At 40.4% G+C, this 288,358-nt stretch overlaps 2 protein-coding genes across 36 annotated transcripts; both read left to right on the plus strand.

Moving 5' to 3' along the window:
* Window positions 1-3,742: 3,742 nt before the first annotated feature.
* On the plus strand, window positions 3,743-223,239 carry EPB41L3 (erythrocyte membrane protein band 4.1 like 3). 29 transcript variants are annotated; one of them, XM_036322542.1, is made up of 27 exons: window positions 3,743-3,854; window positions 136,211-136,362; window positions 139,538-139,735; window positions 170,881-170,985; window positions 172,585-172,627; window positions 178,916-178,991; window positions 181,288-181,506; window positions 181,863-181,950; window positions 186,614-186,766; window positions 190,437-190,534; window positions 191,213-191,388; window positions 194,362-194,582; window positions 198,304-198,867; window positions 204,368-204,421; window positions 207,004-207,039; window positions 207,226-207,291; window positions 207,744-207,935; window positions 214,080-214,154; window positions 214,506-214,595; window positions 215,565-216,281; window positions 216,790-216,912; window positions 217,605-217,988; window positions 218,761-218,892; window positions 219,539-219,637; window positions 220,206-220,286; window positions 220,560-220,676; window positions 222,111-223,238. In XM_036322542.1, exons 3-26 carry the CDS (start codon window positions 139,682-139,684, stop codon window positions 220,668-220,670), a joined length of 3,957 nt encoding a protein of 1,318 aa, XP_036178435.1. In that variant the 5' UTR covers window positions 3,743-3,854; window positions 136,211-136,362; window positions 139,538-139,681; the 3' UTR covers window positions 220,671-220,676; window positions 222,111-223,238. The 29 variants fall into 29 exon arrangements, with proteins under 29 accessions (XP_036178435.1, XP_036178428.1, XP_036178432.1 ...); XM_036322535.1 differs by lacking the exon at window positions 3,743-3,854 and adding an exon at window positions 54,921-55,217 and having other exon boundaries at window positions 136,178-136,362; window positions 194,416-194,582; window positions 222,111-223,239; XM_036322534.1 differs by lacking the exon at window positions 3,743-3,854 and adding an exon at window positions 54,923-55,217 and having other exon boundaries at window positions 136,178-136,362; window positions 222,111-223,239.
* Window positions 223,240-270,899: 47,660 nt separating this feature from the next.
* ZBTB14 (zinc finger and BTB domain containing 14) lies at window positions 270,900-279,597 on the plus strand. Of its 7 annotated transcripts, XM_036322679.1 has the most exons (5): window positions 270,900-271,272; window positions 272,932-272,961; window positions 273,588-273,723; window positions 273,812-273,893; window positions 275,008-279,597. In XM_036322679.1, the coding sequence occupies exons 4-5, from the start codon at window positions 273,891-273,893 to the stop codon at window positions 276,352-276,354; spliced, it is 1,350 nt and encodes a 449-aa protein (XP_036178572.1). In that variant the 5' UTR covers window positions 270,900-271,272; window positions 272,932-272,961; window positions 273,588-273,723; window positions 273,812-273,890; the 3' UTR covers window positions 276,355-279,597. The 7 variants fall into 7 exon arrangements, with proteins under 7 accessions (XP_036178572.1, XP_036178571.1, XP_036178573.1 ...); XM_036322678.1 differs by lacking the exon at window positions 273,588-273,723; XM_036322677.1 differs by lacking the exons at window positions 270,900-271,272; window positions 273,588-273,723 and adding an exon at window positions 272,104-272,241.
* The last annotated feature ends 8,761 nt before the right edge of the window (window positions 279,598-288,358 follow it).

The raw sequence follows: 288,358 nt of genomic DNA on the forward strand, positions 1-288,358 counted from the left end.
CAGAGGAGGCTGCAGTGAGACAGGGGCCCAGGAGGCTCCAAGTACAGGGGACAGCCACTGGGGCAGGGTGAGAAGCTGGCTGATGTGGTTAGACAATTGTTACAAAAGGCAAGCTGGAGCAAATAAGTCAATATGCTGAGGGTATATTGTGAGTCAGGTTTCTCTGTTAGAGAAGAGCTTAATCCTATATAATACAGAGCTAATACGCTAATTAGACCAAACAGCAGAACTACCATCCGGACGACCTTCCTGACAAAGCCGGGGCTGTAAGGGTAGGCAGAGGCAGTCAGGGCTGTGAGGGCTGAGCTCCTTGCACGAATTTTGTGCATCGGTGTCTAGTAAATATAGAAAGGAGGAAGACTAGAAAAGACCCTCATGTGTTGGATTAGAATTAGAGGTATTGGTCTGATAGATAAAGATAGATGAGAGATAGAGATAAAGATAGAGATAGAGATAGAGATAGATAGAGATAGAGATTAAAAAGTAACTTTATTGGTCATTGAGTCTAATCCTATTTTACAAAAAGGAAACATTGAATGACAACACTAAGACCCCCAAAGTTCTGGGGGCGGGGGGAAAGCAGTAATGTGAAGATTTATGAGTTTTAGGTAATAGGCAACTCAGTAGGTATCAAGAGTTGATCTCCCATTCAAAATGTATACAAAAGTGCAGGCTGCATAAACAGCATATGGAAAACGAAAAAGTATAGTGTGGAAGGACTGGGTTGGAGCACTGCATTCTTATTTTAAAGAGGTTGAGGCAAATTGGAGGGTAAGAGATAGTGAAAGATTGTGAGACCAGACCATCTGAGAAGCTGAAGGGGCAGGACATTATAGTCTGGACAAAAGAAGTCACACGGGGATCTGTTATTTGGCTTAAACAATTTGGAGGGCTTTCTTGTGAAATAAGGGTTAGGCATTTGAATGACCACTATAGATAAAATACCAACCAGTAAAAAAAAAAAAAAAAAAAAAAAAAAAAAAAAAAAAAAGGCAAAACAAACAAAACACAGTGTTATGCATTTCATCTTCAAGTAAGGAAGATGGAATGTACTCAGGGTTGGTGAGATTCTCATCACAGGAAATGCACAGGCAGGATGAGCACTTGATAAAAATAATCTATCAGAAACATCCAAAGTATTAGGTGACTTTTAAGCCTCCTTTAAACATTGTTTATAATAATAGCTACCATTTACTGACTGCTTATTATGCACAACATTGTGCCAAGCATTGCAGATGTATTCTCAGTTAATCCCTACCACAGCTCTACCAGGTAGGCACCCTCATGCCCTCATCACAGATGAAGAAAGTGAAGCTTAAACCATGGGCCCCACATACATATCAAACAAATCACACACAGAAGTGTTGGAGCCAGGATTCAGCCCTATGTCTGCTGATGCCATAAGCCACTCCAAGACTCTTAGCTTCTACACTTACATCTACGTCCCAGTGATTCTCCTGTCTCTCCTCCTTCAGAATATTGAGCCATACAGTGTCCATTGCATGACCAATGGACCAAACAGTGTCCACTAACATATCTCACTGTCAGCAACCTCTCTCATCTTCTCTTTCAATTCTTTCTCATTCCTCTCCTCTTTCCTAGATAATGCTTTCTCGTTGCTTGAGTCTTTAAGCTTCTTTCCTACTATTAAGGAAACATATATTGTCCTTTTGTGTTAGTGCCTTGACTTCCTGTCAACCGATCAGATATATATATATCTGGGGTTAAATCACTATCCCCATCCTGACCCTCAATTTTTATCAGTTACTCCTCCAGTGATTGAGTCAAAGTGCACTCAAAACTGAGCCATTCATACCTTCATTCTACTCATGGTGTCACCCATTTCAGGTCAAAGTGCAGTTCATTGAGCAAGCACTTGACGAAGCTAACATATTGAAGTATCTCCTTGTGGATTTTTTTTAATGTATATTTTTATTGATTTTAGAGAGGAAGGGAGAGGGATAGAGAGATAGAAACATCAATGATGAGAATCATGCATTGGCTGCCTTCTGCACACCCCGCAGTGGGGATCGAGCCTGCAACCCAGGCATGTGCCCTTGACCGGAATCGAACCTGGGACCCTTCAGTCCGCAGGCCAACGCTCTATCCACTGAGCCAAGCCGTCCAGGGCCTCCTTGTGGATGTTTTGCCTCTGAACTATACTAGCCAAATCTTCCTAGGTTTCAGAAGATGGATAAGGACTGGCTTGCCTCTTCTAAGAGGGGTAAAAGTAAGCACTAGGCCACATGGGGACAAAACATTTGCTATTGATTCATAAGGTGGACCTAAGATGTTAGGATCTCATAGAACAAATCTACCTTAAAATGCAAGGGCCTGGTGCTATGAAGCAGCCATCCAAGTTACTTAGCAACAGTTGACAGGGAGTGGTTTCCTCACTGATGCCAACTGTCCCCAATATGCCCTATAAAGAGCCACCTTCTGAATTCCTTGAGTAAAGGCCTTTTCCTCCTGCCTCGCCCTGCTGAGGATTCTGCAAAGCACAGCTGGACATGAGCTTGCGTGTGCACACTTTGTCACCCTTAGCAGCTACTCGCCTGCACTCTCAAAACATAGACGGTTCCCTAATGGGCTACAAAATGTACTATTTGGGAAGTTCATTTTGAAATGTTATTAAACTAATAGGTTTGCTTGGCAATGTACCTCTCTTGCATAGATACACCCAGTGGTGAGACACTTCTGGTCGATTGGATGGCTTTTCAGACTGGTACTTTTCATAGTTTTAGTTTTTTTCCTCCAAAAGCATGGCGTCAGAATGTTTTAACGGGCAGAGTGGAGAATGTGCTTGTATGCCCTGGGAGACGGGGCAGTGAACTCCTGGCCCAGTCTTTGGGGTGAGAGTTGGAAGAGAAAGAAAGATAATGTTCACTGAAAAGGCTAAGAGTTGTGCAGAGCACAGGGCTCTTACATGCACCAGCATATGTTTTGCTGGCCTGGACTTGCAGCCTCAGAACCAAGCAAGTACTTGACCCGCACACGGGACACCAGTGGGGGTGGGAGCGGCTTTTCGGGTGCTGGAACCGGAGGATCCTCCATCGCAATGGTGCAGGGTAAGTGAAAAAAAGACAGGCTCCTGAACTTATCTTCACATTTCAGTGCTTCGTGCGCACTTTTATGAGAACTAGCTCCAAGCCACTTTCCGGCTCACACGTCTGCACTGTTTGCCGCTGTGAGGTTAACTCTTTTCAGAGACTGCACAAATTTAATACCAGCGAAAGAAACCAAGTTACCGTGTCCCCTTAAGGCACACGAAGAGCATTTCTCATATCCTTTCTCTTTCCTCCAATCGTGTGTGTGTGTGTGTGTGTGTGTGTGTGTGTGTGTGTGTGTGTGTCCTCCTCTGCTTGCAAAAGCCTGAGCAGCTCCCCAAATTCGCTGCTGTAAAGCCAAGAGCGGCCTGTTCGGGCACCCGCACCCCGGGAGCCGCCGGCTGGGAGGCGGGAGCAGGGCGGGCCGGAGCGCTGGGACCGCCCGGGCGCCCGGCGCAGCCAACGAGCAGGCGGGGAGGGCGGGGAGGGCGGGCCAGCCCCGGCGGAGCGGCGCGGGCTGTCACAGGCACCCGGCGCGCGCTGCAGGTGGCAACTTGGAGGTGCCGGGGAAACCGCTACCGGAGGATCCCGGTTCTGGCGGCCCCTTCAGCCTCAGGGAGCCCTTTCCCGCCGCCGAGCCCGAGACTGGACCCGGGAGAATCCGAAGAGAAAAGCCGCCACGCGGGTACCTGTGAGCAGCCCTACCTCTCGCTGCCCTTGCGCGACTTTTTTTCTTCGAGGAAGGTAGTACCCGGGGGCGGCGAAGACGCGCCCGCGAGGCTGGGGAGGAAGGCTCCGGCGACTCAGGTGAGCACCTTTCCTTTCCATGGCTCCTCCTCTCTTCGCAGCCCGGCGCAGGCCAGGACGCCGGCTCGCCGAATGGGCAGGGACCGGGGCGCGGGCGCCTGCCCTTGGTTCGAGGTCGAGGAGGGAAAAGGCGAGGAAGGGGCGAGGCTGGCCCGCCGGGGACTGCCTACCGGGACCCCCCGGGAATCGCACCCTGGGAGGGCACCCTGAGGCGAGAGACCGGCAGCTGGAGTTTTAAGGTGGCCGGAGGGCTTGCACCTGCTTGAAGCGGGCGGGTCGCCCGGTGCGCGCGGTGCCGGAGCCGCTGCGGGAGCCGGGCGCGGCGCCTCTGCGAACCCCCTAGTGAGCGCGCCTAGCCGGCGAGCGCACGAATCTTCAGTCCCTGCGATCCCCAGGCGCCGGAGGACGTCATCCCTCTCCGCTTCGGCAACTCCTCCTCCGCCCCTCTGGCCTCTACCCCCTCCCTCCCCCGCCCCGCGCCCGCTGCTCAGCCGATTCGGAGATTTTGTGCCTTGGCCGGCGCGCGCCGTGGCGGCTGCTGTCACTCCTCGCCCTGCCCTCGGCAGAGCTGGAGCGCCCGGGGTCCGGCGCCCACCCGGCCGCCTAGTCCTGCACTGGAGGCAGCGGTGCTGCCTGGTCTCTGGCTGAGAACGGAGGGGAGCGCGGGCTCGCTGTCTAGTGCTCCTCTAGCCAGCCTCGCCCCACTGCAGTTTGAACCCCGTGTCCAATGAGCGGAGTCTCTGAAGCCGAACGTTGCTGGCTCTGGGAAACTGGGAGGCCTCCTAGGATGTGGGAGCCTTGGGAAGGGGAGCGCCTCTCCCTCCGTCTGGGCGTTTCAGCTGCAATCTTAAAGTGAACAGTGGCTCCCTGACCTCCGCGTCCCGCTCGCGGCGTGGGGGGTGGGGAGTGCAGGTGGTCCTGGCAGCAGAGTGTGTGTGTGTGTGTGTGTGTGTGTGTGTGTGTGTGTGTGCGTGTGATCCTCCGCGAGGCAGAGGCGCGGCATCCCGCTCCCCGAGCCCAGCCGGGCCGAGCCGAAGGGTCCCCCGCCTCTCACCGCGAGGGGCGCGCAGCTGCATCCCAGCAACTCAGCGCCTCCGGCTCCTCTCCTCCCGCTGCAGCTCCAGGCCTCCACTAGGGGTATCCCGGGGTGAAAGTCATCTGGCCAGAGGGTGCGGGTGGGGATTCGGGGCGCCCCTGAGGCGAATGAGACCGTGTTTCAAAATCCAAGAGAGCGCCCCTCGCCGGGCATTTCGCTTCCCGCAGCGGCAGTGAGGACCTCGGTGGAGGCTGCGGAGGCGGCTCTGCGCTCCGGGGGGAGCGTCCTGTCGCTCCCGTGTCGGAGTTGGGGCCGCCACGCACCGAACTGCCTTAAGGCGTCTTACTCGGGCCGCGTAGCCAGGGGTCGGCGGGCCCGCGGGCCGGTGGGGGGCATGCTGCTCGGGAGGTGGGGTGGTTGGGGAAGCTAGTCCCCCGAGCCGTGGGGACCGGAGGGCCCTGGGCCTGCGTGGGAGGGCGCATCGGGGCTGCTGTGGGCTCGCCGGCACCGAGTTCCCTGGAAGTTGGGGGTCGGGGTCCGCACCGCGTGGTGACAGCTCTCCCCTCTGGCGGCTGCGGCTGCGGAGCAGCGGCCACGCGGCGCGTCCCGCAGCCCCCTCATCCCGCCGCAGCTTTCGCTTTTCCTTATTATGCAGAAGCGACGCCTGTGGGCGAGGAAAGCCTGGGGTGCTGGCGACCAGATCCTCTGCGGAGCGAGGGGCGTGTCCAAAGGGCGAGCAAAGAACACGCACCTGCATCCCAGTGGCGCAGTGGAGACAGGGGGGCTGTGAGCGCCAACAATCCCGAGACAGAGTTCGGCTGACCCACTCCGGAGGTCCGGCCCTGGGTGCTGCTCTCCCTAGAGGACCAGGCCTTAGGGCCCCTACCACCCCCACCCCAGGCTTGTGGACAACTCCTAATGCCCTCGAAGTGCATTGGATTAAGACTGGGCCAGGAGAGGGCTGGAAGCCGTGAAATGAATGGAAGTAGAAAGGACTGTAAATCCCGAATCTAATTCTGGTTTAAATCTAAATTCCATTTGATTAGAAACAGACGAACCTGGTAGAGCGGGTTCTGGGTGGCGCTCCTATATTGCATTTCTCCTAATGACAGTTCCCGAAGCTCCCTGTAAGGTTTGCCCTTCCCAAGCTGGAATTGTGTGGCATATGGAGGAAGGGGGGAGGGGAGGTCCTTACTTACATGTGTACATTTAACTTACAGCAGGAAAGGAGTCAAGTTCAGGTTGGTTTTGAAATGATCTTTCAGGCCTTCTTCCCCTTTCCTTGTCTGCCATAGGCACTTCCCAGCTGGATCAATTCCCATTCAGACTCAAGTGTCACCAAGGGGTTAAAGATCCTCTCCTGCAACATTAGTTTCCAAAGAGGACTTTCAAGTAGGCTTCTTAGACTATGAAGTGACTTCAGGAAAGCATTCTCTGTGCTGAGAAGCAGAGATATAAACCTCTGTTTATTACCTCTCAATCCCTTAGATATTTAAGTCATTGGAGATATCCTTACTGGAATGTAAGTTATGGAGGGCAGGGCCCTGCCTTTCTCATCCTCTTATCCCCAGGGTCTGGATTATAGTAGATGTTCAACAAACATGTATAGGCTGGGGCTGATAATTAAAAACATTGGCCTGAAAAGGCATTTAATAATTTCTAGGATCCATCATTATGTAAATCAGAATAGCAAATTAACTATAATGGTCATTTTGAGGAGTAATGTGCACTACGTGATTACATATATTTTTAAACTATTTGGGATTGGTGAAATCACTTTAAATAATAATATACTTAAGCTATTGGAAGATTTAGAAACAACAGAATGACGGTTGCATGGTTGAAGTCCTCTATAACAGCCTCTGATTAAATACATCTAGAAACAGAGATGTCACTACTTTCACAAGTATTCTATGCATTTTATAGAAATCATTATTCAGATGTTAGGAACAAAGGGGGGGGGGAGGGACATGACATGTCCTCTGCCCACCCAATCCAGTTGGCGGGCCAGAAAGGAAACATAGTTTTGATGCTAATGTACAGAAATGTGAGAACCTTCAGGGATCTCAGCAAAGTGATCCCGCACTTTGAGTGGTAGCAGCAAGGATGCTATGCATTCACTATGGATGATGGGTCCTGTGGTTTGGATTGCAAGGAGGTGATTAACCAAAAGCTTAAGTCAGAGCTGTTGGCTGTGAATAGTTCACTAAAAAGATCCAGGGAGCCTGATGAGTCACAGTTCACTCTGGGCCACTTCCTCATCTGTAAGGAGAATAATAACTTTCACCTGCTACACTGTGAGGCTTCATTTGTGATTCAGTTATGAGGCACTGGGAAGGGAAGTGTGAGACCTAGCACACGGAACATAGAATTTGCCGATTTAGAACCAGGTAACCAAGAATAGCAAGATACACAATTAATTAGAAAATAGGACTTTCAGTGGAGAGCTGCTAAAGAGGCTAGACATTTTAAAAGCTGTTGAACCATGCTCTTCACAGTAAAGATGGAGAAATATAAATAGCTAGTAGAAAGTGTATGATTTGTCATACTGCCAGGGAATCAATGAAACTGCAGTATAGGAATCAAAGTAGCCACCTAGCCACTGAATTGCTGAGAAGAAAATGCTTTATTTTGTTTTCATGCTCGTTGAGCACATGTGGCTTTTGTCTGGGAGCATTTGGTGTCATGATGAAATGACCTGTAAAAACAGCAGGTCTGAGAGATAGATGTCCAGCCTGTGTTCTGAAGTGCTGCAGGTCACACAGCCCAAAGCTAATACAAGGGATCATATCCTGGTGGGACCCTGGACAGAATGCAAGGCATGGGAGCTAAGGGTACACTGCCCTGGAATCCTCTATAATGAAAGAGAGAGCAGCTAGCTAGGTTAAGAGCAATAATGAGACATGGGATGACACTGAATGTAATTGGGGCCGATTAGAAAATATTTCAGTCAAGTAGAATGAATGGAGATTAGAACTGGAGAAAAGAGATGAGTGGGTAAAGGATTGCATGGTAATACTTAACATCGACACTCTGAACTAAGAGGAAGGAGCGAGCTATCCTTTCTTAGAGAGTGGAAAAACAAGGACATAAATCAGAACTCAGCCATCTCACCGCTGACTCCAGCATGTTATGTAATGGCCCTGAGCCACAGGGTCCCCATCAGTAAAACGGGGATAAGAAGGCTCCCTGAGGAGGAGTCAACAACATGTGAAACACCTAGCTGCCCTGGCAACAAGCCACGGGTTTTCTAGAATCAGGAGTGTAGGTTGCCTGGATGAATTTTTATACCATCTTTATCGTCAGCCTCCATTAGAAATCTAGTCTCACATTTCCAACTGCCAAGTAGGTATTTTTACCCAGCTGTTCCAATCACCTCAGATTGAGTATGCCTACTAATGTCTTTCATCAATTTCCTGCTCTCTTCCCTTACCCAGTACAGCATGTCCCAAGTCCCCCTGCAGGAACCCTGGTCTCCACTTTGTATGCCATCTTCTCACATTGCTCTCCTGCAGTCACACACTGCAGAAATGTCAGCGATCAAGTTGTGGTGACTCCCATTGTCACTTCCTTTCTATCTCATTGCTACCAGTCCTACCCCAGGCTCTGTCCCACCCTGCTCAGACCATGTAGTAATCATCCTAGCCCTCTCTCATCCCCACCACCCCTTCTGCACCCAGTTCAATCATTTTACAGAACAGCTTCGATTATATCACTCCCTGGCTCTAAACCTCAAGTCTCTCCTATTTCCTAAAGGATAAGGTCTAAATCCTTTAGATTTGTATTGTAAACCCTACCCTCTATCTTCTCCTTCAGTGCTGTCTCCCACTGGCTCCAACAGGAAACGCCCTGCACCTGTCAACATTTCTGAGGCATACCTTAGGTTTTATTTCTATGTTCTTTGCTCATCCATTTCTTCACCGGAATTGCCCCTCCTCATCCTATCTTCAGCTTGAAATCCTACCAGTTTCTCAAAGCCCTTATGAAGCTTTTCTGGATAATCCTTAGAAGGTCTCTGTCCCTCCTCTTTCCTTCCACAGCTCTGCATTTTGCTCTCACAGGCCACATACCTTGTCTTTATTCTTTATTCTATTGATTGAGAAGTTATTCATTTTTGTAGTCTCCACTAAGTGGTGCCCAGAGTGGGAGCTCAATAACTCTTCACCGAGTGAATGATTGCGTAGGGCTGCCTGAGAAGGGCGATGACAGAAGGAGAAAGATCTTACAACCCAAGTCAGGTCAATATGAGAGAGTTGCCAACCCTTGATTGCATCTTTACAGGAAAAGTGGAAAAGAAGCAATTATCTGGAAACTTTTACAAACCACCTCTACCTCATTTTGGTCTAATTACATGAATAATTTAAGCTTTGGTAGCTGAAAGAATCTGTATAATTATTAACATTCTTCATTGTAGAAATGAGCTTATAATCATGTGAGCTGGACAGAGCTTTCAAAAGCAGACTAGCATGTGGAGAGCCAAGCTGATAGTGATTGAGCTGAAAGAAAAAAGAGATATGCTGGGCAAGATGCCCATTACATGCTATATGCATTCAGAAATATGTACGAGAATTAGTGGTTTGGAGCTGATACGTTTGTTTGATCTGGGATCTCTTTTAGGAAGCTTTTCATCTGATTCCTCTCAGAGCTCCATGATTTACAAAATGCAATCACAATCACGCATGTGTTAATTAGCATGGATAGTTGTTCAAATGTTTCTGCTCTAGAAGAATGAAAAGACTAGGCCATTCCTCGTGTATACGTGATATGTTTGAGGACAGGTGGAGAAACAAATTGTTACAAAGAGCTTGCCAGCTTCATATTCCAGGAACAGAAATGCTTCCAAACAGTCATCACACGTGAGAGGACAAACCCATCCTCATCAAATAGTTACAAACAGCCCTTCGCACACAAGGAACGAACAAGTCGGAAACAAAACAGGGCATGACCATGTACTAAAGTTTTGAGGAGTTAAGAACTAGATACTTTATTATAATGTTAGAATCATATACTCAAACCTTTTCTGGAATATGAGAAATTGCATGGGTCTAAGTGATCAAGATCTGCCATGTCCATGTTTTATAGATTTTGACACATGGTGTTTATAAAGTTTATGTAAATATGTCTCAAACTGGAAAGATCTTGGTCATCCACTATGTGAAAACATCTGGCCACACATGTGTGATTCCTATCGGGACCCTGTTCTAAACCCAGTTCATCTGACAGCTTACTTAGCCTCTGTCAGCCACAACTTCTTCATGGACAAATAGAAACAATAGTATTTTCTACATCACATAGAGGGTGAAAAAAACACTAAATGACATCAGAAAGTGACACACTCATCATATTTTCACTATTTGCCCGATAGTTTAAAAAAATCGGCATTATGCCATACAAATCTCTCCTTTTTAACCCCTTCAATGTGCAGCATGAAAGATTCACCAGAATTAATTCAAATACAATCAAATGTTTCACCAGAGACTCAGCTTCACCTTTAAATAGAAAATTTATTTTTTCCCCAATAGCTTCAAAATTCTGCAGAGCTAAATCATCAAAGCAGGAGTCTGTGGAGGGCAAAGATTATTTGGACAAGCTAGAGAGGTCTGATGATTTAAAACAGATTAAGATACATTTGCATTCCCCTGAAATATCGTTGCTTTTTGTTGTTTTGTTTTTAATGTTGGATGCCCCTTTTAGTTTGCATTGTGAATAAGAAAGTATCTGTTCAAACTGAGGATATCTAAAAATACATACCCTGCAAGCCCTAAAAAGCAGAATAAACATGTTGATAAAATATAAAATGAGCCAGATAGCCTTGGTATTATGTGCAGTACACACATGTTGGGAAGGGGACATTTAAAAGGTGCCACCGTTGCCTGTTTTTCCTCTGCTTTGTAGTGTTGTGCTTTCATGCCAATTCCTCAAACATACTTTCATCATGGTCTTAAGAATGACTTTCAATATGGCTCTTTCAATATTGTTTAAATGATGTCACTTTTGGAAAATGTTCTCTCTACCTTCACTACCTTCCCCACTCTTATGAACTAAGCTGCTGTCCCCCATCCAGACACACATACCACCCATATACATAATCGGTATTAGTCTGCATTCCTTTGGAAACACACCTTGAGAGAAGAATTGGACAAATAGGACATAAGAGACACACTCACCTAAGCTGCACCCCAGTACCAGTAGGTTCTAGTTGAATGTCTTGGGAACAAATCACCCTGTTTCCTGAGTCTTAGTTTCTTTTTCTGCAAAACTAGTTTAGTAATACCTACCTAACAGAGTTGTGAGAACTAGAAATAATACTTATAAAATAACTGGCACATAGTGCTCAAACAAGTGTACCCATTTGTTTGACATGTGATGCATATTTTATTAACATTTAATTCAGTGTGAAATTCATACTTAGCAAGTCAACTTCTACTTTTTGGATCTTTATGTTTCAAGCTTTCTGTCCTGACTACATTTATTTTTAATCATCCTATATAATAAAAGACTAATATGCAAATTGTCCCCTCGATCAAGAGTTCAACCAGGAGTTCAACCGGGCATTCAGCCAGGTGGGGCTGGCCAGCCAACTGCCCCCACCTAGCCTGATCAGTCCCAATCAGGGCGGGCCGGCTGGACCCCACCCGTGCACAAATTTGTGCCCCAGGCCTCTAGTTAAAAAATAAACTTTAATCCTGAATATATATAAATGTAAATTTCTCTTTGCCACTTTTCACAGTTTTTAAATAATATCCAAATTAAAATGCAATTAGAAAGATAGACCTGATAATCCTACTGCAAAATATTTCTGCCTTTCAAAATGGAATATAAATTATTATTTTGTTGGTCTGCCCCCTCTATATCTGCATCTTTCTTATTGGAAAAATAATGAGTACCATAGACATCTATTTCTGTCTGCACTAAAATAATCTGTGACAAATTCATTTAGATTGCTTGATCTTGCTGGGTCTACATTGATCACTTAATTACCAAGATAATTAGGTAAAACTGCTACACTACTTTTTTTTTTTTCCAAATGGACAGATCTGTTCTGAGTTGTTTTCTTTTTTTAAAGAGCACTTCAATTTATAGTGGTTACAAGGGTAACCCATGTTACCCAGGCCAAAGAGCTTAATACCTGTAATACAACTGTATTTCTTTGACTTTCAACACCACCTGCAGCAATGGTGATCCTAACCATACTCAGATTTCTCTTAACTGCCCTGAGGAATCTATGGGGCTCTTTCTCCTGCTTGCAAAACCAAATCCTCTCTGTGCTGCTGCGCCCAACCATTTTTACGTGCTCTTATTCTGGCTACCTTAGTAGACATTTAACATCAAGGATCCCAAAAGCACCAATGGATGCCACTAAACCCACTGTGGTCCAAGCAAATGTCACTCTAAGTCTGTTACGGCTTCCATGTTTTCATATAAAATGCCCAGCGCATAATAAATGCTTGAGCATTTTACCCAACTTATAAACTTATAAAATTTTGGAATTTATAAATATACAAAAGGGAACCATGAAAGTATTGCATGCAGCAGAGTAACACAGGAGGTTAGATGTGGAAAGATTTCTCTGGCTATGGGTGGAGAAAGCTTGATGGCGTAAAAGGATGGGCAGTTAGATGGGAAGGCAGGAAGATTTGGCACCTCGCACAGCATCCCACACTGACATTGGACCAAAGGTCCCTTGGTTCTCTTCTCCCTTGACCTGGGTTTTTTCCCAGGAGACTCCTTACTGCTTCTCCTTATGGTTGATACTGGAAAAACAAAAGCTAAAAATGTAGAGATCTTATTTTTAAGAGGTTAGATCACTTAAATACTTTCACAAAATTTATGAATCCTGGGGAAGATTATCATGTTACATCATCATCTACATTTTACCTCTAAAGGATGAGCAATTTATGCTATTCTTAGCTGTTTGATTCCTTTGAAAAAATATATTGAAGTTCAAAATGAATTAGGTAATGCAACAATGAGTAAAGCCGCTGAAGTGTACATGTAACCCAGTTGTCAAACCTTTTCACTGAGTGTTTTGTTTTATGTCTCATACTTTTAATATAGGCTTACTTGTCAGCTTACTTCATGTAGCACTTTGTCTTCAGTGTAGCTTTTTTCTCCCTATGATGCGGTTAGAAGATATCTAGGTGTGTTTCAGGAAAAAGAAGCAGAGAAGTGATTTTCCAGATTGTGGGTTCATCACCACTTAATTTCCCTGGATGACAGTTTATTCGTCTTTATGATAGAGTTACAGCTGCTTCAGCTTTCAAAGCTGTAATCCTTAAGCATCATCATAAATGAAAAAAATTTTTAAACCTATAACAGCATAAACTTCATGATAGTTTCTGTAGGTCAGTGTTATTGAAACGTAATTTTGACATGAGAAAGTAAAAATATAACTTTGCACGGGTTCTGTTATAAAAATATTAAATAATAACAACAGCAATATAATGATGATGATAAGTAGCACAGCTCACATAGTTTTGTTCTCTGGATAATTGATCACAATAACCTGATGACAGTTCATTGTTTTTCTGAATTGGTTTAACACTTATGTGTTTAACCATGTTAACTGGAATTTCATTTTATTTTTGTCTCCTTTCACCTTTCTACATAGATTTGGGTGATTTCAAAGGTATTCTGGGTAATCTTTACAAAACCTAGTAAAATGATTTATCTATGTGGTTCCCATTAAAATCTATTGAAATGATAGATGCTGGCTAAAGCACAGCACTTTCTCCTGACCTCCACTTGGCACAAGGAAAGGGAGTTGCTGGTTATATCTGACTAGCTGTTAGTGCAAGATGCAAAATCAGTAGGCAGGGCTGGAATGTATCTTTAACTGTGAGCCACTTGCATGATGCTTCAAAGAACTGCTGGACTGAACCACCAGCGCTTTCTAAGGCAATGTAGTTAATGTACTGCCTGGTAATGAGAGCTGATTTGGGTAAAAGTGTCTGACCCATAAAATTATTGCTCAAGCCAAAAATATAATTTTAGCAAGTCTGAGGATAAGAGTTGAGAATAGAAAAAAAATTTCAAAGAAAAATAAGGGGGAAGAATCATTTCTTTGCCTTACACTTTGCTGTGCTGGGTGTGGATGGAAGTGACTGCTGTACACCATAGACTCCATAGAGCAAATTGCATTGTGCTCCCAGAAAATTAATCAGAGTCAATTTCATGTGGTCGTCCTCTTTTTCTGTCCATTACCCCTGAACATCAGCTTAGCCTCCTACCCCTACCAAAAACAACCTCTCTTCATAGACAAGAGCCATATTTTTGTAATGCTGTCTTTTTATATGTAGCACATAGTAAGTGTTCAATAAATACAAATAATTATAGATAAGTAGTAAATACAAATAATTATGCCTTGATTTAGCATTCTAAACTAGGATAGAAATCAGAGTGCATCTGTTCATGTATTTTCAATAAAGTTTAAGTGGCTGAGTTAACAGAGTAATATTTTAAAGATCCCTACTGAAGCTCTCCCTCTAACTTCAGCAAGCATCCATTATCCCTTTAACACCAAACCGTCAGAGTGCCCTGAGCACGTGCATTCCACCAGAGCTGAAAACACTGAGTTCTGTTCCAAAGGCTTCCTCTTCTTGATGGTTGGATGGTTTTGTTGTTGTAGAGACAAGCTGGATGCATTTGTATGAGGTTGCTTGCTAGCGATTGATGGGCGTAGTTCTTACCCACTTTTTGTTAACTCTTCTCTGCTCACAAAGAGACATACTGAATTAAGGAATTTGCTTTCCGGCACTGACCTCCTAAAGCAGCAATTTGCACATGATGTGAGAGTCAGCATCTAAGATGTGGGCAAGACAAGGTCAACGACCTCTGAGTGTTCTGCAGCCTTTTCTTTTCCAGCTGCATTCCCAAGGAGGAGAAGTGTGGGTGCAGTAGTGTCCCCTGCCCTTCAGAGCCACACTGGGCGATGCTGACATGGTCTTCCTCTTTTTCTGGGCCCTTGGTTTTTAAAGAACTTTTTATATCTCTCCCATAAGGAATGCCTACATATCTCATACTTTGGGAGTTTTGGGCATTTCTGAGTTATTTTTTCAAAGCAGAAGATAAGCAGCAATCAAAGAGTAGTTTAATAGATGCTGTGCATTTTGTTTTTAAGAGCATGGAAATGCTTCTTTTCTTCAGCCACTGGTTCTTTGGCCCCAAGGATGAAAAGATTACAATAATAAAAGGCAGAGACCTACTTTCTGAATATAGGCATTCCCCATGTTACCGATGAGTCATTTTTAACAAAAGTGCATTTGTCAGTAGTTGTTTGGAATTTTGGGTTCTTTGACATGGAAGAATTTGTTAAAAATTATGGTTAGGTTTCCAGGTTAGTCCAGCAACTATATTCAGTCTATATTATAAAAACAAATTCCTAACTATTATTAACTATAGTTGTGAGACTCGAGGACAGGAAGCCACATGGATAGTCTAAGGTACAAATCTTTGGATGAGAATATAGTGCTTTGTACTCCCTTCCTGAGTCCCTCATCTATCTTCTCTCGGTGCTAGTGTCCACAGGCTATGCTGACTCATACTTTTATGTTTATAATTAGACTTCCTTACTTCCCAAAATGTATTCCTTGCTTTAAATTCATTATCTTCTCTCAAATAAAGTCACCATTTTCTTAATTTTGCTCAACTAACTTGGTAATAGTAGGAAAGCAATCTAATTGAATTAATTGTATTTTTGGTGCAAAGGATTAATAACCCCAAATCCTTTCATGCTATTTGCATTGAAAGTAGATTATCTTGTAACTCAGATCAAATGCAGGTCATTGTATGTACTTCTGTTTTATTTTCATTTAACATTTTTTACAAGTAAGGTACTGATATAGGCCATAGGAATAAAAGTGTAAGTAAATAATGATGCATATCATCATATAGGAAAACAGTATTTAACACCAATAAACACGATATAAAGTGTCGTAATAATGAATTTCAAAAGAGGATTTTATGAAAACATCAAATCTTATACATCACTGGAGAGAGCCAGGTAAATTGAAACAATATTGAAAAACAATTATGCATTATCACCTAAAGATTGCACATTGTCCATAATAGTAATTCTGCATATAATTATATTATGTTGAGAAACTGTCACACATATGCACCAAGAAATGTTTCAAAAATATCCAAAATAGCAAGAAATTGGAAGCAACACAAATATCTATGGACAGGAGAATGAATAAATTATGACATATTTACAAAGTAAGATTATACACCCACAAAAAAATGAATCAACGATAGCTTTAAACCAACCACATGGATGAATCTTAATACTGTTGATCAAAAAGAAAGTTGCAGAAGATTGAATGATGTAACACCATGCAAAACTTAATAGTATTTTTAAGGAATACCTATGCGGTGGACTGGATGGCAGGTGCAACAATATCGGCAATATTTTCATTGTCAGGTGATAGGTTTACAAGTGTTCAGTCTATGACTATGCTTCCCAGCTTACACATGTACCTTTATATGTATGAAATTATTGCATACTCAAAATATCTTATGCACATTTTTAAGTGATCATCTCCGTTTTGAGGAAACACGAAAGAGGGAACAGTTAGTTCTGACTGGGATGGCTTACCCCTGTGTTCTCCTGGACTTGAAGGAAAAGTAGGGCTTTGGGAGTCAGACCGATGTTCTCCCATCCAAGTACTAACCAGGCCCGACCCTGCTTAGCTTCCGAGATCAGACGAGATCGGGCGCGTTCAGGGTGGTATGGCCGTAGACTAGACCGATGTTGAATGATAGAAAGTGGAGAGGGAAAGAAGGGGGGAAAGAGAGGGAGAGGATAGTGGGCTTGAGAAAAAGCCACTTGGGTGGGCTGGGTGGGAGCTGAAGGTATAAAGCTGAAGTGGGAGAGGTGAGGGAAGGCATGTGTCATAGTATTTCTATGCCAGGCAACCAGGAGACTGTGATGCCAATAACTCCCCTTAAGAACCCACTAGATTACCAAGAGACAACATCTGGGATAGAAAGAGAAGAAGCCACAAAGATAGAAAGATGGAAGTGTGTGTGTGGGGGGGGGGGGGGGGGAGGGGCGGCGTGGAGAGGCAGGGAGGAAACCCAGGTAAACAAAACCACTTGAAGGAGGAAGTGAGGGCAGTGGGGGAGGAGAAGCAGTGGGCACAGAACTAGGACCTCCCAGGCAGAAGGGTTTTCAGCAAAGTTGTACTCAGAGGCTGGTTCTGTCTCTGCCAGCAATTTATTTGGCACAGGTTTGCTGTGGGAATTACAATTTCACAAGCCAGTAGCATGTAGGATATTATATCTTAATAAGCCAATAAAGAAATAACAAATGACAGATTAACCACACTATTGTTCCAGGCAAGGGGAGATAGAAAGAATAAAGTCCAAATTTAACAGAGGTGTAACTTTTTATATGAGTGTGGCTTCTGGGAAGAGATGACTTGTCCAACCATGAGCTGACTCCCAGCTGCCAGTGCAAAAAGACAGTCCCCTGTTGCGAGAGCATGATGCCAGGGAGAGGAAGGGGCCAGTGATTCTAGACAAACCTTAAAGATGAAGGGGTTGCCCTAACTGGTTTGGCTCAGTGGATAGAGCGTTGGCCTTCGGACTCAAGGGTCCCAGGTTCGATTCTGATCAAGGGCATGTACCTTGGTTGCGGGCACATACCCAGTAGGGAGTGTGCAGGAGGCAGCTGATTGATGTTTCTCTCTCGTCAATGTTTCTAACTCTCTATCCCTCTCCCTTCCTCTCTGTAGAAGGACCAATAAAATATATTTAAAAATAAATAAATAAAGGTGAAGGGGTTTACAGATGCCACATCTATCGAGTTACCAGGTCCAATGTAGGGAGGAGGGTTTCAACCCAGTCATCAATGGATAGAAGATTCTGTTTTTAATATGTTCATGAATTACCAACATCCACCTTCACTGTAAATACATTTCCTCTCTGGCTCTCTCTCTCTCTCTCTCTCTCTCTCTCTCTCTCTCTCTCTCTCTCTCTCTCTCTCTTTCTGTAAGTATATACATCTGAGTTACCTGAAAGTTCAGCAGCTTTTGAATGGCCTATTGTAATAGGAAGAAAAGGGGAAGAAAGGAGAAAAAGAACTGCCACCTACTGAGGGGCTCTATTCATGAAGCATTCTCATCCGAGGGCTGGAGAAAGCTTTATTTTCCACCTTTCCCACATCTCTGTAATAGGTAATGTTAAGAAATAACAAGCTCAAGGCACACAGGGCAGGCAAGTGACTCATCCAGGCTGAAGCCGGTTCCCAAAAGACAGACAGACAGTCTCTGTGTAATCATGGTTCCTCTCCTTGTTCCACACCCCTCAGAAACAAACACACAAAAACAAGCACCTTCTTACAATGCTTCAGTTAGATACACTGAGAAGTTTAATTCCATGACTTTTTCCCCCCCTCAGATGTCATTAGCATTTTTAAATGATAAGCCTGGGACTTGATGTTTCATCTTCTCAGTCTTGATGGAAGGTTCTACGGCCTTATCAGTCCCTTCAGTCATGCTGTCCCTGGAGAATGTACTTTGATAAAGTTTTTGCTGTGACTAGCCTTGTCCCCTGGCTAAATTCCGTAGCCCCTCTACACACACATTCCTGCACTTGGACATGTCTTAGACCTGTCTTTTCTCACTGTTGTTACTAACATACAATCATTTTCTTGTTATTAAAATCATAATCATGCTTTCAATGCTACTTATTCCTGGAAACTGCAGGTGGGTAGGCAGGGAGAGATTAACCAAAGAATTTATATGCATAACCCATAGATACAGTCAAAAGTGTGGTGAAGCCCTTGCTGGTTTGACTCAGTGAATAGAGCACTGGGCTGTGGACTGGAAGGTCCCAGGTTCGATTCCAATCAGGGGCACATGCTCGGTTGCGGGCTCGATCCCCAGTAGGGGGCATGCAGGAGGCAGCCAATCAATGATTCTCTCTCATCATTGATGTTTCTATCTCTCCCTCTCCCTTCCTCTCTGAAATCAATAAAAAATATATTTTAAAAAAAAATGTGGTGAAGGCCGGCGGGGGCGGGGGGCTGGGGGGGGGGGGAACGGGGACGGGGGATAGGGTGGAGGGGATCAATGGGGAAAAAGGGGAGACATCTGTAATACTTTCACCAGCAAAGATAAATTGAAGTTACATCTCATAAATTTTATCATCACGGTGCATGAATGTTAACTCCATCATTTCCTGTCTTTAGCTTCTGGGTGAAGAGAGAAGTGAGGTTTTTTTCCTAGGAGGGAGGGGAGTGCAACAGCTTCTGAGGGGAGAGGTACAAAAGAGCCCACGGGAGAGCAGAGAGGGTTTGCCAGCACACAGGAGGGCCTCCCTGAGCTTAGAAAAGGCCATTTTTACTAGGAGCTTCATTTCCTCCCACCCCACACAGCAGCATCGCCAGAGTAAGAGCTGCAGGAGCTCAGACCCTAATTCTGGCTTCACTGGAATGTGGGCACCGGTATTGGGAGATAAAAGGAAGCTCATCTATAAACATTTCCCACTTCCAAATTAGCCAGCAAGTTGGCTTTTAAAGCTAAGCACAGTACAGACACTGCATCTGTCCATGGAGGAGAAATTATTCTTTTTGAAAACAACCTTGAGATTCATTATAGTGTGATGGAGCTTTAGGATGGAGATTTATGAGTTCATTTTTCGTATAATGAATCATTATAAGGTGCAAAAGGAAGCTGGGCAACGAGCGATTCTGTATAACTGTCCCATACAGAGAAAGGGGCTGTAACTGCAGCCTCCTACACGTGGGGAACAGCCTCATGCTGCTCTTAGATAAAGATCAGAAACTGTCACATGGCCACAGGGTCTGCTCCTGCCTCCTGGTCTCCTGCTTCCTCTGCGGCCTCCTCTTGTGCCACTTGCCCTCTGGACACAGCAGGCCACAAACATTTCAGCCTCAGGACCTCTATACATTCTTAAAAATTATTGAAGACAGCAAAGTACTTTGGTTTATGTGTTGTATCTACTGATATTTAATGCATTAGAAATTACAACTGAGAATTTTTTAATACATAGTTTGATTCACTTAAAAATAACAATAAAAGTCCATTCCATGTTAACATATTTTTATGAAAGTTAACTATGTTTTTCAAAACAAAAATAATTTAGGGGAAAGAGTGGCATCAAAAATCTATTTAATGTCTGCTTTAATAGAAGAGAGTGGATTCTTATGTCTGCTTCTGCATTAGAAACTGAGGGTAAGATATCATGCATCATGTAGCTTCCAGAAACTTCCACTGTACACTCCTAAGAGAATGACAGTGAAAAAGCAAATGATGTGTTAGTATAACTAGGAGATGTTTTCACCTCACAGGCCTCCTAGAAGAGTTTTAGGGACCTCCCAGGGTCCTGGATTGCACTTTAAGAACAAGTATCACATGATCTCATTCATATGTGAAATCTAAGTAATAAGATAAACTGATGAACAGAGTGGATCCAGAGACATGGAAGCATGGAACAGAGTGGGGAATCTGGGAGGGAAGGTGGGGGAGGATGGGTAGGTGAGAGGTAATTAACCAAGGACCTTGTATGTATATATGCATGGCCCATGGACACAGACAATGGGGCATTGAGGACCTGGGGCAGCATGGGGATGGAGGAGGGCAAAAGGGGTCAATGGGGGTAAAAGGGGGACATATGTAATACTTTCAACAATAAGGAATTCTTTTTTTAAAAAAAGAACCACCTACTTTAGACTCATGAGCCTTCATTTGGTTGGAAAAAGTCAGTCAATAGGGTGAATGACAGGGATAGTGGGAGATAGGGTGGAAGTGAACTTGCAGCTGCAGCATATCCTATCTTATTTGGACATTAATTGAGCATTCCTGCCAGAGGCAGACAACAATTAGGGACATTTCAAAGCCCACCCTGAATTTACACTGCTTTGCATTTACACTGTTTTTAAGTGTCATTTCATTTGGTATTTAACATAACTCTATGGGAAAACCAGTATATCTCTTAAACTCCCTTTTGTCTCAGAGAAACAGATGTGTAGTGGCTTACTCAAGGTTACCCAGTTCCTTAAGACCACTGAACCCACACCTTCCTTTCCCTAAGTCCTTCCCCTGTGTAAGTTGTCTGCCCTCATTGGGAGGTCAACCCATGTACATAAGGGTCCCGGTCAGAGAAATTGTGAGCAGAAGGTGTTTGAAAGCAGATATTTAACGTTACTACCATTATAGTGACTCATCCATTCACCAATGAATTTCTTTTTCTGATCTTTAGCAAATAAAAATAGTTAACTGTATTCTTTGGCCATACAATTAAAGTTTGCATGTCTACAATGGGAAGATAATTCACCATTCATTATCAGGACTTGAGAGGGTAGATAAACTTAAAATACCCGATGGACAATAAGAAGAATTTGCATGGGCACTTTTCAAGGGGTCCATGGACTTGGATAGAACAGGAGAGGGCAGTGTCCCTGTACTCTTTGAGGCATAGACCTGAGTATAGACAGCCTGCTCATCTCTGGTCTTTGTAGGCATATCTGTCATTTCTTCCAATGCTTGTTAAGCAACGGCTCTCATCGTACCAAATGTCTTGAATTTCTGCTAGGCTGCTTTCTATTACAAATTAAAGTCTTTTGAGAATTGAAGTATCTTGAGAATTAACTTACCCTCTCATTCATTCTTTCCTTTGAAGACTGGATCTATACAAGTTGCCAGATAGTTCCTAGAACCATTCTGAGAGTAGCTTTTTTTTTAATTGTAGTAAAATATACATGAAATTTACCATCTTTACCATTTTTTAAGTGTGGAGTTCAGTAGTGTTTTATCTACATTCACATCATGCAACCAACATCCAGAACTCTCTTCATCTTCCCATTGAATAACAATTCCCAATTCCCTTCTCCCCCAAACTCCTGGCAATCCATCATTCTACTCTGTCTCTATGAAATTAATTACTCTAAGTACCTCATATAAGTGGAATCATACAGCATTTGTCCTTTTGTGATTCGCCTACTTAGCATAACGTCCTTGAGGTTCATTTGGTCCTTCCTCTGAAGAATTCAAATTCTATGTTGTGGCATGTGTTAGAACTTCATTCCTTTTTAAGGCTGAATAATATTCCATTGTGTGTATACACCACATTTTTTTAATCCATCAATGGATATTTGGGTTGCTATCACTTTTTGGCTATTGTGTACAACGTTGCTATGAACAAATATCTTGCCGAGACCCTTCCTGCTTTCAGTTCTCTTGACAGTAGCTTTTTAAAAAAATATATCTTATTGATTTTTTAAGAGAGAAAGGGAGAGGGATAGAGATTTAGAAACATCGATGAGAGAGAAACATCGATCAGCTGCCTCCTGCACACCCCCCACTGGGGATGTGCCCGCAACCAAGGTACATGCCCACAACCAAGGTACATGCCCTTGACCGGAATCGAACCTGGGACCTTTTAGTCCGCAGGCCGATGCTCTATCCACTGAGCCAAACCGGTTAGGGCTTGACAGTAGCTTTTGATGGAACAAACAAGTAGTGTACAGATAGAAGGCAGAGGCCTAGGAGGCCGCAGTGGAACCAAGGGTCACAGAACTCCTCCAGCATGACGCTGGCACCACCTGGTTTTCCAAGGTGATTGTTCATGTGGGAAGCCCACAACAGGTAAACTGTTGCAAATGAAGGCTCCATCTACTCTAGGGAGTCCCAGCTACTTGAAAATGTTTATGTTATTTTATGCTGTGAAGTTTCTTTCCTACTAACGTGATTATCATGGCTGGTAGGGTTGAAAAACAATGTATTCTGGAAATTGTATACTATGTAAATTTTTTTCTGGGCCTGTGTAGAAAAGGATAATAATAATAATAACTTATTTACTTGATCCTTTCTTTGAAGAATTCCAATTCTATAGCTCTGACCTGTAGCACATCTAAAATGGGTTATAATTTGTATCCTTTGAGAGGGTATAATTAGAATTATTTTAGCCAAGTGCTTGTTGGAAAGTGTAAATAATTTTACTTTGTTTTCTGAGTACGATTTGAGTCAGCCTAAGTCTTTTACCTTGCCTTAGATTCTTCTTCTCTATTCTAGTCCAGACTTGCTTTAATTATTTTTATGTCCCTATATGGTCATTCTACTCTTTCATAGTACCTTTCCAGAAACATCTATTACATGTTAATACGTGGCTTACCTGTGTTTTCTCTTATTTGCAACAGCTAAATGAAAACATTAATGTAAGATTTCTTTGGCTCTCTCATGAATTATCTACCTTCTACAGCAAATGTCTCCTTAACCCAAGGTGTCTAGGCAGAGGGGCAAATTCTAGAAAGGGGGCAACTATTATCATGTTTAGTATGGGGGGTAAGTTTCCACCAGTTGTTGAATTGTTTCTAACCGACTTTTTTCTCTCTCTTTTTGCACACCCTCTATGTCTCACTACCTCTCGGAACATGGAACATGGATCTGCCCATCATCTGGAAAAATGTTACCTCTGGGCGTTGGGACATGGATAATGTGGGTGAGTCCTGAACTTAATGTGTAAGCTGCTGATTTCTCTCTTTGTTTGTGAAAGAAGAAAATTGCCAAATGACATTGGTTGATGGCGAAGTCTCGGGCATCCCAGTGCCTGTGTGCACACACCTCATGTGTCTTTGTTTGCAGTTGGTCCTCCGGTGTTAGAGAAAAAGCCCCGAGATGTACTATTAGCGGCACCCAGCCACCAATGAAACAAAGATGAATCAGAGTGAATGACAAAATTATATTTAAACTGTTGCTGTTGGTTATCTTTGCCTCTTTTGAATGTGTTTGATCTCTAATAGTAGTTCTATATTACAACGTAATTAGAAAATATCCCACATAGCATGAAACTGAATTTTCCAAGGCTCTTGTTTGGTTGTTTCTCTAAATCACATGCCACCAATATTCATAGCTACATTTGTGGCAGATAAAAATTATTTATTTTTGTGATGTTGGCAATGTTTCTAATATAAATCCATTGGAAATGGTACATTGTTGATGGATTTGTATTAAATTAGTCATGAATCCTGACATGAGAGCTTCCCATTTCAATTGGTCCTTAGTAGATGTTTTCAAAACTCAATGTAACAAACTATTAAAACTCTAACTCTGCTCTCCCAAAGCTGAGCAATAATGCTGTCCAGGGCACTCAGCTGGGCTGCAGGCACAGGACCAGGGCTGGGACACAGGTGATGTCTGCTGGGGGTTTCCTGCTATGGAATGGGGACTAGAAAACAGGGAGGTTTTGAATACAAAAAATAGATTTTTAAAATACTTTTTTACTAGTTCTCAAGTATGTGGGAAGCAGGATTCTAAGAAAAGCCTTAGATTAGCATGGTATTATAGAAGAGGCTGGTTCTGTATCATCTCTGCATTTCTTAAAGCATTTTGCAGGGCTGATTACTGGAAAAAGAGAAATCTGTTGAGGTATCCCTCTGAAGGAAAGTCATTGTCTCGATTATCAGTTCCACTTTCATCCCGAGTCACTCTTGTCTAAATAAATCTCAAACTGCCATGTCACTGTCTTAGCCAGCTGACTGGCAGGATTTCACTTGCTGGGAGCAAATACATTTGTTGCTGCAATCTGTTATTTCTGAAATTTCTAAAATTATTTTGAATGTTAGCATGAAATTTGGCATCAATGTTTGTAAGAATTTCTATTCTGGTGTAATAGAATAGAAAATCTTTGGAATCTTCACCTTATGATTTACTTATTCTTAAATATCCTTAGGAATATGTGTCATTTGAGTTTAATCTGTTGAGCTGTGAGTTGTTGATCTGATGCAGTTACCACCTAATCAGCTGTTTTGCTTATTGGGTTATGGTATGATTTCTTCAGTTCCACAAATAAAATTTCCTGTCAGGATTCCCATTGAGTGCTTTCCTCTGTGTATCTCTTCAGGTCTTTTCATCTCCTTCCTGCCATAAACGATAACCAGCTGAACAATCATCCTTAACACCTCATTTCCCCTCCAGTAATAATCAGTAGCCAGAATCTACTTCTTTTAAATTGGTCATGAGACAAATCTTGTGAATCCTCCTTTTGTCTGGGACTTTGAAAGCCTTCCAAAGATAACACTTTATTTGTGAGATGATCAGAAAACTTCAGAAATCTCTGGTCCTAACAGTAGCCAAGAGCAAGCAAGGTGTTTTACTGTTATTTTTCAACCAAGCTTGTGTGTGTCCTCTTCAGCCTCTCTCTCTCTCTCTCCTTCTCTTCCTAAGGCCTTCTTCTACTGAGGAATCTTTTGACTTGGGGGTTATTTGGTTTTCTTGTTTTTGTTTCATTTATAAGAAGGAGGATAGGCTGGCTCTGCAGCCTAAAGAGTCACTGGTTTGGTCGTCAATGAGGTATCATTTTCTTAAAAAAAAATGGTGGTGGATTTGTCACACTGACATGATTCGCCTTCTGTAATGTGCATGATCACAGATTATCACCCTCAAGCTCAGCATCACCCTCAGGTGATGCCTCTCTCCCAGGCCCTGGGTTATGGGCTTTACATGAGTCTCATTTAATTTTCATAGCAACCTCATGTTATAGGAACTTCTTATTATCTAATTTTATGAATGAGCAAAGAACAGCTTAATCTGCCGAGGGTCATTTACATAAAATATTTCCACTAGATACATTTCCCTTTAACCAGTTTAATGAACTTTTAGACTCTTCTGTACTTCCAAACACAGAATTTTGGTACATCTCAGATAGTACTTTGTCTTGTACAACTAAATTTGCCTTTATCTGGCAGTTATGTAAAACTCTTTCATGAGTCAAAAGTGCCAATCCCATGGTGACAGGGAGTGAAAGGGGTGAGAGAGATGATAGCAGAAGACATGTTAGTAGGGCGGTTTGCCTTGTGAGAATATTTCTGTTTTTAGAGAAGTTGATGTTTTTATCTGGCTGTATGGTCATATTTGAATAGAACTATAGTCATAGTTTTGGAAGAAAAAATCAAGAAGAAGCTAACTTTTTTCCAAATTTAGATAAACCCTTGTACCTATAAATTCCATTTGGATTTTCAACTCTTATTTCTGAGTGTTATTAAGCCCCTAAATCTAATCACGAGTACTCCTCTAATAGCTAATTTTCTGCTTTATTGGTCAGGGTAATAGGCCCTTCCCCAAATCAGAGGTACATAAAAAGCAGAAGGTTATCTTGATCAGCTAGCCAGCCTTCCTTGACTCTTTCAAGGTACTCCATTGACAAGTGTGGGGCTTATTGGAGCCAATCTCCGGAAGTGTTTGGCCAGAATGCTGATATTTCCAATCGCCAAAGATATTCAGACCCCATCATATCTTATTTGAGTTTGTTACAGCTAACCCCTTCTTTTATTCTTTATTCCATCCTCCATCCATAAATCTGAACATGCCTCTCTCTTGCTTTAAACACCCAGTGGTTTCATGTTGCTTCTAGTAGTGCTTCTCCATAATAGTATTGCAATAGTCTGGTGAGGTTGTCACAAGCAAAGTTTTACTAATAATAAATCAGGTATTGAAGTTTTAAAATTACTTATATTTTTAAAGTAAAATGGATTCAAGTTTACCTCTATGGAAATACTGTTTACCTTCACTTTTATACCGTGTTATCTCGTGTGTGTGTGTGTGTGTGTGTGTGTGTGTGTGTGTGTGTGTGTGTAAGAGAAAGAGAGAGAGAGAGAGAGAGAGAGAGAGAGAGAGAGAGAGAGAGAGAGAGAGATGATGCCATGACTAGCTAGGGACCAGGGATTGTTTAAAATCATCATCCTTGCTTATCTTTCCCATTGCCTGCTGGTTCTTGGTGAACAGCTAATAATTCTGCTAAACAGTTCCTGTAGTGTTTGCGAGTGGTGGTTTTAGTAATTAACTTTACTTATGTAATTTTACTCACAGGTAATTTTTAGCTAAGAAGGAAGGCAAGGATAGAGGAAGAAAGCTCCAACGTTTATATTGTATATAATGGTGCTATGAACATTCTTACCCATAATGACAACTATTTATGATTACCAGATGAACAGCAAAACGATGACAAAAACAAAACTTGCAAGAAGATATGTCATATTAATAAAGGTTAAATCTGAACATTTCACTTATTTCAATAACTAATTTACTTTTCAATAGTGCATGTTTATTTACTTTTTAAATATTACCTGGGTGATGGAGGTCTGATAAAAAGAAAAAAAACACAAAAGATTCTTTTTCAAAATAACATATTTTGAAAAAGATTATGCACTGGGGATTTTTCTTATTAAAATGACATGTCCTATGTATTTACATGTTTATATAAAGGTATTGTCCATACCATGCTCACCCTCCCAAAATATCTGTGCCACTTTTTGCTTTATTTTTCCAAAGAGTTTTGGTAGAGGTGAGGAGTTGGAAAAATCTGGAAGTATAGGTTGCATGGAAAAGTCATCTGTCTTGTGTCTCTCCCCACCCTTGTGGATATAAGAGTCTGCTGTGCCGAAACCGGTTTGGCTCAGTGGATAGAGCGTCGGCTTGCGGACTGAGGGGTCCCAGGTTCGATTCCAGTCAAGGGCATGTACCTGGGTTGCGGGCACATCCCCAGTGGGAGATGTGCAGGAGGCAACTGATCGGTGTTTCTAACTCTCTATCTCTCTCCCTTCCTCTCTGTAAAAAATCAATAAAATATATTTTTTTTAAAAAAAAGAGTCTGCTGGACTCCTACAGCACCCTGCATGTGTCTCTCCCACACACCTTTGTGTACTGTAAGGGAATGGTGGATTTGCCTGTATACCCCCATCCTGCTGTTCTTTTTTCAAATTGGAAAGAACTGGAACTTCATCCTTTAGTAATTTCTTTATGCCTAATGCCAAACATTTGGTAGGCTAACACCATTTATTTCTTGACTGTGAAATGGACATTGGCGGCCAAGGTGTTTGTTAGCACATGTTCTTGGGACCACCCCAAGAAAGAAAGCAGGGCAAGGCAGAGGGAGAATTTGGGCTGCGTTGTGGCCCCCACAAAGGCCTCAGCTCACCCTATCAGGAGCCCTGGAGCTGGGATGATTTTAAGGTTGTTTCTAATTAGAGCAAGGACTCTGACACATTCATGAATCATTAGGGATGCGGGCTGGCCTGGAAGGAGGTTGGACCTGGGCAAGGCAGCTTTCTTCAGTGGAGGCGGTCCTCTAAGAGGGCTCACGGCTGAGGGGAGTCTGCTGGCAACACCTCTAGCAGCTGGAGGGTTATAAATCCTTCATTTTGTTAGGGTGCCTGGGCAATATATCATCATGCCCACCCTATAGGCACTCACATTATTTTGTGAAATTAACTCCAGAAGAGCAAATGCCCATGAATTTAGGAAATTGGGGGTAAGAGGAGGAAATGAAACACATGGAAAATTTCTATCCACTCTATTAATAGAAATGGTTTTAATAAAATGGATTTCTGTCTGACAAAGGAGATATAATGCTGAAAGATCCCATAAGCGTTAAGCCTTCCAACCCTAAAAGCAGCAAATGCATTGTTTGTAACTATTCCAAATACTTAACCTTCTGTTACTCATGCTATAAATGTTTATCAAATACTCAAAAGGTACACAGCACAATAGTAGCTGGTGTGGGACAAAGAAAAAAAAAGATGAAGTCATATATCATTTCAAACCATGGAGATTTCAAACCATGGAGAATTCAAACCATTGGTAGATGAGAACAATTAAACAATTGATCCTAATACAAAGCAGAAGGACAATTTGGAATGAGATATCTTATGAGCTGAGCTTTGAACCTCTAGAGACTTGAGTTGGACTCTTCCAGGAATTGTTAGCTTTTACTTTTCTGCCTGAAATAATCTCATTCAACTTTTATAGCTTCTGTAACCACTGACCTCTGTATTGGCAGGAGGGGCATTCTTATCAAAATGTACAGTTGCCATTGAAATCAGAACCATAACTCTCCCTTCCCTAGTCCACTCCCAGGCTCTAAAAATGAAATGACCCTCGTGCCTCTCAGGTTGGAGCAAAGTCCCCAAACACAGGACTGTCTTGGAATTCCAGGCTGGGCTTACCTTCACCCTCAAGGCCCCTGTGAGCCCTCCACCCCACTCTGTGAGTCTGAGCCCTGTACCGGTTGGAGGTGGACCTCAACCTATTTCTACTGTGTCTGAAAGAAAGTGCCTCTGCTCACCTTCCTTTCCTTGAAAGAGGGCCCGCTCATTTTCTTAAATGACTTCTATCTATATGTAGTTCCTTTGTTTTCCCTACCTTATCTTTAATTGCTAAGGTAATGAGAGTGCTGATGACTAAGACATTCTCTCTCTCTCTCTTCCTCTCTCTCTCTCTCTCTCTCTCTCTCTCTCTCTCTCTCTCTCTCTCTCGTTTAGTAAAAAGGGGGAAAATTAAGCTTACTAAATTACAATTGCAAAGTTCTCTAATATGCTTATGAGGCAGCGTTGATGATAAGGAAGTGGTTAAACATTACTTCGCTTTGGAAGAAATTGCTCTCAGGACCAATACTGAGTGTCAGCGAAATGAAAAACAATTGATTCATCAAGTTCTTTCCTCCCTGGCATATAGAGAATGAGACTATTAGCTGGAGAAAGTTATTCTAAAATCTATTTTAGCCTGTAGCTTTCTTTATCAACCATTTCCCTGTCAGTCCTAAAATTCTATATTTAAAATTTTAAAACATCAGTTACCCAGTCTCTTCTGACTATTCTGAAGTTGTTATCCTAGAGAGAACGAGAGGAGGACAGAAGGACTGTGTAAATCTGTCAAGTCTGAGTTGATCCTTAACATCTCCTCCTTTGTGTCATGCTGGAAGTAGATGTGAGGTACCTGGCTCACCTTTATCTCTTAGGGGACAATTTGAATCTAAGCTTTACTTTGTAAGAATCTATTACCTTATTATTAATGCTGGCTGCAGACTGGCAGGAGGGGTGGAGGAAGTGCAGTGTTTAGGAGGGGAAGTGTGTTACTAGTTTTTATACTACAGGACATGTCACTAGCCTCCCCCTGCCCATTTGAAAAACTGTATTAAACTGTAGCAGAAGGACAAACCCACTTTACCATCAACATGAGAACTGGGTATGAAAATATACAAAGTTCAATGACTAATTTTACGTGAAAACTTCTGTCAACTTTAAAGGTATTTAAAAAGGCTATCTTTTTAATATAGTTTTCCCAATTCATCCAGCCTTTATTTTAGCCAATAAATAGGGTGACAACCCAAATTTCAGTTTCTCTTTAACAAATCACCTGTGATTAAAGAAGACTATTCACTCCTAAATGCTATTCTTTACTCCTCAGAGTTTACGTCTATGTAGCTCTAATGGTATTAGAGTGTGTGATAATTTGAATTTAGCAAATAGCCTGCAAAACGAAGATCAGGTTGCATATGGAAAATATAAAGTAAACATCACAGAGCATTTGTTTTTGTAATTGTTTTGATTTAACAAGTATAACCCCCCTTCCCACACTCCCCCCCCCCCCCCCCCCCCAGTTAAGATTGGAACTGGATTCTTAGGATAAGGCTGCCTTCCTGCCTATCTGACCCTGATTCAGCCAGTTTCTTGGACTTTCTTGGGAAGAATTCATGTGAGGTCAATGATTTGGACTTGTTCAAAGGTTACTCTGCCACATAATTCAGCTGTCAGCAGAAGTAGGTTTTGCCTGGTCCGAGATTTCATATAAATCTGGAGAGAGGGGGGAAAAAAAAAAAAAGAAAGAACGACTCCAGCACATTTTATTGCCCAGTAAACTGACAGATCCGTGTTGGCTATGTCAGCACAAGCGTTTCAGCATGGGCAAGGGTTCGCCTTGCTGCTTGCTAGTCTGAACTTTGCATTTTGAGCACGTAAGGTTGGAAAGCCAGCCCTGAGATAGCACAGGGGAAGCCAACCTAGCAACCGTGGAGGAGATAGTGGTGCTTTCATCCTGCAGCAATGAGCAATTGCAAAGTTTGGCGGGTTATCTCCAAGTCTTATCTCCTCCAGCTAGAGTCCACCAGGAGGCTCAAGAGTACAGTCAGGGCCTATTTTTAACTGCAAGTCCTATGGACCCATAATTGAACATGTGGTCCCTCCTCCTCAGATATCCAGAAATGCAAAATTAGGGCTTTCTATATTTCTGCGTCATGGAAAACCTCCAGGTTTGCCTGTATGTTGGGTGTTTTGCCTTTTGTTAGGGCTCTGGTGTTTTAAAGAGTCTTTTGTTTGTTTATAATAGCAGTATATCTCTCACTGAAATGTCATAAAGTATCTGAGTACCATGCCCACTTTAGCCACATGAGATCATTAATATTGTTAACATATCTTTGCAAGTACCCAGAAAAAGTTTTATCCCCCTTGGGCTCAATACCTCCACCCCAAATGAAAATTAATGTTCCCATTGAATTCAGAACCTTGCAGCCGTTACTGTAGCAACAGCTTTGCCATTAGTGCTTCTTGTAGTAAATGTTAATGGTCCTATCTACTGTCGTGGTTTCTTATTATTAGAAAGAAAAATTATTTTCTGGTGGTACTGTAGATTTTTAGGATACATTTTTTTTTTTAAATGACAGACTCTAAGTGTCTTTCTGGTTTTGCTTTCAAATGTCAATGTTTTCCCTTTCTTTTTCTTAATCACTCCAAATCTTGGACAAGGGGCTCCACCTAGTGTAAGTTTTGGGTTAGAAAATATAGGATGGCTATCAGGGGAGGCAATAATTAGCTAAATGTGCTCCTTTATGATAAGAATGCAAAACAAAAGACAGTGAAATTTCATAAAATGCTTTTATGATTCAGGTGACTCATGTAATGTAGGGACATAGAAATATTCTCATTTCCTCATTTTCCACAAAGTCTTACTTTTATGCCTTTTTTAAAAAGGGAAAATTGCATTACTTATGTGTATAAATGCAGTTTTAGTCGTAAACATTTTCTTTGCCTGTGCTAAATGGATTTAGATCCAATTTTCTGGTGGTGTAACAAGACAGGAATATTAAATGAAACATTTTGGGATGTCTTAACAGTGAGTAAACTTAGAGTTAGTGCCTGAAATTGTTTTGGTTTTTTGTTTGTTTGTTTGTTTGTTTGTTTGTTTGTTTTGGTAAACAGGGGCTTGACATTTGTATTTAATAATTTTCAAAATGTCATATAATTGCATTTGGGAAATGTTTGCATCCAGCTTTTAAGATTCAGATTTTTTACTTAGCAGCCACTAAATGAGGTTGTACTACTGTTGATAATGTAATTTTTTACAACTTTGATATCACTGTGTGGTATTCAACTTCTTTATATTTTTTCCTAATAGAGGGGAATTTCCAGTGCTTGTATTTCCACTGAGTTCTAAGAACAGAAGGTACATATGCTTTTGAAGGACTAAATACTAAACTGAAGTGACACACACAGGAAGATGATCTAACTAAATGATGGCCTCAACAGCCAAGAGCGCAGAGTTGAGAAATTCTCTTGAAAACAGGGTCCCCTCATGCATTTGGATTATCTGACATGCAGCATTTGCCCTACAACTAGCACACTGTTGTTCCAATGGGAATAATACAGATTTGATACATTTACTTCTCCTCACACTCTGTGAATTAGGGACTTGTGAGATCTATTTCAAAGGAGAAGTAACTGAGGCTCAGGGACTTAAATGACTTATCTAGGTTGTGTCAGGATTGGAACTTAGGTCTGTGTCTCTCCATGATAATGTGCTTTTCCTCTGCATCAAATTATTGACTTACATCAAACTTATAAAGTCTTCTGTGACATCAGCTCTTCTTTACATTTTCCGTTAATCACTATTTTCATTCAAGACTCAACGTGTGCTAGATTCCAAAGGACTTGATGTTAACATGTCCTCAAGGAACTTTCCGTGTAACTGAAGAGATCGAGCACTTCAGTCATATTTGCTAGGATCACACATTTTCTTGTACATTCAGTTAAGTGCTGAGTGTATGCTAGATATAATAGAGATAATAGGAGTTTGGATTTCTAAACACATAGGGCCTTCTTTTCCACACCCCTTCTCCAGCAGTGAGAACTTTCCTTCTGGAATGGAGATGATACAACGAATCACAGGATTATTACCTAAAAGCAGGAGTTCTTAAACTTTTGGGGGTTGATACCCCTTTGCACTAAAAAAAATTATTGAGGATCCACAAAGGGCTTTTGTTTGGGTAAGCTATATCTAGTGACATTCACCAGTTTAGAAATCAAAGCTAATAATATTTTTAAATATGTATTAATTCATTTAAAAATAAATTACATATTTTTAAAATATCCATATTTCCCAAAATAAAACAATTTAGTGAAAAGAGTAGCATTGTTTTATATTTTTTCCAGTCTCCTTAAGAGCTGACTTACCAGAAGACAACAGGTTCTCATCTGCTTCTGCATTCAATCCGTTACTATACATTGTTTTAGCTGAAGTCTATTAAGAAAATCTAGCTTCAGACAGAAATATCAATGGAAAAGGGAGTCATATTTTAATAGCCCTTTCAGATAATTATTTGGCCTTGCTGGCCTGTAAGAGTTTTAAGGAACCCCCAGGTGTTCCTGGGCCTCACTTTGAGAACTGCTGGTTAAGTAAGAAGAGTCTTAGTTTCAAATCTTAGTTCTTTCATTTTTCAGATGTAAAGTGCTGGGAAGTTATTTAACTTTCGGCACAACTGTTACAAATATTAGAAACCATGTACTTGCAGAATCTGGTACATAGAAGGCACTCAAATAAATGGTTGTAATGCTGATGTGATGTCCATGATAAAATGCCCTAGTCTTGGGTGGTGTGAAGCCCATATTCAGAAAATGGAGTCGGGCCCAGCTCAGAGATATCTAGGGATAAAACCACATGGAAGACGATGATATTAATGAGAAGGCATGACTAACCTCACTCCTAGGTTATATGGCTTAGTCCATTCAGTCTTCTGTCCTTCCCAGCCCCATAGAATGAGGCTGGTTTGCAGGGTTTTCCCAACCTTCCTAGATTTTGTTTGTGTTTTTGTTTTTTTTTTATCCTCACCCAAGGATATTTTTTCATTGATTTTGTGAGAGAGTGGAAGAGAGAGGGAAAGACAGAGAGAAACATCGATGTGAGAGAAACACATTGATAAGTTGCCTCCTGCACACACCCTGACCAGGGCTCGGGCCGGGGAGGAGCCTGCACCTGAGGTATGTGCCCTTAACCAGAATGGAGCCTGGGACCTTTTGGTCCGCAGGCTGATGCTCTATCCACTGAGCCAAACCGGCTAGGGCAAGATTTTGAATACACTACACTAAAGAACCAGTTATGGTGGTTATTATTGGAAGAAATGTAATAGAGATGAGGTTTTATATTTATAGTTAATGTGAAATTCATTGTTTAAAGTGTAATGAATAGTTGAAGTTTTACATAAAATAAACAATAGAAAGTAGGTACCATGGGCTTCGAAAAAGTAAGAAAACAAAAATTCTAGGAAGGCTTTACAGATGCTTTTCAGCGGTTAATATGTTGTTATGTTGAGTAAAGCACGTTTCATCTATTACATGCTATGCTCACTTTTTCTACAACACATTGGAACCAGTACTGTCAGTCTGATATATGACAAACACTAAAGGCTATATATAGTGAGGATGAAACAGGACAATAGACGCCATTCCTAAGAGAGTGCCCTGAAGCCAAGTCATATTATAGGGACGTGATGTTTCATTTTCTGAGTCATAAAGGAGGTTATGAGACAGGAGAGATCCAAGAAGCAGAAGGACCAAGGTGTGAAAACCAAAGGGGGCTTAGGGAGGGCCTGGTGGTATTTGGGGCAGGGTGAAGTTAGGAACAAACAGTAGAATGAAGCTAGAACCCCTAGCAGTATGGGATGGGATAAGGCAAGAATGTGGAAGACTTTGGTGAAGGCAAATCTTTCGGATGTTTATCTGTGGTCTTGCTTAGTTGTAGGAAGAGCTGGGAGAAAAGATTTCAACATGCTTGGGAAATATATGCCTTAAAAATATATTTTTAAAATTCATTCAAAATGATTTTGGAAAAATATGTAATTATTAGGACACTATGAAAGTGACCCCATAAAAAGAATCTTCTTATTGCATTGTCAGAAAGATGACATAATGTTTTTGTTTCAAAAGAACATTTTAGCCATGGCAATAAAACTGCAACAAGAGATTTATCACTTAAAGGAAGTAGAAAAAACAAAATTCTCAACTCTCTGTGTGAGTAAAGGATTCCTTTCTCTCAGATCCTCGGTGGTATCCGGTAAAACTAGTTTGAATGTCTCTGGCTGAGGCACATTTTTGTGTCTGTGACGGTCACCTACAAGTCTCAGAGAACCACATGTGGCCTGCCTAAGAGGACCCTGCTAGTGAGAGTATGGTTAGATCCTAGGTCGTCAACTTAGCTGTATTACTTGCGGTAGATCACACCCAGCTTCTGAATGTCTCAATCTACTGATTTATACCATGAAAAGATAAGATTAGATCAGTGGTTCTCAAAGTGTGGTCCATGGACCAGTAGCATCAACAACACCCGGAACTGGTTAGAAATATATTTCTGGACTCTATCTCAGACCTACTGAACCATAAACGGGACCCACCTCTCAGTATTCTGACATGCCCTTTACATGATTCTGGGCATCTACAATCTGAGAGCCACTGGACTAGATGAGCTCTCAGGCCCTTCTAGTTTCAATGCTATAAGATTCTATAAGTCACGTGGGGGCAATCAGAACAGAAAATTATTCTTTTGTAAACATCCGGAGGATAGACTGCCTTAGCTAGCTCATTTCATTGCTTAGCCATTACAGGAAGCTCTTATACAAAAATATATGTAGAGCAATGATTTTTTAAAATTGATTTTTGGATTACAGTCTTCTTAAAGACTCAATAAAGATGCTCCAGGGTATGTGTGAGGGCAGGAAGGGAGCCACATATTGAATATATATTAAATTTGTATACAGTTTTAAGAGGTTCACAGATTCTCTAACACCCATCTATGGTACTCATGGATTTGGTTGAGAAGAACTGAGTTAGAAAATTTTCAGTAAATTACTAAGGAAAATAAGCACATTTCTAGGGGTTCTGAAGGAGAGACTCATCAGATACATTTCCTCCAGTTTTCAGTTGTTAAATGTGTACCAAACACTTATTGATGGGAAAGATACTGATTTAGGTTGTGGGGTGGGATATACCTTATTCTGGGAGCTTTCACACAATTATCTGCAAAAGTGGACAATAAAAGTACCAGATGAGCCACAAATTCCTTCTGCCAGAAAATGTTCGGGGGAATTCTCAAAAGAGACAGCACATGAGTTGGTCATTGGGATGAGCTGGAGGGGCGTGCATAAGCTGACAGGATGGTATGAGGAAAGGCTGGAGGTGTAAAGCCCAACTGACGAAGGGGTTTTCTGTGAGGAACCCATAGTTCCTTCTCAGCTTTCTTCTAGGGCTGCATAGAAATCTCTAGAAGGAGATGAAGTGGAATCCTTTCCTTCCCACACTTAGGTTAATGTGCACAGTTGTCAATTCTCTGCTTTAGCTCCAAGGATTCTCTTGAAGACAAAGACTTTCTTCCAACTGAGCATACTGCTCTTAAATAATTAGACTGCTCTCCCTACAGAACAAGTGGTAACAAGACTTTTTTTTTAGAATTTTCATTTATATTTTTACATCAACTTTAAAGAAGCCAACAATGGCTTATTTGAGAGAACTAGTAAACTAAGTAGCTTACTCTCAAGTGTGCCTAGTGTGAATTGTTTAGTTCTGTGTACTTCAGAGTTGCACATAAGACATGGCCTGTTAGTCTTTTAACAAGATTTTAATTAATTCTTGGAAGAAAGATAATTTTCTACTCATTTTCTAGACCTTGCCAATTGTAATTACAATAGTTGTGTCTTGGTGACCTCATGTAGCCCAACATCATTTCTCGGTTATATAATTTCAGAGAAAAATAGGACAGTGTGAAAGTGTTGTCTGATTCGATTGAATCTTCATCCTTGGTATTCACTGCTAGACGATATCAGAGCTTCATTACTCACAGAGGTTGTTTACATGCACTGTAAAGGGAAAAATGGAAAGAACTGGCTTTGCGGCTACCTTCTGAAAAGTTGATTGGGGGAAATTGACGTGATTATCTTGTCTGAAGGTGGGAGATGCATAATCCACGATCAGAATTCAGGTGACATAATTAAAGTTAATTAGCCCCTGTTAAAATCACCAATTAAATGATATTTTATGTGAAATAAAAATATTATCTTTTTCTATACTTTATTACAACTCAAGGCCTAAAGAGAAAATGTATTTCTTTCCTCTCCACTTCTCAATAGGAGGTCAAACAGAGTGGGAAGTCCTATAACCTTACTTTGTGTACATTAAAAGTAATCAAAAGGTCTTAATCTTACCAGACCTGAGGCCCTGAACCTAACTGTCCCCTATACCTGGGCTCCTGAGCATTAAAGAGAAAAAACCAACATGATATAGAAAAATGTTAGTTACATGCAAACAAGTGGTTAGAATAAGATGGAACTTGGAGACATTGTAGAAAATAGGCCTACCTTTCATCTACCTTTCATCTAGCACCAGTATTCCACTTTTGTGTGGAAATTACCGAAAAATCGGTACAGCAGTCTGGTAGGGTTAATGAAGAATTCGCACCAGCATAGGAAAAGTGGGTAACAGATATTTTTAATTTAGTGGGGTAAACTATGCATTGGAACCATGCCTACACAATGCTAAAGAACCAAACAGTCCAAGGTCTGTAGTTGACAGTGGTTCTCAACGTTACAGTCAATAGAGGAGTTAGAAATATTGCTGCTGGGCCCCATCAATTAAGTCCACATATCTGGAGATTGTTTTTTTTTGTTTTGTTTTGTTTTTAAATATATTTTATTGATTTTTTACAGAGAGGAAGGGAGAGGGATAGAGAGTTAGAAACATCGATGAGAGAGAAACATCGATCAGCTGCCTCCTGCACACTCCCTACTGGGTATGTGCCCGCAACCAAGGTACATGCCCTTGATCAGAATCGAACCTGGGACCCTTGAGTCTGCAGGCCGACGCTCTAACCACTGAGCCAAACCAGTTAGGGCGGAGATTGGTTTTTATGGCTCCCAGATACTTCTCAAATTTAGTACAGTTGAGATGCACTGGCCTTCATGATACCGTCATGGCTGTCACATTTGGGCCGTGATGTGATTGATGGAAAGATGCCAATAGATACAGCTAGAAGATATGCGTGTTTTTCATGGTAATTGATTTGAAAACATCCAGAGACTATTATATAAAACAGGAGCTAACACAGAAGGTTCCCAGAGGCATGGCTTTTCAGGCCTCCAAAGTTCCCCATAGTGATGTACAGCTGTGGTGATAACACCTGGGTGGCATGGTGGTCTCTCAGAGGCAGGTAGCATCCCCGGCCACTCTAACCCGCATGCTGTCTACTCCTGCGTCCCCATCCTCTGCCCCTCCCCCTTTGCCTCTGTTCTGGATACAGTGTCTGCTGTTCCCAAGTAAAATAGTTGGTACAACCTGCCCTCCTCCCACACATGCATGAGCTTGTACTGCAAGGTTTCAGGGAGGAACCCCCGAGGGCATCCGTCAGCCAGCCCAGCCAGGATCCCCAAGATTCTAAGGGCCATCCCTGCAATGCCAGTTAACAGTTTATCTAATTTATGTGTTAAGATTGGAATTATTTTGTAATTAGTTTTTTTTTTTCTGTAGCATAACTTTTCAGATAAACTATTTATCACCATAGTTGATTAGCTTGTTGTGCTTCTCTTTTTTTGAATGTGAGAGTCACTGAGGAAATTCACCGTTGTCTAAGCCAGGGGTCCTCAAACTTTTTAAACAGGGGGCCAGTTCACTGTCCCTCAGACCGTTGGAGGGCCGGACTATAGTTTAAAAAAAAAACTATGAACAAATTCCTATGCACACTGCACATATCTTATTTTGAAGTAAAAACACAAAACAGGAACAAATACAATATTTGTATTTGCATGTGGCTCGCGGGCCGTAGTTTGAGGACCCCTGGTCTAAGCCCATTTTGGTTGAAGTCAGACCACACTCAGCTTAGTATTCTTTCATGGGAAAGAAATCTGGAGTGCTACTCAGACAGCGGTTGGCCTGGTGCTTATTTGGCAATTATTTCATTTTTCTGGGAAGGGGAGTGGCCGTAAAAGATTACATCATACATCTATTTTGTTCTGCCTTTCCTAAAAATGACATATTGAAATCTTTTGGAAGTTTTTGTTTGTCCTCACTCTTCTTTCACTCCTGACAATTCTTTTTATACTCTATACTTCGGGGTCAGAATAAAGGTGAAATTCTCACATAAGTTTTATAAAAGAAAATGACACAGCCAAAATTTTAGCAATCACATACATTACAATGCCACTTGAAATTTTTTCCCCTAATGTTTGTTCTACATTTTTCCCCTCAAATAAATCATATCACATCTCCTAAGCCTGGAAAGTGAGGCAGTGGAGTGTATAGATTCCATTAATGTTTATGAAATGGAAAGGAGAGAGAAAATGATGGATAGATGGTGTTTTCATTTGGGATTTTTATTCATTATAGGTTTGGTGTGTGTTTTATTCTTTCACTCATTAAAACGTTTTTAAATTTTTAATTATATTTTTAAAATTATCATACAATAAATTTTACCTTTTTGCATGTACTTTTTTTTATATGTATTGATCCATGTAACCACCATCACAATCAGGATACAGACTAGTTCATCACCACAAAGAACTCCCTCATGCAGTCCCTCTGTAGTCACACCCATCCCTCACCCTGAGCCCCCACAACCGCAGATCTCCTCTCCATCACTGTAGTTTTGTGTTTTCTAGAATGTCATATAAATGGTGTCATATAACCTGCTGAGACTGGCTTCTTTCACTCAGCATAATGCCTTTGTTGCATGTACCAATTATTTGTTCCTTTTCGTTGCTGAGTAGTATTTCATTGTCTGCATAGACCGAACCATGTTTATTCTTTCTCCCACGGAAGGATATTTAGGTTGTATTTCAGCTTCTGGAGATTATGAATAGAGCTGCTATCAACATTCATGTACAGTCTTTTTCTATGAACAGAAGTTTTACTTTCTCCTAAACGCTCAGGAGTATAGGGTTTCTGGGTCACACGGAAGGAACTTGGTAAGCAGACATGAAAGTTCCTGAGCGGCTATGCCGTTGTGCATTCCCGCCAGCGATGAAGGAGACTTCCAGTTGATCCACATTCTCTTCAGCGCTTGGTATGGCCCGTGCTTTTTACTTAGCCACTCCAATAGATGTATAGTGGCCCACGTGGGGATTTATAGGGGCAAAAGAGTGGGCCTTCCTTCTCTCTGAGCTCATTGCTCATGCTGCAGAGTCAGAGGTGGTGGGGACCTCAATGTGCTTGGGAACAGCTCCCCCTAACCCCCCATCTAGGCAGCTTGGGGAGCCTGCCCTGGTCTCCTTCTGGCCCAGCTTTATTATCTGAAGAAGAATGGGAAGGGAGAGAGAAGGACAGAAAGAGAGGCAGCTTCAAAGCAAGGGAGCAGTTTGCGTCATCACTTCTTTCTCTCTACTCTTGCCTTCTTTCTCCCACACTCCCTTCCTCCTTTCGCCTCAGTGGAAAATAAATAGGGGTTGCGATTTGCTCCTCTTAATTCAAATTGATGTCTACCCTGAGGAAGACAAAACACATTTTACTTCATTAAGCAGCGGTGGAAGAGGAAAATGCTCGCAAAAAGAAGCTGAAATAATCACAGGATCTCTGTGATTTTATCCAGATCTCTCTGCCACCAGCTGTGAATCTGATTAATGTCCTTGAAGCATCAGAGTCACTCTCCTGGCAGGAGTCCTCATTTACTACAGCAGCAGCCAAAACCTCCCCCAAACCAGAGAAAGTGTGTGTATGAAATTAGGTGGAGGGGTTACTTTTTCCTTTTTCAAAACATTGGAAGAAAATACTGGCAAAATGTAAAGGTTGGGAAATGGATCATTTAAAGACATTTATGAGAAAGCTGGGAAGTATACAAACTATAGCAGGATTTTTGTTGTTGTTTTCATACCTTTTTGTAACAAGTTTGGATGAAACAACACAGAGCTAAAGAATAATTTAAATGTCATTAAATCTGCCTAATGGAGCTACATATCTTCATATGTTTTACAGCTCTATGATCAAAAAAGATAAATTACTTGTTTGTTTTGTATTGTCATTATCATCTTGAGTAAGAGATAAATAACAATATGTACTATTATAAATGAAACACCTTCCTTATTAACCTTTTACAACAGACTCAAGTAAGTCTATCGTAAATTGTTTTGGGGGAGGGGCAGGGAGGTGGGCTGGAAGGTTATGCAAGGAAAAGAAATCTGATATGGACTGCCAAGTATTTTAATGGTTCCCTATCATCATTAGCATTTATAAGAGCACACTGTGCAATGAATGAGTTGGCACCATAAAATGAGCTTTGAGTTTTCCTTAATGGAAAGAAAAATTATGATCAACTTTTAAAGATGTGTTTAGCCATAATAAACCCCTAGCATCCTCTGCCTACTCATTTAATTATTTATGGGAACATAGTGTGCCTACATCTCTCTAAGTGCAATACAGGGCAAGTTTCCATCTCTCAAATTAAATGCACTTTCTTGTCTACAGAGTAATAAATGTTTTACTGAATTAAGAAGTCATAAATATTTGGGTGCCTGGAAGTATATCTTGTCATAATTTGCACTACCCTTTATTTTCTTGAAAAATAAAGTTATTATATTTATTAATGAATTACACTTTGTAAGTCTCAAGATTTTATTAAGATATTGTTTTTCCCAGCTCACCACAAAGCCTAAAGAAATAGGAACCTATTGCTTTAATTCTACTGGAGAGAGAATCTTCAGCTTTTAGAATCTTGGTGTCAGTAACAGACTCCTGATGTTTGTTCATTACTAAAACCTTTGCGACCTTGACACATGTACTTAACACGAAAATGTTCATTCCAAAAAGCAAGGGTCCGGTCCTGCAAACTTAGGGATGTGAGAAAGTAGTAAGCACTTATCAAAAATATATTGAATAAATGAATGGATCTATTTTATTTCAACTTTTTCATTCACGGTTGCTTCATAGAAACTTTTTTCCAGATGTATATAGCTTATATATTTCAAATTTATTTCAAATTATTTTATTTCATCATAAAATATTGCATAATAATAATTTTTAGCTTACTCACTTATGATTGGAAAAAGGCCATTTCCACATTATTGAAGGCATATTAAGCAACCTCGTTGTACACATAAGGTTTTTTTCCTTTTGAGTTGCATCTTGAGGGTACTGATTCTAACCTTGGAATTACTGGGTCCCAGGCTGTAATCAATGTTCTGACTCTTATTGGCTACCGCATGGTTGTTCTCTAAGTTTATTGCAGCCATTTACAGGAATTTACAGGACTCCTTGCAACCCCTGCCAACAGATTTATTATTTTAACTGGTGTTTTCCCGTTCAGTAAGTGTGAGATGGCACTTTATATGTATCTCAGTGTTTGTGGCCTTCATTGTCTGTGAGGCTGACTATTGTTGTAAAGTGTGTTATTTTAGTGTTCCTTTGTGTGAACTGCATTTTACCCTTGACAAGTTGAGGTTAGGTATTATCTTAAGGGATGGAAGCAGATATTTCTAATCAGCTTATATTTATCATATGGGGGAAATTATTGTGATGATTGTAGCTGTTTGATTTTCATCTTAGTTCTCATTTTCATTGTCATACAGAACTATTTTATTGCATTAAATTAAAGCCATTAATCCTATATAATAAAGAGGTAATATGCTAATTGACCATCATGCCCTCACAAGATGACAGCACCCACAGCCACAAGATGGTGACGCCCAGTCCCCTCAGCCCTGCCAGGGGGGTGGCAGGCATGTGGCGCGGCCGGACCCGCATCCAGGCCCGCATGCCTGCTGCTGGAGTCCCCCAGTCCCCTCAGCCCCACCAGCAGTGAATTTTCATGCAACCATTACCTTTTAAAAAGTCCTTACCCAAGGATATAATTATTTCTTTTAGATCATCTGTTCTTGGGGAGCAGGCCTAAGCCAAAGATCTTAGACTGTGAGAGGGCACAGGCTGGGCTGAGGGACCCTCCATGTGCATGAATTTTCTTGCACCGGGCCTCTAGTAGATTATAAGACTCAAACAAACTCTAGCTTCTCTCCAGAATTAAAATTCTCTCTCTCTCTCTCTCTCTCTCTCTCTCTCTCTCTCTCTCTCTCTCTCCTCTCTCTCTCTCTCTCTCTCTCTCTCTCCTCTCTCTCTCTCTCTCTCTCCTCTCTCTCTCTCTCTCTCTCTCTCTCTCTCTCTCCTCCCCTCCCTCCCTCTCTCCCTCCACCCCCCCCTCCTCTCCCACTTTCCCTCTCTCCATGGTCCTTTTAAGCTTTAGATGGTTACTTTCACATCCCATGGACATTTCTGTGGGTGTCTGTTAGGGAACAGAGCAGAAGGGAAAGAAGGAATATTGTGGGTGTTCCTGATCTATGCTGCTAGTGCATTTTCCCAAGACGGTCCTTTTCAGATTAGAAAGCCCAAAGTCATTTGATTAATTTTTCCCTTTCCCTGCTTCTTCCTGATTATTTCTAGTTCTCAGAGTTGCATGTTATTCTCCTTGCTAATCAATTTAAAACAGGGATAATGACTTATATAGGTAAAATTTTTATTTCCAAGAGATATAGTAAAACCTATTTTAATGAATTTTTAAAATGTCCTAAGCCAAAATATGTAATTTATTCATCTTTACTCAGGTTATTTTAATGAGTTAAGGCCTTGCTGCTGCTTTTTGTGCAGGTAAAGGGCTAAAGAATTGTGAGGGTTCTGAACAGATTAAAAACTGATTCCTGTAATAACCTGGGACACGAAGACTTCAAATACTGACTGCTTTTTTAGTACCTGCCTGTAAATGTGTCATGTTGTCATGCTTCACGGAGCACACTGAATAACCAAGCTGCCAAATGCTTATCTTTGAAAATAACTTAAATACCCTTCAGGAAATCCTACTTATCTTAAACAGTACCACACACAGAAAAACTCAACGCAATACAATCCATTGATACTTTAAAAATATGTAGACTACTTATTTATCATATGTGATGCACAAATCTTTCTACTTCTCTGTCTAGTGTGGGTTGGTCAAATAAATGACTTAACAATGGCACATGCCAAAATATAGACTTTTGCTCTACCTGAATTACTGAAGTAAGGAACAAGTTTTAGCATCCATTAGCTTGATTTGTGGGCGTATCAGTCAGGATCTGCACAGGCAGCAGGAGGCGCACTGGGCTGTGAGTTCTGGAGAATGTAACGCAGGGGAGTTTACAGAAGTCAACAGGGGTGTTAAGGACCAGAATGGTGGGAAGCCTTTACCATCCTTAGTCTGAAATGATGAGGGAAGCAAACAGGGTTAACAGAGTCCCCTGCGAGCTGACATAGAGGGCAGAAACCATATAGCAAGAACTGTCCTGGGGCCACCTGCAGAGGCATGGCCTCTAGGCAGGAAGGAGCTTGGAGAAATACCCTCTCCTCTCTCTCCTGCACGTCTTCAGTCCTGATGGCCAAAGCCAACCCAAGTCAGAGGGTCAGGCAGCCTGAGTGATGTGGTTCACAGAGGTAGACCTTCCCCCAAATCCCTAGTTCTGAGCACAGAAAGGTAGGAAATGGATCTGGGTACCTCATGGAGAGTAAATTAGCAAGATAGAATTCTGGTGTTCCCTTTGAGGAGATCAATGTTGGTAAACACGTTCAGTAAAGCAGTGTACAATAGAATCATTTGCCTTTATTTTATTTTATTTTTTAGAATCATTTATGTTTTAAATAGATCCGTACTTGCATTACTAGTTTCAAGACACGTGTTTAAGATCTTTCTATATTATTTGAGTAGCAGAAACACATAGACAGGATCTCATATTGGCAATAGTTTCAGCACAGCTAACACCCAGCATCCACTTCTTGTACTTTACAACTACAGACTGCAATCGGGCAACATGATAAGAACTCAAAAAGAACAAAAACTAAAACATATCCACTTCACCTAGAATATTTATTTATTTCTCCTTTTCTTTTTAATTTTAGTTTGTGCGTCTTCTTTCTTGAAAAGTATAGCACAATTCTTGAAGGGGCACAAGGGTCATTCTATTAATTTTTGGGAAACCACACTCTCCTCTACACAAGGCACCCATTGACTGAGCAGTGAGAGCCACACAGTCCTGCAGGCCAGTTTTCTGAGTCATTGTCTCAGGCTGGACTTAGTATTAAATTCCTTTTTCAATTCAAGTCAGCCTTCTCTTTGAAGCTGGATGCCTTTGGTTTTAATTTGCTACAGATTTCACTTTGAAGCTAATGAAATACTTTGGTACCTGTTTATTGATCAGAGCGGTGAAATTTCTTTGTGATAGGAAGAAGCATAAAGTATTACTCAGAGAAGGTAACTAATGTTTATTGGACACCTATTATGTGCCATAACCTTTTTACCTTTCTCTCTGTTCTTTATGCTTCATTTTATTTCACAAAGAAGCCTGCAGTAACTTTTGTTCACAGGTAACAATCCTTACCATGGCTATATGCTGTAGGTGCTATTAATTTCACTTTACAGCTGAGGAAAAGAGGACCCAGAGACCTTCAGTAGCTTTGTAAAAGTATGAATTGAACCAAATATTTGAGTTAAAGTCTCCCCAGTAAGTAGGATGTGATCTGCTAATGTTGAACTCAACAGCGTGACAACGAAATACACCGCACACCACATAGTGAGTGCTTTCAGATTCCACCTGTCTAGTGGGATGATGTTCTACTGCAGCCGAGCCATTCCAGGAATTGTGGATCTGACAGATGGCAGATGGTCCTCAGAGACTGAATCCAGGAAATAAAGGCCCCTGCTCTTTGCCAGTTTTTGCCGTACTCCCATATCCAGTGGCACTATGGAGAAAGCCCAAAGGCATGGTCCAGGTCAGAAACATGTTGGGGAAGCTTTTAAGAATTCTTTTCTAGAATCATATCCCTTAAAGAGTTAATCTGAAATCTCAAAGGCATTTATCATCTGTAAAAAATAGCACAGCACTTCAATTCTCAGATGCTGTATGATTATCCCATCAATTTAATAACAGCTTTTCAGGGGGAAAACCCTATCACATTAAATACATGAATCAGTTTCACATCCTGATTTCAGAACTGTTGAAATGTTCAGAGAAAAGTACATGTTAGAAATGAGGAAATAAGGAGTTGCATGTGACATAATTTTCTTTTTCTTTTTTTCTTAATTCTAAACTTTTAATTTATTTATTTTTTTTTTATTATTAGTTAAGGTATTACAAATGTGTCCACATCCCCCCCATTAACCCCCAACTTCCCCCCCACACACACACAAACTCATGCTCCCATCCCCCTGTTGTCCATGTCCATTGGTTTGGCTTATATACATGTATACAAGTCCTTCGGTTGATCTCTTCCCCTTACCCCCGCCCTCCCCTACTTTCCTTCTGGGGATTGATAGCCTGATCACTGTTTCTCAGTCTTTGGGTCTGTCCCTTTTCATCAGTCTATGTTGTTCTCTATAATCCACAAATGAGTGAGATCATGTGGTATTTATCTTTCTCTGACTGGCTTATTTCACTTAGCATAATGCTCTCCAGTTCCATCCATGCTGTTGCAAAAGGCAAGAGTTCCTTTTTTTTTTTTTTACCGCAGCATAGTATTCCATTGTGTATATGTACCACAGTTTTCTAATCCACTCATCTGCTGATGGGCACTTAGGCTGTTTCCAAATCTTAGCTATGGTGAATTGTGCTGCTATGAACATAGGGGTGCATATATCCTTTCTGATTGGCGTTTCTGGTTTCTTGGGATATATTCCTAGTAGTGGGATCACTGGGTCAAATGGGAGTTCCATTTTTAGTCTTCTGAGGTAGCTCCATACTGTTCTCCACAGTGGCTGCACCAGTCTGCATTCCCACCAGCAGTGCAGAAGGGTTCCTTTTTCTCCACATCCTCTCCAACACTTGTTGTTTGTTGATTTGTTGATGATAGCCATTCTGACAGGTGTGAGATGATACCGCATTGTCATTTTGATTTGCATCTCTCGTATAATTAGTGACTTTGAGCAGGTTTTCATATGTCTTTCGGCCTTCTGTATGTCCTCTTTCGAAAAGTGTCTATCTAGGTCCGTTGCCAATTTTTTATTGGATTGTTTATCTTCCTTTTGTTAAGTTTCATGAGGTCCCTGTAAATGTTGGAAATTAAACCCTTATCGGTGGTATCATTGGCAAATATGTTCTCCCATGTAGTGGGTCTTCTTGTTGTTTTGTTGATGGTTTCCTTGCAACATCATCAAAATGTCCATACTACCCAAAGCAATTTATAGATTCAATGCAATCCCCATTAAATTACCAACGGCATATTTCTCAAATCTAGAACGAACGTTCCAAAAATTCATCTGGAATAAAAAAAGACCCCGAATAGCTGCAGCAATCCTGAGAAAGAACAAAGTAGGTGGGATCTCAATACCAGATATCAAACTGTATTACAAAGCCACTGTTCTTAAAACAGCTTGGTACTGGCACAAGAACAGACATATAGATCAATGGAATAGAATAGAGACCCCAGAAATCGACCCAAACCACTATGCCCAATTAATATTCGACAAAGGAAGCAAGAGCATACAATGGAGTCAAGACAGTCTTTTCAATAAATGGTGTTGGGGAAATTGGACAGATACATGCAAAAGGATGAAACTAGATCATCAACTCACACCATACACAAAAATAAACTCAAAATGGATAAAAGACTTAAACGTAAGACGGGAAACCATAAAAATACTAGAGGAATCCATAGGCAGCGAAATCGCAAACATATGCCGAAGAAATTTCTTCTCTGATAATGCTCCTAGGGCAATGGAAACTAAAGAGAAAATAAACAAATGGGACTACATCAAAATAAAAAGCTTTTGTGACATAATTTTCTTGAAGTAAACTTTTCCCCCTGGTAGTCAACTGTATCCAGATAATATTCTGAAAATGCAAAGGATGGGAAGTGTCTGTTGGTTTTTGATGACCTGTTCAGATGGTGACTGGAGTAAACAGGTCATGCCAGGGCCCAGGGGCTCTCCTTGGATGCTTTGCAGACCTGGAGTAAAATGATGACTCTGACACAGAAGCATCGAACAGACCGTCAAACCTCAGAGAGAAGGTGGGGAGTGGGGAGGGGTTGGTGGGAGAGCAACCAAAGAACTCCTATGCATATAAGCATAACCAATGGACACAGATAATTGGGGGATAAAGGCCTGGGCTGAGGGACAGGAACAGGCTGGGAGAGGTCGGGGGGGGGGGGCATATGTAATACTTTCAACAATAAAATTTTAAAAATTAAAAAAATAATATGATGATTCTGCCACAGCGTCACTGGCTTCATTAATGCCCTCCATTAGGGCAGACAAAGGCCTGTCTTTTGAGGCTGGTGGAGGCTGAGAAGAGCTAATGTGTGTGGGGTACCTTGCCTGGCACATGGTCAGAACTGTGACTGTGTGTTTTCTACAATGGACATATGACCTGTTGGTCTCAGCCACCCTGCCTGGGAGTTAAACAGTATTTACTCAAAGTAAAAAATATTATGTCCCTGCCCAGCCCGTGTTGAGTGGCTGAGTGTTGACCCATGAAGCAGGAAGTCACGATTCGATTCCCAGTCCAGGCACAGGCCTAGTTTGCGGGCTCAATCCCCAACAGGGGACATGCCGGAGGCAGCCGATCAATGATTCTCTCTCATCATTAATGTGTCTATTCTCTCTCTCTGCCTTCCTCTCTGAAATCAATAAAAGCATATTAAAAAAATATTATATCCCTGACTTCTCTCTTTGCCTAATCTCAGGAATTTCAGAATCCTTTCCAGGTTTTTCTCTTCTCTGTTCACCAGCTTTTTTCTGGAGTAGGAAGAGCGTGTCACTGGCACGGAATTCTTAGTGACCCAACAATATCTGCCACCTTCCTTCCTACTGCTCTGCTCCTGTTCCGGAGAAGGTGGCGGGGGTGCTGACAATCTCATCCCTTAGGGATCCCCGGAAAGTGCTTTTGTTTTATTTAGTATTGATGAGAGAGAGAGAGAGAGAGAGAGAGAGAGAGAGAGAGAGAGAGAGAGAGAGAGAACATGGATGAGAGAGAGAAACATCCCTCGGTTGCCTCCTGTGGGCACCCCAACCAGGGATTGAACCTGAAGCACAGGTATGTGCCCAGACTGGGAATTGAACCACAACCTTTCGGTGAGCCACCCAGCCAGGGCCCTGGAAAGTGCTTTCAGTTTGCACTTAGGCTTTCATGATAGCTCCTGTCATTCCCTGGGACATTTACATTGTTATGAAGTTAAAATGTTTAAAGAGAAAACTACCACTTAGGTCGTACATCCAGCTCAGTCACAAACTCTTTGTGCAGAATCCATAAGCCCCTCAGCCAGCGACTGGGACTCGGTGTCTTCCCTCCTACAATGGGGGCTGCAAGAGCTCATTCCTTTGGTCCTTTCCAGCACTAATAGTCTCTGCGTTGAAACCATTTGGGTCCTTGCGGAAAAACACCAAGTTGCACTTGTCGTATTTAGAAAACATTAGCTTTAGAATATACTTAAACATACACTGTTTAGCATTTTAAAAGTAAGCATCTGTTTCATGTTGGGAGAAATTAAATTGTAGGCTCCAGATGTGATTCCGTTCTCTGTGGAAATATATATATTGAAATCACAGATCTCTAACCAGCCTGAGGCAGCTGCCAGATTTCTGTCCTCCCTGCCCTGTTTTCCTTTGCCTGTTTTCAACTCTTTGAGGGATGAAGCGACTGTGAAGTTGTTCCAGCAACGTTGTTCTCTGTCTCTTCCGCACTGAGCGCTGTGTGTAGCGTGGGTTTATATTGCAGACTCGTTGCATTTCCTCTGATGTGTGAGCAACTTGTAGTGACTATGGAGCCCCACTACCTTAGGCATTTGATCTGAGAGCCAACCCTTTGGACGTGAAATTGCTGGGGGAGACTTTCTGGGAAGACATCATAAAACAAAATTTTCTGGTTTGATGTAAAACTCGTTCCAAGTGTGGATTCTTTTCCTTTTCCTTTTCTGTCTGTCATATAAAAGCCATAGGTGAAACCACATCTTAGTCTTTGAGAAAGTTACATTTTTGTGTTTTGAAGACTTGAGTGACATTTGATAAATGTCACAGAGCTAAATCATGGAGTGTTGGTGGGAGGTGGGGAGAAATGAGGGTGCCATTTCTTTTTCTGCTAGCGGTAAATATATCTGGTTCTTATGTATCTTAGAGATTCAGTTTGTACAGGTTTGGGGTTATTTTTTTATGGTTGTTTGTTTTTGTTTGTTTGTTTGTTTGTTTGTTTGTTTGTTTGTTTTTAAAGAAAGCAAGAATTTGCCGTAGCTGATTTGGCTCAGTGGATAGAGCTTCAGCCTGCGGACTGAAGCTTCCCGGGTTCGATTCTAGTCAAGGGCACATGCCTGGGTTGCGGGCTTGACTAGAAGGCAGCCAATCAATGATTCTCTCTCATCATTGATGTTTCTATCTCTCCCTCCCTCTCCCTTCCTCTCTGAAATAAAAAAATAATAATAATATATGTTTAAAAGAAAGAAAGAAAGAATTTATTGACCTCAGTCAATATATTTAGGACAATGAAACAAGGAAGGGCATAAAAGCAACAGGAGAGCCTAGGTTGGGCTGCCTTGAATCACTGGGAAGTAAGAGAAAAGGGGCCTTGAAGACAGGTTCAGGGGGTTAACCCAGGATGAGCTGCCCCTGCCCATTGCTCCCCTGTTTGCAAGTCTCATGGGGTCTCTTAGAGTTAGGGGATATGTACCTGTGGAGGAAGAAGAGGGGAAAAGGGAATAACACAGGCATGGTCCCTGGAGGGAGCGTGCCTGTAAAGGTTGTTTGTTTGTTTATTTGTTTGTTGTTGTTTCGAGGGGAATTTTTGCATTTCTATATCCCACTGCCATCTCTTATATGACCTCATTTATTTACATCAACAGAAAATACTGAAAATTGTAGTAACTATTTACTCTTTTTTTATGTTTTTATTGATTTTAGAGAGAGAGGAAAGGAGAAGCAAAGAGAGAAACATTGATGAGAGAGAAACATCAAAATCGATTGGCTGCCTCCTGCACGCCCCCTGCATGCACTCCAACTGGGAATCAAACCTGTGAACTCCTGGTGCATAAATCAATGTTCAACTATTGAGTCAACACCAGTCGGGCGCTGTTTATTCTTTCATTATTCTCTGGAGTTGGTAGCCTCTTAAAATTCAATTGGAGAGAATGTACTTGTCACTGAATTCACGGGAGAACTTTATATTTAGACACTGTAGGAGTAAACCCCAAAACTAAAAAGCTCCCAAAATAAGATAGAGGAACCAAATGTAGGAAACTAAATTCTACTTAAGAAATGATAATAGTGAGTCTTATTTTTATAATAATAATTGCTGCCATTCATTATGCACTGGTTACATTCCAGACTCCATCTGCTATATATCAATATAAATGAAATTAAATTTTTGTCCAGGTGGTTGTGTCACACCACAAAGGCTTGATGGATTTTTCCAAATTTAGAGAAACCTGGTTACAAATATTGACTAATTAGCTTCCACTCAGTTTACTCTGAATCTGAAATCACAGATTTGGGCCTCACCCTGCAGAGGAGCAGAGAGTAAGGTACAACCAGAAGCTCAGGTGCCTGCTAATGTGGAGGCAGGCCATGCAGACAAGCATGTGCCGAAACGCAGTGGTTATGACAAGGAGCCCAGGATGAAAATCAGGGGCCCAGGTGATCCCAAGGAATTATTTCATTCATTTAAGTTGAGTTGTTCCTCACATGGCCAATTCTATGTGATATGTGCAGAAGGGAGAGGGAGCAGGAAGTTTTTAACAATCTATATATATATAAAAGGGTAAGTGACCATCCGGCCGTCTGACTGTCCAACTGGCTGGTACATATGACATGCACTGACCACCAGGGTTCAGACGCTCAACGCAGGAGCTGCCAAGCTGCAGTGACTTCACAGCGACGGTTCTTGGGTGATGCACCCCTGGAACCAGAGAGGAGGGAGTGTGGCCCCACTTCCTTTCAATGTGCACGAATCCGTGCACCGGGGCCACTAGTAGGTAATAAATTGAGTAATATTGGAAAAAGTAACATTTTGTGTGTTGCAGTTTGTCTCTACATATTTGTGCATGAGTGTATAGCTATGCATACGTGAATATGGATGTGTGTCTATACATGTATATGTCTGTACATGTGTATATAGTGTGTCTTCATTTATATGTCTGTACATATGTGTCCATACATGTGTGTGCACATGTATATTTGCACACGTATGTGTATCTATACATATGACTATATATGTATACCTATGCATATGTATCTATTCATGCATGGGCGTTTGTTTCTATACACATGTCTGTATTTGTACATTTGTGTATCTTATCTGTTAAAAACTTGGGCAATGAGATTGGAGAAAACTGTGAATAGCTGCTGCTTATGAAGAGGACCTGGGAGGGGACCAAGGGGCTCCCAACACAACACTGGAAATGACTGTTCCAGAGGACGGGCAGACCTGGCACAGCCCCCCTCGCCACCCTGAGAAAATCCCCCATTCTCTTCCTGTCACACGTGGTCCCCTGGATGACCTGAGCCCCCTGCAGCAGGCCCAGCCAGTGCCGGGCCTGGGCCGGATGGGTGGCCAGGATTCTCAAAATGGAACCTTCTTTATAATAAAAGCCTGATTTGGGGGGGGGGGGGGGAGAAAGGGAAAAAAAGACTCTTTCATCATAATTGTGTGATTTTGAGAAAATTTCTTAACCTCTTTTTCTTTCAATCACTTAATCTTATTGGAAATAATAATTCATGCCTCAGAGATTGTAGAGAGGTGCATATGAAAAGTGGTGGCGATGCTCTGCCTTCTAAGCAACTAAAGGCATTAGTCATGATGAACACCACCTTTATCATCATCACTAATCCCGCATCCTGAGGAAAGTGAAGCTGTGAGCGTGGGGCATTCCCCTCCAGTGGTGCAGTGGGTCCAGGATTCTAGCCTAGGTCAGTCAGTGTGTTGCCCAGAGGTATCTATGAGGCTGGTAGTATCTTTCGTGCCTTTTTACACTACCTGGAAAAAGCCAGCTGATCAGTTCTGGTTATGACCCATACACAAGCTCAAGTCACCATCGTGAGTGAATGGGAGTAACCTGCCTTTTTTGTTCATCTCTAGCTGAGAACAGAAGAGTGGCCCACCCTGGTGGCAGTATGAGCTTCAGAGCCTAACGGACCTGATTTGGGCCCAGATTTTGTTTATTTGTTGTTGTTTTTCTTGCCTTTTTGTGTGTTTTTAGGACCTCACATACACAAAACTGGGCTACTTAATCTTTGGTTAAGGATAAGTCTCATCAATGTTATCTTTTTCTTTATTTATTTGCTTATTACTTAGACATTTTAAATAATGCACTATGCATATATGAGACCAACTCTCAAACAAAAGCTAGCATATTGACAGTAAAGTTAATCTAACCATTGGGCTATTCCATCATTTCATCCAGTCTCCACCAACAAGGACCTCCATCCTGAGTCCCCTGTTTGTTATTCCTTTACATTTCTTTATATGCAAACTTATAGCACTCATAAGTATTCTGAAAAGGAAACTTCATTAAAATTGTTTTTAACTTTCTAAAAAGGACAAAATGTCGCATATAATTATTTGAGACTAATTTCTTATTGGGAAGGTTCATCTATATTGTGATATGCTGTATTACATTTATTTTTTTCCTATTGTTTAATATTCTAATGTGCAAAACATACTGTAGTTTATTTATACACTCCCTTGTTCATGGCCATTTGCATGTTTTCAGGGTTTTCCTGTTATGGGAGCGTTGTTTTGGCATTATTAACATAATTCTTCATGCACATGTGCAAGAATTTCCCCTGGGCAGGAATGGAATTGCTGGATTGTAGGATGTGTGAATGTTCAACTTTAGGAGACAGTACCAAATTGTTTTCCACAGTTGCTTGCCCCCATTTTCACTCTCATTGGATTGTGTATCCACAGTCTTTCAACAGTTGGAATTGTAGACTTCTTCATTTTTTGCTCATTGCATGTGCATAAAATGATTATCTCATTGGGGTTTAATTAATTTGCATTTCTCTGACTATGATGCTGAACACCTCTTCTCATTCTGATTGGCATTATGTTTGTTCTGCCATGAAATGTATATTCATGTCTTTTGGTAACTTTTCTGTTATTTGTGATTTCCTTATTGGTTTCCAGGAGATGTTGGGCAATGGATGTTTGGCAACGTACTTGATCATTTTGGGATCATTTCTGCATCTGTAAACATGGGGATGATAATACAATGTTCATAGGGTTGATTTTAGGATTAAATGAATGTTTACATAGGATACTGTAAATATTGGCAAATTGCATAATAGACCATCAGAAAATGTTGGTTCTAGCTCCCTACTAACAGAGTTAACCCCACTCCCTCCAGAGCTTCCTTTCAGTGGACTGGCTTTGGTAGAATTTACCCCATTCACTTAGTGAAGACTCTCTGCTTATTGGTGTAGCCAGTGTGGTCCTGTAGTAAGTCAAAAGAACTCAGGCTCCCTTGGAGGCAATATAGAAAAAGAAAGGGGAAGGCAAGAGCTTCAGTGGAGTCCTTGGCAAAATGAAGGGAGGGGGATCAATATAATTATTACATTGATCTCAAAGGCCCTTTCTGAAGATATTTGAAGTGTGTATTATTATGGCAATTGGGCCCGACCAATGTGACTCCATGGTTGAGCATCGACTTGGGAGCCAGGAGGTCACGGTTTGATTCCCAATCAGGGCACCTGCCTGGGTTGTAGCTCAATCCCCAATAGGGGGCATGCAGGAGACAGCCGATCAGTGATTCTCTTTCATCATTGATGTTTCTATCTCTCTCTTCCCCTCCTTTCCTCTATGAAATCAATAAAAACATATTTTTAAAAATATGGCAATTGGAAAAACTAAGGATTAAAAAAATCCATATACATGATTAAACTGAAAATTCCATACAATTTCCAATACCTGTGACACTTTCGGCTTTCTGTTTGCCTGCTGCTGGAAGCTACTTCCACAGCACTTTTGCGAGTTTTGCACAGTCATGCAGAAGAGCTACCCTGGGAACCAGGAAAAATATTAGGAGGAGAAGCTGAAGGACACTGTGAAATGCTGTGCAGCTATTACTTCCTGTTCCTGGTTTGTCTTTGAGTGTTGAATTCAAGAAGAATCTCTGGATGCAATAGTGAAAACGGTTGCTTTTGCCACCCTGGATCTTTCTGTGTTGCACTGAGCATATTCCTGGAGGAAGGGAAGCTGGAATGGCCGTGCTCCCTGCTCTGTGAGCCTGCTGCACTGCAGCATGCCCTCCTTCATCTGTCTCTATCTGTGCTCAAAGTCCCTCTTAGGATTTGGAGGTAAAATTTTTTATTCCTAACATGAATGTATACTTAGGAAAGGGGCCATTTTTAGTGATTGTGACTCTGATTTTGATAAATATTCAAGCAAGGCCACGTGTAAATTCAGCCAGGGAAATGTGCAAATGATTCTTTCGTGCATGATGTCTCTTAAAATGTTTGTTCATTCATGCTATGCTAATTGTTCTCTAGTTTTTCTCTGGTTTAAAAGCTCTGCGTTTCAGTTTTTATGTGGGAAATCTGGAATTGATAACAGATGGAGTTTAGCTTCAATGTCACCTCACCTTTCCCTGTGTCCTTCTCAGTACACACCAGTCAGATCAATTTGTCAGAAACCCTTTGCTCTAAGGACACATGCATAGACTTTGGAAGCAGCTTTTAGTGGTGATGGCAATTTCAATGTAAGGAGTAGTTAAGAGAAATGTTTGAATGCTCTCCAAAGACAAAAATGTCACATACTTATGCTTAGGCTTTGTAATTCACAAATTGTAATTTGTTTTCCATTGTGCTAAGAATTACACAGAAGATTAGTGAAATATAATTTAAATTTACTTTGTAAGTAATTGTAAAAACAACTTCATTAAAACCTGGGTAATACCTAGACCTCGAAGGGATGGAGTTACCCATAAACCAAGCCTAGGAACCTATTTTAGGCAGGAGAATCTTCTGGATGGCTCCCTCAGTGGCTTTTGTAGGCCTTTACCGATCATTGGGAAAATGAATTTCAAATGACTAATTAGCAAGGTCTGTATACAGACGCTGTAACTCAGAGGATTTTCTGTGGGCTCCTGTTGAACCTTTTGACCCTGTTATGTTTTTGACAAAGGGGCTTCTTCATGGATCAGAAAGGGCAGTTTCCTGTGTCGCCTGCCTCATCCTGAGAGATACAGGGCTCTGGCTGAACAGAAATGCAACCCCTTTCTGCCCACTACTGGGGTTGCTCATTTCTCTTAATTATTTTCTGTTATGACAGTGACTTTCAAAAACAATACTATTATAGGGAGATTCTCATGTGATATTTTGAGTATTATTCCTATTCCTATCTTTGTAGTATAGTATATTTCCCTTTAAATATCTAATTCTGAAATACTTCTCACAATTTTTTTTCAGTGAATCCAGAAATTTTTGCAGAACTACACAAAAATGACTTTCCATAATGGCAGTTACAGAGAAAATAGGCCACCCTTAGCAGAGTTGTTTTGCTTTACAATGAACTCCGATAGAATATACCTATTAGTTGGAAATTAGTAAGAAATTATATGTACAGAAAACCGAAACCTTGAACCTGGACACTATTTGTACCTGTAGTTTTATTCACATTTTATACGCAAGGATATAAAGACCTGGAGAGGCTGTGCATTGCTCAGAAATGAATGGGAAATAGCAGAAGAGAGGGAACAAAGAACAGGAACCAGGTCCCTCCACCCAGGCTGAGAACTTCTCCTTCAAACTGCCATCCCGGCTGCACCCGTGGCGGTCTAACAGGTAGTGGGCACACATTTGACTCCAGTAGAACTACCTGGAGAAGTCACAGTAAGGGCAGATTATGACGGGCTTTACAAGTTGGACAAGGGAGGGTAGAAATGATGTCCTAGGCCATGGGAGTCGTGTCAGGGGTCCCAGATGTGGTGGTTTGTTGGAGGACTCACAGGATTCTGCATGCAGTTGTACTTAGGGCTCAGATTTACTACAGCAAAAGGATACAAAGCAAAATCAGCCAAGGGCAAAGGCACACAGGCAAAGTCTTGGGAAACCTGGGCACAAGCTCTCAAGGGTCTTTTCCCAGTGTCATCACACAGGATGAGCTCATTTCTTCCAGCACTAAACTGTGATGCCACATGTAACATGTTGTCTACCTGGGAAGCTTATTAGGGACTCAGAGCGCAGGTATTTTTTTGGTGGCTGGTCACACAGACATCATCTGCCTGGTATCAAAATTCCAGGCTCCCAGAAGGATAGCAGGTGTTCAGCACGAACCACATTATTGGTACAACAGTTTGCGCACCGTAGCCACCCTTATCAGTTGGGGAGCGGGGGGGAACTCGCCTGAAATCTAAGTTCCCCAACGTGAGCCAAGAGCCAACTTTGCCAGCAGGGCTTTCTAAGGGCAGTGTCTCGGGCCGGCTGTGGTGACTCTTTTCTGCAAAAGAGCTACTGTAGGCTATTGAACAATTACAGTGACATTAAAAACAATGGTGAAAAGATTTCAGCAGAGTGGAGCACAGAGTGGAGCGGTTAGGGCGAGGCTGGAGCCCAGGAGACTTGAGAGACAATCTAGCCCAAATCCCAGATATCAGTGTGAGAATGAAAACGGAAGTGACAGATGTAACAGACAGTCAGTCAGTGGGAAGAATAAACAGGTGAGAGGTAAGGAATGAAGAAATCGCAAGATGTTTTCAAGTCTGAGAGATGAACTACACAGTCGTTTTTGGTTGGGGTTTTGTTTGGGCAGAAGAGGATTACTTCCAAGGAGCAGCTGTGTGGGAAGTGCAAGCTTTCTAAATTCGGGATATATTGACTCTGAAATGACAGAGGGGTCATATTAGGATATTTTTAACCACAGTGCAATACATTCAACATATTGGTAGATTACATTTTTTTAAAAACTAATTCTCATATGAAGTTCATGTCCATGGTACATTCTTGTGTCATGGTTAGAGAATTAGAGTAAATCACATAATTAAAGAATAAGTAGTGAGAGGAAATTTCGACTTTGTATTAGTTGTGAAGGATACCCTGTTAACACACATAATTTTAACATGAAAATATTATTAGTGTTATTAAAAAGTATATATATAATAGGCAATAGTTTCAAAGGACCTGAATTAGCTTTATATTCCACTTGTCACTGATTGAAATTAGGTAATTCTTTACCTGGTTTGTTTAGCAGCATCTTAGTTTTTAAAAAGCACAAGTAGCTATTTTTTATTTTAAGTATTATATGAATAATAATTATAATACAAATTCTCTTGAGGTTTGTTTCCTTCATGGGAGGAGGGTCCCAGTGGGTGCAGAATTAGAAAAGGAACATAGGAAATGGCTAGGGTAATGTGAAATATTGAGGTGGTTACTAGTCTTTGCACCAATGTGTGCATACAAGTTTCTAAGCAATCTAACAAAATTTCTTTTTCACCAATTTTGTATACCATATGGGCAAATATCAGCTATTTAGGGTATCCATGCCATATCCCTAGCCTCAGGGGCTTCTGAAAATCCATAGTTATATTTCCTCCCTATAGTTACTAAAATTAAGTATTCAAATCCTATTTATTGGAGATATATAACAACTTTAGAAACATTTATTTAGCCGACATAACTTTTCTACATTCCTCATGTGTTTTGTTTTGTTTTTTAATGAAGATTCTCTCTTACTTGTGGGTTAGAAAATAGAGTAACAGATTTGGGATGTTTAGAATTGCATCTGTGTGGAGGACAAATGGTGATATAGTAATTGTGTAGTAATATGACCAAAACTACTTCATCAATATGTATTGTGGAGGTAACATTCTTATGTTATACAACTTGGATGTGTCAGGATTTTAAATGTCACCTTTGGATTCAACGCAAGAAGTTCCTGACTGGCATTTTCTTGAGTTTCCTTAGAAGTGACCCTGGAGCCAAGAAACTTACTTTTCATTCCTTGCTGCCAAAGAGTGAGATTTCCATCCTTCCCTCTCCTATGCCCTCCCAATCCCACCAACTCCTGTTACTCTGAACTTCCACCATCTCTGGCCGTCAGAACACACAGCAGCAATAAGTGGAGGACGGCATGGGGTGCCCTTCATTCGCTAAGTGGAGGGCTAGAAACAAGAATAAGAGGATTATCTGTGTGTCTCCCATGCAACTACTTTTTTGTTGTTACTTTTTCAAACATATCCTGCATTGCTCTAAAGCACATTGGCCAAATAGAATAAATGGCTGAAGAAGTCAAGGTTAAAAGAATATACAGGCCAATGTGGCTCAGTTGGTTGGGCATTGTCCTGTGCACCAGGGGTTGCCAAGTTCAGTTCCCAGTCAGGGCACATGCCCAGGTTGTGGATTCAATCCCTGGTAGGGGCTGTGCAAGAGGCAGCCAATCAATGTTTTGCTCTCACATCAATGTCTCTCTTTCTCTCAATGAAAAAAAAAATATTTTAAAGAATAAATGGAAAGGAAACGGTAAAACAAAGGCAAGATGAGTGTGATAGATGCATATCTTAATGCCTGTGCAGTTGACAGATGTAGGTTACAGATTTGGCTCTTCAGTTCCTAGGAGTGAAAATGAAAAGGAAGACATGGTCAGTGACAGATTTGAAATATCTGTAAGATACAGACCCAAGTTTTTCTAATACTAAAAACTGAAACGAGTTTCTTCTGAGGAAGCAAAAAGGGCAATGTAAAGGACAATGACTTCACCCGCACCCTATGAAAGAAATAGTGAGACTCATATGGTTATTGGTTATACCCTCATCAATATGCGTTCATTTACATGCTGCAGAGTCCTAACGGAAGCAGTTCTAAAAGGGCAATGATTCCAAACACACAGTCTGTCCGAAAGTAAAATGCAGGAGATTTAGGGATAATAGGCAGTCCCCATATTCTTCAGGCAACTATATTCATGAATATATTTCTCCCAACTGGGCTTTGGATAAGAATTATTCAGCACAGAATCTTGGTTTATAATCTCTGACTACACCTGGGAGTTTGGTGTTTGGGAGTTAATCCAGGGAGGATAGAGTTAATTTTCTCTAATGAAATTTTTTAAAAAATATATATTTTATTGATTTTTTACAGAGAGGGACAGAGAGTTAGGAACATCGATGAGAGAGAAACATCTATCAGCTGCCTCTTGCACACCCCCTACTGGGGATGTGGCCGCAATCAAGGTATATACCCTTGACTGGAATCGAACCTGGGACCCTTCAGTCCGCAGGCTGACGCTCTATCCACTGAGCCAAACCAGTTAGGGCTCTCTAATGACATTTAAAGACACCACTCTGAATGGGTGACAACAGAGGCTTCGCTCAGAGATGAAATGAGGAAGGACCTACAAGCAGGGATAAAAACATTCCTCCAAAAATAATTCTGGATCCACTTCAAACCAACATGGACTGTGATTCTAACTCTGGTGGCCTTACCTTTAAACCTTTCATTTGGAAAACTTAAAAATTTGGGCTAGAAGTCATGGGACCTTTACACTGCCTAGAAATGAAATAGTATTGAAACATATTGTGCTATGCTCATTGGAAAGGAAGTCTTACAATGCATCATGCTGAAATGCATTTAGTTATCTGAGTTATGAATCCTTAGGGACCTAGCATGTGGTACAGAATAGGCTGAAAAAATAAACTCCAGAGGAGATGCTAACATTTTGATAATATTCCTTCTCATTTCAGAACAGAGACAAGCAAACCTATAGAACATTTTGCATTCCTGTCTCTAAAAGGATAATTTTTGAATAAGGAAGTCAGTGTATTTGAAAATGGAATTGCATTCAACATGAACTAATGGTTCAAAGAGAGGACATTTAGAGCCAATGTGCATTTCTGATAACCCTTGGAATGCTTTCAAATATGTTCACAACCACTTTTCACTCAGTATATGACTTCAGAATGCCGGTTTCTCACTTTAACCTTTAAAGCGTGCTCGCGTAATAGAAAAGCCCATCTCACAGCCATGTACATAATTAAAATTCTCCATGTGTACTGGACTTAGATTCAGAAAGGAAAAAAAGTTTCTAAAAATTTGGCATTTGAGAAGAAAAAATACAGACTATTCAATACAATGAAACCCATTTTATTTCAAGGAGTACAAAGTTAGATGGAAAATGCTGATAAGGCTTGCTTTCCATAATGGCTTTAGTCTGCTCCTTAACCTCTGACATCTCTTGCCACATCTCAGTTGCTAGGCAACAGCAGAGAAATAAAACCTGTGTGAGTCAAGACAGTTCTCTACATAAAAGTGGCTTGTATTTCTAGAAGCTGGTGAGCCGCTTATTTAGAATTTTAAATGCATGTTTTCATGTTACAAATATGATAAATAAATGGTAGGTCAGTACTCAAGCCAGACACTATAAGCCTATTTAACTCAAAGTCTTATTGAAATATAGAAAAGCAGCACCTTTCCTATCCAGATTAAATAATTTTTGATGATTCTCTTCTCCTAAAATGCCAAATTTTAGGAAATGAGAAAATGCCACTGCAAAAATAAATGTTACAAAGCCTTGAGTATAGAACATGGTTTTCTTAGTCATAGAAACAGTTAGATGAAGCCATGGCCCCTGTGGTCTTGCTTTAAATACAATGATACATCTCACTATTTGATTTGAAGGGTGAGAAAGGAACATATAAGAAGGCACACAGACACAATAAAAAAGTGATCGCTGACAATCTGAAGGCAGAGGAGGATATGGAAAATATAAGAGAATTTATCCTCATCTATTGCCTTTTACAATACAGTAGTTAGCCCCATCCACCACTAGACAGCCTGCACTACTAGTATATTATGCCTCCTTATAAAAATGATAATAATTATCTCACAACCAACAAAATGATGCTCCTTTTGAAGATCCATTAGCATGCATTTTAGAAAGCTTGAATCATAAATGATGAACATGTAAAAGAAAATGACACCGACTGCAAGTGTTGAAGGGCTATGTCTCAGCTCTAAGCAAAGTTCGTCTAGTTAGAGTAACAAAAACCCGAGAGTTCTGTATAGCTGAACTTAACTGAAAAAAACACCACAATTTAATTATACCTATGATTTGTAGGGTGTTGCCATGAGGAAATATGTTATGAATCCCAATAAAAGACACTAGATAAATGCCCACCATTCTTTGAGGCATTGAAAGCTAGCTACAGAAAGCTGTCAATTCTTGGAAAGCTTACAGAGAAGAGGAGGAAATGTTTGCACCTCTACGTAAAGGACATACACATCTTTAGGTTAGTCATCAGGGCGTTATGAACTGTGTAGGCAAATGCATTTGCCCCTACGGAGGCCAAGAATGGGCTTCTCCTTCTCATCCCTGCCTCTCATCCCTCAAGTGGGCTGCTCACTCACAAGGCAGGCATCCCTAATTTGAGATATATATATATATCTTATGATATATATATATATATCATAATATATATATATATTATGCTAAGTGTCCTACCTATCAGTCAACCGTTGGGTCGACCGCTCGACCAGTCGCTATGACACGCACTGACCACCAGGGGGCAGACGCTATGACCGGTATGTTAGCTTGCTGCTGGGGTTCACCGATCGGTACACTCCCTGGAGCCCTCCCACGCTGGAGCCAACCTCCCTCGGTCCCTCCCCAGCCTCTAAAGTATTTCTTCTAATCATTTTCCTTTCAATGTGCACATATTCGTGCACTGGCCTCTAGTTTTATATATTACACTTCAAAAACTTTTTAACCTAATTGTGCATAAGCCCTGCTGACTCTTAATTGCTATACTGATCATGTACACAGCAGCAATTCTTAATTAAAAGGTGACTGGTTGATATTAAGCATTGGATAACTTCATACAGTAGGACCCAATACTTGCTAAAAATATATAGAGGCAGTGGACTACCATCTAACTAAAAATCTTCTGATTACCAAAGCAGGGCCTGGTATTGTATTGCTTCATTATTTCTTTCTTTACATTGTCTTCTATATCTACAGGCATAATTTTGAGTATTTCTACTTCAGATAACTAAAAATTGTTCTAAGATGCTATGCAGTCCTGTTGAAAGGAAACATTGCCCAATCAAATACAGATTATAATCAAGAAACATTCTGTAAAATTGTCTTTATGGAAATGTTCCTTAGGAGATTCTGTAATAAGCACTAAATTTGATCTTTAAATAGTTCCTCAAGTTTTAATGATTAAAAGTCTTGGTTTTCCTTTCCTAATGTTTCAGCTTGACTTTCTTGTAGAATTCCTTAAATTTAAAGCATGTTAGGGCTATGCCAGGACTCTGTGAAGTATCTGATAAGAAGTGGTTCACACACAGCATGTTCAATAACAGCTACTTACTTTGGAAGTTCAGGAATCTGAAGATATGGACTCTTTAAGAGCAAAATATTAAATATGCTTCCTGCATCAGAGAGTCTGTGGATGTTTTGAATGTATACCGCTAGGGAGATACCTTGGGGAAAGTTACTGCACCTTCTGTAGTCTCTCCTTCTGTTGACAAATAATCAGTAATACCCATAGACATATTGCATTTTAATCAGGGCTTGAGTATACCCTGGAGGGGCCCCCCTAGCGAATGTGGCTATACCTCTGGGAAATCTAGATCCGTATTTCACACTTAATGTTTCAAAAACATTCTTCAGTATGTCAACAAAGCCTTTGGTTTCTCTCATACTTGACTTTTTGAAAAACCATTCGGAGGAGTTGGTAGAAACCCTGTAGTGGAGAGAGAAGGGAAGCACTGGGCATGGAGGGGATGGTATTTCACAGAGCATCAGTGGTCTTCACACTTTTTGGCTATGTACCTACCTAAAACACCTTTGAAAAACTATATACCCCGTGCACATTTTTAAGTTCACATCTAAAATCTTTACCTTAAATTTAAATGGTTATACAACATGTAATTTTAGATATCATGTATATGTTATACTTTTTACAATCAAACAAGTATATCATTCTTTTATATGTATCTTAAATATTGTAGCAATTTGCTATCTGTCATCATCTATTTTACAGATATAGGAACAAACTTTCCTTTTACAGATATTTTGCATCATTTCTTTTTCTCAAACTTGTATTTTCATTCCACTTCTCCACAGAATATTACCCTAATGTATTATTTTTATGCTTGAGAGTATTTTATTGATTACTATCATAATTCTCTGTAACAAAATGGGTATAGAAATTGAAATGTGAACTTCATTTTTATTTTACTTTATGTAACCATTTTTATTTTATGTAAGCATAAGATTCTAATTTTTAAAATTATTTTCTGCATTAACTGATCATTGTACTTGTTAGCAGTAACCACTTTGATCTAAACAACACAACTATATTACAAACTATGATGAATATTAAACATAAAAAGAAAATGTTATTGGAAATCATTCTTTTAATAAGATGGGCAGAGCATCTTTTACTTTTCTCATGTCTCTTTGGGTATTATGTTGCTAAAATGACACATGGGTCAGCAACATCTTTCCTTCCTTCCTCCTTCCCTCCCTTTCCTCCTTCCTCTCTTTCTCCATTTCTTATAGAAGCACAAACAAAATGGTTGAAATACAAAAGTAGATGTAAATGGAAGGATTACCATATTATAGCAAATATCCCCAAATCTTTAAAATAATCTATTAGCTACTTCATTTGTTCTTCAATTTAGCAGAAAGGAAAACATTAGAACTTACCTGAGTTGCAAAGAGTTTGTTAGTGAAGTGCTTCCAATCACTGAAGAAATTTACTTTGTTGATCTTTTAGATAGTCCCTTTTTGCCCACTAGAGCAGTGGTTCTCAACCTTCCTAATGCCGCGACCCTTTAATACATTTCCTCATGTTGTGGTGACCCCCAACCATAAAATTATTTTCTTTGCTACTTCATAACTGTAATTTTGCTACTGTTATGAATCGTAATGTAAATATCTGATATGCAGGATGTATTTTCATTGTTACAAATTGAACATAATTAAAGCATAGTGATTAATCACAAAAAAAATATGTACTTACATATGTGTTTTCCGATGGTCTTAGGCGATCCCTGTGAAAGGGTCATCCGACCCCCAAAGGGGTCGCGACCCACAGGTTGAGAACCACTGCACTAGAGGTTTATTATCCCAGAACAATGCGCTGAATAGATTAAGCATGGGGGCTGGTTTGCCTTTGTATTGTGTGGTGGGAGGAAGGGATTTTGAAATAGGAGGTAAGGAAGGAGACCCTCAGATGGCAGTCACTTTCTCAGGTAGATCAGTTTTAGGATCTCCAAGTTGAGAATCTTAAAACTAGATAAACTGAGTCCCTTAAAACTAGTGACAGCGTACGCCTTTGAAATAATTTGTGTTCCCCCAGAGGTATCCATACTCCAGTTTAAAGACTCTTAGGGTAGATGATAAATATTTTACTATGTGATTGTTTGTTTAAGGCAAAATTTCCGATTATGAATTTAGTTGCCCTACAGATGTTCGCATTATCTGAAAACAAAACAAAACATCCTATTAGGTAGAGTTATGATGAACTCTAGGTAGAATTCTCCCAATAAACAAGTAACATGTCTAGTGTTGACCCTTGAACAACACAGGGGTTAGGGGTGCTGACCACCCCACCACCACCAAAGAGTCTAAAATCCATGTATAACTTTCCACTCTCCCAAAACTTAATTAGTAGTAGACTTGAAGACTTGCCAAGAGCACATATTTTGTAAGTTATATGTGTTTTATGTATACTGTATTCTTACAATAAAGTTAGCTAGAAGAAAGAAAATGTTATTAAGAAAAATCATACATTTTTTTCTGAAAGTTTTCCAAATTGTCACAAATCTCCAAAAGATTTTCCAATATGTTTATTGAAAAAACTTCACTTACAAGTGGACCTGTACAGTTCAAACCCATGTTGTTCGAGGGTCAACCGTATTTTCTCCCTCTAAAGCAAAGATCAATTCTATTTTATCTTTGTTCTTGCTACCCTAATGTAGTTAGTAGTAAGACACACAGCAACTGCTCAATAAACATCTGAACAAAACTGGTGGGAAGGGGCAGGGAAGGTATCAGGGGGCCTTTTATAGGAGCTGAAGCAATGGTGTGTAGAGTGGAGCTTTGTCATCTTCGGTGGTTGAGGTGTGGGGATGGGATATCCTTAGGGCTTCATGGAGGAAGAAGATTGGTGCTCGTGGCCAGTCACAGACAGGCTGGCCATTCATTATCACTCTTGTCACTATTGTGTCCATCATCACCATAGCCATGGTTAACATTGATTGGGTCCCTACAATATACCAGGCATGTTACTCTCTTTATATGACTTATTACATGAAATCATCACTTCTAGCTCTATGAGATAGGTACCCTGGCTCACTCCCTATTTCTTGATAAAGAAAATGAGCCTTAGTGAGATTAAGTAACTTGCCCAAGGTCACACAGTTTGGTTGAGTGAGGAATGGAGCCAGGTCATATGACTAATTTTTATTTTATCTAAACTGGTTGTAGTCCCTATTTTCATTGCATAACTTCTGTTCATCCTTCAAAATACAACTCAGTCTGGATATAGAGCAGCTAAGCACATTTTTACATCATTTATTTAACTTTTTATTTGGTAATAATTTTAGACTTAACAGAGGTGTTGTAAATGTAATAGAGAGCTCTTATATAACCCACATGCAGCTATCCCTAATGTTGACAATTTATATAGGATAGTACAATGATCAAAACTAAGAAATAGGCTTTGGTATAATACTATTCACTGACCTATAGATTTCATCCAGATTTTGCAATTGTTTTCACTAATGTCCTTTTTCGGTTCCAGGATCCAGTCTGGGATCCCACACTGCACATTAGCTGACTTATTGGGATCACTTTAGTCTCCTCTAATCTAGTCTCCTCTAATTGTGACACTTTTAAATAGTAAGTCATGGAGGTATTTGGTAGAATGTCCCTCAGTTTAGTTTGTCTCATGTTTTCCCATGATTAAACTGAGGTGATGCATTTTGGGGAAGAGTCTACATAGGTGATATGCCCTCTCAGTGCATCATGTCCAGGAGCCCTTGCCATCTATGTGACTTATTACTGATGATACTTTTTTTCACTTCGCTAAGGTGGTTCTGCTGGGTTAACTCTACTGCAGGGTTAACATGTATCATTTTATAATTAAGAAATATTTGGGGAGAGATACTTAGAAACTTAAACTTTCACCCACTATGGGATCATGTCAGCAGCAATTACTCCTGTGATTTCCTAACAGTGATTTTTCTATTTCCTTCATTCATCCTACAACTATTAGTTGGGATTTTTCTATAAGGAAGAGTTGTTCTGTCTCCTCTTATTTATTTGTTTATTTATTTATTCAGTCATTTATAGCAGTATGGGCTCATGGATATTTATTCTTGGGGCTATCATCTAATACTATTCTTATTTATTTGTTGCTCAAATTGTTTCAAACTGGCCATTAGGAGCTCTTTCATATTGGCTCCTGTGTTATTCTTTTTTGTGAACTTTTAAAAAATTTATTGATTTGAGAGAGAGAAGAAAGGATAGAGAGAGGGAGAGAGAGAGAAGGAGAGAGAAACATTGATTTGTTGTTCCCACTTATCCATGCATTCATTGGATGATTTTTGTATGTGCCCTGACCCAGAATCAAACCTGAAACCTTGGCATATGGGGACGATGCTCTAATCAACTGAGCTATCCAGCCAGGGTTCCTGTTGTCAGCATAAGAAACATTCAAATCTGTGAAGAATTTTTGTGAGTTTATTTGAGCCAAAACTGTCAACAATTGCTGGGAAGCAAAATCTCAATGGATTGAGATAATGCTCCAAATAATGGCAGCTTTGCACCTTATTTTATACATTACAATCAAAAGAGGAGATGTAAGTGGGTTACATGAAGTCCGTTGGTGTTAGATTAGGGAGGCAGGAGAAGGCAAAACAGGGAGACCTCTGTGATTGGATAAAAAGTAAAATGATAGACATATTCATCTTTTACATAGGTGGGCACAGGATAGTTAACGGTCAACAATTAATTCAGTAACAATGAAGGGATTTGTGGTCTCTGAAGAGCGGTGCCAGAGCTTTGAGGCGTCCAGAAAAATGAGAATTACTTTGACATTCCAAAAATATGTTATTCTAGATGCAAAAAGACAATAGACAGGCTCAGTTAACGTAAAGATTGACCTTCGTCAGTGAAGATACCAACCTAGAACATGACTGCCCACCATACACTGCTTTTAGTTAAAAGGTTTTAATTTCAGACCATCCTTTGAGGTTACTTTAAGCCTCTGAGTTTGCAAGGCGGCCATGCAAGCCTTCCTTGAGCTTCTCAGGTTAGCTTGTGATCCTTTTTTGTCCACACTGTGTTTTTTCTATATGCCCCTTTCTTTTATTTATTTTGGTTTGATTTTTTAATTAACTTTAGAGAGAGGAAGGAAGAGGGAGAGAGAAATAGAAACATTAATGATGAGAGAGAATCATCCATCATCTGCCTCCTGCACGCCCCTTACTGGGGATCAAGCCCACAACCTGGGCATGCGCCTTGGCCGGGAATCAAACCATGACTTCCTATTTCATGGGTCAATGCTCAACACTGAGCCACACTGGCAGGGTGCCCTCTTTTTTAAAAAAAAGTACTTCCTTACTTTATGGCACTACCAGATGCAGGTTCAGCCAATGAAGCAATTTTTTAAAAACTGAACTAAACTATTAAGTATAACACTATGTATTATACTTAAAAATTAAAGTTTCTCATTCGATATCTCTAGTCCATCACTAACCTTTTAGAAGCTTGGTACTTCTTAGGAAAAGTTTGCCTTGTATAGCCATAAATAAAAACACACACACAGAAGATACTAAGTTCTTTGTTCTTCTTTCCCCCCAATATAAAGTCTTGGATTTAATATGTAAAGTATGGAATATAACATTCAAGTCACATAACAACGCCTGCCATTGCCATTTAATTTCCTTCCAATAAATGTGCAAATGTTCCCCTTCCTGATCAATGTACCTGAACAAATGTGGATTTTTCCGAATGATGCAGCGGGCATCCTGCAGTGTTCTCTGGGAGTTTTAGGATCTGCAGGCTTAATTCCCCTATTTAGAGGAACTTGTACTTTACCTGAGGCTTTGCCTCTGTTCAGTAACTGGTTGTCTCTCTACGGAGTACGTTAAATTTTAAAATGTTAACATGAAAAAGTTACTCTTATCAGGTAGATTGCATTGCCAAATTGTTCAGTCTTTCTACATGTCTCTTCGAAGGAGCGTTTTCTTAAAAACAAACTAATTTTAAGGTAGGAATGAGAGTCTTCACTCTGAAAGTCACTGAATCTACATCAGTGTGGATTGTGGTGGTTCTCCACCCATCCCTCATCAGACTGTTGCTATGCAATTAATCAACGAAACCATCTAATTTTAGGTTTAGCTTTAATCAGCTCTTGTGCTATTTCCATTTTTATATCACTCTTTTATACACACACTTTGGTTTACTTTCAGCACTTCTGTAACTCAGAGTTGCAGAAAAACCAAATCCAGCACAGACTCATAAGAAAGGGAGCATATTGGGGAAAGTCACTGCAGGTACATATACTTTTTGCATTTGGATGAGACCATAGTATTTGAGCCAAAGAACAAAATAAGATGAAAAGAAAAATCGACATGTTGGTGGGGAAATGGCACCAGGTGTTCGACCAGTGGAGTCAGACCGGACCTGGGTTCAGCAACCTCAGTACTTGAGTTCTGGCTAAGGAAGAATTAAGAGCCAAGACTCAAACTATAAGAGAAAGCTTATTTAGAAAGTCCCAGAGGTAGAAGTGAGACAGGGAGGAAAGGGCTTAGGAAACAAGTTACAGAGGCAAAGAAGGGCCCTTGGAGCTTAGGAGAAAGAGAGAGGCAAGGAAAACGCACCTGGGGAGTGGGGGAAGGTGAGTGGGGAAAGGCAGGGGCTGGTGCTTGAGGGAGATGTGCTGGGTCCTAGGTCTTGAGGTTATTTATCTGGGGGTCTAAGGGGAGGATCCCAATAGAATATTCATCAGCTTTCAGGTGTGTCCTTTCAGGGTCATGGTCTCCACTGATTGGTCTGTGCCAGGGCAGGGGTCATTAGTCAATGCAGCTGGTCCTCAGGTCAGCCATGGCGTTGTCTGGTTTTGCTGCTATTCTGGGCCTGGAGCTGAAACATGGCTGAGGCCTAGGTGTATTTGATGCAGGTCAGGACCCGATTGTCCTGGGGGCTGAATGCTTAAGGGCTGTTCTCTGACCCCTTAGTTTGTTCCCCTTCTGGGAGGGTCTAACTGGCATGACTAGCCAGGGGAGGAAAGGGTCCAAACCGCATGACCAGCAATATGAAAGGTCAGGGGATCTAAACTGTATGGCCAGTGATATGCTAAGGGAGGAAAGGTTACCCTGGGGGTGAGGTCCTTGTTTTTCCAGTTTTGCCCATTGCTAGGCACCTGGGGCTTTCTGCCTTCGTGACCTTCTATACCTGGCCCATCGTCCTTGCTCTCCTCATGTCTAACTGCCTACTATAAACAGGCAATATAAAGGTAGGTGAACTAACATATTCCTGCCTTAGAATGTGAAAAGATAAATTTTAAAATATAATAACTAAGGTTGTAACGGGTACAGTATAATGAATTTCCTTGGGTCTTATTAGAAAAACTATCAATTATGTGGCAGATGAAAAATGTTTTATTTCAGTCACATACAAAGAATCTGAGATAATAATGAAGCTGTCAATAATTTTGTTTAGTCTTCATAGATTTTTCTAGAGAGGTAACAAAGTAAATGTTATGTGATTGCTATGAACTGCAAGAGGGTTTCAAATTAAGCCAAATAACCGTGAATTTATAAACATTTACATCCAAAAGTTCATTTGTAGATTGATTATTTGAAACTCTCAAGATATTTTCCCATAAAAAGACTTTTAGTGGATTGGCTTCCTAGATAATTGTAGAAAAGCCTATTTCATCCAGGATACATTTGAAGTATGGATAAACTGTAGTATTTCACTTACACCGAATTAACATGTTTTGAATTGCTATTATGAAACCTTGCCTTCAGGGTCCTATCGCTGGTGTCTGTTGAGTTAGCTAGGAGTTTGCAGATATCAGTTGTAAGATATAGGGAAGTAGCAGGGACCTGAGGGCAGAAGCAGGGATTTCTACAGTTAAGGTAGACAATCCAGGGGACCCATAACTTTCTCTCTCTTTGCATAAAATGGGTGTTAAAAATTACAAAACCAGGGGAAATTACCTTTCCCATTAATTTGTAAATAGTCCTATTAATAAGTCTAGACTTTAATGATAGTAGAACATTCCATTGTAGAAAAAATTGTCATCCATTCTCTTGATCTGCAACTTTGGAATAACTCGCGTGTCTCAACTTCATAAAAATAAACTGCAGCCAAATACTTTGAAGATCACAAAGTCCTCTTCCGGGGGGAAAAATGTTTATTCATCTTCATAAGGAGTGCAAAGAAAAAGTATTCTTTTTTTTTTTTTGAAAGATTATACAGAAGTGATCCTGGAAATGTTTCAATTTAGCAACTATCATTTAATTGATTGCAGACACTGTGTAATGTTGGCAAAGAAAATACTCCTAAAGTTCAAAAGACTCGTACTTGATGTGGTCTAATGGAATTAGAGCATCCCTGTCAGAGACTAAGCACACTTGTAGAATGAGAATGCTTGCCCTGCTGTGCTCTCCCCCAGACAAGGAACCTTAGGGGGAAATGAAGTCATGTATTTTTGCATAAATATGAATAATAATCGCTAACATGTACAATATGCTCACTATGTGCCAGGCACAATCGGAAGAGCTTAACATATTGGATTCTCAAGCAGCCCCATGAAGAGGGTGACTTGGTCATCCCTGCTTTGTAACTAAGACACTGAGGCCTTGAAGGATAACTCACCACACGGCCAGCAGATTCCAGAGCCAGGTTTAAACTCAGCTCTTAATAACGAGGCTGCACGGCTCATGTATAATTAAGTATGATGCACAGTTATTCTATATTTACCAGCTTAAACTCTCCTAATGATAAGCATAATAGTATCTGGATGCCATTAACAGATGCCATTATTGTTACCCATGGCCAGGTTTTTATTAGGCTCATTTCTGCTTCCCCTGTGGAAGGGTTGCATCACGTTCCCCGGAGCACTGGGGACTTCTCGGCATTTGCAAAGCCCCGTTCCAGTGGTTTAGAGACCCTGGGTTCCATTAATCCTGCATATTTGTTGCAATGTTCTGTTTCTGCATCGCTTGATCATTATATGATTTTTAAAAAAATTTTAAATCATCAGAGTACATTCAAACAAAGGAATGCTGTCTTCTTGTAGATGAGCTATTCAAGTAAATTCTTCTATGCAGATAAGTGCAGTTCTACTATTTACTTGGTTTTGACCTGAGGCAGTTATCTAGCCCTCATCTGTGTGGTAGGTATAGCAAACTTCAGGGGTTTTCTGAAGCTTAAGTGATACAGTGGATGAGAGTACGTACAGAGGGCCTGGCAGATAGCAAGCACTCAGTAAAGGATAGTTATTTTTTGTGAGTGGAGATGGTTTGGTGGCTCAAAATCTTTTTGGAACTAGTTTTTGAACTTTCTTCCAAACTAGCACATTAAACTATTCCAAGAATTCAGTTGAATGTGGTTATAGTCCCAACTCGGGGAGGGGGGGTTGTTGTTGTTGTTTAATGTCCAGTGGCTCTGACCCTAGTTGTTGACCGCCTTCTTTATTAGCCTGGTGCTAAATCATTTTGTCTCCTTAGGGAAAGGAAAACACAACTATCCATCTTCAACACATGAGTATTTGTAGTCTTTGAAGTGATTCCCAAATAAGGAGACATGTGCTCTTAAGAAAACTTCTCAAGTAAGGTCCTTAAAAATGTTTTCAGCATGGCTGCAGTGCTGGGAGAAAAAAACATGAGTAGGACCAGCAGACATGGTAATATAGTGTTAAGTTCTTTTGTGTTTATTTTAAAATATGAGGCCTGCTAGCTCCTCGCAGATGTGCATTCCTGCACCTACCCCCTTTCCATCAGACAATCTACCCAAGTGAGCAGCACCAGCAGGTTAGCTTTTAAAAACTCCTGCTGCTGCTCCCCAGCTCCCTTTGAAGTGCATTTTGAAGTTCAACACACCTACCAGAGGTTGAGAGCCTTCCTTCTTAGGGGCTGTTCTCTAAGGACACCCCTGCTCAGCTTCTGCATCTTGAAGGTCCCTGAAGTGAGACAGAAGGAGGGAGGCCTCAGGGACTTCTGGGCTGCACTGGCCGAGGGAGAGTGGCCAAGTGGTTGATTGTGAGCCACAGTCATAACTGCAACACACCATTATATGACAGAGCTCACTAAGTGCTTTTTACATCAATTATTTCATGTAATCCTCTCAATGGTCCTTGAAGCAGATTTTTAGTCACTTAGTTTAGAAATGAAAAAGCAGATAAAAGGCCATGAAGCAACATGGGCCACGCCAAGGTTAAGGGTGCTGGTGTGGAGGAGCCAGATGGCTGACTCCAAGCCTCATGCTCTGTCCACCACAAGGGACCAGGGATAGTGACTCCTTGTCTGCCTGGCTTTCCCTCCATCCATCCCTGATCGCCATACAAATGTCTTTTCTTTTTCTGCTCTTTAATTTCTCTAGCAGGACTCATCACTGAGCACAAGTGCATCAGTAGTGAAGTACAGAGATTAATGCTCTGGCCTGAGGAATAGCTGCCTCACTCTCCCTCCTTTAGAGGTGGCATTTCAGGTGCCAAATGTCCCTACTGCAGCCATACCCCTGGGGAAAATGGCAAGTCTGGTTCCTCCTCAATCCTGCTTGCAAATAATATGGACAAATATTTGAGTGCCCACTGTGGGCATTACTTAAGGGTCCAAGATCCAAAATGCCTTACTGAGTTGCATCCATGTGTTTACTTTTTCCTTTGTATTCAGCAGAAGCAGCAAGTCCCTTGCTACCAACTGTGCAGGAAGATACCTAACCCCTATGAATTGTATTGTTTCCAATAATGACAGTCCATGGACAGTCGTTTATCATAAATGTTCACTGAGTGTCTCCTATGTGCCGGGTAGTGTGCCAGTTGGGGACACAGTGGTGATGAGAAGCAATCCTTGTCCTTCATTGGGACTTGCATCTAATGAAGGGAGATAGTGGTTCATCCAATAATCACACACGAAACGGTGGAAAGCATAGGGCGCCCTTTATGAGGATATGTGCCCTAAGTTAAGGAACCTGATAACAGGAATGCTTTTAAGAGTCTGTTGGTGAGAGTGGAGGAAGGGGTCAGTCTGATGAGAGTGGAGGAAGGGGTGTTTCAGGAGCCCAGAGAAAATTCGGGGCATTGAGGCTGGGGTAGAGAGTGTTGTCCACACCCTGAGAATATTGGGCTGGCAGTGTTCTAAGCAGAGGGCCACAACATCACCCTTATGTCTCTGAGAGCTCACTTATGTTTGAGGAAACTGGATTAGAGATCTGAGAAGAGACTATTAAGGATGGAGGGTGGGGAGAGGGAGATGTGGACAGATCCAGGAGTTTAAGGTAAAATGCAAAGGACAGGGTAATAGATCTGCTAAAAGGGTTAAGGGAGAGTAGGATGACAGGAAGACATTGGGATGTTCTAAGTTGCATGACTGGGAATTAGTGGTGTTATTCACTAAGCTCTCTAGGACCTAGTGCTGGGAGATTTTTCAGGGTTCCTCTCTCACCCACGGTTAATGTCCCATGCTCCTCATACTGGCAATACAAATATGAATAGGAGATATCTGCTGCCCTTACAGAGCTTGCAATCTCATTGTGTGTGTTGGGGATAGGGTGAGTGTGTGTGTGTGTGTGTGTGTGTGTGTGTGCGCGCGCGCGCGTGTGTGCAAGTAAGGAGTGGCTAAGATATTCTTTCTGCTGAAATGTGTTTAAAGCATGACTGTTGCATAAATTTGGCAATGGTAATCCAAATAGACACTCTTTCCCGGGGCGTAACTAGAGGGCGGGAAGCCTTAGAACTTGGGTGCCCTGGGGATTAAGAGACATTTTTGGCAGATGAAGGAATGACCTGGTGACCTTTGAAAAGGCACTGCGAATCACCGAATATAACCTTAATGTAGACCAAATGGAAAAACACAATGCAGGCTTCAAGCTTGAAATGATAGAATCTAAAAACTCATCTATCCTGGGCATGTCAAGTGCAATCAAAGAGAAGTGAGCCATTTAATGGGAGCAAGTGGGATGAGAGTGATTTGTGCAGGCAGAGGGTGGATTGCGAGTTCTTTTCCTCCAACAGCCTCTTAAAAGTATTCACTGCGTGGTCATTGCCAAATCTTTATAAATGTCACCATGGCAACCATTGATATGAAAAATAATATTAGCCTGGACACTTCTGCATCAGTTGACCTGACATTTTCCACTGCAGTGGTCATTTCCATTGTTTGTGCAGATGAGTGAAGAGGGTCCTATATGGATCTTGTCATATTTTCTATTGTCCTGAAAAGACAATGCTTGTTCAGCCTACCCTGACATTAAGAAACCATCCAGTGGCATTTGAAATGGGGTGGCTTTACCATTCTTTCCTTTCATATCTGAGGATGTGCTGGGAGATGCACCCTGTTGGTGTCATCTGTGTTGGTTCAGAGTGAGGATGGGGAGCCTTTTAGCATGGTTGGTTGGAAGATTTTGCCCAACTCAGTTCCACCAGTGGATCTGGAGGAGGTGTATTGCATATAACTATGTACACATTTTTATCACATATCCACTGTTCTTTTTTATAGTTCTTCCTTAGGAATCTCTTTTTTCTGGTGTCTAATCTCAATCTTGGGCAACCTCACTCTTCAATTCTGTACCTTCTATCCCTCTTGTCATTCTTCTTCCAAGAATCTCTTGTTTTATAATCCCTGCTGCTTTCTCCTTTTCTCATTCAACAGGCATGTATTGAATGTCTTCCCTATGCCAGGCACTAATTCCAGGTGGCCAGGACACCCAGCCAATAGGAGCCCAGAACCCCTGTCTTTGTGTGACTTACATAGAGACTGGCAGGAGACAGACATTAAACAAGAAAATGATGGGTATGATAGATGATAACAAAAGTAGTGTAGGATGAGGATGTAGGCTTGCTGAGTAACCCAGTCACTGTTTTTAATAAAGTTATCAGGGTATGCCTCTGTAGAGGAGACATGTGAACAGACTTGAAGGAGATGAAGGTGTTTGCATATTGCAGAGAGAACACAAAGGTGGAAGATGCCTGGCTTGTCTGAGGATCTGCAAAGAGGCCAGAGTGAGCAAGGCACGGAGTGCGGCTGTAGATGTGGTCAGACAGTGGGGTTGGATTGTGCGAGGGCCATGAAGCAGGTCTGAGGGCCTTGGGAGGCTTTGAACGTGAGTGATGTGATCTGGCTTGTTTGATAAGGAGCACAATCTCCTTTGTTTGGAGGACAGTAAAGGTCCCAGGGTGGCAGGAGAGAGGAGTGTGATGAAGCTGTTGTGGGAACCCAGGGGGAGGAATGATGATGGCTTGCACCAGAGTGGGAGTGCTGAGAAGTGGCTGGATTCTGGATATATTTTGAAGATAGAGAGAGCCCGTAGGCATTATCAATGGATTAGCAGCAGTTGCCAACTAGTGGTCCACAGACCACTGGTGTCCATGAGTTCTGAAAGGTGGGCGACCACTGGATTCGAGCGTTCTCCTTTGAACTTATCTCAAACTTAAAAATTGCAGTAGAATGTTCTTCTCAGTAAAATAGATATATACTATACACAGATTCCATTTGTAATACAGTTTTTAAAAATTTAATATCCCCCTTTCTGTAGAGGAACTTCAACTGGACATATGGAATTTTGCAGGCAGGAACAACTTAGCATTGTGGTTAAGAGCACAGTTTCCAAAATAGAATTGCCTGGTCCCATTACTTCACAAATGTGCGACCGGGAACAGTTATTTAGCTGCTCAGTGACCTGCTTTATCTACTGTAAATTGTGGGTCATAAGAATTCCTTCCTCATAGACCTATGAGGGAAAAAGAGGAAATATGCATATAAAACACTTAAAATAATGTGTGGCATGTAGTAGATGTTAAATAAAGTAATTACTAAAATTTTATTAGCATTTGCCTTAAGTTCTAATAGCTTCTTAGATTATTAAAAACCCAAGTATTCTTTCTATATTAGTGTTCTTAGAGACTTTTCAGAGGACCTTTTTTGTTCTCAAACATGTCCATGGTAGTAGAAATAGTCATTCCTTAATTCAGTGCTTCTCTGCATTCATAGTTAATTCAATGTTTTGTCATTGCACACTTTATTGTACTGTAAAATTGCTGTTTTGATAGTTGAAAACCAGTTGAATATTGGTGATTGCAAGAGATTTAACTAAATATGTGCATGTGCGTGTATGTATCTATATTTGACCATATAGTTCTTATATGGGGGTAGCTCAGGAATCAGAACACCCAACTTTGTATTCTGGTTCTATTGTTCATACCTGTGTAACCTTGGACACATTGTTGAATCTATTTCTGCCTCATTTACCTCTTCTATAAAATAGGAGTAATGACAGAATCTATCTCTGTGATGGGAGAATAAGGTATTCTCATAGAGTAGCTCTTAAAACCCTTCCTTGCACAAGATAAATGTTCAATAAATTTGGTTCTTAGTAAAATAGTGATCCCTGGACTGGACACCATGATGTAGAGTCCCAATGCCTGAATACCCCTGGATAAAATAATCACTAACTCAATTCATAAAACATTAGGATTATATTTATTTAGACATGATTCCTATTAGACCCCTCTAATTACAAGACCCTTATATCATCCATCACCTAAGATAATCCTGAATGCTCCAGTGCATTTTCTTTAACTTGGAATAAAACCATAAATGATCTGTTTTTTCCTTTATGGTGAAGAATTGTTGAAATTCTAGTAATGACATTTAGTGGGGTATGGGTTCTATATGCCAGCTGTTAAATATGCTCCCATTTTATTGACACATTACAATGAAATAGGCAGCCAGCTACAGTAATAGGTTCCCCTCAAAGAGTGTGAATATCAACAAATCTGATGGCAGGCACTGCCAAGAAAACCAGACATGTGTTCAAAAAACAACTAGCTTCAGAGAATATAATGGGTACATTCATTTTTAACCCAGTGGCTTCTACCAAGTACTTTAGGTAATTGTTTAAAGATGTAAATAGGTGGTCGCTATTAACGGTTATTTTTACGACATCCTTCTTTTGAGGAATTCTTAACATTCAATTTAATAATCTGCTTTAGTTTCATTTTACTCTTCCTGTTTCTCAATGTGCCTACACATAAAAAAATCACTCAGGGAATGTTAAATATACTGATGCCTGGGCTTCACTCCCCAGAGGTTCTGATCTAATTGGTTTGGTGTAGAGCTCAAGCATCTATATTTCAAAGTTATTTTTAAATTTAAATTTTCACTATGAAATATTTCAAATGGACACAAAGTAGAGAGAATCATAATAAGCCCACATGTATCTATCACTCAGCCATGATAATTAACTTCAGTTGCTATTTTTAAAAAATCCCCTCAAGTGATTCTTCTAATATACAGCCATATAACCACCACTCTATTCTAATAAAATGGAAAATGGAAGGAATATTTCAGTGGGTATCAAGAGAAGCTGAAATTTGCTCAAGGACACAAAACAATTTTAAGATATCATCTAGTACTCTGTTCCTCAAGCCATAACGGCATTCATGAGCAAAATATGATAATTGCATGCCTGCTTGATTTTGTTAAACAGTGAAATAATTGGGGAATGGGCACTGGAACACCTGAGGAAAATTCAGAAAGACTTAGAAATATAATGGTTTCCCATTTAGAATCTTTATACCTTGACTCAACATCATGCCCATCCACCTAAGGCAACTCAGTCAAACCTGGCTCAGAGATAAAGGAAGGTCTGATGAATAAGGGCGGAACAAGTGGATTAGAGTTGATGGATCAGAGAAGATGTGTGAGAGGGAAAAAGGTAGTGGAAATTGCCTTGAGACTTTGGAGAAAAGCACCACATCAATGAAATACTAATCTCAAAACAGAGACATTTTGTAGGCTATTCAATAACAATGTAAATATATAGGGTGTCCCCCAAAAATGTATACACACACTTTGAATAATTATAAAGGCAGTGTTTATTAAAATACACTTCATTTTCAAAATTGAGCTATCAGCTGTTAAAGTGTATATACATTTTTTGTGACACCCTGTACATATAGTCAGTATATCTTCATGAAGTCAACATTTGAGTTGCTACCTCAACAGTGAAGACTTGTGTCCTGGTGCCTGGGTGGAAAACAATTTGATTTGAGTTGGGTGGATGCTACATACGATCTTACCCAAGTACCTACATGATAGAGGAATCGCTTCAGGGGCATTATTGGTAGATGTCACCTGGTATCTGTCCCCTGTCCATTCTTGCTGGAGATCCCACTGCTCATTAGACAACCTGGTTCCATATGAGAACAGCAGTCTTCTTTGAGCTGAAATCTCATTCTCTAACACCCCTCTAATGAAAGAAAATATTTAAAATGCCCCTCATGTTGTCCTAAATTATTTTTGTTACTTAAGTATAGGTATCTATCTATCTATCTATCTATCTATCTATCTATCTATCTATCTTTATATTTATATATGTAAAATGAGATTTAACTTTATCATGCTATAGGTTTCATCAACTATATGATCAAAACAACCTTCTAAATTGATATAAAAATAAAAGGCCTATAAAATTAATAACATATTAATTTAATGAGACTAAGGATATATTTTTTTCTGAAACAAAATTCCTCATGTTGTGCTTAAGGGTAGAATGATGTAGCCTCTGGCCAATTTCTTTAATTGGGTTCGCTAGTTTTCACTAATCAGTGCAGGGGATTCTTGTTAGCCTATGTATGGTATATCAAACAGTGTTAATAATTTAAAGTCTCTATTTTCTTGCTGGGTTGGGGATAGTCAAGCCTCATACTCAACCAAAACTGCCAGCAATTAGTTCTTCATTTCCCATTTTAATGAGACAGACCTTGGCAACTTTGTAAAGTTGTTTTGTGCACTTGGAAATTAAGGTCAGAGTTGTAGTGTTATTGCAATCTTCAATGAATGTACATCTAATCCAATTATTGTTGGAATTGGGTACAGAACAATCTTTCATTGTTATTTATTACTATACTTATTGTTAATGAACTGCTCTTGCAAATTGATGCATATAACGACAGGATCCAAGCAATACATCTTGCAAAATGTGTGCTGCCTGTTATAGTATAGGCTCCCTTTAGTTCAGCTCACTTATATGGCTGAATGAGGCTTGCCCTCCACACTGTTCTCTGCTTCAACTTCTATTAAACATCTATCTGAATAATATACCAACTTTGTCACCTGTGTGATTAGTGTTGTACACTGGTCACCTAGATCAGTGGTTCTCAAAATTGAGTGTGATTTTGAATATCCTGTGGAGCTAGTTAAAAGTGCCTGCTCTTTGAACCCCACCCTGGAGCTTCTGATTTGCTTGTTCTGGGGCTAGACCCAAGAATCTACATTATTTTTTTTTTCTTTAATATATTTTATTGATTTTTTACAGAGAGGAAGGGAGAGAGATAGAGAGTTAGAAACATCGATGAGAGAGAAACATCGATCAGCTGCCTCCTGCACATCTCCTACTGGGGATATGCCCGCAACCCAAGTACATGCCCTTGACCGGAATCAAACCTGGGACCCTTCAGTCCGCAGGCCGACGCTCTATCCACTGAGCCAAACCGGTTTTGGCAAGAATCTACATTATTAACAAACTCTCCAAGTGATTCTAATAGAAACTAGAGGCCCGATGCACAAAATTCATGTGAAAGTAGGTCTTCCTCCAGCTGCCAGCACCGGCTTCCCTCTCGCACCCAGGACCAGACTTCCCTCGCAGCCCGGGCTTAGTCCGGAAGGTCGTCCTGAAGGATGTCCAGTCTAATTAGCATATTATGCTTTTATTATTATAGTGTGAAAACTTTTATCACTTTCCAAGATTATTGTTGATATGGACATATAAAAGGTAAACTCTTCGCAAACAGCCTGAATCGATAAATTCTGGCATCCTCAGATTTGTATCATCCGCAAATAATCCCATCTTGTATGTTCTGACAGGTCCCGGATAACCATCTTAAACAGGAAAGAGTCAATAGCAGAGGCTTCCTTTAAAATGGCTTTGACCTATTAAACACCAGATTTATTTCAGGGATACGGATATTCTAGGTGACGTTTTCATTGATTCCCAGAATGTTTTGGAAGCTGTGGGCAAGAGTAGAATCACATTTTCAGATTGTACCCACACTATTAAAGCATGCATGTAGTTACGCTAGCGATTTTCAACTGATATGCCGTGAGAATTTTTAAAACATGCAGAGCCTGACTACTCAGACAGGGCACGGACCTCTTTTCTCTTAGACTGTCAAATTTTAAAAATGACAACAGCTAACACAACAGTAGCTCTCCGGTGTGAATGAATCAAAATTTTACCTGTTTTTGTTTTGTTTTTGTTTTTTGGCAGATCGGCAAAAATGTAATATAATTTTTGGTGTGCTGCTGAATTTTAGAAATTAGTTTCTGTGTGCCATGAGATGAAAAGGTTGAAAATCACTGAGTTAGGTAACTGATAATGGGGGAAAAAAATTCTGGAAAACAGGAATCAAATTAAGCAGCAAAAAGATGGCATTTTTCTTGATGTATTATAGCTGTAAATGTCTTAGTTTATAAAGTTATCTATGACATGTTTGCCTAAAGAGAGGAACATAAACTTAGAGTCAACAAGTTAATAAACAAAACATCTGAATGTCTTACTTATTACCCATTTTTCTCTCTTGGTTAATTCTTGTTGATTGCTGTTAGAATGAAATATAATAGCTGGCTAAGATGATTTATAACTTTACAGGAGACTGAAAGGCTTGCTGGCATTTATTTTATGACTTTTGGGGGGAAAGTGATTAAAATGTTAAGTGTCCTTGGCATAACCCAAAACTGACCATCTCTTTGGGATATCAATGTTGTTTCAGATAGTGAATAGCTTGGGAGCTGAATTTAGTAATATTACAGATTACCTACTATCTTTCTATTTTGCCATTATATATAAAATGCCCTAATATAAAATATCCTTAATGGATTTTTATTTTCACTTAATGGGAGGAGAATAAAATTAACCAGCATTTAAACCTTATAAAAATATGAGGATTAGAATAAACCTTAAAACTTTGTTAGAAATTATTCTATTTAAAAGTGCTGGGATTTACTTCTAAAATGTACTAGAAGTGGGAAAAATGAAATAATTTAATAAGGGTAGTATATTTTAATACATTGGAATTTACATAATATGTTGATCCTGCCTTTATAACTAATATTTTTACAAGAGAACAAAGGAAGCAAATAATGAAATTTTGATGAATAGGAATTATTTTTTAATGATGTGGTGTGTCTAACCTTTGGCCCGCTCGTATGTACATATTTTGTACATTTTGTGCTGCATTTGTACTTGTTGGTATTTTTTAAATTTCATTTTGCATCTGTGCTCTATATGTATACATATGCCTGAAATGATGTATAGGGACCCAGAATAAAGAGAACATCTGGAAGCCTTAATGAGCCATAAATTTAACATTATTCTTAGAACCTAGAAACTCTTAACCGAATTTTTCACAAGAATTAGCTTTGTTGCTTTTGAATTATGCACTCATCCCTGTATTTCTCTTATTTATGGTCCCTGGTAATATTATGGCTGCATACTTTGTGTCCTGATTTCAAGGACTTGACATGCAATTCAGGTTCCGACATACTGAGCACACAATAAGTCTCAACTAGTTACTGCAAGTGTAGGCATTTTACCAAGGCAGCTTAGGTTGAAAGAGGTAACTTAAAGGACTAAAGAATATGGAGATACTTTTCAATATCACAATTCTCTAGGTAAGGGTGGTCTGAGGTTGTCAGAGAAATGAGTGGTGCATGTCTTATTAATGTTTGTAGGGTTTGGTCAAGCTTCAATATTCTATCAATCCTTGTGTTTGAGGGCAAAGTTCCAAAGGACAGGTTCTCTATCCTTTTTTTCTGGAGTCTTGTTGATGAGACTGTCACTATGGCTGTAATACAACCTGAAAACTCTGCCCTTGCCTTGGCTCTCACCTTGGAGTTATTATTGTTCTTCAGGTAGCAGAGTATCAGTGATTACCAATGAGTATATATGATATTGCTGCTTGTGGTTGGACTGAGGTTCATGGGAAATGCTGCCGCCACAGCTTGGGATGAAGCTACATACGTAACTAACTTGAAGTGAGCTGTGCTCCTTTCTCTGTACCACGGCTAGAATTCTTGTTGGTCTTCAGTGAAGTATCTTATATGTACTAGAGCAATTTCAAGAAATCCATAAGTAAGATTAGGTTGTAAGGTAAGCTTTAGTATGGCAGAAGAGACTACAATGAGCATGTTGACACTAGGCTGGAGTCAAGGAATGTTTTCCCATGTTTCATGGATTATTTCAGGGTTTGCCATGTGGACATATTAAACTAGAAATCTGACTGAGTTCTCATGCCATGTCTGCATTAACTCTCTGGTACTATGTAAAAGGCGGTTTTTGGACTTAAGATCTACTTTTCTGTAACTTATTGGAAAAGCACCATGAGGGGTTATATACTGACAGGAATAAAAAATTCTTTTCTTTGTTGTTAATCTTCACCTGAGGATATTTTTTCATTGCTTTTTAGAGAGAGTGGAAAGGAGAAGGAGAGACAGAGAGAGAAATATCGATATGAGAGGAACACATCAATTGGTTGCCTCCCGCACACGGCCCAGGACCGGTGATCAGAATCGAACCCGGGACCCTTCAATCCACAGGCCGATGCTCTATCCACTGAGCAAAACCAGCTAAGGCTAAAGAATTCTTTTGAAGTGAGAGGGATTAAGGGAGAAGTTAGATTTTCATGAAAGGAAGCAAATTCAACTGTAATGGCATCATTATATTGCTTTCTACTTTGTTACTTTCCTTCTCTTTCCATGTGGAAGAGCTCATAATTTTCTTTCCTGATGAGAGTAAATAGGTTTTTCATTATTGCTTTTACTCAGCAGGTATTAAGATGTGATAATGTCTTTTTATTTTATAGAACCTAGTATTTTTTATTAAATTTATTGGGGTTATACTGGTTAATGACATTATATAAGTTTCAAGTGTACAATGCTTTATCATCTGTATATTGCATTGTGTGCTCACCACCCAAAGTCCAGTCTCCTTCCTTCACCATATATTTCCCCCCCCTTTATCTTCTTCATCCTCCCCCCCCCTCCACCCCCACCACTGCCTTCCCTTCTGGTAACCACCATACTGTTATCTGTCTATGAGTTTGTTTTTGTTAGTTGTTTTCTTTTTTCTATCCCACATGAGTGAAATCATATGGTTCTTGTCCTTTTCCATCTGACTTATTTTTCTTAGCATGATACTCTCAAGGTCCATCCATGCTTCGCAAATGGCAGAATTTCATCCATTCTCACGGTTGAGTAATATTCCATTGTATATATGTACCACATCTTCTTTACCAATCATCCACCAAAGGACACTCAGGTTGTTTCCATGTCTTGGCTACTGTGAATAATGCTGCAATGAACAGGGGGTACATATATCTTTACTAATAAATGTTTTCAAATATTTCAGGTAGATACCCAGAAGAGGGGTTGCTAGGTCATAATGGTAGCTCTTTTCTCAACTTTTTGAGGACCTCCATACTGTTTTTCAAGGTGGCTATACCAGTTTACATTCCCACTAGCAGTGTCTGAGGGTTCCTTTTTCTCCACAACCTCTCCAACACTTATTTTTGTCTTATTGATAAGAGCCATTTTAACAGGTGTGAGGTGGTATCTTGTTGTGGTTTTGATTTGCATTTCCCTAGTAGCTAGTGAAGTTGAATGTCTTTTTCTATCCCTGTTGGCCATTTGTATATCTTCTTGTGAAAAGTGTCTGTGCAGATACTCTGTCCATTTTTAATTGGATTATATTTTGTTGTTGAGTTGTATGAGTTCTTTATATATTTAGATATAAGCACCTAAATGGAGGTATTGTTTGTAAATATCTTCTCTCTTTGGTCGGTTGCCTTTTTGCTTCATTGATGATTTCTATTGCTGTGCAGAATGGAACCCTAGTATTTTTTAAACATAAAGGATTTTGAAAATAGTAACTTATTTTATACATGAGAAGCTGAATACTCAAAGTTAAATTGAAAACTTAGTTCATTATTCAATATCCATTCATGAAAATGTTCAGTGCTTGGCTTGCAATGTACCCAGTGAGGCACTGTGGGGAGACAGAGATGCCTAAGTGGGCTCCTACATATTACCCAGGTGGAAGGAAGAGAGTTTATTACAGAGATGCAAGCAGGTTACTGACGGACAGAGCTATGTGCTGCTCTTGAGTTTGAGATTTCTTTTTCTCCATATCAGTGCTGGGAAAAACAAAAAAAGAATAGTGGAAAGTGCTGGTTAAGCCCAAAGGGTTTCATAGTCATTGCTTCCCAGATTTACTACTAAACTAGGAAGAAGTATGTTTATTTTACTTCAAATTTTGAATTCATGGAATACTAGGATAATTAGCTAGGTACTCCTAGCTTTTAAAAAATATTTAGGATTCCAACATTTTCTCCCAAGGAGACAAGATATTTGTACACTATTGCCAATTTTCTCCATCGTGAGAAAGATTGGTTCATGAATTAGAGAGAAACAGTTTGCTCTCAATTTAAAAAAATAGCAAAAAACATGGCAATAAAATGAATGAAAATATGAAACCATCTGTGTCTCAAATGACAATGCCAACCATGTTTGTTTGTAAACAACACAATTTGTTAACGTCCACTTTTAAAGGAGTGTGCCATAGTGTGCACACAAAAAAGGAAAATAAATCCCTTCTTCATTCCAGATCTTATATGAACATAGGCAGCCAAGTACAGATGTGATATGTGCATGTACGCCTCTAACACTCATGTGACCCTGATAGGAAATTAATACAGTGATCCCCAAATATATCACCCAGTATTTGAACTATCACCTTTATCTGTCACTTAAAAGGCATTGCAGGCCCTTCTTACCTGTTACTTGGAACAATGCCATAGTCACTTCCTAACAGCCCCTGTATTTGCCCATCCATTCTAGTCTTTGCTGTGTCAACAGATTATTTTTCCAATAACATAAGTCACATTTCCTTGCTAAAGATTTTTTCAAAGCGAGCACATCTACAGAAAACAGGTCCATAAACTCCATAGCAAAAGAGTAACACCATAATTTTCGAACCTTCTCTCCCATACAATCTGAAAAATGCCCCCTCTCCTTTTCTATTGCGGTATTCCCTGTCCTGGAAACCCAGGCCAACTCTCGGGGACAGAACAGACCCACTGGTCTCTGCCACCAGCATCATGATCTGCATCGCACCTTTGGCACCCAACAGTAAATGCAATCTTCTTGTGAGTCCATTTTCCCTTTCTGTATGACTGGTGAGCTCCTGGAAGGGTGATTAGGGAGGAATACGTGCAGAGGGCCTTAAACATTGTAATAAATACGCCTGGATTGCTTGGTTAGAACTTAGATGTGAGATAAACCAGAGTGTGAGCCCCCTTCTCTCCATTTCAGTGTAAAGCTTCTCAATAATGACTTCTTGTTAGTCTGGGAAGCTTGGGAGAACACCTGTAACTGTGAACATTTATGGTGGGACTTGCGGAGGAGGCGGCCGCAGAAAACCCTCTGTCACCTTTAGTTCATTCAGTTCTTCTCTATTAATATTTCTTGGGGGCCCACATGTGCAAGATACCAACAATTTGAATTTTTTTTATTTTATTTTTTTACTTTCAAAAAGAAAAAAAAAAATTACTGCAGTCCCTAAGTTAATAAATAACTCACCTGAGGTCAGGAACACCCTCCCCCACGCTCAGAGCCGGCGTGTGGGAGGGCTGAGAAGGGGATAGAGGGCCCTGGCGATCATCGAAGTGGATACCCAATGGCTAACGCTATTGGCAACCGTATCGAGGCGTTGTCCCCACGCCAGGACGAGAAGGTGGCTAGCAAGTAACTGTCCTGAAGTACTGCGGCGGCCCCCTCCCCCGCAGCCGGAACGGGGTGGGGAGGAGGCCGGTGCGCTCTGCGCTCACTGGGCGTGTGCCCCCGCGCAGCTCCGCCGAGCCTCCGAGTCCCCTGCAAAGGGGGGCGGGGAGCCGCGCAAGCAGCCCGCGTCTGCGGCTTCCTCCCCACGCCCGCGCCCCTGCGCACCGCCCGGAGGACGTGCGCCGAGCCGTCCCCACGCCGCCGCGCGCCCGGCTCCTGCCCAGCCAAGGTAACTTTTCTGCCCGCCGGAGCCGGGGTCTCCGCGGGGGTCTCCCGTGGGCGAGGTGCGGAGGGTGAGCCGGAGGCCGGGGGCGAAGCGCGCGCGGCTGCGCCCCTGACGCGTGGCCCCCGCGCTGCCGGGTCGCCGGAGCCCAGGTCCCACGGAGCCCGCCCCGGGATCTCGCCCGCCCGCCCCCGGGCCCCCCGCCGGGCCCAGCCTGTGCGCCCAGCCCCATGCCCGGGGACGCGCCGCTCCGCCCGCCGCCGCGCTGCAGCATCTGCTGGGCCGGCGCTCGGAGCCTGAGCGCCCGCCTCCGGCCCGGGGGGCTCCCCCTGGGAACCCTCGCCGGAAAGGGCGACTCGGTTCCCGCGTCGTTTCTCGATCCATTTGCCGAAATCCCCCGTTCGGGGCGCCATGTTTTAAGTTACCCCTGGGGGTGGGGGCGAGGGCCAGGCGGGCTGCGCAGGGCCGGCGGGGGCCGGGGGGTGCGACACTGCGGCGCCGCCCTGGGTGGGTGGCCGGCCGGCCGGAGGCGCTGGGCTGCGGGCTGGTCCTGGGTGCAGGCGCGGGGAAAGGTGCGCTCCGCACAAAGCATCCCCGCTCGGGAGCAGCCGGCGCTTTTATGTAACTTGTCTCCTTCCTCGAACTGGGGCAGCGTCCCCCAGACGGTGGCGGGAGGTAGAGCCCGGCCGACGGGGGGTGAGGATGGAGCGTTCTAAAGACTTAGCTCTTGACCCGGGCACCTGCGGGGGCCCCCTGCGCGGGGAGGCCGAGGCTGGCCTGCGGGGGCTGGGGCCGGGGCCGGGAGCGGGACGCTCACCTGGCGCCCGCGGGGCTGCGAGCTGCCTGGGGAGATGTCTGGGAGCGCGGCCGGTGGGGGTGGGGAGGCCGGGCTTAGGGCGCCTGGAGTCGTGGACTCAGCCAGTTCCTGGGGGTTTCCCGGCTCCTACCGCGGGGGCTTGCTTTCTCGGATTTCCCCTCTAATCTTGCTCTACTTCTTCCCCTCCCTCTTCCCGCCTCCCCCTTTTACCCCCCCTCCCCCCATCAAGTTCATGGCTTCTGCAATGCGGTGGGTGTGGTTACCCAGTAAATTGTAACTGTGGTCCTTTGCAGTGGGAGCGTTGTTTCCTTTCCGTTTTTGTTTTTTTTTTATATTTTTTTATTTAGGGATCCAAAGTTTTCTAGGGTTTTTTCTCCTCCAGCTGAAGTCCCGGGTTAAAGTTGGGAAGAGATTATTGCGGAATAGAATGATAAAGAAAACATGTGTTATTCATTACTCCTGGAGGCTGGGCGGACAAATCCTGAGAGGGCCAGGCAGTCCTGCTCATGCAGTGCTTCCATTACGTGTTTAAGTTGGTGTTTCAGCTTTTTTTTTTTTTTTTTTTTTTTTTTTTTTTTTTTACATTTGCCTTGTGGAATTGGAATTGCTTTTGCAGATTTCCTGCCTGTCCTTTTTGGGGGCCCATTTTTAGGCTCCCTGAGGCGACCAGGTGCGGTGGAGTTTTCCTTGCTAGTGTTAACTTTCCCAGTGGAAGAGTCATCACACCAAGTGTTAAAAACCCTCTTTTTAAATTTTACACTGACTTTTAAAGTCTTAAGGAAACTAAAAAGATTAGACTCCACTTATATCTGGGAACCCTGGACGTAACATCAATTACAGCAAATTAAGCAGAAATGCCCTATTAAGAAAAGGGCGAACACCAAGCCCGAGTGAGCTCTGGGGAATGGGAGGTGATTTATGTCTTGGCTGAGACAAGGCTATAAAAAAAAAGCATGTTATTTTGGCATCAAACTTTTAAAACTGTTGTTGGAGTAACAAAGCTATTGTGAGAAGAAATAAATTCTAAATTGAGAAGTGTGACTTAATTTCAGAAGGCATTGATAACAATAAAACAGCGGAATACTAAGTACCGTCTTACTTGCATTATCATTTTCTGATGGTTTAGAAAAGGGAAATATAAAATGCACAAGTTACTGCATAAAGTTTATCTATACTTCAGGCAAATAAATTTATTTGCAAAATAGAACATGTTTTTTTGAATGGTATATCAATAACAAGAAGAGTGCCACTTTAATTTGTAAATCCCTTTTAGGTGTAGGTACAGGTCAAAGGTCAGTGTCTCTGAAATATTTTTCTTTAATGTTTAAGTGATTTCTTCTACATAAAAGCAATTTAGATTAAAAGTCTTTTTTTTGTCTATTCTTGTACAGTGTTTGGACTTTGGCCAACTTTGAATTGTTTTGCAATAGGAGATCAGGGATTTTTTTTTTTTTACTTGATTAGATGCTCTTTTATATGTGCAGTGGCTTTTTGAAATTGTTTGGTCAGATGTATTGAGGGACCACCCAGGTAGAAGAGAGGCAAGCCTTCATGTACTGAGAGATATGGTATTGTCATTATTTTGGGAATCCTTCTGGATTGGGTTAAGTTTGTTGGGTTAAATATGTCAGAACATGCTATCCAAGAGATTTTCCTACATGCTGTAAAATAAGTATTTATCTTTTAAGTTAGTGCTTTAAAAAAGTCTTAAAATTCACAAATTAGAATTCATATCCTCGCCAGTAAAATGGAACTCTAAGAATGGGCTGGAAACAAGTACATGGTTCTTTTCTATGAAAATTTGACTCCACTGCAGAGAGAGGTTTCTTAAATAGTCTACTACCTAGGTCATTTTTAGTTTCCATAGTCTCTTCCAAGTATCCAACCACAGTTTTCCTCTGAATGTCAGCTTTGTTATGACTTACTATAGAAATTATAGACTTGCATTGAAAACCATGAGTCAGTTTGTCTTTAGCACCACTTCATGTAGAGAGATCTTTAATGGTGCCATTGCTGCATGTATTTCTTTCAAAAGGCTAGCTAAGTGCTAATTTGTTGGGAATGCATCAGATGCTCCTGAAGGGTTCTGCTGTCATTTGATTTGCCTTGGCTGCAAAGAATTATGTGCTCACAAGCAAAGACTGGAGCAGTGAAGTCATTGCCCTGCCCAGTGTTGTGACGTCACTATGGCTCAAAGGAAACAAGGGTGGGGCAGGCAAAACCAGATGGTCCGAAGCTTCTTGCTGGCTTTAACTTTGCCTGATAAATGAATGAGACTCGCCTTTCTCAAGTTGAACCACGCTATAAGGTATTGTTTAGAGAATTGGAAGGTGGACATGAATGACTGGGAAAATGTGTTTCATAGATAAAGGAAGAAGGGGTTTTTTGGTGCAATAGTAGAAATACTTAACTATTCCTTTTTTGATGAAAATGCTGTATTTTTTTTTTAGAGGCCATTTAAAATTTTTCTTAGCGAACAAGAATGAATCTATATATGTTTTTATGCATAGGGGCAATATATTTCTTACAAGTCTTTGAACCAAAATAGCATTCTCGCTAAATTCTTGATTTAGATTATTGGTGGTGTCTTTTTTAAGTGCTTATCATGATGGTTTATTTTCTGGATAGGCAGTGTTCTGATTTCTTTTCAAGTAACATGATTGCATTTGGCAATTGTGAAAAAGTGGAAAAAGCTACGGATTTCACAAGGTTAGAAGATACCTGCAGTGATTTGGGGTAGTTTATTTCTGTTTACTTTTTTGTTTTATTTGTAAAATGCTTCACAATTTAGCATTTTATTTCTAACTTAGAATTCGAGTGCAAAGATGATCACAGACACTTTTCATCCAGATAAGCGATGAATAAATTATAAGAGGAAGTCTGAAGTTCTGAAACTATGAAGCACATTTTTTGCTTTGGCTTCTGAACTTAATGTGATGGGAGCATAAAGGAAGAACCACAGAATAGCTGCAGCTTTCACTGGCTTTTCTGTGCCTCCTTTGGTAAGATGACTGTCATTTTTTCATGTGAGTGTTTTATGTATAGGGGCTCTGGCAGTTCTTATTTAACTGTGTAGCTATTCCAGAACACATTTCCCAAGCAAAGGGAAGGGGAAAATAGGAAGAATGGCATAAAAAGAGAAGTTGAAATTAGGTACCAGAACTGTAGAACACTTGGTTGAAATGTCTTCTGTAACTGCATTTTTAGACCTGGCTGGCGATGACTGGTTAAATTGCACACTTTAGAATCGCAAGCTTCTATTAGCACCAAACCCCTAATTCTTTCGTAATTTGCAGTACAGAGCAAAAGCTGACAACTTAATGTTTAGATTGCTGACATTTTGATAAATTGTTCTTATAGCCCTTTCTTGCAAACTTAAAAAAAAAAAAAAAGCAAAAGAAGCAGAAAGGTCTATAATAGATCTAGATAACAAAACATGATATTTAACCTGTCTCATGCGTCTGTTTTTCTCTCAGTTACATGGAGTGACTGCTTGATGTGAGTAGGAACTTTTTTCTCTTGGAGTTTCATCCCCAAACCAAGTACAGGTCTAAACACAGTGTTGAGTAAATATTTAAGGAAATGAATAAAAAAATGAGGCCTTTAAGTGGCTTACCCTTCACTACAAAAAACAAAACAAAACAAAAAAACAAACATTTGAAAAGGCTTTAAAAGCACTGCTGCTTTATTTTAAAATTGAGAATTACTGGACTCATGAATGTAGTCATTATTTTTAATGGCACCATACTCTCCATTACAAGCTTGCTACTTGGTCCATAGCTCAAGTTAGGTAGGTTCTGCAGGTTTTGCCAAATCAGAGAAGAGAATGCTGCAGGTACCGAGAGGAAAAAAGAATGGCTTTTTTGAAGGGAGCTCTGCAGGCCACCTGCTTCCTTTCCTGCCAGCTGTAATTGGTGCCATGGAGGACATCAGTGTAGAGGGACTACTCAGAAGAGGAGGGATCAGACTGGAGTGTGACAAAAGCTGAAAATAGATTAGAGCTAGGTGATAATATTGATCTTGATGTTGAACTAAAAAGAGAAAACAAAATTTTGTTGTAGATCTCTCTTCTTTGGTTATTTTTATACTAGAGGCCCCGGTGCATGAGATTCGTGCACTGGGTGGGTGGGGGGGGGGAGGTGGGGGCAGGGGGAGTCCTTCAATCCGGCCTGCGCCCTTTCGCAGTCCGGGAGCCCTCCTTGGGCCTAAGCTGGTAGTGGGACATCCTTAGCACTGCCTCGAAGGTGGGAGAGGCTCCCGCCACTGCCTCTGTGCTCACCAGCCGTGAGCCTGGCTCAGGGTTTCTCTGGCTGAACGGTGTTCCCCCTGTGGGAGCGCACTGACCACCAGGGGGCAGCTCCTGCATTGAGCATCTGCCCCCTGGTGGTCAGTGCGCATCATAGCAACTGGTCGTTCCGCCATTTGGTGGATTTGCATATTAGCCTTTTATTATGTAGGAGGAGGATATATAGTGTTTATATTTTCAAACAGTTTTATTTTGTGTGTGTGTTATAAAAATTATTTTAACAACTTTCATTATTTTTAAAAGAACCCTTAAATATATTTTTATTGATTTCAGACACTAAGGGAATGAAAGAGAGAGATAGGAACATCAATGATGAGAGGGAACCATTGGTCAAAAGAACCCTTTTTTCACATTTTAAGATCTCTGAAATTGGGATGTGTCTTACAGTTGCTCACAGCCATGTGGCAGAGAGAAAGCTGCCAACTTAATTCATTGATTAGGAATGTGCATCAAAAATTAGAGAATTGGCTGGGTTGGTGTGGCTCAGTGGTTGAGTGTCGACCTATGAACCAGCAGGCCATGGTTCAATTTCTGATCAGGGCACATACCTGGGTTGCAGGTTTGCTACCCACCCACAGTCGGGGTATGTGCAGGAGGCAACGAATCCATGTGTTTCTCTCACATCAATATTTTTTTATCTCTCTCCCTCACCCTCCTTTTCTTTTACTCTCTCTGAAAAGCAATGGAAAACATACCCTCAGGTGAGAATTAACAACAACAACAAAAAAAGAATAAACCTAAATAAATCTAAAAGAATTCTTTAAAGAATTAGAAAATAAAAACTCCAGTGTATAAGTCATAGCTTAATTGGCAGAGTGCTACATAATATGTTAGCACTTGCAATTAATGGTTTCATGAATTGTATGAAATATGATTTGTCATTTGGCTATGCATACTTTTTCAGAAATGCTTTATAATGTTCCTTGCTTATTTACAAGGCTCAGTCCATCTATTATTAATTATATTTTTATGTGCATCTCTTTATAGGAAAAATCTATTGAGTGATCTTCATTTTCCATTTTGACTTTTCCATTGTGTTCCTTGGATTATGGTTGGACTTTAATAGATATTAGTCATTCCAGAAGTCAAGAGGCCTAAATTTAGCTGGAATGCAACCTTTACCATGGGGAGTAGCAGATGAGACTAAGAAGGGAGTCTGATTATGGAAGGTTTTTGTACTGTATATGAGACTAAGGGATATTTTGGATTTTCCTCTATAGTGGGGAGCCATTGAAAGTAGTTGAGTAGGGAAGAAGAATATCTTGGGGAGAAGGTAGGATGTGTATTAAAAGAATAGGAGTCTGGAGACAGATGGTTTTTATTAATTGATATCCAAAAATGTTCAGATATTGAATGTTATGGTTTTCCTTTCAGTGATTGATATTTGGCAACTCATGACATATTTTTTGTGGTCATATTTGCTTGACGATTGCATATTACTTTGGACTGTTTGGAGTAGGAGATAAGATATACAGAAGCCGGAGAGATTTTCGTTCTTACTCTTCTTTATCCTTCCAATTAAAACATTCTCATTATTTCAGATATTAAAAATAATGCATGCCTGCTCTAAAATATATTCTAATAATACGATAAAACAAAAAGAAATCTCATCATCTAGAGATAGCTACTGTTAATATTTTTGGCAAATATCCTCATAAAACTACCTCTCTGAATGTATAATGTATTGTTGTGAGTCTTGGAGTCAGACCCAAGTGGGGCTCCCAGGCTCACTACTTAATAACTATGTGACATGGGTCAAGACTCTTAACTTCCTTGAGTCTATTTGCTTATTTATAAAATGGCCATAATGCTTAAATCTCAAGGCTATGAGGGTGAAATGATTATGAAACATGCAAAACACTAAGCATAAGTGCCTATAAATAGCAGTAGCTTTATTTTGTATATGTATAGATGCATAGATAGGTACATAATATTTTACATGAATTGACCTCTAGTTGAAATATTAGTATATAAACATATTCTTTTTTATGTGACAGTATGTCCTGGGAAAGCCTTTTCATGTATGCAGCTATATGTCAGCACTGTTATTTTTAATGGGGAATCTTTTCTTTCAGTCCTGCACAGCACTGGCGAAGGATCATGACCTTAGCCATGATGGTTATCTGAAGCCTTGTCCTCCAACCCCTCCCTCTCCTCATACTTACTGCCTGCACTTTTCATCATTGTCTTCTAGCACACACATCCGAGGGCTGTGGTGAAACAGGACAGCTGAGCAAAATTAAAATCTCTAATGATAGTACATCTCACTGCTGTGTGTGAATACTTAGTTTTAATGAACTAAAACAGCCTGGACTCATATATTTCCTAATTTAAACTTTAATGCAGAGTCCCTTCACAGAGGGCTGACCTCCCTGAGCACAGTCTGACCTTGAGGAGCCAGCTGCCCACTGCTTCACACATGTGTCCCAGCATGCCCCAAAGGGCAGCAGACATCACAGCCTGGGACTGAGCTAAACTCTGGATTCAGAGTCAAGACATTCCAGAGTCTGGGGTAGTTTGGGAGGTGTGAGGGTACAGGGCTCCCAGAGATAGAAGTTACATTTCTCTTGGTCATGTTCTGAATTCTGAACCCTTCCTTTGCCCTCAGCAATAGCTAACAAATCAGTTCACAGATTTCATGCAGATTCTCTGGGGATGTGGGCCACTCGCTTATGTTACTGATAAGCACATGGTTTCTACTGAGCTAGGTTTACTTGAATCCAGTCTTGTTTTCCCTATATTTATACAGCTGAGGAAAATAACTTTGTAATCCTAAGGTGGTGCTAACTAGAATGGTGCTCCTAGACTTCTGTTATGGAGTCTATGCGCTTAAGGCTGGGCCTGTGAAGTGCTGGCTTTTATGTAACTTGTTTCTAGAGTTGCTCACAATACAGAGATAATAGAGAGTTTTTGGAATTACATTATAGAGAATTCTTGATTTTTGTCTACTTTATCCCATAATTTTGTACTGTTAGGTGATGACTTTTATTAACTGTAAGAGGAATACTCTTAGTGGACTAAGTATAGGGTTGGAAAAGTAGAGATTGGCTAATTTGTCTACTCAAGACATTCAGAAAGTTTTCCTCGATTTTTGAAGTCTAGATAGCGGTAATTCATGGGGAGGAGCTGTTTTGTAGGATAAAGAAAAATGTGAGTTAGAGAAGATACAGATGGAAACATCTGCTAACCTTCAGCTAGGACAAGGTCCCCCAGCTGTGAAGTGCTAATGATGATGCCAACCTCAAGGTTGAAATGAGACCTATATATTCAAAGACATCTGGAGCAGTGTGTAATGAGAGTGCGCCCATAGTAAATGTTTTCTCATTTCAGCCGGTAATGTTGTTTACCTACTTTGCTTGCACCTTGGGACCTATTGGAAGGAATTGTGAAACTCCAAAGATAAATTCTCACTTATGACATTCTGTCACAAGCCCCATAATCCAAAAGATGATCCTTAATGAGAATACAGATTTTGAATCTCTAAATAACAATAGTCGAGGTTTGCAAAGAACTAACCACAGTGGTTTTCAAATTTCCATATGCAACAGAATCACCTGGGGAACTGTTGAAAAGCAATTTCTAGGGGCCCATCTACAGCTCTCAATTAATAGGCCTGGAGTTGGGTCAAGACATTTTGCTACAAGTGGTCCCTGAACCAAATTTTGGGATGGGCTGTTTTAAGGGATCTTATCTTAATGACTTTTCGGCTTACTGGCTATTGTCTGGTATACATATAATCTGGAAAGATAATCCACTCTGAGTAAGGAGTACTAATTTTTTAGAGAAAGTTTAGCTTGGGAATTAGTCTTGATGTAGGAATGAGTCCTGACCTTGGATTGAGAAAACCTGGTTTCATTCTGGCTGGTTCACTACTTACCACTTTTGTGGTCCTAGGAAATTTTGTAAAATTTAAAAGGTAAAGGCAGTAAGATTAAGGGATAGCTTTATTATCTATTAAATAGGAATGATAGTAATTATGTAGCACAAAGGTCAGGAGTATTAAATGAGAATCTGAGTAAAAATACATGACTCTTAATACATCTTCAGTTGGAGTTAGTTTTCTTATGATTGATGATAGAAAAGTGGGGAAAATCAGATAGTGAAGAAAGGCTGCTCTGTGAGTAATGTGACTGCTGATCGGACCAGACTCAGCCATTCAGATCTTGTAGATGTTCTCAAGATATTAGGACGTTCTTAACTTATATTCATGAAACTTAAAGTGATTAGAGGCATTGTTTTCTTTATAGATGTTATTATTTTTATTGATAATAAAGGATAAATGGTCAGATTACATTATAAAATTCGTTAGCTTTTTTTTTTTCCTACACTCATATTCAAGGAGGTTACACACCTCACATAAGCCATATGTAAGGGCTACAAGACAAAACCAAGGTCACTTGTAGTTCACATTTAAATTTCTTAGGATTCTAAGATGATTCCTGAGGGAGCTTCTAGTCCTTGGTGCTACAGTTGCAATACAGGGTGCCCCAGGTCTTGGTAGAGAGAGGCAGCAAGACTCAGGAGTTATTTAACCATCTTCAGACAACTGATGACAGTGTGCCAAACATGCTACTTTGCACTTTTGTAAGTTTCTATTTCTTTGTTCATTCCTTTCCCCTTTTATTAGCTCATTCCACAAATGTTTGTGGAATGCTTGTGACCCTGGCACCTTGCTTGGTGCTAGGATTACAGCAATGAACAAGACAAACCAGGCCTCTGCTCTCCTGGACCCTGTATTTTTAACAGGGCACAGGTAATGCACATATAAACAAATATGGTTTCCGATAGTGCTGAATGCCCTGGAGCAGGACCAGGTCACAGTGACTATGCGTATAGAGCAGTGATGGCGAACCTATGACACGCGTGCCACCTCATTTTTTGGTTGATATTTCTTAGTTAAATGGCATTTAAATATATAAAATAAATATCAAAAATATAAATCTTTGTTTTACTATGGTTGCAAATATCAAAAAAATTCTATATGTGACACGGCACCAGAGTTATGTTAGGGTTTTTCAAAATGCGGACACGCCGAGCTCAAAAGGTTCGCCATCACTGGTATAGAGGGCTATTTTAGATACTGTCATTTGGGGATGTTTAATATTTTATTAAGTCCTTCTTGTCTGCATCCTTCTTCTCTGCAAGCATGCTATCAGTTCTCGATGGTAAGCAATAATGGGCAGGGACCACATCTTTAATCATCTTTGTGTCTTTGGCCTAGTATCGTGGTCGGCAAACTGCGGCTCGCGAGCCACATGTGGCTCTTTGGCCCCTTGAGTGTGGCTCTTCCTAAGCCTTAGGAGTACCCTAATTAAGTTATTAGCAATGTACTTACCTATATAGTTTAAGTTTAAAAAAATTTGGCTCTCAAAAGAAATTTCAATTGTTGTACTGTTGATATTTGGCTCTGTTGACTAATGAGTTTGCCACCCACTGGCCTAGTACAATGCCTTACAATGGACCCATGTTGACTGCTTAGTAAATAGCTTTTACTCTTGCCTCTCTTTTCTTGTACTTTATCTTTCTTGTGATATTATTTTTACTTAGGATATACATCCTCTTCTTTCTTGTTTGGTTTCTTGTACTATCTCACTTAGATGAAACTAATGAAGCTTGTACTTGAATTTGAATTTGTAACTTTATAATATTTTTCTTAGAGCATATTCCCAAACAGTAAAAGCTTCAGTGCTTACAAAACCTGCAGCTGCCTCTGAAGCCAGCCCACACTCAACTGTAAGTCTAGTTAACCAGAATCCAGAACTTTGTGTCCCAATTCATTCTTTTTTTTTAAGTATCTGATGGGCACATAGAAGAGACATATTCAAAGGCATGAATTTACTTGTTACTTGACTAAAAGAAGTCACTGAACCTCTCAGAGACATAAATTCATATAAAAATGTGCGGAACAACCCCTTTCTACTTGTTACGGAATTACTGTGATGTGAAAGCACTTTTCGAGCTATGGAGATGCGTGCGACAATAATTGAGAGTATTTTTAGGGAGTTAAGATGGCAAACACTTAGGGGAAGGAACATCTGATTTCTTTCATGCTCTGCTCCCACCCATCTTCATTCGTTCTCGTAATAATGGAGAATATCTTGAGTACTTACTAAGAGCCAGCACTCTGCAGATGTTGGTGATAGCACAGTGGACAAAATGAACAGCAGTGCCTACTCTCATGGGGCTCCCTGTCACCCAGGGCACAAAGATAAGTAATTGCCTGCTTGACAGTAATTGCAATCCACAATGACATATGCTGTGGTAGGGGGTTTGGGACACTAAATGAGCAAAAGGGAAGCTCACCTACCACACCCTGGGGTGTGGTCATGGGAGGAGCGGTCCAACCTAAGATCTGAAAGATGACCTAGAGTCAGCATATGATGGAGAAGGCAGAAGGCCTGATAGGGTCTAGAGGAGGTGAGTGAGCACATGTACAGAGGCCAAAGGGAAAGGAGCTTTGAGGACAATGAGATGTGCCTTCGAGGAGGTGAAGTCGGAGTTCAGAGCCTCAAGAACCATGTCATCCTGAGGGTGATGTGGGGCCAGTGAAGAGTTTTGCCTTGTTGGATGACTGGGTCAAGTGTGATTTTTAGGAAAGTTACTATGGCTCTTGTAGTAATTCAAGGAATTTACTTTTTTAAGAGACAATCTATCAATTGTAGTTAAAATTACTGCTATTGAGTCATTTTTTGAGTGAATGAATGAATCAGTAAACTCAATAAATTCTGACTCCAAGGCATTCTAGCCTTGTAGGAAATAACCTTAAAGTGTTACCTTTCTATAAAATAAAAGTAATCACACTTTACAATATACCCAATTATTTCAGCAAACCCTGTATGTAAGTCCTTTGCACATAGAAGTACTCAGTGGCCAGTAGCAGTATTACAGAATTAAGCATAGTCTAAACTAAAGAAGTGATAATAGAGATAGGAGGAAATTAATCATCTGAAAAATGTTGAGATGTGGCAGTTGGAGGCTGTTGGGTTTGGGAGGTGAGGGAGAGGGGTACGGACCCTGGGGTACTGTCTCTGGGCTGGCATCCCCTGAGGAGGCCCAGGGTGATGGGGGGTTGCTGATGGTGGTGTAGAGGTCAGAGGTAAGCCCGAGGGTCCTGTGTGGACATCGGAAGAGAGATGTCCAGGAGCCTTCATGCAAGAGTGTGCAAGCCAGAGAGGTTCAGCTTCAGCATCAAGGCAGTCATTAAAATAAGATGGTCCTGAAAGCCGTGGAAGATTATTTCCCAGAGAGAGGGAGAGTGAAGGGAACCTGCCAAGGAGGAAAGTGGAAAGGAAAAGGGGAGATAAAATGTATTTCAAGAAGGAGCAGTGGCCAGGGTGACTGAGTATCCAGGCGGTACTGTGCTTGGTATGCAACTCTTCATTAAGTTGCAATGATGGTGGTGACCTCACCATGAGGAGCCCAGAGAATAGTACCAAGTTCCCCTTTTGTGCTCCAGTTCTTCTGCTTCCGAGCTTTCCTTTCACCCCTTTACCCAGTTCATCCTGAGGATAGAGCAGACACTGCGGGAGGAACAGTAAGAGGAAAGTAAGGAAGTGGGAGAGCTGGCGTGCACAACTGGGATGCCTGGATGCTCATGGGAAAACTGGAAGCACAGGTAAGGTATGAAACAAATATTTTATCCATGGTGTTCTCTCTTTCTAAAGAAGTACAGTGAGAAGCAAAGGTGACATTGCTAAAAATACCTACTTCCTGTGTAGAAAAGGGGCTGTATTTAAAATTGTGACAGGCAGCTTAATTTAAAATGCTAAGCATAGATTTGCCATATTTTCTTTTGTGCAAACCATAGCAGGCTCTAATGTGTAGTTTCTGAGTGCCAGAGAAGGGCTGACAGCTTTTTTATTCTTTTAATTTGCTCCCTCTCTCCTCATGATAGCAAAAGTAATGCTACCAGTGGTAAAATATTCTTGATTGAAGTAGAACAGAAATATCGGTGCTGTCTTATCTTTTACTCAAAGATAAACACCAGAATGACCCATGGATCGTTAAGTAAGAAACCAGAGGATGCTGAGATAGGCATCTTTTTTAAAGATAATGCAAAGTATTTCTGATCCAGGAAAAGGTAGAATAATAGTATAATGACCAGCTGTATACCCAACATCTATAATAATTCTATAATAATAAAAGCATAATATACTAATTAGACCAGACAGCCGAATGACCTTCCAGATGTCATTCCAGATGTCCTTCCAGATGAAGCTGCCATGGCAGGGGCTGAGGCAGAAGCAGTTAGGGGTGATCAGGCAGGCAGGCGAGCGGTTAGGGACGATGAGGCAGGCAGGCGAGTGGTTAGAGGCGATCAGGCAGGCAGCAGAGTGATTAGGGGCAATCAGGCAGGCAAGTAGGTGAGCAGTTAGGAGCCAGCCGTCCTGGATTGTGAGAGGAATGTCCAACTGCCAGTTTAGGCCCGATCCCTGTGGCAGTTGGACATCCCCCGAGGGGTCCCGGATTGCGAGAGGGTGCAGGCTGGGCTGAGGGAACCCTCCACCCCCGTGCATGACTTTCGTGCACCAGGCCTCTAGTCAACTTAAATAAAACATTACCCCAAATTGCTTAATCTCCTCCAAGTCCTTCACAACTGTATCTACCCCTGCAAAAGTAACTCTTCTTCTGAATTTGTGTTTATCATAACCATAAAATTTCTTAAGCCCTTTCCAAATCACTACTTATATATTGCTAAGTTTGTGATACTGTTTTTAATGTTTAAGAATCTTTAAATGGTATGCTGTATATATATCCTTCTGTGGCTTGCTTTTTTTCATTCAGCATTATGTTGGTCTCTGTCGTATCTGTATCTGTTGTATTCTATAGTATATTTCTTACTAGTGAGGACTGGATGCTTTAACCCAGGTTCATGACTCCCATACCCATCCTTGCACAGGGTCATGCTTCCACCTCTGAGATGCGGTACTGTCCCCTAGCCTAAAATATTCTCCCCCAGTGAAGATTTCCACAGCTTGCTCCTTGCCGATCCACCCCCACCACCTCTCATCCTGTTTAACACTGCCTGTTTCCCTTCCTGGTTTACGTTTCTTCATATTACTGCATATTTTAGTTACATTTGCTGCGTGTCTCCCTCAGCTAGTATATCAGCTTTGTGAGGACAGGGCTTATATCTATTTTGTTAACTGCCATAGATTCCAGCTCTTAGAATAGTGCTAGGCACATAAATAGGTGCTCAGTAAGTATCTACACTAATAAAAGAGAAAGATGCAAATTGGCCATACCTTCGCGACACCCACCAGCCAAGCAGGAGTGAGTATGCAAACTAACCCAACAAAGATGGCGGGTTAATTTGCATATGCAGGTGCCAAGCGACCAGGGATGGCGCAGGATGCATTCCACACCGCCCCAGGCATTCTGGGCCCGAGTGAAGGCAGAAAGGCAGCTCTGGGCTGGAGTGAAGGTGGTGCCGGCAGTGAGGGGAAGGAAAGCCCATTCTTGCTCAAATCTTCATGCATCGGGCCTCTAGTTTAAATATAATGTGAAACAGTCCCATGAACTTATGAACAAAAATTGTGGATAAATCTTTAACATTTTATTTAGTGGGTATGGTTTTGTTAAATGCGACTTAACTTTCAATTGTAAATATTACCTTAAGCAGTAAGACTCCTGATGAGAAGACATGATCTTGCCCAAATGGCCCACAGGATCTTCTTGGGACAGAAAAGAATTAGTGTGTGTGAGGGACCAAAATCTTACTTCACTGATAAGAGGTTTAGCCATGCGTTGCAGGGTGACAGTTGGGTTCTGGTCATTTTCAATTAACTGGGACTTGGGACACTTTATGCTCATTATAGTAATTGTTCCCCTCCCCCAGAATTAATGCTTATACATTGTTAATACTTTCCCAGACATACTCTCTGGCCTGCCCCCTTCATTCCTTTCTAATTTTAGCAGTCTAAGGTAAACAGGGTTTTTTTTTCTTACCAATGAATATTCCATTGTCTGGTAATTTGGGAAATAATTTGCACACCTCTCATCTTCAATCTTTGTATTTAGTACTGGGCATTGCAAAGTGTGGTTGGTTTTTAATTCTGAGCTCTTCAGAATTAACAAGTAGGTAAGTGAGGTTTTGATTAGGCATGCATTCTAATCAAAGGAAAATGAATGATAATTTTTCATTGGGACTACTGTAGGAAATTATAGGTATAAAGATAGAGATTTGTGTTTTCTTATTGGAAACATCATTTATAACTTAGTTTTGAAGACTTTCTTACCCCAAAAGAAGTTTTATAGGAAATTAAATTTTTCTCTAAGTCTGAGTATCATGTCTACACTTTTAGAGGGTAGAGATCCAGAAGTTGTTTTTATCTAGCTCCCGGTGCTCAGAAGACCTTGGAGAAATTAAATGGTCTCTTTTCATATTAAATTTGATTTTAGTTCCTGTCTATGCTTTTCATCTTGTGCTAATAGTGACTTATACATGGATAAGGCTCTAAAATCAGTCTGATGCATTGAATGTGATTAGTAAAGGGGAGTTGATTGAGTGGTAAAGAAGATACCAGGTAAAAGAACGCCAACAAATAGGACAGCTTGAAAATGTTCTATTAACTGAAGGTCGGGGACCTGCACCCTCCATAATCATCCCTTGTGAACCACTTATATTGATGGCCCACCTGAATAGGTTTAAGAGACACACAGGTGCCCACTTCTTGGGATCCATCTATATTTGGATCACTGACTTTAGGATAACAACCATTACACCATTACTCAATTTGAAGCTATTGTATTCTTTAGCCTGAGCAGTCAGGATTCTGTCTTCGGCCCGGATCAGCAAATTTGATGTTTGGAAGCTCCTTTGAAAGAGTCTGTAATGACATGGATAATTGTTTTTATGGCTTTCTAGTGAAATGGAATTGCCTGATAGAGCTGTCTTGTTTCTTGGCGTTCTTTTATCTGATAGCGAAAAGGGTATAGGGTTGAAAAACGTTTCAGGAGAAACACCAGCATCATTACAACCCTCATAAGCATTAAATATGCATTGACTGTTTCTCCTACAGAAAGTATTTTCTTGGAGGGGGTACTGAGGACACCGCAATGATTTTAATGCATCCGCCTGATAAAGGGAAGTTGACTGAGTGCTCGAGAAGATATCAGTTTAGATTTCTCTAATAACAGAAGATTTATTTATTTTTTAATATATTTTTTATTGATTTCAGAGAGGAATAGAGAGATAAAAACATCAGTGATGAGAGAGAACCATTGATTGGCTGCCTCCTGCACACCCCACACTGGGGACCGAGACCACAACCCTGGCATGTGCCCTTGACCGGAATCGAACCTGGGACCCTTCAGTCCACAGGCCGACACTCCATCCACTGAGCCAAAACAGCTAGGGCATAATAACAGAAGATTTAGAAGGCCTGTGCTCTCTAAAACCTTTAAGTTCTAAGAAGATATATATTTTATATTGTTATTACATACATAATTTCTGTATTATATAATCTGCACATTTAATCCCAGTTCAATCACTTTTTACTAGAAGTGCAGTCACAGGCAAGTTATTTAGTGTTTCTTAACCTGCACTTCTTTACCTGTATCGTATGGCTGGTAATACTAGCCTAACTGGGTTTATGGGAAGTTTATGTGCATGGCTATATCCAAAATGGGAATTGTAGTAAAGTTGACCTCATTATGTTACTGTAAGGGTGATTATTGATTTTACAAATACTTTATAGAGTTCATTTTGAAATGCCAGTCCATAGAGCGGGATCAGGTCCCTGTGAAAGTTTTCTTGGCCATGGTGTCCCTCTGGGATTAACTCCTCATTGCTTTGGTTGTCTGGGTCTCAGGCAGAACATCAGCGCAGGCCGCCCCCTGGGCTGTCAGGCTCTGCTCTTGGACCCAGTGGGGAGCGAATGGAAGAAAGGTCATGGAACTGGGGAATTTTGTTACTGGGCTGCTCTTGCATATCATTTTAAATTGAATGAAATGAAATAGGGCATATCTGTTAAACTGGGTTTCCCACAATGAATGGTTAAAAGTGAAGAACTGAAATAAGCTTGGCAATTGATCTCACAGAACTCCTCCATTGCATTGGAGAACTGCGCCTCACTCCTTTCTTGTGATTACTTTGGACTGTCAGTGTAGGGTGCCTGCTCCCAGGATAAAATGATAGGCAGGTGGTCCAGACCCTGTTCCTGGGAAGTTGAATGTATCCTCCCCAAGACTTTCATGTGGATAGTGGGAAGGTGGCCTTAAATTTCTGAGTGGTAGGGGTATAAGAATGTGGACTTCTTGCTTGTCCCGGAGAGCATGGTATCAACAAGGGAGATGAGATTATGTTTTTGCAAAGTAGAATCCCTGAGGTTTCTGGAACTGTTTTGTTTCCTGCAAATGACCAATGGAAATGGCCCAAATATTTTTCTTTAGATTTTAGAAATGGCCAAAAATATCTTTTGTTAATTAAGGATAGTAGGAACGTGGCTGTTAGCAGTATAATATAGTAGTAGAGAGCCCAGCCAATCACTGTATGAGAAAAAAGTTAAGTAATAACCTCTTTATGTTCAATTTCTTCAATTGGGAATAATAATAATAGTACCTGCTTCATAGGTTTATTGTGAGAATATATGTATATTTAACTGAATTAAATATACATATATTCATATAAATCATATATTTAATATACATACATAAATATTTGTAGGGCATTATAAAGATGTAAGCTATTTTAAATCTTTTTTAAAATATATTTTTATTGATTTCAGAGAGGAAGGGAGGATAGAGAGAGAGAAACATCAATGATGAGAGAGAATCACTGATTGACTGGCTCCTGCATGCCCTACACTGGGGATTGAGCCTGCAACTCTGGCATGTACCCTAACTTGGAATCAAACCATGACCTCCAGATTCATGGGTCGACACTGAACCACTGAGCCACACCAGCCAAGCTAAATCTTTTATTATATTTATTTTATTTTTTTAAGCTTAAATATTTATTTATTAATTCATTAAAATAACAATGAACATTGTATATATTAACAACATATTGTTTTGAAAATAACTGTTTTCTAAAATAAAAGATACATTTATTGAGAAGAACAGCATTGGCATAGATTTTACAATCCCTAATGTCTGCCTTAACAGAAACAGCTGGGTTTTCACACTTGTTTCTGTGTTCAGTATATTGTGAAACACTGTTTTGGTTGGAAAATATTAAGAAAACCCAGCCTTACATAGACATGTAGTTGGAAATGGAAGGAGTCATTAATAGCTTTTTCAGAGAGTTGTGGATATTCTTGTTTGGTACTATGCCAAATTGAGACAAGTTTCTGTTTTTTAAAATATATTTTTATTGATTTCAGAGAGGAAGGGAGAGGGAGAGAGATATAGGAACATCAATGATGACAGAGAATTGTCGATCGGCCACCTCCTGCATGCCCCCCGTTGGGGATCGAGACTGCAACCCGGGCATGTGCCCCTGATGGGAATCGAACCTTCAATCCGCAGGCTGACACTCTATCCACTGAGCCAAACCAGCTAGGGCAAGACAAGTTTCTTAAGAAAAGATGCATTATGAGATTTGAAACCATAATAATGAACTTTTCATACTCTCTTACATTAAAATTTATTGATTTTTTTAACATTTGGAATAAATACTTTACCCATGCATGATTTTGTAGCATCATGTGTTTTGGTCATTTTGGAAATACCAGTATGAGTTCATTGAGATATGCAGATCTTCCTTATACAATATTAAATCTTTTATTTTTAAAGAAAAGATTTTTTTTAGACTAAAAAACATAGTAAGAACATGATCTTGGACAATTCTCAGAAAGGTCAGTTAACAAGCTATATGAAAACATTTCAGCAGTTATGAAAACATTTTAAAGTTAGATATATTTTAAAAATGAAAATGGAGGAAAATTACATTTATTTTGCAACAATATTATACATATCTAATTTATATAATGTAATTTATAGCATCATTCCTTTTTCAATTTGGAGTGTTTCAGTTGACAAAACCCCAATTTAAATAATCTGAGGAAGAAATGGAGAATTTATAAGGAGGAGACTGTGATGGCCTAGAATCAAAGGAGTGAAATGGGAGAACTTGCAGGGATCCATATCTGAGTAGCTTCTACTTGGAAGTCATTATGCATAATTTTTGCTTCCCTAGTCAAATCTACACCATCTCATGTACAATAATGTCAACTGACCAGTTTGTGAAATCTAAACGTGCAGAAACCATGGCTTTTCAGGGCATTCATGTCCCTTGTATAGTGCATTCAGGATACACATGTGTCTGTCCTTGTGAAAGATTTTAATGGGAATACTCATTCTGTATATTCCTGTTTGCTAAACCCAATGGTTGTTTTTTTGATGCGAGGTCCTTGATATTACTTCTCTTTCAATATTAAGTTATAGTCTGTATAATGTGATTTATGCTGCATTGTAGTAAAATGGAAAACGTGTCTGTTATTTTGTGTTTGTTGGTTTGCTTTGTTATGAATTCATTGTTTTAAGATTTGGCTTCAATTAGGATGACTTTTAAGACCAATTTTAGTTACTCATTTTCTCAGCTCATTGAAATTAGACATGGTCAAAAATGAAGGGAATAGGTGTGTGCTCTGAAGGTTTGAACTCTAATGAAATTTTATGTTGAAAGGCTGGTGACTGCACTTGAGTGTTTTTGAAAGTGAGTACAAAAAGATGAAGTACAGCCCTAACTGGTTTGGCTCAGTGGATAGAGCATCGGCCTGCGGACTCAAGGGTCCCAGGTTCGATTCCGGTCAAGGGCATGTACCTTGGTTGTGGGCACATCCCCAGTAGGGAGAGTGCAGGAGGCAGCTGATTGATGTTTCTAACTCTCTATCCCTCTCCCTTCCTCTCTGTAAAAAATCAATAAAATATATATTTTTTTAAAAAGATGAAGTATGTAAGTTTCTAAAAGATAGTCTGTTGAGTATAACATGCATGACAAATACCTTATTTCATCTGGATCACCATCGTATCTCCTAATAGATATTGTTTTTATTATTATTCTGTAAATAAACATCTATTTGGCATGAAAGGGATAAATGTTTCTGTTCTACAAAGATAACTCTTTAACTTGTAAACAACTTCCCAAGGCTCATCGTTTGATAACATTTAATTGCATTCTTGCTACAAGTTACAATTTCAACTGTTAATATTACATATTATGACTAAGGTTTTTTTTATGGCTAATGTTGAGACTAGTTGTCAGTATTTCAATATTTTATGGCCAACATAGTATTTTGGTGCCAGCTGACTTAGTCATTTACATTCACTCACTCATTCACCAAATATTTCCTGACTACTTATTATGTGCCAGATACTTTTCTACATAGCAGAGAACAGAACACAGAAAAATTTCTGCCATGTGGATCTTATACTCTAGTCTGATCTTCTGTGACCTCGAAGCCGACAACACCATTGTTTGGCAGATATTACCCCCAGTCTATAAATCCTGAGTGGAAGTTTCGGCTTTATATGCTTTTTCCTTGGGAGGTGAGGAAGGGGTGCGTGAGTGATGTGACCTGGAAGAGAAATAAAACCAAAGGTAATTAGTGCAGCATTTTCTTATTTTGTTCCCCCAAATAATGGAGGTCAATAAGAATGTTATTCTGTGTAACATAGTTGGGGAAAGGCTAATTGAAAGTGCTACTGCGATGGCCAGGTGGCTCCCGGGTGGCTCCGTTTGTTGGAGCATCATCCCTTACACCAGAAGGTGGCAGGTTGGATTCCCTCTCGGCACATACCTAGGTTGTAGTTTGGATCCCTGGGCAGGGAGTGTGCGGGAGGCAACCAATCAATGTTTCTCTCTCACATTGATATTTCTTCCTCTCTCTCTCTCTCTCCCTCCCCCTCTCCCTCCCCCTCCCCCTCCCCCTCCCCTCCCCCTCCCCCTCCCCCTCCCCCTCCCCTCCCCTCCCCTCCCCTCCCCTCCCCTCCCTCCCCTCCCCCTCCCCTCCCCTCCCCTCCCTCCCTCCCTCCCTCCCTCCCTCTTTCTAAAATCAAATTAAATTAAAAAAATAACCTGTTTTATTATTAATCTGATCTCGCATAAATTTTTAGATACTCTTTTAGCATTTTGATCATGGAAACATTGGGTTTAAATTCTTGGAAGATATTTTTTAAATGAAAGAAAAGCTTTATATTTATCTCTTTTTTTTTGATTGGCAGTAACCTCAGTAATACAATAATATTCATATGGAAAATCTATTATTATACTTAGGCATTTTCTAACCAGAACATTTTAATTCGCAGGAAGGTGCTGTGCCACCCTGACCTGGCTCACGTCTTCTATTATGTGGCCGGCAGCTTGGTCGTCTCTTCTAGACTAATCCTCTGTGACTCTGACACACATCCATGTTATGCAACTCAGAAATAAATCCACTGACCTAGTTTACTTGGCCTTATTTTCTCCTTGATTTGAATCATATTTCTTTTGGGAGCATCTTTCATTTGACACCTTTGAAACATTGTGGATTACTATGAATTGTTATTAGTCAGTATGTTATGGAACAGGAAATGCAGTAGGGTATCCTGGACAAATCCTGGACTTGCTTCAAAATACAGAACAATCCCACCCTGCCTGAGTAGCTCAGTTGATTAGAGCATTGTCTGGATATACCAAGGTTTCGGGTTCGATCCCTGGTCAGGGCACATATAAAGAATCAACCAGTGACACATAAATAAGTGGAACAACAAATCTCTCTCTCTCTCTCTCTCTCTCTCTCTCTCTCTCTCTCTCTCTCTCTCTCTTTCTCTATCTTTCCCTCTCTTCCTCTCTCTCCCTTCCTCTCTCTAAAATCAATTAAAACTTTTATAAAAAGAAAGAACAGTCCCACTCCTAAACATCTATGCTTTGCTCTGTGCAGACCTTTTAGGTTTGGATTGGTTGGTACCCACCAACATTTGTGTAAAACTCTACATTACAGATCACGATAGTCATCATTCGAGTATTTCCTTGAAAACTGAACAGTGTGTAGTTCTGGGTAACTACTGGAGGAAAATTGATCAGTGATAACTGAGCTCAAGCTACTCCTCATGTAGAAAAAAAAGGTAAATGCTTTCAAAGGAAAAACAAAGGCTGTCCTGTGTTTGGGCCAGCCTCACAGCTGATGTGAGCCGATCCCAGCGTCACTTCTGGGAGAGGTCCCCAGTAACTCAGCAGGAGACGCTGACATACGAGGTCCCAGCATTGCTCCTCAGAGCCCCCGAGGGACCAAGGTGGGGGGTGAGCTGGAGCTAGTGGCTTTAGTGGCTTCTTTTGGAAAGAGTTCAACAAGTTCAGAGGAACCAACCTCTGCTCTTTTAATATACTGGGCACTTGGTGTATTGAGGTATAGATAGCAATTCTCAGTTATAGGTGATAGCTGACTATTTTCCTCAGTATTTTTGAAATGGAGAAAAATGGGAAATGACATGGACATACAAGGAGTAACTTGAGACGAAGGGTGGGAGAAGAACAGGACTGAAGAGGAAAGAGTGTCTTCAGAGCCCATTTCCTCTTACTGTACTGAAGCTCTGAGCTGTTTGACAGGCTATTGGAAGATGTTTGCAGGCATGGCTGCCTCTGTACCCATGAATGGGCCCTGCACATCACGGTGCCCCAGGGACAGTTTTTGCTGGGAATGTGGTGCTTTCACCAAAAAAAAAAAACAACTGTTGAGAATTTGTTGTTGTTTTCCTGTCTTCAAAGCTTAGTGCGAGTCGTTTTCCCTGCTATTTTTCTCTCTTACCAACCCTATAATTTTATTGTAATAATTCGCTGTGGGAAGTCATTTGACACACATCCAGGCTGATGTCTTTGCCAAGCAGATTGCCTGCTAATTTGCTTAACGAATGGGTTCAGACACTTTTTAGTGAGCTTCTGCTTATTCTTGTTAACTTTTGAGATATTTGTATCAAAAGAAAGAGCTCAGATCTTTTCATTTCCATGCTTGCTCCTTTTTAAGTGCACTTAAGCCATTCCAAGAACACTTGATGGAGCAACTCTACCTGTTCCTCTCCCCTCTTTTCTTTCCTTGCCCTGCTTTGAGTATTTCTTCCTGTGGTATCGTGCTAAACCCTCACCTATCAGACTCTCAGATTGCAATCAGTGCATCCTCTCATTCATTCATTCACTTACTTACAAATATTGAGTGCCTAATTGTGCCAAGCATTATTTGAAATGTTTGGTGGTAGAGCCATGAACCAGATAGACAAACTGATCTGCTTGTTTTTAGAGCAGTACCCAGCCCTGCTTTCCCATAGCTAATCCCTGCTTGGTGCAAGGAGTCACGTGGGCTTTAGGGATTCTACAAAAATATGGTTCATATGCATTCCAGTTTAAGACTTTTATGACCAGCCCTTGAAGCCTAACTATAACTTAGGACATCATTTCTGTGGAAAACAGGGCTTTTAGCTCTCAATAATCATTTTGCTAGTAGCTCTTTGGAGTATAATTAATTGGCAACTGGCAACTTCCCATAATCTAGTTTTAACTATTCTCATCAGATTTTATGTAATAATTAACTTTTGGTTATCTCTGTTAATAGAAATATGCATAGTAGTATCAATATGTACGCTTTGCTGAGTTAAAAAAATCAGATTTGTTTTATTGTTTTGCTTTGGGTAGTATGAAAATGAGTTTAAATTTTTCAAATTTGTACCAACTGATACCTATGACAACAATGTAATCATGGGCTGTGAAAAAGGGGATGTATTTTGGGTTTAAGGAATGTATTTTGTGGGAATGAATGGAACCTTACAGTTATTTCCATCAACATATTTTTATTTGTTCGTTTGTGTTTGGTACTGGAAGGAATAAACATTAGTTTATCGAAGAAGTCATGTGGAAAACAACTGATAACGTCAGGTGCCAGCATGCAGCATGGACACCCTAGTCCAGCCGTGGGCAAACTACGGCCCACGGGCCGGATCCGGCCCGTTTGAAATGAATAAAACTAAAAAAAAAAAAGACCGTACCCTTTTATGTAATGATGTTTACTTTGAATTTATATTAGTTCACACAAACATTCCATCCATGCTTTTGTTCCGGCCCTCCGGTCCAGTTTAAGAACCCATTGTGGCCCTCGAGTCAAAAAGTTTGCCCTCCCCTGCCCTAGTCTCTACTTGACCTGTGATTTCTGGCTTGAGAAATTCTCTTACTGGTCAATAGAAGAGTAAGAGGAACAGAATTCCTCAATGCTCTCTTAAATAACAGAGAGAAATAATTAGGCGCGGGTCCTCAGTTTGGTGGGAGAGCTGGTCCTTACATCCATCCCTTAAATATTGCCTTCAGATATCTTAAGTTTGTCTTAACTTTGCCATTTCCAAAACCCACAAAATAGATGAGTCCTTAGTCTTAGTTTTTGTCTTGTTGTTTCAAGTTGAGGGACACGGTGATTTCCAGTCGTGGCAGGTGGCATTGCCCGGGAGGAGCACCCCCAGAGATGGAGTGACTGTGCACCCCTGGACTGGGCTGCGAGTGTGGTCTGCAGACCAGAAGCATCTGTCGCACCTGGGACTATTTTTAGTCAAAGCGTTTATCCCTGTATCGGTTACCAGCTCTTGGCGGAGCTGACTTTATGGGCAGGTGGAGTTACAGTTCACTGTAGTAGTCATCTTCCTAGTCAGGGAGAGATGACTCCTGAGGCTGAGGACGATCCCATGCGCAGGCTCCCTCTGCAATTGCAGCAGGTCCTCCTCTGCGGAGATAATCTGCTCTCTGCACTTTTTTCCAGGAATCCTTGGGCCAGAATCAGAGCGGTCACTGTGGATGGGGCTCTGCATTCAAAAAATGTTTCATTTTCTTAAAAAGCAGACTCCTCTTTGTTTTAAAGACTTAGTCGAATTTAATGCTTGCTTCCTCTTTTGCTTTTTGACTTACTCTGCTGTCTTTGACTTGCACACTTTTTCCTGGCACTATTGACCTTGATTTTGAAACGGTCAGATTTTTGCCTGCTCTGTTAGTTCCTTCTTGCTGTGCCATTTCAGAGCATCTTGGTGATGCTGCCTGGAAAAGAGAATTACGTAAAAGGCTGCAAGAGTTGTTGTGACTGGCTCAGTGCGGATGTTCTCAGCACCTTTGAATTAGGAAGTTTCTGGTATTGTTTTGCACTTCCCCATTTTTTGTGCTTAGTCTCAATTCCCTACTCATGTGGTTGGCTCAGAGTTCATTTAAAACAAAGCTCCCTCCTTGTAGAACAGACCTGTTCAGAGCAAGTGGTTAATGAATTCATATTTGCTCTCCGAGCTGAATTCCAAACAGTGTTATTGCCACAGTGCCATCTTTAAGAGGACTTTTTAGGGGATGCTGGAAAGCAGAAGACTCTCCGTTCCACCCAGCAGTGCCCAGTGCGGCAGCTGGAAAGTCTAATTATAGGCTGGGAAGCCCCTTAGGAATTACAGAAAGTGTTAGCAGAAGGCCTGCCCGTAAGTGACAGCTGTCTGCCTTGGGCACCAGGGAGCCAAAGTGCATATAGAATAAAATAAACTGTCCTGCCCAACATATGTTGGCTCTAGATACTTGTGAAAATCACCCCACTTAGTGCTGGCAATAATAAATTGATGGTCAATCACTGTAATAGGCTTGGCTCCAAAAGCGCTGTGAGGGAGAGAGGACATACATTATTTTGTAGTTCAGAATCGTGTGTTTGAAACATTTGACCATTCAGTGCATGTTGATTTGAAGATGGCATAGGAAATAAATGTCATATAGCTGTAATTCGGAATATCAGAATATTATGGGCACAGCTGTGCCTGTCTCCACTGATAGATTCTAGGACCAAGGAAATCTCACCTTCTTGTCAGAAACATATGGCCTGGGAAATATTCCTTCTGTTAAATAAAAAATAAAAATAAAAAATCTTGAGCGCCGAAGTAATACCAAGAAAATGCTAATGATTACTCCGGATAAATATATTTCTCCGACTTAACATTTTTCACAAAAGGTTCACTTGAAAAATACATTGTTTCTTTGTGACGTTCGTTAGTATTTTGATATTCCTTAATAAAACTAAAATGGATGCATATATTAATAATATCTGAGGCGAATAAAGCTCAGTTTGTGTACCTGTTTTTTACTGAGGAGAAAGCGACTTTGAAAATAAAAGAAAATTATTTTCAGGTGGACTGTAATGCTTATGGAAGAAAGACAATGTATTTCAAGAGTAATTTTGAATCGTATAATCTGTATTTTTTACCATATACGTAATGTGACATCTTATTTTGTTTATGTGTTCAGGTTACTTCTATGACAGGTGCAAAAACATGTCTGTAATTTGTGACTGGCATCAGATAGACATATCAACCTAACTTTTCTTGTTCCTGTAAAGCGGAACTGAACCGTGCACCGTAATCAGTGGTGAGGGTGGCGCTGTGCTGACAGCTGTCTGGCATTCTCTTTCAATTAGGTTGGGGCAGGAAGGAGGAAGGCTTCATACTGAAGTAATCATTGCGTGAGGGTTGGTGTCAGCTATGTTGCTGTTAAGAGTTGTAATTTAGCCCTAGCTGGCTGTGGCTCAGTGGATAGGACATCAGCCTGTGTACCGAAGGGTCCCGGGTTCAATTTCAGTCAAGGGCATATACCTCTGTTGCAAGCTCCTCATTGGCCCTGGCCAGGTCTCATGCAGGAGGCAACCAATTGATGTCACATCGATATTTCTTTCTGTCTTTTCCTCTCTCTAAGAAATCAATGGGAAAATATCCTCGGGTGAGGATTTAAAAAAAAAGAGTTGTAATTTAATACACAAGACATATTGAGGAAAATGCTCATTTTCTTCCACTTTTGTAACCTTGTAATTATATTTTTGCCACTGTATTAACCAAAGTCATTACTACTTTTTTTTATTGACGTGAATATCACATGTGTAATGCAGCTTTAGCTTTGCTGTACCATTTTTATCATCAGGTTTCTGTTAGAACATACAGTAAGATTATCTTCATTTTCTTCTTTGGATAAGCCATTATTACTGTAAGATATATTTGATACATATTGGATTTAGGAATCTGAAATATATATGATGATGTCTAAAGTTTGAGTACTTAATATGTACTTACATCTGACAGAGATATTATGAATTATCCCACTTAATCCTCATAAGCAGGTAAGATATGCAGATATAATTAATATATTTATTAAACTAAGACTCAGAGTCATTAAGTAACTTACCAAAGTTACGTAGCTGATTAACGTGGAGCCAGTTGAACCCAAGCATTCTGACTGTAGGGTTATCATTCTTGTTCTCTCTATTGTGTTGTTTCTCCATAACAGAGGGAGACCATGAATGGTGTGAGCAGTTTCCTGACCTCATCACAGAGGAGGAGCTCCATATATATATGGGGTGGGGCAAAAGTAGGTTCACAGGTGTTTGCATGGAAAATAATGCAATAATTAATAAACAGTAAGACAAGAATAAATTCTGTTTCCCGTCCTCACAAGTGTAAACCTACTTGCCCCCCTGCCCCCCATATTAAAATGTCCTATCTTTTGTGTTGTCTGTGTCTTTTAAACACAGCACAGAAACCTCACTTTCTCTTCTCTCATTACACTAGACCTGTGGCTTTCTCCAGCTCATTTAGGGTGGGCGAGGTTATGCTGCTATAACAACCCCAAGTCTCTGAGGCTTAAAACAGCAAAGATTCACTTCTTGCTTAAGCTATTTGTGCATTGTGGTTTGGCAAGGGGTCTTTACTCATGGTGATAACTGAGGGAGCCATACTGACAAGGATGTGCAATGCTACTGTGCGCCTCGAAAGGAGACCCAGAAGTTCTTGGGAGAGTGCACTGTTAACTGTTCTAGTTGTGTTCCCCAACCAAGAGAACTGCATTCACCGTTCACCAATGCCCAGGCACCCTCCTCAATGCCTTGTCCCTGTCCCACCATATTCCATGGATCCCTCTCAGTAGAGTACACTCTTGTACACTTTTTGATCTCCTTCAATTCCTTTTAGATTAGTGTGATTCTAAGTAGCAAACCATGAAATAGGAAGGTTAAAGTTTCCAACCGTTTTTCCTCTTGTTACATTTAACTCTCCTTCAGGTCCCTGCTATCAGCTGCCATGACTCTGATGAACTAACCGTGTCCCCAGGAATGGACACCTTTGTGTGGTCCTTTAAGATTCAGTACTCAACTCAAGGGAATGGGTGCTCACTTTGGGAGGCCAGAAGGGGAATTGTTTGGGCCAGGTGAGGACCTGAGCCCTCCTCTGCCACTGGGGCCGGCCTTCTTAAATATCCTCTGGCTTATTTTCTCTTCTCAGAGTTGAAGCATCCTCTCTGGCAGATGCCAACCAGTTGGCATGTTTATAAAGAATTTCTCAGCATTGCTGGTGTCTGGTCATGAATATTGTCTCTTTCATTACCTTTAAGTGTGTCTGTCTGATCAGACTCTGAAGTCTAGCCTCTTCTAGGTTGGTCTTTGTGACATGAGAGACTATTGAGCACTTCAAGGCTCATTAGGAAAATCCGCTAAATATCATCTTTGTTCTTACTGTTAAGCACAGCCTGCTTTTTTATGTTTATACTAGAGGCCTGGTGCACGAAATTCGTGCACATGGTGCGGGGGAGAGTCCCTCAGCCTGGCTTGCGCCCTCTCGCAGTCTGGGAGCCTTGGGGGGATGTCCGACTGACTTATGTTTACTGTCTCTGTTTAACTCATCTGTGTGTTGCTTATCAGACTTATTAAAAACTAGAGCCCCGGTGCATGAAAACTCATGCACTGGAGTTGGGGGTCCCTCAGCCCGGCCTGCCCCCTCTCACAGTCTGTGAGCCCTCAGGGGCGGGAGGCGACCCGGCGATCAAGGGAAGGCTACGCCCCATCACACCTCTGCTGCTGCCACTGCCGGCAGCGCAAGCCTCAGCCGACCCTGGTTACCTGCGCCTCGGGCGGCCATGGGTGGCTGGGCAGCTGCCATCTGAGGCCTGCCTGCACCTCAGGCATCGGCTGGGCATCCGCCATCCAAGGCTTGCCTGTGCCTCAGGCCAGCTCTGGGGGGCTGAGGGGACTGGGGGACTCTGGTAGCAGGCACGCGGCAAGGCCCCGATGGGGCTCAGAGAACTGGGTGCCGCCATCTTGTGGCTGTGGGCGCTGCCATCTTTGAGTGCAGGGGAGTCAATTAGCATATTCCCTCCTTATTGGCTGTGCCGCCATCTTTGCGATGGTGTGAGGGTCAATTAGCATACCCCCTCTGTATTAGATAGGATTCTTACATGGTGATGGGGAATATGTGGAAAAAATAGAAAGATGGAAACAGAAATACTTTGCACAAATTTTAGGAAAATTAAATATTTCAGTGGGAGGTATATATTTTGCTGCATTGGACAGTGTTAATATAAAGTGTTAATTGTGCTCTTTTCTACCGTTAGGGGGAGAATATAGCTTGGGAAGTGGAATATGGTTTTGTTTTTGTTTGTTTTTTATCATGCCTTCTGGAAGCTAAATGAATACAAGTTATTTATAGGACCAAATAAGAATTAGGCTCTGGTAATTATGACCTCATAGTCGTGGTTCCTGGATACCCACTGCATTGTCTTCCTGGCTAACCACGGGCATCATTGTCCCATGTAACCTTTGCCTGACCTCTTTTTCCTTATCTTCCTCCTGAGAGAGTCCTGGGCTAAGATAATTATTTCCCAGGCTCAAATTTTCAACAGAGTTCATGTAATAAGCACATTACTGGAAATGACGAGTGCACAGCAGTGATGGATGCTACTGTGATTTTTCCTGACACAGTGGCAAGGGGCTAGTTCAACCTGTCCCTTACTTTGTTTATTAATTATGATTATACTACAGACCCAGTGCACAAAATTTGTGCAAGGGGCTTGGCCCTCACAGCCACGGTGGCTGCCTCAGCCCTCACAGCCACAGCTTCATCTGGAAGGTTGTCTGGAAGGTCTTCCGGAAGGATGTCTGGAAGGTCATTCGGCTGTCTGGTCTAATTAGCATACTACGCTTTTATTATTACAGATTAGTACTAGCAATCCTTAAGGCCTATTAAGCTCCAAAGGAGGAGATAATATTTAGGGAACTTTTCCCAAATCATCATTGGATTTTAACTCAATGATCATGTTTTTCCTCTCACTAATATTGGAATAAATTGTAGCCAAGAGATAATGAGTGGAATTGCTCCACTGATAGCCTGTTCATTGAGTGCCTCCTGTGTCTGTTGTACTATATTAAATACTGCTCTGTGTGCATTAATTTACTTAATTCTCCACAATCATTAGAGGTATTTTATGTGCACTTTACAAGTGATAAAAATTCATCTGCAGAGAGTTTAAGTAACTTTAGTTCACAAAGCTGGTAAGTGACAGAGCTAAAATTTTAACATAATCTGTTAGATTTTAACACTTTGTAGGAGATTATTGACTGATACCAAAAGTGATTAGCAGTACTTATCAATGTCTTTCATGTTTTAAATAATAATGTTCTTTTGGCTTTTATTGTTAATTTCCTTTTGAAAGAGACAAGGTGCATACCAATTTGTTAATGCTGAATAGAAGCTGAGTGGGTTATGTGATGCCTCTTGGATCTCACACTGTTTTCTGTGTCCCTTTGGTTGCTCTGGGTTTTGGTTTGTTGGGAGTTTGGATAAGCAGTAATCTGGCTGTGGCTGAACCTCGTCATAAGGGAGACATCACAAGGGACATCAGGGTTGCGATGTGGGATAGATGGGTCATTCTTTGAAGTGCTTTTCTGGATAACAGACACTTTTGTCATTTTGATTTTACACCAAATGTAGTGTTCCTCTTTTAGGTAAATGTGGAGCAGGTGTGTTCTGTATGAGATAGGGGCAATGTACTAATGAACGTACTTTTAATTCTGGTCATGCCCAGGGTGTGCCATGGGTGGGCCTTATTCAGCCCCAGTATCCAAACCGCCCTGGAGGTGCCATGCATGTGAGGACCATCCTTAGAAGTGGACTTGAGGAGGGTGAGTCCCAGCAGTCTTAGGCTCCGGACATGGAGACCCTCGTGCTGTCTCCTAGTCTTGTCTAGAGAGACAATAAAAGAATATATCCGGTTGAAGACACATCTGTGGCTCTCCGGTATGGCAAGAGGAACAGGCCTCAGTCCTTCCTCTGGTTTCCAAGGTATCTGCACTAGAGGTAACAGTGACTGTTTTTTTCTGGTCAAGCACCAGGATATCCCTTCCTCCCATAGTGGACCAAGCCTTCTTTTAAAGCTGGACTTTTGTCTCACCTCCTGTTCTGTTAAAGAATAGTCCACATTGGCAATTTCTTAAGACCATTCTGAGAAACTAATAAGAAAAACAATAACAGTAATAGCTACAAGTTATTAGGGATCTGCTACGTGCCAGATACTTTCTATACATCATCTTTATAGGTAGCTCATTTAAAGATGAAGAAACTGAGGTGTGTGAGTTCACCCTGGTAGAGCAAGAATTCAGCCCATGTCTGTCTGACATCAGTGCCCAAGCCCTTTCACTAGATTGGGCTGTCTTTGATGATAAATGATTCTAGGAATCGTAATAAGCATGTCCATTATAGTGCCATTTTGCATAAAAATTAACTGTAATGGGCAGCACAATTTCAAATAACATTTCAGGAATTTAGCAGATGGGTTCTAATTCGGCACACGTAATCTAATAGCACCTATTAAGTGCCCAGCACTCACTGTTCAAGGGCCTGAAGACTCAAAGCTGAGTCCATACATTCAATAGCAAATATTCATTGAGCACCTGCTCTGGGCCAGAGACTCTTTTAGACGATGGGGAAACAACAGTGACTATTACAGATGAAAATCTCTGCCCTCCTGTGCTTGGAGCCTCCAGTGGGAGGAGACAGATAAAAAGCAAAGTGAATACGTGAAATATTTCAGAAATCAGATTAGTGATAAGTGTTATGAAGAAAAACAGAGCAGGAAAGGAGGATAGGGAGTGGAGGGGGTTGACAGGGAAGGCCTCACAGAGGTGAATTTGAGCAAAGACGTGAATGAGGCTGGAGAACCTATCATGGTGGGTGCATTCCGGGTGGGAATAGCAGGCCCGAGGTGGGAGTGTCCTGCCGTGTCAGAGCTACAGTGGAGACCTTGGGAGGCTGCCAGAGTGGGTAAGTGAGAGAGAAGAAGGCAGGGAAACATTTGTGCAACATTTTGTTAGGCAGTTATAATGATTATAACTTCCTCTTCCTGAAATAGGGAGTCATTGGAAGATTTTGAGTGGAAAGGTGACACAATTTGATTTATATTCCAAAAGGATCAACCTGGCTGTTTATGGAAAACACGACAGAGAGTGCAAGGGCAGAAGGAGGGAGACTAGTTAGGACGATACTAGAGTAACTGGGCAAGAGAAGATGATGGGCTGGAGGGGTGGCCATGATGGACGTGGTGACAGTGATGGTCGTGAAGGGGTGGAGGAAAGGCGTGGTCATAATTCTGATGTGTTTTGAAGGTAGAGCCACAGGGTTTATGAAGGGACTTAAAGGAAATTTTTGTTCATCTGTTTCGTATTTTCTTTGGCCTAAGACCCTGGAAAGATGGGTTGGCCATTGGGGGAAGACTCAAGGATGACCTGGTTTGGGGGAGAAAGCTCAGGAGTTCACTTTCCGATGCCTTCGGTTTGAGATAGACTTCTCATAGAGAGTGAGAGTAAAGACCTGCTCTTGATTTAAGAATCTTGCGTCTGGTAGCAGAGACTCTGAGAAGCAAATGTTCCTACAAATACAGGGAGATGTACATGTGCACAAGTGCAGTGGTCGCCCACAGAGACTGTCTGGGTGGGGAGGGGAAACTCGTTGGAGTGGAGGAGGTGTCAGAGCTGAGTTTGGAAGCATGTGATTTAATAGTGCTTGGGGAAAGTGGGATTGGAAGCTTCTAGACCAGGGGTGGGCACACTTTTTGACTCGAGGGCCACAATGGGTTCTTAAACTGGACCGGAGGGCCGGAACAAAAGCATGGATGGAGTGTTTGTGTGAACTAATATAAATTCAAAGTAAACATCATTACATAAAAGGGTACGGTCTTCTTTTTTTTTAGTTTTATTCATTTCAAACGGGCTGGATCCGGCCCGCGGGCCATAGTTTGCCCACGGCTGTTCTAGACCCAGGAGCAGCACCTTCGAAGGCGTGGAGCTTTTGGAGAACCACACACTGCTCAGTAGGCCTTGATGCTGAAGCTTGTGTGGTGAGGATAAAAGTGAGTCTTGAGAGTCAGGAAGGCCTGGGAAGTGGCTGCCCTTAGTGTGTTACCAGGGAGAAGGAAGGGATGGGGGACTACTGGAAATATTGTTAAGGAAACAATTCCAAATGTGCCAAGGTCCAGCTGGAGAAAACAATAGAGCGTAGGTAGTAATCTGTGCCTCACTTAGTTACTATTTTTTGTTGTTTTTATAACCAGTGTTTCCCAGGCTATAAAAGTGCTGTGTTCCTAGTTCTTAGTTTTGACACTGTAGATCAGTGATTCTCAACCTGTGGGTCGCGACCCCTTTGGGGGTCCAACGACCCTTTCACAGGGGTCGCCTAAACACATCCTGCAGATCAGATATTTACATTACGATTCATAACAGTAGCAACATTACAGTTATGAAGTAGCAACGAAAATAACTTTATGGTTGGGGGTCACCACAACATGAGGAACTGTATTAAAGGGTCGTGGCATTAGGAAGGTTGAGAACCACTGATGTAGATCATGGACTGAATTTGGTGGAAGGCGCTTGAAATCCATTGACCCCACTGCTGGCCCGACTCCCATCCTACTTAGGGGAAAGTTCAGCAGGGCTGCCAGGGTGAAAAGAACATAGTAAAGATGTCATTAGAAAGGATTTGGCCAGCTTTCTTGACATTTGGAATTGGGTGAATAAGAGGTTTGGTCATGAGAGCCTTTACAAAGAAAGATCTTGACGTATCTGTTACCTTTTCTATTAGGTGTCCGAGACCCTGACTCAGGGGTGAGTGCTCAGCACTTTTTGAATTGAATTGAAAGCATTGGGTATAGGCAAGTTGGGTGACCAGATTGGAGTTGTCACTAAAGCAGCAACCGAAGGTAGCCTGTGAATTATAATTAACAGGGTTTTATTTTTCCCCCTTTGCTGTTCACTCCTCTTTCCCTTCCTCTCCAAGTGTCCTGTTCTCAGTGGAAGCCCATTTCAACTTAAAGGAGGTATTTCTTTGGAAAGAAGAGGAGATGAGATTTTCTCAACTTTAAGGAAGTAAGAATGTTCTCAACCTTGTTCAGTAATAATCGTACTCATATAGGTGAATACTAGTATTCTTTCCACCAGTCATTACTTAACATTCTGTTGTGAAGAAGATGGAGCATGACTGAGATGGAAGAACATGTCTTTTGTGAAATATAGCTTGTAGTGAGTATTGTATATGATTGAAGTGAAGATCTATCTGGAATTCAAAAACATAGTCTGCATATGCCTTTTGCTTAGAACAGCATAAACAGAATGGCATATAAATTTATGAAATGCAAAAAGCAGTAAGATTGCTAGGCTGATTTTGTAGCAGTAATCAAAATGACCACAAACTGATGGCCTTGAGCAGGGCCAAAGATCTACTGTTACCTACTTGTATTTCTGTCTCCAAATGCAGACACTCAATAGTTTTAGGACTGATAATTTCCTTGTAGGCCAGTGGGTTAGCAAACTTTAGTCCAAGAATCACATGGGTGCTTATTAAAAGTGGGAAGTGCTATCCCACTGTTCTCAGTCCAGCCTGCATTTTAGAATCCCAGGGGAGCTTTTAAAGATTACCTGTGCCTAGGAACTGCCACCAGAAATTCTGGTTCAGTCGGTAAGGGTGCAACCCAGACATCTGTACTCCAGAAATTCTCTACACCAGCAGGTGAGTCTGGGGAATATGCAGTTTTACCAGAGCCCCTGGCGGGTCTAATCTAAGTGGTTTGAGTATCATCCTCTGCCATTCTTAAACCTCCACCCAGTGAACTGGCACCTAGTTATATTAGTGGAGAATAAATAGGCGCATTTCAGATGTGTTAAAACAAATTATGTTAGAATTAATCCTTTTAAATAAAAAACTAAGTTAAAAATTAGGAAAGTGACCTAGCTAAAAGAGTATTTTAAAGAAGTGATAAATACATCTTTAAGAAGAAGTATTTTGTTGATTTCTTTTCTTCTGATGACAAAAATAGTCCTTTTGTAGAAAATCTGAAAAAGAAAGACAGTTGGCCCTCCAGAGATGATCACTCTTAACATTTTGGTTTATCATTTAAATAAATTTATATCTCCTTGTGGTGAGTTTGGATGTTGAAAACCCCAGGCTAAATCCACAGCCTGTCGGGCTAGCCTGTGTAGGGTTAGTCGTTAGCACTATCCTCTCCACCTATAGGATCTCTGTTATGAGCCCATCTCTTCTATCCCTGCTCTCGGGGAATAGTTTAATGTCTTCCTCTGTCCCTTCCTTTTTCCTGTTCTACATCAGAAACGCCAGTGGGAGTCCAGGAAGCTTTCATTCTGAGCTAAATCTGTGGGTCTCTTTCCAGGAAAGATAGAGTTTCCCTGGTGACTAAGGACCAACATCATCCTCTGTTCTCATCCATCCCAGTTTCGCTTTTGTATCCTTGCATTGCAATTGTTCATCTTCCCAGCATGACTCTGCCCATGGCTACTTTGGGAGCGCAAACACCCTTTTCCCCTGACTATTTGAGGACCCCCTTCCCCAAACAAGAGTTTTAAAGTAAAGAGTTAGAGTGGCTTCCTTAACTATATATAAAGCTTCCAGCTAGACATTTATTTTGCTTTCATTTTAAATAGACAAGTTAAAATTTTAAAAACTAATTTCATCGTGAAAAGTGTAGTAATTATAAAAATTATCAATGTAGGAAGTAAAGCAGGTTTTGTTGTAATTAAACTTTCTTTAAAAAACCTAGACCATAAAGAACCTATAAAAACATCTTGAGATGAACTGCTTTTCAGTTTTTCCGTTTTTCTTCAAATTTATTTTTGTCTGTAGGGCTTTAAGTTAATCCCCATTGAGCTGGAAATATGTGCATTTAAAAATTGAAAGAGCTATTTATTGACTTAGTTGCCCGTTAGAGAAAAATAGTATAAATGATACATCACACCTGTAGCTGCTCAGTCATTTTTTGTACATTGTGTGGGAAATTCAACCCCTAAAGGCAGCTCTAACCTCCAGCTGCGTTTTTATCTACTGAGTCACAGGGACTGAGCGGGTTCCTTAAAGCTTTAATTGCAGAGGATTTGGAGCGCAAATGGGAAACCTTGTCAGTGCTCCAGGTGCCCCATGGACAGCCCTGGAGTAAAGAGTCCTCTTATCAGCACCTCAGAGAACTGGAGGAGGAACGATGCTCAAGCCACTCCTTCGTGTGCCAGTGAGATCTTTTAAGAACATTCTTTGTAGTCTTCATCCATTACTAGCAGCCAGATGAAGCTGATGCATTACAGTAAAAACAGCATAATTACGTGGCCTCCTATTTGTATCGAAGGATGAAAAAATTCAACAGCCTGTCAAAACCCTGAAGTACAAGAGGCCAGGGGAGCTCCCATTTCTTCTCTCTGTAAGAGTTGTGATAGGAGCTGTGAACACTTAGTAATTCAATGTGTGCTAATATGGGGGAAACCAGATTTATTAATGGGGCTTTGGAAGGTAGATGTGTCCTAGAAAACATCAGGATTAAAAAAGAAAATTGATCAAAGTTAGCTATTCAATACGGGGAAGAGTTGAGAGGTATTCACTGGTATTCCTTTCTGCTCAGTGCCGTGTACCACACAGCAGACAGTGGTTTAGGGATCAGGCTGAATTGGATCTGATTTCCCGAGACATCATTTGTAGACATGTGACTTGGGGCACATTTATGTTCAGTGAAGCTGATATATTCAATTATTCATTCATTTATTTATTTAATGACCGCTAGGCTGCCCATAATGGTTGCTTTGTGTGATTTTGTAAGTATTGAATGAAAACAATACTAGAATGCCTGGAATTTTCCCATACACTTGGTTTCTTTTTCTTAGCAATAGAAGAGCCTTTCTTCATATTTCTTTATTGATTTGATCCAACGGGATTCCTGCTGTGTGAGTCTTCATGACTCACCACCTAGAACTCCTTTATAAGACAAGATACAAATATTTACAGGCAGCTTACCCCCCTGGTCCCTGGAAGGTCATTTGCCCCTTTGCTTTCTTTTTCCTTCTCACCACACGTCCTTCTGTGACTAGTTTCAGGTGCCTGCGTGAAGCTTGCTATTAGGAGCTAACCACAGAGATAAAAGCCCTGGAGTCATGAAAATGGACAGGCCAGATCTGTTTTTTGCTGAATTTATAGGGCTCCTCCATACACGCGAGACCTGCTGTTCTGTCTTGTATTTGCGAGACTCTGAAACACAGACTGTTCCTTCGTTCATTATTTGTCCATTGGCTGTTTTATGCAACATACTCCTGGACAGACAGTGAGTTAGAGAACAGGTATTTGCTGTTAGGTCTTTGTAAGACAGCCATCATTGTAATTCCAGCTGTCCTCAACCCTATAAAGGTTGTTATACTGACACCTATAAAGAGAAACCCAGATTGTGGATTCCCAGCCAGCTATCCCCAGGTATCAGGGTATTGACCCCCACTATGGTGCAAAGTTTGGAAGTTGTAGCCACAACCTTTCCCTTATTTTTATAATGAATGGTTCTGTGGGAGAGAGACACATTTCAGAATGAGTCGAGAGCTCTTATGTGGTGGTAGATGACTGTACAGAGTCTGACTCTGTTTTAATTTATTCACTCTCTATGGTTCACGCCTCACTTCTCACAGATGCAGAGTCAGGTGTTGGGTAATAGAAAAATATGCACCTGCATTAAGGTGCCAAAGATATCTTTTGCTAATAAGTTCTTCCCAGAGATAGGATTGGCCAACAGTACAGAGGAAATACACTATCTCCTCTTCTCTCCTCTTTTGATGTTTGCCGTGGAATTCTTGGAACATTTTAAACTGTGGAGTTGGACATTTATAACTAGAAACATTGTACTAGCTCTTGTCAATTTGAGGCCTTCTGCTAACAACACTTTCAAAGTTGGAACTAATTAAAATTTAGGCTTGTCCATTTGAGGCTTAAAACCACTCAATGGAAAGTTATAACTTGTTGAGAATCTAGAAGCAGAGTCAGTACCATTCATATTTCTCTAGAGGCAACAACGATCATTTATTTATTTTTTTGTTTTCCAGGAATAAAATGGCAACTTGGGACAGAATCCTGAAAGCTCACAATAGATTAGAAACCTTTTTTTTTTTAATAAAGGAAGAAACTAGTATTGTGATGTTTTATATCTGTATTTTTAAAGATAAGTAAGTAGGAGGGAAAATAGTCTTTAAAATAAAATATAAGTTTATAGAACTTTGAATTGAATAATGTTTGACTTACATCAAGTCGAGCAGTAAGGTAGCGTATCAGCAATGTGGAATTATAGATGATCATATAAAACAGTAACTTTAGAAAGTTGTCCAATTCTGAAATAGGAATAGGAGGTTAAGAGTAGATTTTGTTGGTGCACTAAAGCACAGAGCTTGTGTGGAACAAAGAGCTTTGTTATTGAAGGCAGCAACTCAGATTTCATTCTTGGCTCTGGTTTATATAACCTTAGGCAAGTTATGCACCAACCTTACTGTCCCCATCTGTCCTGTGGGGGTAACATCCGCGTCAGGATGGTAGCGGTGAGAGGATGTGAGGGAGGGTTCTTAGCACCACACACTTGGATGTTCCCTGTGAACAACTTCCTTTACTTTTGCAAGCACCGTACTGTTAATTAAAAAATAATAAAGCTCAAAGGATTTATGAGAAATTATCTCAACGGTCCAACTCATGAAGATCCATTGCATTTTAGAAATTGAATTTTCCTTTTAGGAAACCATAAGGCAGTATTTTATAATATTTGTGGCGAGCTTAGTTAAGAAGCAAATATACCATGTTTGGGAAATGATCTACACATTGAGGCCATACAACAGTTTCTTCCTTAGAAAGAGTGCTTAATGGTTAACAGAAAATGAAGGGAAAAAAAAGAGTTGCTGTTTTTAGCTTGTTTTCTTAAACTTTCCAGGATACAATTTGACATAAGCATTGAACACTCTGCTCTTATGTATTTCATTGGCCCTCTGAAATTAGCATTTTGATTTAATTTGTTACTTAAAAACTCAAGTATACTGTGGGCGTGCCTTTGGCTAAGGGAAATGAAGTCATAGTCAATTCTGAACTCTATTTCAATGATATAGAACACAGATGAACTGCTATAAAAATAGCCATCAGGAAACTGAATTCAAGTATTTATGTTAACTATTGAAAAAAAAAAATATATATATATATTATATATATTTCCTCTCCCGGGAGCAGCTCTTTAAAAGTATTTCTGCTGTATAATGAATGATACATTAAAATGCTTGTCAAGGTGGAAAAATGCAAACACGTGTGGGGAAGCACTGCCTTGTGTTTTGTGAAGTGGTTCTCTCCAAGTCCACCACAGGACAAGATAAGATTCACCTGTGGACAGTGTAGACATGTAAATTAAACCCTTTAATAGCACCAGCAGGAGTCTTTACCTAGTCAGTGACAGCCTCTGGGTGATAATCATGTTAAAATCTCAGGGAAACTAAAATTTTTTGCCAGGTTATGTGAGAAAGGAACATAGCGGCACAGGGGCCACTTAGCCATGAGTTGGGTTCTCAGGTGAACTCCAGAAACTTACTGTAGAAGAAAAGACCAAAGCTTCCCATGTTAATCTGGGTTTGGTGGGGGGTTTTGGAAGTCTGGAGCTGCCACTTAGACCACAAGAATACATTCCTTATCGATAACCAAACATTGTTTCTCATCTGAATTAGATGTTTTTAAAAATGATCGCTGCCGACGTAGGGGTCAGTGATGACTTCTGTGTTCAAGGTGATGGAGCACTGCCCAGAATAACCGTTGAAACTTGATACTGGTTTGTGGGGGGCCCTCTGCCTATTGGAGAAGGCAGTGCTTGCAGTCTTCTCACCTCTAGGGGTCCCTGTATAAGACACCTAACACTTGTAAGAGGTTTGCCTTACCAGCTTGATCCGTTCTCCCTGTCTTTGCCGAGCTCTGATTAGCGGTGCTGATGGCTCTAGAAGGGCATCACTTATTTTCTCTCCTGCTGCCCTGCTCCAGCATCTTCTCTCACCGGGACTTCTGCCAGGGCCTGCTAACTGCTCTCCCTGCTGCCATCAACTCCTCTCCTCAGGAGTCAGAGGTATCTTTTAGAAGTATTAAAAGGACCTATCATTTAAAATGCTCCATTGCATTTCAGATAAAATCCACTGGGCACACCAAGCTCATTTCCTCCTCAGGACTTGGGCTCTCGTCTTCCTGGAGGGCAATATCCTTATATCGTCACATGGAAGATTCTTCTCATACTCTAACATCTGCTTACACATCCCCTCCTCTGAGAAACCCTCCCTAACCACCAGTGTAAGCAACCACCCATCTACTTTAGATTGAATTACCTAATAGCATCGATCTGTAGCTGACATGTTTTATTTCCTTTTCTCCTTCGATTAGAACGGAAGCTCCACTAATCGGAGCAGAGGTCCGTCTTTATCTGACGTAACCCCAGGTTTCAGAACAGCTATACAGGGAATGTGTGTTGAAGGAACATCTTCACGAGTGAAAGAGTGATGTAGCCAGTAGTTCCAGCCGTAGCCAAGAACTGTTCAGCCAAAAGCAAAGAAACTTGATTAGTGCAGCTGTGCCGTTGCTAGCTGTGTACTCTCCTTTAAAATCTCACAATAAACTCCGATCCCTAGGCTCCTTCCCCAGCCTCTGGAGTTCAGGAACCCCAGTTTGGGAATTTCCTTATTTTTAACAAAGTGATAATGCAAACACCCCGAACAGAACCTGAATTGTTGTTCTGCCACTCTTCTATAGACTTAATTTGCCTGTAGTTTTGCCTCCCCTAATGTTAGTGCTGTCACTGGATGCTATTAATGTCCTGCACTAACACAAGTCGCCCGTCCTCCAGAGAGGGAGCCAGCAGCTTCCTTGGCTTACTAGAGAGTTGTGGGGACAACTGTGGGGACAACTCTTGCTCTTTTGAAATACTCGTGGTATTTCAGAGGTATATAGAATTTTATGCCCTGGTACTTGGCACCAATTTGATTTGAAAAAACAAATACATGTTCATAAGGTGGATGCTTCCATAATCATAATCCCTATATCCGTCTGTCTATACATCTAACAAACTACATCTGTTAAGTGCTTAAACACAGAGGTAAACATTTTTTAACTTAAAAGGAAAGTTAAAAACTTACTAAAAATAAACCAGGTTTTTCCAATGTATTGAGTAAACTAAGAGTGTTTCCTTCGATTATCTGGGTTAAAAAGTATTAGTTCAGAGAATGAAATAAAAACATAATAGACTCAGTCAATTAAAGAAGCCATCAGCTGCCTGTGCAGTGGGAGGTTGTCTTTCTCGCTAGAGTGCTGGTGATTGCCTGCCCGACTTGTTGATGCCCTTGGAGCTGGTCGGTAAGATCACTTAATATCTGCCTTCACTTTTCTTAGAGGACAAAATTTCCTTAGGTTTCATGCTGTTACTACAACAGTGTCTCTGGTTCTCAGGAATTCCAGAATTTCGGAATCTTAGAACAGAAAGGGATGTCAAATTCCATTGAGGTCACAGAGCATGTGGCCACCTCGAGGCCAGAAAGCAATCTCTCCCAGCTGGTTCTCACCCTCCTGCCCCAGGCTCTGCCCCATCATGGCGCCTCTCCTGTGTTTTTATTTATTCCTGATTTTCCTTTTATCTTCTGAAGTAGCCTGTGATTTTTTAGTTGCACCTAAAGTTTAAAGCTAGTGCCATTGAACTTGGGATTAAGGTGAGTGATAATTTTCCCATCAAACAGGGATTATTTCCCAGGGAAGCCCTCCCTGCCCCCGCATATTTATTGAAAGCCCCCTTCTGTGGGCTTAGTTCTCGTACCCTCAGCACTGTGGTCGATTTGCTTCTCAGGGTAATCTGTCAGAATGCACATTCCTTGAAATAGGGGACTGTAGCCTTACTATTATTTTTTTTGTCTTGTTGAGTGTTTAAAATTCCCAGCACTGAACTGTAGATGTGCACTGCTGTTAATGAAATCACTGCCCGCATGCTGATGGATCTGGGTAATCCTCTGCAGGTATACAGTGTTTATTTGGAAAGTATTTTTTTAAATTACTGTGTCGTCATAAAAAATCCAGCTTTCTGTTTCTTTTATAATCTTGAAAAGTTAGTCAGCTCCATAGAGGTAAGTATATTGGCTTAATAAGATTTGAACTTTATATGACCATAAAGGTTATTAAAAAAACAAACAAAAAGAACAACCAGAATTGTCCCTGCCATTAGTCACAGACATTTAGTGTCTCAACTATTCTCAAGTTTTCAAAGCCATCTTATAATGACTAGCCCTGAATTTCACTGCTTTGTGCTTCGAGGAGTAACTGGTACATTGCTGCCCCATCAAGGCCTGCTTGGTACATTAGTTTGTTCTCATTTTGAGCCAAAACAGTGGAAAAGTCCAGCTGACCCCTTTCTTATGTTAGTCATCCTGCCAGAGTGGTCTCTGTACAGTGAGATAAAGTCTCCTTAATGAAGATGAGACCACCTTGCAGGACCTGACTTCTGCCTGGAGGGTCTCATCACCTCTCATCACTCCCTTACCGTCCTGCCACAGCAAACTATACACCCTCGCACAAGGAAGTACATGTGATTTTGCACACTGTTCTGCTATAACTGACTGGGAACTGCTGCCTAGAATTATCTTTTGTCTTCCTTCTTTCTTTAAACACAACTCCAGAAGTGAAATTGACAGACGTGAAGTGGATTGAGTTGGGAGTAAGGAGAGGGGGTGTCCCGATTCTAGCATGAGCAGCTGGGCAGATGGGAGCTCACCTACTGAAATGGGAAGACTGCAGTAGAGTGGATTGGGGGGGCTGGGTGGGTGTGGGATCAAGGGTACGGTACGAATGGACACTTTAATTTTAGATGCCTCTGAGATATCAAGATAAGAGAGGTGAGAAGTAGAATGTATGTCTGTATATGGACCAAGCCTTAGAGATGTCCCAAATTGAGGAACCTATATTTTGGAATTGTCACTATATTTGAAACAAAGTAAAGGAACTCTCCAAGAAAGAGGATTTGGAGAGTGTGACTGATTACTAAAGAACTGCAAAGTTTAGAAATGGAATATGAGAAAAAGACTATGAAGAAGCAAATGGAAGTGAGAAAAGAGTAGCCAGAAAAAGAAGGAAAATCAAGAGAGTGTCAGAAACATAGAGAATTTAAAAATGAGAGGAGATGTCACATAGGATTTATTGGCTTGTAGGGAAGTCGTTAGTAACCTTAATAAGGTTTACTAGACTAAGGGGGAGTACAGTTGACCCTTGAACAACATGGGTTTGAACTGTGCAGCTCAGTTGAGAAAACAGTATATAGGTCAGTGATGGCGAACCTTTTGAGCTCGGCGTGTCAGCATTTTGAAAAACCCTAACTTAACTCTGGTGCCGTGTCACATATAGAAATTTTTTGATATTTGTAACCATAGTAAAACAAAGATGTATATTTTTGATATTTATTTTATATATTTAAATGCCATTTAACAAAGAAAAATCAACCAAAAAAATGAGTGTCATAGGTTCGCCATCACTGATATAGGTGGTACCCTGTATGAGAGGTAGAGATGGGGGTTGTAGAGGGAAGAATGTGAGACCAAGAGCAGGTTGATACAATTTCTTACGGTTTTTTAAAGATGAATAATACTACGGCTTTTTTTTTTCTTCTTTTAATGCAAATAGGAAGAATCCAGTAGAGAGGTCAGGGAATATTACTATCTTTTAGTTTGCTTGCAATTGGTGGTTTTTAGTGGACTAATGGATAGGATTCAGTAGTTATAAATATATTTTAGTGAGTATGTATTCATCTACTGGCCTCTCATTTCCTATAAATTTATGTTTGAATTATAAAAAAGAAAAAAAAAGGCTTGTTTTTTAAAAAATTGTCCTTGGTAGTGCTACATTCCTGTAGGCAGGTAAACTGTGTTCCGTGGGAATCCTGTTTTATATGTAATTTATATTAAGCATTTTTCTCCACTGTCTTAGGTTTGTCTTTTAATAAACTAACACTGAAGTTTCATATCAGCAGGAGAGGTAGATAAATTTGAATAGAGAAGCTGATTTAGCAGTCATTTATTTAGGAGATGGGGATTTTAGTGGAAAAGATGAGGATAATCTGGCTTTTTTTTTTTTTTTTTTTTTTGGCTTCTATGGAACAAAAAATTAGAGCTGAAAAGGAACAAAGCCTGGAATGCATGACAATGACCATTTCTTATAGGTGAAATGAATTGTGAATATGATTTCATTTACACCTGCCTGATGCTGCCTTTGTAGCTCATTACCATTTCCTCTGGCATTCACTTACTGAACATATGCCCGAGAGAGGCAGAATGAACCACAGCTTGTTTCTTAAAAAGTAAAGCACTACTCTTGCCATCACCCCAGCATACTTAATGAATGTCCTTACCCCAACTTTTAAGATTAGGAGTTTCTAGGCATCCAAACCTTGTTAGCTTAAGCAAAACATAATAAGGTAAATTTAGTATTTAAAAAAGGGCCCAGTTTAAGCCAAAGCTACGCACAAACGTTTGTATCGCTTTCTGTTTGGGATTGTAAGTGATGGTGTCTACTTTGAGTAACTCGATCATCAACAGCTGTGTTTCATCCAGAGTGAAACTATCAGGAGAAGAGAAGGGAACATCTTTGATGAGTTGGGAAGGGAAAGGTGCAATCTTAGGTATCGGGGATCATCCAGAAACGCAAGGAATGGGTATAAGAAAAAGAAAAACCAAAACAATGTCAATATCTTGAAAACCTAATTTTTAAAAATATTTTGGCATTTAGGTACAAGTTTGGAGGTACACACTGTAAAGTTATTAAAATAATGAGCGAAAGTTAGAAGTACTGTATTTAGATGCTTATGATTTTGTTTGGCATTTAAAAATCAGTTTATTGCTTGCTTACATTGGCATGTGGGTGTGGAAGAAGACTATTTTTAAAAGTTTTGAATTTACTGATCTGGGCCGTCGATATCATTTACTCGAAGGTACAATATGAACTGATGGCCTTTCAGGTATGTGGAATTAAATATTGATTCTAGGGAGGTTCCAGAATTTAAAAGCCTTACGTTATTAAAGTTTATTACTTTACTTTCTCTCAACAGGGATGGAAGTTTTATTGTATTAAAATTAGTCAAAAAAAGCAATGATTTTTTTTCATTTATTATATTATGCATATAGCTGGAAAAATAATATACCTAAGAAATATTTGACAAGGGCATAGGTGTTTACTTAAGATTTGAAGTTTTGTGATTTATGTAATATATAATAGGCAAGGTATTATACAGTATATTCATAGGTAGAAAATAATGGTAGGTTATTTCATTATTTAAACAGTGCTTGCTGGGCTCTATCCATTTTGCATTTTTATTCAGTGTTTGTATATCTGGCTCTTTGCCTTAGGGAGTCATGGAATTAAAGACAAAAGCAGGTGCAAAATGGTTTCATGACCAGAATAATAACATTGAAACTCACTATTAGAATATTTTTTTAGTATAGTGAGTCCAGAGGCTAATGTCATGGGTTTAGAAAGGCTTCCATTTTAACATATATTTGACAGCTTTTTTAAAGTTTAGAGTGCACTGATATGTGATGTATCTACTGCAACTACATTTGTGTAAAAACTCCTTAGTTTTAAAAAGTAATAAGGAAGTTGGAAGATGATGAAAGAGGTGACAGACTTGTTGGCTTTGGAGTTTCTTGCCTTTCACTACCTCTCTCCCCCCCACACACACACACACCCCTCACCTACATCACTAATTTCAGATCTGAACCCCTCATTTTATTGAAGAGGAAGTAGGAGACTAAGTCATCTAGGTCCTGGCTGGTGTGGCTCAGTGGGTAGGAGTGTCGTCCCATGGACCAAGAGATCCCAGTTCCATTCCCAATCAGGGCACATGCCCAGATTTTAGGTTCAATCCCCAGTAGGGGACGTGCAAGAGGCAGCCGATCGATGTTTCTCTCTCATCAGTGTTCCTATTTCTCCCTCTCCCTTCCTCTCTATCAAAAAAATCAATAAAAACATATTTTTTTAAAGAGTTAAGATTTAACTTCAAGTTCATTGGGAAACTACTAAAAGGTTTTCAGTAGTGCATGATATGACTAGATAGGATTTATGAAGATCAGACAGAATAGAGGTGGGCAGGAATAGAGGCAGGGAAGAGGAGATTATTGAAAGAATCCAGAAGAGAAATGATGGCTTGCTTAGTGGCAGGAAACCAACTCAAGATACACAGTTTATCCTTGAACAATACAGGTTTGAATTGCAAGTATCCACTTATATGTAGATTAATTTCAGTAAATATATTGGATAACTTTTTTTTTGGATATTTGGTATCGATTACACTAGGCTACCATAAAGCAATTATATTGTTGCTTCTTTGTTATCAGTGCATGAATTGTTATATCTGTAAATAAATATGGATTTCTTTTTTATAATCTTCTTTTTTGATATCTAGTGTTATAATATCTACAGTATTTTATACCATAAAGACAATATTGACATAGGTACTGAGGCTATTCACCTTGTAAATAGATGATGTAAACACAGTATTGATAAATGTGGTACTGTACCGTAAATTTATTTTCTCATGATTTTAATTACATTTTCTTTTCTCTGTCTTACTTTATTGTAAGAATACAGTATAAAGTAAATGTAGCATACAAAATATGTGTTAATCAACTATGTTATTTGTAAGGCCTCTGGTCAACAACAGGCTATGAGTAGTTAAGCTTTTGTGGGAAGTCAAAAGTTATGTGCAGATTTTTGACCATGTCAGGTGTTTGGTGCCTTGACCCTTGCATTATTCAATGGTCAGTTGTATTTTGGAAGAATATATTTTTAATATATATTTAAAAAATTATATATTTTGCAGAAATTTCCTATCCTATATATATTATTATTATTATTATTATCTATAATAAAAGGGTAATATGCTAATTAGACCGGCTCGACCGGACATCTTCTGGACATCCGACTTCCTTCCAGACAAAGCCATGGTGGGATGGGGGCAAGGCAGAGGCAGTTAATGGTGATCAGGCAGGCAGGTAGAGTGGTTAGGGGTGATCAGGCTGGGAGGGGAGTAGTTAGGGGGCGACCAGGCTGTCTCATTGGTCAGACTTGATCAAATGGCCACAACTCAAGCTGGATGGAGGAGTACCAGCAAAAACTGAAAGTTTAGTTACTAAAAGGAAAAATAAAGAAAATGGACTCTAGGGAGTGTCTATTACTGCCACAGATTATGGGATGGAAGAGGGGCTTTTTGACATCTTCATCTCTGTTTCTAAACTATAAGAAGTGCTTGACTTATATTTGGTACTTAATAATCGTTCGATGAATTGAACTATTAGCCCTAATTTCCCTGCTTCTGAAAGGGAGAATTTAGTTGTAGGCTCCACTGGTTTTTTTTTTCTGTAGACTCATACCACTTTTCAGTATAAATATACAGAAGAGAATATAATATTTACTTTCAAGATTTGCTTGAAAATCTAAAATGTAATATAAGAGGAAAAAAATGTGTTAGTTTTATTTGGATTATCATCTTGCTCTGAACTTGGACTTGATATTTACATACACTTTGGGCAGCTGAGTACATGTCAAGTTGATATGTCTCTTATTTAGCAGAAGGAATACCTGGTGATTGTAAAAAGTAACCCTACATAGAATCACCGATATAGCATTAGTTTATTGCATAGATTGGTATTTAATTTTTATGTTTCCCCTTCAAATTACTAAACATATTCCAGTGTTGTTTTTGAAGGTAGGAACTAAATAGTTTTACTACAGAGTTTTATTTTGCATAATTTTACATTACACTAATATGTGTATCGTGTGCTTAAAGGATTAAACTAGCCCTTTGCTCATGATATTTTTACCGTAAAATTAGAATCAGGAAGGAAAAAATTATGACAATCTGAAATATTTGTTTCTGAGGTGGTTCCCACATACCCAAGATAAGAAATGACTTACAATGACGTGTTAACCACAGGCATAACAGCTCTGTGGCTGCTTAGAGCAAAAAGCTGCTTTAATAAAATGGCATGTCTGTTCGTAGAGGGGAAAGTAGCACCAGAAAATAAGTTCTTTAGAAAGGATCAGGTCCAGTTCCCGCATTTAGCAGATGTAGAAACTGGGGCACAACATACTTAAGTGTCTTGACCAGCAAATGCTTAGAAGATGGTGGTTATATTATAAAGTCTCTTTTAGGATGTAAGAACAATTTATTATAAATTAAGCTCTATTGTTTGAGTGTATGAGATATTTCCCCTTCAACATTCAAGGGAAATAGAAGGAAGCCAGGAAGAAGCCTATGAGAATGAACTTGTGAGGGAGGAAGAGGTGATGCTGTCCAGCTTCCCTCCGGCTGTGGCCAGTGCTTGTCCAATGTGGGGCAGATTCCGTGTCACTGGAGAGGCCTCTGTTGTAGTTGCTTCAACGAGAAATCAAAGAGAAAGGCATTTTGTTCATGCAAGTGTGGAGAGATTCAGGGGGTGGGAGAGGCAGAACAGGGTCCTTAGAGATAGGAAGGAGAAAGGGGAGAGAAAAAATATGCACTTCCATAATTAGATCATCAAAAACGTAAGAGGAATCAAACCGGTGATCATTACAAATCAACTTTTACTTTAGTTAAACGTTAATTTGGAACCATTCACGGGCACCCATCTTCATGCTAAATTTGACAAGTCGTTTGTTAGTTGTGTGCAGTAGGATCATGCTTTGGTTGTTAGCATTTCTCCATCTTTGTACTGTGGTTCTCTGCAGCCATCCTGTGTAGCATCCTGGTTTTCTTGTTTAGGGAAGGTAATTGCACCCAGTGATGGGACTGTCCCTTCTTCTGCTTGCAGAACAATCAACCATGACGACCGAATCTGGCTCAGACTCAGAATCCAAGCCCGAGCAGGAGGCCGAGCCCCAGGAGGCAGCGGGTCCGCAGGGTCCCGAGAGGGCACAGCCGGGACCAGAGGAGCAGCACCAGGCCTTGGAGCAGTTCTCAGCTGCTGCAGCTCACAGCACCCCCGTGAGGAAGGAGGTGAGCCCAAGGCACCCATGGGCCCCGCACCCCGGCAGCAGCCAGAAAACCAATTAAAGAATATTTACTGAGCATTTTCAGGGTCTGGTCTGACCTTGGTCTCTTAGCACTAACAGAAACTATGAGGGGTCATCTGCTTCGCCCCTTCTGGTCCTAGGCAGTTGAAAATTTACGCTATTTTAAGGCTTTCAGTGAATGACATTCCACAACCTTGCTTGGCAACTCCTCCATTTGATTAAAGCTGTTAAACTCACACTGAAATCTGGACAGCAGGTTATTGGTTTTATCTGGGTTTACATAAAGGCTAGACATCACACTGCTGGCTTTAATTATGCTCTTGATTTTTTTAACTTTAATTTTTTTTAATTCTTTATTGTTTAAAGTATTATATATAGTATTACATATGTCTCCTTTTTCCCCTATTGACCTCTCCCCGGCCACTCCCACCCCCCAGCACATGCCCTCATCCCCCTAGTGTCTGTGTCCATTGGTTATGTTAATATGCATGCATACAAGTTCTTTGGTTGATTTCTTACCCCTACCCACCTCCCTTGCCTTCCCTCTGAAGTTTGATGGTCTGTTCAATGCTTCTCTGTCTCTGGATCTATTTTTGTTCGCCAGCTTATGTTTCATTATATTCTACAAATGAGTGAGATCATGTGATATTTATCTTGCTCTGGCTGGCTTATTTTGCTTAGCATAATCCTCTCCAGGTCCATCCATACTGTTGCGAATGGTAAGAGTTCTTTCTTTTTTATAGCATACTAGAGGCCCAGTGCATGAAATTCATGCACAGGTGGGGTCCCTATGTCTGGCAGGTGATCGGGGCCAATCGGGGCTTTCCGGCTGCTGGCCGGGGCCTTCCTTCCGGCTACCGGCTGGGGCCTCCCTACCCCAGCTGCCGGCCAGGGCCTTCCTTCATTCCGCGCCACTCCCTGGTGGTCAGTGCACATCTTAGCGAGTGATCGAAATCCCGGTCTCCCTGTCTAACTCCCAAGGGGACACTTTGCACATTAGCCTTTTATATAAACACTAGAGGCCCAGTGCATAAAAATTTGTGCACTCGGGGGGGTCCCTCTGCCCAACCTGTGCCCTCTCACAGTCTGGGACCCCTCAGGGGATGTCCACTTGCCAGCGGGGAGCAGGCCTAAGCTGAAGTCAGGCATCCTTAGCGCTGCTGAGGAGGGGGGAGAGGTTCCCGCCACCACTGCTGTGCTGGCAGCTGTCTGCGTGGCTTGTGGCTGAGCAGAGCTCCCCCTGTGGGAGCGCACTGACCACCAGGGGGCAGCTCCTGCATTGAGCATCTGCCCCCTGGTGGTCAGTGTGTGTCATAATGACCAGTCATTCCCAGTCGTTCTGTTAGGGTCAATTTGCATATTACCCTTTTATTATATAGGATATACTAGAGGCCCGGTGCATGAAAATTTGTGCACTAAGGGGGACCGGGGGTTCCCTAAGCCCAGCCTGCCCCCCCCCCCCCACAGTCCAGGAGCCTATGGGGAAAGAAGAGAGGGAGGTGGAAGGGAAAGGCTCAGGTGTGCTCCTGGGAGCTAGAGTGCCCCTGGGACCTTTGTGTTGAGGGGTTTTAAAGGCTAGGAGTTTAGAGGAGGTCTTAGGGGAGGATCTCAATAGAATATTCATCAGTTTTATGCTGATGTGCCAAAATTAGATTCCTTTAACTTCTGTCCTTGGGTATGATTGACACAAATGGCACTAATTGGATTTCTGCCATCTGTCTCCCTGAAGAGGGTGTCTCCCTCTGGTTGGGGAGGAGAAAGGCAAACCATTTACTCTTAAGTGTCCTTAGCTTAAGGAAGATAGGATTTACTAGATGGCTGCAAACTGCTTGTTTAACTGTCTGTCTCAGTTTCCCTATTCTGCTTGTCCTGGCTTACTAGCCTGTTGCAGTTCCTTTGCTCAGCAAATGGTGTTTGTTTGTTTGTTTATTCTTCAGAACTTCTCAAGACTTTTCCTTGAATTCCTGGGCAAGGTAGTAGAGGAAAAGGCTGTATTTGTAATCTTCTGAATGTAACATAAGATGCCATCATAAAAGCAGGAATCTATACTTAAAATCCAAAGTAAAGATAGGTAAAAATAACTTTGTGATTACATTAGAGTGTTGTAAAATTGTAGAGGCTAATAAAGAAGAAACATTGAAATTATAGACTGTCAGTACTGTCTTCGCTGTCAGCCCATGTACCCTTAGCTACTAGGACGATGGTATGTTCGTGAGAGAGGAAATTTCACGCTTATTCGAGGAGCCTAAACTGAATTTTGGAAGGCACTTTTCTTTGGACTGTCAGTGTATATTTGGAGGCCAGTGGAGCAGTAGTCTAGCCCATGAGTTGAATTTGCACTAATACCATTGGTGGTCATTTAATTGATAGATAAGGGGTGTAAAAGGAGTTGTTAGCAGTGCGCAGAGAGATTCCAAGGAGAGAGATTCAAGGGAGAATTTTATTGTTAACGTAAGATGTCCTCTGCTGTTCTGAGTCTGGCCTGGACTACTAGACTGTTGTGATTTGAAAGCAGATTAATGCTTTTGGACAGATTTTCTCTGTTCTTATGCTGGCTCATTACAATGAAGGGAAGTGGATTTAGGGGATTACTTTGTGATGAATCTCAGTGCTACTGGCTCCATTGAATTGATTTAGAGCTAAATCAAATATTTTAACAGTTGTATACTTACTGAGACGATGAATACTTGAAGTTCTGTAGGTCTCAAAGTTATAAGATAGCTTGTATGTATATTTGGTAGTTATGGGTCTTAGAATATAGAAGGGCCCAGTGAATGAAGAAAACTAAATACAATAGGTAAAATCTAGATGAGTTATTTTAAAGACCATTACTATCCAATGCCTTTTAAAAACCCAGGATTCTGCTTGCTTTCCTTCTTTGCTCAGTGAAGTCTCAATGGCACTTGCTCAGTCTTCAAAGTACAGCCTTGAGTCGAGCTGAAATAAGGCCCTACTGGTGCATTTCAATGGCAAAAGTTATTTAGGTAAAATTGTTAGCATCATAAATGTCTATATTTCTCTCCTTTTCTGGTATCCTGATTCAGGTGCCTCTCATCCATTAGGAAATAGGAATGCCTGATTCTAAAGGGCTGGTACTGCCTGAGCAATGCAGCACTTATTCCCTGTCTTGCAGTGAAACTATTCATTGTTCTTCACAGGTCACTGACAGGGAACGGGAATTTGCTGCTGGGGCTGCAAAACAGCTCGAATATCAGCAACTGGAAGACGATAAACTCTCTCAGAAATCATATAGCAGTAAACTCTCTCGATCTCCACTAAAGATTGTCAAAAAGCCAAAAAGCATGCAGTGCAAAGTGATCCTTCTAGACGGCTCAGAGTACACCTGTGATGTGGAGGTAAGAGTCTATTTTTAAACTTTCTTGTCCCAGATACTGAGAGCTGGGGAATGTTGGCATAATACATACATGATGCCTCTATTTTTTCAAAATTCGGGGAAAACACTCAGACCTAGTTTCTAAATACAGAATAGTTTCCAAACTTCCTAACAGGGATCAGATTACTAAAAATACTTTTGTAATTTCCCCCAAATGTTACAATCAAAAGAAAAAAGTGGTATTTTTTTTTAATCTCCAACACTTTCCATGATAGGGAAAACACATTGGAGGCCTTAAAAATCAAGTTTTCTTTTATATCCTAGCTATGAGCTATCATTTAAATGAATTTGGCATTTTTTCTTTGAATATTTTATGGCCAAATCTTAATGGTAGTAACTTGGAGATGTCTGTACCGAGGAGCTGTGGGGTGATTTGAACTGTGGGTGTCTTTTTCTTGCTGAGAGAATGAGTAATCTGTAAAGCGCACATGGTGGTGGGCATTGCAGCTTGAGTGTTCTTTTGGTCAAGAAAATGGATTCCTCTCAGAAAATAGACAGTTGAATGACATTTGTCTGAGATGTTTAGCAAACCCACGTTAACAGACAACAAGAAAGTCTGTTCATAGCTGTGGAGACGGTGATCGCTGAATTCCCCAAATAGCATGGAGCATACATGCAGGGCATGAATTCAAGGTGTAAGAGCAAGTCTCTGGCATCTTCTGCCGGGAGGGAGTAGTTTGCTCTGTTAGCAAGTGATTCCATTTCAAAGTTAATGTTTTCATTCAAAGAGCTCATTCCTCCTGCCTCCAGGCCCCTGCCCTTTGTCACACAGGGATATTACCCACCTCTCTACACCAGCCCCTCCCACCACATGCTCACACAATTCATCTCTTCAGCTGGGTGTGCGAGAGTTGCTCCCAGGCTCAGGGGCCGTGTACCCTGTGGGTTCCACATTTCTATTCCTCTCTCCCCATGACACAAACAGCACCGAGCTCACCTGACTTCCCATGTCCCACATTCACTTATCTCTGCTCTCTCTGTCTATAGCCCCCATATCATTCCTGTTATATTTTGCAGAAGACACTCATGCACTCAATGGTTTTCTTGGAACAGAAAATTCAAATCCATTTCATGTTGATAATGTCAGTAAGGCTGCGAATGGAGTTGGGTTACTAAATTATTACAAATTGCAGGAGCATAGAAAATGTGTATTTTGAAAATCAATTATTGGAGCTAAAGTTGTTTAGGCTATCATATATTTATAGAATTTTTGTCATTGTATAACTTGACAAATATTGGCGGGTTGCTGTGGGGAGTAAAATATATGTTTCAAGTACCCTACCTAAGATTGCCATGCTCGGATTCATTTCTTGCATTTTCCTGGCTTTGATTTTGGCTAAAATCTTAGTCCAACATGTTCATTTATTGATTTGGAAGTTTATTCTGGAAACGGGGAGATACTATGATATACTTCTACCTGTGTTTTGCTATGAAGCTTAAAGGACTTTGGTCACCTTGAAAGAGGTTGTATTTTTCCATTGTGGATTCACTTTCTGGAAAAATTGATCCAAGTCAAGAGCAGCTTTTTTTTATTAATTTCAAGGAGAGTCTTTCTATTGATTCCATTATACAGTATAATGGAATGAATAGGGTTACTTGGCAACCCTCTAGTCATAGCTACAAGAGTTTTCTAAAGAAGAGTTTGTAGTGTTTTGTGTGGGAAGAATAAATGCCTCAGGACTGACCAAGGTATAGGTAATGTTGACCATTCTGCTAAATTTAATTTATATCCAAATTCATTATAGGTCATTTGTGTTTTCGAGGACAGAATTTTCATTTCGTAATTAACTTGGGACACCATTCAGTATTGCTTTTTACTGTCACTGTGAGTGTTTGGAGTGGCAGGGCAATGTTGACCAGTTATTTTCCTTTATAATAAAGTATTTTTATGAATTTGATATTCTTAAAAGTAACATTTTTCTGTCACAAAAACCTTTGCCAGCAGAATGTTTTCAGTTTTACAACAGACTTCAGTAGTACGAAAAAAAAAAAAAAAGTGCTCACTGCTGGAGATGGAGAACTTTGGACATGGTAAAGCGAAACGGATTTATTTGTAGCTAACCAGTTGAATAAGAAAAATGGCTGTGAATCAGTGGCCTGGTTCTCAAGGTGGGAATAAGGCACCGGTTGAAAAAACATATTCAGATACCTCTTGTCTTTATAGAAACTGGGAACGTAAAACCTTGGCTGGGAAGGTGCACAGGGTGTGATAGGTACACAGATGTTAAAAAACTTTACTCTGGGAAAGATGTCCTTCAGTCTTTGGTCTCCATTAAAATAAGTTGTTTTTTTGTGTTTATTTTTTTATCAAAGTCTTGGATGAAGCACCAAAAGAAAACCTTTTTAAGTGATACAGAGCTTTAAAGGTGACTAAGGGTGCATGTGTTGGAATTTATGTGTAGAGCAGACAGTGGAAGAACCCTGAAGCGAAGTAGCAAGATGAGACTTAGTGGGAGGTAACACTACTCTGTTTTTAAGGAGGAAGTACAAAATAGAGATGTCTTTGGGAAGGAGTGGTCACTCCTAATGTCAGTTGAGATGAAACTCATCTTTGAGCTAAAGTCAATTACACATGCAACACAAACCAGCTGTCAGATGTGACCGTGAGACCTCAGGCCGCTCTGGAAGCGTAGCGTTCGGTTTACTGACGGCGGTGGGTCCCTGGCTCCCTATGCTGCAGGGGCCCCATCGTGGTGTCTTGTTTCGTTCACACGTGTTAGGGATGCTCCAAACCCACCACATCGGGGTGCAAAAATGGAATCGTTCACTGGTAACCCACAATTCCTTAAACTTTCTGAACCTAAGTTTCCTCACCAGAGAAGTGGGAGTGAGCCCAGCCCGTGTGGCTCAGTGCTTGAGCTTTGAGCCATGCACCAAGAGGTCACTGGTTCCATTCCCAGTCGGGGCACGTGCCCAGATTCAGACTCTGTCCCCAGCAGGGGGCATGCAGGAGGCAGCCAATCCATGTTGATGTTTCTCTCTCATGGATGTTTCTGTCTCTCTCTCCTTCTCCCTTTCTCTCTCTCTAAAAAGAAAATATATATATTTTTTAATATGTAAATATATTAAATAATTTATATTTATAAAATATATTAAATATATTTATATATTTTTTTTTCTTTTTAAAGAAAAGGAGGGGTGAAAGTATTTGCCTCAAAAAGGCATTATTGAGAAGATTAAAGCTGGTACTTTATATGAACACTATCTGGGATGTAGCATATTCTTGATGAATGGTAGTCTTTAATTCACAATAATAAAAACAGTGAATTCTGACTTGAGTGTATTCAGCAGAGAGTTATAGGATGGTGAGGGATTTCCAGATGGCCCAGATTACGGAGTAAAAAGAAACGATGGAGTTCATTCAAACAAGCGTTTCTTTATACCATCCAAAGATGCTACTAAGGAACGTCGTCAAATTTCCTTCTAGCAATAGGCTGAGATCATTGTAGTATTCAATATTTGTCCATTTGAGAGACCTTTTTCCAAATAATTTTTCAAATTCTTAGTCTTGATTATCTAAAACATAAAAGATCTTTTTATGAGTAAAATATAAGGAAAGATGTATAAGTAATTTGATACATACACTTGGGAAGTATTTGCATACTACCAGATTTTCATATATGCCAACAAAATCACTAATACTGTCATTCCCTTATTATTATCATCATTTTTAATTTATCTTTATTGTTGAAAGTACTACAAATATCCCCCCCTTTTTCCCATTGGCCCCCTACACCCCACACCCACCCCTCCCAGGCTTTTACTACACTATTGTCTATGTCTATGGACTATGCATATCCTATCTAATAAAAGGGTAATATGCAAATTAACCATCACTCTGTCACCAAGATGGCCGCACCCATAGCCACAAGATGGCGGTGCCCAGTCCCCTCAGCCTCGCCAGAGGGAGAGAGGGCAGGCAGGCCTCTGGCCAGAGGCTGGCCGGGGCACGGGGTGCAGGATGCTGGCGTCATTGCAGCTCGGTCTTAGGGGACCCCTCCACCCCAGTGCATGAATTTCATGCACCGGGCCTCTAGTATGCATATAAGTTCCTCAGTTAATCTCTCCCCACTTACCCCACCCTTATTATTTTTATTGGCCATTAAAGAACACAAGCAACTTTCTCTAGCCAGTTTGTTGTCATTGTTGCTATATATTTCTTGGACATACATTTTAAAAGAGAAAATAAAGAAAAAATATCCCAGTCACACACAGTAGAGGAAATAGTGCTCGTCACATTTATTTTAGTCTCATTGCTTCTGTGTTCAATGGACTAATTTGAGTCTAACTAATTAGCAAACATCATATTTGCTAATGACCATCCAATTAAAAATTATTTGGGTACCACTCTAGTCTGATTTGGTTTTAGGAAAATAAGTCAAATATGATCTGAAATTTGAGTCCATGTTTTATAATATAGGTTTGCTACTGCATATAGAAAATGTTCAAGCCATTTTTGGTGTAGTTTGGTTTGTCCTCCACAAAGAACCAGATTGGTGGAGGAGTCCAGAGAATGATTGGAAGAGTGGCAGATGGCTCATCGTGCAGGTGTTTCCCACAAAGGCTCTCCCAGCCGTGTGTCTCCATGCATGTGGGACCTCGGTTTACCCTTCTTATGCATGATTCAGCAGTGAGGGAGACTTAGTGCTTGAGACCCAGGTAAATCCACATGGAGGAGCACCCAAGGGAAAGACGCCAATGAGTCAGCCACATTGCAGAGAGATTTATATTGAGATTGGGGCAATTCAGATAGAGCGACTTAAGTCCAGAGTCTGATGGATTTGAAGCATTCCTGTCATAAAAGCCTGCCCCCAGGTTTGGCCCTGTGCAGAGGCTGGCTGGATGAATGAGCTCCATGCTTGAGACCATTCAGGGTCCTCCAGAATATCCCAGGATCTGGAGTTCGCCCAGAAACTGCGGAGGTCACTCCAAGAAGCATGTCTGATCACCATCCAGAGATGCTTCTGAGGAATCAGAGAGGGTAAGGAATTTATGGCATTAGAACCTAAATGTGCTTTGGTCACCTTCTAACTACTGTCCAGGAAAGGGTTATTAAAAACATTTCCAGCCGAAACCGGTTTGGCTCAGTGGATGGAGCGTCAGCCTGAGGACCGAAGGGTCCCGGGTTCGATTCCGGTCAAGGGCATGTGCCTTGGTTGCGGGCACATCCCCAGTGGGAGATGTGCAGGAGGCAGCTGATCGATGTTTCTCTCTCATCGATGTTTCTAACTCTCTATCCCTCTCCCTTCCTCTCTGTGGAAAATCAATAAAATATATTTAAAAAAAAACAACACATTTCCAAATGCTTTGTCTTGCCCATAATTCAATGAACTGTCTAAATCTATTGTACCATTGTAGATACTCCACTTACTGGGATTCAGTTGGGAAAATAAATTCAGAGTCTGAATTTTCCAGCGTCTATAGATGTTACATGAATAAAATGCCTTACAATCCCTTTGGAAGTTCTTGACTGGACAGCAAAGAGAATGGCCATAATCCATAAAGTGGATTAGAGCACTTGTTGCCTTTCATAGATTATAAGAAGTAAAAATTGCCTGGGCGGAGTGGCTTAGTTGGTTGAGCATCATCCTGGTTTGGGGTTCGATCCCAGTTGGAGTGGGTATGAAAGTCAACCGATCAATGTTTCTCTCTCTCATTGTTGTTTCTCGCTGTGTTTCTCTTCCTTCCCCTCTTTAAGTATGTCCTCAGGAGAAGATTAAAATTAATTAATAATAATTAATTGTAAAAAAAATAAGGACTTTTTCCCAAACCAGTACAAGTATTGTTCACTCAATAACTACATAAGTGTCAGAGTTTTTGGTTCTGTCATAATGTAAATTCCGATTTAATCTCTCAGTGGGTCTCTGCTTAGCTGAAGTCAGTTTTCAAGTGTAAAGTATTACATCATACTGTCTGTCGTGCAATAGCCGAGTGGCCCCGTCTAACAGCAACAGCAGCAGCAGCTTTCCTGCTTAAACACCGAAGCCTCTGGGGCCTCCCAAGGATGGAACAGTTTTAATTAACTTGGTTTCCTTGTGTAATGACTGGTGCAAGCATAGGAACAGTTACATCCAAGGACTGTTAACATGCACCTTCTCGTTTACCTTACATAGTTAGCACTAAGAGTAGAACTTGGAAACAATACTTTTTGTTTTGAGTAGAAAGAGGAAAATAGCTGGAGAGATAACGCAGAAGCTCTTCCAAGTAGTGTATGTAACAGTGTTCAAAGCTTGGCTTAGCTCTTACCTTAATATGGAATGATTTTAAGCAAGTTCTACAGTTATAACCTAGTCCAGCTCAATGCAGAAAGGCTAATAATATAAACTAGAGATCCTAGCCATCCCTTCTGGAGAGAAACAGTTTCCATGTACACTGATCCCCTTCACACCCCTGCCCCCCAACTTTCCTGATCAATTGCAAGTTCATTTCGTAATTACAGCATTTCCCCCCAGGAAAGACAGGTTATAATTTTCAAGATTATAGTTCATCTCCCCTTAGTTAGCTTTTAAATTCATGCCTTTCTTTTCATGGAAGTACTCTTGTCCCTTCAGGAAGTTTGGGAAACATTCTACTGGTATGAGCCGCAAGATTAGAAAATCTTCTCATAGATAGGTAATAAGCTGGGAAGATTTCCAAATGGTGGATAGTCTCTTGAATTTCATATAAATTTTTTTTGTAACCTTCGATTTCAGAGGCTGGAGGTTTTTGTTGTTTTTTACCTTGGCTCCAAATTCCGAGGCCTATGAGAGCGCCTGTGACCTCTTTTTTACTAGAGATGAAGTCTGGTAAATGACATGTTCTTAGAGTTAGAGAACATGAGCTCTAGTTTAGTTGCCCCAAAATGTGTGTGGTGTGTGTGTGTGTGTGGGCATATGCCTCTAGAAAAATACAGTAGTAGGCTCAGGGAAGACTGGGGTACAGTATGGAATTGAAGGCCCTATTATAGGGACATGGTAAAATATTTACAGAAACTCGCTTTCATACGACTGCTGGCAAGCACACATCGGCTGATCTGTCTAGAGAGGAAGTGCACATAGACAGGCAGTGATTAGTTTTAGGATTTGGCTGGCACATCTGCCTCATGGCCCGGTGTCCAACTGGCACGTGAAGAGAGGTGAATATGTGCTCTTAATTTGAAAAACATTTTTAAGGTAAAAGGAGATGTAAAACTGCATTTAGGAATACCTTTGGTGGTTTTACTATTCCTGTGATCATAACTTTTATAGCAGAGGAAGAAGGGGAAATCTGTCATAGTGGTATTTCAGTCCAGTCTTCTCTGCTGTTTGGATTACGAAAATTAAATAATTCAGTAGGAGTTGGAAAAATTGATAATGAAGTATAGAGAAGGGAAAGCTCTGCTAAAAGGTTACACAGTGAAATTGAATAGCTGCCTTCTTTTTTTTGGTAACATGTATGCCATGGCTAATATGAAATGGCAATAAATTAATAAATTACAGCAGCCAGTTCGGGCACTTACTTCAAGGCTAATGTAGTTAGCTTTCAACGCAAGCTTCATCTAAGGCTATCGCTACATGAAAAGGGTATTATTAATCATTCTTGCCAAGGTTTTATTTTTTTAATATTTTCTCTTGAAGTTTTAATATCAGACATACATTCTCAGAGTCTGATAAACAAGTAACTCCAGTAAACAGAGGGCCATTTTAAAACTAAATTAATTTAAAAAATTAGATTCAGCTCTGACAAATTTTAACTTTCTTAAATAGCTGGGCACTTCTGCTAAGTAATTTGTCCTGTCAGCTCTTGTACTGTGCTACTCACAATATTAAGGTTCCTTAAGAGAAAATAATGGAACTGTTGAACTCAATTTTACCAGAATCCATTCACCAGTAGTGGAACCAGCATTAAGGTTTTCCATTGCAAGGATAACTCACACCCTGGCCAGGTGGGTCAGTTGGCTAGAGCATCATCCTGTACACAAAGGTGGCAGGTTCGATCCCTGGTTGGGGCGAATGCTGGAGGCAACAGATGGCTGTTTCTCTCTCACATAAATTTCTCTCCCTCTCTCTTTCTTTCTCTGCCGCCCCTTCCCCCCCTTCTCTCTAAAAAAAAAATTAAAAAAAACACATATCCTCAGGTGAGGATTTTTTTTAAAAAGGACTACTCACATTGAGGCTTTTAAAAATGTGTTTATGAAACTTAAAATGTGTTTATGAAACTTAAAATAGCTACCCTAACAGTTGAATATCTGAACATCTATGGAAATATCATTAATCCAGTCAGAATGGAGGATTTTTGTATAGGAAGTAGGTTTTCCCAGTTGTGTCTGTAAAGAATTGAATTTTGAGCTTAAGAATCTTGAATTTTGGGAGGTAGTGTGTCACACTAGCATTTGCCTGGGTGGCATCTTGGCTTTGCTGTTCCCTGAAATCTTCAGTTTCCTCATCTGTCAACTGGTTGTTGACAGGTGTACAGAGTGAATATAAATATTTACTTGTGCCGGGACCCTGTTGGCTGACAGTAGCTAGCAAATTTGAAAGGTTCCCTAACTTTGCGGAACTTCCATCCCATAAAGCATGAAGTATAGCTTTCTAGGCCTTGTCTGGAAGAATATAAATATAAAATATTTTATAGAGTGGTGTGTTTTTTTTTAACATAAAAAAAGTCATAACCTTCATATTGCTTAGAGATTTGCTTTTATCCTTCAGTAGGTAAATGTATAAATAAACTGTGTAAACAGTAGACAGTGGATTATTATTCAGTATTATAAAGACATGGAGGAATCTTAAATGCACGTCACTAGTGAAAGAAGCCACTCTGAAGGGCTACCTACCTTATGATTCCAACTATATGATATTTTGGAAACGGCAAAACTATAGAGACAGGAAAAAGGTCCGTGGTTGCCAGGCTTGGGGAGAGGGAAGGATGAATAAGTGGAGCACAGAGGATTTTTAGGGCAGAGAAACTACTCTATGGGATACCATAATGGTAGATGTATAGCATACATTTCTCCAAACCCATAGAATGTACACCACCAAGGGTGAGCCCTAATGTAAACTGTACACTTTGGGTGATTATGATGTGACAGTGTGTGTAGGTCCATCAAGTATAACAAGTGTACCACTCTGATGGGACCTGTTTATAATGGGGAAGCTGGTGTGTGTGTGTGTGTGTGTGTGTGTGTGTGTGTGTGTGTGTGTGAGAGAGAGAGGGTGGGGGGCATATGGGATATTTCTGTACCTTCCCCTCAAATTTACTGCAAACCTAAAACTGCTCTAAAAATACTGTTTGAAATAATAACAAAACCATGGGATCATAGACTCCACACTATTTAAAGATTTGTTCTTATCACCTAATGATAAATTAGACACTGGAAAGTATTTCTTAATTCTGAGAAAATGAATTTCATCTTAACTCTGCATTTCTAGGGTGTGTGTGTGTGTGTGTGTGTGTGTGTGTGTGTGTGTGTATACTGCTAAGAAAAGTATCTGTGTTTTCACATCAGGTAATCATTAATTTGGCAGTTTGGAAAACGCTGAATGATTTTTTTAAAATACAAACATGAAGTGACTGTGCTTATATTTAAGATTTAAGCCCCAGTTTAGCTAGAAGCTTTTTAGGATTGAGAAACTGACTTGGAAAATAGGAAATTTGCTTTTTATCTCTCACTGCCCGGCTTCAGTCTGCTGAGATTAGACAGAAGATGCAGCTAATGTTCTATTGCTTTTATGTCAGAAACCAGTAGGTGTTTAACAAGCCTGAATATGTTCTGAAAAAAATTATACACACTCCATTTCTGGCCCTTAGTGCTAGTCTGTTACCTGAACTGATTCACCTTTTATGGCAAATAAGGAGTTGGTGTTCCTTGGCTTCAGTAGTGAGCTCCCTCAAGTTCTGTAGGGAAGTCTATAGAGGAGGGGGCTGATGAAGTCACCCTGCTTTTCCCTTCTTTAGTCTCTTTGGAAGTCAGCACAAAGCAGAATGTTTCTAGTTCCACTTAGCCTCAACTTTCTGTATTTTGTGAATTCTTACCTAGTAACTCTAGTTTATTTTTTTTAATATATGTTATTGATTTCAGAGAGGCAGGGAGAGGGAGAGAGATAAGAAACATCAATGATAAGAATCATCGTTTGGCTGCCCTCTGCACGCCCCACACTGGAGATCAAGCCTGCAACCCGGGCATGTGCCCTTGACCTGAATGGGAACCCTGGACCCTTCAGTCCACATGCCAGTGCTCTATCCACTGAGCCAACCAGCCACGGCTAAGTAGTTTATTTGAAGAGGCTTCTGTATTGTTCAGTTGTACTTTCAGTGTCTAAAAATGCAGGTCACTTACGTGCACTGTAGGATATGGGAACCTTTTGCCGCTTATCATATCAGGGGCTCTGCGGCACGCTAAGTTTTTTAATAACATAACTAGGGACACCGCAAAAGCAGCTAGGAAGAAGGAAAGAGGTGGAAACCTACCCAGCCCACTTCCTTTTCATGTTGGGACGGATCCTCTACTATTGTAAAGAATTTCTCTTGCCTGGAGAAATTGGGAGTGGCCATTGGAAACACAGTTCTTCATTCTTCTTTTCTCTTTGAGGATCTAGGCTTTGAAACAGGGGTGATATCTAAAAAGCAGATCTTTAGGTGGTTGTAAAAACCTCCTTTAGGAGGAAAAATTCCTCAACAGTGGTTCATGTTGTTAGATGGTGAGCACATGTCACTATTTAGCAGGTAGATTTTAATTATTGGAAAATGTTGGCTGACTATTCCTGTGGTGGTATTTAAGGGAAACTAAAATCAAATGGTACTCACATATTGTATTTATTTTTTAAATTATGGAACAATTCTAATCCTGCTCAGGATATTTACATAATTCTGTTTAAATATTGGGCAGATAAGGAGCAGTGAAAATCGAGCATGGCGAGTTGAAACATCTGGGGCAGAGGAGCAGATGAAGCTGGAAAGGAAGGCAAGGAAGACTTAGGAAGGATGGGTTAGACGTGCTAGCAAGGTTGGATGTTGTTTGGATATATTGATTCCCTGTTGCTGTTTAACAAATTACCATAAACTTAGTGACTTCAAACACATTTGTCATCTCACATTTTTTCAGCTGGTCCTCTGCTCTGGGTCTCAAAGCAGAAATCAAGTAGTTCCCCAGCTGTGTCTCCTCTGGAGGCTAAATTAGGGAAAGAGCCACCTTCATACTCCTTTGGGCAGAAGGCAGACTTCATTTCCTCCTGGTAGCAGGACTGAGGTCTTCATTGTCTTGCTGGCTGGGGACCACTGTTGGGTCCTTGTGGTGAGGCACCCTCTGTTTCAGAAACGAAGATCCTCCCTCCCCTTGGATTCCTCTGCCTTCTCATCTCTCTGACTTCTGCTACCAGCTGCTTTTTAAAGGCGCTCTCGTGATTGATTGGGTCAGGCCCTGATAATGTCCCTACATAAGGTCAGCGGTGCCAGCTAGTAACCTAGTCACAGGAGTAAGAGCCTCTGTCTGCAGTTTCAGGGATTGTGCAGGCTGTGTGTGTACATCAGGGAGGCAGGAAACCTTGGGGCATCTTAGAATTCTGCCTGTCACAATAGGTGAGGCCGGCTGCCGAGGGGCTCTACGTGGGGAAGTTGTTTGGCCTTTTGTGTTTTTAAAACATGCTTCTGTGCAATCGAAGAGGGAGAGACTCGAAACTGGGACACTAGTTGGCTCTATAGTGATGAACCAGGCAAGAGATGCTGAATGGACTTGATTAATTGGATGTGTGGGGAGGATAAATATAGGTTGTGATAAGAGATAGTAAGTGATAATAACTTCCAAATGTCTGGATTGAGTGACTGCATGGATAAATGTAGATACAAGAAGAAAACTTTATGGGGAAAGGTAATGAATTAATTCAAACCAATTGAAATTGAAGTGCCTGGAATATGAAAGTAGCAGTCACCATGCAATTGGATAAGTTGCTCATGTTTGGAAGGTCAGGCTGGTGACTTAGTGGGAGCCATTGTCTTTTATAGTAATTCAACTATGGGAATGAGGAGATTGTGTAGATAGTTAATGAATGAGTACGAAGAAAAGAACACTAATAGTAGAGTTCAGGGCAATACTAACATTTAAAGTTGGGAGTGTGGAGTGCTTTGTCAAACTCCCCCACCCCACCCGCAGGTTTTTTCCATACACCCAATCCCTGACCCTTTTTGACAGTAACCCCAGCTTAAGAACTGGGTTTGCCTGCCCCCTTAGGGGAATTACAGTAGTAATTATGGTTGAGTAAGTCTTCTTCAAACAATTCAAAGAGAGAGTCTACATAGAAAAACATTCCCAGCATCATTTTCTTTTTTTTTTTTTTTAATTTTCACCCGAGGATATAATTTTATTGATTTTAAAGGAGGAAGAGAGAGAGAAACATTGATGTGAGCGAGAAACATCAATCGGTTGCCTCCTGTACACGCCCAGACGGGGAATGGAACCAGAAGCCTAGGTATGTGCCCTGACCAGGAGTCGAACCTGCACTCTTTTGGTATGCGGGACAATGCTCCAACCAACTGAGCCACCCAGCCAGGACCCAGCATCATTTTCAAATGCCATTAAGACATTACACTATGTGGTATAGGGAGCTGGAGATTGTATAAGGTACCATCCATTGAGATATAATTAAATGTTATCATTAATTGTGATTGATTCTTGTGCTCCAGTTCATTGCCCATTCTCCTTTTATTTTTTTTAATCAGGCTTTTTGCTGTCTTTTTGTCCATTAGAATTTCAGTTACACAAAGTGATAAGAACCATACATTATATTACATTTTTAATTGAGATAACATTGATTAATAACACTATGTAAATTTCAGGTGTACAACATCGTAATGTGATATCTGTGTACTCTATTGTGTGCTCATCACCAAAAGTCTAGTTTCCTTTTCATTACCATATATTGGACCTCCTTCACCCTCCTACCACCTTCCCCTCTGGTAACCGCCATTTTGTGGTCTGTGTTATAAGTTTGTTGTGTGTTTTGTGAGTTTGTTACTTTTTATTTTATATTCCACATATAAATGAAATAATTTATTTTCCTTTTCCAACTGACTTATTAGCATAATACCCTCAAGATCCAGCCATGTTGTCACAAATGGCAATATTTCATCTTTTTTATGGTTGAGTAATGCTCCATTCTATATGTACCACATCTTTATCCAATCATCTGTCGATGGACACTTATGTTATTTCCATGTCTTGGGCTATTATAAATAGCTAGAGGCCCAGTGCACAGATTTGTGCACCGGTGGGGTCCCTCAGCCTGGCCTGCACCCTCTCGCAATCTGGGACGCCTCAGGGGATGTTGGACAGCCGCCTTGGTTCAGTGCTGCTGCAGAGGCGGGAGAGGTTCACCCTGCCACAGCTGTGCTTGTCAGCCGTGAGCCCAGTGTCTGGTGCTTGTCAGTCATCTGAGCAGTGCTCCCACTGTGGGAGCACACTAACCACCAGGGAGCAGCTCCTGCATTGAGTGCTGCCCCTGGTGGTCAGTGCATGTCATAGCGACCGGACAAACAGTCGTTTGGTCACTTAGGCTTTTATATATATAGATAGATGCTGCAGTGAACATAGGGGTACCTATACCTTTCAAATGTGTTTTCACGTTCTTCAGATAAATACAGTGGGGCCTTGACTTATGAGTTTAATTCGTTCTGAGACCGAGCTCAAATTACATCAACTCAATGCAAAAAATCAGCTGAGAGACAGCTGGTATCTCAAAAAACTCATTAGTTGGGACACTCGTAAGTCAAGGCCCCACTGTACTCAGAAGAAGGATTGCTGGATCATATGGTAGTTCTGTTCCTAATTTTTAAGTAACCTCCATACTGTTTTCCATAGTAGCTGCACCAATTAAAGAATGATTAATCCCTGACTTCTTTGAACAACTTAAGAATGTTAGGAGTAGTGGTACATTAGCATACTGTATAATTGTGATTTTAAAGGCACTATGATTATACTCTAAACAGTGAAGGACTGGTGTTATTTAGAAAATTTTCTTAAAATTTGTATCTTGACTTTGAAAACAATAAACCCCTTTGCATAGTCTTCAGCAGTTTTCCAGTTGGGGCTGTGGTAATGCCCTGCTCTTCACTCAAGCAGTACCCCTTCCTCCTGGTTCAGGATAGAAGGGCATCTACTGCTCAGTGCTTGATTGGGTTCCTTCTCTACAGCGGAGAAGCAAAGGATTCCTTCCCTCCTCAATGTGTGGGTTGTGTTGACAGCTGATGCACTTGAAGCTTTTATTTGCTTCTTCTAGAAGAGGTCACGGATTTCAAGTTGTGCAAGGTTTTTGTTGGAACACACCATTTCCATCAATAACATTAACTTATTATAACTTGTGGGGGTTTTTTCCTGGTCAGACAACTATTAAGGGCATCTTGTTCCTAGATAAATGGAATTTAGTTCTTCCTAGTGCTTCTCCTGCCAAGACGGCCCTATTTTGTTAGTTGCTTAGTGACGGTTTCCTGCAATTAAGGTCCAGGATATCTCTGCAAATGGCAAATTAAAGTGGCCAGAGATATTAATGAGATATTCATTTCATGAGATATTAATTCATGAAATGCTGGGATCAGTGGAGATTTCTTTTCGTCAACAGATAAAACATCTTTGCTGCGTGGGAATGTATTTGTTCCATGTGACCGACAGCTGTGTTTAACTGGTATGTGTACTTGGAGTCCATTTTCTAATAAGGGCGGAAGAAAATCCTATCTCTAAGTCCTGTTTACACTGAGGAATGCCCCTATAGGAATGCGTGATGGTGTGCAGATGTACAGCTGGCCCAAGGAAGTGGTTCTTATGATGGTGTTTGGAAAAGTAGAAGGAATAAAGAGACTTGTTATTTCTTATGGAATGCCATGGTGACAGCACATAAAGTCACTAAAGAGCCACCGCATTCTTTAGGGAAATGCCATTAGCCTGAGCCTATAAAGCACATGAATGGCTTTAGATGTTTACCCCGAGCAAAATGCTTCAGTTATGTCTCAGTTGTTCCTTTAGGAAAAAATACTATGTAGATCGTCATGACTTGCAGATAGTACAACGGTCAAGAATTCATCATCGTAAGAAAAAAACCCCACAAAACACCAAAATTATGAATGTAATTTGTTTCAAAAGTACATTTTATTTTATCTTGGAGCTTCTATTATTAATACCCCACCATGTTCTAACAGGGATAGAAGGTGTTTTACATAAATATATTTAATATAATGAGAAGAAAATAAGTAGACCAAGAAAAACAAAGAAAGAAGAGGGAATGATTTGAGACGACAAAGCTCGTGTTCCGGGCACTGTAGCAGGCACTGAGGAGGAAACCTCAGTGTCCACACAATAAAAACTCCCACTTGTTCAAAAGAAGCACGTTTATCCTGGGTCTAGTCATTTGAGAGAAACTGTCTACTGTAGCTTTCTTCTGGCTTATTCCAGGAGCACATCATGAAGAGCCACCAGGAAAGTCGCACTGACTGATTTCTCTCTGTCATACCTGTAATAAGCATTAAGTAATGATTTGTCAGATTGAGATTATGTTCCTCGTTAAGTATTCTAGATGCACAGCTTTTTATGTTGTCATTCTAATGGGGAGCTATGTTTTTTAGTAGTAGAGGTAGTGATGATATTGACATTTAGTAGTAGAGGTAGTGATGATATTGACATCTCGGGAGAAGTGAGGATTTGACAAGAACATGTTCGAAAAGAGAACATCATCACGAGGTGCCTGAGGGTGGTGTGAAGATGCACCTCCTGTACTCTTCAAGATAACCTCAAAGCACAATATATGCCTAGCTCCGGCGGGGTTGTCCTATACACCAAAAGGTATTCCCAGTCGGGGCATGTACCTAGGTTGTGGGCTAAATTCCCGGTTGGGGCTTATACAGGACACAGCTGAACAATGTTTCTCTCTCACATCTGTTTCTCTCTCTCTCTCTCTCTCTCTCTCTCTCTCTCTCTCTCTCTCTCTCTCAAAGCATGTCCTTGGGTGAGGATTAAAAATTATAATAATAATAATAAAAATATGCCTAGATATGTCAATGAGTTCATTTTCCTTATGAGATTATTAACTATAAGTAAGCCCATTAAATATAGTGACTGCTACAGAAATACGAATTCAGTTTTAGAAAGGCTTTTAAGTAGCAGAACCAGTTGCACACTTGATAATTAATTCTCCAATCTGCTATCCACATGTTTATCTTTCTATTTTGCTGTAGTTAAGGAAGAGAGAATATTTTTCTTGCTTATCCAGGAGTTTTAAATAAAAACTTTAAAAGAGAACCCAGGTGACATTCATCAGAGACAGACCCCCCCTGGCAAGTGTGGCTCAGTTGGTTGGGTGTCATCCCGTGCTCCAGGAGGTTGCTGGTTTGATTTCCGGTCAGGGCACATGAGTGGGCTTCGGGCTCATCCCCAGTAGGGGATGTGCAGGAGGCAGCCGATCATGTTGGGCTCTCACATCAACGTTTCTCTTTCTCCCTCCCTCACCCTTTCTCTCTCTCTCTAAAAATCAATTTTAAAAAGACCTACTAAGCAGGTAGTGTGAAGATGCAGGTCTGGTGACACCTTGGAGGCCAGGCTGCTCTAATGCAGTTGAGGAGAGGGAGGCCCTGAAACACCATGATCCGCTTTACGTGTGCCACTGCCATATGACGGCGTATCCGTGAGTGTCAGTGAAAGTGATGGAGTACATCCATGGTTCAAGACCACTTGACCCTTGAGCACAACCTAGGAACTTTTTCAGCAAGTTAATCTGCAACATTAGAGCTAGAATTTTAAAAACTAATAGATCTTTTATTTGTGGAAATAAAATATTGTTTCCTTGCAAAAAATCTAGTGTGGGAGTCCAACACTCTAGATCAGGCCAGAGCAGATTATACTCATGTGGTAGAAAAATATAAATAAACTTGTTATGAACAAATTTCAAAGGTCAGGGCAGTTTTTGAAGAGTTTTGAAACAGGAAATCAACCTCAGATGCATTTACTTAGCTTGATTTTCTTTCGTATTTGAAAAATAATAATCCTACTCTCTGCCAGGCACTGTGGGACGTGCTGGGAATGTAAGGGTGAGTTTAAACTGCTTACCTGAGAGGCTAACACTAACATTACTCAAATCATAATACCAACCCACATAAAATTGCCACCATGACAGGTGCAGAGCAGGAGCTGTAAAAACGTTCTCTGGGATTTGACCTAGTCCCGGAGGTCACAGGTGGAATCCTGAGGAGGGGGGGTACTGGAGTAGAGATCTAAAGGATGGGCAGGTGCCCTGGCCAGTGTGGCTCAGTTGGTTGGGCATCTTCCCGTGCACCAAAAGGTTGCAGACTCCTTCCCGGTAGGGGGCTGGCAGGAGGCAGCCGATCAATATTCCACTCTCACAACACTGCTTCTCTTTCTCTCTCCCTCTCCCTTTCTCTTTCTCAAATATTTTTTAAAAATAAAGGGTTGTCAGGAGGACTATTCCAGAATGTGAAAATCACAGGTGCAAGAGGAAGTCTGGGGGAGAGAGGCTGAAGGGAGCAGGAAGGCTGAATGATGGAGTGCAGAGAGCAAGGGTGGCTACTGTGGTGGGGGAGACTAAAGAAGAAGCAAGCAGGGCCTCCCAGGCCATGAGGGGATCTTATCACATTCACACTGGCCATCTCTGTCCCAGAGCAGCTCTCATGACTAAATCTGATGGCCACATACTCGTCTTCGCAAGGACTTACTCTCTCTGAGAATTTTTTTAACATGAAAACAAAAGTTAAAGTAAATTTGATACACTTTTGAGGGCGACCGTCTTGGAATTTCACTTCACATCCTACCAGGCATCCTAGATCTAGGAATTTTGCTTCCGCTCTAGAGTCCTTGCTAAACCAGGTGAGAGCAGGCAGGACTGGTTTATGGGAGCAACATTAAAAGAAGGGGGATCAGCATCACCTGAGTCCCTAGGAACGTTGGAAAGTCCTGGGTCCTGAATCTCCCTGGCTCAACCCTGAGCACAGATAAGCTCCAGGGAAGATAGTGGCTCTCTTGTGAGCATAAGAAAAAGCAGAATAACCTGAAAAAATGTGTGGTGTTTTTCTTTTTGCTTGAAGAGAATGTTTTAAGTTTTCCTGTAAATCAAAGAATCGTTGTTTATTAGGTCAAATGGCTGTACCTACTTTAAAAGCAATTTGTCTTCTTAATTCAGTTTGCCTTATCGTTTCAATTTTTCATGTAATTTACTTGCCATTTCTAAATACTATTCATTCATGCCTTTAAAAAAACTTAAACGGCCATCTCCCACTCAGCTAACCGAGTTCTGGGGAGGCTGGAGGGAGGCTGCCTTCGTGTTGCTCCAGGTTCTTTTAATTCCGCTGACCTGAGGAGAGCGGGCTGAATGACCAGGTTTTAGAATTAGGACCAGGCCTCCCTTCTTAGCAGGGTGAGCAGCCTCGTCCGCACCCCCACCCCTAGATGTGGGGACCGACAGGCAAAGAGGATTAGTGCTGGCTTGTCAGGACTGTGAGCTCAGGCAGCGTTAAATCGGGATCCCCTGATAAAGTGGTGTCAGAAAACAGTATCAATCATTGACGTGTAGATCCAGCAGTAGCCCAGAACGGTTCTTGGGGTATTAAATGTGCAAGAAAAAGTTGAAGAAAATGTATATAGAATCAAAATATTTAATAATTAAAAAGGCCTTTTCCCTGTCTACTGGATTTTAAATTCTAATCCAAATTATGATATGCTCAGACAAAGACAAGTCTATTGTATCATTTAAAGTGTGATCACCTATTCTACTTTTTATCAGGCATTTATTTATATTTCATTGTATGTCTTTCATAGATTATAACATTTTAAGTTAAAAGCTTATATTTAATCAGTGAAATGATACATAGTTGACCTTAGAACAATACCAGTTTAAACCATACATATCCATTTATTCTCAATTTTTTCAATCAACACTATAAATGTATTATCCTTATCATTATAGAATGCCTTTCTATAGCTTACTTTATTGTAATAATGCATTATATAATAATATAACATACAAAATATGTGTTCATCAGCGGTTTAAGTTATTGGTAAGGCTTCCGTCAACAGTGGGCTATTAGTAGTTAAGTTTTGGGTGTGTCAAAAATTATATGTGAATTATGGACTGCGCAAGGGGGCAGGGGGAGGGGAGGGGATTGGTACCCTCTAACCCCTGTGTTCAAGGCTCAACTGTAATTACATTTTTATATTAAGTGAGTAGCTTATATAATAACCCTTACGTTCTTTCCCTTCTTAGGGCAAGGATCACTCACAGCCTTGCCCTAAGAAGAGAATAAAGGGGTTGGTGGAAAGGACACAGGTTCATTAGTACATCTCTTTTTAAGCAATGACAATATATTCTTACATTCTTTTGATCATCAATGAAACAGATTTGAATAGTGACAGTGCTGTAAATCTATATTTAGTAAATTGACTTTTTAAAAGTCATGTTTTTGTTGTCAATATTTGCAATGCCTACAGCTCTTTATTTGAACAAATTATAAATCACAATTTGGTGGGGGTAGGGTTTGTGTGTGTGTGTGTGTGTGTGTTTTGGGTTTTTGTTTTGTTTGGGTTTTTTTTGCGAATTGCCTTAGAAAACATATTAAGTGCTTCCTCTCACAGGAAAAAATTTCTCTGAGCTTTACGTCATTGAGAATTAGGTACTATGGTTATTTTCCACGATGGAAGTTTAAGTTTGTCTCTCTTTCAAACATTCCTCTTTCTTTGGCTTCCCTTTCTGCATTCATTTTGCACACATTGGCTTAACGATCTGAATCCTTAGCAGATTAACAGCAGGAAATGTTGTCTGACAGTTCGCTGCCAACGTCTCATATGTGTGATGTGAAACTCTTTGTAAAAACCAGGCCCAATGTTTTTGTTGGCCAAGGAGAAGCATGCTTCAGTGGGAAGCTATTATCTTCCACAGTGCATGTCTATGAGCACAGAAGTCTGATTTCAAATAGAGGCTGAAATTGCTACAACAAATGAAGGCAGAAACAGATTGTGGCTGAAAGGAAAAGGCCTCTTTTGAAAGGCTTACTGTGTAAAAAGGGACTGTTCTCATGTATGTGCTAAAATTATTTGTGCACTGAATCTCACTCAAAACATAGGTCGACTCCATTGCATTTGAACAATGCATTCTTGTTTTGGCAGTGTTGTATGCAATATATAGGATAATATATAATTATCTTATATTTTGGTGTAGAATGTACCAAAATGTGCCGATATACCCAATACCTATTAAAAACCGTGTGTGTGTGTGTGTGTGTGTGTGTGTGTGTGTGTATAAAAGATAATTGCATATACACTGATTTCTGAGAATACTATTTTCAATAATTTTCTCAATCTAGTGAATTTTGCTTTTCGTGAGAGAAATGGGATGATTTGTTTTCTATGATTTCACTACAGAGAAGAAATAAATTTTCAATAGCATGTCAGTTTCTGTACCAAATTTCAGCATTATAAACCCTAAATTTCTTTGGCTCCTTCTCAAAAAGGCCTACTAATAATTGCATTTAGTGGTTATTGCTTCCCATGAGCTAGGCAGTATCGCTCTCCTGTGCTTTATCTTTAGTGCAACAATTATGAGTGACTACTAATATCGTTTCCATTTTATAATGAAGACAGTGACGCTGAGAAAGGTTAAATAACTTGTCCAGCCTCACAGAGCCAGCTGGTTGTACAACAGGGGCCCACCTTCGAGGCTTCTGATATATGTATATCTCACTTAAAACAGAATGGTGGGGAAACAAATTTATAATCGGTAGGGAAGTCTTCTTTAAAGATGTTTAAGTAATGCTAGGTGAATTATCTCTAGATAATTTAGACATGGAAATCACTGTTTTATTTTAAAACTTATCAGGACCAGGAAGAAGAAAAACAAAACAAAATTTTTAAAAGTGGCAGAATAATTATTGATCTACTTATGAATGTGTGAAAAAAATCATCACGGTTTCCTAAAAAGCTGATTCCTCATGACTTTAAAGAAAGGCCTGACAATATATGTAACATCTGGACTGAAGAAATTTGATTTCTGCCTCTCATGTCAGTCCTCTACGAATATGCTGCCTGGATCGCATTTGGGATTAGTTCATAGGCTGGAAGATCCTATGGAGCCCTGCCCCTGTAGACATGGGTCCTGGCAGTAGTGGTGTGGATAATGGCCTCTCTGCTGTGCCTATTAAACTTGACATTGAAAGTACACTTGACCCAGAAAGTACAGAAAGGAAGTAAACACATGTTAGGCAGCTGGTGCCATGTTCGGTCTTAGACCTTCCTGGCCTCAGACCGCCTTAAAGAGTTTATGCACTGTCGTCACAGATCAGGCAACATCTTTTGTTCCTGGGTTGACCACAGACTGTTGGTATTTTCCAAATGTGAATTTTAAAAAAATTCACTCTCCACTTAAATTTTAGGGAGGATGGTGTTAGAGTGTTTTTCTATCAAGAATCTGACCAAGAAAAAGGAAAACCCGGGAAAATATGACTTAAACAGAGGCCCGGTGTCTGATTTGGGCTCAAGCTCTGGCCTCAATATAGTTTGCTGAGCTCCTCAGATGCTCCTAAACTCCACATAAATTGTGGTGCAATCATTTAGAAATTAAGAGAATTCCAGTTGACCTTTAAAAGTGAGGAAAATGGAAAATCATTCAGTGTGGAAAATGCAATTAGGGAAGGAAGCATGGGGAAAAAATGATGGCCTTTTACTTCAAGATTCATCCAAGATGATGTGAGGAGAAATTCTTTCTTTACGTTCATGCTAGTAGCATGTAATTAGCACATATGCCGAATGCCTGCTGTATTCGGGACACTCTATCAGGGACATAAAAAAGGGTGAATAGTTACTGTCCTCAGGAAGCAGAAATAGTAGTTCACAAAATAGAGAATACATGGAAAAATATTATTTCCAAAAGAAAATCCATGGTCTATTTGAGGAAGATAATGTGATGGAAAGAATAAGGACCTATAGTGGTAACACTCCCTCACATGACAAAGTAGCTGAAGTAAGGGTACGGAAGTGCTGTCGATTTTCCTGAAAGTCCTCAGTGTCATCTGTATTTCCTTGTATTAACATGAGCGGTCTAAGCCTAAGCCATAAACAGGAGGCTTTTTGTTCTTTCATTTTTCAGGGTGATAGTTTAAAGAAATGCACACATACATTCTGAGGGGCCCGAAAGATATACACACATCCCGGCCTTCCACCTCCCACCCCCAAGAAGTAGGAACTGCTGATTAGCGCCTGTACTCAGGCACAAAGGCTTGCTGTGCCTCATTTTCTTCTTGATTGCACTGCTCTGGATAGATAAGGACAGTTACCCATCTTCTAAGGCCGTGTTATTATACTTGCCTTTGCACATTTCTCTGATTTCAGCGGTTAGCCTTTGCTGGAGGAGAGCCTCACAGGCTGATTCAGCTGTGGGAGACTGAAGGAAAACACATTCTGTTGAAGTCTTGGTACAACTTGTGCTTCCTGCTTCTGCACTCACTGTCTGAAGCAGGAATTAAGAAGTGATTTCCAGGGACTTGAGCATCGAGGCAGTGCTCACCTGGGAGAATGCCTGACCTGTGTAGCTGTCTCCAGGTCAGCTGTAACCCTGAGAGCTCCTCCCTCAGTCCCTGCCTGGGCTCAGTGCCCTGCGTTAGCTCCTCCCAGCCACTTCTCTACCCTGCTAGCCAGTGGCTAATGCTTCTGCTCTATTACAAAAGAGGGGATCCAGACATTAATTAATCTTCCTGGATCATTCTTTAGTCATGTAGCAGGTTCTTGAGTAAAAGTTTACATTTTAGCTCCATAAAGGGAAAATGCCCGTCTTAAAAACACAAAATTTACAATTAAAAACACTTCTATTTCATATACAGTGTGGAGGAAAAGCACCTTTACAGTTGTTTGCTCTCATTTGTATCATTTTGTTTCAGCATTTGGCTGATTATCATTTTTTGAGAACTTAAAAATTTGTTGAAATGGGTATCTTAAGATTTTAAGAGTGTGTGTATGTGTGTGTGTATGTATGTGTGTAAATTTATAATGCAGCTATGAGTGTGTTGGTCCTAAACTAAATCTGAAAAAGTTACACATTTTCTCAGAAACATTGCTTTAGAGACCTCATATTTAAGAATGTTTGTCATAAATGTAATTTAACCTAAAATGTACCTGACAACTTACAACCATACTCGCATAAATCTTCTGGGATCTTAAAAACATGCAGATGCCTTGGGCCCGACTTCAGATATTCTCATTTATTGGAACTGAGGTGGGTTCCTGGGCACCATTTTTAAATACTTCCAGGGTCCACAGTCGAAAACAAATAGTTTAAAAATATTTCTTCTATGACATTGATTGATATGTTAGCAAGAAAAATCATATGTAAAGTTTCATCAGGTTACCTTTTTAATCTCGTAATGGCATTTGACCAAAATGAGCGTCCGTGAAAGATTAATTACAGGAGGCATGGTGCCACTGGGAATGCCTTTATAGCCAGTAGGGATATCAGGTGAGTGCGCAGAGACAGCTGTGATGTAAGGGATATAAGGCCAACTGTGGAAAGTGCCCTCTTGGTGCTATAAAGTGCTGTAATGTCCAAAGTAGAGAGAAATCATGTTTGGCTGGGAGGACAGGAAATGCTCTAAAGAAGTGGCTCTGAGAAGCTTTGCGAAGAAGGATGAGAGAGACTTGACAGGCAGTAGGCAAGGCAGAGCATTTGGGCACATTTAGAGCATCATCTGGATGGGTAATACTTGTGAGGGATTGACACACATCAAACCTATTTCAACCCATGAGTTCATAGCGATAGTACAAAAAAAAATCTAATTGGCGACTTCTGGACGATGCTAAAGAGCCAACTCATTACCTATCTTGAAATTGCATAAAGGGAAAGGAGTGAGCATTTTTCCTGAATTTTGTCATCAAATTGTGTCACTGGATAAAAAAATTCTGGCAAAGTGTCTCTTTATAGACACACTCCAGCTAATAAAGAGAGGGGGAATGATTAGTATTAGAATATTCCCATCTTGCAACCTCATCAGTGATTGCTGATATCACAAAAAAGGCAAGGTTCGCTTTATGCCTGCTGATAAAATTACACAGTATCACTTACGAAAATCAGTTAAATCAGAATCTGATCAAGCTTCTAGATTTAAGTACCATTTACAGGAAATATAGGAGACAGAAGAATGAGGTAAATTACACCATGGAGATGCAAACAGCAAAGTGTAGACTGAGGGAACTCTATAAGCAAATGGTTTGGTCTCTTAGACAAATTAATTTCAAGGGGAAAACCAATAAAAGGGGGAATTTGCAGTGTATGAACTTATCAAACAAACTGAAAAAAAAGGAAAGGAAATAATTGGGGAAGTTACAGTACTGGTTAGGTCAGTGGTTCTCAACCTTCTGGCCCTTTAAATACAGTTCCTCATGTTGTGACCCAAACATAAAATTATTTTCGTTGTTACTTCATAACTGTAATGTTGCTACTGTTATGAATCGTAATGTAAATATCTGATATGCAGGATGGTCTTAGGCGACCCCTGTGAAAGGGTCGTTCGACCACCAAAGGGGTCGCGACCCACAGGTTGAGAACTGCTGGGCTAGGTATTTGATAACATGAAGGACTAATTGCTAATTTTGTTTAGATTTGATAAAGGTATTGAGATTACATTTTTTAAAGAGTAGTTACATACTAAGACATAGCTATATATATAAAAGCCTAAGAAACCGTTACGACCGGTCAACTGGTTGACTGTTTGATCAGTCGCTATGATGCGCACTGAGCCACAATTAACCTCCCGTGGCCGGCCAACCTCCCGCGTTCCCTCCCCCTGGATGGCCAACTTCCCTCGGTCCCTTCCCCCGGCCAGCTGGCCCTGATCAAGACTGGGCAAGATGGCCTCAATCGGCCCCAATTGCTGGCCAGGTTGAGGGACCCCCCCCAACCGTGCACGAATTCGTGCATTGGTCCTCTAGTAAAGATAATATTATTGGCTGAGATGCTTCACAATTAAGGGGGAGAGGGAGTTGAGTGGAACTATAGATGAACTAAGGTTGTGATCCTCAAGGCATTTGTTGAAGCTGGGTTGTGAGTATGCAGGGTTTCATTACACTATATTTTAGTATGTTTGAAATTCCCCATATGAAAGTATGTTAAAATTAATTTTTAAAAATTGCTCCTCTAAGTGGACAAGTAAAAATAAACATGTTAATACAAACTTTCCACGTGATGCTGGTTAATGACCCAGTGTTTACAGTGTTTTAAGAACCAGTGTTTTACAAACATTTTTGTAAAAATCTTGAATGACCTTTGACTTGTAGGAAGTTTCATTAAAGCTGCAGAAAAGCTTATTTCAACTGCTGTATTTGAGTGGCGATGATAGACATGTCCTCTTGAATTTAGTCCAGAGAAAGCCTCTGAACCTTAGCTAATGAATGCATCATTTCAGTGGTTAGTAGTTTGGATTACTGGGTTGGGCAGTGCAGCTCATGAGGAATCGCTTTGATCTGTTGCCCTGCTCCTGTTCCTTACCAAATCCTCTTGGTTTAGCTCGCAGGCATTTTAGACATGAGGTTCCTGTGTGTGTGTGTGTGTGTGTGTGTGTGTAGCAGGAGGATGGTAGCCTATCCTAGAGGTTGTATGTGTTGTGACTTACGTTATTTAATTTTTTTAAATGTTTGCTCCTAACAAAATTTTTAAGCAAAGTAAAATCATTTGGAGTTTAATTTTATTTAACCTTTTAAAGTATTTGATACATTATTTTTATTAACAATTTAAAATAAGACATTAAGTATTTTTGTCATTTACCTTTTTAATTAATAGACTTTTTGAGCAATTTTAGGTTTACAGAAAAATTGAGCATAAAGTTCTCATAAAACCCTCACACTGCCCTCTTCCTCTTCCCTCTTTCCCTATTTTAAACATTTTGCTTTAGGGTGCTGTATTTGTTACAGTTGATGAACCAGTATTGGCACATGTTATTAACTGAAGTCCATAGTTTACATTTGGGTTCACTCTTTGTGTGGTACATTCTATGGGGATTTTGACAAATATATAATGACATGTATCCACCATTATGGTATCATACTAAGTAGTTTTACTGTCCTAAAAATTCTCCGTGCTTCATCTATTCATCCCTCCTTCTCCACGTAATCCTAACAACCACTGATCTTTCTATTGTCTCCATAGTTCTGCCTTTTCCAGAATGTCATATAGTTGGAATCGTACAGTTTGTAGCCTCTTCAGATTGGCATCTTTCATTTAGTAATCTGCATTTGAGGTCCCTCCATGTCTTTTCATGGCTTGATAGGTCATTTCATTTTTGTGCTAGGTAATATTCCATTGTCTGGATGTACCTCAATTTATTTATCCATTCACCTAATGAAGGACATCTTAATTGCTTCCATGTTTTGACATGTTGAATAAAATTGCTATAAACATTTGTGTACAGGTTTTTTCTGTGTACATAAATTTTCAACTCTTTTGTGTAAATATCAAAGAACTTGATGGTTAGGTCATATAGTAAGAGTGTGTTTAATTTTGTAAGAAACTCCTAAACTGACTTCCAAAGTGGCTGCACCACCAGCCACTTTTATTTCCACCAGCAAGGAATAAAAGTTTCTGTTCCTCCACATCTTTGTCAGTATTTGGTGGTGTTTGTATTTTGAATTTTAGCCATTTAATAGGGTATCTTGTTTTAATTGCAATTTTTCTAATAACATATGATGTTGGAACATCTTTTTTTAATTGTTTAATTTATTGATTTTAGAGAGAGGAAGGGAAGGAAGAGACACGGAGAGAGAAACATTGATTTGTTGTTCCATTTATTTATGCATTTGCTGGTTGCTTCTTGTATGTGCCCTCACTGGAGACAGAACCAGCAGCCTTGATGTATCAGGATGATGCTCTAACACAGTGGTTCTCAACCTGTGGGTCGCGACCCCTTTGGTGGTCGAACGACTCTTTCACGGGGGTCGCCTAAGACCATCCTGCATATCAGATATTTACATTACAATTCATAACAGTAGCAACATTACAGTTATGAAGTAACAACAAAAATAATTTTATGGTTGGGTCACAAATATGAGGAACTGTATTTAAAGGGCCAGAAGGTTGAGAACCACTGCTAACCAATTGAACTATTTGGCTAGGGCTGATGTGGGACATAACTTTCATGTGCTTATTTGACATCTCCTTTGGTGAGGTGTATATTCAGATCTTTTGCCCATTTTTAAATTTGGTTGTTTTCTTATTATTGAATTTTAAGAGTTTTTTGTGTATTTTGGATACCAGTCCTTTATCATACATGTATTTGCAAATATTTCCTCCTAGTCTGTGGCTTGTCTTTTTATAACCTTAAACTTTTTCTTTTTTAATGTACTTCTTTTAACACCCAATTACTTCATAAGTCAACTTGGAATTTTTTTCATTTAAAATAAAGAGCAAATTAAAATAATTAGAAATGAAAGTTGTTTAAATTTGCTCAGTTTATTATTCTTAGGATATATAAGGCCTTTCAGATTGCTGGGCTGCAGTAACCTCATTTACTCTATCAGAAACATAAATGCAATTTTTCAGCAAAGAGGGTGCAAAGAAGATAGTCCGCCATTGTTTGGTTATCTTGGAAAGGGGAAAAACAACCTTTCAGGTTTGAGTGTTAATAGTGAATATAGTTCCACGAACTGCAAGTGCCTTTGAGTCAGAGGCATGTCTTAAAAACTTGTAAGAAACAGCAAACAAGCCTAAAAAATGTTAGTCTAGCCAGGCTGGTGTGGCTCAGTGGTTGAGCACTGACCCATGAACCAGAAGGTCAAGGTTCAATTCCTGGTCAGGACATATGCTTGGGTTGCAGGCCCAGTCCCCAGTGGGTAGCATGCAGGAGCCAGCTGATCAATGATTCTCCCTCATCATTGGTGTTTCTCTCCCTCTCCCTTCCTCTCTCTGGAATCAATAAAAATACATTTATTTTTTTAAATGTTAGTCTAGGTTAGGTAAATTATTCATTGATTTAGAATACCTCTGCCAATTTTAAAACCTACTCAATTTTTTACTCATTACGGCTGTATAAAGACAGTAGGTTCCTAGAGTTGATCACTTAATGGACATCATTTATTTGGGAACCAGTATGAATGTTTGCTTTAGTCACATGTTAGATGTTGACGTACGTGTGTATCTTTAGGTGATAACAAGTACCCAGATGAGTGACTTGAAGTAGGGAATGATTGCAGAAGGGATCCAGTCCAGGGCTGGAAAACAGTCCCAGTTCCCTGTCTACCATTCACTGGCAGCATCTTTCTCATCACAGTGTGCAGAAGGTGCTGAAGCTGCCTCTGGGCTCCATGGTAATGCTTGCCATGAGCAAAGGGAGCCAGTATAGCCTCAAGCTCATGATTGTCTTGCTCCATTGAGTCTTATATCGTCACTCAAGAATGAGAAAATGAAGGCCCAAATATCTTAACACATTGTGCACCAGTTTTATTGCTAACTTGGCCCAGTGACCAGATAAGTTTCTATTGAACGAGTACAAAAAAACGTTTTACAAAGTATCATACTTTAAAAAGATATTAGCTTGTAAGAACACGTAATAACTTCAAAATGCAATGGGTATTCAATTTTAAGGCATGCCTTTAAAATTTATGTAAAACACTGTGTAATAAGAAAACACGAGAATGCTCGTGATCCGCCCGCAATTTGTTAAAAGGCTTTTCTAATGTCATCCAGCTAGCTGCTTGATTGTGGTGGTGATATTTAGCAGATAGGAATTTCATTGTTTACATATAACCATCAAAAAACATCTTTGGTATGAAGAATGCACCACTAAGAGATTGCCTTAAGAATTGTTCTTAAGATTTAATGTATTAACAATGACAAATATGAAAATGGATAAACTGTGCATGCCAAAATAATAAGTACATATTCAAGAAAAGTGTTTAAAATATTCAGTAAGACAAAATCTATTCTAGTCAGGAGGTAACTATGAGTCATTAATAGAAATCAAATTGTGAGAAGCCAGAAAACTAAGAGCCACATGGAATAGCGGTCTGTGCTTGATCTAATCAATGTCACCTGTTAGACAAAAGGAAAAGCACAGCAGCCAGAATAGCTAATGAAAACAATGCCCAAGGCAGCTGATGACATTAAAAAAAAAAAAAAAAAGTCCTCCAGTGAGGGCCTGACTGTGGTCTGCTGGGTCAGAGGAGATGGGAGAAATGTGTATTTATTTGTGTTTGTTTTGTTTGTTTTTACTCATTGAGAAAGTACTTTGGCCAGACACTGACGTGTATTTGTGCGGTGTATGTGTAAATATTGTGGTCTAGCTAAAGCAAATTAAGTAGTAAGCAGGAAATTGATAGCTAAAGAAAGGGTGCATTGACACCATAAGAAGTGATATATGTGCTCCTACAGCAAAAATGCCTAGTTCTACATTGCATGCTCTGCCATCTGTCAGTCACTTAGGCTATGATAACTGATGTTTGTGGAGTGCTTGATATGTGCTATCACTGGACCAAATTTGAGTACATGATTTTATTTTAATGTTAATCATTTCAAAAAGGTAGGCAGAAAGTAAAACAGAGAAGTTCACATACCTGCAAGAGACATAATGAACACTCAAACCCAGAGTAGTTACCTGTTTAAAACTGCCTCTCTCATCTAACTTCTCTGAATCTCTGTGTTCTTATCTGGTAACTGGAGATAATACCAATAGAAGCATTGGAAGAACCAATTTTTTTGTAAAAACTTTATAAATTGCTGAGCATTATTCAGAAATAATATGCTATTATCTATAAACAAGATTAAAACCAGTGAGCAGCATTTCATTATCATCCCACTTTTTTCTATCCGTTGAACAATGTTATGTAGTTTTGCTAACATATAATTTATTTTCATACATGGTTAACCTTTCTTCAAATACATCATTGATTATTTAGCAAGCTACAATTAAAGCTTTACTTTTCTGTCATAAATGTATCCTTTTTCATACATGGTTAATCTTTCTTCAAATACATCATTGATTATTTAGCAAGCTACAATTAAAGCTTTACTTTTCTGTCATAAATGTATCCTTTTTCCTAAATAGTTATATTTGAGGGGACTCAGTAATTAATTTCCAATATAATTATGGTTACATAGTAATACACACCACTTAGGGGTCTTCTGAATACTTATTATTTTGGCATGTACATTGTTGATCAATTTTCATATTTGTCATTGTCAGTACATTAAATCTTAAAGACAAATATGCTTAATGTATTAGATTAGAAATCTTGGTACTACACACACAAAAAAAATAATTTAGCTTAATTGTTGCCAGTTAATTCATTTTAAAATCCAAGGCCATGTTGAAAGACCTTTGAAGGATTAGATGAATATGATAATTGTGTATCACAGTAAATTAAACTGATGGATTTCCTCCCCATATGACTACTTTTTTCCTTTCTCCAAATGTCTGCTTAATGGCCAAAAATATAACATATACATTTATATCTTTTATTTGTAAATGATAACTAAAACCTTTACATGTAATGGACATTTTGTTATGTTGAGTAGGAAGAATGTTTCTCAAATTAGGAGAATATTAAATACTGTAATACAAAACTGAGGTTTGTAGCAAAAACAAACAAACAAAAATAAACTAATGAAGTTAGTTTAACAGGCTTTGGATTCATAGCTATAATTTTAAAGTAAGGATTGATAGGGAAAGTTTTAAGGGGAGGTCTAAGACAAGAAATAGGGTTCATTCTTCTCAGGCTCAGAATCTGGTAATATGGGAATTAAGTTTGGGTTTGTTGAAACATGGCTTTTGTTGGTCCTTGAATACTCTCCTTTACTGTTGGGATTTTTATATTTCACAGATATTTGGGGCCTCCAAGCACCACATCATTCCCAGCTACTTCTGTTAGAAATTATCTGCAGGTTAGCTGTACTCACTCAGGAACCTTGATGATTTCTTGTTTATTGTAGGGATAGGCTGTTGCAGGTGTAGATCCACTTAACTGAGCCTTTGTCCTAGTGAAAAAGGAGATGGTGAAGTGTGATCACACTTGGTCCTCCATCCATCACTTGCTGTATAGTTACAGCAAGCAGGATTTTAAAATGTGCCTCTTTTTATTCATGGCAGTTGAGGGAACTTGGTTGAGTGTGTTGACTTCTCTTTATGTTCTGTTTTCCATAGAAACGCTCCAGAGGCCAAGTGCTGTTTGATAAAGTATGTGAACATCTGAACTTGCTAGAAAAAGACTACTTTGGGCTTACGTATCGAGATACTGAAAACCAGAAGGTGAGTAACTAAAAGCAGTGCAAAATACTAGGGCTTGAGCTGCTGCTCATTACTGCCAGAAAGTGAACTAGAATTGAATTGGTAAATCTCCCCTACCTGTCCTCAAACTCCCACGTTTACTTCTGTGAGTCCCTAAATGTGACTGATCACCTTATTTCTTCATAAAGGAAATTATTAACTGCTTCCTTTAATCTCGAATATTGTGGAAACCATAAGACTATGTTTCTCTTCAGTTGTTTATGGTTCCAGGAAAGCATTTTATATGTTGCTTTTTTGTGATATATTTCAGTATATACCACCTGATATATGAGCCAATGAAAATCAAATACATTGATACTTATATAGAAACCTTGATACTTATATAGAAACCATGCTTGAGGCTGCTCTCCTATTCCTAATTCATCTTATTATGCTTTCCTATTCTTGCCAAATCAGAATATGAGATGAGTTGTTGGCTGACCTGACATTTGTCTCATGTAGTTAGTAGGTATTTAATGTTAATGCAATACCTCTGTAGACTCTACTGTCTTATATCTGAATTAGTGGCTCAGTGCACAAAATTCATGCAGGGAGGTGTCCCTCATCCCAGCCTGCAATCTGGAACCCCTTGGGGGATGTCTGACTGCCGGTTTAGGCCCGATCTTGCAATCCAGGACCACTGGCTTCTAACCGCTCACCTACCTGCCTGCCTGATTGCCCCTAACAACTCTGCCTGCCTGCCTGCCTGCTCTCCCCCAACTGCCCCCCCTGCCGGCCTGATTGCCCCCAACTTCCCCCCTGCCAGCCTGCTCACCCCCAATTGCCCTCCCCTCCTGGCCTGATCGCCCCAACCGCCTCTGCCTCAGCCCCGCCACCATGGCTTTGTCCGGAAGGTCTCCTGGTCTAATTAGCATATTACTCTTTTATTAGTATAGATAATCCAGTCTCTTCAGAGATTTACTTCATGAATCCCCACAACTACCAGAAAAACAAGGGAAAATAAATTGTTTCCATTGTATTGGTGTAGAAACTGAGTCACAGAAATTTTGTTCACAGATGTTACATGTTTTGGTGGTGTGCAGTGAATCATATCTCCTGGATTCAGTGTACAATGTCTAACTTCACTAGTAAACATCTGAGTGTTCTGATGAGGAAACTCTTACATCTCAAGCAAGTGTTCATTTTTTAGGAACATTTTCTAAGTAGGTGCCTGAGAATTTGTAATCACAGAAATCACTGTGTGGGACTGAATGGCTAGGATAACATTGTGTCACATTACATGTATCTTTAGTTTATTCTAATAATTTGTTTGAACATAAAATCCACTGGTTTTTGTTTGGGGTTTTTATCTACTCTGTTTCTCTGCTAGCTTGAGTCCCTGAAGTCATTGATTGTTGTTAGAGTGAATTGTGGACACCACATTTTTTTTCACTATACCAGTGTCTGGACCCTCGCAGGACCTGGCAAAGGGGCAGCAGATGTGGGGGAAGGGCCCAAGCGTGGAGTGCCTTCCAGCAGCCACTCACTCTCAAATACGCCGAGTGGGTGTCCCTGCCGGGTCAACATTAAGTCATGTTTACTCTTCTCTGATTCAAATTCAAGCTATCGTTTCCTTTTCAGAATTGGTTGGACCCTGCTAAGGAAATTAAAAAACAGATTCGAAGTAAGTTCTTTTGGATTATTATATGTGAAAATGTGAAGATTTTCTAAGAGTGGGGTTGTCTGAATTGGTAGCGCATACTCGCATGGCTGGTGTGAATACAGTGTTTTGAAAAACAGAATAAAATCTCAGATTTTATCTTTGGCAGGTTAGTCTAGCTCAGATCTTATTTTTAATTATCACAACTCAGGAATAAAATAACTATGACTTTTGACTTATTCCCTTACCTGTACACAGATGTGACATGGGATTTAATCAAGTGATGCTCCAATTGGTACTTAATCATTTAAAAGTTCCCAACTTAATTATTACTGTTCCAAACTTTATTATTAAAAGTGAAGCAAACGCCGAAACCGGTTTGGCTCAGTGGATAGAGCGTCGGCCTGCGGACTGAAAGGTCCCAGGTTCGATTCCGGTCAAGGGCATGTACCTGGGTTGCGGACACATCCCCAGTAGGAGATGTGCAGGAGGCAGCTGATCGATGTTTCTCTTTCATCAGTGTTTCTAACTATCTCTCTCCCTTCCTCTCTGTAAAAAATCAATAAAATATATTTTTTTTTAAAAAGTGAAGCAAAAGTAATAGTCATTTAATAATTTAGAAATGGAATAGCAAGTGAGACTAAAGTTTACTGTGTGGTGACAACCTCTTTTCTTGGTCCCTAAAGACAAGGTGAGAAATGCATATTATAATACTTAGTGGATAAAACCATTGCATGAGCAACTCAAAAAATTGAAATACAAGTAGCTAATAACTATTAAAAATGTGTTAAATCTTACTAACAATTAAATGCAAATTAAAATGAGGCATAGTTCACCTATTCAGAGTAACAAGAGATTTTTAAAGTTTAATGATACCTTGCTCCCTAGCCCATTTGGCTCAGTGGATAGAGTGTCAGCCTACAGACTGAAGGGTCCGATTCAGTTCTGGCCAAGGGCATATGCCCAGGTTGTGAGCTCAATCCCTAGTAGGGGGCATGCAGGAGGCAGCCAGTCAATGATTCTGTCTCATCATTGATGTTCTCTCTCTTCCTATCCCTTTCTCCCTGAAATCAATAAAAATATATTTAAAATAATAATAATAATAATACCTTGCACTGGCAATATGCAACCCAATTTGTACAAATACAAATTGGTACAACCCTTTCAGAAGGCACTTTTTGAAAGTCTTCATAAAATTTAAAATGCGCTTATTCTTTAGCCCCCTAATTTTACTTATAGAAATTTATTCAGCATATGCAGAAGAGAGGAAAATGCATATACTGTATGAAAGTTCATTAGAATATAATTTGTAATAGCAAAAAACTAGAACCAACATAATTTATCCATTTATGAAGAAATTATTAACTCACTCAGGGAATACCCATACCTTTAAATACTAAGCAGCTATTACATAGAATGAAGCAGAATAAATGTCTTAGCTTTCATTAGTGATACAGTAATGAAACAAATCATATTTTTTATTATTATAATATAAAAGTTTAATAATCTTGTGTGAAATCATTGACTGATATATTTAAATTAATTCTTGGGAAATACACTATTCTCTTTATTATTTTTTAATTCTTCATTGTTTGAGACAAATCATATTTGTTTAAAAAAAGTTATGCATATATAGGGGTGTGAAAAATTTTTGGAAGAGCACAAAAGATATTAACAGTAAATACCTCCAGAAATGGCATTGCAGTGTTGGAGGGTAGAGAAAGAGGAATTTTAAAATGTTTATTTTTAACCTTTTTTTATTTTTTATTTTTAACCCTCTTGCTTTTACCATAAGCATGGATAACCTTTATAATTTTAAATAACTACTTAGTGTTTTAAAGCAATTATTTTTATCAGTCAAATCTAAATTAATTTTCCTGAACAACTAATTTTAGTTTATAAATTTAAGACCAGCTTATTAATAAGAACATTCACATTGAGTTTTCCACCGCTTACTATTAGAAGAGAAAAGAGATGTTTTAATGCCTTTGAATGTGTGAAATATTAAAGTACACCAACTATTAATAAGAAGTAATTAGTAGTGAGCAGTTTGAAATGGTTTAATACTATACTTCTAGATATTAAAGAGTCTGCTGATTATTTATTACAACAATAACATCTTTACCACATTTTTGAGAAATTGGATGTATTCATTAACCAGAAACTTGATAATGAGTAGTTTGACAAGTAGCGATTGAAACCAGGGACAGCTATGAGTATGATAAGTAGGTGAAAATACTTTTTTTGTTCCAGAGAGTCTTGAATAAAAATAGTAAGATGATGACTGTATTCTAAGAATCTTTTTGTGGAGTTTTTCAAAGCAGATATGCTGAACATAGCTCCTAACATTTTATATGCCTAGAGTCCTCTGTATTCCCCTAACTAATGAAATGCTGTTTTGTATTTGAGTGATTTATAGTTTCAGAGCACTTTGAAAATATATTAAATGTTCCACAATAAGTCATAATACTGTTATAAGAAAGGCTGTATAAACAGTCAGTTTTCTTTTCTTTGTTATTAGAATTTTTTCCCTTAACTCTGTCTCCTACACTTCCTTTCTAAGGGGAGAAAGCTAAAGGGACAGTCGGAACATGGGATTTAAAGGGTATTTTCATCGTGCAGATCAGGCAGTGGGTGCACCTGCAGCATGAACTGAGTCTTGCAGATAAAGGAAGAAAGAAAAAGAAAAAGTTGGAATTTTTAAAAAAAGAATTTTATATTTTTATCTATATTCCTTATTGTTTTAATACACTAAAATGCTCTCTTTCCAAAAATTTATATTCACCCAAGGCAGAGAAGTTTTTATCAAACCATTATACTTATTGAATCATCATCTCCTATTCCTAATACAAATGATAAAAGATGTTTCCATCCTTTATGTGCTGTGGGCCAGAGTATGTCTCCAGAAAGGAGAATGGCAGTCAAGTTGGTACAGATTTTCAGTTACAAATTTATGAGAAATAGGAAATTCTGAAAACAAAGAGTTCGTATGAAAAAATTCTAATTCTAGTCATCGTTTGTTCATATCTGATCTCAAAATATTTAAATATACTGCATTTTGTGATATGATTATGATATAATAATGTCATGATATAGAGTATACGATATATAGTAACTTATGCTATAAATGCAGTATATTTAGAGATTTTTAAGATTTGGCAGGCATAGAAAACTAAAATTTAATTTTTTTCATAAGGATGAGCTCTTCAGTTTCACAGTTTTCTATTTATTATAAATTTGTGATTTAAAATCCTATATCAGCATATAGGAGCATCATTTTAATGCGCTCAGGCTGTTCCCTTTTCTGTTTCTAACAGGGCCATCATCTGAGCAGATACAGGCAGTAAGCCTGTTCATTGCACAGTCATATCCTCCCAGTATAGATGGTAGTTTTCTTAAACTTTTTCACTGATTCAAAGTAATGTCCTATAAAGCCTGGTAGTTATTTTGGGTTATACCTTAGGAGAGTGGATTCCTTAGAATTAGTGATTTTCAGTGTGGTCCCCATGACCACTGTATTAGAACCACAAGGAGGTTTATTAAAACCACAAGTTCCTAGGCCATATTCCAAATCTCTGGAATAAAATTCTCTGGATGGAGCCTAGGAATTGACTTTTTTTCTTCTTCTTTTTTTTTTAATCCTCCTCCGAGAATATGTTTTTTATTAGTTTTAGAGATAGGGAAAGGGGCGGGGGGAGAGAGACATTGATGTGAAAGAAACATCTATGGGTTGCCTTCCCGTATGCACCTTGACTGGGGCTTGAACCTGCCACCTTTTGGTGTACAGGATGACACTCCAACCTGTTGAGCCACCTGGCCTTGGCAGGACTTATTTTTAATAAGCAGCTCAGATGCTTCTTAGGCCCACTACAGTCTGAAACTCACATTCCTGGATTGAGGATTTTTGCATTTAAATACTTTTTCTTACACTTTTATTCTTTTTAGTTTCCAACTTAGAATGCTTACCCTGAATTTATTATGAGAGTATTTAATTACATACATTGATAAACTAGTCATTGAATTCAAGGCATACTTTAAAAATTATAAAAGAGCAATAAATCCATTTCCCATAACTAATTCATTAGTTTTAATTTCACTTGCTTGGGTGGTGGCGGGAGTGGTGGGTAGCCAGCTCTTTTTATGAACCTCACCAGTAGCAGGCATGGAAGGGACCCATTTGAGCAGGAAGTGAATAGAAATCAACAGGAAGGTAAAACCAAGTCAGACTATTTTTAGAATAACAAAGGGTCTTCTTTTGAGAAAGTGGGAAAATAATCACTAGAAGTATATTTGATTGACGGGTATTTTATGGCTTAGAATTCTTATAGCCCTGTTTCAGTAATGTTCTAAGTGTTTTAAAAATAATATTTACCACATAATTATACTTGGTCTTATGCCAAGTCCTTTATAAGACACTTCATGGTAGTGCCCTGCCATGGGGAACTTTAGGTGTAATATTAGTGGTAGTGTATCGAATAAACTAGAATAAATGAACCCAATGTAGTTAACCTAGGCAGCTAAGTATTAGTCGCATACACAAGAGACTAATGCAAAGAAAGAAGCTAGGATGTACAATACTGTTCCTTCTGAATGTTTGGGAAGGGCTCATAGAAAAAAAATGGACTTTCCAGAAGTCTCTTAATGGGTAGAGGGAGCGGTTGGAAGTCGTAGGAAAGTATTGACACTTAAGAGTTGAATTGGGAGGTCACAGACAGTGAAAGGAAGACTATGGCTACGTGAGGCATAGATGAAAGCCTTCCAGTACCGAAGCCAGGAGACGAGGGAATTTTTCAGCAGGGCATTGAGAGTAGAAGCGGCCCTGCACCTTGGCACTTCTAGTGTGGTTGCTGGGTGGAGGGAACAAATGGATGCAGTGTCCCAGCGAAGGAGCACCGGACCTCAGTGAATCACTGCATTCAAAGGCCAGAATAAAAGGACAGGATGAATATAAGCTAAAGGAGCAACCACATACAGATAAAATATAAGAAAGAAGAAAAGGTTGGTTTTTCACCCTTATAATGATAAACCATACATGATTAGAGATACTATTACTAAATGGAGAGCTTAGGAAGGCTTAATAATGTTCTGAATGTACGTGTGGGCTGTACAGAAGAGTAGGCACCTGGGAGGGGACGTATGGGGAGGCGGTCCACAGATGCTGCAGGATAAAGAACAGCAGCATGTAAAGAGTGCCCGTTCAAGTCATGGGCTAAGAAGAAGGTGTGGAAATTGGTGATGCATAGTAAATACACTCAAGCATCTCTTTAATCAAAAAGTTCCCTGGGGCCGAAACCGGTTTGGCTCAGTGGGTAGAGCGTCGGCCTGCGGACTGGAAGGTCCCAGGTTCGATTACGGTCAAGGGCATGTACCTGGGTTGCGGGCACATCCCCAGTGGGGGATGTGCAGGAGGCGGCTGATCGATGTTTCTCTCTCATCGATGTTTCTGACTCTCTATCTCTCTCCCTTCCTCTCTGTAAAAAATCAATAAAATATATCAAAAAAAGTCCCCTGGGGCCCTGACCGGTTTGGCTCAGTGGATAGAGCGTCGGCCTGCGGACTGAAGGGTCCTGGGTTCGATTCCGGTCAAGAGCATGTACCTTGGTTGCGGGCACATCCCCAGTGGGGGGTGTGCAGGAGGCAGCTGATTGATGTTTCTCTCTCATCGATGTTTCTAATTCTCTATCCCTCTCCCTTCCTCTCTGTAAAAAATCAATAATATATATATATATATATATATATATATTTTAAATAGTTCCCTGGGTAAGAAAAGATTTTCCCACAGCCCATAGAGCAGCTCTTCTTCTTAAATATTCATTACAACAAACCTTCCCCATAAAATAAAAATATCTTGAATAATCCCTTGACATGTGCTATAATGGTATTTGACCTGTAATAACAAAGCAGAAGGGACAGAGGAAATGGGATTATGTCTATAATGTTGGTATGTGAGCTATCCAGAACTTCACAGCAGTAGATCTACTCAATTCCAGACTTGTCTGATTGAGGATTATCCGTGTTCATTTTTTCCCCCTCTTCCGAAGGCTTAACTTTGTTCCTGAGAAAGGGAGGAAGTACAGTCAATTTCCTCCCTAGTTAGAAGTGCCTGTAAGGATTTGATTGGTGAGAAGATTAGAAACTGGATGAAGTTTCAGACTTACCTGTGGATTTCATTTAACAGAGACTTTCCTGTTTTCCATGGATGATCAAAATTTGCCTGGGTGTTTGTTAGAACCTGGAGTTAAGGTAGCTCTATCATATAAATATAAGGGGATTTTCTAAGGTTTTATGCTAATGTTTCTCTCATTTCTGCAGATGGTGCTTGGCAGTTTTCATTTAATGTGAAATTTTACCCACCAGACCCCGCCCAGCTATCTGAAGATATCACCAGGTACCTGAAAGTTGGCTGTAAAAAGGCAGGCTTCTTGGGAAAGTTGTGCTTCTCTTAAATTCTCCAGAGAAGAGCATGCTTACATTTGGTGACCTTATAATCATCCACAAATGGCAAACAACAGGCAACTGAATGAGAGCAAACATCTGATGAAAAGATCTGCCAAATCATAACTGTTTGTAGTTGAATCTTTGGTGCTAAGCCCATACTTCCCTCTGCCTGACCCTGGTGGGAAGACATGCAAAATTGAGAAACTGTCATCCACCCACCACAGCCAAATTGGATGGGATTCAGCCCTAAATGATATAGCCATTCTTAGTGCTCATGCTTCAAAACTGAGAGTGAAAAATGTGTCTTTGGGTGCTTATGCTTTTTATATAACCAATGTAGTATTTGACAGCCCTTAAAAAAAGAAATCAGGCAAGCCTACACACATGGACATATGCAGATAAACATAAACACATGTACACTTAAGAGTTTATTTTCCATGACCTACAAGGGAAATGGTTAATTCCTTTTCACAAAAGAAGACATTAGGACAGGAATCCAGTAAAACTATCCTGGCGTGGTAACTGGGCTCTGAGTGTGAGAAGGTGCCTCTGTGAAATGGTCGCGGGTGCTATGCGCATCCTCGGCTGCTCTGCGTCCCACTTCGGAACCGACTCTCACTGTGTGATAGTAAGTTTAGAGCCAGCCAGAGCGGTTTTGTGCAGTGTGTGCTGAATCTTCTGTGTAAACCTCACATCTGTGGGAGGTTTTTCAGAATAGGGAAATTACTCAGAAAGCTTCACTCTCTTGCTATGATTAAAAATAACTTAAGAGACATTTTAGGTAAAGGAGAGAAACTACTCCAGAGTATTTATTCTATGATTGCATTAAATTGGAAAATTTATAATTTCTTATTTTAAAATACTCCTGAATAATCTTGAGAACTATTCAGTTGTGGCTAATTTATGTCTGTGGAGCCTGTACACACCTGGGTTTGTAATTTAGTGCATGGTTGACTTATATCTACTGGTATAATGTGTGTAAAGTCCGTAAAGTAATTAGACATTTTTACATCTGAATTACATGGAGTTTGCTTATATCATTAGTTTAAAGTCATATTTAGAGGGACCTTAAGACTTTTTCCTAGTCCTCAGCTTCATATTAGCAATTTATTTCTCATATGAAAGGTACGAGGTGTATTTTTTTATTATACCTGTATGCTGGGCCATGAAAGGTATTAAAACTTATCAATGGCAACACTTCCCTGGGAATATTCCACAATTAGTTTTATATCTGTAAACCTTAAAAGCAAAATAACAAAGGAGATAGTCAACTATTAATGGAAATATTTTTATGTTATCTTGACAAAATTATTTGGAAAATGTTTTATAGTCCCCAAATCTAAAACTGTTTACTTATACTGATGAGATTCTGAGTTCTTAAGATAGTAATTCTTCAGTTAGTCTTCATATTAGTTGGGTCCTAGGAAATTATCTTTAAAAAATAAGAAGTTGAAACCGAAATCATTTGTTAATAGCAAGAGACTACCTCACCAGGAATGTAGGAAATTGAGAGCAGAGTTTACAATGGCATAGCTGTTGAGTTACCTGAAATTTGTCTCAGTCATATGGCAAAATATCAAAATAAGATTTCCTTAAGTTTAGCTGGGGCTTAATAATTATATTTAAGAACACCATTTTTATATTATAATACCCCCCCCCCCCCAATCAAAGGTTTCAAGGGCCGAAACCGGTTTGGCTCAGTGGATAGAGCGTCGGCCTGCGGACTGAAAGGTCCCAGGTTCGATTCCGGTCAAGGGCATGTACCTGGGTTGCGGGCATATCCCCAGTAGGAGATGTGCAGGAGGCAGCTGATCGATGTTTCTCGCTCATCGATGTTTCTAACTCTCTCTCTCCCTTCCTCTCTGTAAAAAATCAATAAAATATATTTTAAAAAAAAAAAAGGTTTCAAGGAATGTGCTAGGGACTATTCATTTGATTTTAAATGTTACTTTAAAAGATGTTAGAAGAGTATGTCTTTAGGTTATTTTTTTACTCTGTGCTTTATTAATAAAACCCTATTTTATTATAAACATTGACTTGTCCTTAGATGTCCTTAAATATTATATTTTTGTGGCCAAGTATTTTCTCTTAATATCCACATCAAAATATAGATGCTAGAAAATGTGTCCTTGTGTTATTGATTATCCGATCGGGAGAAATTGCCTATCCAACAATATGTGCTGAGTGGTCTCCTTTTCCTGTATCCCAATGCTGGCTTTCTGCTTTGTCCTCTTGGTTACCGGAAGGTACTACCTCTGCTTACAACTGCGAGATGACATCGTGTCCGGGAGGCTGCCCTGCTCCTTTGTCACCCTTGCCCTGTTGGGCTCCTACACTGTCCAGTCAGAACTTGGAGACTATGACCCTGATGAATGTGGAAATGATTACATTAGTGAGTTCCGCTTTGCACCCAATCACACTAAAGAACTGGAAGATAAAGTGATCGAGCTGCACAAGAGTCACAGGTTAGTGGCAGAAGCCCTGAGAACAGTCCATTTAATAAGTTGGGCCTTGATGAGTGAGCGTCCCTTTCTCTCCGCACTTTTCCCAGAACTGACGTTGGTGTTTTGTGGGTGGGACTTTAGTAGAGTAGGGGTCTGCACTGGCTGGTACAGTTCTGGGATAGTTAGGTTCTTGCTTAGAATGTCTATTGCAAGGTTTTCTCTAAAAGCCATCTTATTCTTTTTCTTCCCTCAGATACAGATCTGCTGGGGCCTCTGTGGGGGCTTGCTTATTAGGTAGCAGGGGGGCTAAGTAGGAAACATTTCAGCTTGACCAGGTAAAAGCAGAGCAGCATTGTAACCCTGTCTTTTCTTACCAGAGGAATGACGCCAGCAGAAGCCGAGATGCATTTCTTGGAAAATGCCAAAAAATTATCCATGTATGGGGTAGATTTACATCATGCCAAGGTATGCATTTTTTAACCCCCAAACTTTTTATTTAGTTTTATTTAATTCAGTGCTGTTATTGCTATAAGCTCGTGATTTTTACTTCAGTGCATCCAAAACTTTGGGCATTCAAATCTGCGTTTGCTCTTTAAGGCCTGTCCAATGATAAAGCACATTTCGCACCGATATTTCACTGAGAGGTTGGCTCAAACTCACAGGACTCGCGGTCTGAGCCTCTGATTGCTTGTTGATTCAATTGGAACTTTTTATCTTTACATAACACGCTCTGAGCTCGCCCTGCCTTTCCTGTCTCAGTTGTATCTCCCACTTTGTGCTGACACATGCCCTTTGCTCCTGCCAAACCCTGTCTCTGGCCTTTGCCTGAATGTGCTCATTTTTGCCTGCACTTTCCTGCTCCTTTCTGTCTGTCTGTCTAAACTTGGCTGATTGTCCAAGACCCAGTTGTCACATCTACTTTGTGTGAAGTACTGTCTGTGGCCCTGTTCTGATTTCCCACCAGACACTCAGTAAATTCATGTGAAGTTTAAATAACGCCATCTTTGAAGTTGAGGTATTCTGACAAATAGCCAGTCCTTTGAAATAAGATTGTTATTTTTGCAGTTCAACTAGAATTAACCACCCAGGCTAAGGCTTGCCTGGCTGCTTGGCAATTGTGAAATGTTAAAGTTGTGCCTTGGCTATTTAGTCTTGGGAAGAAGGAAGTTGGGATTAGACTGTATGAGGGAGAGATTGTAAGGATGCCTAAAGCAGCTTTTACTCCATGTCATTCTTTTTCTAGAATCTGTATTTTTCAGCAGTGAGAGAATGAGTGCATGGACTATTAGTCTGTTACTTGAACAGCTGTGAATAAAGAACTGTAGCAGTAAAGGCAAGCTTTCATGAAAACTGTTATCATCAAAACTTGAGAAATTTTTTTAGGATCTTAGGGGTGGATTCTGGTACTTCAGCAGTGTTGAAAGATCTGTTTGAAGTTCAGGGGCCATTTCTTCTGATTTGGGCTGACAAGGTAACATTGCTCCGGTTATGGGATGTGCCTTTACTTCTAATACACGGAGTAGCCACCAATTTCACGATCTGGGACTCACAGGAAGTTAACACGCTTCTAGTCAAGGGAGTATCTTACACAGTCAAGTGCAGGGCCAAGGCATGAAGAGCATTTCAGCTGGCTCTGTTCAGGCAAACAGCTCAGCAACGCTGAGTCCCATGGGAGGGAAATCTATGGTCTGTAGGTTCTGTTGATGCTACAGGTGGGCTGCTCCCTGGATAGCGTTTGGACCAGAAAATGGTGGCCACTGAGTGAACGCAGGTTTGACTGGTTATGACTGTGACCATTGTGTCCCTCAGACAGGATGTGGACTTCCAAGGGCTGAAGACCTGAGCGCTAAGCAGCATGATCTCCGAGGGTTGGCGGCCTTATCCCAGGGCTGGGTTGGTGCGTCATGCCAGGCTCTTTGACATTTGTGTGTAATTAGCAGGTCTGGCTCTATTTACCTTCCAGTTTATTATGTTTTCTCGCCTATTTTGCAGTCAGAGAACAAAGGTGTTTTATAGTTTATGCCAGGTATAAGGCAGGATGAGAATTTAAAAAGAAAATAAGGACACACACACTAGTAAGATGTTATCTTAAGAGTTTTTCCTTAGGTGACTAAAAGATAAGGAAACAAGAAGGAAATGAAGGTTGCCTGAAAATGTGAGTGGATCGAAAGCTGTTTTTGAATTACATTGCACATGATGATTCACTTGCTGCCCAGGAAAAATAAATAAATGAGCGATTAGGGGCATGCTGTTAGGGAAGTGCAGCTCAGGATGTATCCGTGTTCCCATCAGTGAAAATAAAATCACTTAACGTTGCTCTAGCTGCTGAATTAAAATGGATAGCTGCAATAATATGATTTGAATTTATGCCAATTAAAAAAGAAAGAATTAAGGAAGTGCAAATGCAGCCCGTAGAAGGATTTCATCTGAATATTAAGTATAACAAATGATTTGGTTATGGACTCCATTTTCTCATGCAGCCACACTCTATCATTTTAAGAAGGAAAATTACGGAATTAAATTAGAGCTCATTTCCAGTCATCACTGGATGGCATGAAAGACCCTGAGCTGTAGGACCTGTTTAGGAAGTCTGAATTGCGATCTCTAACTCAAAGCTCTATAGAAAATAGCCGTATTAGCTGGAGGTCCCTTGTTTGGGAAAACCTGTTCTAAATGTTTTGTTTTCTTCTTAGGAAGACTCTCTCTGCTTGTTTGTCAGCTCATGTCTGTCTGAATAGGCTCTGTGAGAGTCATTTATTTCATAGAAAATTCTAAAATGTAGGTATAAATCCACATCAGATATCCCATGGACCAAGTGATAATGAAGGAAGGCAAAGTTTAAACAGTGATTTGAAATTAAGGGAACAGCGTGCACATTTATTTTAATTACAGTAGACTGAGCCTATCCAGGTCTTCCTTCAGTACTCCCTGCTAAAAGGAGCATTAAATGTGTTCGTTGGTAGGGAAACACACATGTCCCCAAGGTAGGCTACCAAACGAGCTTTCAACACAAAAGATTTATCAAACTAACAGTTAGGGCTGTGGCTGAAAACTTGAGAAAAAAAGTCTCTTTTTTTTATGATTAACATAATGAAGACCATCATGCAATTTAAAATGCCACTTACCTGATATTGTCTTTCTTCATTTGCCAAACGTGTAATGGCTTAACCCATGCTAGGCAGGCACTAGCTATGACCATGTGGCTGCAGAGATTAAATTGAGCTCTTGCTCTCAACCAGCTGTGGTCTTAAGGAGAAGGCAGGTAGGTGGGAGTTGACTGCAGTACCTTTGTTGGGGGCGTGCTGATACAACAGAGTGATATGGGGACACAGAGCAGTTCATGCCGGAGGGTACAGGAGAACAGTGGCGGGGGGCAAAGGAGCCTTCCCGATCTTCCCCAGGAAAGGATGCTGTTTTCTTTGATGGAAAGACACTGATGAGAGATTTAAAAATAGATAAAATAATGAAAAATGTTTGAAATGTCCTTTCCCTCTTTAGCTCAAAGGCATCTTTTCTAAACTTTTATGTTCTTTACCAAAAAGAAAGAGAATCAAAGAGCAGTTACTCAGACCTGCATGTGTGCTCATGGCGTGAGGTGGTCACCTCTGAGCTGTCGTGTGAGCGGATGGGCTGGGTCTGAAGGCTCAGTAGTGCCAGGGACTCGTCAGCATCAGGTTATAGCTCTTTAAATGGCCCTCCCACACTAAAGCCCGTGGTAGGTGGGGGGCAGTTTCTGGACTCGGAGGCCTCAGGTTTTATGTCCTGCCATCAGGTGTTTCCACGCCTGTAATTTCATACCTAATGGGGTGATAGAGTTCAGGGGTAACATGTTTCATTTTCAACCATTTATAACCGTATATGCCCAGAGATGGACTGAAACATTTATTTTTTGCTTCTGGAAATGTTCATCTTGGACCTTGCACTGACAGGATTTAGGCAGTAAATTCCCACTATATGGACGAGTCAGAATCTCCTATTTGGGTTCTGCCATTTTCCTCTCTGGGGCTGCAGGGTGACTCAAAGTTGGGGGCAGCCCTGCTGATTACAGCTTCTTCCCCCCACCCCATGGACCCCCTACTCCCAACAACCATCGAGACTGGGTGATGACTGCGCCTCACACGCAGTCCTGCCTCTGTCCTTCGTTTTCACTCTACTCGGGTCACCACGGATGTTCATTTTATGTGGATTCCCCCTGAATCCAATACTGAGGGGGCATAGACTATGCGTGGTGTGTCTCCTAAACTTTATATAACATCTCTGATGATCTCGGGGACCTCTGGGCATCACATACCCCTAGGAAATGACCTAAATATGAAAAGTACACATAACAAAGCAAATTGCAAATGTAGCATGATCCCACCTTTGTTATAAAAGACTATACACATATATAAAATCTATCCATATTTATGTGAGTCGTATTGTTAAGTGTGCTTACCACTGGGCAGTGTGTGTGTTGGGGCCTGTTGGGGAAGTGCGGTACATACTTAAGAGAAAAACAACACTATTTTATATTTAAATTTTACCCTGGCAATAATGGTATATAAAAAATATTGAGGCTCTTTTTAAAGGAACAAATTCCAAAACACTCATAAGAAAGGGTAGGGCCCCTCTCTCAGTATACATATTGGTTAAGAGTGCTGCCTCTGTAACCAGGCTGCTCACATTCAACTGGGAAAGATACGTAGCCGCTCTGTGGCTCAGTTTCCTCATCTGTAAAGTGGGAAGAATAATAGCAACTATCTCAAAATATCCTAGTGAATACCAAAAAGGTTAATATATGTAAGGTATTAGGGCAATGCTTGGCTCTCAGTAACCGAGAACTGCGGCTGTTAATTGTTATTAACACACCTTCATCGGGTTGGCCTGTTCTATGTGCAGTGTTTCTGGAAATCTAAGATACCTGGGTGAGCAGGTTTTACTCTAACAAATCTCCACAGTGATAAATATCTTCACTTCAAGGCTGTTATTTAATGGTAATGTTTAAAAATGGCGGCAGTATTTTTCGTATTTAAATTAGACCTACAGGTAGTCAATTATAGATTCTGTTATGGAGGCTTAAATATTGTACCCAGCCGTAAGTGGAAACAAATGAGATACTGACCCTTTGTCTCTTGCTTCTATTTTCCAGGATTCTGAAGGAGTAGAAATTATGTTAGGCGTTTGTGCGAGTGGTCTGTTGATATATCGTGATCGACTGCGGATAAATAGATTTGCCTGGCCCAAGGTTCTAAAAATCTCATACAAACGGAACAACTTCTACATTAAGATCCGCCCGGGTGAGGTAAGTAGACCCAAATTTGCATGTACATTGGGAAAAAAGGAACCTGATAGCAAACAAGTATGTAAATGACCTGCTCACAAGTTCTCAGCATCTCAGGACATGGTTGGTGAGTTATGTCTAAATGCCTAAGAGAATTTATTGTAGGTTCGTCCAACAAATAGGTAGAAACAAGCGTTCTTTTTTTTCCCCAGTTTTTCCCATAGCATACATTAATTGAAATTACTGCTTTTACGTATTTTAATGTAAAACCCAGATTCATGAATAATGTTCTGTATATTTCAAGCTGTGGTATAAATGAAAGTCTTAGTCATTAGACCTCTTCATGAATGAAAGATTTCTCCCTACCAATCCTATTGTTGTCTCTATGCTCCCTTTCTCTCTGTCTTCCAAATCTGACAGCATCTTTTTTTAAATTATATTTTTATTGATTTGGGAGAGAGAGAGAAACATCAATGAGAAAAAAACATCATCGATCAGCTGCCTCCTGCACCCCTCACCCCACCAGGGATAGAGCCTGCAACCCAGGCATGTGCTCTGACTGAAATAGAGCCAATGACCTCTTGGTGCATGAGTCGATGCTCAACCACTGAGCCACACCTGCCAGACACTCTGATAGCATCTTAAGGTGGATAGTTTAGAGATAATGTGCAACAAGGTACAAGAAAGATTAGAATGAGGGACACAGAGTGTAAATTATGTAAATTTTCCACAACCTGATATATTTTCATCTTTTTTTTTTAAATCAGAGAAGTAATGAAAGAGTCAAAATTGTTAACTAATCCTTATTCCTTGGACAACAGCGTCTATGATCGACATATTTGTATTATCCTTAGTGGTTTGTACATAATAGGTAGTAAGTACCTGCTGTATCTGGTTAATAGATAATTAATAAATATATCCATTTCTGATCAGTATGATTAACATAATGGAAGCAAAGCTCTAAGATTGCAGTTCATTTATGTCTCGGAACATTTTCTGGCATAATATAGAATTATATCCTGTCTTCAAAATCAGCCTACCCACTGGTGGAAAATACAATTAAAATATCAGACTATAAAGCAAGCAATAATGTGTAGTGTATATGTAAAGTCATCCTTGTTTCTGAAGACTGAAATAATCTGTAAACTTTCCACGTAAATACCCGCAATTACAGTAATATTAAAAATATTTCCTAAAGATTGCATGTTAAATTTATAACTGATAAATGTTCATTTGGATTTATTAAACATAAGCAAGCATCTGTTTATTGCTAGGTAACATGTTGGGCATTGGAAATGAAAACATAAATATGAATTTGTCCCTGTCCTTAAGGGACTTTATATTTGGCACAGAAACAGACGCGCACACTTGGAACTATGTCATGATACAGATGAGATGATGTCCGATGTACATGGAGTGAACACGGTTGTGAGAGGCCAGCAGGGAACAGTGGAGAAGTGCATCAGTAGACAGTAGTGAGCCGCGAAAGGTTTTAAATTAGGGCGTGTCATAACTAGATGAACACTTGAGATGGGTTTCTTAATGAATTAATCTGCTTCGTAATGTGATGTGATAAGACCTAAACTGGAGCAGAGGCTCTGGGAATAGAATGGAAGGGGCACATTTGAGATGGATTTCAGAGGCAGAACAGGACATTTTGGAGACAGGATGGGGGAAGGATAAAGAGGAGAGTCCGGGATGATCAGTCTCTCAGTTTGCACGAGAGAAGGCAATGGAGATGATATTATAGACGAGAGGAAGGGGGGGGCGAATTTAAGGAAAAAGATTGAAATTCCTTTGGGACAGATTTTCAGGGGGTAATTCTTACCTAGTAAGAAATATAGGACTTGAACAGAGACATCAACTGTATACATTTTAATCAGGGCCTTAGACGTGGAATAAATTACCCAAAGAACAAGAGAACTTAAAGAGGAAAAAAGAGAGAGAGAGACCCTATAACAAAAAATCTGGGTAAGACCACTTTCTGAGAGAGGTAGACCAAAGAGGAACACAGGGAGATTCAGAATAACAGCCAGAGAAAGGAACAAAGGACAAAAACAGTCACAGATGACAGCGAGACGAGATTCAGGGGACGTGGTTAACTGGCAGTGCCAAATGTTACAGAGAAGGTGCAGGTAAGAACTAAGAAAATTTCATCGCAGTTGGCAGGTCCTGTTGTGACATTTAAGAGTTCAGGAAGGAGTTGGGAGCCCCTGGCAGGTTGCAGTGAGGTAAGGAGTGAAGGAGCTGAGGCTTCTCCGTCAGGACGTGTAGCGTGAGGAGTGAGAAGACTCTGGCTCAGCAGAACAGGCTCAAAGGAAGTTGTTTCCCTCCCTTTTTTATAATCGTATTTATAGGCTGAGAAGAATGAGTGAGAAGAGATTATTGGTAGCCCGAAGACTCTGAAGAGGTTGCAGTAAAAAGAATACAAAGCACCGCGAGCTAGATAAACATTTTAAAAGTCTAGCGCCTCTATTATCTTGAGAGAATCTCCCCAGCTTCTTACATGAGCAAGTTGATGCTTTTTTTTTAAACCCCTGACCTTTGCATAATGCATGGTACATTTTAGAGGCAGGATGAGTAAATGGGGGATGGTTGAGATACAGTCCACAGTACTAGGTTTGTCTGTCGACTGGGACCATTGAACAGTGGTGATTTTCATGACCACCACTGCACATGAACTTCCAGAGGGAATCAGAAATTGGGAAAGGCAGTGCAGTTAAAGCAACCTGGATGTGTTTCCCAGTCTCTCCCCTGCCCAGTCCCTCTCAACAAACAAGAAATAGAAGTCAAGCATAAGTGTATCTCACATGCCAAGCAGAGGAGCCCTCTCCTTGGTTCTTTGCCACGTAAATGGCTTTTGCTATTGATTATGTCAATAGTCAGGAGGTTTGGTGCTCTTTGGGAAAGGCTTTATTGTTTAAGATGATTGCCCTCTGGTGGCCTGATGCATACTGTCCTCAGAGAATAAAAAATTAATGAGTAGCTGCAATGATATTAAAATAATTACTCAGGAAATCAGATATTCCACCTTGGAAAAGCATATGACTGATAGAGTATCACCTGAACTATAAATGCTAAGTAATATGAAAATGTGTTCTCCAAATCCCTGATCTTGTATATAATATGGAGAGATGTTACCATTTAGCATGATAATCCATATTATAATGCACAGATAACATCAGCAATACCTGATACCAAGTCATCAAATACCTAGGATATGTGCATATTTCCAGACCAGATATTAGGAGAAAATGTCACTCTGAGAATGCTATAGACTTTAAACCTTTGGTTCATTTCTGTATCTTCCATTTGAAGTCATGATGTCATGGAAGAAACAATGAAAATTAGGCTTACATATGAGATCAGGACAAGTTGGTCTCTGGAAGGAATCCAAATATCCTTGTTTGCATTTAGTTTTCGTAAGATCCATACTGATACATAAAACATCTACTATATGCATAATGTAGTTGTCTATACCCGCAGCATTTTAAGGAGATAGATAGTAGATATAAGGAGGTTTTTTTCCTTTTTAATGAATGCATGTGTATAGCATGAATTCCACATAGAGCAATTGATTTAGTAAGTAAAGAAAAGAGTTGTGAGTGGTATTTTGATTTTTAAAATTATTTGCTTTTCTGTTATTTGTCATTTAAACTTGATTCTACTCTTCAATGTTTTCTAAATGTAGTTTGAACAATTTGAAAGTACCATTGGGTTTAAACTGCCAAACCATCGAGCTGCCAAGCGTTTATGGAAAGTGTGTGTTGAGCACCATACATTTTTCAGGTAGGTAGAGATCAATTTGCTTTTTTCCTAAGGAAAAAAAATAGAGTGCCTGGCATTACTTATACTGAAAAAGATTGTTGGGAAGAAGAATGTGGAAGCATAGCCTTTCTAAAGTTCCTTCAAGCTTGTTGTCATGAGATTTCTTAATAAGAAATCCTAAAAGAACTTCTGACTAAATTTGAATAGGTTTCCTTCATTTGTACTATATTGATCTGCTCCATCTCCTCTTTATTATCTTTAGTACCTTTTCATTATTTTTGTAGGATGTCTACTTCAAGTGTTCAATCCATTTCTTACTATTTCAGTAATTTCTCAATACCTGACTAATTAGGGCCATTAGATTTGTGTCTATACAATAACAAATCATCACTGTCCTTCCCTACCATCACCTACTTAATTGCTCTTGGGGCTTATAGAACCACAGACTCTCCAGTTACATGGGATGTTAAAGTCTGCTAGTCCACCCAACTCCCATTTTGATTATAGCCTCGATAACATCCCTAGTTGATATGTACTGTGTCAATTTTTTTTCTTATAAAATCAGATTTATTTCATTGCGTTTGGGTGTTAATCCTTTAGTACACAAAGCACTTTACCTTTCAGAACAGAGTAAAAGGGTAGCATTCTCAATATTTGATTTACTATTCTTTCTGGTGTTTTTTTCTTTACTATCTTTAGATTGTTGTTACCAGAAGCACCTCCAAAGAAATTCCTTACCTTGGGCTCCAAGTTCCGTTATAGCGGCAGAACGCAAGCCCAAACCAGAAGAGCCAGCGCACTGATAGATCGTCCAGCCCCTTACTTTGAACGCTCCTCCAGCAAACGTTACACCATGTCTCGCAGCTTGGATGGAGGTAGGCATCCCTACCCTGAATACTCTCTAGTGGCTGCCCGCTATGGTGAAGCCATCGTGAGCTGTCAGTGAGCATAGATCCTCTTGGGTAGTAGGAAATGGAAAGCATTTTCTTCCTGGTCTGTGGCTGACTGGCAAGTTTTAACCATCCATCCTCAAAAACATGTGCCTTTGTGAGTAATGTCTGTGACTTTAGATTTATGTAAGATTACATGAAGAACGAAGAGCATAACTTCCTTAAGCTGGTACCCTGAATTTGGAGAAAGGTTCTCTCATTCTAAATATGGTAGTCACATACTCTGTAAGGAATCTGGTTTCCTTGCCAACGGATCTTAAATGATTGTCAAGTTTGTCTTAGACGATTTGTTTCAGAAAGAAAACTCTAAGTTAAATGTATCTCCGTTTCTAAAAAAGAAATTATGAATAAAATGTGACTCATCAGTCAGTAAATAATAGCTTCTAGAAAGGATGACACTCAGATAACAGAGCAAAGGGCTATAAATTAAATCCTCCTGACGGACTGGGAGAGCACTGTCTATAGATGTTGTCTACTGTTAAGTCAAATGTGTAAGTAAAACAGGGAGAAAATTGCCTAAATAACATGTTTAAGGAATGGCATAATCATGAGTTTTCCGCAGGTTTTGTTTTGTGGGATGGTTTTGTATTGTATCTATAGTTACACGCAGATGTGCTCTCTGCTACAAGACTTGGCAGCTAGAGGAATACTTAACTAGGAACTGAGCCCTGGCCAGGCCTCCTCTTCTCATTCCAAGCACCTGGAGATTAGTTGTTTTACGAAAGACTGAGCCTGTGTGCATAAAGAGTGAGACATTTCTGGCATGTGTGTACGATTTTAATAATAAGCACAAGCATAAATAAAAAATAAGTAAACGTTACAAGTGCCTGGGATCACCTTCTTCCCTACTGTCCTGCCTCTGCTCACCACAGTTCATGACACCCCAGTGTGGTTGGTGGAGTGACAGACCCCCTGAATCCCCTGATGAAAAAGACTGTATTTTCCTAATGGATGACGTTATATACAGTTTATAGAGGAAGCAAAAATTGTGTTGTTAGTACTATGTTTCATATGTTCCTAGTAAAGTGGAAAAAACACTCACCTGGCGTAGGTAAATCCAGACTGAAGTCCAGTTCCTCTACCTGCACAGTAGTTGGTGAATGACTTAAACTCTCCCTGTCTGGTTTTTACTCATCATCCATAAAATGGCAGTCAGGCCACCTCTGACAGGGTTGTTGCAAGACTGAATAAGACATACATCAGAGCACTGTTGCTATGGATGTAATTATAATTATCCCAATAATTATATTGATAATTATCCTACAGGCTTTTGTGAGGCAGCCTAGAAAGTTATTACCATTTGGTATCTTCTAAGAGTTTGCTTTTTTCAGAATATCTAATTTAGAGCCATACTTTTAGAATAAAATGTTGATTAGGACTGTTTCAGGTTGGATTAAGACACTCATATATCCGTGTTAACATTGAAGCTTTTCTTCGGTATTGTCTCACTTACTCTTCTTTCTCCTTTAGAGAATCTCTGTAAACTGTATTTTATAAGTCATTGTTAAAGGAGCTTTTGTAGAATCACCCTTTTTTCCCCCAAATACCATCCTCTTTGTTCAGTGATGTGTACCCAAGGGAACACATGTGTTATGAATGTTGTTTGCCTCATGACCTTTTGTGTGATAATGATTACTGAGAAGACAGAAGACAATTGTGCAATAAATATACTAATATCATGCTGTCTCTTCCTCCCTGCCCAAAAGTGATGTTAGTATGTGTTGTCTCTCACTCTTCGGGGTTCTGTCAATTCTAGTGTGTTTTCTGGGCTGCTGAGCTGGGGGCCATGGCTGCATGTGGGCATAAAAACTGCTTTTTGCAAAGTTGCAACTTCTATGGAGCCTAACTGGCCCATTAGGAAACTATATCATATGAGCTTTTTCATCAGTACAACAAGATATAAAATATCTTAGTGAAGGTATTGTAGTGAAATGATTTACTATTAAAAGGATTTCAGAATATTTTCTTACTTTTATATAAATATGAAACCAGATTATATTTTGCCTGTAATTAGCTACTATGTGTTTGAAAAACAGCGTTTATAAGTTTCTGAAATATGGTATTTAAACCTAAAATAATGAGTATCAAATTTTAAAAATTTAATTGTTGTAAGCATCTCTTTCACTAAGACATTTCAGCTGGGATGAAAGGCTGTATCATATCTTTTATGTCTGCATGCTTTGCCTTTGCATGAATTTCATTAACAATGTTTGTGTCATTTTCCCCAAATATTAGAGATGAATAAATGTACGCATATCATGGTAGATATGTGTGCATATGTTTTTTTTAAAGTGCAGTAGAAATTAAAACATTTCTGCACTTCAATTATGGAGTTGCCATTGGAACTTTATAATTTCTGCCAAGATGGTTAATTTTGATTATTATCCTTGTGGCTTTTAAACTATAGGAAACTTTTCAGGCATTATTAATAATAACAGGGTGGGTTGTTGTTTTTTAATTTCAGTGCTCCTTGGTGAGTGCCACTTTCAAAAATATGTTCAAAGTCAAGTGTACTAGATCAATGGTCTACTGAAAATATTATTAGTTGTGGAACGTGCCAAGTGTCTGGGGTAACAAGCACAGTGGCAGCTTAGCCTCCCAGCCTTACAGTCACATCCACCTGGCACACATCCTCACCATGGAGCCTGAGAATGGATGAAACGATTGTGGTGGCTTCAAGAGATGAGCATTGAAATCATTTTGAAACACTAGAGGATATAGAAAGTTGAGTCTGTGCTAGCGCTTAGAGAAGGGTACCTGCTGTGCTGACTTGTCTTTTGAAGATAAAGCTGGACTTCTCTAGGGGCATATTGTGCGTGATGGGACAATTGGTGCTATTCATCTGTCTTCTGACTTAACTATTTCAGACTTTATTTCTTCCATTGTATTTGCTTTTAGCATCAGTGAATGAAAACCATGAAATATACATGAAGGATTCTGTGTCTGCTGCAGAGGTTGGTACTGGCCAGTACGCCACAACAAAGGGCATCTCTCAGACCAACTTGATCACCACTGTGACTCCGGAGAAAAAGGCCGAGGAGGAGCGTGATGAGGAAGAGGACAGACGGAAAAAGGCCGAGGAAGCCACTGCCGCCGCGGCAGTACGGCCCGAGGGAAAGGTACTTCTCCCAGGCTGCCTCCTAGAGCTCGCTCAGACTTCTGAGAGCTGCCGAGTAATGCTGAGAGCATAAACCAGGAATGGTGAAGACTTGGGCTAATTCATCTTTCAGCCTCAGTCACATTCTTATTATCAAATTTAAATGATTTCCTCGGTCGACATATTTCCTCTGGAAGGATTCCCTTTAAACTTTTTGAGCCTTTTTATTCTAACCACTAATGTGCTGCCTAAGACTTTCAATAGCTGTCCTGTCTGTATTTTTTAAAAAACTACATTTAATGGTGATTTACACTTTTCTGTTTGGGCTCATTGGTCAGAGCTATCACTAAAGCTGTTTGTTTCTGGCCCCATTCTCCTACCCAAGGAGTGCATATTTTTTTCTAGATATGCAGTGCAATGACATTGCCATTCTTCTGACTGCAAGTAAGGGAGTGACCATAGCTTGTGTGTTTACACAGTGTTTCCTCTCTTAGCCTTATGATTATAATCTAATCATCAGAGTAGCGAGTGGGCATGTTTTAAAAAGTGATAGTAAGGCAGAAGGTTGCAAGGGAAGTTGGAAAGTGAATTTGGCAGCAACTTCTCCAAGGTGTTTTTTTATTTTTCCATTAAATTTTGTAACTTCCTTTCACCCAAATTCAATTTATTTTTTAATATTATCTTTGTTTTTGGTGATCCAGCTCTCTACAGCAACTTTTTAGAAAAACGAAAGTCAAAAGCCATATAGAACATCCACTTCTGCTAGGGGTTTTGTGTGTAGCAGAGCTACTCCCTAAAAGTCAGAAAACATTGGGAGGCTTATACATAGCAGCAGCCATGGGAAGGAGTGGCTCCTGCCATGTGCTCAGCACAGAGTGAAGCGAGATAGCAGAATAAAAATGCTGTATAACTTACAGCTGTGTTAAAACCTGTGTAAATTTCATGCGGAAATCTTTCGCACGTGGGCTCTTTAAATATAGATTTATTTGCAGGGACTCACCCTCTGGGACTCCCTAGAGAAAACTCCTTTGGACAAGAATTTAACAGTGACAGCTAAAAGGGTATACTGATAAAAACTTACGTTGTTGTAGTTAGTTGCATTAGGAAATTCAAAGACCCAGTCCCTCCTTTCTGTAGGATAAAATTATTTGCCAAACAGAAAAAATAAAAACAGGATAGGAAAGGATAGCAAAAATGTTAGGATCACTTGTGCTATTCAAATGTACTTGGTTCTGGGTTTTGCTTTTAGACTTTTTGTTTAAGTCAAGGCAGGTTTTAAATAGGACATGAAAAGAAGATAGCATACCTGAGCAGCAAATGTGTTGCATGCTTTGTTGAAAGCACCCAGGTAACATATGCTTCTCATGGATGTGTAAACAGGATTAAGTGGCACAGAAAAGTAAATTACTTGGTTTGATCCAAAAAAAAAAAAATAGATCCAGGCAATCTCACTTTGATTTTAAATATCAGCAATTTGTTTACATGAAGCGCAGCGTGAAGCAGTCATCACTTTGTGCGTTTATGCTGTGGGAAAGTAAAAATGACAGAGAAAAGCAGGGCTCTCGTAGTCTGAGTCTCTGAGAAGCCAGTACTCTGACCCAAAGCGCTCCCGAAGGGCTGTGGCCGAGACCCAGTGCCGATGCAGGTGGATGTCTGCTCATCGTCCACAGTGCGCACCTGTCTTTTAAAAGCCACGTTCATAAGCAATATGAATGATTGCATCTTAACTTTATTATTCTCCAACTTCAAAAAGTAATGTAGAGGGTACTCATTTTTTAAAGAAAATGAAAATATATTACTAAAAATAGTTACTAAACAACTAGTCCCCTATTCCTTTGAGAGGAGGCCTGTCTCCCAGCTCTGAGTGCCTCAGGAGACTGGGTGGCCCTCTGCCACGGCAGGAACAATGGTCTGCATGTGGAAGTCCGCCTGTAACTAATACATCGCTCTCAGGTGAGTGAGATTTGTGCAGGGTCTTGTTTAAAACACAATGTTTAACGTACATGTGAGTGTTAGGAAAAGACACACTTGTCATGTTAAAAAAGACTCTTCTAAATTCTAATATGTCCATGATATAATTTTTATTTGTGCCTTTTCTTACTCTTTGTCTCTGTAGTTATCAAGTTAGGAATAGATAGCCACCACAAAACAGGTTGGGTAACGTCCATGCTATCAGGTCTCTAGGCAAAGCACACACACACACACACACACACACACACACACATACACTCTCTCTCTCACACACACACTCTCTTTCTCTCTCTCTTTCTCTCTCACACACACACACTCTCACACACACAATCTCTCTCTCTCTCTCACACACACACACACACACACTCTCTCTCACACACACACACACATTCACACTCTCTCTTTCTTTCGCACACACTCACACACACACGCGCGCGCTCTCTCTCTCACACACCCACACACACACACACACTCACTCACACACACACACACTCACACACACACACACTCACACACACACACTCTCTCACACACACGCACTCTCTCACACACACTCACACACACACTCTCACACACACACACACACACACACACTCTCTCTCTCTCTCTCTCTCTCTCTCTCTCTCTCTCACACACACACACACACACACACACTCACAGAGAGCAGCAGAAGTCTAATTATCTTCAGGCTCCGTGTGACCTCGACTTGAACTCCTGGGCTGTGGCAGCTTCAGTGCTGTGCCCGGGTCCTTTGGGGCCTTGCTTTCTCTGCCTGCCCTTGCTCAGCAGCCCTTGGCCCCCTTCAGAGGAGCCTGGCTGTGGTCCTCCCACTGCCAGGGCCAGAGGGAAGGGGAGGGCCTCCCTGTCCCGCAGAGCCTGAGCTCACTGGGGAGCATATTTGTTGCAATGTCTGCCTCTGTCATTCTCGTAAGAGCTCAAACCAGGCGAGTTAAACCTACCATTTATCTACTAAAAAACTCCAGAAGGCTGCGAAATTGTATCTTTCTATTATTCATGGGCCACAAATAATACAAAGTAAATACTTGTTAGTACCAGAAAACATGTTGTTTTTGCTTGTTAACTTGTTGAAACCACTTATTGGAGTTTAAGTCCCATTTACATCATTGATAAAGGAGCCAAAATAAGAATTTTCCAAGGAACCTCAATTCTTTGTGGAGAGTCAGATTTCCTAAAGGCTAATTACTGAAATCCCTGATTGGAACTGCTTGTCACATAGGAGTGGGGCCAGAAATTTTTTTATGTGGAAACCCACCGGTTTGGGATATAATTGATTAACCAAGGAAAGGTAATGCTAGAGATTTCTTTTGACATAATCAAAATCTTGATCCATTTTTCTTTCTAATTCAACTGAACCACAGTAACAGATCTGTTAACTGATGATCAGGAGATGTTATTGAAAGTCTTGATTTTTAAGTTATCGGAGTTATATTTACTTGCAAAACCCTTAAACTTTCTAGAAATATTTGATCGTGTGAAACATGTCGACTTTGAGATTGCCCACAGATATCTTCGTGCTGACTTTTTTAAAAAGCCCGCCCTGGATTTGATGGGCGGATGGGAGAGCGGTAGCCATTGGTGGCAGTGTTGGCATGCAGCTTGAGTACTTTGAAATTCACGAACAAGCTAGTGCTGAAATTCTTGTTTTACAATTTATATTGATACCCATAAGAAAATTAACTAATTGCAGTTTTCTTTTTGTCCTTTTGCACCTCTGTTTGCTGCTTTCTGTCTCTCTGTCTCTTTCACATCAGTCACCTGGGCTTGGCACTGACTCATGTTCCCTGTCCCCCCCATCAGCCCACTGTCCCCCTGCATCTCCCACAGAGCTCCGTAGGAGGTGTAAGGAGAATGACCGCCAACCTCCGGGTTGCAAACCTTCTAAAGACACCGTGCCTGTGCACGGAGAGCCCTCCCTGGACTCTGACGGCAAAGGGAAGCCGTACCTAGCAGACCAGGATGTGGCTTTTAGCTACAAACAGCAAACTGGCAAAGGGGCCACCCTGTTCTCCTTCTCCTTGCAGCTCCCGGGGTCATTCCCTTCTCTTCTAGATGACGACGGGTACCTCTCTTTCCCCAACCTGTCCGAAACCAACCTCCTCCCCCAGAGCTTGCAGCATTACCTCCCGATTCGCTCACCCTCCCTCGTGCCCTGTTTCCTCTTCATCTTTTTCTTCCTGCTCTCAGCCTCCTTCTCAGTGCCATATGCCCTCACTCTCTCCTTCCCTCTGGCTCTGTGCCTCTGCTACCTGGAGCCCAAGGCGGCCTCCTTGAGTGCCTCACTAGACAATGACCCGAGTGACAGTTCAGAGGAAGAGGTGTGTACCTCGGCATAGAACACACTTCCCTGTCGTGGTCGGGGCTTTGGTCCGAAACAGTGTTAGACGGCTGCTGCGATAGTGGTCCTACTTTCAGAGCCTCATTTATTGTCTGTGCCAATCTGTGAAGCGATTTTTGTGTGTTGGGGGAAGCAATCCGGCCCCAGGGTTAGGCACAACACCATGTGGACGTAGCAGTCCGAGCCCAGCCCGGAATCATGCTGCTACCCACTGAGTTACATGGCTGGGGAAGGACTCAGCCAGAAGTCAAGTCTAAATAACCCTGTGGCTGTGTAACAATCAGGGTTAAGTTAAAGGTTTTGTTCAGTTACCATTTAATAAAGTAAATTATACACAAGATAAATACATAACTTTTGACTAGATTTATGGAGTGTTACTAAAATGTATCAGCCATTTATCAAATAACATTGCTTCATTCAACACCTTTTCATTATAACATTGATGAGATGCCATAGGAATTTAATTCTTGTTTATGTCAATTAGCCTCTGGTAAAATTGGTTTCATTATACATCATTTCGCTTAAAGTAACAAACGCTGTCGACAACATTAAGGGAGGACTTTCTGAATCCTGATATCATGATACATAGTGGTGAGATAGTCTAGATCAGTGATATTCAACCTTTTTATCTCGTGGCGTTATCTATATATATAAAAGCCTAAGCAACTGAACAACAGAATGACTGAACAACTAGTCACTATGACGCGCACTGACCACCAGGGGGCAGACGCTCAACCTCCTGTGGGCCCTCCCCCACTACCAACCTCCTGCGGCCCTGATCAGCCTTAATTGCTGGCCAGGCCAAGGGACCCTATTCGTGCACAAATTCGTGTACCAGGCCTCTAAGTATAAAATAATTAATAAAACTCTGCTGCACACCAAAAATGTATTTTTTGCCAATCTGATCATCTAAGGGGAAAGGGATCAGTACCCCTGACTAAATAGTCAGGTATTGCATGTTTTAAAAATTCTTGCAGCACACTGGTTGAAAAATCACTGGTCTAGATAAATGCTACTCAAGGTGAGGTGGGAGAGAACACTACCATAGGGGATATGTCATCATCATCTGGGCAGTTTTACAAAACTGTAAGTGCCTCTCATGCTGGGGATTCTGAAATGTCCCCTCTACTGTCTTCTGTTGTCATTGCTAGGCTGTCGTCGTTACTCACAGACGTGAGCCACATTCCATGGGTGTTTTGGGTCAGAAAGCAAGTTTGAGCTGTTTAAAATGTCCACATAGCATCAGTCATTGGCAGGGCCAGAAAGAACTGCGTTGAAAACACCAGTTTTCAAGCACAGTCAGGAAGGGACTCACTTGAGGCTTCTATACACTAAAAATGGGCTGAAATTTCATCAGCACTAGCAGTGCCAACGTATACACTGGATGATTTCTTTAAAATCCAACATGAGTCAAAAACCCCACATGCACTCAGACAGTCTGGAAAGGCCGGGGACGTTGGATGGGCCTCCATGGCTTCCAGCCAGGCAGTTGTTCAGTGGGGAAAGGAGTTGAGCCTTCAGCTTCCATGCACGAAGCCCTGCCGCCTGTCTGTTTCCTGTCCCTCATCCAAGCCACTGGGTGAGCTGATGTTGTCGCCAGCAGCCTTTCCTCTTCATTGCTCTCCTTTCCCCATAGCGGTATGAACAGCCCAGCAGTTTCCCTTTCTACAGGCTTCACATAGAGAACAGGGAAAGGAATAGAAGCTGCCCACAGAGGCACCTGGCTGTCACCTGCCCTCCTGCCCACTGCTCCCCCGGGCCCCTCAGCTCTTCTGTTCCCACAAAAGAAGGGTTTTGTGGCAGGAGACAAGCCCATTACTCTTAGCATTTAAAAAATTTACAAAGTCAAAGCCACATTATAATAAGAAAAGAAAGTCTTTTCAGTTTTTGCTCAGCTAGAAATCACGTGAGCTGCACCTGTGAGTATATAGTATTGCCAGGGTGTGTAAGTATCTATATTTAGTGGTATTATGACCATTTCTTTTCAGCAGAAGGGGAAAAAAATGGGAATGGTTTCACAGATGTTTGAAATAAAAGTTTAAGCTTTTCAATTTGATATTGCCTAAGAGCCCTTTTCAAGGATCCTGGGTCACATATGACTTAGGTTAGATATATGTAACTACTTTCATACTTGAAAAATACTTTTCAGAGAAAACTAGTTTAAATCTGAGGCTTTAATAGCACTCTTTCTCACAGTGGCCATATTATCAGATAATATAAGACTAGAACCTACAACAGTCAAGAACACAAATTTATCTATAAAGACTATATAGCTTGTTTCCAACCTGGACATACATTTTTCCTTTAGCAATGGGGTTAGTCATCAGGCTAGCATAAAGCAAAAAGATTGCCATTTTATGCTTTCTGAATTCTAAATAACTGAACTTACGTGTAGAAAACCACACAGATCTTGTGCCTAATCCAGGGTATACATCTTGTTGTAACCAATGCATGAGAACTCATGTTAAACTTGGGCATGTCTGCATTACATCGACAAAACAAATCACAGCAGTACTCCTTGCAAGCTGGTGACCATGGGACTGGAGCTTCCCAGTACGGGACTCTCCTTGTTATTGAAAATCTCTCGGACCGTGAACCAGCCCTGGCCGCTGCGGTCTCCTGAGCCTCCCTCTGCAGGCTCGGTCAGCCACGGCAGCTCTCCTGACACTTCATATTTGGCCATCTGTTCAGTGTCATCTCGTAACACCAACTGTTCAGAGCTGTGCTCTCTGGTTCCAGCCAAGCTAGAGAACTCATATGTAGGTCATTCCATTAAAAAAAAAAATAGCCATTTGTTTACATGGCCTGTTTCATTCTCCAGGCCTCAAGCACTTTGGCAGCTACACTGGGTGAGTTTGTAACATACAGTTCAGCTCTGTGACTTTGATTTTGCAAATCACTAATGGCCATAGTTCTTTTTAAATATTTTATCATCACTGCTTTCATTTTTCACCTGTTGTGCTGGCTTAATTAGTTCCAGCCTTTCTCCAGAGTGAAATCCACTGTAGAAATGCTTGATCATTTCAAACATAAAGCTGTTGGCCAATAATACCTTTCTTTTGTACTTTCAGAGTGGTCAAATAAGAAGGGGCGGTATATCAAATTGTCTTTCAAAAAACAAGATGAATTTAGCTCACCATACCATAAAATGTAGTTACATATGAATTTCTGAGGAATTTTTTGATAAAGCAAAAAAACAAAAAGATAAAATTCAAATCTGGAGGAAAAAATTGACCACTTAATTTTAACATTTTAAATTAATAGTAATAATTATATTAGCATCAATATATTACAACTACTATAGGTTTTCTTAGTTCTGTGTGTGTCAGGCATATAAAGCACTGAGTATCCATTTCTTGATCTGGTTAGGGTTATTTTCACCATTTTACTAGAAGGAAATTGGGATTAAAACATAAAATGTGCCCAATGTGTCACAGATTTGACTAGCGAGGATCTCAGCTCATGTCAGCCTGGTCAGGCCCCTCACACTGCACCAGGACTAACGTAAAGCCAAGATGCTTGCAAAGTCCTTGATAGAAATTTTAAAGCCATAGGGAAATAATATGTGGGAGGAGAAATACTTTCAAGAACTTTTAAAATCTTTGACACAATTAGCACACTGAGCACAAGTCATTCTTATTTGTTCTTGAAAGTTTGAAGATGTTGAATTATTTCACACCCTGTCTCTCTCTTTTTAATTCAGACTGGCCTTTCCCTAGATTGTCAGTGGGTGAAGCATTGTAATGTCTTTGCAATGACCACCCAAGAAAATTAATACTCACCCACCCCACATGTTGCCAAGTTGGTCAGGTCATGAAAAGGTATCAACACACTTTCTTCACCAACCCACTGAAAGTCATTTTCCACTTAAACATGCTAGCAAGGGGCCAGAATGGCGACCTCGGGTGTACCATTGCACAGATACCAACTCCTTTTCTTTTAGGAATATATAAAATGAAAGTTTGGGTTAGTGCCAAGAAATCAACCTAGCCAGAGTTATGTGAGCATAAACAACTCTCCCACTGTCCCTTCCTGACACTCTTGGGAGTGTCTTCAGAGGCAGATTCACAGCCTTAGAGCTTTGATTTTTGTTTTCAAAATATTAATCACACATCTTTGCTCAAGGGAATTTAATAATGCTTAGCTGGTATTTATGGAAGAAAAGTCCGTTAATATTAGGGCATCTAGATGTTTCTGTTTCGATGGCTATACTATTCCCCGCCAGAGAAACTAGTTTTTGTTTTAAATCATAAACCTCTGAAACAGATTAAAAACCAGTTCTGAAATTTCTAGTATAATTCTCCCCTAAAAAGATGGGCCCTGACAATGCTGTGCTTTGTTTTATTCGTTTCCAAGTAGATACTTCTCTCTCTAATTTTAGAAAGTTATTATTATGCTGTTGTTAATTCTCACCTGAGGATATTCTTTCCATTGATTTCTTTAGAGCTGGGGTGGGGACCGTCCAGCCTGTGGGCTGCATAAGGCCCAACAAATCATTTGGTGTGGCCCTGCCAAGGCAACTGCAGGCAGGACTTGAAATTCAATAAATCTAGGAGCTTTTTTTATAGCAACATAAATTTATATTAAGTGAATTATATTAAGCGAATGATGTTTTAAATATCCAGATGACCCATGGTTCCCCACCCTGCTTTAGAGCGAGTGGAAGGAAGGGAGGGAGGGCAGAGAGAGAGAAACATGGATATGAGAAAGACATTATTATTATTATTGCTTCATTTGAATGGGAATTTTTGGAACAAGATATTTTAGTAGATATACCTCTTTATATTTGGAGGGTGAGGCAAAATAAACACAGGATATAGTCTTAAAATATACCTAGTTAGCAAAGCTAATTGAAAATTAAATTACTTTTTTTTTCATATGTAAAACATGTGCCTGTGAGTCACTGGCATGTGCTTTTTATAATTACTAAGTAATGCAGATGGCCTGGTGGTCAGAAATGGATGTAAATGATCAAAACGGTATAAATGAGGGGCTGAAAGTCCAGTGACTGTTATAGTAGCTTTTTATTTAAATTTCCATTTTAATTTACCTTTCAAATGTCTGAAATATTACTAGAATTTAAAAAAACTATATAAACATCAAATTTGCATTAAGTATTTTGTATTAAGTATATTTAGGGGATCTTTCTTGGGTTTTAGTTAAAGCTGTGGGGGGAAGAATGACAAATTGGTTTTCCCAAGACATAAAACCAGACAGGTCAGCTTGGCTACCTGTAGTGTCTGCGGTTCCCGCAGGCTGTGTGCCTCTGGTCTTCCTCTGAGTGGCTCTGCTGGTGAAACCTAGCTCTGGCCTTGCTTTTGCTTTTGCTTGACCCTGCATTCTCGTGGGAAGGTAGTTTGATTCGGATCACAGAGAAAGAGAGTGGACTGCGTGGCCTGTGCCATGCCCCATTTAACCAGACGGGTTTGTTTTCTATTCCTGCCTTCCTCCTGGAACCCCATCACTTCTCTGGTCAATAGACGGACAGTGAGCGCACCGACACCGCGGCCGATGGGGAAACCACTGCCACTGAGGTTGGTATACTCACTGAGGGTGGTGGCTCTGCCTTCAGGAACTTTGCATATTAGCTTTTAGAATGGAGAGAAATTATAACCATAGCAATAGGAGTTAAATATTTTATAAGGCCTAGACTAGTGGTTCCAAACTCTGTAGAATCCCATTTCATGTTTCTCATTCAGAAGGTTTGGGGCCCGGATGGAGAATTTGTATTTCTAAGGAGTCCCCGGAAGTTGTTGATTCTGTCCATTTTAGTTAGGACCACATTTTGAGAATCATTTGGCTACACTGATAATGCTTATTTTTTATATATTCCCCTATCCCAATGGTCGGCAAACTGGGGCTCGGGAGCCACATGCGGCTCTTTGGCCCCTTGAGTGTGGCTCTTCTACAAAATACCACGTGCGGACGCGCACATACAGTGCGATTGAAACTTCATGGCCCATGCGCAGAAGTTGGTATTTTGTGGAAGAGCCACACTTAAGGGGCCAAAGAGCCACATGTGGCTCGCGAGCCGCAGTTTGCCAACCACTGCCCTATCCCAAATGAAAGGCTGTTTATGTATCACAGCTATGATGAATGGGGAGGAGCATCACAATTAATTTAATTAGCTTGTTGATGGTTAAAGAAATATATTTAAGTTCCAAATGGTCAAGTATACTTGTTCAAATAATAATACTTCTTTTAACTCATTTTTGTAGACTTGAGGTGGCACAGGTCACTCAACATAAATGAATTGTCTAGGAAGAGAAATAACTTCATACTTCATTGAAAAATATGTGGTCAGATGGAACAATGATAGAAGCAATACTGTGCTATTATGTATTCTTTATTAAATTTTTAGGGTACATTAAATATGTGTGTGTGTATGTATGTATGTGTGTGGCTTATGTTGTTTTTCAAATCTTCTCTACCAGTTAATAATTAAAATTTCTGTAAAAACAGTATTTATAGTAATGGGAGTCAAGGTGTTCATTTCCTAAAGTGCTAGCCGAATTTATTTTTTACTTTGCAACAATTTTTACTTTAGGTTGTCTTTTTAAAGCATTTAATATTATAATACCTAGTTGGGTATTTAGGAAGAACTAAATATTGTAAGTAGTATCTCTAAATCATTTTATTGAAAATATCTTCAGAAAAACATTTCAAAGTGGAGTTTTATTAAGTGTCTTCCTTCGGAAATGCCACACTTCAAAGCTTGGAAATCGTAATTTTTTTAAGCTAAAAATAATATTATAAAAGTATTTTTCATATCCTTTTAAGCAATCATGTAAATTTATTAAAAGTTAATAATTTTCTATGGCAAAATATAACCAGTGCATGTTATTTTATAAGAATTAGAAGTTACATATAGCTGCACATAAATATATTTAATAAATTTCACTGTAATCTTAAGTGCTACAAGTGAACAATAATAATACTTTAAAGTTTATATAGCAGTTAACATTTTGTTGTATAACATCTGAAGCACAAAAATCAGTACATTTTGAGGCTTAAAAATAAGTGAAGAGCTGTGAACCTACCACATACTTAAGAATTAACACATCACTCACACTGTGTTAGAGTTACCTGTGCACTCGCTAACACTTTTTAAACACTTTTCCTTTTCTTTGAGGAACCAGCATAAAAGTAGTGCAGGGTGGGGTATGCTGGGTAGGCAGTCTTGACCCCTTTGGCAGATAAGGAAACCTGGACCCAGATAGACTGACTTGCTTATGGCCACCTGCTCAAGCATTGGCTTCTCGCGTGTGGCTTTACTCTGGGCCTCCTCTGTAGCACAGGCCTGGGTGACTGTGGCGTGGCCTACTTACCTAGTTTTTCGTACTCAGATACCAGCCCAAGGATTAGACACGTCCTTGAAATGAGAAGGGTTGAGGGAGGAAGGATAACAGAGTTGCATTTAGGTATTTTTTTTGTATTTTTTAAAAACTCAAAAATAGTGTTGTTAAAGGTAATTATTGATTTTAAAGGTAATTGTTGATGGTAGTTGATTTTTATAAAAATTTTCTTATTCACCCCATATCTTTCTTCTTCCCTCCCAAATTGGTTTTTTAAGTACATGAGTTCAAGAAATTACAGGTTTCAAGAAGTTTTTAAATGTGAGAACCTCTGTGTTAAATTTTTTGAGCCTCCGTTCTCTGGCCTACATTGGGGATAATAATAGCTAACCTCTTAGAATTATTATGAGGATTCATGCACTACAAAAAGCTCTCATTATTGGGAAATCATAGCAATTCTTATGAATTTGAATTTTGATGGGGCTCCCCACATTTCCTGAACCATTTCTAATGTCCATTAAGGACAGCCCGCCGAGCCCTTGCTGTCACCTCCCAAGCATAGGTGTGCACACATTACACTTACAGGTCTGCAGGTTAAAGTGGCAGAAACCCACTGAGCAAGGAATCTTTTGCTCCTCTTTTCTTTTTAAGCTTTGTCATTTGTGTGTGGGAATGTTGTGGTTTGCAAAGAAGAAATAGCATTCGTAAGCAAGAGCAAACTAGTGCCTCCTTTTAGCAAGTTTATATAGACCGTGGTTCCTCAGTCTCAGAGTCGCTTGCATGGTAAGACTTTGTTTCCCGCTCTTTCCTGATGCTGGCAGTCGGACCAGGAGGAAGATGCAGAGCTCAAGGCACAGGTAGACAATGAAAAATAAGACAATAGCAAAACCCAGTGTGTGTAAGCCATTGTCCATCTGTGGTGTTCCAGTCTCCCAGCATGCTCCGTAGCCGGTTGCCATGTAGTTGATGCAGTGTGGAGGGTGACATTTGTTCCAGTGACTACCATGTCCCTTACCTTTCCCTTTCTTCTCCACTTTTTTCAGAATAGTCTGATTAAGCGAATAAAGGGTGAAAATGTGTATGTCAAACATAGTAATCTTATGTTAGAGGTTGGTATGAGTATATACCAGTGCATGTTCATGTGTGTTGAGTTCTTTCCGTGGTATACCTGTGGGCTCATACCATGATGCATGAACTGTGTGCTCTCACCTGTGAACAAGTGGGGATGACTTCTCACCTTTCTCTGATTTCCTTCCTCTCTCTTTTCCTGTGTGTGTATTTATTTTAATTCTCTCTGGTTACATGTGAATTATATGCTTTAAAGTTTACCATTTTAAACTCTTGGTTTTTATGCTTGTGTGACCTAGATTATTTTTTCCTCTCTTTTCCTTGGCAATATCACATTTTCACCAGAGTGTTTGTGGTAGTGTCATGATCTGTGATCAAAACTTTTGTTTTGACTACTAATGAAATGGACATTACTATTTTTTAAAAAAGAGAGAGGAAAGAGGAAAATAAATGTAAAATGTTGACTGTTGGATTCTTTATGTTCTGAATATAGGAGCTAGATAAAACTCAAGATGACCTGATGAAACATCAGACCAATATTAGTGAGCTGAAAAGAACCTTTTTAGAAACCTCCACAGATACTGCCATCATGAATGAATGGGAAAAAAGGCTTTCTACCTCCCCAGTGCGACTAGCCGCCAGGCAGGAAGATGCACCCATGATAGAACCACTTGTCCCTGAAGAGGTCGGTATTCAGGCTGTTGGTTGCAATTGTCTTCTGTTCACTAGACTCGCTTCTCCACAGGGTCTGCACCTGGGGAAAGGATTTGGCAAGCTTCTGAGTAGAAAATCTCACCACTTGTCTGTATGTAACCTGAGCTGCCATATTCAGTGCTCCAAAGAAAAGCTGAAAAATAAAATGATGAGGTGGCTAAGGAGCAAGTTGGTCACATCAGATGGTGCTTAAGAGTAAACAAGGGAATCATAATGCATGTCCGCCTATCCCATTAAACCTAGATTTCACAGCTGGGAGAAAATTAGCTACCATCAAAGAACTGACACTTTTTCTGAATATGCTGCTTCTGCTGCATTAAGAAATGCCCTGAAAACTCATGAATGCTTCTCATTAATTGCAAGATAAGGCCTGTGGAGGTTGTCTAATGTTTGACTAAATGGTAACCTGTAGTTGATAGAATTTCAGGACATACTTTATTCTCGGAATACTGTACCAGCCTTTTACAGGTATGAGCAGTATTTTTTTTTATTTATAACTGATTTTTATACATATGACTGCTATTTTAACAGATTTATAACCAGCTTTTATTTTATTTTTAATAAGGAAAGTAAGGCCAGAATATGTTTTCAAGTGAGACTCTTCCATAGAGGAAAGCTCTGTATAAATTACAGCCAGAGTGTAGGGAGGATCCAGCTGGTGCGAGTGACTTGGTGCTCCCATTGTGGGGCCCACGAATAGCTAATCTGACTGTCAACTATTAGACATCATCTTGCTTTATCTGTCTTTCAAAAACGTAGTTTTTTAAAACTGCATCTTTCTTGCATCATATTGATTGATTAATTTCTTATCAAGACTTCATTATTGTGAGATATTTGTCCAGGAAGCTGAAACAGAAGAAAATTAAAACTTAGGCCTTTATGGGAGAAAATTTCTTTAACAGTAGTCAATGCTTAGGTCTTTGCAGTAGGAAAAAAAAGAATGTAATTAAACTCATCTTGGTCATTTTTAAAACTTCCTTTAAGAGCTATTTATCAAAAGTGACCACAATCACTATACTATCTTCATGACAATTCCAAATCCAGCTAAACACTGACGAGGCATTTCTCTATTTGAATTACTTTGAAAAGGGTCCTTTTATGCAGAATAAATGGAAAGTACTATTACCAAAGTATTCCTTTGCCATTAAACACCAATTTCCATCAGATTATTTGAGTTTCAAGAGATGAAATGTCTCATTCCAATTGATTTAAATGTTGTAGACCCTGCATTAGTAAGAATATCGCTTGTTAATTATCATTGCATAAAATTTCATTGTAGTTAGATAGATTTGACTATCTCTGTTGGGAATAAGGAAGATCATTTTGGCTCTGAGGATGGCAGACACTGCATTAAGTTACAAACACAAAAAATAAATAGCCACCAAAACTGAAACCAAAAAACCCATGCCTCCTTACAGTCGCTTAGTAAGGGACATGGTAGGTGGTAGCCACTGTGAATGAAGCTTAGGTGGACGCGTAGAGATGTTAAAGGTTGGTGCTAATAAACAAGGGACTTTACAGAGCTAGGCCATCAGACTAGTAAAAAATGTGTTTCATTTATTAAATCATCTTATTCGTAGAGAATGACATTGATGAACCAAAAATCATTAATAACTTGAAAAAGTGATACTTTGAACATAGTGCACTTTCCCTGGATGGTGCTGCCTTTTCTGTGTTAGCACAGACAAGCTGCAGTGAGCCCAAGAAAGGATTATTTTTTATAATTAAAGGATGGAAACATGGCTTCTGCAGAGGAGTGAGCAGTTTGGTTATTTAGACTGGAGAAGACGATGGGCTGGTCTGCTTTTAGGGTCTCCTAAGCTGTTAAGCAGAGGTTCTACCCCAGGGTCCAGCACCACCACAAAAAGAAAATTATAGAAAGACTTGGCTAGACCTGAAAAAGAACTTAAAAACAAGGCTGATTAACCCTGGTTATCAAAGAGCAGCCCTAAGGAGCTTCAGGTCCCAGAGGAAGAGAGGTCCTTTCAGGGCGGGACAGAGCTCTGCGTATTTTCCTTGACCTTGGGGCTGGGCAGAGTAGCCTAGGGGCTGCCTTCTAACACTGTCCAGGCCCCTTCATGGCATCCAAGTTTATATTCCATTTGAGGCCTGTAAGAACAATCCAAAAAGTTTGTATGCTCTATAAATTCTTGACAGTTTCTAAATTATGGCCCTGGCTTTTGTTATGGTTTGTGAAAAGTGCAAAAGATAACTTTTCTCCTCCCAGCAAGCTATATGCAAAGCATATTCATTTACAAACACATACCCAAAAGATTTTCATTTTAGAAGGGAGGTATTTTTTCTAAGTAAATTACAATTTTATATCATCCTATTATTTCATGTATCCCTTTTTATTTTAAAAAAGAAAAAAATTATGTATATATATATATATATATAGAGAGAGAGAGAGAGAGAGAGAGAGAGAGAGAGAGAGAGGATATTGATTTCAGAGAGGAAGGGGGAAAGAAACATCAATGATGAGAGAATCATTGATCAGCTGCCTCCTGCATGCCTCCTACTGGGGATCAAGCCCACAACCCAGGCATGTGCCCTTGACTGGAATCGAACCCGGGACCCTTAGGTCCACAGGCCGACACTCTATCTGCCAAACCAGCTAGGACTCATGTGTCCCTTTTTAAATCTAAGTAAACAGTAATTGACCAGTTTAGAAAGAAGTCCTAAAATAATTTAATTTTAAACAAGGGCCAAATACTGTTTGTGTGAGAGGTTGAAGAAACCCTGATTCAATGCCCCAAGCTTGGTTATTTTTTTTGTAATCTAGGTAATAAAATGTTGTGAAAAGAATCTAATTAGGGCTGGTTTTTAATGTGACCATCTTTTTTGTTTATCTATGGTGTGTTTGACTCATAAGTATTTTTTTGGTTTTGAGGATGTTTTCATTGATTTTTTTTAAAGAGAGGAAGGAAAAAAGAGAGAGAGAAACATAGATCGGTTGCCTCCCATACATGCCCTGACCAGGGATCCAACCCACAACGTAGGTATGTGCCCTGACCGGGAATTGAATCCACAACCTTTTTTGTGTATGGGGCGAGGCTCCAACAACTGAGCTACCTTGCCAGAGCAGTAAACATATTTTTATAAGATGCTACCAATTTATGATTAAAAGAAAATTCAGAGTTAGAAATACAAGTAATAAGCTAGTAATGGTGATGATACTCTAAGCATATTACATATGTTTACTATAAAATGAGAATTTTATTGCCAGTAGTTTCAAGTTTAAAATATTTGCATTATTAGCAAGGATATGCCCCAAAACAGCAGATAATATCAGTCCTTATTAAGTTTGGAAAATTGACAAACCACATACAGGGTTCATAGAACATAGGAAAGGTAGGTGTGTGGTATGTGAAGAATTCCAGGTATATCTTCTGTTCACACATATTTTCCATGACAGTCTTCTATGATGCACCTTGGCCTTGTCCACGTTAGAGGCATGTTCCCTCATGGTTACTTGAATATTAAAAGTTTCCAAATTCCACCCAATAGACAGTACCCATTAGCACTTACACAGCGCCAATATTCTCTTTTTTAATGTGGCTGGTTTTACAGGTATGTGAGCTTAGTACAGTGAATCCTCCTCATTCACACTGCATATTTGCACATTTGCTTCTTCACTAAAATTTATTGTAACCCCAATGTCAGTATTAACAGTGGTTCCATGGTCCTTGGCAGACAGGCTGAGTGGTGAAAACCTTGAGTGGCTCAATGTATACGTTCCCAGCTGAGGCTGAAAGGCAGGGTTCTGCTTTCTTGGTTCAGCTCTCACACTATAAACAAGTATCCTTTTCATGGCCTGTTTAGTGCCACATTATTGCTTTTTTTGTGTTTTTGCTGGTGATTTTTCTGTTTAAAATGGCCCCCAGGCATAGGATTGAAGTGCTGTCTAACATTCAGCAGTGTGCCTTATGGGAAGCTACATGTGTTAGATGAGCCTCATTCAGGAATAAGAGTGTTATTGACTCTGAGTTCCATGTTGATGTGGATCAACAATTTATGTTAAATATAAGGACTTTAAACGGAAATGCATACAAAGCAGATTATGTATTGATAATGACCAGAGGCTCCCAGGAACCTAATCCTGTATATCCCCAATGGGGCAGTGCTTCAGCATTCACCAGTTTATTGTTCATAGTGACTTTGTAGAACGTAACTACCATGAATAATTGGAATTGATTCTATTTGTGCATTTGTCTGCTTTCTAGTCCAGCTCTCCTTTTGCTATTCAGGTCTTAGATGGACCTCAAATTGGACAAAAAAAAAAACAAATCCATTCACCAGGGATCATCTATTTATGATTAAGAAGAATTATCTCCATCTTCTGAATCCGACTTCTTTGATTTTTTCATCCAGGCCTTGGTACATATTACAATTATCTATGGGAAATTTTTAAATACTGATGTGCACCCCACACATCAACTCTTATTTAAAAGCTGGCCACATAATTCTAATGCACAGCTCAGTTTGAAAACCCCTGGCCCAGCTCTGTAGAAACCTTTGATTCCCCCAAGACGAGTGCACCTCTGAATTTTGCATGCCAGCATCGGGCCTTGGTTTCAGTCATGTTTCAGAGATGAACTTTTAGGTCACTGAACAAAATGGATATATCTAATTCTGTTCTAAAGCGTTATATTAGTGAGTGTCCTTATTATCAACTTTTCTTTGTCAGTACCTCTTCTCTGTTAGCTGAACTAACTGGATTGGGGTTGACCATTATAGGGTTTAATTTTAATATCTACCCCTTTTGTTACCCTTTTCTGCAACTGGACATACCCAGTTCTGAGTGCAGGCAGTGTGGACATTTTCAGTTATAAACACGGACCTTTTGGAAATGAATTGATGTCAGATAACAGGATATGCTGACTACCACTGTTTTCCTGCTGATTTTGTTTTTTTAAGCTTTCATTTTAGGGAAAAATCGTTCAGTGATTATAATTAGAGGCCTAGCAGTGGTATTCTAAAAAGTACCTATAATTTTGACCTTTCTTTCCTGTTTCTTATTCCTATTTGAGAAAGAGGCTATGATTGAAAGTAAACCAAACAAAAATCTACATTTAATGATTGTACACGGTACGTTTGTCTCTTCCAATGCCTTTCTCCAAAATGGGGCAGGACAGGGATTTTATTTTTCCTTCAAAAATGTCTTACTTGTTCCTCACTAAATAGCTCTCATAAAATTATATTGTTTACAACAATAGAATTTATTTTGAAAGCTCCATTCTTCTAGAAACTTTGAACTTTGTTATTTTTAAATTTGCCTTCCTTTCTGTCACTGTTGTATGGAGTTGCATGCTGTGCACAGATAGGGTCAGTAGTCAATGTATAGCCACTTAAATTATTCCTTTTTAATACTAGAGAAAGGAATAACAAGAAGATAAAAGCTAGTTCTAACATGACTTATTTACTTGAACGTTTCTTAATTTGATATAATAAAGATAAGCATGATTTGAAATAAATTATTCACCAAAATATTTTCAAATTGACTCTTTAGAAGTCTTCACCATGTTATGAAAATTCAAATAAAGCTACTACCTTGAGTATATTTTATGTTTATTTATGGAACAATAAACAAGTCGATCTATATAGACCCGGGTTTATTCGCATCAGTAGCTAATGCAGTGACCCATGTGTGTCTCTTGACTCTTTATGTAGCAGCACTTACCTGGGAATACAATCAAGTATTAGAAATAGAATTGAGATTACTCTCACCTTAATGTTTTTAAGTCTTAACATTTTCTTTTCATACTCACTCATTGGCGGTGTGCCAATGACTGACATAGAGACACTGTTCGAGGCTGGGCACTCTTTTTATTGCTCTTGCATGTTCTGTGTTTGTAGAAATAAGAGTGTTTGAGTCATACAAACACCAGAATTTAGGAAAATTATCTCTTACTTTTTGGAAATAATTAATTCAACTTTGAGATGGTTTCAGACCATTTTTCAAATTAATAGACAATAATTTGCTTTTTTCAGAAAAATAAATAAATAAAAGAATGACTGTTATATGTATAGCACAATAAAAGAACTCTCTCCTAACTTGCCTTTTTGGGAACTGTCTGCTTCCTCTTCTCCAACCCAACCCCCTTTATTCAAACAGACCAAAGAAGAAAGAGAGATTTCTGAAAAGGTTATATTTTTGCAGCAGGGAAGCTCTTCATTCCTTGAGTCTCAGGTAAAAAACAAACATAAAAGAATGTTCCGAAAGGGTATTGCTCTTCAGACTGCAGTGTTATTAAAATGTCTTTAGTTTTGTTTTCTTTTTAAAATTTACCTTGCTGAAAACTAAGGTAGGTATGTATCATTTTTGCTTCGCTTCTGGGGAGGGAAGAGGAATTTTCTCCCCCTTGTAGTTCCCAGCTAGCCACCACTTCTTTATGGCCGTTGCTCCTAGGTGGTTCTGTCTGTGTGTGGGCTTTTCTAATTATTGGAACTCCTCACCATTTGTTTTACCCTTAGTGTGACACTAATTGGATGGCTTTGAATGGCTGTGAAAGTTCTGAATTTCTATTGGTTTTCCCACTAGCCAAGTGTGATAAAGAGAATGCGGGAAGGAGACTCTGCGGTTACCTCTCAGCAAATCATTTTCCAGAAAACGGTCCCATCGACCCTAGAGGTTATTTTTCACTTCATTTCCTTTAATCCAGCACCAACAAGTTGATGAATCTGCACTTCTTTTTTCCTAAGGCACACATATTTCTGGATTCAAGTTTGCAGGCAGTGATGAGTATGCAAGTAGAAAACATTCCAGTTTAAAATGTAAACCAAGGTGCTTATCTGCTCCTTGATTTCTCTTCTTTCTGGAACCTGTTAGACTAGTCAGCTGCCTGGTCCCATCCTGTGAGGCTTCCCAAATGCAAACATGTCTTAACTTTCATTTCTTCTGCCTTATTGGCACTGACAGTAGGAAGGTGGCAAAGGAAGTACTGAGACGATGAACATCAGTTGCAAATAAGATTGGAACACTGTACAGGCCATTGTCACCTATTTGTAAGAGGCTCCTACCATGTCCCAACAGTGGGAAATCGTTCCTTCTAATGCCTTGAACACGGGCACATGCAATAGTTATTGGATAATAAGTGGTATAATGGATTTGATCTCCTAAATAAGGAAGTATAACTTACAAACATGCAAGCATATCCCCAGAAACTTGTGGGATGCTGGCAAGTTCCTTTTGAGAACAGATCTGAATACACTTATGTTTCCTGTGGAAAACTGGCTTTTTGTGTCAACACACGTAAAGCTAAATAACTTGTACAACCAACCACCTCAAGATTATAGTATTTAAGGTTAAAATATAGAATAATGTAGATGTTTAACATACGATCAGATATATCTCACCACCAAAGTATGTTTCTATTTAAAGAAATCTGACCCTGCAACTCCACATGCAGACTGTATTCTGAATTGAGGATTAGAGCTTATAAATTTTAGATGAGAAGCGATTGCAGCGATAATTATTAGATGGCACCAGCCAGTGCAGTCACATGAGTGTAGCTCTTGTCCTGATTTTCGTAAAGGATTCTTGTTTTAGAAATGAGATGCCATCAGCGTTTCTAATTTAGCTTTTATATTTCAAATATAGGGCACAGAGGATTGGGTTTTTGTAGACAAAATACCTACTGAGGTAGTTGATGGCGATTTGAAAAAGATTGTGACTTACAAGGTGGTGACCATGAGCAGTAGAACTGGTGACATTCCCGCCGACATGTTACGCTCTAGTACCATTGAAATGCAGAGCTTCGACGACTTGGCCCAGGAAATACAATTGAAAGAAGAAAGCAAACAGAAGATATACGCTCTCGGAAAGTCCTATGATACCATATCCGGAAAAATCGTGACTATGACGGAGAAAGCTAAGGAGGGAGAGAAGGGAGTGCAGCCCTCGGGTCTTGAAGTGTTTCAGAAAATGGAGCCCAGGAAGGTCACCCCCGTCATGACAGAGTACGAGGTCCTGGATGCCATCGCTGATGAGAAGTCCAAGCGAGGACCCGAGGGCCACACTCCGAAGCGGAGGCTGTCGGAGTCCCTGGCTCCCATCAAGGAGGCCGAGTCCCGGCGGCAGAGTCCAGAGGAAGAAGACCCCAGGAAGGCTCAGGTGCTGGGCAGGGATGCTCTGCACGTGGGCCTGGAGAGCGTGCGGTGGAGCCAAGCTGAGCACGCCCCGGAGGGGGAGGCCTTGAAAGTGGGGCTCTTTGGACCCCGAAGGAAGAGCCTGTCCGAGTGGAGGTACTCCCAGGAGCCGGCCTTCAGCGTCACCACTGCCCATTACCTTACCGAGTCGGCTGCCTCCCGAGTCGTGGTAACCAGTGCCTTTCGTTCGGCCACCGACCCCGATGCCAGCATGACCTTTCTGAGGCAGCGCCCCTCCACCCTGAACCTTTCCGTTTATCTTGCTGTTTGGCTTTACGTTTAGAGCAGCCAACCCAAGCTTTTTACTTTTGTTCATGGTTCAGTCAGTACCGCAGTCCAGCGAGCATTAAAACACTTTTCGTTTTACTTCCAGCTCCCCGTGCCCGAGATGCGATAGTGCTGCTGTGGCTTGCAATGAAGGGAAAAAATGATCCGCTTAAACCAGCGCCTCCCTAATCCTAATAACTCTCTCTGCCTTACCCAACAAGAGCTCATGGTCACCTCGATTGGCTGTTTTATTTCCCATTCTTTTCCGTTCCCCAAGTCTCTGGTAGATTCCTTCCTCCCTCCTCCCTCTCTCCTCCGCCTCCAGTTTTGTCTCACCAGCTGTGAATGTGCTGTGTGCCTGTATAGGTACCTGTCTCTGTGCTTGACTCTCCATTTCTTTGTTCACTCAGACTAAGCAGTCTTCTGGTGAAAAGCTCATGGATGGCTCTGAAATCTTCAGTTTATTAGAGTCTGCGAGAAAGCCGACAGAATTCATAGGAGGGGTTACCTCCTCTTCTCAGAGCTGGGTTCAGGTGGCCTTTTGCTTCCATCCTTGGTGTTCTGACTCTGCCTGTTTGCCTTGCTTGCTTTCTTTATGCCTGTTTGCTGTGTGTGTGTGTGTGTGTGTGTGTGTGTGTGTGTGTGTGTGTGTTGCATCCAAGTGGGCTTTGCCTCAAACACCTCAGAGGTGCCCTCAGTTCTTCTCCGTCATGCCTGCATGGCGTGCCTGTCATATGCATTTAGTTCCATTACAAGAACATACTTCAGATACACAAAAGGCAATGGTGATGAGAAATTTTAATGGCATTCATTTTTTTAAACCATTTTATGTCTCCTATGAGGTCCAAGAAAGCAACCCAAAACAATGTGAATGTGCTGCTGCAAAGCTTTTTTATTCTGTTTGGGTTTTGGTGGTGGTGGTGGTAGTGGTTTATTATTTAAATTGTGTTTTGCACTGCATTTTCTTTCTTTTGCGGATATCCCAAAGTAGCAGCACAGATTCTAATGTATATGACAGGGCAGAGGGCAGGCATCAAAGATTCTGGTGGGAGGAATGAAGCTAATGTATATTTCCTAAAGTGTTTATGGTTATAAGCACTTCACACTGGCTTTAGGCATCTTGGTGGGTGGCATCGGTTTTTGTTGTGGTGGTGGTGGTTTTTGTTGTTGTTTTTTTACCTTTGGTTTATGGAAAGTCGCACTGACACAATCTTTCCCCATACAGAAAACAGAAACCAAGACAGAGTCCAGCGAAACCGAGACCGAATCAACCCAGCCCCCCCAGCCACTTAGCACGGAGAAGGTTGTTCAGGAAACGGTGGTGGTGGAGGAAAGACGTGTGATGAATGTGCATGCAAGTGGGGATGCTTCTTACGTGGCTGGAGATGATGCGGATGCTGCAGCACAGGCAGCATCTGCTGGTGCTTCTAGCGTTAAAGGGAAGGAGGGCTCTGCTCTGACGGAGGGGGCTAAAGAGGAGAAAGGGGAGGTTGCCGATAAAGCTGTCCTGGAGCAGGAAGAAATGGCCACTGCTTCCCATGAGCCAGAGGAGGAGCAGAGTGCAACAATCCACGTTTCTGAAACTTTGGAACAAAAACCTCATTTTGAGGTAACTAGTAGTTAATTTACTTTTAGCACTAAAGTAAACTGATCTGAGTCCTTGAAATTTAGTTAAGCGTAAAGATGAAGCTAAGTTTAATTTTCTTTTCAAGTCCATTTTCTTTCTCCTCTTATTTCTGTCGTGCATGGCAATTATGGGTCTCATGCAAACATATATAACGATTCTTAATAATATATAGTTCCAGGAAGTGGTTTCTGCTCTCACTGCAATTATTATCATTGGCAGTAAACCTGGGAAGTGCCTGTCCAGCCAGGATATTAGAAAATTTGATAAATTGATTTCTGATCAATGTAATCCTGAAGGACCACAAACCATGCTTGTCCAGGTGCCAATTACCAGAACTTGGTTCTTTATCCTGTTTCCTTGTAATTCTTAAAGTATTGGGAGTAGGGGAGTTATGTCTTATTACTTGTTCCTTCTTTCTAAGAAGTTCATATTTTTTAAAAGGCTAATTTATGATTTTTTTTTATTAAGATTAGTTTATGAGATCAAGGAAGGGGGACGAAAAATAGTTTATTTCCTTCAAAATGTTTTCCTTTACCTGGAACATTCCACATAAAGATGCTATGGAATTCTGGGAGACTGTTGGACATGTGTCTGTGGTGTGCCTCACTTCCCAACTTCCCTAACCTCATGGAATATGAAAATATTTATTTCATACTAACCTTTGCTTGTATATATCCACCAAGCGGGGAGGGGAAAAAACCAAAACTGTGTTTGTACAAACTAATGGCCACTCCCCTACTTCCTGTTGGCGCAGTCATCCACTGTGAAGACAGAAACCATCAGTTTTGGCAGTGTGTCGCCAGGAGGAGCAAAGCTCGAGATTTCTACCAAGGAACTGCCAGTCGTTCACACAGAAACCAAAACCATAACATACGAATCCTCAGAGGTAAGAGTCTGGGACGATTGGAGCCCTGGCCCTCTGTTTTATCCCTTTCATGGCTGAGTGTGTTTAAGTGTAACTGCATGATTGTCAATTTGTGAGACTCAGAGGACCAGCAGCCAGACTGTCTCTGTCAAGAGTGATGCAATAATGTTGTTTTAGTACTGATTGTGGGGTAGCAGGTGCCTTAAATAAGTCTTCCTACATCTCAAACAGTAGAAAAAGGCCCAGACATCTATTTCCATAGCCACCGATAAGGAAAAATATTAACCCAACCAGCCACTGCTCTCATTTCTAAAGCCCCAGCTTTATTAATGACTAGAGGCCCAGTGCACTATACACTGGTAGGGTCCCTAGCAGCTGCCAGCCGGGGCCTCCCTCCCTTCCCCCTGCCGGCCCTGCACCCTGGTCGAACCCCCGTACAACTCCCGGTCGAGGGGACAGTTTGCACACTATGCTTTTATTATATAGGATGGTGAACTCTGGCCATGTCTGGGTCAGTCTTTACCCGTAGTGGCAGCTGCCAGATGCTGATTGAGGTGCACAGTGATTACGGGAGATAACTGAGTCACCATAACGCTCTAAACTAAGCAAACACCTGGAGAGGTAATGTAAATATTTGAGTGTGATATCTTATTCTCTGCTTGCTTAGGTTGATCCTAGTGCTGATTTGGAGCCTGGCGTGCTAATGAGTGCACAGACGATCACATCTGAAACCACCTGTTCCACGACCACCACCCACATCACCAAAGTAAGACCTTCCCTCAGAACTTTTTCTAGGTTTGGCTGCATATGCAAATAGTTATGTGACTCTCAGTATGCCAGGAAAGCTGCATTGGAGCTTTCTCAACCACTATATTTATGGTATATCTGTCCTCCTGGGCTAGTTCTGTTCAGAAATATACAGTCTGATAATCTTTGCTTACCTGACACTTTGGCACATGAGAGGTGCTCCAGAAACACTGGCCAGCCAAATCCAAAGAATTCCATTCCATCCTTGTTTCTGAAATTAATAATTTACAATAACTGCCACAGAATTCTGTTTTCAATTCTTAACGGATGATACTGTAATAACTATGCATGGTGTCACATGGGTACTAGACATATCGGGGTCATAACTTCATAAGCTATATAAATGCCTAATCACTATGTTGTACACCTGGAACTGAGATAGCATCCTGTGTCAACTGTAATTGAAAATTAGGAAAAAAAGAATGATGTTACTTAAAACTGGGTCAGCATCTTCTGCCATTTCCTCCATTGAACAATGATTATTTCTCCAAGTGGGAAAATTCATAACACTTGTCTCTTCCTTTCAGACTGTGAAAGGAGGCATTTCAGAGACGAGAATTGAGAAGCGAATAGTCATCACGGGCGATGCGGACATCGACCATGACCAGGTAGTGTGTGTAAGATGGTCAATACCTGTCAGCAGGGCAGAAAAACACTGGTTGGCCCTGTTCTTCCCAGTGCTATTCTTCCAGTCCAGCATGTAATCTAAACAATTTTCTGAATTAACTTTCCAATAGACAATGTACGATTCTTTTTGCAATCATTGTACCTCATTTGTAAATTGTGTATAAAGATCTAGCTCATGAGTCTCCACCTTGCTACTGATCATGCATGTTCCACCTCCTTTTTGTCTTTGCCCTTCTGTGATTTCTTGGGGATAGGCGCTGGCTCAGGCAATTAAAGAGGCCAAAGAGCAGCACCCTGACATGTCAGTAACCAAAGTAGTGGTCCATAAAGAGACAGAGATCACACCGGAAGATGGAGAGGATTGACCGCAGGTAAGAGGTGACACTGACTCACTTGGCTTGGCCTCGGCTGGCATGTGGCATGAGGCACTTTCCCCTCATCCTTCGCCTGACTCCACCCTTTCCTTTTTTCTCTCACTGGCATTTGCAGGGCTGGCTGGTTACCCAAAGGATGGAGACTTGCTTGGCAGGTGCCTGCTTGTTTCAGATTTGGAGGTTCCATCCAGAGGACTTTGCAGACAGTGCCAGCTAGAGGACAAAGGAAAAGCAGGGTCCTTGCTTGCGAGATCTCGCTGGCGTTTGCTTTTAGTCCTTGTCCTATACTCGTTTCATTAGCCAATCTGCAAGGCCAAATTTGATTTTACTTGCCATGTGACCTGCTCAGAACTAAGGTAGTTTTGTTCTGAAAGGTGCAATTTGTGTGTTCCAAATACTAGGGAAATAAAATATACTCCCTATTCCTTTTGATGGCAACATTATCCCATTGTAAGCTTTTTCTTCAACTGTGTTTGGTTATAGCCTGTGTATGCTTTTGTTTGCTTTGGTTTACTTTTCATTTGAAGCCTGAGCACTGACTTTCATTTTGGATGTCTTCTGTCTCCTGTATTCTATGTTGATTTGCCCCCTGGTGGAGCATTGTGTCTCAGGAGGAGGAAAATTCAGTCCTGTGGTCCCGCTTTCCTCCAGGAAGCGCATGCCTTCCCAGCTGCTGTCGGGCCGGCCTTGCAAGCAGACAGCATCCTCTGTGTGTGCGCAGACTTGTCATGCATACTAACCTGCCATGCAAGCATTTGTGGGGCTCTCAGCACCCTAGGGGGCTTTGAATGCTGAATGCAACTGATGAGCTACTTGCACACTTGGCTATGTAATAAAAGTCTCTTAAATGTTTTACATGTATAAATGAAAGAAGTTAGTTCTCTGACTTTGGTTTAAGAAACATAGATTGACAAGAGGCCTCTCTTAAAGAAAAACATAAAAACCACTCAGATTCAAGTTACTAAGTAACTTGAAAGAGTAATTTGGAAGATAGACAGCAAAAAAAGATTCTCCACAGAGCTTCAGCCACTTGGATGATGCTGTAGTTATTCAAGACAAAGCATATCAGTGGCTTACACTGGTATTTTACAACATCTTATCAAAAAGAGCATTGAGTAGCCCGGCTAGTGTGGCTCAGTGGTTGAGCATCAACCCAGGAACCAAGAGGTCAGGGGTTCAATTCATGGTCAGGGCACATGCCATGTTTCGAGCTCAATCCCCAGTGTGGGGCATGCAGGAGGCAACCAATCAATGATGTTTCTCTCTCGTCAATATTTCTATATCTGTCTCTCTTCCTCTCTCTCTCTAAAGATCAATAAAAAATACTTTTTTTGAAAAAAAAAGAGCATTAATAACCTGTAAGATACTTTTCTTCTGACCTTGATCTCAGGTGTTTTCAAATGCATAACTGACCAACTCTCTTTTCTACAGGAATAACTTAGCCTGCACAGGAATCCAGTCATGAAAACCATTAGGAAAACCAGAGCCTATATGGAGTTCTTTCTTCTAACCCCACTGACTTGTATCTGCCCGTGGAAACTTTCAATCCAGAAGAACAAACCTTGACCGTCAATTAAAGACACTGGCAGAGAGATCTTCCCATAATAAAGCAATCCGAATCAGCAGCACTAAACTGATATTGCATGAAGCAACGATAAAATTACAAAAGAGCAGCATTTTTAATTTTCACAAAGTGTCTAAGTTTTCAGCTATACCTGCACGTTCATAACCAACAATATAAACCGTGATCTCATGTAACACATAACCAATCCATGCCTTTTATAGTTTATTATCATTAAAGTCTAAACACAATTGCAGTTTCCTAGGTGACAGATCTTTTGTTTACAGATAAATGAAGATTACCCTAAAACGCTAGAAGCTGTCTAGGTCCATTGTGTCAGGTTTATCCCAGATTAGATGTGCCAATAACCGAGTCCACTCAGTAAACACTTGAATCTTGTACTTGTTTCACCTGGTTTTATTACTCTTAACCCATAAACAGTGACGACTCTCTGATCCTCTGGAGATAGTTAATGCTTCCAGTCCTGCTTTGTGTATCTAATTTAATTCATTATAAGGTAGTACTGATTTTAGCATATTAATGTGATTTCTTCCTTGTCGTCCACTTTGCTCTGCGTTCAATCTTGAAAGATTTCCAGAGTTCCCTATCAGATCCTAAATATGTAAATTGTCATTATTTGGGGAAAAATATGTATTTTTGTTAGTTCACAATATTCTGAAATTTCACTGTTGGGGTGGTTTGTGTTATTTTTTTTCTATCTTCATTTCTGCTTTCTTCTATTTTTTAATTGATTTTTCTTCTTTTATTTAAAAAACTTTTATTTCCAAATCTGGTCCATACTTACAACCTAGTTCAGAGCCAAGCCTTAAACTGTACAGAATTTCCACTGTAATTAAGCTATTTACTGTTTAGTTATAAATAGACTTCAAAAAGATATATTCTCCATTACACTGTCTATTGCATCACTCAGCCCATGGTGAATGTATGTTTCTGCATAGCGAAATAAAAATGGTAAATGCATTCTCTGTGTACCAATTTCAGTACTGTATGTGTTTAGCCCAGAGGTCACATTCGCACAACATCAGAGGCTTTATTCGTCTGCATTGTAGAGCTAGCCTGTCTTTGTATGATAAAAAGTGCACATGTGATGATATAGAGTGTGGACTATTTCAGGTATTGGAGATGGGGAACAAAATCTATAATAATAAAAGCATAATAAGCAAATCGACCAAATAGCAGAAAGACCTTCCGGATGACCACGCTATGACACACACTGGTGCCAGGCCAGCCAAAGCGGGTGCGATGCGATTGGTCGGGGGCCTGGCCATCGCCCCATGATCGCCCTGCAGAGGGAGGCCCAGGCCACCGGCCAGTGGGGTGTTCAATCAATCGGGGGCTTCCAAATTGCTCCAGAGAGGGAGGCCCAGGCCACTGACTGGCAGGCTGCGGTGAATAGCCTAGGCCTCCCTCTGCAGGGGCAATGCCCCAGCCGGGTGGGCAGGGCCTACTTTTTGGGGCGATCAGTCGTGGGGCTCCTGGACCGTGAGAGGTCACAGGCTGGGCTGAGGGACCCCTCCCCCCACCAAGTGCATGAATATCGTGCACCGGGCCCCTACTACATATATAAATGGTTGCCTACAAAGGCCTTTTTAAAAAGTACAGAATCTCAATTTCAAAGTTTTGACTTTTTTATAAGAAAAGAAGCTCTGTTACATAACCAGGTTTCTGACTGCCTTTAACCTACCAGAGAGCCACCGCTTGCTCATGTCGGCTCCATGGCTGAACAGGTTACCCACGTGCATTCTACGAAGGCCCACGCAGTGTGTTCCCGCAGCTCATCCGCATCAAACTCCTCGCATGTCAGGGACTAAGAATAAGACTTTTGGTTACCAACTGCCAACCTAGTACTTGCTGGCATTTCATACCATGTCTTGCTTTACCTAACTTTCTGATTTTTTTAACTCTAAACTTCAAAAAAAAAAATTTCCCATGAAATTGTTAGGTTTGATCACATACTTTGGTCCTATTGAAGTTACCAAATTCTTATCATTTATCTCTGAAGGTGTTATCAGCTTGTCCTTACTGTCAACACTGAGTGTTCATTTTAGGAACCAAAGCATCATTTCCATTGTGTTGGAAGCCAATCAAAAAATGTGTTGAGAAAAACTAACACTTTATTGATATAAAATGGTATCCCAAGGACCCTGTATCCAATCTTCTTAGTTTGTGTCCTTCAGGTTGTACCATGTTCACTATTTTAAATCAATACTAGTGTGTGCATGTTTTTCTGTCCTCGGTGGTAAGTGTTCATTTTTATAAACTTACACATTATCAAGGAAGTTGTACATTTTCAGCTTTCTTTCCTCTGTTACTGCTCTTCAGAATTTCCCAGCCTCCACTCGCTGCTGTGAAAGCCTCTCCCAGGTGTTTGTGCATTTGTGACAGCAGACCCCAGCGTCTAATGCCAAAACCTGCAGCTGCTTTCTGTTCCTGTGTAACCAATTACTACAGAAGTAGCAGCTTAAAACAACACACATTTATTGTCTAGGTTCCTGCAGGTTGGTGTCCACATGGTTTTTCTGGATCCGCTGTCAGGCTGAGGTTGGGGTTGCAACTGGGGAAGATCTTGCATCTAAGCTTTTTCCAGCCGTTCGCAGAAGACGTGTCCTCATGGTCATAAGACCCTGGACAGCTTGCTTCTTGAAAGCCAACAACAGGGAGACGGGGGATCTCCCAGCCAGACAGTCTCAGACAACATAATCAGGGGAGCGGCTTCCTACCACCTTTGCCATATTCTGCTCAGAGGCAAGTCATGGGTTCTGCTCACAGCATCAACAAATTTAAATGTTACATTTGGAGGGTAGTCAAGCCCTATCTAGCATTCCCTAGTTCAGCAGTTTTAAAGATGAATTCCACTCGTAAATAAAACTGGCTTATGCTTATTGCTAAACTCAGGTCACCTCAGAACATTTTTTAGCGATACTACTGAACGTTTTTTAGCCTTTACTAATACAGAAAAATGTAACATTGTGGTCGGTGTGGAAAAAAGAGCCTGGATGTTACACTTTAAGAAACTGAAGGATTCCACTTCCCTTAGCTATTTGCCTCAATGCTTCTTGAATGGCTCTGAGATTCAGGCCCAGGGCCATAAGAAAACAAGAATTTAGGCTTCTCTCAATGAGCAGAAAAGCAAATTGCAGATCTAAAGGCATATGGTCCAGCCTATTGGCAGCCTGCAGTTCCTACTAATCACAGAGGGATCTGAAAAACATTAGCTGTGGAGTTGTCAAGCCTTAAAAAATCTAGCCTTCTTCCAGGTAAATGCTGCCTGCTCGAAGGCGCTGAGAGCTCAGCCCGGTGGTCACATCCTGCTCCTTCTGCAGCATTGGGATTAATGGGCAGAATCGCAATGACACTGAGACACCCGTCACCCAGAGAGAGAAATTAGGACAACACAGAATGTGGGAATTTCATACAGTTTGACTTGCCTGGAACAATCTTCCACCCCCGCCTACTCTATTTCTTTGAAATGTCACAGCCTTCTTGGGTACAGTGAGTGAGAGCGTGCACCTTGGGGACTGCTCAGCCCATTTTTCTTTAAAAACTGCTATAATCCATTTACTTCATTATGTCAACTTTCTAGCACATTTATTACACAATTTTTCAACCCTAGCTATTTTTTTAAAAAATCAACATGGAGTCTGGCCAGTGTGGCTCAGTGGTTGAGCCTCATCCTATGAACCAGGAGATCATGGTTTGATTCCCAGTCAGGGCACAGGCCCAGGTTGCCAGGTTGCAGGCTCGATCCCCAGTGTGGGACGTTCAGGAGGCAGCCAATTAATGACTCATCATCATGTTTCTACCTCTTCCTCTCTGAAATCAATAAAAATATATTTTAAAAAATAATATGGAGTCTAGAACATGGATCCAAAATTGCTTATAAAGCATGGTTATGTATTCCCTTTTAAATGCTTTTTTAGCCCTAACCGGTTTGGCTCAGTGGATAGAGCATTGGCCTGTGGACTCAAGGGTCCCAGGCTCAATTTTAGTGAAGGGCATGAACCTTGGCTGCGGGCACATTCCCAGTAGGGGGCGTGCGGGAGGCAGCTGATCGATGTTTGTCGCTCATCGGTGTTTCTAACTATCCCTCTCCCTTCCTCTCTGTAAAAAATCAATAAAATATATTTTAAAAAATAAATAAATGCTTTTTTACCTCTCTCGCTACCATATAAGAAGTGTCAGCCTTCAATTGCCATAGAGGTGGCCTTGTGTTTTAATAGGCATTTTACTAAATAAAATTGGATTATTCCATTTTATTAAAAGTATATTTTTGTGGCAGGCCATTGTGTTCTCAGAAATGACATTTCATTTTGACAGTTTCTTATCAGAGCTGTTTAACTCCTAGGACAGTTGAAAGAAGGCAGTAAGGACCCCCTTGAGTGTGGTTACTAACGCATGTAGACACACACACACACACACACACACACACACCTCGTGATTCTTTCAGATAAATGTAATGTTTAGAGATTGGCCAGGTTCTTGTATTGCAAGCTTAAGAAAAAGCTTATCAGCCAAGATAATATATGCATTTTAGGGTACCCCATGCAATGTGGAGGCACCAGATATTTTTTGGCTGAATTTCATGCTTACTCATTCTCCTTAAATAATACTGAAATCCAGTCCCCAAAGACAAGTGATGATAAAGAAATGCACATTTTGAGGCAGCAGTAGTTACCAACAATCAATTGGCAAAAACATCATTTGAACTGAAAGCTTTGGTGAGGGTACAAAGTAGAAGCCACTCAAACACACTTCTGATGGGAGTGTAAATTGGTAATTTATAAATAAGTAGATTGATAAAGACATATTCTTAAACTTTCTATAATCCTTTTGACTCAACAAATCCACTTGTGGGAATTGTTCCTTAAAAAGACAAATAAATCCATAGGAATTAATATACAAGGATGTTTTGCTCTGTATTACTCATGACAAAAAGTTTAAATGGTAATTATTCAGCAAAGTGGGAAATTTTTAAATCACTTATGGTACGTATATAAGATAGAATACTATGCAATCACTGAAAGTTAAAATGGAGGAAATCCTGATATTTTAGGTGCAAAACTGGAGAAAATGTCCACTGTGATACTAACTAGTGAAAATGCTTATCTGCAGGGAAAATGCCTGGGAGGGTGTATACCCACGTGGGAGCAGTGATCTCTCTGGCAGGAGAGCATATGACTTCTTTCTTCTTGGTGCTGTTCTGTCTTAAAACGTTTCTTTCCATGTTTATTACCATTATTATATTTTTTAAAAAAAACAATAGGGAATAATACCAGTAATTTTATCTGGCAACTGAGAATAATGGAGAGTAAGAGATAAGTAAATGAGAAGAAATTTGAAAAACTGACTTTTCAAGGCCATTATGATAACCACCAAATATTACAAACGCCTTGTTAAAGACTGACTTGTGTAGTCACATTCCAATTAGAACGGTGACCGATGAGTTTCTATTACAGACAGTGAAGGTATTTATAGGAACCCTGATGCTAGACCTCCCAGAGGAATAAGCGGTGTCTTGGATGAGCATCAGCAGCTCAGGCAGTGCATTTGCTTGGTCAGGGTAGTTAGTGGGCTGCAAAGTGTTAGCTTTACCACCATAGATCTGAAAGGTAGTGCTTCTCTGGGTTTGCTTAACTCTCACTTCCCTCTGCATGAAGCTGTCACTAGCCCTGTTTTTTAAAGCAAGTGTAGCCTAAAAATAAATAAATAAAAACATAGATTGTGAACTCGGCCATCCTGGGCCACGCCACGTAAAGTTTAGTCACCTTGTGCCAGTAACTTAGACACTTGGGGCCTCCGTTTACTCATAGTTAAAAGAAAGAAGGGTAGCCAGCTGCTGCAGGTGGTGCTGGTGAAAATCCTTTGCTTCTATGAGAAAGCATATGGCCAAATAGGAACGTAGGAGAAAGTTCTTTGTAAACTATGAAAAGGCAGCTTAATGTAAGGACTAATATTCCCCCTTCCTTCTCTCCTCAGCACTGTGCATCACTTGTTCTGTATATGAGAACCCAAACTGGCTTAATCTCAGGCACAGCTAATTGTCCCTGTTTGAGAAAAATCACCCCCCAGGCTTGGGGGAAGTGTTCAGAAGCTGCAAAATCGTTTTCATGGTATGATTCAAGTGATGCGAATGTCCATAGATAGCTAGGATCCTTTCCTGCTCAAGGGTCAACTTTCACCTTCAGAGGGGCAAAGAAGTAATGCATAAGCATGATTACCCTTATGTATGTGGTCCATGCCTTTCTGTGGCTAATATTGTCAAGGACTATTGACTACGAAGCAGCTAACTAGCTAGCACAATGTCTAGCAGTAATGCAGTTCATGTGCAAGCTCCTGTGATTGTTGCATTGCTTTCTGGGTAAGGTGTGTCATGCACATATTTTGGGGTTAGCTATAATGATTTTCTCATAGGGGTTTTAGATTTGCATGGACACTTTTTATATGGATACATACATGTAGAAAATTGATTAATAAATAGCATGCCAAGAGTCCATAGAACATTTGAGTGCTTAGTCAGGTTCATATAAGTTACCTTTTAGGGGAATGCCTATTGAAGACTAAAGCAGAAGGAATTCACAGGCTACACAGGTTCTTCATCTTCCAGAGCAGTCAGCCTTTTAAGCCTAGGCACTATTAGGATTACCTGGGGATCTTTTTTGTTGTTTCTTAAATACGTTTTTATTGATTTTAGAGATAGAGGAAGGGAGAGGGATAGAGAAATAGAAGCATCCTTGAGAAACATCATTGATAGGCTGCCTCCTGCATGCCCCCTACTGGGGATAGAGCCTGCGACCAGGGCATGTGCCCTGACCAGGAATCGAATCGGTTCATGAGTCAATGCTCAACCACTAAACCACACCGGCTGGGCTGGGGATGTTTTTTCAAAGATACTGAAGTCTGAGCCTTCAGAGATTCTGAACTAATTGCTCTAGGGCTGGGGGCCAGGCATTACTATTTTTTAAAAATTTTGCAGATCAGACCAATATACAGCCAGTGTGAACAGTCCCTGGCCTGGTCAAATGCATCAGAATACACGGAGAGCTGGTTGAAACCCTGGGCCTTGTTCTCAGGGTTTCTGATTCCGCAGGTCTGGGGCGAGACCCAAGGTTAGCACTTCCATCAAGTTCTCAGGTGCTTCTGTCACTGCTGGTCAGAACTACTGGCCTAGTAGTAGAAAGACCAGTAATTTAGGCTTGAGAAGAACTGGTGAGATTCTTGACCTGTGAATCATCTTCTACAAAAGGAAATTACCTCATTCACGTACAGCTTATTGTAGTGATGGATAGAGACAATATTTTGAAAGTCGTGTACAGAATGTTTCTAATGCTGTACAAACCCAAGGCAATACTGTTATCTCCCCATATTTTGAGAGCCCATGAGATAAAGTGGAGTGGTTCCCAGGAACATGAAATGTAATATAAAATGTACTTTATGTGCAAGCATTAGGTACTTTGAAAGTTTTAAAAACGAGGGTTTAAGGTGAAGAGGGGTTTCCTACAAAAAGAAAGAGATGATTCATTTTAAGCATGAAGCATGACCTTGCCACTCATATTGCAAGTTGGGACAGTACTAGGTTATTAGGAGCATCTGGGGAAATCTGGCTGGCCTTGGGTATCACCGTATTGATTACGATGCTCTTGGGTTTTAAAATTGAAATTATCCTTAAGATTGAAGACAGCCTTGGATATTCAGGGTAGCCTTGCTTCCCTCTGTACGAATCATTTCTCAGGTTTCTTCTAGACCAGTGGTTCTCAACCTGTGGGTTGCGACCCCTTTGGGGGTCAAATGACCCTTTCACAGGGGTCGCCTAAATACATCCTGCATATCAGATATTTACATTCTGATTCATAACAGTAGCAAAATTACAGTTATGAAGTAACAACAAAAATAATTTTATGGTTGGGGGTCACCACAACATGAGGAACTGTATTAAAGGGTCGCGGCATTAGGAAGGTTGAGAACCACTGGCTCTAGGCATTTCTGGGAAAGGCAGTTTTCCACCTCTCAGCATCAGGAGTGGGAGTGGGTGGAGGAAGTTGGGCACATTGGGATCCAGGAGCAACCGGAACAGGAAGGACCATTCAGCACAGCCTGGGTCTGCACCTGGAGTTACCTGGCAGGAACCACTGAGTCTGCAAAGAGCCCAGGGCCAGGTGACAGTCGCACACAAACACTGCAGGTCAGAACAGCACGAAGGGTAGGCAACAAACAGGCACGAGGACAGGATTGAGAGAGAAGTCGGGCTTGACTGGCAAAGTCCACAAACTTACCAAGGACTTGCTTCTCTGGGGAACAGAAGGCTTTTGAGAACTCTGTTATGACGTATTTGCTTGTTCATTCCCCTTTCCTTCTAAACATGAGCTGGCAGAGAGCAGGAAATGAAGGGGAAACAGAAGTCTAGTTGTGTGTCGGTCAGTTGGATTTCCATTAATTAAGTGTTGACAATAAATGCATGTGATTTAAGCCCGGTTGGTGTGGCTCAGTGGTTGAGCGTTGAGCTATGAACCAGGAGGTCATGGTTTGATTCCTGGTCAGGGCACATGCCCGGGTTCCAGGCTCAATCCCCTGTGGAGGGCGGGGGGGATATACAGGAGGCAGCCGATCAATGATTCTCTCTCATCATTGATGTTTCTCTCTCTCCCTCTCCCTTCCCCTCTAAAATCAATTAAAATATATTTTTAAAAATATATTTTTTAAAAATGCATGTGATTTAAGAACTCATGATAAATATCTAGCTGTCATTCCATTGCAATGGTCCATGAAGTGCCCCTACTATGCCCAGAATGACTCTTTCAGAGGTTTTTGACTAGCACTATATATTAGAAAGAATGAACACCTGACTTCAGCCCTTTTAGATATGAAAAAGAAAAGTGCTAACACCATTTATAAGGCCATGCTCAACTTTTAGCCCTACTACTACCATGTGTACACACACATACACACACTTTGGCTATTTTGCTCAACTCAACCCTTTGCTTTCAGCTCCAACATCTCCAGATGCCCACCACCACTCTCTAAGGTGGCTTTTCAGGGAGCTTCTCTGTCCTTGTTGGTTTTCCTTAACCTCATCTTTCATTAAGTGTCTTAAATCATCCCCTTTTGAGTACCATTTGTTCCTGCAAAAACATTTGACCTGTATAGCCACTCATTAGCTTTGTGACATTTGGGAAAATTATGTATGTCTTTCTTACATACATCTATAAAGTGGGTGAATCTATAAAGTGGTCATTTGAACCATGTCAGAAACAAAATCCTAGAAAATTTGATAATCACAGCAGAGCTGATGAGCATCTTTCCCCCGCAAATAGATCTTTGCACAGTGATCAAAAAGAAAAAGTAGTTCTGGCTTTCTGTATTTCTGGCCCTCCGAATTAAACAGGTTGTGATCAAGGCCCACTGGAAAAATTCTAAGACAACCATCTCTATCACATTGGTGGGGCGGGGAGTGGCTTCGAAACTGCATCTGAAAAGGTGAGATGGCAGAGGAGAAAATCATACTCTATGTAAACAATGGCCACTATAAATATGTTGATATATCATTTGGCCTTTGAAATGCTATAGATGTGGTCTAATATTTTATGAACAGCATTTGCTAAAATTGGCTCTATCCCCACAAAATAAAATCCAAACTCTTCATTGTGGCATTGGAGGCCATTCACAGTCAGAACCTACCCATCTTATCAACTTCATCCCTGGAGACTTCCCCGCTCACCCCTAGCCTAGGCAGGGGTGGGGAACGTCTGGCCCATAGTCCATACAAGGCCCGATAAATCACTTGGTCTGGCCCTGCCAAGGCATTAGGGGTGAGTTAAATGTTGACCAAATATAGCAGGCTAATTTTTAAGTTGATAATTTGATATGGCCTGCGAATGATGTGATAAATATCCAAATGGCCCTTGGCAGAAAAACGGTTCCCCACCCCTAGAGTGTGTAGACACATTGAGTCACCACCCCTCAAGCATGTTTACACTTTGGGAAATTTCTGATGGTGGGCCCTCTTTATTTGTGCTTCCCAACCTTATTTACCTAATAGCACACATAGAATATAATAATTTTGCATGGCAAATACGTAAAATGGAAGGATTTGGTGATATCCGTGGGGTTTTGTTAAAAATTTACTTTTTCTTTATGTAATTATCAAATATGAAGTGTATATTATGGAAAATAATTCTGAATTTTAAATATGTTTAAATAAAATACTTTAATGTTAATGATAAACTTTACATAGTCTTTCTATTAATGTATTTCTTAAATATCTGTTTATAATGCTTAAAATGTTTCCATGTTACCCCTGAGCAAAAAAATGTAATGATGATTTTTTTTCAAATTCTAAGTCTCCATTGATAAGAAACTTTCCTTACACAATAGGTAATAAAACTTTATAAACTATTGATTTTAAATAATTTAAAATTTATAAGGCAATTGATATATTTAAATACCACAACAGCTCTCTTATTGGCAAATGCATTTTTTAAATTCTTATGACAATGTTAATTGGTTTTTAAGTCCAATTGAACTTTTTATATAATTCATGCCAAAATTTAAATTTACTTATTCATTTGTAAAAAAAAAAAAAAAGTTATTAACATTTTATTCTAGTCTAGTTACTAGTGTGATTCAGCAGTGAACAACAACAATGAAAAATCTCTGCCCTTATGGAGATTATATCCTACTCAGGTGAGGCAAACAATAAACAAAATAAATAAATGAAATATTTAGTATGTTTATGTGGTGATATGGAGAAAATGAAAGTGAAAAATGGGGGATATTTAGCAGTGGCAGTGATGGCCAATTTTGAATACAGTGGTCAGGGAAGACCTCACCAAGAATGTGATATTTGACAAAGACCTAGAAAAGATGAGGGAATGAACCAAGTGGCTCTATGGGAGAGCATTGCAGGCACACGTAAGAAGCATATGCAAAGCCCTAGACAAGAGTGTGTCCAACTAGTTAAAGTAACAATGATGACAGCTGTTGTAAGTTGAGCAGAACTACTATGGCAGGCAATAGTATGGTATGAAACGAGAGAAATAATCGAGATCAGATGGTGGAGAATTCTATAGACCTCTGTGAAGACTTTCTAAGTGAGATGGGAAGCCAATGCAGGGTTGATAGCAGAGGAGGATAAAACATTTATTTTAAAAGATGACATTCTCTGCTATATTGAGAATACACTACATATTTGTCAGGGTTCCCCAGGGATACGGAAACAATGGAATATATAGAGATCTAACTAACAGGAGATTTATTATAGGACTTGGCTCATGCAGCTATGGAGGCCAAGAAGTCACACAATCTGCCATCTGTAAGATGGAGACTCAAGAAAACTGGTGGTGTAGTCCCAGTCTGAGTCCAAAGACCTGAGAACCAATGCTGTAAGTCAAAGTCCAAAGGTCTGAGAACTGGGAGAGCTGATGGTGTAAGTTCCAGAGTCTAGAGAACTGAGAACCAGGAGCTCCAATGTCTAAGGGCAGGAGAAGATAGATGCCCCAGCTCAAGAAGGGAGATAATGTGCCTTTTTTTCCAATTGGGTCACCAATGGATTGGGTGATATCCACCCACATTGGTTAGGGTGGATCTCCTTACTCAGTTAACTGAATCAAATGCTCCTTATTCAGTTTAGTGAATCAAATGGTAATCTCTTCCCAGATCAGGCCCCAAAACACACCCAGAAATAATGTTTTACCAGCTAACTGGGCATCCCAAGTTGACACATAACAATAACCATTCCAGACTTTGCATATGAAAAGGACAAGGACTGAAATAGGACAATTAGGAGGCCTTTGCAATAATTCAGTACTGAAGCGATAGACTAGGAGAATGAGCATTTCACAACACACCCTTTGGCCCATTTGTCGCACACCGGTGCCAAAATGCATCAGCTGGGAAGTTCTTCTCTGAGCCCCCAGAGACTGAGCCAAGAATAGGTACATAGACATATAAGTGCTTTAGTCCTAGATTTTAATGTATATGTATCCCAAACCAGAATTCTTGAGCCTCAACATTATTGAAATCCAGTTCTTTTCTTGTGTATAGCCTTAATTTCATCTGCTTATTCTCAAATGCAAATGGCAGCATTAGGCTCTGACAGAGGCACAGCTATGCCCTCACCCCTGGGAAATCTAGACGTAGGCATTTCTATCTGCACTCCCTGCATTTGCACATGTCCCACCTAGAGAAATTGCTCCTAGGTCCTCCTCTGTGTGGTCCTTCCTGCTCATACCAACAGATCCTTTAGCCTGGGCTTTTCTCAACCCGGATCCTGAAAGAAATAGGATGTTATGTGCAGGTGAGCACAATGTGTGCCATTAGGACACCAAGAGTCCCCCAGCCTCCAAAGGTTTGGTTCGCCAACTCTGACTCAGATTCACCTCTAGCTTGACCCCAGCTCTTCATTGACCCATTGCCCCTGGCCAACTATCTGTACATTAAGTTTTAAACCTAACCCCACAGTTTGCCTGCATTTATTCTGTAAGGAATAATTTATTGTTCTCTACATACTGATTATAATCTTATATATTTGTGACTTTATTCATGCTGTTCCCTTTGCCTGGAGCCTCAGTCTTATTTTTTTTTTATTTTATTTTTTTTGATGGGTTAACTTGTACTCATTCTTTTTTTTTTTTTTTTTTACAATATATAAAATAAACCTATTACCAGATTGTAGATATAACATAACTATCCATTTACAAGCAATTAACATTACTTTTACTCATTCTTTAGGCTCAACTCAGGCATCATGACCAACTGTCCATGGCAAACACTCCAGGCAAAGTGCCCCTTTTGCAGTCCTCTGCTGTTGAACATACATTATATTGAAGGTATTGCTTTGTGTCTTCCTTTCCTACCAGACTCTAAGGTTTTAGTGGTCAAAAATGATATCCTGTCTACCTCTAAATTCCCATGTCCTGCTACACTTAATAAACATCTATCAAACTCAGGGTTGCTTGTCTGCAAAGCTTATTTAATAATTTCAAATAGTCCAAATTGATTTCTTCTTTGTCTGAATTCTAATCAGAACCAAATGACTTAAAATGTAAGTTGCCTCTATTCTTTAATTCTATGTTTTTCATCTACAACTCAGCTAGATCTAAGTTTCATGCACATTGGGATCATGTATTCACCATGATACCTAGCACATTAATAAGTACCTATTATAAATGTGAAATACTTATAGATTGTTTTTATGAACTGCAGTTTTCACTCTACTAAATAGAAGAGTTGACTAGCTTCTCTGCTTCAGAGAATGATTATAAAAATTGTTTAGTAAACATTTAATATTAGATTTGATTCTTTGAAAGAAATGTGATTACAAAATCTCATTGTGAAAACCTTTAGGTAACATTTTATGTTCATGTTCTTTCCAATGACTAAAGATGCCGGGGTCCAACCCCAGCAGGTCCAGGGGTCCCCAAAGGTGTGGATGGAGTCGGCGAAGAAGGAATGACACAGAGACAGCGTTCAGTTGATCAGCAGCCTAGCCAGGATCTCTAGCCAGGATCTCCAGCCAAGTTCTGGTCTGGATCTCCAGAGAGGTTCTGCTTCAGATCTCCAGCCAGGTTCTGTGTCCATGTTCTCTTGCTAGGTTCTCCAGGTTCTCCAGCCAGGTTCTGTAGCCATGTTCCCTCGCTAGGTTCTCCAGCCAGGTTCTGTCCAGGTTCTCCAGCCAGGTTCAGTCACCAGGTTCTAGTCAGGTTCTCTTGCCAATTTCTGTAGTCAGGTTCAGTCCAGGATCTTTTGCCATGTTCTCTCGCTAGGTTCTGTCTCTAGATTCTGAGGCCAGTTTCTGTCCAGGATCTTTTGCCATGTTCTCTCCAGCGAAGTTCTTCTGTCTCTAGAGAACGTTCTGTGTAGGTTCTGTGCCTAGGTTCTGTCTCTCTTGGTTCCGTATTCTAAGTTCTGTGTCTTGCTGTCTTCTTACATCTGTATTTATACCAGTTGATTCCAAACCTATCAATCTCTATTTCAAAGGTTAGGGCGTTTCTTATCTCCATTCCAGGGAGTAAAGATTATGTAGCTTAAGCATGATTGTTCGTAGTTAAAGTGATTAATTACCCACCTGGCACTTAGTTAAGAGGTTTTATTCCCTCCCTAACTTCAGGGGAAAATCCCTACCTGGGGAAACAACCTTTCTCAGAGACCTTGGTTAAAACACATAGTGCCAAGAAGGTGAGCAAACATATTAAAAAGAGTATGCCATATATGCCAGGTCCCTTGAAACAGCAAGCATGGACCGGCTCCCGGCATAAAGAGAAACCCATAAAGATATATAGAGTAAATCCAAAAGGAAATGACACCAGTATATTTGGTCATTCTTTACCAAAGACTGTGTAGCTTTCAAGCTTCAATACTAGAATTATCATAAAAGCCAAAATTTAGATATTTACATGTTCCACATTAACATCATTCTATTCACTCACATGCAAATATAAGTTGATGGCTATTACAATCCCAAAAAGTTAACAAAGATATCAACATATGAAAAATTCATACACAATACAATTGCTTAATATTATTCATATTTCATTTTTTTATCATGTTTGTTTGGGCCATAATGGATAAGGTTGATTAGAAATTCAAAGAAGAGAAATAGATACAATTTTTTGGATAAAATTATGTATCAACACTTGGCAATTTGCCATATACATCTTATTTAATACTATGGAGGTGAATGCTTAAAATATTATACAGTAACTTTATTGAAATGGGATAGTGTTGCTTTTTAAAAAAACAGAATGATCACCAGCCATTTTTTAATCTAGATGTAACTGCAAACGCTCAGTAGCCTGAAGAGTTTGGAACAAAGCTCCCTTAGGCAGTTATTTTTAGAGGCTTAATTGTTGTGCCTGACTTTCTATTTAACAAATGTCCTGTCAAATCACTGTGTGTGTTGTTTCATTTCATGCACATGCTTACAAAGTGGCAGGGACCTTAGGCTTTTCAGAATAAGCACCTCCTACAGGTAGTAGAATAGAAGAGTTCACATAACAAGGAAACTTACCTTGGAAACACTTTTATAGCAGCTAAGGAGCAATTAGTGCATCTCATAACATTCTGGTACATTTTTTTGTAAAACTGTTCTTCCAAATGACTATGCCTTTAGAACAAGATGTTCTTATGTTTATTCATATTTATGAGCAACATAGTATGTTATCACATAGTATGTGTCATTCTGAACATTTATTTTAGAATATTTTAATGAGATATTTTAAAGAACAATTTTTTATAATACTCTTAGGGAACAGATCAATAGCAATAAATATTTCCTTCAGTTCAGTTCTGAAATATTTTTCTGAAATGCTTTGGAAATTTTTTTTCATGACCTACAAAGATTTAAAATCTGTCGAGTGAACACATGGAATTCTACAATTCTCTATGCTGTACCAGGTCGTAGGGATTTCGAATGCTGTTGAAGCTGCTGTTAGTGCTGTTCTGCTTTACAAAGTTGAGAGTCATCCTAAGAGGCTCTCAAATGTTTTGGTTTCAGGAACTCCTCACTCTTAAAAATAACTGAGGACCTGCCTAGTCAGTTTGGCTCAGTGGGTACAGCATTGGCCCGTGGACTGAAGGATCACAGGTTCGATTCCGGTCAAGGGCATGTACCTCAGTTGCAGGCTCCATCCCGTTGATGTGTCTCTTTCACATCGATGTTTCTCTCTCTGTCTCTCCCTCTCCCTTCCTCTCTCTCTAAAAAGTCAAATGGGAAAAATATCCTCAGGTGAGGATTAACAAAAAATAAATAACTGGGGACCCAAAGAGAGGTGTTTTATTTATTTTTATATTTTTATTTTTTGTTGTTTAAAGCATTACACATGTCTCCTTTTCCCCCATTGACCACTCCCCAGCCACTCCCACCCCCCAGGAGAAGCCCCCACCACCCCAGTGTCTTTGTCCTTTGGTTATGCTAATGTGCATGCATACAAGTCCTTTGGCTGATATCTTATCTCCCTTTCCCACCCTCCCCTGCCTTCCCTCTGAGGTTTGATGGTCTGTTCCGTGTTTCTGTCTCTGGATCTTTTTTTGTTCATCAGTTTATGTTGTTCATTATATTCCACAAATGAGTGAGATCACGTGATATTTATCTTTCTCTGACTGGCTTATCTCGCTTAGCATAATGCTGTCCATGTCTATCCATGCTGTTGCGAATAGTAAGTTTTTTTCTTTTTTACAGCAGTATAGTATTCCATTGTGTAGATGTACCACAGTTTTTAATCCACTCATTTGCTGATGGGCACTTAGGTTGTTTCCAAATCTTAGCTATGGTAAACCATGCTGCTATGAACGTAGGGGTGCATATGTCCTTTCTGATTGGTGTTTCTGATTTCTTGGGATATATTCCTAGGAGTGGGATTACTGGGTCAAATGGGAATTCCACTTTTAACTTTATGAGGAAACTCCATACTGTTTTCCACAATGGCTGCACCAGTCTGCATTCCCACCAGCAGTGCACGAGGGTTCCTTTTTCTCCACATCCTCACCAGCACTTGTCATTTGTTGATTTGTTGATGATAGCCATTCTGACAAGTGTGAGATGGTACCTCATTGTTGTTTTGATTTTCATCCAAAGAGAGGTGTTTTATATTAATTATACCTACCAATATTTATGTTATTAGAAATTTAAGTGGAGAAATGTTAAAAATATTCATGCCCTAGCCGGTTTGGCTCATTGAATAGAGCGTTGGCCTGAGGATTAAAGGATCCTAGGTTCGATTCTGGTCAAGGGCACATGCCTGGTTGTGGGCTTGATCCCCAGTAGGGGGCATGCAGGAGGCAGCCGATCAATGATTCTCTCTCATCATTGATGTTTTTATCTCTCCCTCTCCCTTCCTATCTGAAATCAATAAAAGTATATGTTAAAAAAATATTTATTCATTTAGAAATTATAAATCAACTAGAGGCCCGGAGCACAAAAATTTGTGCACTCGGAGGGAGTGAGGTCCCTCAGCCCAGCCTGTGCCCTCTCACAGTCTGGGACCCCTCGGGGGATGACCACTTGCTGGCTTAGGCTGCTCCCTGGGGGATTTGGCCTAAGATGGCAATCAGACATCCCTCTGGCAGCCCGGCAGCCCTCAGGGGATGCCCACTTGCCAGCAGAGAGCAGACCTAAGCTGCAGTCAGACATCCTTAGCGCTGCTGAGGAGGCAGGAGAGGCTCCCACCACCACCGCTGTGCTGGCAGCCATCAGCCCGGCTTGTGGCTGAGCAGAGCTCCCCCATGTGGGAGTGCACTGACCACCAGAGGGCAGCTCCTGCATTGAGCGTCTGCCCCCTGGTGGTCAGTGTGTGTCATAGTGACCAGTCATTCCCAGTCATTCTGCTGTTAGGGTCAGTTTGCATATTACCCTTTTACTATATAGGATAGAGGCCTGGTGCACAGGTGGGGGCCAGCTGGTTTACCCTGAAGAGTGTCCGGATCAGGGTGGGGGTCCTGCTTGGGTACCTGGCCAGCCTGGGTGAGGGGATGATGGCTGTTTGCAGCTAGTCACACCCCCTTCAGGGTTGGGGGTCCCCACTGGGGTGCCTGGCCAGTCTGGGTGAGGGGCTGAGGGCCGTTTTCAGGCTGGCAGGCGACTGAAGCTCCCAGCCTCTCCTTTTTTTCTTTTTTTTTTTGTAATTCTGGGATTTATTTACCTTCTATAGCTGTCACTGGAGCTGAGAGCCAGCTCCAGCTCTGAGGCCCGGCTCCAGCTCTGAGGCCGAGGCTGGCTGAAAGCAGGTATCTGGGGTTTGTTTAGCTTCTGTAATTGAAACATTGTTGCTTCTGGAGCTCAGAGCCAGGCCGCGGCAGGCAGCGAACCTTGGCTTCCTCCATCACTGGAGCAAGCAAGCCTCATGTTCCCTTCAGCTGCGTGGCTGCTGGCTGCCATCTTTGTTGGCAGTTAATTTGCATATCCTGCTGATTAGCCAATGGGAAGCATAGCCGAGGTATGGTCAATTACCATGTTTGTCTATTGTTAGATAGGATTATGTTAGCACAAAGAGCATATTTTAATTAAAAGTAATTCTGCTTTCCAAAACCAAAAGTTTTAGTGAGAACAATGGCATTGTTTTATTTTTTTAATTTTCTTTAATGTCTGGATTAATTTTTAAAAAGCTGAATTTTCATATATGCTGCAATATGTTATTTTGGTTGAAATGTATCAAGAAAATCAAATCTCACACAGATAGGTGGTTAGAAAAGGGAGGCGTATTTTAATAGCCTTTTTACAGAATTTTGGACATTCTTCTTTGATAAACTCCACAAGTGATGTGGAATCTGAAACCAGATGAACATACTTCTCATGCTCGATTACATTATAGTACATTGGCTTGTGTCTTCTACTTACATTTTGTAACATTATGCATTGGTCATTTGAAAAATATTGTTTCACTGGGTTACACAGATCTTGTAAGGATTGGCATATTTCATTATACAGTATAAAAATGTCATTCATTAGTATAATTAATATTACAATACTTAACATCCTTAATGGTTAGAAAGCTAAAAAGCTTACAGTGGCAAAGACAAATTTTTCATTATTCTATTTTCACTTGAAAGTTGAATTTCATCATTGTCAAAAATAATTTTAGCTGAAGTCTCTTTCCTTAAGAAGGCAAGCTCTTTTCATTTATTTTTGAGAAAATGTCTGCCAAACACTTAGGTCTGAGTAACTGGTTTGTTTCTCAACCATCTCCCATAAAATAAACCAGCTAGTCAGTATTTGGCAACTGAAAATCACCAACCACACAGGTGCTTTTCCTCAAGACAACCATCATACACTATTTTGCAGTGGAATTATTATTTACATATTTATTTCCAGTTACATCATCAGAATTTTTAAAGACATGTCAAGGGTCACGATAAAATAAAATTAGTAATTTTTACTGCTTCAATAAGGGTATTCTTGGTGAAACTGACACTTCTTTTTTTTTACTGTAAATGCATTGTGTTGTTGAACAACACAAAGACTACTAGAAGAGTTTTGTCCCACTACCTGGATTAGTTCTAAAGGGTCAACAGTTTTACCTACTATTGCTTTTGCACCTTTAGTGCAAATATCAACACTTTGAAAAGGGTAAATAACATCTCTCTATTATTAGGAAAAATAGTATGACCTTAAAGTTCTTGGGGACCTCTTGGAGTCTGTGGGCTACACTTTAAGAAGTATCCTAAGCAGTTAGTCATAGGTCACTGAATATGCAAGGGACCCCCATATAGAATCACAGCTTTAAATATTTTTTATTGATTTAAGAGATAAGACTGGAGAGGGATAGAGCGATCGAAATAGCCATATATGTGCAGTGGTTATCATACTGGATGGAAATCAAAGTAATACACCTTACTTATAGTATATCATTTAATTAGAGAATTTAATGAGCTCATTTTTTGAAATATATTTTTATTGGTTTCAGAGAGGAAGGAAGAGGGAGAGAGAGATAGAAACATCAATGATGAGAGAGAATCATTGATCTGCTGCCTCCTGCATGCCCCACACTGGGGTTTGAGCCTGCAATCCAGGCATGTGCCCTTGACCGGAATGGAACCCAGGACCCTTCAGTCTCCAGGCCGATGCTCTATCCACTGAGCCAAACCAGCTAGGGCAATGAGCTCGTTTTTAACAATGTTGTGCATAGGCATTACTATTGTTCAACAGTATAGGGTTCTTCTCTATTTCCTGTGCACACAGGAGCACAGGTCCTAGCTCTCTTGCAGATGGGCAGGGTCATGTGACTAGTTTTGGCCACGATATTCCTCTTGTCCTGATGTGATGATGGGAATATTTCACAGTGGAGTCCTGGTGATTCTGACTGTGGAGTAGAGCTCCTCTTTCCATTACAAGCCACAGTGGGCGTGTTATGCCACAGAGAACCTAGGATTCCTTTGTCACTGCAGCATAACCTAGACTGTTCTGACTGATAAGAGAATCACCTGAGCAAAGTTTTAAATTCACATACCTGGGTCCCATCCCAGCTTGGGATCTGGGCACTTGTATCTGTGGCTTAAAACAAGGCAGAACAAAATAAAAAACCTCTCCAGATGACATGCATGCATGCTCACCTGGTTAAGAATCAACGCTGAAAGTAACATTGTTGTTACTACAGATACTACAGAAGTGAGACTTAGAAATATAAAGGTAAATTTTGCAAAGTCACTTGACTACTAAGTGAGGAGACGTAATTTAAACTTACTCTCTCCTAATGCTATGCTTCTTTTTCCTCTTGTTATAAGTGGCAGGGATGGTGGGAGAGATATACCCTGGCTTCCACATTAAATGTGTTGATATTTTATCCTTATTATAGTACTTTGGCGACTAGCAATCAGAAGCCTGTTCACCCAAAATATACTTCTGACAGTTGCACAGGAATCTAGCTTCTGTTTATAAATATTGTTTAAATAAGTAAATGTATTTCAAGTTTGAATAATTAGTATACTAGTATATAATTACTTTTTAAAATTAAAAAAAATCACTTGTGTTGGATAATTGGTTATGGAAAGTAGAATTGCATTGTATGCTACTTGACTAACAAAGAATGTTATTAGTAGCAGCAACTGTACTGACCCTGTCCTGCCTGCCTTAAAATATCATTACTTACCTTTTAAAGTGACAATCTTGGATGTTGGTTATTTCATTTATTCAGCAAATACCAGTGGGGTATCTATTATATACCAGGCACTATGATATGCATTGGGTACAGAGAGGTGAACAGAATAAAATACCTGTCCTTATGAAGCTTAGTTTAACAGGAGATATAGACATTGAGCAAATACAGTTTTTACGTAAATAAATACAGTACATATTGCAAGTTATATCCATTTCCTCAACATTAATGCATAAATGTAATGCAATTCAATTTATAATCCCAACTTTTTTTGGTGAGGGAGATAATTCTCTGATGTACTGGCAATATTTACATGAAAGAATAAAAGACCAAAGCTAGCCAAGAGAAGAAGGAGGTAAGTGAGTGGCAGCGGGGGAGAGGAAAGTTACAGTAGGTGTCCGTGTGAGTTCTTGGAGAGCCAACACTGAGACAGAATTAGGAGCACATGACATTAATTTGGGATGGGGAAGGGGGAGTGAGGAAGCCAGGAAAGGGGAGGAAGCAGGATTGGGCAGGGAAACCTTCAGCCCCTGATGAGATCTGATACCTGTTAAAGGACAGAGGCAGGAAGACCCTCTGATTGCCATGCAGATGGGACTGAGCCTCAGCCAACCTGGTGGAGAGCTTGGAACAAAGCTTGGACATTGGAAGTGTAGCTCACAGGCCCAAAGGGCCAGGCCCTCGTGCTTCTGCTAAGCTGGTCATTAGCTGGGGGCTGCCTGGTCTAACCCCACTGCTGTCAGCGGGCTGTGCTCCTCAGTCAACTGGCAAGGTCTTCCTGCCAGCGCTTGGAGAGTACACCTGTGGCTGCAGCAGACCAGGTATTAGCACCTAAGCCACTGCCATCAGAACAAGATGGTGCTGGTGTAAGAATGGAAAAGAGGTCAGTGCGATAGATTAAGGAGCAAAAAATGACATCAATAAGTGAGAATTAGTACATGAAAAAAGTTGAATTCAATGGGAGAAATGGTTTATTTAATGAATGATGCTGGCATAAATGGCTATTTTTTCTAGAAAAAAATAAAACTCAGCCTCCAACTTAGGCATAGGTGAAAATTTACTACAGATATACGAAAGACTTAACTATAACTAATAAATAATTAAAATATCACAAGAAATTCTATGAAACTTGGTCTATACTATCCAGCAGCAAGGAAGACATTATTCAAGGCTGGGAACCCAGAAGCTATTAAAATAAAAAAGACTAAAAAATAATAATAAATAAATAGAAGAAAGACTTTGGAAAATTTAAAACCTTTGTTGAGAAGAGATGGCATAAAGTCATTAGATGAATGGTAGATTAGAAAAATCCTTCTTAATAACTCAGATAAGAGAACTGGTTGCACTTTATGTGGTACAACTTAAAGTAAAGAAGTTGTTTTCTATTATGTGTTTTGTAGTCAAATAATATAGCTACTATTTACATTTTCCATGAGAGTTAATACACATTTAGGGAGAAACTGTATGACCTGAAACTCTTAAGTGCCACCTAAGAAGAGCCACGTTGACTTTCCTCAGTTCTTGATTCTGTTGAACAATTAAAAGTTGTGAAAATGTGACCCTCATTGCAGTGTCACTCCCTCCACCGCAGGCATAGTTGCTGTGTGGGTTTTTTTATGTAAATGTGGGATTTTTGCATTGTATCCCTGTAGAATCTAATGCATGCCTATGGATGCCTCCTGGAAGAAAATCTTAGCCCTGTGGGAAAGTCTTAATTCACCCTGAAAAGTATGATTCTTGCCTAGAGTCAGGGACAGGAAAGAGGTTACTATTCGGAGAATGAAGTTCAGAAAGGTAGTAGACCTCAGGGAAATCAGAAAAGAAACTATTTATTTTTTTGAGGTTTTCTACCCTTAGCAATAGATTCCAATTGTGTAGACATCTTTGAAGTGAGCCATGTTTGGGAGAAACGAAGGTGGGCTCAGTTAATAGACAGACTCAAGAAGGTCTGAAGGAAGCCACCAACTAAAGATGTATAATCTGGATCTACTAAGATTTACTAAGACAGATGTTCCAGTGTCAAATTCTCTATAGCTCCCAAATAGCTTTCTCAAGACCCTGGTAAACATCCAGCCCTGTTTCTGATGATGGACCACAGAATAAATAGTCCCAGAATGTGGTGACAGCATATACATTTTAGTGTCAACTACTTTTACTTCCCAAGACAATGAATCCACAAATTTGCTGTTCTTGTGTAAAGTAGAATTGCTTTCATTTGTCCTCAGTTTGCTTCTTTAAACTTCAAGAGATGATCCCACCCTTGGATCTCAATATTTGGTGAATAATTTAGAGTTCTTCTTGATCTATATAAATTGTACATATATATGAGTTCTAAGGCCATCAAATTGTATTTGAAATAAATTTGTTTGGGTATATTCATGGGAATAAATAGTATCAGAACTACTCTGCATATCAATGTGCAATAATAATTTTTATTAGCTTTTTCTTCCCCTAAAATTTGAAAGAGAAATAAATCTTATCCATAGCTGTGATGATTGCAATGACAATAGAAATGGTAATTTAATTTCAATATTTATATGAATACATGAATATTCCTGTATCACTCACATGATTTATGAATAGTACTTTCTGTTGAGGCTAAAAGGATATGAGGCCTAAAGGCACAATTACATTTTTTTAATTCTAATTTCATTCTATGAGTTTCAATTCATAGTACAGGAATGACCTGGTTTTAATTTGATATTTTATAAATTGTTGTAAGGCATGTGAGAGAGTTTTAAAACCTGTGGAATGTTGTATAATGCAGGGACCTAAGGCTTTGAAGCCAGACCCAGCTCTGACCTGGGTTCTGCCATTTAACAAACAATTCACTTTACTTGGGAAAATCACTTCATCTCTCTGGACCTTAAGATCCCTTTTTTATAGAAGGAGGTCTGAGGTGAGGGCTCAGGGAGATAGTGCAGGAAAAGCATTTGTCTGTGCATAGCTTATAGCAGGTTCTCTTCTCAGTAATACTTGTCCTGGCTCTACCACTAGCTATGTGATGCTGGGCTAATCACAAACTGTAAGGGCATCAGTTTCTTGATTTATAGCTAAAATATTAGGTTAAGTAAAGTCTTCTGCCTCCTTGGTTAGGTTTATTCCTAAGTATTTTATTATTTTTTATGCTATTGCAAATAGCATCAAAAAAAAAATTTTTTTTTTTTTTTTTTACTTTTCTTTTGGGATTGTTCATTTTAGTGTATAAGAGATGCAACCAATTTGCCCATAATTTTTAAAGGAATTCTCGTCAGTAGGTTAATTCACCCTCCCCCTTTTTCCCTTCCATGCCTCCTGACATGTTGTGCCCTAAAGAAAGCATATAGTTGAAAAGGCCTGCTGGAAGCCACTTCCAGCATGTCAGCAGGGCTGGATCATCTGGAGATGGCTGAGGGCATTTCCCCAAACCTGAAAAGGATGTATTAAATCATTGCTTACTTCCAGACAGCTCAGGGCATCTTAATCTACATGTTATTGTCTCCTACTGGACAAACACCTGAACAGCCATAGGCAAATTCTTCCAATCTGACAATGGATTGTGTATATGAAACCCTACCCTTTGATGTGTATATCTACCTCTCTTTAGGACAAATTGTGTTAATAAAAAGCAAGGGGTCCCCACATGAGGAGAACTTAGTTCTTTTAGCTAAGTCTTCTCTGACTCCCCAACATGCCTTTCAAAATTATGTTTCATCTCTGAACTCTTATTTAATTTATGCACAGTGCCTTCTCCAGGTTTCTGAACCCTTCTAGATGCTGGATCAAGACCACCGGCAAAGGCCCTTAAGATAAAGTGGTTTCTAATGTAATCATGTCATATTTTACAGACTATTTCCTTTTACCAACTCCCACTTCAAGTCATGTTTCTCTTTTATGCTATTGAAAGAAATGAGGACAGCCCAGCTGGCATGGCTCTGTGGTTAAGTGTCAACCTATGAACCAGGAGATAACAGTTTGATTCCTAATCAGGGCACATGCCTGGGTTGTGGGCTTGATCCCCAGTGGAGGTGTGCAGGAGGCAGCTGATCAAAGATTCTCTCTCATCATTGATGTTTCTATTTCTCTCTCCCTCTCCCTTTGTCTCCAAAATAAATAAAAACATTGAATGAAAGAAAGAAAGAAAGAAAGAAAGAAAGAAAGAAAGAAAGAAAGAAAGGAAGGAAGGAAGGAAGAAAGAAAGAAAGAAAGAAAGAAAGAAAGAAAGAAAGAAAGAAAGAAAGAAAGAAAGAAAGAAAGACAAAGACATAAAAATACATCTTTAGGCCTTCTTTACCTAATACTTAGACTACATAAAAATGACTATTCAACAGTATTTCTTAAATAGGTTTGGGCTCTACTAAATCATTTTCATTCTCTGTGCTAGACCCTTTACCTATCAATAATGTTCTTATTCTTTGGGTGGAAGCCAAAGGTCAAGCTGAGTATAGTTTCCACTTAACTGGAATCTTTAACATGACATGACATTTTTCATTTCACCTGCCATTGGAAAGTACCAATTGTTTTTCCAACTTAAAACTATACAAGCCTTTGAATGAAGTAGCTGTGGCATCCTTTCTGATATTAAGCTCAAAGACATCTGGGGATGCTAACCTGAACATAGGAAGCAGTCTGCTATTTTCAAAGGTCCAGAAAGACACTCTTTGTTTTTGCTTTAATATGATTTCCTTTGGAGCTTGACATATGTACTATAGATAAAATGTTGTGTAATTTAATATTTTCCTTTGGATATAATCCCCTGGTAGTTGTCGATGTTATTGAATAAATAATTCAATACAGAAATATTGCACAACTAGTCTTGTGACATTTGAGCATGAGTTGTCATTTTTCTGATATGATTTGTTATTTAACAAATTAGATTTCCCAAGAACATGGTCATACCTTTTTCTGAAGTAATAAAACACTTGCTTAACTTGCTTTAGATAGATTTGCAAATCTCCATTACATTATCTTTGTTTTCTCAAATCTCACACGTCATTAGTTCTGAGAACTTGAATGAGAATTTTCTAAAGTAAACTTGAAAACCCCAAGGTCCTAGCAATATTTCTCTGAGAGATGATTTGGCCACGTCTGCAGATGGCCTGGGTCTGTGTAGGTATCACAGTCCCCAAGACCTATTGTGTCCCATGGCCACAATAAAGGGGCTCTTGAGCTCCTGACTAGCACATGGCTTAGGAGGTAACATCTTTTATGTCAAAGTTTATTATTACTGCTCAGGAAAGGAGTATGACTAACAAAAGTCATTTGGGAGCTACTAAGCAATTCAGTAAATAACAACTTTGACTTTGAAGCATGACTTTGCCAGAATCAGACTGGAATGTAGGAGACCAGGGAATGACAAGGTGAACTTGCAGACAGGTAAATAACAGCTCATCTGAGCCCTACACCACACAAGGGGGGAATTTGGCCAGGTAAATAAGCTGATTGACACCTGTTTACATCATCAGAGTTTGACCCTACCCCCACATCTCTAATCCTCATGCACAGCAGTGGGGAGAACCCCAGTTGCTAGACACAGTGGGCCAGTGGCCTGTACTCCAGTTTGGCTGCTAGGTGAGAAGGGGTCTGGTCTCAGGTAACTGGCCCTGAACCCTCTGTGGTGGTTGCTTGTGGTTTCCCTACCCTCTTCTTCCCAAGCCTCATCTGCCCTCAAGGAAGAAAAGCACAAAAATATGGAGTATGTGAACCAGGCACATAAAAATGTCCCTGGTTTCTCAAAAAGTACAATTTTAAGAAACCCACATAGAGGTAATAACTTCAATCATGTTATAAGGCAAGTTACTGTCTTCAAAATAATTGTTCTATAGAAATAATCAAATTAGACCCTGACAGATTATTCCTCAAAACACATTTAAAAATTAAGTACTATACAAATTAAGCGGAAATCACTTTTTAGCAAGAACAATTACTACAAGCTGGTCTATTAAGAACTGTCTTTAGTGACTCATATTGGAACTGATTTAGTCAATAGGAATTTAACCATCCAAAGGAGAACATTCATGTAGAGTTCTTTTCTTCTGTGCTTTCAGATGTCAATAACTAAACTATAACAATAAGTAATAGGGGAACTTTTAAAGCAACCCAGACCAACTAAAAATGTGATTTACTTAAAGTAACCAATAAAAAATGTAGGTTCGTACCAATTGAGAATTTTTCTAAAGCAGATGTAAGAGAAAAGCAGAAAAATATAATTAATGGAACAAGAGTTAAATATGAGTGACTTTGAAATAATTCTTGTATTTTGGTTTTACTTAAATTGGCCTCATTAGTGCTACAGCAGTTTTTGTTACTTTCAGCTTTTGATATTTCCCAGAAGCATGTACAATAGGCAACCAATCAATGCTTCTCTTTTACATAGATGTTTCTCTCTCTCCCTCTCTCTCTTCACTCTCTAAAAAAATCAATAAAAACATATCCTCAAGTGAGGATTTAAATAACAGTAATAATAATTACTCTAAATATAAATGCTTCAATCAAAAGACATAGGTTGGCTTAATGGATAAGAAAACAAGACCCACTTCAAATTGAAAAACACATACAAACTGAAAATATAAGAATGGGAAAAAATATTTTATGCAAATGGAAATGAAAAAAATAGCTGGGATAGCGTTATTTATACCAGACAAAATAGACTTTAAAAAAAAATAAGCTGTAACAAGAAACAAAAAAAATGACATTTTGTATATAATAGTCAAGGTATAGTATAGGAACAACCTATGTGTCCATCACTAAACAATTGGATAAAAAAGAGGTGGTACATATATACAATGGAATATATCTCAGCCATAAAAAAATAAATAAATAAAATCTTACCATTTGAACAACATGAATGGACCTAGAGGATAATATGCTAAATTAAATAAGTTAGACACAAAAAGACAAATACCATATGACTTTACTTATATGTATATAATCTAAAAAGCAAAATAAATGTACCATCAAAACAGAAACAAACTCATAAATACAGAGAATAAATTGATGGTTTCCAGGTGGAAGGGAGGTTAGGCGGCTGGGTGAAAAAGTTGAAGGGATTATGAATTACAAATTCTAGACCTGTAAATAGAGACAAGTCCCAGCAGACCCCAAAAGGTGAGGTGCAGAGTATGACCCATGAGGAGGTGCACTGCACTGTAAAAAAACTCCATGATTTTCCTAATCTATACAGACAGAAAACCAGGGAATATGTGTGGTAATGAATGCTAAGAGTGTGGGATAATTGAGGCAGAAACATTGGATTAGGCCAAATTTATTAATAGGATCCACCAAGCAGAAATCCTGTATTTAATGTTGCAGCTTGGGGTGTTACAAAGGACTCTGGTTGGTTTACTGAAACAAGAACTGAAAATTGGCCTGCTCTAAATGAAGTTGAAATGCCAGAACTAACTTGGAAAAAATCCAAAGGCTTAGAATGATTGGAATGCTAAAGTGGATTTATCATTTGGTACCTGCTCTCCTACCAGGAAGGGTCCAGAAGACACACCTTTTATTCTAACTGTGAGACATAAATTTGTGAGAGGAGCCCCGGCATCTTTGAAGAGCTCTGTAATTGCCCTTCTCTGTAGGTCAGATACGACAGTGGCTTCTGATTACATATCGGAAGGAAATCAAATCACTATCTTGAAGAGATATAAACCATGTTCACTGCTGCACTGTTGACAATAGCCAGCTTAACAAATGAATGGATAAATAAAATGTGAGCCACACCAAGTGCAAAATCCTGTGGTAATCTCCCTAGTTCCAGGATGCATAATTGCAGTAGATATTCTCAGCAGCTTGCACAATCCCCATATTGGTTCCTTGAACTGTAAAATATGGGCTATTATGGTGGGAAAGGCAAAATGGAAGCCTGTAGAACTGCGTCTATCTAGGAAAATAGTAAACCCAAAGCAGAATTCCTGGAAAGATTGCAGACTCTAGTGCTACCATCAAGGCCTTGAAGGATGCAGGGATAGTAGTTCTACTACATCCCCACTGAATGTATTATCTGCCTGTGCAAAAAACAGATGGATCTGGGAGAAGAACAATGGATTATTATAACCTTAACCAGGTGGTGACTCCAATTATAGCTGCTATACCAGTCGTGGTTTCATTGTTTGAGTAAGTTAATGCATTCCCTAGTACCTGGTATTCAGCTATTTATCTGAAAAATGTTTTTTTTCTCCATACCTTTCATAAATACCATCACAGAAACTTGCTGTCAGCTGGCAAGGCCAGATACGCACCTTAATTGTCTTACCTCGGGGATAAATCAATTCTCCAGCCCTAGGTCATAATTTACTTTGCAGGGATCTTGATTGCCTTCTCCTTCAAAAGATATCGCACTGCTCTATTTCTTTGATGACATTATACTGTTGGACTTAGTGTGCAATAAGTAGCCACCTACTCTAGATTTATTGATAAGACAGTTTGTTAGAGGTTGGGAAGTAAATCTAACAAAAACTCAGGAGGTTTCTACCTCAGTGAAATTTCTAAGGGTCCAGTGATGAGGGGCATGTCAAGATATCCCTCTTAAGGTAAAGGAGAAGTTGTTGCATCTGGCTCCTCTTACAACAAAAAGGAGGCACAATGCCTAGTGGGCTTCTTTGGATTTTGGAGGCAACATCGTCCTCATTTAAGTGCGATACTCTGGCTCATTTACCAAGTAGCTTGAAAGTGCTAGTGTTGAGTGAGACCCAAAACAAGAGACAGCACTGCAACAGGTCCAGGCTGCTGTGCAAGCTGCTCTGCCTCTTGGTCCATGTGATCCAGCAGATCCAATGGTGTTTGTAGTGACCCTGGCAGATAGAGATGCTGTTCAGAGCCTTCAGCAGTCCCCAGGAGATGAGTCTCAGTGCAGACTCTGGATTTTGTAGCAAAGCCCTGGCATCTTCTGCAGATAACTACTGTCATTTTGAGAAACACCTTTTGGCTTGCGGCTGGGCCTTAGTAAAGGCTGAACAGTTTAACCAGGGGCCACCAAGTTATTGCGCAACCTGTGCTACCCATCGTGAACTGGGTGTTGTCTGACCCACCCAGTGAGGCTGAGCGTGAACAGCAGGACCCCCTCATCAAGCAGAGGTGGTAGATACGAGATTGGTCTCATGCAGGCCCTGACAGCAGAAGTAAGTTACCTGAAGCAGTGGCCTAAATGGTCTCCACTCCTGTTACACTGCTTTCTTCCTCCCAGCCTGTACCTATGGCCTCATGAGGAGCTCCCTACAATCAGTTGGAAGAGGAAGAGCAAACTTGAGCCTGGTTTACAGATAGTTCTACACAATATGCAGAAACCACCCAAAAGAGGACAGCTGCATACTGCAACCCCCTTTTAGGACATCCCGAAAGAACAGTGGTGAAGCGAAATCCTCCCAATAGGCAGAACTTTGAATGGTGTACCGGGTTGTTCATTTTGCTTAAAAGGAGACATGACCAGATGTACAACTGAATATTCTGTACTGAATATTATGTATCCATGGACTGTGGCCAATTGTTGAGCTGAATGATCGGAGATGGAAAAATCGTAATAGAAAATTTGGTGACAAGGAGATTTAAGAGAGATGTATGGAGGTAGACCTCTCTGAATGAGTGAAAAATGTGACGATACTTGCTTCCCATGTGACTGTTTACCAAAGGGTGACCTCAGCAGAAGAGGATTTTTCAACATCAAGCAGAGAGGAAGACACATCCTGTGGATACCATCAATTTCTTTCCCCAGATACTCCTGTTACCCACTGATGGGCTCATGCACAAAGTGGCCATGGCAGCAGGTATGAAGTGTGGACACAGGGACAGCAACATGGACTTCCGTTCCCAATGCCAACTTGGCTCCAGCCTCTGCGGAGTGCCCCGGCGGCCAGCAGCAGAAACCAGGACCGAGCCCCTCCTGTGGCACCGTTCCGAGGGGTGATCAGCCAGCTACCTGATGGCAGGTTGATTACACTGGACCATTTCCATCATGGAAAGGGCAGCATTATGTTCCTACTGGCATAGATGCCTCTCTGCGTACATCAACCCAACACAATCAGGACTACTAATGGCACAGACCGTTCCAGAATGAAGGCTTGGTTCACCCAATCAGGCAAAAAGCCAAAAGCAGCTGAGGTGTTTGCTGAGGACAAAGAACATATTGCTGGTGGGAATGTAAATGGTTCCGCAAGCCGAGAAACACAATTTGTCAGTTCCTTAAAATGATAAACATAGAATTACCATGTGGCCCAGCAATTTTACTCCTAGCTATACTCAAGTGTACCGAAATCATATATCCCCACAGAAAACTTGGACATAGGAGCCTTCATAGGAGCCTTCTTCATAGGAGCCTTCTTCATAGGAGCCTTCTTCATAATAGCCAAAATGTGGAAACAATCCAAATCTCCATCAACTGATGGACAGATGAAATATGGTGTATTTATAAATGAAGTTTATTATTAGGCAAAAAAAGAATGAAGTGTTGGTACATGCTAGAACATGGATGAACCTTGAAAATATTATGCTAAGTGAAAGAAGTATCACAAAAAACCACATATTGTACAGTGCTATTTATATGAAAAGTCCGTATTACAGAAATTCCTGGAGATAGAAATTAGATTGCTTATTGCCTAGTGCCAGAATTTCTCTATATCTTGGTTATATTAGTGGTTCCATCGTTTATATGTTTGTCAAAACTTATAAAACACAGTACCAAAAATTGTGAATTTTATAGAATGCAAATTATATTTAATAAGCTTGAGTTTATAAAAGAGATTACTATCTATACTTTACTATGTTCTAGTCCACTTATAACAAATACAAGTAGAGGCTCCATATCTTACGGTGAAGAAACTAAGGCTCAGAGATAATGAGTAATTTGCCTAAGGTCACACAGCTAATTATCAGTAGAACAAAAGTTTGGACTATTGACTCCAAAGCCCACAGAAGGAAAAAATTAGAAAGAAATAGAGTGAAACAGTGCTTGTCATCTGTATGCTGAATGATTTTCTGCTTCTTCTCATCTTACTTTTTTTAAAAAAATAATAGTTAAGTATATACTTTGTTAATATAGAAAAAACTATTATACCAAAATAAAAAGTAAAAACATTCACTTTAGGTAATTCTACAGGTATGGTTACATATATTCAAAATAACATATATATGATTTTTTTATTGCCCTATCGTTTAAAAGAAAAAAGCGTTGGGGACAGCCTAAATGCCAATATGAGGAGAGAGGTTAAATAAATGCATCCAGATGACTGACAGCTAGGTAATAAAGGGATGGCTCATTTTTCATGAACTCTAAGTCTCTCCTCCATCTACCACATCTTATTAGTGCTATTTTTGTTGTTGTCCTTCCTCTTTTGGTTATTTTGTACCAATATACAATACATATAGAATCTATTTTTGATCCTCAGAGTTAAACAGAAGCCCAAACTTAATTGGGTTCATACCAGTATTACCTAAACACTTAAAAAAGAGCTTAACTCTAATTTGAGAAACCAAAAGCCAATATTTCTGGTAGCATTTCTTTTAAAAAAATTCTTAGGAAATATGAACCATTTGAAATGATGGCTTAACTTGATTTTGATAGCTGTTTTCTGAATTGCAAATATAAAATTCATAGTCAAGAAAGAATGCAAAAATGAGTACTTTGGTATTAAATAAATGATACAACAATTTATCTTTTTTACTGCTATTTGTTTCATACCTGAGAAAAAGTTAAGGCTACCTCAATAAGAGAGGAAAAGTCCCACAGGTGAACTTGACACTGCAGTGTCAATGTTAATTCGGATTTATTAGATGAAGTGCTAATGACAAATAGCTAATGGAAAGTCTTCATTGTGAAGGATCAGGTGACTGTTCAGAATGACACTCGTTTTGTTCAGAATGGTGGTGCCTTTCCTCCACTACTCAACAGCAGTCGCTGGCAGGTGGGTGTGGCCAGGCAAAATGGACTTTTCCCCACTTTCCCCTTCTCCACCAATTTTAATACTGAAGCCACAGAAAGAAATTGAATCCCGCTGAGCATTCTGCTTCCCGAGATGCTATGCCCTAACGGTCTTCAAACTTTACTTAAGAACTGGTCCTGAGGAACCAAAGCACTTAGAGCCATACCATCTGTCTCTGCACCTTATACAGGGGCAACCAGCTAAAGCATTTCTCCTAATGAGAAAGCAAGAGCAGAAGAGAAAATTCTGTCTACTTATTCTCATCCTCACTCTGCTTTATGAAATTTCCCCATTCCTGGTGTCTGTTTCTAACTTACTAGATTGATGACTTAGTTTTGATCTTCCTGGTAAATTCTGCTTCAAAAAATACAAAAGTGCACATGCCTCTTGTAGGCAGTGAAACAATGCAAAAACAAGGAAACCCTGTTAAGTTCTGCCCCCCATTTTTTCCACCCACCTGCCCTGGGGGACCTGTATTTTTTTATTTAAGTATAATTGATACACAATATTATATTGGTTATATTAGTGCCAGGTGTACAACCTAGTGATTCTGTATTTTTATACCTTACAATGTGATCACCCCACTAATTCTAGTGCTCATCTGTCACTATGCAAACTTATCACAATATTCCTGACTATATTCTTCGTCACCTTTTCACCAGACCCCTCACTTGGGAAACCATCCCTTTAGTCTCTGTTTCTGTTTTGTTTGTTTGTTTGTTTGTTTTAGATTCCACATGTAAGTGAAACCATATGGCACTTGTCTTTCTCTGTGTGACATTTCATGTAGCATTACACCCTCTAGGTCCCTCCAGGTTGTCACAAATGACAAGATTTCATTCTTTTTTATTGCTGAGTAATATTCCATTGTATATATGTACCACATCTTCTTTATCCATTCATCTATTGATAGGCACCTAAGTTGTTTCCATATCTTAGTTATTATAAAAAATGCCACAATGAACATAGGGGTGCATATGTCTTTTTGAATTAGTGCTTTTATTTTATTTGGATAAATATCCAGAAGTGAAATTTCTGGGGACCCAGAATTAATAGCCTTGTACATCTTTCTCATACCTTTTTCCATCTGTGGAAAGAATCAGGAATTTCAAATTAGGATCAATTTAATTATTGAAAGAGAAATTGATCTTAGCAAATCAATAAACTTTCAAAAACATTTAAAATTTTTGCTATATTCCAGATACTCAGAACTAGACCAACCTAAACTAGGGTACCAGGAAAGACTGTTGATGGAGAAGACACCCAAACTGAGCCTTGAAGCAAGTGTAGAAATAAGTCTGCCGACATGGCAGCAGAGGAGTAGTGAGCACATTGCAGCAGCAGAACAGCATGTGCAAAGGCCCTGGAACAGTACCAGCATGAGGCTGGTTAGAAACCACAGGCATCTGTTTTGACTAGAGTATAGAGTACAACAGAAGAGAATGGCTGGAGATGAGAGTGGGGAGGCATGTAAGGAATGGCTTTTGAAAGAAGAGCTGTGCTGTTTCCCGTCAATGGTGCTCTAGAACCTCAAAGGACTTTCAGTGTGGTGTCACAGAGGTGGCTGGCTGGATAGGATTGATAGGATTCGGTGACCAATTATAATGAAGGTGAGAGAAATGATGAATGTAAGGATAGGTCTAAGGTTTTTGATATTGGTGATTAGGTGACTGCTGGTCCCCCAAATTGAAAGGGACGTAGAGGGTTTACAGGGCAGGATCACTAGTTCAGTTTTGGAAATTGAAAATGTTAGTAAATTAGTAAGTGAATCCAAGCAAGGAAGAAGAGCCTGAGATACTACCTTGGGGATAGCCACACCCAAGGGAAAGATTAAGAAGGAAGAGTGGAGCCCAGCAAATGTAGCTCAGTGGTTGAGCATCAACCTATGAAATAGGTCAGTTTAATTCCTGGTCAGGGCACATGCCTGGGATGCAGGCTCGATCCCCAATAGGGGGGCCTTCAGGAGGCAGCCAATCAATGATTCTCTTATTATTGATGTTTCTCTCTCTCTCCCCTATCCTCTCTGAAATAAAAAAAATATATATTAAAAAAAAAAAAGAAGAGTGGAGAGAAGGGACTGGGGGAGAGAATGAGAGGAAGAGTGAGAGGAAGAGAGAGAGGGACAGGAAGAGGGGAAAAGAAAGGGAGGGAGGGAATAAGAGCGGGGCAAGGGAAAGGACATTCGGTGTAAATGCACTCAGGCCTGAGGGCTGGAAGGTGTCCTCTGGCTTTAGCAATGAGGAAGGTGATAACGTTGAGGGGTTGTTCAATGGAGTGGCAGGAGCAGAAGTCAGGGAGAAGTGAGTGAAGGAAGGGATTGGAATAAGAAAGTGGCCACGATAATTACAGACTAGCTGCTTGAAGAGCTTAATTCTTAAGAATGGAAACAACAATCTGGACAGACAAGGGTGGGTTTGGTTTTTAATAGATTATATAAACATTTTATGCTGAGAAAATCCTCCGGTAAAATAGAAGAAAGGTATATCCCAGAGAAATGATCATCAGTGGAGCATCATCTAGGACAAGATCCTTCTGCCACTGAGACAGGAAGAGGAAAGCAATGGGTGCGATGGCAGTGAGTCTGTACAGCAGACAGGAGGCAGGCTTTTGGGAGAGTTTTCTATTTTCTCTAAACCGAGGGAGGACCTTTGTTCAGTGCAGGTGACGGCTGCTGGCTCTGGGTCTGGGGTGGCAGGAACCTTCTCAGTTGTGCCACTTTTCTCCGTGCTTCTCAACTGCATGGGGGGTGGTGACATACAGATTAGAATAGCTGGGTTGATTGAGGGTCAGGCTTTGCCAGGTAGCTATGGGGGAAAGATGGGCAAAGGAAGTAAGGGTTTAGGGTAGGGGTGGGGAACATCCAGCCCTCAGGCCATATAGGCCTGAGAAATCATTTGGTCTCACACAACCAAAACATTCCGGTTAAGTTAATTAAATGTTTGACCAAATATAGCAGCTAACTTTTAAGTTGATAGTCTTATATGGCCCGCAAATGATGTTATAAATATCCAAATGGCCCCTGGCAGAAAACAGGTTCCCCACCCATGGGTTAGGGGAACACATAATTGAATTAAGCTTCTTTTGAATTTCATCAGACAGGGTGTTTACAAGCTTGGTCTTGTTCAACTTCTTCATTCTATAAAGGGAGTGAGTGAAGAACTCATCCCAAGTCACAGCTAGTTGCTGGCTGAGTCGTGTCCAAAATTCAAAACTTCTGATACTATGTCTTTCCCACTGCACTGACTGAGGTGTTTCTGTCCCGGCTGGTTTTGCTCTATACTTGCCCGTAGGCACTAACTTCCTTGGTAAATTATCAGCACAGAGTCATCAAGCATTTGGAAGAAGGCAAGTTTGCTTTGCTTCTGACCTTGCTTTTGAGCCTTATTAAGTAACTGGTTGCTGCATGCAGTCATGGTAACCTTTCTGCATTTGCAAACCTTCCTCTTTCTGCTGGTTTTCAGCAGACATCTGGGAAACACAGGGTTAGTACAATAGAAAAGAAAACTTTATAAGAGTCAAAGCAAGTGATTATAGTGTGCCCCATGATGGAAAACTTTTAAAATCATTTCCAGTTTTTCTCTAGTCTTTTCTACTGCCAATTCCTTTCATCCTACTTTGAATATTTCCCCTTTGATTTTACTGTCATCTTTGTTATAAGAAGAAATAGTTATCATTGGGATTATGGCTTTTATGAAAAAGCAAGGGACTGACTCCTGGCTGATGCTGTCACAGAGATTTCAATCACCATCTTCTCAATAGATGTCACACTGAAAATGTATCATTGTATCTCTGACTCAGTCATTTTCCAAATTGGATGTAGTCACAATTGCTCTCAATGGTGAGCAGGCTAATCTGAAAAGGAAAAGGACCTGCTACCAATTAGAATTATTCTTAAATATAGAGAATACATATTTCAAGTACTTTACTTAAACTTAATTACAATCACATAAATGATCTCAGCTCATGTATAAAGTCATCATCTCCATCCCAACAAATAAAAGTTATCATTGCTGTTACAGATCCCTAAATAATATGAATTGGGAGTACTATAAAATACAGACCTCCAAAATAAGAAAATGACAATAAGAATTGGACTTACAACAGTGCTTAAATGCTTAAATTGAAATAACATTTTATTTTATTGGACATCATCACCTTACTCAGAATTAGTGGCCAAGTTCAGCAAATAAAAATGCAGGATGCTCAGTTAAATTTGAATTTCAGATAAACCATGAATGATTTCTAGTATGAGAATGCATACTTTACATACAAATGTATGCGTTGTTTTGGGAAATTCAAATTCATAGGGCTGTCCTGTATTTCATCCTGGCAACCCTCTTCAGGATTCGAGTAACTCTACATGGTGTAAAAACATCGTGGATTCTCAGCACACACGTCTCAAGGACCTCCTCGCCCTGTCCCCATGTCTCAGAGCTCATGTGGGATTATCCGTGGGCCCGTGTCTGCTACACAGGTGGGAGGGAGTGGGTGCGGCACTTTCCACAGAGTAAGGACCTGTGGAGGGTAGCTGGGAAGCTGTAGCGTGGGAAGCGGATTTTTCCCCAACCCCATCTTAAATAACACCATGAGGGGCACTCATATGTCTAAGAAAATAATTTCATGAGTCCCCCACCCCTTCTCCCTGTCTTTTACTCTGCCTGCTATATGGTTATGATACTAGCACCAAGTCACTACCAAGAAGATGATTCTTAAAATACTCTAATAAGTGTATGTATATGTATATTCATACACACACACACATACACACACACACACACACACACACACACACACATATATATATATGATACCTTTTTAAGAATAAATAAAATGTATATTCATTGCAGACCTTTAAAAAATAAGGAAATGGATATGTTCTATTACTGTGCAAAATATTTGAAAGACGATATTAACATTTACCAATCCCTAAGACTCTCCCTAATCATCTTTCTGAAACAGAACTGCCCCTTAGCAGCCATAGCCTGTGCCTTCCAACTTGTAGTCTTTGCCATTTTTGGAAGACAGTTTTATATACAAGTTAATAAAATGCCCTTTTTTTGGGCTTTGTAACTCATAATTTTAAATATTGCACAAAGGCAGCATTGGCATGAAGCATCTCTACCACTCCTTGATCCTTCATGCATTTACTTTATCCTGTGGCTTCCTAAGGGGGAATTAAAACCAGTTGAAGGAACCAAACACTGATTTCACCAAGACACTCCCTGCTCCAGAGGCAGTGAGGTCTTTGCCCCAAAGCCAGCCCCGTCCCACTTTTGGCTGCTCCGAGCTACGAACGTATGTGATCTTGGCAAGTCTCTGCTTCTCCGGGTCTGTTTCCTTTTCTATAAAATAGAGGCATGGCGACCTAAGGCTTTTTTAACCTTTGATGGTCATGATTAAAATCAGAGTCAAATGCCTCTGCCATAAATGTGTATCCAAAGAGGAAGTACAGGCAGCACATGAATGGAAAAGGCAGATTCGACAAACCTTTGGATTTCATTGCGTGAGAATTGAAATGTTGAAGAATGATCCCCCACCCCACCCCTCATCCTGATCAGAAGAATGGATTTTGTATTTTGTATTTCATGTGCATCAAAAATAAGATCACAGTCTTTCCTCCTTGTAAAGGAAGAACATTTTATGATGTGTGTAGTTCACTTACCCTGCCTCAAAAGAAGAAAGGTTAAAATTACATTACTTCTTTCAGGAAATACCATTTAGGGCAATCATCAACCCCCTTTATTTGTCCTTATTCCTGTGGAAGCTGTTTTCTTCTTGGATGCTCGTTAGGTCTTTTTTTTTTTAATCCTTACCTGAGGATATGTTTTTATGGATTTTAAAGAGAAAGAGAGAGAGAGAGAGAGAGAGAGAGAGAGAGAGAGAGAGAGAGAGAGAGAGAGAGAGATTGGTTGCCTCCCATACATACCCTGACCAGAGATCAAACCTACAACCTTTTGGCCTAAGAGACAATGCTCCAACCAGCTGAGCCATCTGGCCTGGGCTCATTAAGACTTTTTAAAATACATAAAAGTAATTTGGATGTATTGAAGCAATATTCCGATTCAAAAGGGGGGGGGGCATGTCATTTTTCCCAGGGGTACCATAGATATGTAAGCCCTGAAGTCTGGGAGAAATTACACAGGACACTGAACTGAAGAGGCCATTTCCTCCTTCCTGACACCTGTCATGAAACAGCTAAGCATTTGCTGGTCTATTTGAAATTACATGGATCCCAGGTTTTTTTGAAGCCTCCCTCCATATCAGCTGGAGACATTTTCTAATGCAGGAATGCCCATTGTAACTTATGGTTGCTTCTCTATCTGGAAACTAACCAGACTCCAGGAATAATAAGAACTCAATAAATGTTTCATTAATAAATGAGTGAATGGAGACTAACAAGTTATACTAAGTTCATGCATCCTTTTGGAGTGAGCCTGTGGCACTGAATTGAAAGAATCTCTGTATTTTTCACGATTTTCTAAATGTAAGGTTTCAGCTAATTGTATGCATAAATTACTAAGAGATTTTTTTTACCCCAGGAGATTCTGTATGCTTTAATCTAAATTCATCCTGCTGACACAGATGTTGTACCAGATAAATATTATATTTAGAGGACGTGCATTGAATTCATCTTAACCTTGTTTGTACCTGTTATTTCCTTGGCCATCATTGCAGTGCACTGTAAATATGTAACTTAAGTGCTCACAGGAGACAGAATGTGATCATATCAAAGGAAATGAATTTACATTTGTGGATTACCTTCACTGTGCCAGGCACTATGCATACACTGATTTCATTATCCTTTAAAACCTCACTGCAATTGGAAGAGGTGGTTGGGAGAGTATTTTGGTCGTGCCTTTTGCTCACACAAATGGTAACAGAATTGAGCTTCAAACCTAGGCTGACAAACTTTCTAAGCTCATATTCTTCTTTTTTATTAAGCATAAGGTGTGGTTTTTTAAATTATGTGTAACATAGGCACAATTATTTAAAGTTAATACATTTTTCTTTAAAGAATTTCACATTATGATTCCTTCCACTGCCTTAGTTCCTCCTGAGTTTGAGTCTTGATCCTTTTTAGAAATATTTTTTGCTCAAAAAAAAAATATTTTAAAACCATATTTTCCAATACATTTAATAAAATATTTTTTAAAAGTTTAAAAAAGCCATGTTTTACTACTGGGAATGGAAAATTATGTATATATTTTAAAGCAAGAATTAAAAAGAAGCCTGTGATGGATATGATATTGGTGCACATCTGCTATTTTATTTGATTTAGATATATTTGACTTTTATAAAGTACTTGCTAAAAAAAATATATGAAGTATTAGTGTTTTAAATAAATTACACCTAAGTGCCTAAAAAGTAATAATAATATTTGTTCAATTTATAGTTATCATGTCAATCAGTCCACGATTCTTTTGGCTGGGCTTTTTTTTTTTTTCCACTTGAATATGGACATACTTCAAAAATTTCCCCTCTATAATCATTGGGACCCAATTTCTTTAAACAATTTACTTTAGGGCTGGTTAGGGTCAAAGTAGATGGATCTGCCTGGTTCTCAGTTTCAGACACCCTCTGACCACGAATAACTTCAAATCATACTCATTCCTAAACTATCACTCCCTAGAACAGTACATATTGTTGGAATAAACCAATACCTAAGCTAAAATAATTTTGACTCTTAGGTCTTCCATAGTTTTAGCACATAGTCCTGTGGGTAAAGGAAATAACATATCTCATACTATTTTCATTATCTGAAAGAAAAAAGCGATGTTGGGCCAAAGGGCATCTTTATCAAATGTAATTGGTTAAAGGAGTGGAGAAAACCCTAAGGAACTACCAACATTAAATAAAATATAAAAGGGCACAGGTTTTTTTTAAAAACAGAAACAAATAGAAGGTCACATTTGCTTATCTATTCCAGTGATGAGATCCTTTTGTGAATTGTCAAGCATATCACATTTTCTAACCTTATTTTATTTGGTTCCTTGAAGGGAGTATAAAGTCTGGAGCAATGATCACGGAGGCAGACGTTTCTAGCATCAGTAGGGGCACGTGCTACCTGCATCATCCTGGATAAATCATTTAGCTTCCGCATCTTGCTTTCTCCGTTTCTGAAATATTGACTCTCCCAGCCTGACAGCGTTTTGTACATGTAGGGGACCCAGGTGGAATATGTATGAGAATATTCACTTCGTGGCACTGTATGAAGAAATCATGACTGCCTCAACTAAAGGCAACTTTCTTCGTCTAAGACTAGCAAGTGTGAGAGAAGGAAGGGCTTGGGATGCATAAAGGATTCCAGAAATAATTTGAATTCTAGTTCAGTCTGGCTGTTATGGTGACTATAATGATTCTGGATACACTTGATTATTGTCCTTTCTACTTGGCAGGGAACTAAATCATGTTATGAGTCTAGATTGCATTTAACAACTTGACAATAAAAATGAAGAAATTTCACATGAAGTGCCGATTTACTTGTGACTGGAGCTATAGCAAATCTGACCAAGTTACTAAATTTGACAGCAAAAGAACTGTAGGCATCCAACAGCGAGTTATTCCAAGTGAAAACAACCATGCTGCTTCCAGAAACATTTGACCAGCAATTTGTGTGGGGAGAAAATAATAGCAAAGGCAAAAATGAACAAATGACAACCCAGCCATCAGTGGATGCCCTGTGGGGTCACCAAAGCTAAAGTCAAGATTTTCTGCTATGATTTCAGAGTCATAATTCCTTCCTCTGACTTACATGCAAATTAAGGAAGAGTTGGCTTGATGTGACCATATCAAGACATTTATGAGTCAGCATAAATTTTAAAATGCTGACTAGAAGACTAAATAATTGCTTCTATTTACTGCCTAATTGCCTACTCTTAAAGTTATAGCAGAACCATAAATAATACTTTCTAAAGAGTAGGAATGCATGCCTATTCGCTGGATTTAAGGTTCAAGATAAAATTAGCATTCTATGTGAAGATTTTTAAAGATAATTATCAGATATATTCCATTCCATGGACCTTATGCTATTAAAGAAGATATAATCTCCCTCTTGTCCGCAGATAAAAATAGAAGAATTATTTCAGGCTTAAATCTCAGTACTAAAATATTTTCAACTTCCAGAGGTTATGAGGACATTGGAAGGTATGTGTGGAAAGTTTTGTCTTTGGGGGATACAGAATTGTTTGGGGCCAGAAAAGAATGTATCTCCTCATTTAATTTCAAACATTTTGCAATTTGCTTTCTATCAAATACAGATATGCTAAAGTCCTTTCCCTATGAAAAAATATGAAACAAACCTTGGAAACAGTTTTTTTTAAATGGAATATTAGCAGTCATGTTGCTGTTGGACACGAAGTGGATCTTATAGACCTTCATGAATTATATTGGCCATTATTACTGTACAAAATCATGACTGCTTCTTTTCTAAAACATTACCAGGACCCTACCTAATATTTAATTGTGTGCTTATTAGTTACTGGGGATAACTTTATTCATAGTTATGATCTGCTATATCTTTTGTTTTCAACAACCGATCCCTTTGCTCTCATATTGTGAGAAAAATTTACCTCTATCATCCCTAATTCCCCACCTCCCACCATAACTGAATTATAATCTCCATGAGAGCAGGATTGTGTCTGTCTTGCTCATGCCTATATTCCCAATCCGTTATGCATAGTAGATGCTCAGCATGTACTGTGGAGTGAGTGACTGGATTGAAGCAGGATCCTCTTTTGAATGCCTTGTGAAGGCAGAAGTGGAAGGGACCCGCCTAAGGAAGCTGCACAAACTGTCCCAAGAGAGCAATATTATTTCAGCCCAGCTTGGGAAAATCACCTCCATGTTGATTTTTCACCTACCCGTGTGAGGCTCTTATGAGTCCTTGAGTAAATAACAACAGTCTAACGTGTTCTATTCATAAAAGAAAATGAAATGAAGAGGCAAGGAAGTCATCATTTGAGTTAGGGCCGTTGGTGTGGTGGTTAACAGACATTGGAGCAAGACAATCTGGGTTCAAATCTTTAGCCTGCCATTTGCTAGCAGCATGACATTGGGGAAATTGTTTAATGTCTATGTGCTCCAGTTTCATCACTTGTCAATGGGGAGACCTACCTCATAGGGTGTTGTGAGGATAAATGAGTTAATGTAGCTGAAGTGCTTAGAACAACTCCTGATTCATGAAAAGTACTGTGCAGGCATTCGCTGTTTACTCCAAAGAAGCCAGCCAGCAGGCCTGGAGGACTAGATGAGCAGAGATTATTACCATGCTCTACCAACAACTAGCTATGAGTGCTAGTTTTAACACCTCAAGGTATCTGTCTTTTCATCTGTCAGATAAGGGTGTAGGCCCATAAAAAAAGGGCTTCTGTATTTCAAATCCTATAACAATTTACCTAGCCCTCTACTCCTTCCCTTCTCAAATGGAAATGTACAGAGCTACTGCAAAGTTCAAATTGAATAATGAATGTATAAGCATCACACAAATGCAAAGCAAATGTAATGTTGGCTTTTAGTGTCAATGTTGGGTGTATTTAATATTATATTCACTATGAAATCATTTTAATATTAATTTCCAAATCTGGTAAATCCCAATTGCTCTATAAATATAATATTGATGGACCATAAAAGAAAATAAAGCAACCACAAATCACTTTAATAAAATGGTTGGCCTGCTCATCAGCAGTTTCCTCTTCTTTCTCCTCTCCTCTCTTTATCCATCTTTCTTCTCCAACTTTACTTCCGGTTCTCACACAAGGAATCATGGATGCCTAGAACTAGAAGTGTCTTCCTTATTCTTGCTATCCCCATAATTGAATACATTTCTAGTTTTTAACTTTTTTTAATTTGTTTTCTTTTACTTAAAAATATGCTTGTCCTACTGATATCTTTACCTCTGATGGGTAAGTTTAGCTGAGGATAGGGATAGTTAGTGGACTGGTCAAATCTGTCATAAACCTGTAAACGCTAGAGATCCATACGAAGCACATGGCTTGTGACAAAAGTATGAAGTGAATCTTCTGCAGTTGATGTGTTGGTTATACGGTCTTTCCTGCCTGCTTATCGCTGATTGAAATTATGGACCAAAACTTACAAAACTGGAATATATATCTTTACTTTGAAAAATAGCAGGCTCTATAAAATATATGATCATTGCATTTTAGAACTGGAAAGGATTTTAGAGTTTATCTAGTTCAAACTTAGTGACTTTAAAATAGTTAGATGATATGACGAGAGGGACACTTCATCTCTGTGGTCGTCTTTCCAAAATCCCAGAGCCCCAATGTAATCGTGAGAAAAACATCAGACAAACCCAGGTTGGAAAAACATTCTTCAGGATACCTGGCTGGTACACTTCGCGATTGCCAAAGTAATGAAAACCAAGGCAAGGCTGAGAAGCTGTCACAGACCAGAAAAGACTGGGAGACACGACAGCTAAATGCAATGTGGGACCCTGCATTAGATCCTGGAGCAGAGAACAGTAATGGAAAAGCTGATGAAATCCAAAAAAAAGTTTGGAGTTTAGTTCATGGTGATGCACCAATGTCAGTTTTTTAGTGTGGGTAAATGTACCACAGTAACGCAATATGTTAACGAGGGGGAAACCAGGTGGAGGGGTACACAGGAGCACTGTGTACTATTTTTGCAATTTTTCCATAAATCTAAAACTATTCCAAAATTAAAGGTTTATTGAAAAATAGTTAGAAACTTCAAATATAGTTAGTTATCCTTTTTTTTTTTTTTTTTTTTTTGAACACTGCTCTAGTGCTGGCTTATAGTATCCTCTGCAGAGGTCAGACTAACATGTTAGTCAATATATACCTTCCTGGGACGGGAAATTTGAAATGTATAGCTCCCTTGGTTAAGAAATGTGAGCAGACCTAACTGCTCTACTTTTTAAAAGAATTTATTTTTTACTTGCACATTTCCCCTTGAGTATTCATTTAAATTATTCTAAACACTATTTTGCAAACAATAAAATTTTATAAATAACTTTTTCAAAATAAACATAGTATGGGCATACCTTGGAGATATTGTGGGTTTGGTTCTAGATCACCACAAAAAAGAAAGTGTAGCAATAAAGTGAGTCATAGGGTAAATGGTCTCACCTTCAATTTGTAAAGGAAAAAAAAAGGAAAAAAAAAAAAAAAAAGCAATATCTGTGAAGTGCAATAAGGCAAAGTGCAATAAGATGAGGTATGCCAATGGGGAATTTTCCAAAAAGGTCTGTTTAGAAATATAAACAGTTTTACTATATTGAAGACGTATAATGAGAAGCTGATGACATGTCTGATCATTTCTTTTTCTAGTTACTTAAGTAGTTTAAATATTAGCTCTGAAAAGATCTATGTGTCTTTATGAATTTCTTAGAACTCTTGTTGAATTGTTTCTCTTTTAGCTGGAGACTGAGACTATAACTTCTATTAATAACAGATAAGAGAAGTATAGGAAAATATATTAGCTTGTTCCCTAATCATAGAGATAGTCATGTAATACTTAGGGTCATCTGCTACTTTTATTATCCTAAGTTCATGCTTTGCTTATTCATCCCCCCAAAAACTGGAATATAGATCCAATTTTCTGGCTAGTTATGCAGACAAATCTACTTGATTCTCAAACTAATTATGAGGAGGGAATGAATCTTCTACTTACTTTGCCCTCATCTATAGACTCATTTTTAAAGCAAGAACGAAGATAAGGAAAGGCTAATTTCTAGACATAACTTTGGAATGACCATGGAAAGATGGAGGGTTTCTATAAAGATATCATCTGATGGAATAAAGAATTCTGCTGAGCTGTTCTTATCCATTTAATGTTGATCCCATCCTACAGAACAAATGTCACCCAAGATCCCATCCTGCAGAAAAAATGTCACCTTCTTAGGCCAGTATTTAAGCATTCGAGTCTAAAAAAGGAAGACAATCTCTGACTATTCATCAGAAATTGTGTTAGTATCTTAAAGATATCATTTTATGTATGTCTCTCAACACCTCAAATGTCCCAGAAAGGTCCTCTCACCTTCTTGCTACAAGGCAGTGGTTTCCAACAATGGCTGTACCTTAAAATCACTTGGGGAGCTAGCTGTCATATCTGCTGATAACTTGGGCCACACCCCAAAGCAATTAACCAGAATCACTGAGGGTGGGACTCCAGGGCTGGCATCTTTAAAGCTCCCCGGGTAATTACTACGTAGAGCCAAGGTTGACAAGGACTCCTCTCAGGGGTCTACTGGAATCCTGGCCCTCCCAGGAGAACATTACTCCCTGTAACCCTGTCCAGTGTCACTGCGTTTACTCCTTCTGGGAGTGGAGCAAGTGTCCTCCTTCCCTTTCAAAACCTTCCCTCTCCTTTCTCTACAAAAGTCCCTAGCTGTGACTCTCAGGTCATTTTACTATATTATTCATGTTCCACCCCCCTCTGCCTCCCCGCCTCTGTACTCCCCCTTATTCTTTGAAGATTTGAATTCCAGGAACCCCTTAAACCATGCTAAAATTTGTCCAGAAACATATAAAATCTTTGTTAGAGTGTGTTGGGCATTTCATTTTCAAAAAACATAAACATAGCATCGCAGTAGAAAACAAAAACTGCTACACTGTCATGTGCCATCTAGTTTGATGCAGAGTGGCACTGGGGAGGTGTCTTCTTGACATGTCTTTCTTCTACTTGTCTTTGCTGTTTCTTCAACACAAAGGGATGCTTCTGCTCAGGACCTTTGTGTTTGCTGTTCTTTCCCCCTAGAGGGCTTCTCTCATCAGGATCTTCCCCTGACTGGCCCCATAGCCTCCTTCATGTCTTTGTTTAAATGCTACCTTCTCAAATGGCTCTATGTCAAATTGCTCACCCATATTTCCAGGATTCCTATTACCTTCCCTTGCTATATTTTTCTCCATTGCACTTATCACTTGTTGACATAATATATATTTAAATTATTTATTTGCTTCTTGTCTGCCTCCCAGGCGAGAATATTTGTATGTTTATTCGCTGCTGTACCTACCCACAGTGCCCAAATGCCTGGGACAAAATGAATACTCATAACTATGTATGGAGTTAATTAACCCTATAAGGTAGGTACTATTTTTATCTAGTTATGCAGATTTAAAAAAAATGTTTCCCTTATACCTCTCTGTGGTATTAACTTGTAGGCTGTCACTTATCTGTCAGACGATATTTATTTATGGCTAAAGGATGCTGCACAGTGCTGTTAACGCTGGTGACCCGGCAAGATGCCAGGTTGAGGTCAAGCCCTTTCTTTGTGGTTCCTCGACCCTCTCTCCTCCTTCCTTTGGAGTCGCCCTTCTAATTTAGACTCATCCCCATGATCCTCCTGAAGCAAGACTTGTCCAGGAAGACCTTATGTGACATGAGCATAAAACACATGAGGAGGTTAATAGATGCAAAACCAAGATGTCAGGAATCTGTCACTTGAGAAATGCATTCTAGTGCTTGAGAACTCTTCTGAACTGTTTTAATTTAATCAGATTAGTCAAATCCTGGGGAGACTTCACCTAGCTATATGCAATAAGGCTGCTTACATAATAGGCAGATAATAAAGATATGCAGAAAGAGTATATAAACCTATGCAACTGTGTGGTATGGGAGAAGGAGGAGCAGCAGCAGACAGTGAACTGTAACTAAGTGCTAGTCATGTCCATACACTGCTAAATGCAATGACAGTTTTATTGCTCGATCACATAACACTATATGAACACAAAACATAGACAGGATTGAAATAGATAGGTCCAGCCATGGTGTCAGAGGGAACACGACCACAAAGTTGTCAACTATGAACATAAATTTTGTCTGTTCTGCTCCTACACTTAAATCAACCATCCGTGCAGAGTGAGCAGGTCATTTAACACCACTGAGCTAATATTTGAACTAAGCACTCTCATGAGCATTATTTTATTTAATCCGCACAACTCCCCTTATCTTCATCTCAGAGACCAAGAAGCTGAGGTTTAGAGAAGTTAAACAAATGTACCCCGTATTTGAAGAGGATATGTCTGTTCTATCATTCAATACACCTACTAACCTCCGTGAATATCAAAGAAAATGTGTATAAAAACACCTTGTGAAACATTGAAATTTGTCAGTTAATATTACAAAGTCAGCTGAGGCCAAATAGAATTTCTTTAGAATTTAATACAGAAATCATAACATCATTTCGTAAATGTTCGCAACGTTTCTGTATTCTTCACGCAAGCCCTGGGGGAAGGTCCTACTCTAATTTTCACATGTTAAATCACACGTGTTTTTCTGAAACGCTGTTAAAAGGACTGTGATAAAGCAGCGTAAGCTAAGGAGATGCGTCCAGTATTTTGGTGAGCAGAAAACGTGGGAGCCGGGGGCACTTCCAGGTCTCAGTGCCGGGCACAGCCCAGCCGCCACCTCGGGGGAGAAGGACACAGGGTTTCAACAGCAATGGAGCCATGACTTCGCGGAACTTGGATGTCAGAATAGCGCTGCGTTCTCCGAGCCCTCCGAGGGAGCTGCAAAGGAAATGCGGTCCGGGCGCAGCCCTGCTGGGCGCGCTAGGGCCTCCAGCACCATGAATTTTGCCTCGTGTGTCCGGGTAGTTGCTGGAAGGTGGGCGCGGGCTTGGCTGGATACAGAGCTTTGGGGTGAGCGCTTTCTCCTGGGTGACTGGGATAGACCTCTACAACCCATATGAAAGGTCATTTTTTTCATTTGTTCTGCAAACGTGTATTGAGCGCCCGCCTACCATTTCCCGATATACAGAACGCAGCAGCGACGACAGCCAGGACCCAACACCCGGGCGCGCGCGCCTCGGTGTCTGCCCGAGTGCGCGGAGGGCGACGGTCCCCTGGGCGCCCAGGGCGAAGCCCGCAGCCGCAGCGCCGGCCTGCGCGCGCCCGAGGGCTGTACTGCCCCACGCGCGAGCATACACACACGCACGGGAACGCCGGCTTCCCGCGTCCCCGGCGCTGGGAGCCGGCGGGAGCTCTCGTCGGAGCGGAAGGCGGGAGCTCCAAGCGGGGCGGGTGCCCGGGAGCCGCGCTCGTGCATACGCTCCTCGGCTCCCGAAGCCCCGCCCCTGTCCCACCCTCCCCTTCTCCCGCGCGCGGGCTCCGCGCGCCCCAAGTCGCGCGCGTGCGCGCGCGTGCGCAGGCCAGAGCCCTCCGGGGGCGGCCCCGTAGACTTCAACGAAAGCGTCGCAAGGTCCCGGATTAACCCTTTCCGGGCTCGCCAATTTAGAGGCCCGGTCTGGTTCCGTGCCTGCGCAAGCCGGCGGCGCGCCTTCCCCCTAGCCCGCACCGCGCATGCACGGGAAGGGGGGGTGCCGGTGGGGGTTTTCAAGGCCGGCTAGACATTCTGTGCTCGTGCTGGAGGAGGGCTGCTACCATCAGGGACGTGCACGGTTCCCCCCCACCCCGCCCTCTCCCCAAACTCTAAAAAAAAAAAAATCCAAAACACACTGCCACCCACCGTGCCCCCGCGCCCCGCGTCCATCCCGTCCCCGGCCTGCGTGCAGCGAGCGTGGGGAGCCCACGGCGAGTGTCTGTGGCTGTGCCAGGCTGCAGGTAAGCGCGGGCCGGGGGTGCGGAAGGGGCCCGGACCATCCGCGAGGCGGGCACGGGGGCGGCGGGCGGCTGGCGGGGCGGCCCGGAAGCGCGCTCTCGCCGTGCTCCGGGCACCAGCCAGCTCCAAGATGTGCGGGCGGCCGGCGGCGGCGCGGTGCGAGCGGGGACGGGCGTGGGCCGGGGCTGGACCAGGCGTTCTGGGGGCTGCGCAGGCGGCGAGCTGGCTGGGACCGCAGCCGGGCGGCCCCGCGCGCGCGCGCTCGCCGAGCCTGGCGGCGGAGTTCATGGCCGTCCTCGCTCGCACCTCCGCGGTGAGGGCGGAGACGGCCCCGAGCCCGGCGCCGAGTGCGGCCCGCCGGGCGCCGCCCCTCCGAGCCGGGGACCCCGCCGCACCTCCCCCTCGCTGCCTGCGGAGGGGGCCGGGACCCTCGCGCTCGCACTCCCGGGTGCGCCCGCCGAGCTCGGGAAGCCGGCCGCGCGCCGCCCCCGCCCCCGGCCGCGGGAGGGCGGGGGAGGGCCCGGCGCGAGCCGGCCGGGGAGTGCGCGGGGCGCGAGCTCGGGGCTCGCGGGCGGCACGGGGCGCGGCGCGGCGCGGGGCTGCGGAGACCGGCCACACGCCCGCTCCCGCTCGCCGCCGCCGGGACCGCCGCGGGCTCTGCCGCCCGCGCTCAGAGCCGAGGCCTGCCGCCCGCGCGGGAAGCCCGATGATGAAAGGGAAAGGGGCCCCTTCACCTCCCGGCTCCCAGGCCGGAGCTTTTGTTGGGGAAGAAACACAAACGGCCCTCTCCAGCTCCCCACCTCCCAGACAGAAGTGCGAGCGTGGCTTGGAGGAACCCCGGAGGCTCCTCGATGGCTCTTGCGCTCGGTTCTCTATCTCCCCGTCTCCAAGTTGCGCGCTTTGGACAGGGAAGTCGGGCGCCGCCATTGTCGCGGCCGTTCAGGGGCAGGGAGGCGGCTGCCGCTACTTATGTAAGTTCGGCTTTGCTCGAGCTCCCGCTCCCTGCTCCGTCAGGGCGCCTGGCGCGCCAGCGATTTGGAGAACCTTCATTAAAGGGCAGCTTTGCTAGGGAGGAGCAGTTAGGGCTACAGGGCTCACCACCTGCACCGACTGGCAATGGGTATCTTCCAGTTTGACTCACCTGAACTTAGCCATTGGAACATCTCAATAGAAAAAAGGTGGTCGGGAGAGGGCGTGGGGAGAGAGGAGAAAGAGAGAGAGAGAGAGAGCCAAATAACACCCTAGCCAAAAAAAGGGGGGGGGGGGCATCAGCACACTGATGGGTACGGCCACTCCTCTCCCTACCTAGTCCCTGCCCTTTTATCCCACAAGCCCCAGGATAGTTACAGGCAGCGGTAGGGAGTGTGACCTGGTAGGAAGTTTGGCCTGGCCACTTGCTTCTGGGGGTGACTACAGGCCAGGTTCCATGTGAGGAACAAGGTGAGAAGCATCCCTAGAACTAATTGTGCCCAGCCCGCACACTGGTTGCCGTGTTGGCTCTTCTGTAGAGGGGACAAGTTTTCAGGACTTGGGTCTCTTGGTTTGCGTCTTGCACCACAGTTTCGGGGTCAGACTATTGCAGCCCAGTCAGTCCCTTGGTCTTACCACGTTGAAGTCTGTGTGATCACTGTTCGGTAGAAGAAACTTTTTATATTTTTCAGGACATTGGTGTGCAGGATGGAGTCCCTCTGGTAAGAGTTCAAATTAAAAAGCTAGAATTCTGCCCTACCTGGTTTGGCTTAGTGGATAGAGCATCGGCCTGTGGACTGAAAGGTCCCGGGTTCGATTCCAGTCAAGGCACATGTCCAGGTTGCAGGCTCAGTCCCTAGTAGGAGGTAGCCGATCAGTGATTCTCTCTCATTGATGTTTCTCTCTCTCCGTCTTCCTTCCTCTCTAAAATCAATAAAAATATATTTTAAAATAAAAAGCTGGAATTCTTTGAGCTTCTCTGTAGGGAGACAGGTGAAAACACTGGGGTTTCTCAAATGCAGGCTTAGAGGCCAGTGTAGCTTAAATGATGTGTGCTACATTGTACAGAAGTGTGGAAAGAAGAAACCAGCTACTGTTCCCTCTCCTCCAATGTTAACTGTTGGGTATGTGAGCTTCTGTAACTTTCTCTGTATTTATAAATACATACATATATATATACTCTCTATATGATCCTAGACAAAAATGTGGAGGGCCACATACTTAGCAGGAAATGGTGGGGGGAGAGGCACTTTCTGGCTTTTTCTGATAATCTGTGTAGCTATCACTATAAATGGTCTCTGTGAGGAGAAATTCTTTAGTGGCTTTCCAACGCATACTCTGCGCACAGCCCCTCCACACTCCAAGTGCTGCAGCCCTTCCCTGTTCTTCAAGTCTGCTCAGAGCCGGACCTGATGCTGCCAGCCACCCTCCTCTCTGTTCCCAACCTGAAAATGGGTACATGTGCAAGTGGCAGGATAAGAAAGGAAAGTTTATTTTTAAAAAACATTCTTATTTAGAATTTGGGGTAGAGGAAGACTCTATCTTATTCTTGTGTGTCCTTTTCTCTTATAGGACTGGCACGCCCCTGATCAGTTATTCTGATCTGAAGAATTTGGTGTTTCAAGCATTAAGACAATAGCCTGAGTTGTTCATGGTAACTATAACTTTGGATATTAAATCTTGAAAATATGGTTTGGTATTTGCTTTAAGAAATATATACACGTGTGTGTGTGTGTGTGTGTGTGTGTGTGTGTATACACACACACACACATATAATGTGTTCGCACTTCTCTTTCTCCCCCATTTATACTTGTGGAATGAAAGGCAAACAATATTTTTAAAAGAAAACATAGAATCCATTATTAAAAGGTCACTTTCTGTGACATTATGACAGATGTCTTTTGTGCCAGTTTTAAATTACTTTTGCTTATAAAATACCTATAGCACTTGTCACGTACATCCATCTTGATGACGTTTTTGTCTGGATGGCAGATAGATTGGCATCTAGAGGGAATGAAACTGCTCATCTTTGAGGGTCGTATTAAACCTTAACCCTCATTCAGAAGTGGCCCAAAACTGGTGTGGAAAAGCTAGAAGACAACACCAAATGGAATATTTTGGCAATATTCCAATATTCCAACTTTGTAGTTCTGCTACAGTGACTTGTCATTTCTCTCTAGGAAGTAGAACATTGAACACTGTTAGTTATTTTACTAAATCTTTCTCTGAAATTAGACTAGATACAACATACATGACTGATGGATGCTTGCCTCAGAACTATTTTCAAACCTTGAAACTGAGTTATTTGCCTTTATTAACTCTACTTGTCAGGAAGCACAGGTTTTGGAGCTAGATTGCCTGGATTTAAGTCCCAGCTCTCCACTAAATAACTACAATATTGGGCAGGCTCCCAACATCATCTATGAAATGGAGATAGTAATACCTATCTCATAGTTTATTTAATCTTTACATTCGTAAAGAGGTGGAAAGCACATAGAACAATACCGGGCATGTATTATGTGCTCAGTAAAAGTTGGCTATCATTATAACTAGGCAAATAATTAGTAAACTGAAGATAAATAGAAATAACAATTTGGAAGTCCCTAAGTTGGGATGTTTTTTCCTACTCATACTCTTGAACCCCTCTTAATGACTTTCTGAAATCGTTAGGTACCAAAAATTGATTAGAAAATGAAAATCTACCTGTATTTTCTATGTGGAAAAATATTGTCATAATTATCAACTTTCTTTTTAAAAATTTTTTGTAGGAGTTTTTCATCAGTATGTCTGAAACCATTAAATATAATGACGATGATCATAAAACTCTGTTTCTGAAAACACTAAATGAACAGCGCCTGGAAGGGGAATTTTGTGATATTGCTATTGTGGTTGAAGATGTGAAATTCAGAGCACATAGATGTGTTCTTGCCGCCTGCAGCACCTACTTTAAAAAGCTTTTTAAGAAGCTTGAGGTTGATAGCTCTTCAGTAATAGAAATAGATTTTCTTCGTTCTGATATATTTGAAGAGGTCCTGAACTACATGTACACAGCAAAGATTTCTGTGAAAAAAGAAGATGTTAACTTAATGATGTCATCAGGTCAGATTCTTGGTATCCGATTTTTGGATAAACTCTGTTCTCAGAAGCGTGATGTATCTAGTCCTGATGAAAATAATGGTCAGTCAAAAACTAAATATTGCCTCAAAATAAATCGCCCCATTGGAGATGCTGCTGACGCTCAGGATGATGATGTGGAGGAAATTGGAGATCAAGATGACAGTCCATCTGATGACACTGTAGAAGGCACACCCCCTAGTCAGGAGGATGGCAAGTCGCCTACAACTACACTCAGGGTTCAGGAAGCGATCTTGAAAGAACTGGGGAGTGAGGAAGTTCGAAAAGTAAATTGCTACGGCCAGGAAGTAGAATCCATGGAGGCCTCGGAATCGAAAGATTTGGGGTCTCAGACCCCTCAAGCCTTAACATTTAATGATGGAATGAGTGAAGTAAAGGATGAACAGACACCAGGCTGGACAACTGCTACCAGTGACATGAAGTTTGAGTATTTACTTTATGGCCACCATCGGGAGCAGATTGCCTGTCAGGCATGTGGTAAGACATTTTCTGACGAAGGCAGATTAAGGAAGCATGAAAAACTCCACACAGCAGACAGGCCATTTGTTTGCGAAATGTGTACAAAAGGTTTTACCACACAGGCCCACCTGAAAGAACACCTAAAAATCCACACAGGGTATAAGCCCTACAGTTGTGAGGTGTGTGGAAAATCATTTATTCGTGCCCCAGACCTAAAGAAGCACGAGAGAGTTCACAGTAATGAAAGGCCGTTTGCATGCCATATGTGTGACAAAGCCTTCAAACACAAGTCCCACCTCAAAGATCATGAACGAAGACACAGAGGGGAAAAGCCTTTTGTGTGTGGCTCATGCACCAAGGCATTTGCCAAGGCGTCTGATCTGAAAAGGCACGAGAACAATATGCACAGTGAAAGGAAGCAGGTTACCCCCAGTGCCATCCAAAGCGAGACAGAACAGTTGCAGGCAGCAGCAATGGCCGCCGAAGCGGAGCAGCAGTTGGAAACAATAGCCTGTAGCTAGAGTTGATGGGACGCGAACACTTTGCCTGAGCCGTGGAGACTGAGGTTGCATTGTTTGTAATAAATGAACACCAGTCACTGTATTATTATTATTTTTTATTTTTTCTGAAAACTTACGGAACATTGTATACTCACTGGACTTAAGGCAGTGCCTGGTTAGGTATTTTTAAAAATTTTAAAGGAAATAACGTTCCTTGTTTCTGACCAAACAGTTTCACTGTCCTGTCTGGTGTCTAGTATTAATGTTGCCAGTAAGTCCTGCCTCTTCTCTTTTTTTATGGTTTTAATTTGAGGACTCCTATGTCCAGTTCAGAAGTGAGAGACTTCTGTTCCAATTTTAGTATCTCTCTGCACTTGCTGCACTGGTGAACGCACTGCACAGAGTGATAATTGAGTAAATTGATTTCCTAATCACAATTATATGTGACTTACGGTCAAAACAGCATTTTTAGTAACTTAAAGTACTTCGTGTAGATGCAGAAAATACTGGTGGGTGGTTGACCAAGAACACTGCACAAGTATGAAAACGAGGCCTGGAAATGTAGACTGGTCTTAGGTTTGCATTGATTTATTAATTTTCTATCACTGTTTTTTTCACAGTTTTTGTGGACAAATAATGAATGGTTGCTTTGCTAAAGTGTTTTTTCATCCATTTTGATTGACCATACCTAACCCAAGAGATGTGGTAACAAGTCCCCAAGGCTGAACAAATCCGTAGGGATATTGGTGATCTAGTGGCTGAGTTCCTTCATTCCCCTTATTTGGGGCATCACCACTCTGAAATTAAGTGGGGTTAGTGGAGTGGACCAGTGCTGAGAGGATTAGAAAACAGTGAATAGGAATCTGGCTCTCAGAGACAAGGTTTTCACATATGCAATAATTCCAAGGTTTCCTAGATCAAAATAAATTTTAATTGATTTTGAAATTAGGACAAGAACAGGTATGTGTCCTCAGATACATTTGTGTAACAGACTGTTATCAAACTTTTGGGTTCTCTGTAGCACATGATTTATCCATAAAGGAGATGCAATATCGTGACTTAAATTAATACATTTAAAATCTTTAAAGTGTGTAAATAGTATAGAAGTATTGGTCTTACGTATTTCAAGGAAAGTAGACAGCTGCACTTTTTTTTTTTTTTTGCACATTGAATAAAATAACTTCCATCAGCAAGAAACATCAGTCTGTTGTTAACCAATATTAAAGAGTGTCAGACCAAATGTTTATGTTTTTGAAGTATATTTCATCACTGGCTACAATTTTAAGTAGAGTTGATTGCCTTTTCATAGCTGTAAGAATTATAAATGCTGTTCCAATTTTGGTGTATGAAAATTTTTTAAACCATTTATTTAGGAATATATTGAAATACCAATAATAGTTTGAATTATGTTCTATAATAAAGCATTAGTCAATTATTTTAGAATGTACAATTTTAGAAAAATGTTGACATTTAAAATTTATTTTTGGTTGCTAGGGTGTTTTTTTAAGAGACATTCAAATAATTGCATTTCATATTTTGCTGCATTAACACCTATAATTACTACTGTGGGAGAAATTTTATTTTTTAAATGGTGTATATGTTGCACCCAAGATTGTAGAATGAAGATGCTACCTTTTAAGAAACATATTTATTGGTAAAATGCTTAATTTAGTTTAAAATTAATTTAATTTCTTAACAGTTGTTTTTTCCATCCTAAAGTAGTCCTGTCACTGTTTATATGCTATTAGTGGAAGGGAAATTGATTGACATTCCTAGGCTGTTTTAACCAAAGCAAAAGAAAAATAATTTCACATCTGGTTGATAGCTACTTCAACAAACCATTTTTGGGTCTTCACTTTAGTATATATAAGAAAATATACTTATATCATTTCTGTTTCATAGTAATCTTTCCCACATCTGGGTTTCTACCAAAGTACATTTTCTACTATCTTCATCATGGTTTTTCAGAGTTGCAAGTTATGTGGTTAACCCTCATCGAAATCACATAATCATAATGGTACCCAAAAAAAGAAAGCTTAAATTTCAGCCCTTTATTTGTATTATGTAAATATTTATCATTTGTCCTATTTTGCATGAGAAATATATTTGTGTTGCAATTTCTACCGCTGGTACTGGGTTTATATGTGTGTTAGGGTGCTTGTCTGCTTGATGGCAGCAAAGTCATGACATGGCAGCTTTCCTGTCTCCTGGTCATTGAGACTGCCTCTCTCCTCACTCAGCTGGCTTTAATAGCCTCCTGGATGGTGAAACCATAATGTTAGACAGTTCAAGGATAACTCTAATCACAGGGGGATAATTTTGAAATGTCCTTACACTGAATCTATCATGTGAGGGGAAGGAAATTCTAAGCTATCTTTTCCATTATTTAAAAGTCACTTACTTTTTTCTGTTTGAACAAAGAATATCTACAAACTTAATTTTACCTTTTATGCCAACTTGCATTGTATTGGCAATGGTTGAGGAAGATAATTTTAGAAAGTCCAAACTTTAGGTTATTTATCTACTAATTAGCTTTTTAAAAAAATTGTTAGACAATTTAAAATTTAAAATTGTTAGACATTATAGAGGTTGCCATCAACTGAGCCTGATACTAATAAATTCTTCCTATTTTGTTGAGGGGAAAAAAAAGATGGAGATGACAGGGAATGTTGCAAATTTATGTAGTTTTGATCTAATTATGTAAGGTTATCTGTAACTCAGTCATTGGAAATCTGGAATACATTTTCCAGAGTAATGCTGTTAGTGGTAATTAGTTCCTAGAACAGCTGTAAAAGCCTGTGTACCTGTAACAGAATTAATGTAAGGATTATAGTCTTGAGTTCTGAGTCGTAGGAGTTAATGAGCTGAGGCTTCCAGGAATGAGAATGGAAGAAACTGTCCCTTTCCTCTGCCATTTATTTACCTGTAATATCTACCTCCCTTTCTCCATTACCCAAGCCCACCACCTTCCCACACTCCACAATGTATGAGAGACTAGCAGAACATCAGATTGGAGGCAAGATAACCATTAACAACCAACACAGTGAGAGATGAGGACCTAAATTTATTCTGATGCTTCCTTCTAATACTTAACTGAAATCAATGATCACTTTCAGTGATGGGGAGCTCCCTACTTGGCTGATGTCCTACACTCCCAGCTTTAACTGCTCCTTATTCCTTGAATTTTGTCTCCATTTTTGCATGTCCCCTTGTAACTGAATTTTCTTCCCCTTGGAACTATTCAAAATAAAGTTAATCCTGCAACTACTTGACAACACTTGCTTTGGACCCGACTAGCACAGTTTGTTCCCTTTCCCAGTCTTGTCTTAAGCATTATTTTTAAACTAGGGGCCCAGTGCACGAATTTGTGCACCTTGAAAGGAACTGTGGGCCACAAGGCTGCGGTGGGCACAGGGGTGGGTCTCAGCCCATCCTTTGCACCTCCACCCGGCCCCTCCCGCAATGGCCCCTGGTCCCCTGTCTGCCAGCAGCCCCACTCCCACCACTCCCATGTGCTGACGGCACCAGATCCGCTTGTACCCACTGATGGCGTGAAACAATTGGGGCCAGTGCCAGCAGCGGGTACAAGCAGCAGCTGCTACTCCAATCACCCCTCAGGAGCAGGGGGAGGTGGAGAAGCCCTTAGGGGCAATGGGGCCGCAGCTGCCACTAATGTGGCCTTTAAAAATTAGATTACACATATTAGTGAGATTATTATACAGTATTTGTCTTTCTCAGTCTGACATTTCACTAATCATAATGCTTCCATATTGTCACAAATGGTAGGATTTCCTCATTTTTTATGGCTGAATGATATTCCATTGCATATACAGGGATACCTCAGAGATATAATGGATTTGGGTCCCGATTACTGCAATAAAGCTATTACCAGAAAGGGGACCTGCCCTTGGTGGGGTCTGCCTAGGGCCAGCCCACAGTGTGTGGGTTCCTGGCTTCATGCAGGAAAGATTTCACAACATGAGTCCCGGTGAATTCTAGAACATTTATTAAAGCTAGAGAAACAAGAAAGAGCTTGGGGAATGATCCTAGGCTGCTCTGCTTTGGCTCCCTAAGAAGTCAGAGAAAAAGGGCCTTGGGGCTCATGGGGGTTGCCTAGGACGAACTGCTGCTGCCCATTGCTGCCCTGGTTGCAAGCCTCATGGGGTCCCTTAGAGTTTAGGAAATGCCTATGGGGATGAAGAAGTGGAGAGGTATGGGTGTGCGCCTGGGAGAGAGCACTCTCTGGGACCTTGAATTTGAGGGGTTTTAAAGGCTGGGCATTTTAGGGGAGGATCTCAATAGAATATTCATCAGCTCTATGCTGATGTACCAAAATGAGAATCATTCTCTTCATCTTTTCTTGGGTGTGGTTGGCAAATAGCACTGATTGGATCTCTGCTCTCTCTCTCCCTGAGTAGCGTGAATTAAGCTATTTACCCTCTGGTTGGGGAGAGCTGCAAACCATTTACTTTTAAGTGTCCCTGGTTTAGGAAGATAGGATTTACTAGGTAGCTGAGATTGCTTGGCATCTTGACTTTCAAGATGGCTGCAAACTGCTGTTTAACTATCTGGTCTCAGTTTCCCTATTCCCCTTGTCCTGGCTTACTGGCCTGTCTCACTAATGACCAGTGATTAGCATCTTTTCATGTATCTGTTGACTATCTGTATATCTTTGGGAAAATGTCTATTTAGGTCCTTTGCCTATTTTTTAATTGGCAAGTTATTTGCTTTAAAGGAGGGGCTTGTACTACATGGTCTTTAAGTTTATTTCAAGATTCAAGTCTATTGTTTTATAATTATTTAATTAGTTCAGCTAATATGCTGCAGATAGTTTTTAATGTAATTACTTTAAATTTGCTTGCCTTCTAACTCCATTTGGGCACCAAAGGTGATCACAAGGTCCAAGTTCTTTAATATTTATGAGAGGTAGTGGGGGCGGGGGTGGGGGGTGGGGGGGGGTGGAAGCTGGTGACCACCTCTCACATTTGTTTTGCTTTTAAAAATGAATGGAATGTGCATAAGTTCATCCAAGCTGTCACAGCTCTTAGCAAAATAACTTAAACCACACTTGAAGTAATGCAACTAAGGCTTTCCTGCTTATTTTAAGGACGTTCTCCAACATTGGAGACACATCTATGAAAACTATACCCCAAACAGTATTCCCGGCTCCCCTGCTGTCTTTTCTTGATTCACTCTCTTGCTGTGGTGGAGGAGCACATCCTCCATCGGAGGAATGAACAGAAGGTGAACTTTTTGAGATCCATTTTATCTTCTTACTTATTGATGGTGGGGATTGCTTTCTAGATCAGAAAATAAACTGTGCGGAAGTGAATGATTTGGTGTTTCTGCAGAGCTAGAGCTTCCTAGCAAACTTTCTATGGCACCTAGGAAACTAAAAGGTAGTTGAATAGCCAGAGATCTCCAAAGAGATTTAGAGCCTTATCTCCCAATGTGTTTACACTTCAAAGAGAGAGGAACTACAGAGCCCAGAGCCAGTCATTTACATTCTAAAGGATTGTTAATGACTAAGGAGCAAACGTTCCAGGGCTTCTCAGGAGGGGGAAGGGGCAGACCTCCAATGTGCAGGGTGACATATGGCTGTCATGCCACCTGTAGGGCACTGGGATGGGGAAACTGGTGCCGCTATTGCTCTAAGTAATAAACAACTTTGATTTCTGCTACAGAACTCTCAGCTCTGCTTTCAGGGTGAAAATGTGAATAAACATAGATATTAAAAACATAACCTATCTTCAAAATTTTGAAAATATCTTGAGAAGCCTGAAGCTATTCTGATTTCTGATCCTTTATGTGTGGCCTATATATTTTTCTCTCTTTAAAGTTTGAAGAATCTTTTCTTCATGCCCATATGGATATTTCCCAATGTGGATCATTGTACTGGAAATTGGTGGGTGGGGCCTTTCAATCTAGAAACTGTGTTCTTCAGTTTGGGGAAGTTTTCTTGAATTATTTCATTTATGATTTGTTCATGTTTGTTTTTTCATTCTCCTGTTTTCCTAGACAAATGCTCTAAATTCATTGTTACTCCTCCCCCCCCCCCATCTCTTTGTCTTCTGAGAGATTCCCTTAACTTTATATTTCCAACATTTACATTGAGATTTAAAAGAAAGCTTCTTAATTTGAAATAATTTTAGTTTTATGGAAATGTTGCAAAATGAGTACAGAGAGTTTCCATATACCCTGAGTAAACTTACCCTAATGTTAACATCTTACATAACCATAATACAATTATCAAAGCTAAGAAATTAACACTGGAACAATTTTATTAACTGAACTACAGGCTTAGTTTTGAATTTCACCAGTCCCTCCCCCCCACCCCCCACTAATGTCCTTTTTCTGTTAAATTCAATCCAGGATATCACATTACAATTATTTGTTATATCTCCTTAATTTCCTCCAACTTGTGATTTAATGCTTATTCTTTTCATAGCTTTTATATGGACAGCACCAGTGTGTTATTTTTGTTCAATGGGTCTCAATTTAAGTTTGTCTGGCAATTTCTCTTTCTTTTTTTTCTTTTTTTTAATATAGTTCTATTGATTTCAGAGAGGAAAAGAGAGTTAGAAACATCAATGATGAGAGAGAGTCATTGATTGGCTGCCTCCTGCACGCCCCCTCCTAGGGATCAAGCCCACAACCCAGGCATGTGCCCTTGACTGGAACCAAACCCAGGGCCCTTCAGTCCACAGGCCAATGCCATATCCACTGAGCCAAACCAGCTAGGGCTATCTAGTAATTTCTTATGATTACATTGAGGTTGTGATTTTTGGCAGAAATACCACTGAAGTGATATATCTTTCTCTGTGAATAATCTCAGGGGGTTCCTGATGTTGCTATGTCTTTTTTTTTTTTAATGTTTTTATTGATCATTTTAGAGAGAGAGGAAGGGTGAAGGATAGAAACACTGATGAGAAACATAATTGATCTGCTGCCTCCTGCATGCCCCCTACTGGGGATTGAGCCAGAAACTCAGGCATGTGCCCTGACGGGAAATTGAACCAGTGACCTCTTGGTTTCTGGGTTGACACTCAACCTCTGAGCCACATTGGTTGGGCTGTTGCTATGTCTTATTACTGGTGATGTTTACTTTGATCGTTTGAGCAATCTAATTTTTGCAAGGTTTCTTAATTATAAAGTTACTATTTTTTCTTTTTAATTAACATCTTGGAGGTAGTACTTTGCGAATATATAAACATTCTATAGATCCTCAAACTTTCGGTCATTGATTTTAGCATCCAACTTTAGTTAAAATTGCCTACAACAGTTATTACTACGGTGTTCTAATAGAGATTTTTCTGTTATCCTCATTCTTTCTAGATGTGTTCATTGAAATTCTTTTATAAGGAAGAGATGGCCCTTCTCCCCAAATTATTTGTTTAATTATTTGTGTCAGAACCCATGAGTATTAATTTTATTCTATGAGATATAAGCTAATGCTATCATTATTTAGTTACTCAAATTGTTTCAGCTTTGGCCATCGTGATACCCTAATTGTAATTTTTAAGAGCTTTTTTCGTTTATTTTTTGAATGCCTTCCACCTGATTTTGTTTTGTTTTATTTTTCATAGCATCCTGTTTTTGTTTTATGGTGGCAAATCTGAAGATGGTAATGATAGTTTATTTTTTAATGTTCTCCCTGCATCAGGGAGAAGTTGCTTTTTTCTATTTGTTTATTTGCCATGGTCTCTCTCTTTAAAAAAAAAAAAAAATGATTTCAGAGAGAGAGAGAAATATCAATATGTCCTTTCACTTATATATGCATTCATTGGTTGATTCTTGTATGTGCTCTGACCGGGGATTGAACCCACAACCTTGACATAATGGGATGACACTCCTAGCAGGCCAGGGCACCATGGTCTCTCTCTTTGTGTTAGACTTTCCTCAGATCACAGGCTATATCTCTTTTTTTCTCATTTCCAAAAGTGGATTATAAAAGCTGATGGGAATCCCTGAGCCCATCAGAGAGGCTTCAGTCTCTGGTGATCTGACTGAGATGTTTGTTAGTTATTACCTAAAGTTACATCTTTAGATCATTCCTTTTGATATGGTCAGACATAGCAAAGAATATTTTCAAATCTCCGGTTTAGGGGAGAAGGTATAGCTGATAGTATTCTGGGAATTGAAAGGAGAAGAAGGTTGAACAATATCAGCATTTAATATGTATGTACTCCCTTTAGTTTCCTTGTTTCCTAAATCTCTGCCTTCATCTACCTGCCATTCTTTACACCTGATTTTTTAAATTTTATTACTTTAAAAAATATTTATTATTGACAGTATTACAGATGTCCCCCATTTTCCCCGCTTTGCCACCCTCCACACAACCCCTACCTCACCCAGGCCTTCAACACTATTGTCTGTGTCCATGGGTTATGCATATATGTTCTTTGGTTAATCTCTTCCTGTCCCCAACACCCCCAGGCTCATCCTAGATCTGTAAGTCTGTTCTATGCGTCCATGCCTCTGGACCTGTTTTGTTCATCAGTTTATTTTGTTTATTAGATTCCACATATAAGTGAGATCATGTGATATTTGTCTTTCTTTGTTTGGCTTATTTCAATAAGCATAATAATCTCCAGGTCCATCCATGGTTTTGAAACGTTAAGAGAGCCTTCGTTTTATAGCTGCATAGTATTCCATTGTGTAAATGTCACACAGCTTTTTTATCTACTCATTTACTCATGGGCACTTGGGCTATTTCTAGATCTTAGCTATTTTAAATAATGCTGCTATGAACATGGGGTTGCATGTATTATTTCTGATTGTTGTTTCTGAATTCTTAGGATATATTCCTAGAAGTGGGATAACTGGGTCAAATGGCAGTTCCATTTTTAATTTTTTGAAGAAACCCCATACTGTCTCCATAGTGGCTGCATCAATTTACAATCTCAACAGTTTACAGGGTTCCCTTTTCTCCACATCCTCACCAACACTCATTCCTTGTTGTCTTTTTTTATAATAGCCATTCTGACAGGTGTGCATTGAAATCTCACTGTTGTTTTGATTTTCATTTCCCTGATGATTACTGATGTCAAGCATCTTTTCATGTCTTTTGGCCATCTGTTTGTCTTCTTTGGAGAAATGCTATTTAGGTCCTCTGTCCATTTATAATTGAATTATTTGTTTTTGATAGTGAATTGTACGAGTTCTTTATATATTTGGTATATTAACCTCTTATCAGATATGTCAGTTATAAATACCTTTTTCCATTCAATAGGCTGCCTTTTCCTTTTGTTGATGGTTTCCTTCATGGTGTAAATGCATTTTAGAAACTGCCAACTTGTTTCCTATAATGGTTGTGCCACTGTAAATTCCCACCAGCATTGTATGAGGATTCTAATTGTTTCACATTCTTGTCAACACTTGGCATGGTTCTCTTTTCAATTTTAGCTGTTCTGGTAGGTGTGTAATGGTGTCCCATTCTGGTTTTAATTTTTAGTTCCCTAATGACTAATGGTTTTGAGTGTCTTTTATGTGCTTTTAGCTGTGTATTTTCCTTCCTTGGTGAAGAGTCTGTACAGATCTGTTGCTCAGATTTTTAATTAAGTTGTCTGTCTTTATGTATGCCAGACACAAGTTTTTTGTGCCTCCATTTCTCTTCTCTCATTCTAGGACTCCAACACACATATATTAATTTTCTTGATGTTTCACAGATCCTCTTATTTTCAGTCTTTCCCCCCTTTGGTTTCCTTTGTGTAGTTTCTATTACCCTGTCCTCCTCAAGTTCACTAATCTTTTTTTCTGTAGTGCCAAATTTGTCAGTAACTTCATTCAGTGCAATTTTCATCCCAGATATTTTAATTTTCAGCTCTAGAAATTTGATTTTTGTTGTTATCTCTCTCGTTTTCTTTTTAAAAAAATATATTTTATTGATTTTTGACAGAGAGGAAGGGAGAGGGATAGAGTTAGAAACATCGATGAGAGAGAAACATTGATCAGCTGCCTCCTGCACAGCCCCTACTGGGGTTGTGCCCGCAACCAAGGTACATGCCCTTGACTGGAATCGAACCTGGGACCCTTCAGTCCGCAGACTAACACTCTATCCACTGAGCCAAACCGGTCAGGGCTCTCTTTTGTTTTCTTATATGCTCATGCTTTCCTCTACCTTCTGGAACATATGGAGAATATTTAAAATAGTTGTTTTAAACACCCTTGTTTGCTAATTCTATCATCTGTGTCATTTCTAGGTTTCCCTTTATATTTCTGTTTGCTAAAAGTCATATTTCCTGTTACTTGGTATGCCTGGTAGCTTTTTTCTTTTTAAAATCAGATTGTAAATTTTACCTTGTTGGATGCTTGACTTTTGTATTTCTTAATCGGTTTTGGGCTTTGTTCTGGGATGCAGGTGATTTAGTTGAAAACAGTTTGATGCTCTAGGCTTGATTTAAAGCTTTGTTAAGTGGGTCCAGAGCATCCTTATTCTAAGGCTAATGTGGCCCCTTTAGGAGGCAACTCCCGTGAGAGGTCTTTCCACTCTGGCTGCTCTGAATACAAATACCCTTAGCACTCTGTGAGATCTGAGAGCTGTTCTGCTTGCTTCTTTTGGGTGGTTTTCCCCTACCTTCCATAGTTTCCTCACTCACACGTGTGGATCATTACTCAGCTAAGCACCCGAGGGGATCCTTCTGCAGATGTCCAGAACTTGCTCCCTGTGCAGCTCTCTACTTTGTTACTCTACCCTGTGAATTCCAAATGTCTTGGCTTCCATCAATTTTGACTTCAGAGGGATAGCCATGCTCTGTTTAGGTTCTACATCTGCTCTGCCATGGGAAACTCTCTCCAGGTGGTAAACTAGGGCAATCATGGGGCTCCTGGATATTTCATACTGTGGGTTATAATCCAACTAGTGTCCTGGTGCACAGATTTGTGCACATTGACAGTAAATTAATTAGAAGAAATATTTTAATATCACTATTCATGTTTTGCTAATGAAAAGAAAATAGGATTCTACTGAGTCTCCTAGCTACCTACTCCAGGACTTCTGTGAGGATCAAATGAGATGAGGCATGGGAAAATGCTTCACAAACATTTGGTTAAACTGTGAAATGTTTGCACCTGTCTATAAAGCAAGTTGTGTTCCAGGCTGAAGAAACTCCAAGGAGGCTAGTCGACAGGGAGAGGAAGCCGGGTGTTGCTATGTGATGTCATTACCCGGCACCCACAGCCACCATTTCCAGGCTGGGTTGGGCTATGGACTGCATTTTGAGCCATGGGGTCTTGGCAGCGTTGGCTGTGATTTGGTGGGGTGTTGCTCCGGGGTGGTGGTGGGGCCTGGGTCCCACTTGGGAGAAGCCGAATGTTGGTTTGTCGACACCGGGTCCACAGTGCCGTTTATTTTTAAATGGCCAGTGCGCTTCATGGCAGCTCCTGCATTGAACATCTTCCCCTGGTGGTCAGTGCATGTCATAGCTACCAAGTCGGACGGTTGGACAGACACTTAGGCTTTTATATATATAGATATTGAACTATTTGAGCCCCCCCCCCCCCCCTCAAGTTGTTACAGCTTTAAACATTGCAGGCTTTTTCAGGACAGATCCAATATCCCTTTGGCAGGCCCCATCTTTTAGTTTTTTGAGCATTTCTTGCTTTCTGGTACTACAAGATGCTCCAGGGTCATCTTTATATTCTCTGTTCTGTCCCTAGAATTAGCCACTTCTCCAAGGATCCCTTGTTCCTTTTATTGAAGAATAGTATAAGACACCAAGATCTGGGCACTGATCTATAAAAGCCAATTTATGGAGTTACTGGAGCCTAGATAAAAACTCACAATAATTTCCTGGTGCTCTACATACTTTAAGATGCAATGGTAATACGCATTAGAATATTTTAAATAACATTATGAAAATGTTAATATTTTAAAATGAGAAGATTGTGCAATTGCAGATGGGTGCACTTAATTATAATTTAATTCAACAATAAGGAGGCTTCCCAAACACTGGTTACCAATTTTAACCAGTCATGTATTAGGATATGAACAGTGTAGAATTTACATTACAAAATAGACTTTGAA

Source organism: Myotis myotis, unplaced genomic scaffold (assembly GCF_014108235.1).
Source record: "Myotis myotis isolate mMyoMyo1 unplaced genomic scaffold, mMyoMyo1.p scaffold_m19_p_9, whole genome shotgun sequence".
Lineage (NCBI taxonomy): Eukaryota > Metazoa > Chordata > Mammalia > Chiroptera > Vespertilionidae > Myotis > Myotis myotis.

Coding starts and splice junctions, on each gene's coding strand:
- EPB41L3 (XM_036322534.1), top strand. CDS start 55,163: ATGCCCTCCTTCATCTGTCTCTATCTGTGCTCAAAGTCCCTCTTAGGA. Junction 181,951..186,613: donor TAGATTTACATCATGCCAAG/GTATGCATTTTT, acceptor TCTATTTTCCAG/GATTCTGAAGGAGTAGAAAT. Junction 218,893..219,538: donor TAACATACGAATCCTCAGAG/GTAAGAGTCTGG, acceptor CTGCTTGCTTAG/GTTGATCCTAGTGCTGATTT.